This window comes from Spodoptera frugiperda, chromosome 26 (genome assembly GCF_023101765.2).
Source record: "Spodoptera frugiperda isolate SF20-4 chromosome 26, AGI-APGP_CSIRO_Sfru_2.0, whole genome shotgun sequence".
Lineage (NCBI taxonomy): Eukaryota > Metazoa > Arthropoda > Insecta > Lepidoptera > Noctuidae > Spodoptera > Spodoptera frugiperda.
The window spans coordinates 5,728,731-5,998,218 of record NC_064237.1 but is presented as its reverse complement, the minus strand read 5'-3'; the positions used below and the strand labels follow the sequence as shown (position 1 = coordinate 5,998,218).

The window sequence follows — 269,488 nt, the reverse complement described above, 5'->3', positions numbered from 1 at the left end:
CTAATCCTGTAAGTAATCGATGAGCAATCGTAAGAAACTAGATACTTACCGTTTACGAGAACATCTTGCGATTCTATTCAGTAAGTAAAGAGCAAATATCTAAGTCAGTGTTCAATAATTTAGTTAAGTGTATCCAGTGTTTCAATTCCAACGAAGTTATAAAGCTCTGGAACACGATACTAGAATACGGTGTTGAATTTCGAAACCTTTAGTTCTAAATCAAATTTAGGAGCCTCGAGATGTTTCGACCTAAACTAAAATTCGTATAGTAACCGATGAAAATGTCGAATACTTCGACAAAGAGACGCCAATAAAAGAGGATCGTTTCAGCACGAATACCCATCTGAGAGATTAGACCTATTGAACGGAAACAATCTTGTATTTCTGCTTGACTTAATTCAGGATCGGATCTGTCGGCCTAAAAGTGTTTCGCCAAATACACCACAAATAATATTAAACCTTTTTAACCGCACATTTTAACCTTAATCCAACATTTAAATGTTATTCAAACATTTTAATTTTATTTGTATTTATCTGTTTGTGCGCTCATTCATTCAATTATTCATAATTGATTGATTCAATTAATATTTTTGTAATAACGTAGTACAATAGCATGGAAACATTTTCAATTTTAATACTCGTGCGTTAATGGCCAATAAATAAAGTAAAACACTATTTCGTTAAAGTGAATAGTTTGAGTCTGCCTTTGAAGTCCGGATGGAAGTTAATAAAAAATAGGGTGTAAAATTGTATGAATCGTTTTTGGTCGGCGTATCGGGGCCGTGAATAGATTGGCAAATAACAAAATGTGTCCGGCCCAGCGGGACACGCACTAATTGTGACGTGGCGCGGATATATTTACCGTCGCACCGTTCTTTATTTGTTGCATTGATTTTACATAAATTTGCCACCCGACGGGAGGACCGACATAGATTGTGGATGTACCACGATATTGGGATTCAGGGATCAGAGACGAAATCGCTGATAAATTGTGCTCCCTTTTTTTGTGAAACCGTTTTAGCCTGTCAAAAACCATCCGATTTGGGTATATGTTTTGCCCTACAAAACGACTGGCGGCGACATTGTACATTATTCTGTGATCGACAACGTTATTTTTGGATCCCAGGAAATGATTAAAGGACTCCGATATACCTACAAAGTAGTTCTATAGTTATTCTCTTCAGTTCTCAAACTACAACAGCTCTTTGTTGAAAGTTTTCTCGTTAGCCAAAATCTCTTTGGCGTGAAAAATCAAGCAAAAATCGAACGCGCTCACTTTTAAAATTTCATTCATCTCACTTTTTAAGTAAAAAGAAGTCGGTCCGAGGCTGTGCGGTGAATAGCGGTCATCCGACCGGCACTTTTAAGGAGAAGGGCACTCCGGGGAAATCTGTACGCCCTCGGCACAGTCCTGATAATAGTGTTTGCTCATTTGAGTGTTCTTCTCCCGGATTGTGTTCCACAACGTTTAATAGCATGGGGAACGAGGAGCGTGGTTTTAAGAGCCTCGTACGCGAGCCAGGAGCTGTGTGTGATGTGTCAACACACAAGGCGAACAGTATCAATTAAGTGTGTTATTAATTTAGCTAGTCAGGCTATTTGTGAAGCCAAATGCATTAACTATTGACTTGGATTCAGTTCAATTATGGATCTTTTGACTACATGTCGTGACCGCGCGTAAAACATGCAAGTAAGTGTAACGATTATATTATTATGGAGCTAAGCAACAAAACTGTTGATGTATATAGCTTTTTGTCGCTACCCCATCTCGCGCGGTTCTCACAATCCATCATCATTCGTCAACGGCACGGCTTGCCGCCACTCCGCCTCAACACACTTGGATAATAATTAAGCTGTAAGTATTTTCATGTTACACTTCAGAAACATTAAGAAGCAATTTACGCAACATTCAGTGTTAATGGAATTAGGTAATTTTGGAAAGAAGGTAATACGAATATACATTTGGCAGCAAGCTAGACTGTCTGTGTGCCTTCATGTGGGCGGTAATGTGCTCAAGTATCTAATATTGGCGTTTTTCTCAGGTTTATAAGATATTAAAGAATTCAATATTAAAACACTTGACTGCTTCGTTGTATTGTACAAGTGCCAGAGTTGAAACTTGAGAGATGGCGTTTGTCACTCGTAATGTCTTTGCTGGTCTTTGCAGTAGCTTTAAAAGTAGTACGGCCATGAATTAATTGCGGTTATTAGGAGAGATATGTTGCAAAATAGATATTACATCTGATTTTTTGTTCACATTTTAAGCATTTAACATTTAGCCGCGAAACGTTAGAGCCCAGTTCCAATTGAGTTGGCTAGCACAAAATCTCATAATTCATCATTATTCCTTAAGCAACACTCCCCCACTCATTAAGGGAACACATGACGGGGCTTGTACTAGTGCAGAGCTTTATAAAGTCTATGCAAACACGGCTACACATGAACGTACGCAAGACCAGTATAAACTGACCGATGGACGTGTGTACAGATCATACAAAGCGAAACCATGATATACTGGTTATGAATAGCTCAATGTGTGTGGTTCGAAGATTATGTTAGAAAACGAAAAGGTATACCGCAAGTTAGTAAATACAGCTCACATGTTCTCCTTAGAGAAGGGGAACTATGAACAGGATCCTTACATAATTTAAAGTCTTTTATGGCAGTATTGGGGGAAGGTTTTCTTGCCTTTGAAATTTTATATTAGTTACCGGTTGTTTATAGGTACATTGAAAGAGAATTTAGTTTAAGTATCTTGTGTTTTTTGCAGTCTGTTTGAAGTTCGGGTCAAGAGTTTTAGATTGATATTTAAAAAAAATAAAAATATAATAAGTAAATATTCGTTTATTTCTCTCATCATTAATTGAATATACATAAAACTATTATACGATAAACGTGAGACTGGTGTCCGCTGTAGCTAAAACCCGTATTACAGATCACCAGGCCAACCCTTCGACGCAATTCATCACTTACTTACTAAATTGCATGACATATTCAGATGTATGAGCAAATATCTACTTCTTTCCATATGCAAAGAATGCAAAAACCTGGACATTAAAGTTTTTGCTATTGTTATACGCATGCATTATAATATTTTCAATAAAATTAATCTTTCACTTGAATGAACAATTTTGCAATAGCTGAATACGCTGCCAATTTACGCGCCACAAAGCGGACCTGCCAACGCCACGACGAAAACAGCTACAAAATATCGCCACCTCGAATTTTACCGCTACATTTTTCAGTTCATAAAAGTTTATTTGTTGCTCGGTAGCATGCAAAACCTAGTTCTAGGGAAACTGAGACCTTTCGTAGCCGGCAATCATTCCGCAATAATATGCTACATTTAACACACAACGTTTGCCTGGCGAACTTGGGACTCGGGGAGACTTTTTGCTAAATTTATTGTACGGAAATGAATTGAATTATTAACTTTGATTTCGTTTATTCGTTGGTGGAAGACTTACATTTTATTTTCTTAGACTAGAACTTATAATTACTACTTCACGATTCACATGAGATTTCTTTGAGTACGAGCAACACGAGTGAAATAATTAATTCTTCATATTGCTCTGTATCCAGTCTCTGTAGTGGTAGACGTTAGTGTAGAGTGACGGCACGGAGGTCCCACAGGGCGAGTCCGCCCTCTTCCCACTCACGACACCCACTACTTGGTACTTCCCGCCGTACACCGTCATGAGTGGCCCGCCAGAGTCTCCTTTGCATGTGTCCTCGCCTGTGTAACCCGCCGCACACATTTGTCGTCTTGACAAGTTCGGGTAGAATTTTATGCATTTTTCCTGAGGCACTAGATTGACGATTGTTGATTGTTTGATGTTCGATCGGTAGCGGCCGTTCCGACCCCACCCGGCGACGGCTAGACGAAGGTTCGAGAAATCCGGACTGTCGATGTCAATGGATGGCAGGCAGATGGGTCGAATGTAGTCTGAAATGAAAGGAAACGTAATATCAGAGGAAATGTTAAAGTAACAAGGTTATTTTTGTTACATATTTAATAATATGACAATAGAGAACAATTGGGTATTATTTGTGGAAATTGTTTGTAAGCTAATACTGCAAAACTTATGGTTCGCGTGTTTATCAACAAGTTCAGAAGATGTTTTGAACACGAGCAAGTAACAAAGTTATTCAGTCGGTTCATAATCCAAATTGTTTTGTATTAGTTGGTACATTTATTAACAATATTGTTTAACCCGATCTGGTTTAGAATAATAATCAGTAAGGAATTATCTTGGTTGAGAAATTCTTGATGAAAATTTTCATTCTGGTTATTCTTTAGAGACTTTTAGATTAAGTTCGGTTGCTTAGTTGCTATTTAAACTTAAGTAAGCCTCTATTGATTCATGTAACTCATAATAGATTTAGAAAATACATAGTTTTGAACTAACTTAAATAATACAATTGGTCAAAACATTTTCACATGGAAACTTCTTTTTTTTTTCGAGGGAGGAAAATCATCCAATCACTTCTCCCGCCATGGGTGACTTACTAAAAAGCCATCCCATTCCCGCTAGGCAATAGAAAATAACTTACCTGTATAAGGTGCGTTGCCTTGTAACCTTATCAAAGCAATGTCATTGGTGAGCTGTGTGTCATCATACTGTGGATGCAGTACAACATCCTCGGCCTTCATCACGATGTTCTCTATACACTTCTGCCCTTCACCCAGCACGTTCTTACAGTCTCGTGGGAATGTACGCTTGTCGTATTCTGCTAGGTATATGTCCACACTGGAATGAAAAAGGTTAGTTAGTTAATAAATCATTGAGAACAAAATTATAAGGAAAAGAGTCATTCTAAAATATTAGTGTTTTATAGGTATTCGTTTATATTGTCGAGTTAAGTTTACAATATACCGTATGACTGGTGAAATACCTTCAATACTTATGGTGAGTACTCGGTACTCCATTCTTGTTAATTTGCTATAAAAATAGATGCTTAATTTTTTATCGAAATGTCTCTAAAAATTTGTAAAATTTGGATAGATCTCGATGTAGGTAGGCAACAGCTGTAAAGTGTAGGTACCTATGTATTCTGTGTTGATAGCGCGCTGCGCGACTCGTGCGTCCGCGTGTTGTCCAAGTATTCCGCAGAAAAATAAATAAATACCGGACTCTCGGTGTACTGTGTACGAAGTTTACTAAGAAGTTATTTAATATTTCATTTTTATCACGTCCTCAAATATTGAAGGTATCTCACCAGTTATCCCGTATAAGTAGATAGGTAATCTTTTTAACATAAGTAGAAATATAATGATTCTAATGACATCATCATCATATCAGTCATAAGACGTCCACAGCTGAACATAGGCCTTTAAATAGGCATCCAAACATGTTATAAGTTTTAATATCGATTTCACTATGTTCAGTTTAATTAGGCGATTAAAAATATGATAGTGCACATTGCCGTAACTACCTGTAAGTTAATTTTAGCAAAATAATTTCGAGAAATTGTCAAGCATTTCCTAAATGGTATTCGAATTGATCATTACGAATCAATTGCATACAGTATACTTACTCAACAACTTTGCCTCCCTGATCAAAAATGCAGTGACCGGCAGTCAGGACATACTTCGAGCTGATGAGGGAACCTCCGCAGTTGTAGCCCTGTCTCTTGTCTCCATAGTCGAAGGTTACTTCCAGGAGGACAGTCCAGGGGAACTGCTCCAGTTCGGTTTCCCGACCACCTGCAAAGATACAGCAGTTTAGAAGTGTCTTTGGATTATGTTGGATTAGACACATTGAAAATATTGAGTAATTTATCAATTTTCCTTTTTTATGTTACTTTTACCTATAATTTTAATAAAAAAATGTATGTTAAATATTTTAGTCCTAGTTTTTATTGAGTCTACATATTTAAGTTGAAGTAATTTTTAATAATATTGTAATTGATAATTACTTAAAAAAACAAAAACAAATAAAATAATCGAGTAGAAGTCATATACCGCGTTTAATTAGAAATTATAACTTTAAAAGAATTAATTTAAAGTAAGAATAAAATATGCCTCAATAAAAATTGCACTCATTAAATTGCAATTTCAATTAAAACATAATTTTGTCAAAATTGCAATTAGGTAGGTGTAATTATTCTACTTAATAAACGAGTTTAAACAAACTAGCAGTATTTAACTATTTAGTTAATGGCATTGTTGGTAACTTTATGTCACAATTTGCGCGAATTCCAAATGTAAATAACGGTTAGTTAATTAAAATATCTATTATGTGATATTTATATGTGGTTAATTATTGCGGCATAAAATACGTGGTAAATGAATTGTACGAAGAAGCCAATAACGGTAAAACGAGGTGAATAGGTACAAGGAAATTCTTCATAGTATCTATTCACCCTTCTTCTGTTCCTATTCACCTTTCGATCCCTATTCACCCCGTTATACCGTTACATACATACATTTATTCATACATACATATCGTAACGCCAATTTAGCAGGTCCTAGTTGCTCGAGCGGTCAGTAAACACGACTGCACAAGATTCTGGCACGTTATTAGAGTGTGCACACCCACTTTTTTTTAATTTTTAAAGAGTAGGCCTAAGTCAAACATTTATAATTAGAGAATCTGTAATGAATTAATATTTTAGAAGCTTTATTTTACTGTCAATTTTATGTGCATCTTTATCCATTGATAATCACTAAATCAAGGCAAATCACGTTAAACTAAAACTACATTATTTTATTAATTTCAATAATACATTACCTGCGATACGATTGCCAATGGTTACTTCAGGAACATCCTTAGCTTCCCTTATGAACCGTCCTTGAGGTCTGTTGTAAGGCCAAGCAGTGTTACCGTAATAGTTATTCCCATTATTTCTAGGCCCCTCGTCATAATAGGATGGTGGTTTAGGCCTGTCTGTGCAAAGAAAATAAAAGTTGTGCAGAGAAGAAGAAAAGTGTTCAAAGAAAGCAGTAGTGGGAAGATATTGTTCTATTAAGTACGAAGGTTTGCAGATGTAAGGTTAATCTTTTTAAAAGCTTCACACATGAACATCTGACCAAAGGCCTCTTCTCGCACGGAGAAGGTTTAAGCATTAATCACCACGCTTGCTTGCCGTGAAAAAATACAGAAAACCACGAATCGAAGTCACGGTCTTCATTATAAAAGTTTAAAAAAAGAATTATCTTAAAAATCATTTCGAAATGCGTTCTTCATCAATCAAGGAACGCACCTTAGTAGCATAAAATATGCAAAACAAAACATTGCTTTAAAACATCCGTGAAACTTTTAATTAAAATTCCGAAACATCCTGCACCTGATCAGACAAGCGTTTTACAAATAAAAACTGATTTACTTTGCGCGTTAAAAGCGTGTGTAGTGTACAGTGTGTTTCACAGTAACTTACCGATAATCCTGTCGCTATCAGACGCCTCGCGGCCGCAACATCCTGTATCAGGGTTCGGGGGTAAGCTTGTTACAGGGCATTGACCCCGCTGACTATTACCCCCACGACCTTGTCCACGAATAGGAAAAAATGGACTCGCTGTCACATACGGACTGTTATTATTATTAAAATAGTTTCTAGACCCCTGATTGTTGTACCCATTCCCGTCATAATCCGGGCTACCTTGATTTCGGTACTCATTATCTTCATTCGATCCCCAACCATTATCACTTGGGTTATTTCTGAATCCGTAACCGTTTGGGTTTTGCGAGTTAGGGTAATTATTGTAACCAAGGTTTCTGTCATCATAATTATTATTTTGGCGGCCGAAATTATTGTAATTGTTGCGTCTGTTTCTCACTGATCGTTGGACGTCGGAACAGCATACCTGAAATATTTATGAAAAATAAGTACAGTCTTAATTATTTACTCACGGATGCACTGACGGAGTCTCAGATTTAATTGGAGGAACGTTTCATTACTTTTCGATTTTATTATTTTTAACACGTACTTTATATTCAGTAGGTATATAGTATTCTATGAGACCCGTAACGTAACTAGCGAAGAGTTTACCTGCTTTGTTTTTAAAATTAACCCTTAATTAAGGAGAATAAGGCATAATATGTTGTGTCACACGATAATACCTCACACAGCCAGCTTCTATCCGCAATATAACGAAATTGGAAAAATATTTTTGCCCGGTATCCTCTTAATTATTTTCCGATAGTTCGCTAGCTGTCATTAAACTTTTTAATTATGAAATTTCCGTGTAAATACGTTACGGTACGCAGATCGATGGGCTCATAATTACGGAGTTATTTATGGGACCATTTTATCCTGTTGCATTTACGATTTACGGTTCACGTGTTTTTAATGATATTTTTGGTGATTAACGGATAATGGGGATATAGAATGTCTGTACAAAGTTTGTTGTGAATGGGGATGAAGTGTTACGAGTTATTAATGGCATATTTACATATTCTCCGGTAGAGATGGGTGCGAATCCAAAGAGGTTGCTCAATTCATAATCTTCGGATGATGAGCAGGGGTATTTAAGTTGCAAATCTTCTTGCTCTCCTTTGCTTAGTTCCTTGAAAGCTGGGCATTGTTCTACTTTTAAACACGCATCGCATTCTAAAACATAAATTGTTCGATATTTATTAATAGGTACACCATTTCTGCTCTTTACTGCATTTAAAACAGTTTTCACGGTAGCACATCTCCTTTTTTAAGGAAGACTTAATTATATTGTAAACTTAAGCTGACTGAAAATCATATAACACTTTAAAAACAAACAAAAACAATCACAAACTCCACGACGAAGAAATAAAAACACTTCAAGAAAATTTACCCTCAGAAACGGCTCTCGATATTGACGATATCACTATAAAACTAATAACAACACAGATTTTCATTGTAACCTCTTTAAATTGACAACACTAGGCCTTAGAATACACTGATCATGTCCACACCCTGCTGACTGCAAGAGACATACTACGCCTTGGTCTTCAATACTTCGCTAATTATCTAAAGGCAGCTTGGGTATTTAATACTTAATTACAAGTCGCATCACTGATTGGACTATTAGTTTTATAGACTACTTAGATTACGAAACTATGACATTCTTAGAATGTAACAATACTCTGGTTCTGATGGAAAGAACACGTGGAAAGTTCGTTGTCGTGAGGAAAATTTTATTTTTGTACCCTTTTCCTTAACATCTTGTTGGTTTAATGGATTGAGTTAAGTGCGTAAGTAAGTTTTTGATAGTGATAGTTTTGGTTTTGATGTGATGCAACGTCACGCCTTTTTTCCCTGAAGGGGTAGGCAGAGGTACACATTACACGTAATGCCGCTATACAATGTGCATCCACTTTTCACCATTTGTGTTATAAGTCCCATGTAATAATGGGTGAGGAATATTGCCATATACTAGGCACAATTCCAGACTCCATACTACTACTGAAAAAAGACCAATAATACTTTGACCGACTCGGGAATCGAACCCGAAACCCGTTGTCCGGTAGTCGCAATTGCGAACACTCGACGGACGAGGCAGTCAAACAACGTTTTGGTTTTGAGTCCAGTTATTTCGGCCCATAATCGACATAAGTTGGTCAAAACATGTCGGACTAGTTACAGGAAAAATGTTTGATATTATGAATGAAGATTGGATGTGTCACGTCGTTTTAGGCTCAAAGGTATTTCGGGTCGATGAACGAAAACCGCTGTCCTGAATCTATCGAAAATAGTGAGGCAGATTTAAATAGAGCATGTGAATAAAACATAGGACATAGAACAGAGATAAGACGGCTGGAACTGCTATTTGTATAAAATCAAAGGGATTTAATTCCGCTCTTTTGTACTAAATATTATAGGGTTACATCTCACATATTATAACTTGTTACCTTTCTGAATACACAGTCATGTAATTCTATTACACCTTGTAAACAACTATAGTACCGAAAAGAAAAACAATAGACTTCGAAAAGAAGACAAACACCCGTATTCACAAACGATACTTTCCTCAGTGAAGTAGCAACGCTCTGCGAAGTAAGGCATTTCTCACTGCGTAACATCTGGCAAGCCTTTCAATTCATAAACGATACTTAAGCGACCCTTGTCTAAGCAAACCCGTAGCGTTGAATAGAGCTCTGTGATTGGTTCTCGTATGTTGCGTATTTCACGTCGCTGCTTGACGTTCATATCAGTTGTCATACAACAACGTCAAAACATAAACAGTTACCGGTAACCAAGAACAATTTTGAGTTGTCATACAACAACGTCAAAATATAAATAGTTACCGGTATCCAAGAACAATTTTGAGTTGTCATACAACAACGTCAAAACATAAACAGTTACCGGTATCCAAGAACAATTTTGTTAATATTTGTGTTGGTTTTATATTCACAAATATGGATACAATAACAAAATCGGGATCCCTAAACACAACTGTCTGTCTGTCCGAAAAATACTTATATTTCTCTAACAAGAAATAAACCTTGTGACATCTATTGCCATTGACAATGGCTATGCGTTGCTTAAAACAGCTGGCAGGCTACTTTAGCTGTGCGTTCATTTTGAAGGACGCATAGTACCAGCTGTCACTCAAGTATTGTTTATGAATTAGATTTAGGGGCCCTGTGCGCTCGCCCGCACTAAGAGACCGCATAGTATCGTTTGTGAATACGGGTGAAAGTCTTTTTAAGCTTACTTAGGATTTCAGCCAAGTTTATAAACGTGGTTGGTGGCTAATAACGTCGATAATGCCGTCTACTTTGCAGTTTCGGTTTTCCGACTTACAAAGCGCTTACCGTCTAGTCGTGCCCGCGAATACTAAAAAGGTTAATAGAAAACAAACGCCTCTAACAATGTAAAAAAGAATTCAATTCTCATTTATTCCGAAAAATCCAAGTTCCAAAAGCAGATGCATTTCAAACGGAATTTGTGCAATTCGCAAAGTGAATTGAAAAGCAGTGGTAATTGGTCGGCACTGGCCACTACTGTCTGACAGCGAAAACGGAATCGACGCACACGGGGCCGTGCCGCGCCGCAACGGGCCGCACCGCGCCGTACCGTGTGACAGAAACTCAATTAGCAGGGAAATACACGCTCTTTAACATACGGAATCAAACGTTTGAGTATTTGCTTTCGACGGGGAACGGCTCAAACAAAACAGTCTCGTAATTTCGTATATTTGAATTGAAAATTCTAGTCTAGTCCTTAATGAATTTCTAGAGCTAATTTCATTGTACTTATAGCACTAGAACCTTTGTGAAATTCACAATAAGGATTATATTAGTTTTCGTAAATACTTTTGTCTGAGATAGGAGTCTAATTACAAATGTTTGAAGGGTTTGTGTTAGCGGTACGTTTTGGCTGTAATTTTCTATACCGAGTAAACAAAGGCGTGGAAATAACAAAATGCTGATAAAAAGGTATAAATGCCTAGGTAAGTCTATTGTTTATAATGACATCAACTGACAATAATCTGTATCGAGTCAATTAACTGCCGTTTATCGGGCTCGTTAAACTCCAATTATATGGCGGTACATGTAGTGACTAAGTAGGCACTGGAGATTCCCTTGTACCTATTGCGATTCGCTGTTATGTTTCCTCATCTTTGGACTTGAGGTACGGGTTCATAGGAAGTAATTAAAGGAAATTATTCGAAAAACAATTATGGGTCGTTATTAATTACTAGTTAAAGTTAAAAATGTAGTTAAGAATGTATCATTTTTATTAAATGACTCAGCTAAGCGGTAATGAGTTCGTTTTATTTCCATCTAACTTCTGGCAGCGGCTTTGCTCGCGTTCCCGTAGTATAAAAAGTATCCTATCACCCAAGACAGTTCATATACCTCTCTGTATACCAGCTCAGTACTTTCAGCGTCATTGACGGACAAACAGTCAAAGATCTAAACAAACAAACTGTCTCATTTATAATATTAGTGTGATCTGTCATATCATACTGTTTATTTCTTTTCATTTAATTTATTTAGCTTGAAATAATAGATGTATAGGTACAATGCATATCTTAATAATATCTAAGTTGCACCTTAGACAAGAAATTAAAGACAATTTCAAATATAAATCAGTACACGTAACACACAAAAACATCTTCAAGCTAATATCACGACATTAACTAAGATAAATTGTGGAAGCTGTACAGTAATTTATAACTCTGTATAGTAAGTAAAGCTGGGATAAGTCATACGCCTGAATACTGAAACGACATCAATATTAAGTTGTACTTAAACACGGCATACGGAGTACTTAAATATCGTTCTATCTCTGTCTTTTATAAAAAGAATATAGTGACAGAACTATTTCTGAGAGTGTTTTAGAATTGAGTGACGTTTGAATATTTGACCATTAAGGTATTAAAATGCGACAGAACTTGCCTATTATTATTAGCAAACGCGATAGAAACGTTACCGGCGTTTGCTCTCTGATTGGTCGGTTAACTTGGAGCAGCCAATCAGAGCGCCGAACGTCATAAACGTGTCGATCGCGTTAACGTAAAACAAACTCGCACTAGGCTAGCTAGCTTGTAGCCAATTTAATTTGGACACTAAATACTCTGGATGCGATCCAAAAACTATATTAAGAGACGCGGATGGCATTATTTTAAGGGATTATTGTGTTCTTGAATCTATGCAGTTGTGCATTCATGACCTAGTAATTGTAGACCTAGTTATTGCTAGTTTAAGATTTGTGAGGGGATGGGGGGAACTTAAAATACGTAGCCTCTGTATGTAATTTTTGTCTCTTTGTATTTAAACAGTTGGGAAATTCTTAATACATTAACCACCATGAGGGGCTTAACAGATTTCTGTTGGCAGTCAAAGTATTAAGAAAAGTCAATACTAAAAATGTTCCTCCTTAACAAAATATTTTTTGACTAATTTCATTTCCAACTTGAGCATTAAACTTTTCGAGTTTTTTTTCGTCATAAAGTTGAAAAAGCAAAACGTTACGGAAATGATGTTACATAATAAACGTAATGAACTAATGATCAATGTCCAAGGAATTTTGTTTGGCATCGGAAAACCTAATGACATTTTAATTTGTTACGCGCAAACAGTTTTAGTTTGATTATTGGTTTAACCAAATTGGTTTATACGTCTACAACTACATCGGGTTTTGGATAACAGGTTTGTAGTACAATGAAGTAGGTTTTTATTACATTTCCTGACTTTTCATCCGTGACTAACTCGTTGGTCGAGTGATCACAAGTGCAACTGTGCCGGCCAAGGGTTCCGGTTTCGATTTCCGGGTCGGGCAAAGTCCTACTGGGCTTGAGTGTGGAATTCTGACAAGTATGTGGCAATTGGCTCACAGCCTATCACATGGTGAAAATGTGCAAAGGCGTAACGGTTTAAATAAATACCTATACGTAAATAAATAAATAAATTACAGATAATTGTCATAAAATAGAAAATGCGACACTATTTCCTAATCTGAAAAACAAAATAGAGATATGGTCAATTAATTAACTTCAGAAGCACTTGAATTTTTAACCTTATCACTAGTTTAAATAAGGTTCATAACTTATCTTTCTTTTTGTACTAAGACAATATTCCTAGCAGTATTTCTCTCTAGGTAGGTATTCACCTGTTAAATCCATCATCATAAGGCGTAAACTTTTCTCCTCAAGTCTGAGTAGTTTTCAGCTACTTCTGTGGAAGTACTTTGTGAACACCTAATAACTACAAAGGCTAGAATAAGTAAACTTTACGAGAATACATAATTCCTCACTGCATTTTCATATCTACGTGGAAAGTAATTAGGTATTATTTCGGTCAAATGTTTGTTTTGTGACATTATAGGAATGTTGGTCATTTAATGGAAGCCTTTTATTTTTTTTAGGGGTTAAATCATCCAATGACTTTTCCGCGCTTTGGACGAGGCGAGAGGAAGTGTCAGACTATGTACTAGTTACATATTCTTTGTATTTCTACTTTTATGTAATTATGTGAATTGTTAATTTCATTTTATTTCTTATTATTTATGCCAAAATCTTAATGCTAAATGTGCTGCTTTTCTGGAAAAATCATATAGCAAAAGTATTCTTATTAATATTTACAGTACAGATTAACGTATGTGCCTCCTAAATGATAAGTCACTTGTTTAGCATTCTATTATCGCAGTCACAGCTTCAACCCTACACGATTTATGTGCCAAATTTTCAGCATATTCAACTACCAAACTACGAGTATACTCCTACGAAAACTCGAAAGAAAACTTCAAACAAAAGTACAAAGTGAGAAACGAACACTATCCTAGAATTCCAAGATATTTTCGACGCAAACCCACCCAGTTTCTGCAACTTCTGACAGGTTATCTGTCGCACCGATACCCATTGTGCACAGCTCGCCACCCCGACATTTATTTTTACAACACGCCGTGAGTTTGACGGCCCTCAGCAAATATCTGGTTTCAATTTTCTCTCAATTAACTTCAACGTAACGTTACGTTGAATTCGACAAGTGGCACTTAGATCTAATGGGTCTATGTGGTGAGGGGCCCTTGGGACCCTCGCGTATTTACTGTATATCGGAAGGGTTGCTTATGTCCCATTGTGTCGGTCCACGGTACCACCGAACGTCGCAGGGTTTTCTGAACTTTACCGTTCGCTTGTCAAGTTGGTAAGAAAGGATACATTGTGGTGGTGTCGTTCGTTCGGCTTCGTATTATTTGTTATTTAATAGTTTAGGGAAGTTTCGAGACTCTTTATTGGTTCGGAAAGCAGTTTTGTGTTGATTTGATGTACTTACCCATTTGTTATTGTTTTCCGTTTTGATCTTGTTATTGTTAATGGTTATATAATTGCGTTTTATGAAAAATGTTTTTGTATTATTATATGAAACCAAAATTACTATGTGGGGTTATATTGTGCACTTTTAGCGTGTTGACTGGAAAACTAACTGCCGTGCAACGCAGTAACTCTTTGTGTGATCCACAAATTGTTGTTTCGGGTTTGGGTGTCATGTGCATGTGAACTTGTATGTTTCTAAACGCAACCACGACACAGGAGAAAATCCCAGTGTGGAGCAACGTTTAAAAAAATATTGGGTTGTTCCTAGGACAAAGTTCTAACGTCCTTCTAAAACCATTTACACTTACTGGTTTTCAAAACCAATTTAATTATCTTATTTATAATACTCAGTGCAAAGCACAACCATAACCCAGCAATGCTTTTAAAAACAACCATAATATGCCATTTTACTCATATATAAAACTTTTTGAGCGTGTTTACTCCTGTAATCCGATTGACATGACTCTCCGTCCTCACTCCTGTCCTAATGGACAAACTGTATAAAACAAACTTCAGAAATGGATCCCTTTTTGTCGAGGAAAAGTCGGGAGTGCGGCTAGTTTTGTCCCATAATAAACATGGTGAGTTATAATGTACGATAGTGCTCGTTGTAGAGCTTGCACATGTTTTTGGGATTTTTGATACAGTCTAATATAAGTTTTTGTTGATTTGAGAAAGTGGAAAGTTTGTATAGTTTAGGTTTTTCAAATTTGTTTATGATTAAGAAGGTATATAAAGGAATAACGTACTTGAAAAGAATAACTATTTTTTGAATTGTTTTATTTCTTGTTGGTTAAGATTGAAACACGGGAACACTGAAATGTGTTAAATCAAGTCTCGTCTCCACTAGGACATTTGTGAAGCGACATGTGTCCCCAGAGACATCGGGCGACGTCGGACGATGTCGGCCGACGTCAGACGACATCGCCGCGTCATTGTTGACTGTGCGACAAGGAACAGTTTCAAGACGAGGCTTTACGTACAAAAAACAATGCAACAGCGTCAAAAATATTAAAGAAAAACCACCCAAGCCATTCAAAATTGAACCTTAAAATCCTAAGTAAACAAGGAAAACAAACAATAATTACAATATTTCGATTAGAGTGAAAGGAAAAGTGAATAGATGACTGGTATCGCCCCCGCTGCACGTGTCGAAACATCGATCATGGCTCTTAGACGACAACACCACTGGGGTCCCGGGGTGTGCCCCCACGAAACATTTTCTATTATGTTGCATGATTCCGTTACCGAGTCACGTGAATAGTTTTACTGATATTGATATTGAAATGTAATGGTGAGATGAAGACGTTTACTCACTACAATATAGACATTTGAAACTTACTACGTTAAATATGTTTAGCGTGAAAATGTGTTTAAGAGTTTTATTAGCGTGAAAATATGTACACTGTAAGTGATTGAACGTAGAGTTTTTTTTTTGAACGTCCCACACTACGATTTTCTACTATGTCGTTGGTGTGTTTACAAACATACAAATTCACATGCACATGACAGACGCGAAACAACAATTTGTGTGAACAAGGTGTTACTCCGTGCGAAAATCGAACCCGCTTCACGTTGCACGGCAGCCAGTTGCCCAGCCACCGCACCAACCGTGCAGTTTGTTTTCTGAAAACTATTTACAAGTATCCCATGGAATATCAAGAAATTAAGTTTTTGAGTTAAGTTCGGCTTTTGCCCCATTTCAGGATAAAACTCTTTAATAGTGCGATTTTCAAGATTGTTGTGTTATAATATTTATTGATAGGATTTATAGAACTTCTGATTAACCATCTAAAATTATAAACCAACATCTTTAGCTACATTCTCAAAATCGTCTTACAAATCAATATAAATCTTTCAAAAAACAACACATATGATACAACATCACATAATAATTAACATTACCAAAGTTACATGCGGAATATTTTCCCCTAGACTTTATATCATTGGCTGATGGCCAGGGGTTTATAATTTAGTTATGGCTCGTACATCGTTAATCACTTTGGCCAAACACCGCTCACCGTACCGCACTACAGATTGATGATCGTTTAAATGCCTCTGATGGCTACTGAAGTTCCTTGTATGACATGTGTGCTCTTGTTAATTAGTTTGTTTTAGATTTGTTTTGGGTTTTATTGGAAATTTACTGTTGTTTAGTATGTAGGTATTACTATTACTTATAGTAATTGCCTACAGATATTACTTACTCCTAAAACAATAGGGTTGATGACAAATTTTTATTTTAATGTCCTTCTTGTTGATTGTTATAAAATATTAGACACGTATTTTTTATTTTCTTACGGAAACAAATACTTTCGAAGATATATCGTTTTGAAATATCGCGTAACGTCACTTTAAGGTACATTTTATACGCAGAAATGACGTATTTGCTGCCAATTCTGAACTTTCATTTGTTTTATCTAATATTGTTATCTTATACATATAAAAAATGGCTAATACTTTTTCGTTATCTTACTAACGAATTTAATAGATTTTTAATTTTCATACCCCGTCATCATTCCTATTAGCTAGGTACTTCAATATTATATCGGAAAGATGTAATGTCTCGACAAATCGTTGGCAAGAAGTTTTATGATACAACATTAGTTTTAGTAAATTGTAGCGTAAACACAAATATGTTTTCATCCAGTCCGTAGCACTCATTAACAAAATAATAGCAGGCTGTTGTGCCAATGTCGTTCAGACGACGTCTTTCATCCGAAAGGTCGGGCTGTGACATTTTCTCAATTAATAAGGTGTTTTTGTAGGGTCCAAATACTTCAGTGTACTTCTCACAAAGGGTCAGACAGATTATATTTACACCAAACCTTTTCATTTCAAACGTAATCTAGTGATCCATTGTGCTCCTTGACATTCAACGAAAACTTTTTCCAGGTACAGGTAAAATAATTATATCAGGTTTTATCGGCGAACCGCCTAGGACCGAAAAAAAAAGAAAGACTATAGACTAAAAATTCGCGGAGCGTTGAAGCGAAAAATTTACTTCGTTGGGAGACAATAATTCTCGTCCTTAGGTCAACGTTACTTTTTTCGGCTATCATAAAGCTTAAAGCCATTGGGTTTTGAGACAGTCAGCGAGGCGTGTAACATTATCTAGTTTGGAATAATTAGTTTGAAATATTTTTATGAAGGCGTGAGTAATTACTTCCTGAGTTTTTCATCTAGAAAAGTCTCGGTTTTGTTGGCGTGGAAGTTTTTTAAGCAATTTTGTGCCTTGTCTAATTCAGTTATGTCTTTGTTAGACTGGTTATAAATGGCTTAGGATGAAAGTTTAGTTTTTTTTTTAGGTTGTAAGTAGGAAATAGTGGCATTTCGTATCACAGGTGTACTTTATGTTTGGTAATTGGATATGGTAAATATTGGAAGGTTTGAGATCTTGGTTTCGGGGACCCAAAGTCTTGAATATTTCTTGCATAAATTTTCCATAAAAGTACAAGTACATATAAAGGGTGTAAACGGAATGCTCCTGAAAATTGTTACAGTTTTGGTGTTGTTTTTATAATTTAAATCGTTATTATTTTTATATTATTCATGCAAAATCAGCCTTAGGCAGTTGATTACAACGATTTAACATTGTTGCCTGTTTGCAGCGTTTCGGAGCGTTCCGTTTACGCCCTATATAAATACTATTCAATGAAAAATGAAGCACAAAATCTGATATTACATCCAAATTACCTCTCAAATCAATCCAACATACAAAGCCAGTCATTTGGAATTAGACTCAGTCCTTTCAAAAATCACAAAGACCAATTCCCCGTGGACTTAATTCAAATATCACACTAGGCTATAAGCTCCTTAATTTCGAAATAGAGGTGAACATTGCAAGTTCAGTTTTGGTATTTGGCGAGTCTGTCGCATCCGTCACTGCAGTAAGCCGATTTGTCTTAATTCGGAAACAGGCCGATATTCATTTCCCTCGGTAAACTCTATTTTCTAACGTATTTGAGTGATTGCCGGTTTAGGGGCTTTGCTTTGCTAGCGAATTTCGGTGAAGTAAACGTTTCAGATAGACTGGCTGTTTCAATGTTTGTCTTTCTGTCCTAGTATTTCTTTTTTAGGTTGTTTTTAAATTTACTTTTAGGCGTCAATCAAATCAATGTAGGTCTTAATTATTATGTTATCCTCCTCTCACGTATCTTTTACTGCTGTTTACTCAGCAGCAGTGCGACTAACGCCACGTCGTGTGTCGCAGAATACTGCTTATGAATATGAGCCTCTAGTATGGCTTGAAACTAATTGAGTTTCTCGTCAAATAATTACGTGAGTAAGCCGATAGTATAATATAAGTAATTAATTTAGTATGTCTCACGAACTTAGGTCTTATAGTTACATTACAAATTCAAATACTACTTTATGCGTACAAAACCACATTATACTTAAACATCAATATTTTATCAACCGTAAAATCCAATTGTCCAACTAAATCCCTATCGAACTTTAAAATTATGTTAACATCGCTGTCCTGATTTGTAAACAGGATTGCTTTAATGAAATCAAATTGGAACCTTTTATGCGCATATTTATGGTTGGCATTTAAAATATAAATTCAGCTGGGTAGCAGCTGTAGGCCGACGTCGACGACATATTGCGTTCATGTGATACGAACAAAAAACTTCGTTCGGCGCAAAAAGTAACTTTCATTCGTTCATTCATTCATTCATTCATACTGTTTCACTTCGTACTTAATACGTATTTTGTTGGACGAAGTAAATTAATGTTCTCGTTTAAACTTCTAGTGTTGTTAAAGCTTTAGTGTGGTGAATAATGGACGGCTATTTAGAGCGGGCTAACAGATTCTTTTTTGTACTGGATTACTTTACATAAATAAGGCCGTTTAATATTAGATTTCTTGTGAAAATAGAATTAATTAACTACTCAATTTAACTCTTTGTCTGCCGGTATATGAGACACAATAGAAAACATATTGTGTCTCGCGTAGGTCTATGTTTCCGGCATACTAAGTTTAAATGATGTTCAATTTGCACAAAAAACGTTCTTAATAATAAAAAAAAATTGAGAAAATCACAACAATGACCCACTCTAAAACCATTTCCGCGAGATTCACAAAAGTTCCAAAAGACATTAGGCAACTGCAACCCCAGTCCGTAACTCAAATTAATAACAGCATAGAACGTTAATTCCCACTTTAACTTGACTATTTTTTTAAATAAATCCCTTTGTCAAGACCTCGTTTTCACACATCATAAAGCTCGAGCTCGTAATTTTGAAACACTCGCTACGTCTGGGTATGAAAGGCCTACTCCTCTGTGACGTTTGCTCCGTACAATTTTCCCCTGCTTTCTCGTTTCGAGGGCGTTTGACGACTGCCATATAACAATGATCTTTTGACTGGCGCCCGAGCCAGCCAGGTGCGAACTTTAAAACTATGCGTCTTTTTAAAGTGCCCGTTTACAGCTGCAGAAAATTAGACGACAAAATAATGGAGTCCACGGAAACAGTGAGCGGTGTTGTTCGCTTCGTACCGTTTATTTTTCTGTCTTTAGTATAAATTTCACGCTTTTATATTGTAAACAATATTCATATTGTTCGCGGAAACAGCGTGTAATGAACGAGTTCGCGACAAAATCTCTGGAAGAAATTGTGTTTTTATTAAGTTTTTTATATTTATTAATGTTTCATGGACACGCCTGATTTTATTACTTTTAAATTCAAATCATTAAGTTGAACTGTGACTTGAACTGTAGCTTTGATTTAACACAAGACATTGAACTTATAAATCATATTCATTTTACGACCTGTCTAGATATAATAATCTTTTTTTAAAGGCCTTTTATTTTTCTTAGCACCTCCATTTTTAAGACAGATCATATCCCTAAAGCATTCCCATTTTCAGCATAGAATACTATGCTGAAAACTGCATCAATATAGGTTAAGCGAAACGCGAGATAATCTCGCACAAACATTTATAGGTTAAATTGAGAACCTCCTGTTTTTTGAAGTCCAACAATTTTGTACGCAAAAGTTCTTGCCAAATGATTCTATCAATATTTCCGTTTATAGTCAAAACACTCCGTTTCACTTGCACTCTCTTCAGTAAATAAAGGAGATTACATTCTTCTTGCGGTTATAAAATGGGTATAATAAAACATTATGCGTCCCTACCGCCGTTATTTGTGGCTGCACTCCACCGAGGCGCGGCAATAAGGCAAGAACACACCGGCGGTGTCGCAATAATGTTGCTTAGAGTTACGACGTGACAGATACTTTACGCCTGCGGTTATTTTGGAGACGGTATCACACAATGTGGCTTGTTAGGTCGATATCTCGGATGTGCGATACACACATGCGGTGACGGTGAGTGTAGACACGGCCTAACTGCAAGGGGGAGTAAATGAACTCAGTTGGTACTCCGGCCATGATATTTGCAAATCTTAAATATTAAATGCACAGTTAGGGGAGCGGTGTGCTGTGTTATCTGTGACCACCAGCCAGTATTAATGTTTGCTACGTCATCAAGTTAGTTATTTTATTACTTTTACATACATTAATGGTAATTGCTTTCAAAGCGTCATAGATTAGGTGCTAATGGGGGGATTACAAAATAGTACCTACGTATAAATGGGTTTATGGGTAGGATTGATTTATGCGTACGTTGTATTCTGTAGCTGTACCTAGCTATTGATAATACCTAGTTATATTGAAAAGTTTTCTGAATAACATCAATTTTAAGATTTCTGTATAAACATTGTAATGTACGTACTCATTTTACCTTACCTAGAACTTTACAAGATAATGACCGTACAGAATAAGGACTACCTTGAGAAAAAAGTTTATTTTAAAAAAATTATAGAAATTCTCTTAATGCTACTTCTTTATCTTGTTCAATGTTACAAATTGTTTGTATCTCGTAACCAATAAAAACACTAGAACAAAAAAAGTTTCAAAAACAATTTCACATTAAAATACAAGTAAGTAATAATAATTAATGAAACGGTTATGGTTTGCGTACTGTGATTAGATTGAAGAAAATGCAGTAATTACGCAGTGGTGTAGGCGCGGGGTGTCGACGTCGTTACCCAAAGTTCGTAGGTTTACGAGACGTGGTCCACCGCAATCAAAACGTTCCCACTGCCGGTTGCAGAGTTAGATTTGATGGAAATGATTAACTTAATGGTGAATTAGAATTAACTTTATAGTCCTTTTTGTTTGGGATTGTATAGAAACTAAATAAAAGCATTAAATAAAACAAAAATAATTGGTTCATAATGTAAAAACATTTGAAAATTTTATCGTCTCGACTATGTCAGACATTCGGAGTAGATAACTCGCATTACTAACTAAAAAAACAAATGACACGTCAATGACGTCATGCGATAAGAAGAGCAACATAGTTTTGGCTCATTCTAATCAAATGAAATAATCTGCCAGGACAACAGAACTGTGTTCGATATTTAAAAGAAAATAAAACAAATAACACGTCAGTGTCGTCATGCTCAAAATGGAAGGTTCGCCGAGAAAGTCAGTGTTTTAAATAGGATTGAATCGCTAGTAAAAATAAAACAATAAATTATCGAAACCGAAAAACAAAACAATGAAAGATATCACACGTATCAATCGCGATCATAAATCACGAAACAAAACGTATCTACAATTTTGTCGAAAAATAAATTCTTTGACAAAACATAAAAACTCGTATCACCCACGAGGTATCAGAATCACATTTATAAGTAAAAGCTTATCGTATACTTTGGAGTCTTACGAGCCTGTAAATGCTGTTAACGTGGCGCCGTAAAAGCCATTAACACCGTTTTTATTCCGATGTATTTATCGGGAAACAGAACACACATTATATGTAACCAACATGACAAACCTATTTTAGTATAGAACCTTTTTTAATGATATTATTTAACAAAATACCTTTATACCAGCAAAATTTATAATTTGCCCAATTAAACGAAAATTAGGCGATTCATACATTGGCATGGTAACTCAGGCTAATTGCGAATTCCAAATACTAAAAATTCAATACCATTTGGCCCGTTCTTAGCTTTAAATCCGATATTCCGTGTTAGGGTAAACTTGACCAAAATTGTACAAATTTTAATCCATAATACATAGGTTTCATGACAATTAAGATTTGTCCGCTATTTTATATACATACAACATCAGACTTACACCGTATACCTATTTAAAAAAATAATCAATCTACACCAATATAATAAAGCTGAAGAGTTTGTTTGTTTGAACGCGCTAATCTCCGAAACTATTGCTCCGAATTGAATAATTATTTTTGTGTTGGATAGTGCATTTCTCGAGGACGGCTATAAGCTATAAAATATCATCAAATATCATCACGCTATGACCAATAGGAGACGAGCAGAGCGAGTGAAACCGCGCGGGAGTAGCTAGTTTTATATACCTACATATAACATCAGACTTACATCGTATATTTAATAAAATATCAATATAAAATAAAAAAAGGATTAAGTTTACGCTCCACGTACGGTAGTGACGAAGTTAGATTAATTGTGTAAAGGTGTGTCCAGACGCTTGTCTGGCTTGCTAATTAAGCTCGTATAAAATTTATAGCCTTCAATAGAATTATTTTATAGGACATCCGAAGTTTTTCATAGGTGTGTTATTGATCAAAGGATCTGGTGACATGATATTGCGCATCGCATTACCTGGAGTATTGTAGGCAGGAGGATTAATATTTTTTGATAAAACAAATTGCTTAATATGCTTTGCGTTACCTACGTAATAAGTAATGGCTGGATGGCGAGCACGAAATAATACAAATCGAAGGCTACCTTTCTACCTTTAAAGAACGCACACATAATCACATGTTACTCCTAATATAACAAACATGCAAAATGTCACCCAGTATAAAAATAAATTAAAACTTACGAGCCTTAGCTTCTATTAAACTATAAATAGAATAAACTCTACTAATTTACGAGGTAGTTCCAGTTATCTCAATATCAACGTAATAGAGACGTTTTCACTACTAAAGTAAGTTTAGGGAGATGGATGGCTCGTTTCAAAGTACACGCCTAATTGTGAGCCGAGGAAAGTCGCGGAGAGAGGAAGGGTGACTCACTGTTAGGCCGGGACTCCACCAAAGCAGAGATGTGTGCGGTGTGCTGTGTGCTGTGCGAGAAGAGATGTTTTTCAGCTCGCGGGACTCCACCAAAGCGGAGATGTGTGCGGTGTGCTGTGTGCTGTGCGAGAAGAGATAAAAATACAAACTGCTCGCGCGCACGGTACTAGCAAGATGGCCGGCCGGCGCGCGCGCGGGGTTCTGCGGGTTGCTAGCGGGCGAGAGGGGGGAGGGTGACATCGCTCACTGCACGCCGCTCACATCTCTTTGTCTCCACTGCGCGTCGTCCGCGCACAGCTCACATCTCCGCTTCCATCGCGACATACAAATATTACACATCTCCGCACAGCGATCTCCACTGAAGCTGAGCGGAGAGGAGACGTGTCAATAACTCAATTCTATTGGTTGTTTAAAAAACATCTCCTCTCCGCTCGTCTCGTCTCCGCTTTGGTGGAGTCCCGGCCTTATAGTAATTGAATCTGACAGCTTTCCACTATTACCGGACTAGCTTTGATAAATAACACTATAATTAAGACTTAGTAAGAGTCATTTGTATATTTCAGTACTTACTCTTCTTTGTTTAATAAAGTTTTGTGATTTATTAAACTAAATAGTTGTGAGGTGTTAGGTATTATTTTGATATTCGTCTTTTTATGTTATTAGTTTCATACAAAATTTAGCGCGTATTTTTTACTGTGGATAATCGAGTGTTGAGTCTTTTTTGCTTTATTGCTGGCGATTAAAAATACAATATGGTGATAAATGAAGTTATTATACAAAAATGTATTCTAGCCTGCTATTACTACAGATTACTTAAGCTTGAAGTTTATTAACCCAGATAAGTCTGAAACTATTTTTTATTACTAACACAAATAATAACATAAACAACTTTAGTGGGCAGATTAATATTGTTTTTTGTTTGGACTATCCTACATATGGGACGGTAGGCTTATCTGGGTTAAAACAATGTAATAAAAAAAAATTAAACTGTAGACATTACGCCTTTGTTTGACCTTTTAAAAATAACTAGCGTCTGTTGTCTAGACATGTTTAAGTTTATATAGGCTTTAAAATAATATCAAGTTACTTTGATTTTAACTAGAACATCGGAATGAAAGACTCTTTCGTCGAAAGAACATTATTTTATTTACTTCTAATTAATCAGTGACTTTGAAGTATTTTTGTGTACATTTTATTATTTACCAATGTTGTTTGTCTAGACCTACATTACATAGCTTTGTACATTTCTTTTTACCGTGATAATTAAGTATCTAATGCAGTGAAAATTTATATACCTTTATTTCTTTCCAATAAGTTGAGAGATAGTCCACTTAATTTAAATAGATATTAAAGTCGACTCATTTTGATTTTTTATTTATTACAAACTACATTTAAACGCCATCGGGGGTAAAAAAGATCAGTAACATCTTAATGTGACTCTGACCCTAAATCCATCTCGAAAACCACAATTGAATTTTCAAACCGCCTGTAGTACTTAAACACACTGTATACACATAGGCACCTCCTTCAAAAACACTACGCACACAAATAATAATTAAGCAATGTACTAAATTAAATGTAAACAGAAGTAGGGTCAATAACACCCTTGTATAATGCGACTGTTTTGGAAGTGTTAAAGGGTCCTTCGTATCTGGGCTGCTATTACAAGTCTTGGAAGATTTATACGCTGACCGTACACATAAACTACGCCCCAGAGACCTGTGTTTAGTAGGGATAGCACAAATCTTAAGGTGTACATGCGTCTGAGATTGTGCCGCAAATTGTACTCTGGTTAAGTTATTGCAACCATCAAGGTTTATTCATTAAATTAGTGTTGAGGTGCTATTTATTTACATAATGCATTGTTACTCGAAGTGTGTTTTGTATAATTTTTTTCTTACTTAAGTTTGTATTTAAATTAAAACATTTAACCCCAATGAAGGTTAAAATTACCAGCGCTAGCAAATTTGCTATCAACAGTTTTTTGTCAGCAGTCAAAGGGTTATGTTACATTTGTGTACGAGAAGATCAAAGTCGACAGATCAGTTTTAAATTACACACACACGTTACGTTACGAAACACATATACACAACATAAGTTTAGTTTTTTAATTTACTTCAAAGGTTTTCAAAATAAAATGCCCGAATAATAATAAATAAGACTAACCCGTACACTGAACCCAGAAAGATTTCAAGTCACACTTCTTCCAAAAATATCCAGGAAAATGACAGTCTTCAAATCCAACAAAAGTTAATAATATTCCAGGAACCTCAGACAAGATAACATCAATCACATTCACAATCACTTTTAATATAAAACGTGTCAAATCTCACGTTGATATAACGTTCTGTATAAAAAATAGTTTCAGTACATTTGAGGATTTGCAGCAGCGTTACACACCCAAATGTCATTAGTTTGCTCGGAATACGTGACACCGAACATTTGTTTCTGATTCTCTCGAGGATTTTACTGACATTTACATTGTATATTTTTACGTAAAGCTCTGCTCATACTAGTGCGGTGTGTGTTAGAAAAAAACATGAGGATTCTTAATTCGTGAGGATGGTCGAAGTCGCTACCAGTTGGAAAAGAATAAATGGTATCGGTTGTCATTATTGAAAAAAAAAAATTAATTTGTCTAATGTATATTTGCTATATATAAATGTTAGAAAACTAAACTGCTTATATATATACTTAGTTTTTCTGTGCATAAATTTTTAAAAGGCCGTCAACACACCGGTGACTTTTCTGGTGTTGCGGGTGTCCATGGGCGCCGCTGAATGCTTACCATCAGGTGATCCGTCTGCTCTTTTGCCCCTATTCAATAAAAAATAAGCTAATGACACTATCACTTCATAATCTATCAGTATCTTTAAACATTTTAATATATCAACATCTTCCTTCATATCAATATATCCACTAAACCACCAAACTTCAACTGATAACACCATAAAACAAGTACAGTACACACTACACACAAACAACTCCAATATAAGCAGATTTAATTAACTGACACGTTAGCAACTCAGCAAGTGTAGACGCGGCATAACACTGCCATCACGACAAACTTGTTCGACTGGCGGGTGTGAAATCGCAAAGTTGCTTCCATCTGCTTCATCCAGATCCTTAACTATTTCATAGGTAGGTGCTTATATACGTTGGTTCGTTGCTGAATAGTTGCAAACCGCATACCCGTCGGTAGTTATGAGAGAATAACTCTCGCGTGTTACATATTAGCTAGGTATCAGGTAGCAGATGCCAGGTGTTGGTATGCTTAGGTGCTGTTTATTGCACTGTTTTATTGTTAAGGGTTTTGATAGGTTGAATGGTAATGTTATGTCTTAAGCTTCATATTAGTACTATTAAAAAAAAACTCTGCAAAAAATAAGTACTTTTAATAAACCGGGATATGGAAACCGAGACCTTTTCAGAAAACGTGCTAGGTAATAATTATAATCAGTTTAAGTTTAGTGCAGCTAAGTTATCAGTTTTTTAATATTTTATAAAATCATAGTCATATTAATTTATATTCGTAAGAAAATAATCCTAAATTAACCCTTGTAAAATAGGCGAGACAAAAAGAAGTGTTTATATATATCAGAATTTATGATATTACCACCTATATATTGAAGAACAATATATTGTCATCTAAGAACCGATCACATTTTGGGTTCAAGACATAGGTGATTTAGTGTGTTAGTTACTTACTAGTGAGAGAGTTATTGCTCCAATCTATCTTTCAGTTGATCCATGTCTTAGCGTCAGATCGCGTTAAGCCGTACAGGGAAACTTTTTATACGCACTGGTTAACTTTATTGCTGTACCTGTGTGAGCTGTGCTTTATTACTGTACCTATGTGAACTGTGCTTTATTGTTGTATCTATGTGAATTTAGTTAAGTTTACATAACTTATTTCATGTACAGTGGCATTACATACCGTAATGTGAACCTCTGCCTACTCCTTCAGGGATAAATAATGTGACGATAGATTAAATAAGTTATGTAAACTTAACTAAATTTTATAACCCATGTGTTAATATTATCTCCATCATTCAGCTTCACACGAAAAAGCAACAGAAATTCTTTCAAACCTTCATTAAAATTGACTTTTTATATTTAGTCATAAAACATTATTTCTACGCAGCCAACGTCCCTTCCATTAACACGCCATCACATTAATTAAACCCAATTAACACGTAATAAATCCCGAAAAAATATAACGTTAAACGTTTTATACGGACATGCGTATAACATCAATTACAGTGAGAGATTAGGCAGTACCTTAATGAGATCTAAGTTAACGATAAACAGAAGGCTAAAGGATAAAGTCAGTTCAGCTCAGAGCTAAGCAGTTAATTTTCCGTCTAAAGCTAGGTAGTAGGAACTTTATTATCTCTTGGGATAATATTTCCAGTTGCATTTGGCGAAAAGCGGATCGTTTACAAGTCAGCACCGGGGTAAGGCAGGGAGTGGCGTAACGAGCAGATTGACTCGCGACTTCCCTAAGTTTAATCTTCGGGGAAAATACTCGAGTCACCCCCCCCCCCCCTATAACGTCTAACGTTTCGAGCAGTGTGCTATTTGAATACGGCTAACGCAATTTCACCGGTTCGTTTTGCTTTATTCGATTGCCAATGTTAAGTTTTTCTTTTGTTTTTTTTTTTTCGAATGTGGAGTAAAAGAGTTTGTGTGTTGTTTAGTTTGTTAAAGCTTTGTAATGTGTTAAGAATTTGGGTTCTGTTTGTGTCTGGTGAAGTTGAATGTTTGGTTTTTTTATTTAGATTGAAAACATTTTTAATTGAAATAGAACAAACATTTAGTAATAATAGAGTAAATAGGTAGTTGAAGTAAATACTAGGATAATCTATTTATACCAATACTCAAATTATAAGGTCTAAAATCTATTAATAGATAGCTATGCACTCTAAATGAAACGTTTTAATTTATTATTACCTTATTTAAGTTTATTAAAAACTCAATAGTAACTGCGGTAAATGTGCGGTTAATGACCTCTTTTGTACATTTACAGTGAAAAACATTACCCATTTATTTTATAAAAACAAAATAACGATGAATAACGAACTACGAATAAATAAAATCATATAACCTTTTCATAAGTCAACCAAAAAGGCCAGGTGTAAATATAAAACTGTTGGACCAACACGCGAGCATTATGTCCACAAATAATTTAATTCGTCGCACAGTGCAGGAGTATATTCAACTAGTTTCTACATAATTTCCCATGTGATTCAGTACATCGTTAACTTCTATTCACGTGAAGTGGCAAGCTATTGAAATTCTATTTAAATCAGAACGGATTTTATTCCTCAAAGTGTTAGTATAGAAAACATCTAATTAATACGAGTCAGTTAATATAAACAAGTAAGCTTAGTTTATTAACAAGTCTATTTGTAACTCACTGCTCAATTTAATTCTTAAAAGATACCGTTTTCATTTTAAAACAAAATATTTACCTACAATCCCAAATGAAATACCGAAATCAGTACAGAAAAACATCGCTCGGAATCTGTTTATTTATACCCCACAGCGAAATAAGTGGGCCGACAGTCAGAGTACACATTTCACCTCCACGTATCAATTCGCGGTTTCGAGAATATTGACAGAAACGTCAAAAGCCGAACCAAATGCCGTTCCCATCAAACAAAAAATACTTCTTTGATAAATTATGTACCGCCTGCTCCTTCGTAGTTAGGAATTTGAACGCAAATCGCAACGCATAAATCTCCACTAAATTCAGAATTTATCAAAGACTTGCGAAATTCGATGTCAAAGAGTTGTTGAATGGTATCGCCGAAGGGCCGTGAAGGGTTAGAATTTCACAGTTTACTCGGAATCCCTGTGATGTTGGATGTCGCACAACACTGTGCCACTAAAACTATCATCTAGAATTCTATTAAGAAATTCTTACTGTCTACTACGCGCCGTGTAAGACAACTGAGGCGCTATTTTAGAGCCTCTGAAAATTGTTAAGTTATTTTGGGTAGATAAATATTTATTATGCTTTCGATTTAGGTACACTTTACTGAGTTATTTATACCTTTAAATTATTGGACATTTATAAAGCAGCAGGTTCATAATATACCTTTTTTTATTTTTATTTTTTTTGAGTGGGGAAAATCATCCAATGACTTCTCCCGCTTTAGGTAAGGCGAGAGGGAGTGTCAGACTCCTGTTCTCCTGCTTTGAGCCGGAACCCCGGTCATAAAATATAACTAAGCAACTTCAACCTTCAATAAAACTATTGATACCTACAAGGGTAGGTATTTATACAAAACGCTTATCACATTCACAATATTGTATTTAAAATGAAAGATCACGTTAAGACTTTAAAGCTTCTTCCAACGCCTTATGCACATACGACGCACGTACCTACACAATTTCCCTTCCATATTTCTTCATGTGCAAGTAGAAACATTAATTCTATTTCTTTTCAAGCTCATAAGGGAGGAAATAGTGAGTGTTCCAGGAAATTAGCTACGTTAGCTACGTAATCTGTTTAGTATATAATTTCCTCCCATACCTCGCGCAATGCTTCCTCTATAAATACGATTTCCTTTCGCGTATTTATTGTTTTGTGTGTGATTTTAGAACTTGAGTTTGTTTGGATTTATTTTGTGGTAAATTGTGTGTTTGGCGGTTGAGATGGTGTTGATTTGTTCGTAATTAGAAATGAAAATAATCTTTTTATATGAACTAATTTGGTTTCTTTCAATCGTTGTTTTGATAATAATGGACTTGATTTAAAATAATATGTATTACATTAAATAGTCATTCAGAACTTGTATAACTATACGTCCTTCATAATTTACTATAGGATCAGTCTGATCACGGAATATAAAATTTTTATTCGAGTGGAAAATGATGAAGTTATATTGATGTTTTGTTGTCCTTGTAATTTCGAGCGTGACGTCATTGACGTGTCATTTGTTTTAATTTGGAACGAAATCAATTTCTATTGAACAGAAAGATATCATGATATATTGTTGTCATTGTCGATTCGACAATTCTTAATTGGAATCGTTATTGGTATTTTACAAATAAAAAGTACGTCAATATTTTTTAATTGAACGTATTTGTTTGTGACATTTTAAATTTTAATAGTTAGAATTTAGATTTCATAAAACATTACCAGTATGAGTACATTTCACCTGTTTCAAACACAAATCAACTAACAAACAAAACCCAAAACAACACGACAGAAAATTAATAACCTAACAACAACAATTCAATTAACACACAGCAACAGCAAATCCGAAATCAATTCAGCATAAGTATTAATATTCAGTCAAAAGCTATTGGTTCATTAGTGCATCTCGCACGTCCTCACAGGCTGCACCGGCCGAGGGCAATTCCTCTAATTAGATAACGAATTACCGTCTTCAGAGCACCCTGTTTGTTTTCCTCATCACGAGTGCCTTTGCAAGCGTTTGGGAACTATTTTGAAAGCTGATCCGTCGCGATGTTGGCGCCATCTCGCGTTAATTACGTTGCAAGCTTATATTTGCTCGCTTAGACGTCTGTGGACAGTGTACGTTTCTTTTTAATTAGGAGCCTGTGTAATTATGCCGTGTCGTGAGATAGTGCACTTTGATGTTGGATATAGTGTTGGTGCAAGCTAAGTGAATGTTGGTTCGGAGTAATCTAATCTACGATGTGTTTAGACGAGTTTTAAAATGTTGGAATGTGATTAGATGATTAGATCCTTTTTCATGTTTCGACGATTTCAATAATTAATATAAAACTCTGGTAGCATTTTTGTTAGCAATTGCCGCCGCCCTTGGACACCCGAAACACCAGAGGCGTTAAAAGTATGTTGCCGGTCTTTTGGAAGTTAAGAATTTAAGGGTTGTTGGGGAATCTGGGATTGAGAAGTTTGGGGAGGCCGGTAACCTCACTCACACAACGCTAGCGTTGTTTCACTTCGGTTTTCTGTAAAACCGTGGTATCACTCCGGTCAAGCCGGCCCATTCGTGTCGCAGCATGGCTCTCCCACACTTACGATCGTTATCCAATCTCTAAAAACTATTGTCTCTTTGTTTTAAAAGTCATTACTACTTACTTATTCGTTGTTGTTCACTATGTCTTAATGAAATTGTAAAGCACTTGTATACGCATTAACAATTAAAATAAATTCACTCAGACTTCGGGTAAAACACTCACGAAGTCACAAAAAGCTATTTCGTAGCAAACGTAGCGGTTTTCGGCTACGGTGCTACGACGTAGCATACGATTGGATAGTAAGGACTACATACATAATTGTCGTGTCGTGTCAGGATCATTTCGAAGTTTCCGACTAATCATAGTTTTTCTCATCAAGACTTCTTTTCGACTTTTTTCGGAGGTAATCAGTAGGGTTGTCAGATGTGCCACAGATGTGAAGATGGCAAAAATTGTCTCAAAAAGAAATGTCCTTTTATTCAAACTTCTTGCTACTGTTGTCAAAGATTGTTTTAATAATCTTGTAATAAATATGTAGTTAACCTCATTGGTTTAATATTTACTACAATCAATTAAAGTCAAAGTCAAATCATTTATTTCAATTAATCCTTAATTAGGCACTTTTGAACCGTCAAATTGAATTGTCCGTCAATCTGTCTGTCAGTGAAGCTAGGTGCTCGTTCCAAAGTGTAGCTTCGAATTGGAAATTTATTATAAAGGGTGTCCCAAAATTAACGCAAGATTTGAATTAAATAGAAAACGCCGTTTTTAGTCTTTTGATAGTTATATTTTTATTGACTCGTAAAGTACATAGGATAGGGTTATATATGGAATAACACATCGGACAAATGGCCTCCACGGCTTTGTTGAAATTTGCCATGACCATTCTGCATAAATGTGGCTGAATTTCGTTGATGCAGCGTTGAATCTCCTCCTTTAATGCACGGGTGGTTGTGGGCTTGTTGACATACTTGTGATTACAAATAACCCCATAAAAAGAAGTCTAATGGTGTTAAATCACACGATCTAAGAGGCCAATTTTGATCACCGAAACGAGAGAGTACACGACCTGGAAATGTCTTTAAAATATTTTTTAATAATGAAGACACGTTGTTCTATCGTGTAACGCTCCATTTTTAATAACCCTATACTGCTAGCTGTCAAATTGCTTTTTTCAGGGTTGCCAACCCTTCACTGCACAAATGGGGGCAAATTCAAATCTTGCGTTAATTTTGGGACACCCGTTATATGAATTAATTAATTAGAATAATTAATTCATTCAATGCTTGAATCGAAAAAAGTACGGTACTTAGATTTTTTATTTTATAGCATTGATGAAAGTTTCACAATGTTATTTCGTAAGTTTTAACGATTTATTAATACAAAATTTACATGTATGTCTCTTGTCTCTCCGACCTAATTAAGGAATTGTGTCACAAAGTGTAGTTACAATGTATGACTAAAACAATCTTGTTATCTGTATCCGAAACTAATTTGTTCGCTCAGTTAGGCTTGAACTTGGCTCCGTGGCGTGTAATTAGCGCCGTTCAGCCACTAATATGTACAAGCTTTAGGTCAATATTTCTTTGTGTTAAATGTTTCAGAATAAACTTTTGTTTTTCCAAGATTATTAAAAAGACTACTGATTTTTTTGTAAGTAATATAAACTTAGAAATAATATTCAAGATTACATAGCAACACACTACACAGTAATAGATCGATAAATTGATGGTCTTTCATCTTCTGTCATATGAATTTAAAACATGTCATCTAATTGATAAGGTTGCGTATCGTTCCTCATATTGGAAAAGCTAAAAATGTATATTCATTTCATGTATTCATCAACAAATTAATAGATTTTCCTGGAACAGGATTCAAATTAAACTTTTGATGTGTATGTAGATGTGTCTTACTTCAGAGTTTCCTTGTAATTATCGGCATATAATTTCAAATTAGTACATTCCACGTGGAGAATCCTCCCACGACATATTAATAAGGATATTTTTACAGGACGTTCGGGGATTGGGAAGAAGCCATTCTGCATGTGGCAATAAAGATTTATAATAAATCTGGATGTAAGCGCTATGACTAGACGCGGCTCAGACCCACGGTGACTCCTCGCTATGAGGATTTGTCGCGCGAACTCGGCTTCTTAGAACCAACCGCTCACACGGCTCTAGTAATCCCATATAATATTAGACACACAATACACCGCTCGTACCGTCGACATAGCAACGACAGTGCAGTAAAGATCGCCGAACAATGAGCCTCCCCTACATAGGAAGTGAGATTATGGCGTCTGGATTTCTAAGCCCCTTGCCCCACTTTGACTAACAAAAGGTCATACATGTTTTCCCAGCCCTAAACAAGCAATGATCCAGTACTAAAATCTTGACGTGCTTCCAAAACACGATCTTATGGTTATGGTAAATTTAATGTTCCAACTAAACTACCGGATCTAACAATCAAAGTTTGATGGCTCATCTATAAAAGCGACTATTTCGATCGTGACAAACAAACATTTTTATCCTTTTTATTCTCAGTAAGAAGTTCTTCAGTATTAGAACTTGTTGATACCGATTCGAACGTTTTGATATTTTTCATTCTGTCCTAACCGTCAGGTGCGACTGACGATGATTTATGCCCTCCCAGAAATGGGAGAATTGAATGAGTTTTGGCTTGATTCCGTGAATTTATTTCTTTCAACGTGTTAATATATTACGACAGATATATTTTATTGCAATATTTTTCCTCAAGTAGAAACGTGTCGCGATTTTGTTTTCAGTGAAATGAACATCGAGTTTGGTTGTAAGATTTCCATAAGAATAATGTGTTTCCGTAGAAAAACGTGACCGAGTCGTAAATTGGTTACAAAGGTAATTCAATCTTCGAAATGAAAACATACAAAAGAGATTGAATATCGTGTCTCCTTAGATCTGAGTTGCGTGTAATAAACTGGGAGTGACGCGTTTTTCGCCTTCTGCCGCCGTCTCTATGCTTCATTTCATTCGTTTCTTTTCCAACTCGCTCCTTTTCTAACAGAGCAATTGAATTCATTCACTAATTTAGCACAGGTTCCCGAGTCTATACTCTTATCTTTTCTCATCAGCAACGAAAAAAAGTTTGTAAAAACGAACTGCATTCACGGCTCGAATTAAGAGAGAAAATGGAATTTTTAAAACGTCCTTTTGTGTTAAAAGAGATGAAAAGCATGTCGTTATGGAGGACTTTAAAATAGCTAATTACGTTGGAGAAAAACCGAGCTGCAAAGTATACTGGAAACTTCTCGGCGTGCGTTTAACTGTTACCATTAAAACTTAAGCACCTACTTGTCTGCTATCTGCTATCTGTTCTAGTTGTTTATTTTATTAATTCTTTATCTGAATATACCAAATGTTACATTTTTATCTTTTTCACGAGCTGCGGACTGTCTAGCGTTATCGGGGCTCCGGCTCGAAAAGCAGAAGTAGGAACGGAGTAGTTTTTAAGAGTGTGACACTTGCTCTCGCCTTACCCAAGGCGGTAGACGTCATTGGTTGATTTATAAAAAATATGTTTCTCATAAACTACTATTGTACACTTAGTATGTCAAAATAGACCGCAACGGTATGACGAAATTATAAAATCAGACACATAACTTTCCTTGCACGGTAAGTCGCCTTTACAATTCTCAGGTTAACAACATTAAAGAAAAGGAATATTGTAATAATATTTGAACATCGATGATCATTTGTCCACTCCTCTCTCCTTTTGTTCGACTTGATAAATCCCAGTTTGTTAGGGGAGCGACCTTCATCAGCACGGTACTCACTTTTCTTCGCAGCCTGCCTTTCGACACGTCATATTTCATTACATAATTGCTTATAAAAGAACTTTTACAAAAATCCTTTTAATACTTAATTTAGGAAAAGAGAAATTCTATTAAAGAATCATCAATATAAAAACCTAGCAAACTCTCTAGGGCTTTCAACGCTCCTACAGATTAAAAAGAAACAAGGTTAGCGTAGTAATCATTTATCATTTTCTCGTTCATTACCAAAACAATACAGAAACTATTACGCAGGATGTCTCTCAATGATAACAATCTCATGCTCAATAAACAGCTACAAGTATTTACAAATAACTAATAACATTCTCACGCATTCCGCTCATCACTCAGCTATCCTTCAGATTGTTTTCTTCCAGAGCATTTAATTCCCCAAACATAACCAGTATACTTGGACCCCTACACTTCTTTCCAACCACCAATTAATCAAGGCACAGGTGAGGTCACAATGAACGGGCACAGTATATTAGAAGCAAGACATTGCGCCCTGTTTAATGTTCTTGTTCTAAATTGTCCGTCTGTCCTTTTGTTTCAGCTTGTACTCAAGTTCTGCTATTACTTTTTATTTTTCTTCGTTATCTTTAGCAGTAAATATGAATATAAAAGTGAGTCATAAAATATTGTTACGTAGAAATAAAGAGATTGTATCGTATGTTTACGTTACAATGAAAAATGGTAATATAATGTCGGTTGTTGTATTGAGATTCGTTCATGCAAACTTATTAAATTATAGCTCCGAGATATCAATTAGCCTGCGAAGCCGTACAAGATAATAAACAGGGGAATAAGTTTGTACAGGTTATGAAAGCTTTGGTTGTGAGTTTGTTTATTTGTTTGTTTTATTATGGTGTACCTTATTTATAGACGCGTACAATTCTATTTATCATTACGTGAATTGTTTTGACAATGTGACTTTTCTCGAGTTATTATACTTTCTAAGATTATTTAGACACCAATGCCAAACGGTGTAGGAAAACATCGTGGGGAAACCTGGGCTTATAATTTTTAATTATAAGTTTGAAATCGCCAACCCAACAATTGAGCAAGCGTGGCGATTAATGCTCAAACCTTCTCCATATGAGAAGAGGCTTTGGTCAGCAGTGGCCACTTATAGGCTGATAATATTGTTTATGCATCGTATCTTAGATTTATGTTTTAGTTTATTGCGTTCCCACCCATATAGGTGAAGAAAACATTTGACTCTTTAACATTACTTTGACTTATGAACTCTACAAACACTTTCCACGTTAAAGAAAGTTATTAAAACACTTTCGAATTATGTTATACCATACACAACATGGTTTCACTACTAGATACTTCCTGTGCAATTATAACCCTTAATAACATTTCTTTAATGACTCATTTTTAATGCACTGTCGTATCTTGTACTAGAGGTCGTAAAGACACAATAAGTACATTTCCCTCGGCAATTACCCTCTGTCTTAATACTCGCACGTTCTTTGTTAGTTTTGCTTCACGAAATTCCGTCATAACACTGGCCTCGCCATTAGTACAAAGTGGAGGCTCTCGTTATATTTTACGACCGTCCTGGCGACTGTTACCAACCCTTTAAATGCAATGCTCTTAATAACCATTAATAGACTCTTATCTTACTACCTATTGTTGGTTATTTTGATGGTGGTCGGGTTTTCTTGGACATACGGACTGAGTAGTACGAAATTGACAACATAATATTGTGCCTCCGTATGTAAAAAACATAAATGCTAAGTTTATTTTTCTAAGTAACAGTTGTTGATCTAGTAAAGCTTGTTTATTAAATCATTTCTTTTCATCATCATTATATCAGCCATAAGACGTCCACTGCTGAACATAGGCCTTCCTCAATGACTTCCAAATAGGCCAGTTAAAAGTCATAAACTCATGAATATTTTTTTACGTAATGAATTAGTTAAAAGTCCAAATGTTTGGTCAGAAATAAACTAGAAAATATAAGCATCAGAAAAACTATTTGAACACCTACCAAATATTTACTTACAGTCTACATTTTCATATATCATGCTCGACAAATAAACGGCGAAATTAAACGCGAGTTTATTTAGCGCATACATTACTCATTGCGTTTGCTGCATGTTTTGCGCATTGGGTATAAAGTGACCAGTGTAAGTAAACGATTACCACTATAATAAATCTCGGCTGTAGTTCAGCAACTCGCTTAGTACTTAGTTATGGTTACAAATATCGCTTCGCCGTTCTGGTACACATGGAGGCAATTTGCCGTTCGAGTTCAATTAATTTCTGTGTTGTATGATGAATTAAATAAGGTATTTAATAGGAATTAAGTTGAATAGAATTTCGGGTGTTTGATTAAATGAAAGTTTTAGCGATTCTTTGTTTTCAAATGCAGTAGTTTTTGTTTCTCGAATTAGCGGTGCATTTCAAAGCAATTGCACTCCAATGTGTATCTGTGTGTCTAGGTATGTTATTCCTAGTGTAATAAACAAGAGTTGCGGACTACCTAGCGGGTTACTGGAGGTCCGACTCGAAAAGCAAGATTAGAAACGAAGTGGTTTTTAGTCAGGAAGAATCTGACACTCATTCTCACCTCACCCTGGCGGGAGAAGTCATTAGATGATGGACCCTTAAAAAATAATAATAATTAATCACCGTACTTGAACAAGTTTAAAATAAAGTGCAGAACTAACTTTAGAGCATAAAGGAATCTGTTTTATAGTGTCACGGTATAAAACATTTATCCTAAAACTTGTAGAGATTTAAGTGAAGACTTAAAACATTTTGCACATTTTACGTTGCTTCAGGAGTTAGCTGAAAAATTCATACTCTGCCATAAAACTCTTGGTAACTATCTCTCTAAAACTGGATAGTACAAAAATCTGTGAAAGCTTCGAATACGTGATTGGGACCCGGGCGATGCAAATTTTGGGAGTCGTGAGAAACAAGTGACTTGCGACTTGTGAAGTTTCGAGAATAGATCTGAAAGGATGATAGGTTCGGTTCCAATTTGACAAGATTTTACATAAATACTTTAGTTGCGAGACAAAACTTATACACTAGTTTCTTGTTGTTAAGATTTATTACTTCCATGAGTCGCGAGAAGACGTGAACTATTTTTTTAGAACTATGTAGGTACTTGGTCTAATGGATTAACAAAGTTGTGGCAACTTTGTGAATGATGACTTGCCACAAACATCTTCTGAGATGAGGACTTAACATTGACATAATACATGGCCTGTTCTTCCCCCGAAGGGATTGGTTGGGGTAGATGTATAAACACGGCAATTTTTCGCCACTTATGTTATTAGTGGCGCGTAGAGGGTGCGTATAGTCGTATATTGAACACCATTTCAGTTTTCGTCCCTACATCACGAGCTTTTAAAATTATCTTAAGAAAATATTGCTTAAACAGCTTTATAAGTTTTTTTTTAAATATCAGAAACTCATAGACATAAATTACATGGTAAATATCCCGTCTTAAGTTCTAATGTTAGTGTTAAACAGCTTTTCCTACTACACCAACCCGAATGAATCAGTTGTGGTTGAACTCTAAATATTGTAACCCTGTCAATTCAATTGACCCTCACCTACAACTTATGCGGAATAAGTCTAGTCATTCATACGCGGTCGGAAATGGAAATCTCATTATAGGGAATGACATTTTCCTCACTGTCAAATCGGCACCGACTTCCCAAGACCTCGCACGTGCCGTTCACCCAATCTTAATACGTAACACTAAAGAGGTCACGCGAAGTATTTCAAGAAAAAAAGGCCGTCGCATAAACTGAACATATATTTTACATTATTCTCTCTCGCTAGAAACAACGGGTCCAATACACGGACACTTTTCCCCCGAAGCTCTTGAAGTTTATTGACATTTACTTTCCGAGGGTAAACAAAACGACAGGGTTGTCTGTCTCGACTTGACTCACCGCATAATGCGTCTTTTCCACGCCGCTCCGCCTACTTACAGACTCAGGATATTATTTATTACCAATTCATTTCTCCAATATTCTAAGGCACATGAGCGATACGGTACTACGAGCCAACATTGTGTACTCGATGTAGGGAACTCTGTATAACAAAGACCTTGTTTTTCTATAGTCTGACATATACTACTCACTAATTTTACCGCCGTAATGTGTTCCAGGTTTTACTGTGTTGCTTCGGATCAATATCTAATTTGAACGAAACCTTTTTCAGATTTCCCAATTTTCATTCATGAACCAGAATGAAGGTATCTTATCTTTTGATTGTATTCGGAAAGAAAAAAAAAGTATTGTATTTAATAGGACGCGCATTCTTTTTTTTTTTTCAAAATACGAATACATTCAAATGCAAAATTTTACAATGATTGTGTCTTAAGAAACTAATTAAAAATTTCGCTTCACTTAAAACTTACCACAGACGCCAGTATCCTGATACGCAACTTCCTTGAATTGATAAAAAAAAACTTTTTGTTGATCCTTCGTGTTATTGGAACGACGCGTCGAAGATTTCCACGTCGAGTTGAAATTCCGCAGAATGGAGATTGGAGGACTAAAACAATGTGTTGGGATCAAACTAGCTCGAGACGGTGGCTAATGCAATATGTATCAGCTCTCAAGTGCAGACCAACACTAGCCGAGACCAAAGCATCCTTGGGGAAGTAACTACTTTTTATTTATCTGAAGTATCTATTGAATCCAAGCGACACGCAGGTAGAATTCAAGAAAAAAGTCGCGTTTGTTTTGCTTGACCGCACTTCAAGATCCCAAACACTTAGAGTGGGCGCTACGCCTATTGAGTTTGTGACGATAATAGAAAACCCTGAGGATTCGTAAGTGAGTACTAAAGTTTTGTTTACTAAGTCACAGAAAGTTCGACAGGAGAAATAGTTGTAACACATTTCCCATCAATAAATCTATAGGTCGTCGACTGTGCGTCTCGCAGACAGAGGAAGGCGCAGATCTATTACGTTTGAGTTATCCGTAATGTAACGAGACGCTGACTTAGCAGTATGCATTGCTATTCGGCTATTCGACTATTCGGCCTCGTAACGTACCTATTTGGAATGTATTTGGCTCCTGGAGCATCGCTTGGCTCGAGCACAAGTGGGACAATAACAAACGGAGCCGCCATAAAGTGGCAATGTCAATTCCAACTTGTGTGCTTTTTCACAAGTCTAGACGCATTAACTAGCCATTGTGTAACATTTTTACATTAATGTGCCGGAATCCTCCGCAGTTTGTACCGAGAGATATGAAAGTTTCAACAATGTAGTTGATGGCGTACAAATGCACTCCCCAGGGTAGTCTATTTGCTTGTAGTTTGCCTCATTCCGGGTTCGCAGTATACTAGTTATTTTATTTGTTGTTACGTAACACAGCAACCTTTCCAAGTAGTTGGGTAAACCGTAAAAATATGAACATTATCAGCACTACCGATATCACGTTTATCCTTGCCAACTTGGAAAACTTTTCTCTTCAGAGTATTCCGACCGTAACTGAAGGTAAAACTTTTTGTACCCACAAAACACGATTTGACAGATTGAAATCTATAACACCGTTGGGGCTGTCGGCGGCTGATGTAGCTAACCGTGCGGGAGATGATTGAGATCAAATCGAATGATTGACACGCCACTCACTTCTCCTCATTTCGCAATTCTTTCGTGTGTTTCGATTTCAGTTTGAATGCTGTCACGGTGGCTACGACACAATATTTCTAAAGGAGGAAAATTGAATTTCGCGTCAAAAGCGGAAAATGGCAACATATATTCAGTTCTTTGTTTGTGCGTACAAACCATTTAATCGACGAACAACGAGTAAAATCTATTGTTTATATGCGATAAAATATTTTTCATTCATAAAATTTTATTAATAATATTTCCGTGGAACTAACTGGGACAGAATAGCGTTCATTAAGCGTCCATTTCAACATAAATTAGGGCACCGGAACTAAAATAACTGTCTATGTTGCGTAGGCCGGTGCGGGTTGGCATCGAATTGTGATAGAGGCTGGTTTCGCTGCCAAATTGCCCTGTCCGCTTATCATCTGGCTTACGTACAGCACACCACTGCGCCGTGTGGAGAGTAACATTTTTTAAATTTGAATATAGACGAGATTTTTGAGGAAACCTCTTAGTTCCCTAATATCTTGCTTGAGCTTATCTGGTGTGAACCATCATTCGTCGTAGATGCTACGAGGGTAAGATAATCGTTGTTATGTAATCTGGTTATTTGGGTAATTGGGTCAAACATCAGTATTGTGCCAATTTGGAAACAGCTGCACCGTACTATCAGATTCCGACACCATTTTGGTCGATGCGATATTACCAACAACCAACAGCCGTCAGGAAATTGAAACTATAATATCGTTTTTTAATTAATATCTAATTTAAGGGTATAGCAGTTATAGAATTTATAAAACCTGAAACTTGAAATCAATCACAAAAACAATTAGTGTTAGCGTTTGATCAAAAAATTTTGATATGGAGGTTTTCTATTGCAGAGGGATTAAAACGAAATCCCGACGCGCGGCGCGCCGGTGACGCGTGCTCTAGCCGTGCATTTAAAAAGTCACTGCATATTTTTTACAAAATTGTGGAAATTTCCAGGCCACGGGGCTTAAGGGAGTCGATGACTTGGAAAGCATTGGTCTCCTCGCTCGATTTGCCCTGCAAATTGATTTTTATGTGGGCCGGGAAGATTCCTCTGTTTGTCATGTTGCGCCATTCATCAATATTGGGTTTGTTGCTGCAATTTGTCAGCAGGGGATAAAAATGTTTTGTTGGATGCAGAATTATGAAAAATTATGGTAGCTATCTTATAATTGTATCTAAAAATTAGGTATAATCTATTCTAATGTTTAATAGATGAAATAACGTCAGAACTGTATTATCCAACTGCAGTGTCCCACTCACCAGGTTGCTAATCTTTGAGATTTACTAAGTTAATTAATTATACTTGTATCATCATCTAATATTCCCTCAGTCTACCGTTTAGCATTAGTTACTTGGAAGACATAATGACGTTACGTCGATAACATCAAAGAGAACCTCAAAGGTAATAAACCTCCGTGCATGCACGTCGATGAAAACTTGGTTTGCAAAGCAGAAGCACATACTCGCTCACTTACATATTATTATGTTAACAAAGATTTCTCCTTTAAGTCTGGATTGCAGCGCTCCTTTTGAGGGGTAGAGCGGGTCGAGCTTCCTGCCCTGCCACATAATCGCAGCCGCTTTTTGCGCTTTACTCGGTTGCTTTACAAAGAAAAACGTAAGCCGCGCTCTTAGTATCAGACGTAGGCGTTTCCACGGCTCTTTATATCTCGTATTATTATCTCGTGTAAGTAAAACGTTCAGGTGTTTTGCCATAGCATGCATATTTTACGTTCTTTTGAATACTGTCTAATTTGCCGGAATACGGATTACGTGGAGAGTATGAATGGAACATTTTTGAGGCTGCATTCGGCTTATTTGTTATTGAATATTCTGTAGGCTTTGTTAGTGTCAGTGATGTATTTTATTTTGTAATCAGATTATAGGTACATGGCAGTATGTAAGCAAATTAGCTTTTATAGGGTTTCTGAATACACCTGACGACATAGCTAGCACTTACCTTAAAATATACATAAATAATGTTCGAACGCTGTTCGTTCGAAGATTATATCGTGTATTACAGTTTCATATTATACGCTCCCTATGTACATGCAAACTCATGCTTTTGTTTAATGGGAGTAGCAGAGACTACTTTATAGCTTTCCTGTTTCAACATATTCATGTATGCAATATGTGCATATAAATGTAAGATATATTAGTTTCAATATATTGTAATCGTGGATACAGATAGTAAACCGTGAATCGGGAACATTTCTTCTGCTATTTTTTTGACGCACCTCTGTGAAATATTTTTAATCGATGGTTGTTTCTCTCTCCCCTTCTTTGTTTTTCGTAAGAATAGAAGCTACACATTTTTGTTCATCATTTTATTATTTAATATTATTTAAGTAAAACCAATCTTTAGACTTTTATTTCAACAATTATTGAATAAAAATTTACTATAGATTCCACGACATCATAGTGTTCAACAAGTGATACTCAGTTTAGAGAATAATAGTACCTAACCGCGATTCTAGGTAGATACTGTTCGTAAGTTTAGTGAATCGAAATATTGTTCCATCAGTGTCATGGACCGTCGACTTGACATGTGATCGATTTATGATGCCCTGCTCCTTCCCCCACTAGCACTAGGTAAATTAACAGTTGGCTTAACCACAGGTGTTGTTTACTTTGTTTGTTTGCAGTAGTTTTTGTATTTGGTAGTATATGTACAAAGAGGTGTGTGTGATATGATTTTATACATTTTTCTGACTACATTTAAAAGAGAATATGTTGTGTTGATTATGAATTTGGCTGGTTTTGTAGAACTACATAGATAAAGGCATTATGCAGTATGTAGACATGTAATCTGAATTGACAGTGAGAAGCACCAGGAATCGAACCCGGTTTCTCTATATAAGCTAGCGATTACTACATAGATTGTTTTTCAGGAATATTTACAAGTTTGATAACATTTCGTGATAACATTATTTACATAAAACATCTATTCCTACCGTCTAGCACTGCAACATAAAAATATAGGCCAAACATTTTTGTCCGAGAAATAGATGAAATTTTCAATGATCCTCTCTATAATTCTTATCATAACAATAACTCCTGGAATCCTCCTCGAAGATAAGCTTAACCTTACCCAAGATTTATATCTCCAAGCTATAAAGCTATAATAAAACAGTATCCCAACCATCGGATAAGGTTGCCACCAAAAAGGCTTTATTTCCTTAAACCTTATTCGTATAATTGGCAGTATGGTAGGAGTGTCACAGCCTCACAGCGTAACATATCGACGAAATATTTCTCGTCGAGACAGTCGGCGCGTCATTTCCGGGGATCCCCACAGGGACAGGAAACGCAATAAATCATCGGTCATTGTCGCGTGGGGCCAATTGAACGTTGATTTTTCTTCGGCGACAAACACGAGTCTGATTTGATTTAATTCTCTTGCAGTCGTTTTTCCAACGTTTTCTGTGAAATATGGACGATATATTTTTGCTTTCGTTTTGTCATGAGATTTTCTATTTTGGTTTTATTGCTTTTGAGTTTTATGCATTGTGCTATTGGGTCGAAAAACATAACTAGTCATTACTGAGAGTCTAGCTTAGTGTCTACCGTTTGTGTTTTACTTGTGTCCAATAGAAGACATTTTTGGAAGTTTTGCAATTAAAACCTGAGTTACTTCAAAATAATAGTTTTAATGAAAACGTTGGCTTTTTGGCGCCTTAATCGTGTACAATATAGAGTCTAGCGTGAAAAAAAAATGACAATGTCATTTGGTAGCTTCACTTGTATTGTAGATTTATTGCTATTAAGGATTACGTAGGCGTAGACAACGGCCTTCAATATGACCAACATTTCGGTGAATTCGTCTTTTTCTCCAAATGCCTTTCTCTTTTTATCTTCATAAACTCAGGTATTATTATAGGATTATTATAAGTAAAACCAACATTTAGATTATTGTAAAAAATTGTGATATATTTCTTTGTTAGACTATGAATATTTAACTGTACAAAATACATGGTGTTTCTAATTTACAATTAATATTAATTAACAAAATAATATAATTATATTATATTATATTATACGCATATAAAACATTACTCGATGGCTGGCGACGAGCGATCATTTGTTAGAGCTTTCCTTAACTTTACCGTAGCAAACTGTTGTGGCCTGCAGAGAAATAAAAATATATTAAAGGCGGAGTTGTGTTTCTATTTATTTATGGATATTTTCTTTATTTTAGTGACTTGTATGATGTTCTTTTTATTCATTAATTAATTTTACTTCGGTATAGGTCTTTAAATTGTTTAAAACAAGTAACACAATAATGTACAGGTTAAGTACTAAATAACTACAAGAGACAAAAAAACATACAACGACTAAGTGTACAAGAAAGCAGCAAACAAAAAAACCATACATGCTTTCAATAACAAAAGTGAACAAAAAGACTATCAGTATATTGTTGAAAACAAACCTCCTTTATTTTACTTGTAGACGGCTGTTTCGCGTCCCCATAAATCATACCAGGGTCCAAAAGTATGGCCTTCTTCGGGCAACATTTCGCTTCCTTCCGACGGTCTCTTCAATAACTTGGTTCGAGGAAGCAACTGCGGTCGCTGCTGCTTCAGAGCTTCGTTGAACTTTTGGTCATCAGATTCGCTGTACGGTCCTTCGCTTCGGCGGTCAATGAAACGTCTCGCTTCAAGTCGAGCCTCCTCCTGACGAATCTTCGACTTCTCCGCTTTTTTCGAGTCAGTCTCATAGTCGTACCGAGACGATCTCCTCTCTTGATCACTGAAGTATGAAATGTTAGACTCGTAGTACCTTTCTTCTCTGCGTCCATTGTACGGTAAAGAGCTGTCGTCATAGCTTCTGTTCGCCCTATTCTTCTTTTGCTCCCTTCCTTTTGTGTCAGTGAATTCTTTCCTGGTTTGGCGTCTGTCTAGGGAGTAATCAATTCTCGGTTCTCGGTTAGACTCATATGGCCTTCCATCTTTCCTCTGGTTCCTTACTTCGGCTTGTGGATACTCTTTCTTGTGATTCTTTCCATTTTCAATAGTATTTGTTTGGTGATTCTTATCTTCATTACTTGAGCGTTTTTTGTACTTTAAAGTTCCTTCATCATGCCCGTTATAAATTTCTTCATTACGAACATCGTTGTTGTTTCGTTCTATGGGCATTCCATATCGATCGGTGTGTTGTTCATTATCTTTGTACTTAAGGGTTTCAGATGAAGCGGAGAATGTTTTAATTTCCTTCGAGCTGTCTTTGAATGTTTTGAACTCCATCGTTTTTGGTGGGCTTCGTTCGTGAGGAGAGTTTTTAGTTTTCTCTGAAGATAGTGTTGCTCGAACATGTGGCTTTATCGGAGTTACTTCTATTTCTTCAAACTCTGGCATGTAAGCATTTTCTTTGCGTTTCTTAACATCTTCTTCAATCATTTGAGTCTGCCGACGTCTATCCATTTCTTGCTGCTTCCTTGATTTCATATGATCATCTACGATTATACAGTCATATGGATCAGTACTTGAAGCAACAGAATTTACGTCGGAACTGCTATCGTTATCATACTTCTGTAAAATTTCTCTTCGTTTAACTGTTTTCATCACAAAACCTTCACCATTTTCATCGTTGTAGAAACTGTTCTCAAAGTTTGTTTTGATAGTGCTCGTGTTGGTTAAGTCAGAGTGCCTTGATTCATTTCGTGGTACGAAATCTTCGTGTTTTTCTTCAATTATAGATTTCTCGGACATACTTTTCTTGTTCATCGTTTGAGTATGCTGGTACTCCATTGTTTTTCGACTCTTTTCGATTCTTTCTTCACTTTGGATAGATCCTAAACTTTTCGCTTGGCGAATACCATTAACAGCTTTCACATCTTTTCTATCAATGGTTTCTTTTGGACGTGGTGGTTGTCCGTTTTCAGTGGGCGGTGTTTTCTCAGGACTAGCTTGTTTTGGTATATCTGGTGCAGGTCGCAATTCTTTTTTCATTTTTTCAAAGAGCTTCTTCTTATACTCAGGGACAGTATCAACAATGTCACGATGTTGCCAGAGCGACATTCCTTCCATTATTTCTTCAGCAGTAGTGCGTCCGAATTTCCAGAATGATTTGGTTCTTTTAACCTTTTGAGAATCCTTGTCCATATCCAACATGTTTCGCAACATCAGTTGTTGATCGTCGGTCAAGTACCCATTTGCAGTATTGTTGGGTTTGGGGCCTCGTTTCAAGCTTTGAGTTTTAAGCAAATACGCTCTATTGTCGATGTTTTGTTGAGCAGATTTACTATAAAAAATAAATAAAAGGAAAAATAAATGAAACTAGCTAAACTACAACACGAGCAACAAAAAAGTCAAGCAAACAGGAGTTCAAACCATTGTTTGTAGATATAAAATTTACCTGATAGGCACACGGAGTCGTTGAGCTTCTTCGTCACTGTAGTCTACGTCGGGCTGTGGTGGCGGCTCGTTGGAGAATCCTGAGTCATTGGAGCTGTGCAATGACACATTTCCTACAGCACCAACAGCACTCACGACTGTTTTAGCAGGACCTGCTTTATTCTGGGCCACCTAGTAATAACAAGACCAAAGTTATTGGCATGAACAGAACAATCTTGCACTTATTTATTTTTAAGTGGTGTTTCAATGCATACCTGAGAACGCATAGGTAAAGTCTGTGGCCCAAAACTCCTAGTTTCTATGACAGCATGAGTAGTAAAGCTGGCTGATGATGTGGAATTCTTGATGGCAGTAGTAGCACCTTGGGCTGGAGTGGACGCGTGGAATGTAGCGCTTGCTGAAGTGCTAAGGGCACTGGGTGATGGCGCTGGCAAAGTAGGCGGCAGTCCTGGTGAGCCGCTACCAAGTCGTCCCTAAGAACAAAGGTTTACATAATATTATTTCCTATTTTTGGATTTCACTTTATAAATTCAGTGGATAATATAAAAACTATAAGTCAATTTACCTTAGTAACATGATGAGCAGTAACAGTATCGCCAAACATACGAGTTGATGGGTGTGAGTGCGTGTGTCCTGTGGCTGAGGGCGTAGTTTGCGCATGTGCCATGGGTGCGGGTGGTGGAGCCTCCGAAGGCGTCTGCACGCAGCTCCATCGGGCTGGTGAATTTCTGCTGGAAAAGCTAGAAGTTAATGACAGTTAAAAAAAACATTGATTTTCTAAGTTCACAAAAGTGAATTTTGCAAATGAAAACGTACCCAGTTTCATCAAAAGGTATTGGTTCAGTGTAAGCGAGTGGGAACCATCCAGCGTGGTGGGAGCGCAAGTTCTCGCCATATTGCCATCCTTTAGTCCTTTCTCCTAATAATGCAAGTACATCTCCTTGTTGGAAGCTCAGCTGGTTATCTCCGGCAGCTGCGTATGCGTATAGAGCTCGGGCCAGTGGTGGGTCTCGTGTAGTGCAGGTTGGCGGAGCAAGAGATGAAGGTCGGGTAGCTGTACGGGTGTCTGTTGCTGAAACATAATAAGAAGCGTCAGTAATATACGATTTAATTTGTCATAGATGATTCATGCTTTCATAGTGTTATGGAAATGTGATAATTTACCTTGATCATCATTATTAGAGCTCGCTTGAAGATTGAAATCGGATTTAGCTCTTGATAGTCCTTGAGTTGGTGAGCCCAGGTCTCCGATAGATCTGACATCAAGACATGAAGCGTCGACTGATCTAGTTTTACGCAGAGCAGATCCTACTGAAGCTCGATCATCATCATCACCAACGCGTGGACTGGCGTATACGTCTTCGTCGGCCCAGAATGACACTTGCTGTAAATAAAGAAACCGTTATTCAGTGACGCAGTTTTCAAGTATGTGTGTAGCTACTGATTTGTAATTAAGATGAAGTTTATCCTTGTACACCTCAAGAATTTAGTTCACGGTTTATACCTCAGAAAGCCATAAAGTTTTAATCAGAATCAGATAAACAACCATAAAATGCCTTGTTTGTGAGATGCTCAGTGGGAGCCGCAATCCTTATTCCATTATAATTCGTAGGAATACGACTGTTTAATCGGATTACATACTTAGTAAGGGCTCATAAAATAATTTTACGTTAGTGGGTGACAGATTTTTATGAGTGCACGGTGGGAATCAGTAACAAAGTATCGTGTTTCGCCTAAAATGTCCAGACATTGCGATAAAAGGTTATGATTTTTTTCACCTGTTTTATGCTGCAATTTGCCTGCTAAGTACCTACGCAATGATGGTGAAATTTCAACGACCTGTCTGGACGGAGGGCTACTAATTGACACCTTTGAGGATAAAGTGGGATGGTCCGTTAAAATGTTAATTACGTATTTTTTAAAGTATGTTTGTCGTTGCATTAGCGACAGACTTACTGTGCTAATTTACAAAGTAAGTTTATTCAATTAATTTATCGTCGTATTTAGTCTTTAGTAGCTGGTGAACATTACCCAGTACAGCATTGCAATACAAATTGTGTTGTTGTGTGTGTTGTTGAGTTTATTAAACGTCAAGTTGATTTAAGAGATAAAGTGCCTTATTTGAATGGATAAACTGCAGCTGTTTACTGTTTTGCCCTTGAGAGCAGGAATGCAAGATGAAATAACGGTTTTAATTTAGTATAAATTATGTACGCAGGTTGCTAACTTATGACTGGCATTATCTGACCAGCATATCAAGCTACCCTAATATCTTCAATGGATTCTGGACTTTACTTCGAAAGAATAAAACTGATAATTGCAGTACACTTACTCTCATTCTGCTAACGAACATAGCTTCAACATTGGGTGGTAAGAATTCACGAGTTCGGGATACTTCAAGCCATTCTTCAAGTCCAGAGTTGTAGGCAGTGGCGCCCGCGGTGTGGTACGCTAACCAGTGTTTAGCCAAAGAGCATTGCCGTTCCAATACGAAGCCGTAGCGACGACGTTCCTGTGTCATAGCCTGGCGAAGAAAAAAATATAAATAAAGTAAAAAAAAAAACTATAAATATTTAGCATTGTATCTTGTTAGTTTTAAAAAGTCTTAGTTTTTAATGGGTGTTATATAATATATCATTCATCATTGGTATGCAAAATCTGAAGAAATTTATGCATTCTTGCAACCAGGTCTTTATACATTGCTGATTACGTGATTACGTACATTCTGAACTTCTATAAATGTGTTAATTCCATAAATTACGATTTAATCTTATTAACATTTAAAAACACTGGCCATCAGTATGCTAAAAATCAAAGAGAAGAAAGAAAGATAACAACAATTTTGAAATCGGAACGCAAAGAACCGTTCGTTGCTTAAACGAATAAAATCAAATTAGCCAACAGAATCTTTGCAGACAATATTAAAACTAACTAATTAGAACTGCAGAAACGTTCGTATTTTTAATTAGATCATTATTGTCTGGAAGCGGTCCCAGGCATTCAATTACCAGACCTGTCTCCTGTCTGCGATACAATGAATGAATAAAACTGAATGTAGTTTTACTAGAATCAATAAAAGTTCTGCTTTTATTGTTCGTTTTCCTTTGTAGTTGTATTGTGGTAGGATACAATTCGATGTTCGTTGTAACAGTACTTACGTTCTTCAAGCTTTGTTCGCAGAACGCATCCAATTTAGTCTTCTCCTCCTCTAGTATCTGCATGTTCTGTAAAAATTGTTACAACGTCATTACAAGTTCGGTGGGGTACACTATTGTTAAGTTTGCTCGTGAAATACTGTTTCTGTTTTTTACTTTTGTTTATTATGAAAGTCGTTTCAATGCTTATCTCATTTTTCTTTACGAAATTAAAGTATTTTACGTTTGATGGTATCTAGTAGTTATGTTATGTTCTGACAATACTGTATTCTCAATTTATTTATGTTTTATGAATTTTGTCTTGGGATAGTTTGATATGTGGTATGTACGGCGTATGAACTGGATAATATACATATATGTCGAGAAAATAATAGCTTTTAAATCTAAACAAGAAGTTCTCTAAACAAATAATCACGTCTGTTACGCGAAAATATGTCAGGTAAACTCATTGTGCAAATGTTATATGAACTAGTAAGTATTCTTTAGTAGTATTCCTCTAGTTTCAATGCTCTCGTTTGAATAATGTATGCAATCCTAGTTCCCTATTACCATTCAATGAGAATATGCGGAGAATTTAAATCTACGACTATTTTACTACTTATTTAAACGGTCCAGCAACGTACAAATAGGGGAATATCGTAAAAGGAGGTTGGAAAGCAAATAATACTAGAGAAATACGTATATGAACATATTTTGTTATGTTATTTGTAAACAATTTGAGTTTTAATAGGTATGTTTTGAACATAATGCATAATAAAATATGTAGATTAAAATAAATCCAATGTCTTCTACTACTATTTACTACTAATAGTACGATGTTAATATTCATTGATATGAAAAATTGATAAGAAAAACTCGTAGTTATTGCACAATTTTATAAAATTTTGGTCACAAATTTCAAGGTTGTCTACAAGAGATTTCTATTTAAGTTTTATACACGTGTATGTGCTATGTAAATTTGTTATATAATATCCAAAATATTTCGATAGACTTATTTATAGGTATTCATATATACAACTTTATACATAGTATTAAATTATATACATTTTATATTTTGGGGTATATTTTTTTATGTGATGGGTAGACGTTTTACTTGACGTTCAAAAGTTTATTTATTTATTTATGCGTTTTATTTTGTATATTACTGTTATTTTCATTGTGCAATATTACTGTATTTATGTTGGTGACACTAAATAAAAAAATAAAAGTGCCTTCTTGGTCTAATTGAAACAAATGAATTAGATCAGTAAAGATGACATCGAGTATAGTTACCTTCATCTCCTTATCCATGGCTGATCCAACTTTAGTGACATTAGGCTTCTTCTTTCGTTGTTTTTTAATTGTCGCTGCAGCTTTACTGTAGCTCTCTGACCTCAGCTTGTGTTGTTGTAAAAACCTCTTTTGTTCCGACTGAAAAAGAGCACCAGTAATAAACAGAATGTCGAATATTCCTATTGTTTCACGAACATTGTGTCGTGCGCTATATTTTTCATTTCATGAATTCCTGGTACCAGCCTTGTGATGCAAAGAACAATATAGTTCGGCTCGAGTTTTCGAGTGTCAATCGAAATTCTCTAATTTGAGCTGCGAATGAAAAGTGGGCTTTCGAGTTACTAAGGTCGTATTTGCTTTAGGAGTTCCTCATAGTTTGATCTAATTAAATCTCTTCTCAACAGTTTCTGAGAAAAACAGCCGCTTTTGCTCATAGTAAATGTGATTTATGTATTATCACCATGTACTAAGTAGTCACAGCTCGTGCTGAACAAACAAACTACGCCATTTGCAGAAATATATAGGAAGTGTGTTGTCGAAACTTTTTTAATAGAAATTCTTATCTCACGGGTGCTATAGTAAGCTTATTTGAACTTGGAACCCTATTCCCTTTATCTGGTAAACAATCCCTTGAAACTTGGAACTATTCACATAAAAGATTATGAAAGTAAGGAAGAAAGAAAAAACCTTATTGACTGACCTGTACTACTTTTGTGTCTTTCTCCAGATTAGTTTCCAAGGGGACCAGTAGGTCTACGTAGAACGCCTTTAGCTGTAACAAACAAATAACTTGCAGATTATTGGATGGGGACGTTTCAGATAGTTTCTATTACGAGGATAAATGTCAAGTAAAGGGTGGATACGGTATCGTAGGGAAAACAGATACGATGACCTCATTCTGTGTAGTATTCTAAACTTTTGATTATGAACATTCTGTGATATGGAACTATTCTTACTGTTGTGATTCATTTAAGTTTTGTGTTAACACATTGAACGCCATTGGTCACCGGTGATCCACGTTATTTTTGCCATCCTCAAAGACTTAAATGTTTAGTGAACATGTTTTCATCCTCATCTATTGTTTATTGTCACTTCCATCCTTTCACGTATTTGTTTGCAAGATATACTTACGATGTTCATTTGTTGATCCTGTATTTCCCGGTACACTTCCACCACCTTCATAAGAGCAGTCCCTGTAAAATTGTTGCTATTTTAGTACTCGTAATGTTGGTTACAAGTTTACAACTTTAGAATCTTCGCTTAACCGTTTAGTGCTAAGAAGACAATCTCAATTAGTCTAAATAACTTTAGCAACTATGTTCGGTAGCACCAAATTAGCTTGAACTTTGTCTTACTTATTACTTAAGTTTATCTCTGTCTGCAGCGAACTAGTTTTAGACCTTATTATATAAAGAAATGAGTTCAAAGTCCCCTTTTGTCTTTATTACCAGCTTCATAATATCATACATAATATATTTTCATACCTATATCGGCGCATCCTCCCCATGTGCCCTGTTGTGCCTGTCTGCCAAGCTTCCCCACTGCATCGACATACAACCTCGATGCGGCGGCCGCACCTGCGCAAAAAACATTCATATAAAGCCATATGTATGCACTGATGTCCTCCACCATCGCCCCATTTGAAACGAACAAGGTTTAATGGAAACGTGCCGATTGACGATACATCTGGGGATTGAGGGAAAAATGAAGAGTGCATTGGAGGCCTATTGTTTTATGAAAGTCCTCGTTATTGACTGAGCAAAGGGTGGAATTATATCTGGCCGGTACACGGCGTGGTTAGCCGTATGAATGATGCAGATAAATGGAATTATCGAAGCCGGCTGCGTACACTCGAAGCTATTCATGCCTTTCAAAAAATGTTGTTGTGAATTCAACGCCACTTAATTAATTTTCTATCATTTGTATACCAAAAAAGATGTCGAATATCAATCTATGTTAGGTATGGTATTTATAAAACCAATTTCCATATATATGACCTACCAAAATGGTCTAGAAATAACAATAATCACTTCAAAAGAAACTAGTTTCCCTAATTTAGATAGTAAATAATGAAATATATGGCGAAATTATGTCTTAAACCAGTTTATTTTCACTATTTTATCATAAATCTCGCATAAAGTATGCTACAATAAAAATTCATTTAAATCTTCATCGATAAGTCACGGTAACTAATTCGGATAGACGATTAACCGATTATGTTAAAAACGGAGCAAAAAATTGAGATCTTTTCAATCGCGGATGCGATTACGTCGATGCGATTATGTATTCGAGTGTAATAGTATCGATACCTACAAATCGATTGAAAGTAGACTAGCACTTTAACTTATCCCAAATTGTGGTTTTTCTTCAATAGATTTTCGACTCTATTACAATACTATAAAGAAGAAAGTATGATACAGAAATTTTACTATTAGTAGTACCTTGATATGCTGCTGTCTATTTATATCGCCTCTACACATTATCTAAGCGGTGAAAGTACTAATCTCTTATTATTGAATTACGGCATTATGTCAGCTAGCACTGCACTATACACATTTTTATCTTTTTTTATTACATAAAGCAGGTTCCGAATGTAAAAATGATTGATCTCTTTTATTTACAATGTTGTAAAGATGGACGGTCATTGATGAAGTAGGTTAACGAGCGCTGTACCATACTTACGTAAAGTTGAATCGTAATTAAGATTCTTATAATAAACTGTGAGTAATTTCGCAAATGTATATGGATAGGAATGCGTTGCGGTTACGGACTTTTTGGCTACCGTGTTACCTACATCTTAACCTGCGAGTAAGTTATTTGAGATCATACTTTCAATATAAAACCGTATCAAAATTGGCAGCAAGTACAAACACTTACTAAGATCCTTATAAAAGTTATAAACTTCTTCATAAAAGCGTTGCATTATAAGATATACAATTTCGATCAATAAACTAAGATTTACCAACAATAAGTTCAAGATTCTATCTTTAAGATAATAAATAAAGAAATATCTAGGTACCTACAGATTAAAGACATGGCGCGGAAAGACATACATAGTAGTAACAAGATTACAATTGATTAATATGAGGTCTATACATTTAGAATCTTATCCATGATTAGAAGTCCATGAAATATAGGCAGTGATTTACAGTAAGCAAGAAAAAACCTCTTATTATTCCTCGATGTTATCTAAACTAGAATATCTATGGAGACACGTCTTTGAAGGTGAATAGGATCCCCTTATCTTTCCCCGTGTGGGTTGTTACAGAAGGGATTATCGTCGGGTACCTGTTCTTCGATAAAATGAATATGTAACTCATCGAGTTATCTCCGACATAGGCTCGGTTTCAATGTACCTTACTTACATAACCTCCACGGCCTAGCCACGAAAAAGGTATCAACGGGTTTCAACAAGATCATTTGACTTAATTACCTTAACCGAGCTAAATTCTTAAAGTTCGTTAGAATAAATTAAACAGGCAGGTACCTGTATTTGGCACAAGCCAATAAAAGTACGGTTAAATACCAAAAGTTGTTGTCCTAAAAATGTTTGGAGGTCGCAACAACATATTTTTGCCCTTCCAAGTAAAAATATTCAGGCCAGATGTAAAGATGCCGATGGTATTTTACGAATCTTTGAGGCGCTATAAAATGTTAAGTGCTTCAAGCTTTCAATCTTGGAATTAGACGAAATTAAATCTTAAGACCCATTTTACTCGATAAAACAAAAGTAAAGTAATTTGTTTTAAAATGTAATAAAATGATGATAAACGTGAAAACAGAGGCGTCCGTAAATTACAGTTACATGCAGTTTTTATTGTTCCCTCGCGCTTGAATCCTTTGATTTACACGCAAAAGTTTGCGAAACAGAACAATGAGGACAAAGTTGAGATAATAAATAAAGAGGTCACTTACTGACTACCTATTACCCCATAAACCGAGATAAAACAAAATTAACCGCAAAACATCAAAATAAAGTTTCTTCATAATATGAAAATGAAAAAAAAACCCTAAAACAAGAGTCATCGTATTTACGCAGTCGGGACCCATTCTAAATATGAAGCACATACGGCTTGCTTTCTAGAATGGGTCCCGACTGCTTTAATTTTAGCAGATGACTTTTTGTTTTAGGTTTTTTTTTCATTTTCATATTATGAAGAAACGCAGTCGTTTTTTAGCCAAATTACATTATTTTATTTTACTTTCTTTTAGTTTTATTATTTTTATACTTATTTGATAATTATAGGTATCTAGTGTCATTCTCACAGTAAATACGAATCAAACGACCCTATCAAGCTGAAATTCATCGAGTCGTTCAGGCTAGAGAGTGAACAATATTTGAATATGGCGCCAAAAATCCGCCATTTTATTTTTTTATTATTTTGATATATCCAGTGTCAATCTCACAGTAAATACGAATCTAACAACCCCTATCAAGCTGACATACATCGAGTCGTTACGGCTAGAGAGTGAGAAATATTCAAATTTGGCGCCAAAAATCCGCCATTTTGTTTTTTTTTACTATTTTGATATATCCAGTGTCACTCTCACAGTAAATACGAATCCAACGACACCTCACAAGCCAAAATCCATCAAGCCGTTTAGGCTGTAGAGCGTGCCAAACAATTATACATACATACATACATACATACATACTTCCTTCTGGCGCAGTCGGGTAAAAAACATAACCCTCCTTCTGGCGCAGTCGGGTAAAAATTAACCGCAAAACATCAAAATAAAGTACATACATGGAGGCCTTTGGAGCCATACATCGCGGGAATGCCCAAGTTTATTACAGCTAGTGCTGGCTACAATACTGTAGATAAGCCAGCAGAGACAATTTGGCACAAACCACGCCCCAGTTCCGTAGCCAAGCAAGGGAACACCGAGGTTTTGCATATAGATGCGCCCATTTGGCTTACACTACATAAATTAATTGTACACGTTTCACTGAATACGCGTCAACTGAGATTTACGAGTCACTGCGACGGTTTCACTTTCTTATTGATGTAACTAATTGTGTTGTGTCTGGCGATGGGTATGCTAATTTCACCACAGACAAAACCTGGGACCGTGTCTTGTTCTCTAGCGTTGCATTTAAAGCTATCTTAAGTTCTGTTTTGAAATGTAAATCTATGATGTTATGACTTATTAGCGCTTCACCTAATAATTTGTGACGATATTTTATTGAGTTGGTAAAATTTTGTTTAAAATCCTAGCAGGAATTTGGTTATGAAATTCTTCATTGCCATGTTGTTGTTTATGTGCTCGCAACATAGCTGAAGAAAATTAGTTGTATTTAGAAAGAGAATACAATATTTGTCTATCCTTGTTATATCGGGCGTGACATCATTGACGTGTCATTTGTTTTCACGATGGCAACGTCGCTATTATTAAACATAATCATGTGCAAGAAAAACAATATGGTACATCAATTTTCTTACTGTATAACAAGTTTTTTTCTAAAAAGGTTACGTTGTTTTATATAGTTATTGATTAGCACAAATTATTTAATACGATAACTAATCTCTTAGAACTACAGTAATAAGTTTCTAGGAGAATTTAAATCCATATGATGCCTACATGGCAAGTTTCCAGCGAGCGGCAACTACACACAATCCAATCTTAAAACTAGATGTTTAAAATAAGTTCTAATTAGTGTAAAACTGCTACAAGTGTGATTATATCTTTTAATCACCTCTTACAAGCCATGGGAAGATCCCATATCTTGTTCTTAGTATTACTAAGGAGCCTACAATTACGTAGTGGTGTAAATTATATAGCTTTGATTAGCATAGAGTGTTGCAACCTGTTCACGATTATCACTATTTATTGCATCTCTAGATATGCATCGATAGATTTTATTATATAGGGTTCTTGTAGGCAAAGGTACCTAAGCCCAATAACTCCCTTCTAAATTTTCCCAATACTCGATTCCCCAACAACCCTTAAATTCCTAATCCCCAAAAGATCGGCAACGCACTTGTAACGCTTTGCTTACCATCACCATAAAAAATATAGATAAATTAGCACTTCATTTTGTTTCATATAATGTCTTCGTTCATATTATTTTCTGTTTAATCATGACATGTGATCAAAGGCACATCATCTAGACAATGTATTTAAAATGAGTGTTCGAAAAGAAAAAAAATATAAACTGTGAAAACGGTGTCACTATATTCCACAGATAAAAAAATGTTATATTCAAATTAGGCGCGTACACAAAACGATGTTCTGCACCAAACTCAATTTAATAAAAAGGTGTGATGTGATAAAAAGGTACTTACCGTGTAAAGCCTTTAAGTAGGCCTTTCCGGCCGTTATCATCTGACGAGCACCTGGATTAAATTTGTCCAAAATATTCTGAAACAACAATAACAGTAATTTGAAATGTTTGTACAGAGTTTTGTACTAATATGAATGGGAGAGTTTCGTTACTGAGTTCTCCGTTACGTGGCGCTTTATACTTCTATTTTGTGTTAGGAATTTGGGTAGGTTGGTTTCATTATTTCAAAAAGAAGTCATGGGTAGATTTAGGTATACTTTTTTTAGAGGGTGAAAATCATCTAATGACTTTTCCCATCTTGGGCGAGGCGAGAGGTAGTGTCAGACTCTTACTGACTAAAAACCACCCCGTTCCTACTCCTTTTCGAGCCAGAGTCTAGTAAACAGAGTAAAGTATACTACGGACCTAATAGCTGGTCTGCATTAATAAGCGATAATAAATCTTACATTCATATACATTAAACATAATTTACAACTTCAAATTAGTTACAACAACCTAACTACATTTTTTTACACACAAATTAAACTCTCAAAATACAAATGTCAACATACCAATTAATTATAAATCACAATAGAAATCGGCGAAAGAAAATTGTAATACAACAAATCATTTTAATAACAATCAAATGTTACATCACTAAAATGGACAATCAATTGAACAAGCGAAAGTTTGCAGACTCTTAGAAACGTTTCCATAAAGAACGATGGTTGAATAGATAAGGTCCATTCATATGCAATTGTAAATGAGGTCTTAGACCGTAAATAGACTTTGGTGCTGGAATGTGGCCTTCAAGGATGCTGCAGCGGTTTGCTGCTACCAAGGTGTGGCCATACGACATTCCTTTACAAATACTGCTATAAGCCACTTCTCCGAAAGCGCTAACTGCGTATAAAAATATCTAGTACTTTTGCATGTTCTGCTCGAATGAATACCAAGTGGCTTTAACATCTTTTACATACAAACGGCCAGTGTGCCACTTTATAAGTTAAACAGTTACTTGCATTGCCTGGATTCGATAATCTTATTGTATTTTAATTTTTGAATAAGGTGTCATATTTTTTGGTAATTTCGATTTTAAATTTGTTTATTATCTACACAGTATGATGAAACAAATTATCACACCGAATGACCATAAATTTAGATTTAAACCCAAATGGTAAAGCATAAATCTTGATTTTAAATAAAGCATTCATTTCCAAATTTAGCATCAAAACGCTGAACGACGCAAACACAAGGGATCTCATATATCAGAATCAGCTGTAGCTCTACAACAGCAATGTCGGAATTGAACACCCAAACAGCGATAGATAGTTATTTATTTGCTCCTTTTCTGCACAAAATTGCTTATAAGCCCGAAAAAGAGTTCCACTAAATCCCTCCGAATATATCGCGCTCGTTGTTTAATTTAGCAACAAAATGTCTTTTCGACGTATCCTATCTAAATCGATACGATATACGAGGCGAGAAACAGGCCTTAGCTTTTATGTCCTACGGATCCTCTCAGATAACGGAATGGAGTAATGTAGGAGAAAACAAAACACTGGCGACGTGCAAACTGTTTCTCTATCCTCACATACTCGAATTGTTTAACACACAGAAGCAAATGTTTCCACTCCGTATGTTTCAGAAAGCTAATACAATCTTCATACGGTTTTGGAGTTCAACCAATTTAGTTTGACAGCGTGTCTACAGTATTGTGCTTTTGAAGTAAGGATAATGTCTCTTCATTTCATATTAGTGTTAGCGTTTAGAAATCTAACAGAGAAATCGTGTGAAATACAACCGGCTAGTGTCGTCGAGTACGTGCTAAAGTATTTAAAATATCGATGAGTTTACCTAGTTTTCACTGATGTTAACGGTAATTTCTTTTCAAATACTATTGAGGAATTCAAACATATTTTTTACTTCGCCTAATACATTTCTTGATAATTTTGTCAGCTTGCAACGTAACTTTTTCCTTATCCAGCAGACTGGCGCGATCTTCTCCCTATTACGTATTAATTTAAGCGTAAGCGTTCCTTTATACACGTTTAGATACGCATAGCGCAGCGACCCCTACGCTAAAGATTCTCCATCGTAAGCATGTTAGGGTATAAGTAAGTGCGTGGAACGGAAAATGGCCGAGTATTCCGACCGGCCCGTCCTAATCCCCAGGTTATTGCCACATTACAAAAAGCCAATGCATTTTCCCTTCTACACCAATATCAGTAGGCTGTATGCCCCTAACTACGTGCTAATGTGTTTTACGATGGTAACACCCCAATTTTTTTATACTCTGTATTTCCTAATGTTAATGTTTAATTCATTCTGTTGTATTTTGTGAGATGCGTTCAAATTGTTACGTTTCTATGAAAGCGAGACAAGTGGTGTTTTATGGCTTTGTTTGTGTAATTATGTAAGCAGTGTTGCGACAAACTTGTGACGAATTTAGTTGAGATAGACACTATGACAAAGTAGTATGAAATATTTTGTTATAACAATAAATTGTTTAAAAGCGAAAAATCAGTTTAGTAATGTTTATTATAAACGGTACCATTATTGAAGCATTGTCCTCTGACTCATTCGATCGTGCTCACTCAATCGTGCTATGATGCAATATGTTTCAATGGAACTACATCAAAATTATTATTTATAGGCACGACTCTGTATACAAATATTGCTTGAACTTCAATCTGAGCTCAAAAGCAGTTGTTTGCAAGGAGCAACTGTTAATATTTACCCGCGACCCGAGGAATCCTCGCCATCCGCACTTTCACCTTTACTCTCGACTTACTTTTGTTATTCAATGCTATTTCAACGGTAAAACCTTTCTCGGGACATTCCATATTGCTACGTTCACTGTTTATAAGGGTAATCTTGGTACTACATACCTACCGAAATATTGTTTATTGGATAAATGTTACCTTTTATATCGTCATAACTTGTAATGGATTGCTCACGGTTTATGCCTTATGTAGCTGGTAATCGGTCATTAATCGAGATTCTTAGCACTACTTCAGCGTTTCATTGCAGATACTCGTCGATATGTGGGGTAGACATAAGTACAATATGGGTTGCTGGGTCAACGCTTTCAACAACCATCAAAGCGTTTCTCTTCAATTGAGACCCGCATGGAAATCTGCAGATTACCGATTTACTCTTATTTATAAGTGTCCTTGTCCTCAATACGATGTTAAGCCGTGGGGCGTCCATCCTGCAGACACTTAACGTTTTAAATAAGTTATTTGTCCCATCTTTATGGTCGTTCAATACACGACGATGACTGAAATATATGGCTTCTCGGTTGGGGCGGGCGGGAAGCAATTTTTCACCGGATTCAGACGTACCTTTTTAAAATACCGAACAGGCTGCGTCGGTCGTAGGTAGGCGCGCTTATTGCTCGCGTCGAGAGCGTAAATCTTGAGGGAGAATCGTATACGGAAGACGGCCAAGGGTGAAAAATAGATTCGCACTTAGAAAAATTAAGCAACTCGCGAAGGGGAGCAGTTAGAAATATTTTTCGTCTATAATAATTTATAGTGTATTTATGGTCGTGAACATTGATTGCACTGAGAGAAACGTGAGTATTTCCCTTCACACAATCATACAGAGATTTAGGTTAGATAAAATATGGGGCCTTTAGCATAACTTGGAAGTCATTTATCATTTGGAAATCTCTTTGAGACATCACGTCCGTCACAAAAAGATGACGTATCCCTTGACATAGGTAAAATACTCGTACGATATTGTATCGTGAGCTAGCTATTCTAATGTAATACTGTGACTTTATCCCATCCTCTTTATTTGTCGGGCACGTAGCACACGACATTTGCTACAAAATTGCTTGGGGCGGACTTCGTGACGTTACGGGCTTTCGTACCCTTTTCGGGCCTAATGTTCTACGCACACGTCCGATATTTTTTTACTATCTACGGGGAGTATTGGCCATTGAAATTCATATGGAATTTTACGATAGTCGGCTATGTCAAATCTATATTGTCCGCTATATTGATGTTCCGGTTGTTAAGATTATCGTTGTCGGGTATAAATTGATGACTTGCATAAATAACCTTTATTTTTATTTCATACGTTACGATACGATCTAGTTACAAAACACACTCGCAATAATTTGATTTATTTTAACATACATACGTATATCTGCATGCATGCCTACATTTTAACAAAGGTGTGAATTCTTTTGGATCGTCAAACTGAACGTATAATTTCATCGCGATTGTATTGTATATTATGAAATTAGGTTGCAAATATTTCAGTAACAACCAGCACAGCAATTAATTCCGCAGACACGAATTTAATTGCATTTAATGCGTCAAAGTGTGCAACAAAATAATTGAGTTAGATCTGCAAAATGTGAAATAATTTTAACCATTAACTTCACAAACAATCCCCCGTAGATCTACATTAGTCATACATGCATAAATTAAATTAAATTTCATAATTCACATGAGCAACGTTGCGGAATACTTTATGAATTTAATTACTAACTTTGATGACGTGCCTCTCTCTGCTGTCTGATTTTTAATCGTTTTACGGCGGGACTGTAATTAAAGTTATTGTAAGGGCTTTGGTAAAATAATAATGTAATTGCCATGATTTATTTACTCTGACATTCACGTCGTGCATGGCAGCGTAGGTAGCTTTTACATCATTCATAGATTGTCGTCTATCTCAAGCCCTGCCGCGAGCAAGTAATTACAATTCACTTCAAAGTCAAACTGCGACAGTATTACCTGACAATAAAGCCGAGACGAGCGCGACACCGCGCACCGGCGCGGCGGTACAACTTGCTAGTAATCTCAGGGTTTAAATCTTTTATAAAATGTTTTGGGGACACAAACATGCAAGTTGTACGACAGCCGGCGGGATGTTTGCACAGCACACTTGTTGCCACTCTAGACGAGACAGGGACATGGCTATGTTGTTTACAACATGCCTGCAAGCGAAGTTTATCCTTAAAATAAAAAAAGATCAACAAACTTTTCACCCAACTCCTACCCCTAAAGCTTTCTGCAAAAGTTAACTTGCCAGATTCGCTACACGAAAAGCAAATTTACGAAAGACGAAGTTTTTATGTGAGTTTGAGTGTTTTCGTACCTGTATTATCCTTGCAAGGTTTTATTATAATTGTCATATAGACGCGGTGAACGATGACAAAATCTTGTAACAAAGTATTGGTAGAGTCGGTATTTATTGTTCTATCTACGTCGATATTATGAAGTTGAGTCCCCTTTGCAGTTTCTATAAAGTTAAATGAATTAATTGTCTCCCTGTCGTCCCAACTGACTTTGCTAATACTTTCCAGCAGTTTTAAATTGATTGCAATCGGACTGATAACTGTTAAATTCCAATCCAAGCTCCACCCTAGACGGTGGAGTTCTTAACGTAATCACGGCCGTGCAATTTGTTACGGATTCAACAATGCACCTCTTAAGTTCTTTGCTGGGGCAAAATAAAAGAGTTCCTTTAAGTTCGCTAAATGAAGTCGACTACAAAAGGCGGAGCCCGGCGTAATTCAAATGAACGCAAGCGGTCGCCGGGCCTCGCTTTGATTCCGTACTTTTGAAAAAGTTTAATTTTTGCCAAGTTTCACTTGCAGGACTTTGCAAATACTTTGAGATCTCGTTCGAACTTCAACATTAGAGTCAATGGTTTTACCTAAAGGGCTGGTAACGTCTACGGTAGCCATTAATCTTAGACTGCTTAATTTGCTAATGGCAAAGTTTTTTTCGGTCTAATCAGGAGTTGAAATGTTCATTGTATAAAGTTCCTAGTCAAACAAAAAGTGGTGATTGATCTTTGTAACGGAAACTGTGGTTAATGATGTAGTGCATTGTATTATGTAGGTACAAGGCAAGGTCGACATCTTAGCAGTTAATATTTGTTATTTATGTATGGAGACCGTTCCAGTGTGTACCCGTACGTCAGACGGCATTGTTTGTCGTCATTATTATGTAGAATTGTTGATCTATTCATACCCATTCACTGGCGTTTACTAAGACAATTAGAACAAACACAAGGTCGGGCTCATGCCAAATTGACTTTATAGCGGTCGTTTTGTTGATAAAATATTGTCTTGTCACGAATTGAACTTGAATTTTAGAGAGTAAATCAGTTGAGAAGTTTCGCAATGTTTAACTCATGCAAATGTAAAAGTGAGTTTGTGTATGGAGTAAAGTTTCATTTACCGTTTATGGACCATAACAACAGGTTGGAACTGAATACTTAGCAGTAATGGAGTGATTTAGAAAACTAGCAATATTCAGAAAAATACTGTTTACTACAAACTGACAGCATACTTTAAGAACTTATTTAAGTGGGGAAGAGCCATGCTTCGGCTTGAATGGGTCGATTAGGCTGGGGTGATGCCACGGCCTTGCAGAAAATCGACGTGAAACAACGCTTGCGTTGTGTTAACCCCTTTTTCCCAATCTTCTCAATCCCCGATTCCCGAAAATCTCGTAAATTCCCCCCTGGCAACGCACTTGTAAATCCTCTGATGTTTCGGGTGCCCATGGGTGGCAGCGATTGCTGACCTTCAGGTGATCCGTCTGCTCGTTTGCCAGCTTATACCATTCATTTTCCCCAGTTAATGTTTGTGATTCTATTACCCACTCAAACCTTCAAAGCGAAGTCGCGGGTTCAACCTAAAGGAGCGGTAGACAGAAATAATGGGTTTGTTAGGAACTGTTTACAGTAATGTTGTAAACCTCTTTACCTAAGTTTTACTGCCTATAACTTTAGGAGGTTTAATAGTGACAATGTGGGTTTATGTACTTACCCATGTAAACGCTGTTACAAGGTTTATTTCTTGGAAAATTACTTTTCAGTCTATTTTTACTGTTTTGCAAGACTGAAGATGTTTTTATGGACAAAGTTTTTAGTGAATCCACAGGGATGTTCATATAAATAATTATTTTCGGAGCTGAGAATAAAGATCGAGTTTTATGACTATGTCTGTTTTTTCACACTTTCTATGACAATAAAGTTATCCTCATGTTTTTCGTATTAACATGAATGGCGAAATTGGTACCTGTGCGTTCATAAAATGTACATACATTCTATCAATTTATGGTGATCGTTATAACTAGTAATAGTATAGGTAGTGGTATCTAGTATCCAATAGTAATTTATTATAGAGTAAACCTATAAAGAAAGACAGCAATGTAGTTACAACCTTGATGTACTAACAACTTATACCTATGCATACTTTGTAATAAACTAAGTCCTAACCCTCCTATTAATGCAAGTTATAGTATCAGGTTCTACATATTTATTCATGCATGTTTCTAAGCTAGTTTATCGTAGATTTATCACAAGATATACATCATTCGTGTCGTCATTAGGAATAAATCCAGTGAACGGATTAACTGCCGCATTCCTCATACAGCTAGTGGCAATAGTTTTGTAATATCATGTTGAAAGCGCGGAATAGGAAAATTGTGTACATAAAATCTTTGCTGTATTTACGAATGGTAGGTATCTTATTTTATATGTTGTATACATGTGGGATAGTAATCATTGGGTAATGTGTGATTTCGTTTGTATATTTTCACATCACACGTCTTAGTAACTGCACTTATAATAACATAGATAGAAATGCACGTTTTAATAATAAGCCTACTCTACGTCTAGTGCGACATCGCCGCGTCTGCCCACGCTGCTCATGATGAAGAGTCCCTCTGTGACTCGAAACTAGTAGAGTTTTTCTCATTAATTTACGTGAGTTAACCGTGATTTTTAGTTAATTTAGAAATGCACGTATTAAACCAAAATGTCTATTTACTTTTCTAGTCCGATCTAAAGTCTAAAGTGGACTATACGTTTTACTGGGAATTTTAAAATGAAATACTCCTACATATAATGCTTTGCCTGGCCAACGCTTGCATCCATTGTACCCAAAAGTCAACAGTGTGAAATAAAGTTATTGTTTATGTAAACTCTCCCTCAGTTTTTCGGAAAAAGGGGCCTGGCAGTGTTTTCACCAACATTAGCAACATATGCGTATTATTTATTACTAGTACACAGCAATTTTATAAATGTTGGTAGTTTCGTTATTTATGAGTAAGGTAACTTTAACAGTTTTGTAAACAAATTATCATTATTTTAGGTTGGTGTTAAAGGGATCTGTTGAAAAGTCTTCTGACTGAATTTTGTCTCAGTTACAAAGAGGTTGTCAGTACTACTATAGAGGCGATTTCAGGTGTGATAAGAATAAGATTGGTGTGCCAGGTCTAAATGGTAATTACTACGACTAAATTGGATATTACACAATGTTCTTTATCAAAACTTTTGATATAAATGTCAAGGTAATAAGAGTTTTCATTGAAGCCATTATTTCGCTTGCACGAACAATTTAAAGTAAATATTACCTAAAGACAAATAAAAAGAACGGTTGACTGTTTAAATGAAACATTTATTTTGTCACATCGTCCAAACATTGGACAAATAAATACAATTCTGATAAGCTTAATGACAAAGTCGTGTCGCTTTATTAAAAACGCTGTATTTTTTGTTTTCGGATAAAATAATGTATTTTATTTACATTTTACACGCGTAGGCTTTATTTTTTATATTTTATCGCGTACTGAAATGAGCTTCCATGGAAAACGTCAGTAGTAAAATAACATAGAGAGAGAAAGATAGAGATAGATATACAATTTTCGTGCCCTATCGTCATCTCTATTTTTAATGGAGACTCATTATTGATGTTGTCGAGCTATGCAAACTTATTACACGAGTTTCATGTAGCAGTATAAGAATAAAAAAAAAACAAGATAGATAGTATTGTAAATGTACTTTAACTAAGTACGAAGTAAAAGGACTCATACCTAATACTTTCTTTATTCTAATTGCTTTTTCTTAAGGATAGACAATCATTCAATGGCTTTTTTCGCCTTGGGCGAGGCGAGAGGCTGACTGTCAGACTCTTCCTAACTTAAAATCACCCCGTTCCTACTCCTGCTTTTCGAACCGGATCTCCGATAACCCACTACATTATTCTAATTACTAATATCTTAATCTAGCCAGCCACTTGAACCAACTTCCCACTAGTTCACCTACTAGCCCCTGACCAGACCAAGTCACGATCTTTAGCAAACAAGCAATAATCTACAACTGTCTAGCCCTTAACAGCAGTACCGAGGGGATCCATAAATATGGCTTTAATCAAACGTGTTATTTATCTGCAGAATCTAGCACATTCATTAGAAGTTAGAACTCGCAGGGTATTAATTAGCCCAGCATTCTTAGCAGCCTACATTAATGCAGGTAGGTTAATAAACGGTTTGTGTAGGTAGATGCTGGGTTTATAGTTGATAGGTATAGTTGTATATAATGTAGTATCTGTCATTATTTTGTTTAAGGTGTAGGATGAAGATGCTGATGATGCACTGCCATTTATTTAATTCAGCTTTTTGGCAGTTGTTTTGTTATGTTATGTAATATTCGTGTGGGTTCCTACATGTAATGACTAAAGTCTAAACCTTAGTTGTCGCCGGCGGTCTAACGGCACACCTGATAGTAAGCAATAATAGTTGTTGGAGAATCGGGAATTTGGGAAGTGGGGTAACTGGGGCTCAGGTAACCTTACTCACACAACGAAACATAACGCAAGCGTTGTTTCACGTCAGTTTTCTGTGAGGCCGTGGTATCACTCCGGTCGAGATGGCAAATTCGATTGGTACCTAAAACACTTGAATTGATAACCGATTTCTTTGTAGATTAGGCTTAGACTTGACCCGGCGCTTTAACTTGGCCCAGATCACTTGTTCTATCTGTTGTATAAGTTTAGTAGTGACAATAAAATTACATGTTATTGTAAACATACAAATCGTAACATGCATTAAAGTAATAAGTTTACCAAAACAAGTCCGCATCAATTCATCGTCCGCGGTTTATAATGAAACAACCACACCGAATTCAATGCGGTCGACAATAATTTGTGGGTTTTATAACGGAATGTACGGGTTTTTCTACATTAACACAGATTTTAATACATGTCCGTCCTGCATGGGTGGTAAGCAGATGTCCCCATAATTCATGGTACCTATGTACAGTGTATATACGGCTTCATATCGAACTACATATAACCAGTTTATCATAGCCGTGCTTTGTATGATTTGTCCGTACTTTCGACGGTCAGTTTATACTGGTTTTGTTAAGCTTGGTGGTAGCAACGTGGTATTGAAACCGCACGTGCGAGGGCTGCTCGGACCAAAACTTTTTAAACACGTAGTTAAAGACTGCTCGTGTCCAAACGTTGTTTAATGTTGTTAGTTTTGAATAGTTATAAAAGATATTTTTATTTATTGATAATTTGCGTGAGTCAATTTGATCAGTGAAGCAAAAATTGTTGTTTAATGTTCAATGTTTTCCAAGGTCACGTTTCGTAAAATTAGACTTGTTTATAAATCCTAAGTTTGTAATTGTTGAAGTAATTTGAAATTCCCGCGTTCTCCAATAATGTCACTTTTGACGTTTAATTATTTTCCCTCCATTTTTTGGCGTCTTTCTCTCTGCTCCGATTTTTTTCTGCTGTAAGGTCGTTATATTTTCAAAGTGATAAATAAAACAAAGTTTGTGTGCAAAATAACTGTTTTATTACAACAGGTTATGGGCCCAGACCGTATTTCAGTCGTAAAAGTGTTAGTTAGTCAAAATACAAGTAAAAACAATAAAAATCTGGGCGCCGGCCATATTAAAGTGGTACGTCCTAACTTAACTAACACGTGCCTGGAAATATAAATTGCAATTACTTCGAGATGTCGTCAAATACAATGGTATTAATTGAAAAGCTGGTTGGACGAGCTAATTACAACACCTGGAGATTTGCCGTACAAACATATTTGCAACACGAGGATCTTTGGTGCTGCATAGAAAACGAAGGTAAAGCTGTTGACCCGAAACTTGATCTGAAAGCTAAATCCAAAATCATATTATTAGTTGATTCAGTGAACTACATCCATATACAAGAAGCACAAACAGCAAAGGAAGTATGGACAAACTTACAGAAGGCTTTCGATGACAAGGGGTTAACTCGTCGCGTGGGTCTACTCAAAGATCTTATTACAACCACTTTGGATAACTCTCAAGATATAGAGGACTACGTCAACAAAATAATGACGACAGCACACAAGTTGCGAAACATCTCATTCGAAGTTAATGACGAGTGGCTGGGTACTCTTCTACTTGCCGGCTTACCTGAAGTATATAAGCCGATGATAATGGCAATAGAGAGTTCTGGTGTGCCCATTACAGCAGATGCAGTGAAGACTAAGCTCTTACAGGAGATAAAGAGCTCCGAGTCTGTGGCATTATATGCCGGTAATAAAAATAAGCAGAGAGCACAAGCAAATACACAGAAGATAACTAAAGGTCCCCGTTGTTACAAGTGTAATAAACATGGTCACATTAGCAAGTACTGTAAAACAAAAAGGAAGGATCAAACTAAGAAGGATGAAAAAGAAAATGGTTATGTCGCAGTATTCTCAGCATCAACTTCAAATAATAAAAATAATTGGTTTATTGACTCCGGAGCATCCATGCACCTAACTATGAGGAAGGACTGGCTGTATGATCTATCACCGGCACCAGTTACAAGCATCCGTATCGCCAATGATAAAATGCTTCAAGTGAAGGGCTGTGGAAAAGTAAATATGTCAATAACTGATAAAAATGGAAATACTCAAAACATACAAATAACAAATGTGTTATATGTACCGGAGTTGGCAAGTAATCTTCTCTCTGTGAGTCAACTTATAAAGAAGGGGCATTCCGTACAGTTTCATGAAAATGGCTGTAAAATACTCAATAACTCTAAGGAAGAAATTTTGTCATGCAAGTTGATAAATAATATGTATTGCTTGAATGCAAGTACTGCAACAGCATATGTCAGTAGCTCAGATGAAAGTGACAGCTACCTGTGGCATCAAAGGATGAGCCATCTGAACCTTTCTGATCTTAGCAAATTACCTAACTGTGTAGAAGGTGTCAAGATAAATAAAAACAAATCAAACATGGTGTGCGAGTATTGTCAAGAAGGAAAACAGTCAAGACTGCCGTTTCCAAAAGAAGGCTCCCGTGCAAAGAAGCCTCTGGAACTTGTACACTCTGATGTTTGTGGACCATTAGAAGTCAAGTCAATTGGTGGGGCACAATATTTCCTGACATTTGTGGATGATTTTACAAGGAAAGTATTTGTCTATTTTCTTAATGGTAAGTCTGAAGTATTTAATAAATTTAAAATGTTTAAAGTTCTAGTAGAAAACCAACTTGATTTAAAAATTAAAAGGTTAAGAACTGACAATGGTACTGAGTATCTCAGTAATCAGTTCAAAGAATATATGCAGAATTCAGGAATAATACATGAAACTTCTAATTCATACACTCCTCAGCAGAATGGATTAGCAGAACGTATGAACCGTACCCTTATGGAGAGAGCTCGCTGTATGTTAATTAATGCCAATTTTCAGAAAGTCTATTGGGCAGAAGCTGTAGCTACGGCAGCTTATATAACAAATAGATGTCCAACAAGGTCAATTTCATATGTGACACCTGAAGAGTTATGGTCCGGAAAGAAGCCTAACTTGAAGCATATACGGATCTTTGGATGTGAAGTTATGGTCCATGTACCTAACATGAAACGTCAGAAACTAGATTCTAAGGCAAGTAAAATGTATTTTGTTGGTTATTCAGAAACTACTAAAGGTTATCGATTATTAGATACAAAAACAAAGAAAATAATTATTAGTAGAGATGTTGTATTTCTAGAAAACAGTATAATGAGAAAATTTACTACTGTATCACTTACTGATAAAGATTTAACTAATAAATCAACTGATCCAAATACATGTTCTGAGAGTTCAGGGCTTCAAAACCCCAAGGAACCTTGTGAGTCTTATGAATCATCATATGATGAGTCTTCAGATGTAGAGTCCTTTCATTCTGATGATGATTCATTATATGTACCTGAAAGAGAAGTAAAGTTAGATAAAATTAGTAAAATGAACACTCGATCTTCAAGTAGGAAAAGTAAACATGAAACTAATACATACCTTTGTCAAGGTGGAGATCAGCATCTAGAGGAATTGCCAAAGACTTACCAAGAAGCGATGTCTTCTGTAGAAAAGGAAAAATGGGAAAAGTCTATACAGGAAGAACTGAAAGCACATGAAAGGAATGAGACCTGGGAGTTGGTGAAGAAACCTGATCAAGTAAAAATCATTGGATGTAAGTGGGTTTTCAGAATTAAAGATGAGATTAATGGCCCATTGTATAAGTCACGACTGTGTGCCATGGGATGTTCACAGAAGTATCAAGTGGATTACACAGAGACATTCTCACCCACAGTCAGGTATGATTCTTTAAGAGTAATGCTTTCTAAAGTCTGTCAAAATAATTTAAAAATGATTCAGTTCGATATTAAAACGGCATTCCTCTATGGCAATATAAAAGAGGATATTTATATGACTCCACCTGAAGGTTTATGTATTAATAAAGAAAACTTAGTTTGTAAACTTAAAAAATCCCTATATGGTTTGAAGCAAGCACCTAGGTGCTGGAACCAGAAATTTGATTCTGTATTGAAGAAATTTGGTTTCACTAATAGTCATTCAGATAAGTGTGTATACACTGGTGAATTAGATGAAATCAAAGTGTATCTAATCCTGTATGTAGATGATGGGTTAATAATATCACAAGAACAATATATATTGGATAAAGTAATAAATGATTTGAAAGAGAATTTTGAAATAAAAACTTGTGAACCTAGAAATTTTGTTGGATTAGAAATAAAAAGAGGAAAAGATTACATATTCTTACACCAAGCTAAATATATAGAGAAAATATTATGTAAATTTAATATGAGTAATGCAAATGGAAACAGTATACCAGTAGATGTAAATACAAAGCTTGAGAAAAATAAAACTGAGTTGAACAAGAAAATACCTTATAGAGAGGCAGTTGGTTCCTTAATGCATTTGGCTATTGTAAGTAGACCTGATATTATGTATGGTGTCAGCTTAGTGAGCAGATATTTAGATAGTTATGATGATAGTCACTGGAAAGCTGTTAAAAGGATTATCAAATATCTAAAAGAAACAAAGGAATATGGTCTATATTTTACTTATAAACAACCAAATGTAGTGGAAAGCTTTAGTGATGCAGATTATGCAAATGATACAGAAACAAGACGTTCAATGACAGGATATGTTTTTATTAAAAATGGCGCAGCTATAACTTGGGCCAGTCAGCGTCAACAAAGTATAGCATTATCAACTACAGAGGCTGAATTTATGGCTGCCTGTAGTGCTACTAAAGAAGCCATTTGGTTAAAACAACTTTTGTCAGATATAGATGAATATAATCAATTATCTTTATGTTTAAACATAGATAATCAGAGTGCAATTTCTGTCATTAAAAATGAAAATTATCATAAACGTTGTAAACACATTGATATAAAGTATAAGTTTGTAAAAGAAAAATATGAAGAAAAGCTTATTGATTTAAAGTATATAAATACTAATGAGCAGTGTGCTGATATATTAACTAAACCTCTGTGTAAAACTAAATTTCAATATTTAAGATCAAAGTTAGGTATATGTAAACTGTAACAATACTATTGCATTGTAAATTCTTATGTTCAAGTATTGTTGAGAGTCATTGTAAACAAGTGTAAAACATAACTAATAATTGTAAGTTATTTAGAAATGTTCATAATTGTTTTCTATGTTATATTGAAAGTTATGTTCAGATATAAAACATTTATGTTAAAGTAAGTTGAGGACATATTACCTAATTTTAAAAGTAAAAAGGAAATTGTTTTTGTTTATTTGTTAAGAGAGAACGTTGCAATTTGGAGAGAGTGTTGAAGTAATTTGAAATTCCCGCGTTCTCCAGTAATGTCACTTTTGACGTTTAATTATTTTCCCTCCATTTTTGGCGTCTTTCTCTCTGCTCCGATTTTTTTCTGCTGTAAGGTCGTTATATTTTCAAAGTGATAAATAAAACAAAGTTTGTGTGCAAAATAACTGTTTTATTACAACAGTAATATATTGGTAACTACATAATAAATAACTACATAAGGAAATGGAAATGATAATAAGGAAACAATTTTCGAAGCAATTACTGAGACCATAGCTTCTGTTTTAACACTAATATTTACAAAAACAGTCGAGATTAATATAATGAAGATGGTGCATTCAGACATGTATTAATGACAATACTTTTCACCTCCAGAAACGAGAGCGCGTTCGGCGCTATGATTGGTTGGTTTATTCGAGCCGGCCAATCAGAGCGACAAACGCACTCTTGTTTCGATTACTTTAAACGTAAAGCAAACACGTACTAAGTTTACAGAGATGAAAAGTATTGTCATTAATATATTTCTGATTGGTTAATTAAGTATCGCATCGGGCAAAAACGGTCACATTCACCTCCGATTAATTACACCATCGCATCGAACAAAAACAATCACATTGAGTCGGTATATCAACGTAAGTAAGTAAATAAACCGTAGACAGGCTCGTCCTTGAATTTGATCCACACCAGCTATAGAAGGCAGGTAATCACAACTAATAGCTACAGTTTACATGATGCAATCTCATTTAATTGTCGGATCGTGTGAACGTTTGATCACTCAATGCTGAATGTATTGGGATTCGATTACTCCCGTGTGAGTATTGATTGGGGCACGTACGCCCTTTGAATTAAAATGCTGTTGGTGTAACCGATGGCTTGATGGAATTACCTGACATAAATTTATGTGTGTACTGACTGATGACAGTGCTGTTCGATGGGGCTTGTTTATTGCTGTGACAGTCTAGTCACTGAAGCTGCTGGTGACAAGGAAATCTTGGACACGCTTCTGAGTTAAGTTTGCAACATAGTACCTACGTCCTATCATTTGATTTATCGGCACGAAGGGGTCACCTTGATAGGGGTGAAGAAAACCGACGTTAAACAACGTGTTACGTTGTGTGAATGAGGTTACCGGAATCCCAATAACCCCCCTTCCCAATCCCAGATTCCTCAATAATCCTTAAATTCCTAAACCCCAAAAGGCCGGCAACGCACTTATAACATGTAACATGATCATGGGTGGCGGCGATTGCTTACCATCAGGTGATGTGAATGCTCGTTTACCGGCTTATAGCATAAAAAAATTAAAAAGTAGAATCGTCGTAATATTGTCGTAAATTAGTAGAATCGTCAATATCATCATTAACAGTTTACGAGTAAGAACTCCCTCTAAATGGGTTAACTGGCAAACATACTGGATTCTCAAATTAGTTTTAGTATAAAAATCTTAATCTATTTTTATTACTTTTTGCCTGAAGTTCTGAAGTATCATAAAGCACTAAAACGTTCCTTCCAATAAAGTAAGTACCTACCTACGTACCTACATGAGTAAAAAAATATCTTTGTCTTTATTTTATATATTTCACTTTCACATATTCCTACTTGACCTTATTACAACTCGCTTCAAACACGAGTAAGGATTTAGTTTCTTAAAAAAATCCTCTTCGTTCCATCTTGAAATCGAATCTTAAATGAAATTATCAACGTAAAATAATAATTCGTTCCGAAAATTTCTCGAGAAATATCGGTATTAATTTAGCAAGAGGAGAATGCTAATAGGATCCGTATTTCAATTGATTCTAAGAATATTTGGAAATAGATGTTCGTGTATTTTGGCTAAGAACCACTTATTCGTGAAAACTGACTTAGTAACATTTTTATTTTATTTGATCCGAAACTGCGGACTACCTAGCGGGTTTAGCGGAACTCTGGCTTGAAAAGCAGTAAGAGTCTGACAGTCCTCTTGCGTCGCCCAAGGCGGGAGAAGTAATTGGATGATTTTCCTCGTCAAAAAAAAAACTAACGTTTTTTCCTAGAAAAAGTGCTGTTAACATCTGTATATCTATGCAGATTGTGTCTAGATAAACTTTTTAGCTTCGCATCTAGACTTAAACAATATTTAACATGCAAATAATGTCTAGCGTCTAAACGCCTTGGCTGCGCATTACGCCAACTAATCTTGGTAGTCACGAATTCTACGCTCGCAGCCGCATTCCACGCATACACGAGCAACGTTACTCACACAGGCATACCTGCCAGTTATCTACACAGAAACATACAGATAATACCAGAAAAATAAACACAGATTACAAAAAGCTTTGGGAGTTTTTGACTCCTTGAATTTTGTAAGACAACTTCGCGAGTGGTTGTGCAAAAAACATGGTGTTACAGAAAAGGGTAGGCAAAACAAACTGTAAATAGAATAGTTATAACTTTAAAATATTACTTATGTTATTACCTAACATAGAGGTGTTTATAAATTGCTCATTCAGCTTCTTGCAACATTGTATGCAATAAATCTGAATAATTTGAGCATAGATAGCAAATTGTGTTTTAGTAGAGCAAAATTTCCATTTACTCTCATAATATACGCGTTGTTAAATTCAATAAAACGTTCTATTAACTGCAGCTAATTGCCGATCAAGTTGTTATGTTTATCATTCTTCTCTTTCTCCTTTACTTAATTTGTGTTACAATAAATCGACGAAACAAGGAAAAGTAAATGTAAAACAAGGTATAAAGGTAACAAACAAACGAACAAATTACTCAGATATGAAGACTAAACTCTTATTTTTGCATTGAATCGCAGAATAATAAAGTTTTCTTTAGCAAAAAACTTCAATATAATTCAAAGTCGGTTTGGTCTTCGTTTGAAACGGAATGAATTCCGACGCCCGTCTAGGAAGAGTTTCACCATAATGAAATTCTTCAAATATCACCCCTCGCCCCATAAGGATTAAAATTCATGTAATTGCGCATGCGGTTTTCTATGCGGGCCGCATACGATTCCAAGTATTCTGAAAAATATTAAAGGGGAACTTGTAGTATTGTGAGAACGCTTTAACTGTTCAAGGGGATTTAGTTTTGTTTTTCATTTCGTTTGTGAACTCAGCTTAAGTAACGATTAAACCTTTTAAAGGTGCAATCTGCGATCCTGGTGTTTGTTCTCTTTGCTCCGTTTGTTTTTACAAGCTAAATAGTTTTCAAGTGGCTGTTTGAAACTAATTTCGAATTGTTTGTGATACGAGTGTGTTAAACACAAAAGGATTCCTTCATCTGAAATTAAATGGAGGAGCGAGTGTTACATTTTGATGAAACTATTTTGATTGATGTAGGTTCTATCTCGTAATGTGTTTCTTACTAGGAACCGGAGCAATAAACTGGATAGGTATCTAGAGTAATCTACATAAATTACATAGTAATTATAATTTACTTTCCCACACTAACATCGACGAAATATGAACCATTGACACTTGTAAACAGTACACGCAATTACCTACGGAAACGAATACAATAATACTAGAATCAAATGGATTGGAATCAATTTAATAGAATTACAATTAAATGTCGTGTAAACTTTATTGAAATTTCAAACACACATAGCCGGGTCGAGTAACTGTGCCCGGGCTATTAGGGCCCCGGGCACGTTCCGTTTACAACCTGTCGTGCAAATATTTATCCGCATCGGATTTACGTGTTAACCGTCCGGAATTGTAATCAGCTTTGATTGGGAACGCACTGCCGATGCCTCCTGGACTAATGATATTCCAATTTACATCACTGCACATGCAGATCTGGGAGCTAAGCTCTAATACCCAACATTACATACCAAAGTGATTTGGTAATACTATGCTAATATGGCAGATTTTAATCTCGTGTTCAATGATGGGACGTGGGCAGGATATGAATTTGTAACCTTGAATTTCCTACACAATTTGCAAGGCAGATGCTATCAAATTCAAATTTGTGTAAGCAGAAGCTTACATCTATCCCTTTTCAAAAAGAGAAGCAATCACATCTATCCCAATATTAAACTCCAGATACTTAGAACTCGATCATCATGTGTGTCACGTTAAGAAAACTTCATAAAGCAGGAGTTGGATATTTGACGCCTATCTAAAATTCAGACAAACGTCAACAAAGTAGTGGGTGGTATTCATCACGCGTCCGTATTCCAAACAACTCAACATATAGATCAAAAGGCAATATTCAGCCAATATAAAGAAGCGGAACTTTGAATAAGAAAAACTGAATAAAAAATATCCTTACAAGGAAAACTTTCCATAGATTCATTTTGCTTTAATTGCAAGAAAACGAAGGAGTACGGAATAAGCGGATAATTTAATTAGAATGGAATTGAGACGACGTTGGTGTTCCCGATAAAAAAGTAAGTTTGAAAACTTGATCGTTTAGTTTTTCCCTTGTAGTATCACGTATTTCTCCGCTCGACCATATTTAGCTTTTTCTTGGGTGGTAAAAACTCGTGCGGAATTCGGACACTCGTTTTGTCACGCCGGTCGTGAGGCCGCCGCGCCAATGGAATACATTTCGCGTTGCGCCAAAACAACGTACTATACTGTTCCAACACTTTTGTATAATTCTAATTTCACGCAATTACTAGGCCACAGTTTGTTTCACTTAGAAAGTAAAGCGAAACAATAGGTAAAGTCTAATTGTTACACAAGAGGGACATCGAGGCTTCTGGCATCCGCGAAGGGACAGTAGACAGCACGAACACTTTCGTTACGTTCTTATTACTACAAGTAAAGTTTCTACACTTGTACAGAAAATTGGAAATAATAAATATCTCGGTTGAACTAAGTGTTAAGCAAACACTGTGCTCACTGAAATGACGTCACAATCCATTAACACAGATGATGTTGTTTTGTTCGTCGGCGTACAATTAAGAAAATATTTCGTGTATTTAGAGTCACTAATTCCTGATGTTTCGGAGAGAGACGTAGACAGTGGTGCAGAATGTAGGCAATTACATAAACGACAATCAACGGCATAAAGACGTTAGGAAGGGAAAGGCGAGTAATACAATTATATGGATATGGCAAGTTAGCACCGTACTATGACGGTTAGCACGCTGCGGGCGAAACGCTCTGCTAACCGAATAATAACAACTCGTTAACCACCGTTAACATACATGCTTCTTACACATCAACTGTGCATCTTGTGGACATAATTACTTGTTATCTGATCACGCTTCCACTATGTAAAAAACAAACATGTATAACGGCATTTTAAATATGAAAAGAATAAATGTTTACTCCTAAGATTTTTTCTTGGAAAAATGTGATGTTTATCATTTTGAGTCCATTTATTTTCGTAAAATAAAGCATAAAATTAAATTAGAATTTGAAGTGCTTCGAACACAAATATTCAGCGTTACCATCTGATATTAATTCGATCTTCCCGACGTAATGTAATTATTTCCTTCCATTCCGGCACTGATAAAACAATTACGGTTATTGGAGCGCTTGAAACGTCATTCTATATTTCGCCATGTCTACGGTAGGCGATAAACATTAATGTAATTTGTGCAAATATGAAAACGGCTGAGTTTGCCCTTATTAGTTCAGCGACGCAGTTGCGCAGATCGTCTCACGCCGCGCCGCCCTTAATGCGTGCAGACATAATTATATTGTATTTGAGCACCATCTGTTCCCAGACTATTTTGTTTACCGATATCATAAACTGAATGTTATCACGATAAAATGGAAAGGTGTTATCGAAATATTGTACTTCCCGTCTGTCTTTTACACCGTACTGTTCTCTTCGAGTTGAATCACTTATAGATTAGCATGTTTAACACAGTTCACATAATGACAATCAAAGCACCAAAATAGTCAGATGGAACAAATTACTTTAATTTAGAATTTATAATGTTGGTGCAATTTTTAACAAGATTAAAAAGGCCTGAGTCGAAAGTTAAGCGGATTGGGAAACATAATTTACGTCTGTTTACAAGCGGCACAGTCGGGTACCCACAGATAAAATGAAGAACAAATCTGTCATGCACGGGACAACTCCCCGGTGAGCTGATTCCGCATCTAATTTATTACAGAATTAGCTTCAACACTGCCAATTTTTCAATTTTAAAAACTAACAAATAAATGTAGCATACTTTAAAGTCAACGTAAGTCAGACCACATATTTCACGGCTTTTAAAATACTTTGCACAAAATATAGGTACATCCATTAATACGTTGATTAATTAAAAGGTTCTTAATGGATACTTTCATACTTGCACTCGTAATGCAGTCGAATTTTCCTCTTTACTTACGGAATCCTATTAAAACATTATGGTATGTTTTCACCTCAGGGATTGAAAAAACAACATTTATTTTTATACAACAAAGGGAGCGGGTGCGAGCTAGACAGGCGCTTATAAAATAAATTTTCATTGTATTTCCACTGGGGTGGTGCCAGTAGGCGTATTCTTATCGTACTTGTTTAATCTCCCAAAAAGTCGCGTCTAATCTTCGAGCATCTGGTTTTTTCTAACGTTTAACTACAATGACAATAAGAAACGAGACTCTCACGCTTGTTTCTTTTTTTATGATAAAAATTGTACGCAAAAATAATTCAAGAAATCCGTATGTCGTAATTTTTGCGTGCAAAATCAGCAACAATGCCAAAACTGTTATTCTATATAGCGAGCGTATTAAGTTGGTTCTGTGCCAATGCGAATTACATTCAGGTGTTACGTGCATTCCTTTTGATATTGTCTAGAGACACGCCTGCACGACCTACTTCTCGTTCGTATCGATATCACTTCTATGACACTAGACTTAATAAAAGTATTCACAAAGCTCATTCTCGGGGTCGGTTAACAATTTCTCGCTAAATATCACCTCATTTTATTTTGGATTCTTTTTGTGGGGACCCGCCGAGCTCCACTCGGCACTCCTAATAACTGTCATCCAGATTTAATATCACATCTTCCATTTTGTACGGGTTCCACCGGCAGGCAATTTCCTTCCTAAAATTGTATTTGGACGAATACGCGTAAACTTAATACATATGCGACCCGAAAGACAAATTTTATTTATATTTTCTGTACGCGCCATAGGTTCGTCGATGTGCTTGTATGTTTTATGACGCGTTTTATATTGATAGCTTTATGTTCTCATTTTAGGTTGGTTCACATAAAACTTGGTGTCATCTAAATAACGACGGCATGAATATGAAATTTTACGTCAAGATATTATAAATGCATATCGCATACGTATTTTAAACAACACGCGAATAAAATAAAAATAAAGAGTGTTAAATAAATATTATGCAGCGTGCACAACCTTGTAAAATTTAGAAACGTCTGCGTTATTCCGTTGACAGATATTTTATAAAAGGTGGAGAATACTAGAATTCCAAATTTGCATCGCACAAAGCATTCATAGCGTCTACATTTTCACCAACAAAGCGTGGCTGGTAGCTCTGTACTCTGTTCTCTGCAGTAGTTCCTCAACTACAAAGGTAATATCATTAGTAACCGGACCATTCCATAAATAATTACGTCTTCAAGGACAATCCTAGAGCTAAGCATAAAAATGCATAGCTATTAAAGAATAATTTAGTTCACGATTTCCTCTGAGTAACACTGTTTATGTTATTTTATACCATTTTGATCTATTAAACAGCAATCAATGTCATTTGCATTATGGGAGCTGATGATATTTGCACGATTCTTGAAAGGGAAGTCACGTATTTATAAGTATAAATATGTAGGAAGCCAGAATGATTGTTGCTTTGATAAAAATTGTTTAATAATAATTATATAGGTATTTAATTGGCTTAATATAGCTAAATTTATGATATTTGATATGCTATTTTATTTTAAAATTGAAAATATTATTAGAATTCAAAATTAATTAACATTCCATATGTCACATTATGCCATAAATAAAAAATAGGTATGCATACATTTTTATTTATAAAGAAACATTTCAATTCCATTTTTAAATTACAAGTTTGAACTTTTTGGTAGTTTTTTTGTTTATGTGTTTTATTGATATTTTTTTAAATAACATTATGTTTTCATACATAAATTATTTAATACAATTAAAACTCAAAATTCCACACACATTTACGAAAATCTATTTGGAAAGGTGAATGATATAAGGGTTCCGTCAAAAGATATGTCATAAGGTATAAGTTAGTTAAGTGGCCGGCCATCAGGGGTCGCTGTGATCGCTAGCCTAACAAATCGACCTCTTTCCGAAGCGAGGGCAACTCGTTACTCAATCTAACTTCCTGGCCAATGTGGAGGAAACTTTCGACGTCACCCTTTATCGAAAGGGTAGAACGGACAACTTTAACCTATCAGCCCGTAAGTTTTTTACAAAGTATAAATATTCTTCGCAATATTGCGAGCCTTTTGCATGATGTTATTCTATTTATTTTATCCTCTTTCCTGTCAAATACTTTGGTAGGTACTCAAACTTTGGTATTTCCCAGTTATACAATCAACTAAAATGTCAAATTACGGATCTGTAAGGTCACCTGACAAACACATTAGTGACCTCTCTCGAAGAAATATGAGTTTTGTAGATTGGGCGACCTTCTAGTGGATATGAAAGGAAGAAATATCGAGAAAAAGAAAATAATCAAATATCAAAAATAAAGTTTTATGGACACGGTCAGCCAAATATAAGTTACGAACAAAACAATACTTCCATGAAGTCAGCAGCCTCAAAATATAAATGACACGTGAATTCCATTCACAGAGATTGATATAGAGTTGCGAGAAATTCGCGAAACAAAAAGGAACAAGAATCAGAGTTTGTTATTTTTTACATTAGCGTGGGTATAATGAGGTTGAATAAAGCATTTTGTTCCGGAAAACTGGTAAAAGATTGGAGCTAGCCGTGGCCAGTTAAACTTCATAATACCATCATTATACATAATATTTCGAAGTAAATTACACGCGATATACAGGACACGGTAAGTGGGACCGTCTGTGTGTCCTCGTGGGACAGTGCCGGCCCATTCTTATTCAAATAAGTGGGGGCAGCGATTTACCCCCGGGAACCGTGACATTGCAGCGGTTTCCGCAACCCCGCTATACAAATGTTTGAGCTGAATAATAGTAATAAGGCAGGATAGACTAGCTTTGTATTAATGCCTGTGGTACGACTGTTTAAACTTTTAAAGAGACTTTTTGATGTACAAACGTCTGGTATCATTACGAATTTTAGGAAGTAATTTGGATTATAAAAACTAAACACGCTCAGTATTTTAAAACCTAATGATGGTAATTTCAAAATATGCATCATTGAATTTCATCAAGCATTTTTTGTTGAACCCGGATATCACAACTTATGTGGACGCAAAAACTTTTCTCATTTCATTGTTTGTTCCATTAGCAAAGGCAATAATAGAGACTTTGCACATGCAAATACTTTTACCTACTTTTCCAACCAGCTGTCACATTCACGTGTACTTGCTAATTTTAAAACAAACTTTGCAGAGACTCGGGAACGTACTAATATGCTGCGTATGAATTATACAATGTTTATATTTTGGTCATAACATACAGGAAATATACCCCGTTGTCTGTTGTATAACTGAGCATGCTGCGACCAATTCTCACTAAATTATCACATCACGAACAAGAAAGGAAATAACGCTAATAATTAATATAAAGATGGTTCATAAAAACAAATGAAGCTATTACGGCACCCATTGTGCTCCATATTACATTATCCTCGAAGGGAGAGGGTTCCATACGGAGATCCTTTCATTGACCGGGGAAATCACGCAATACATGAGAACCTAGCTACGAACAAACAGACATGGAGTAACGACGAAAATTTACATCGGCCCGGTTTAATGTCGCGGGGCAATCTCATTCTGGGGAGGAAACGGGGCAACTCTCGACCACTGAACCCAGATCCCGGTAACTGTTATACAAAATACCTGATGAGGCTCACGCAATGATGGTTGCCCATGATCAGTTACGATGATACTCGCGATATGGCTACAAAGACAAATGCGTATCTCGAAAGCGGTTTCTGTCCTTATAACTGCAAGGAGTAAGTTTTTCTTGTAACTCTTTACAATTTTCTGCGGACTGTAAATTGTGTATTATATTTTTACGACATTTTTTGTGTGACTATAAACATGAACGGTTTGTTATACGCAACGCGTAATAAGAATATTATAAACGTATTTACATTCAAAGTTAGCAGTTTTACTCTTGACTTAACTTGTAATAAAATTCACGACCAATTTCAGTTTTTAAAGTAATGTTTAATATTTTACTTTAAGCAATGATATTTTATCTTTAATAAATATTATTATTTTTGTTATAACAGAGACGATTCTGCGAACTTTTATTTTTACTACCTACCATCCTATCTTTATAACTGAAATTCTTTTATTTCCTCTAAACAATATTTTTGATGTTATGCCATAAAGAAAATTGAAGTCATAAAGTCTTGTTCTGTTAAAACAAAGGCTAGCTTCTGTGGACAAAAGTACTCTCTCACTAAAGATCTACGCATTTTCAGCTTAGTAGAAATTATCAAATATGAAAGACTGGGCTGTAAAACATTAAATAACCTCCAAGTTCAACATTATTCTTAGCGTAAATTAACTACGAAAAGCGTTTTCACGAAAATCACACCTAAATCACCTATTTTCCTTAGTCATTATCCTAATTATTTAAGAGGCTTTCCACTCTATGAAGCATAAATATCTTAAGTTACGTCTATTTTCGGTGGAGTTTTTATAACAAAATGCCACTCAGTGAAGTGATTCAAAGCCACGTAATTGTGCTGTTGAGGCAAAAAGTCCTAATTCTCCCCTCGCAATTCTATTTAGGTGACAACGAAGTAAAAACTGGGAAATTTATAACAGTCACGTAAGTGTGATGTTGGTACATTTTTTTAATTAAAATGTGCTTTGATTTTTTTTCGTTTCGTTGTTTCATTCCCATTCTGTGGGCGCCCGTTGGCTTTTTAGTTTTTAAAAGCATGAATTATAATCTCGTTTATTTCAGCGTTGTTCGGCTATATACTGCCTGTTGCTCGACATTTAATTATTATGTCACGACCAAATGAATTCGTGTTACTTTCACACCATATTTTTAGCGTAGGTGACGTAGAATATTAATCATAAAGTACGAGCTTGACACCAGCTTATATTTAAGGTTTCATGAATCTTAGGAATAAAATGAACTGCCTGAACAATCTGATTTCTGTCTACGCTAACATTATTAATATTCGTGATTTACATTAAATAAATTATGACTTACATAGTCATATCTATGTGAAGAGGTATTTTTACGTAAAATGATTATCTTCATGCATGTATGTGTGAGTAAATACCAACAGACTTTTTGAACAAATAAATACCTAATTTGCAATTAAGTTTTTTTAAGCCGATTTGTTCAGAGCTCGTAATATCTAACAAAAACAAAACATGTAATATCAAAAACTTTTACTGAATCCAAAAGTGAGATACGTAACGTAAAAAAGAAACATTGGCAGAAGCTATAATGACTTGAGATTAATAAGTAAAAGTTTTTCGATTTCGAAATGTTGTTTTATGAACAAATTTCACCGACATTCTTTTAGATACAGAAATAAAAATATTATAAGATTAAATCCAGGAAGTCTAGAGTCTAGACGTTCTCAGTAATGGTATTAAAGAACTTGCAATCACATAAAAATATGCTTGCAATCTTCACCTTCCATGTTTCAAATTAGTTTTAGTTCGATAGTCCTTGCATTTGCTTAGAATTTTTCTACAAAATAGGTTGCTAGACTATTTGTGTTTACTATATTATTATGCGTTACTAGCATACGGTAACGCGGATCTATGCGAGATACAATGTTTTTTCTATTGATGTCTTATATACAAGAGGTTAAGTATGCTTTGTAAAGGTTTATTAAATCAGTGCCTGTCTAATTTTATCCTGTTATTTGCGTTCAACATGACAAATACAAACGTGCCATATCTTCCCTATCGCCCCCTATTAAATAATTTAATTCTAAGTTGCATCGATTTAATACATAACATATTTATATAAATCTAGAACAGCGGAATTGACATGAGTCATAAATAATGAAAAAAAGTATTGATCTACAAACCATAAAATCAAAATTACATAACGAGACATTTCAATGACATTAAAACTACATATTACGAATATCAACAAAATGTTATATAAACAAAAAATAATTATAAATTCACCGTTCATTACAAAATATTGCATCTCTGACCTGAATTTGCTATTTAAAAATAATTTTAATAAGATATAAGATGGATTATTAAAATGATTTAATAAACGAGATAGCAGTTATTAAATTCCGCGAACGTTGAGCGCACAGATGTAATAAGAGAAACGGGTTTTATTCGTGTCGAGTTTATTTTTTTTAATTTTATTTAGTTTCCTCTTATTTGTTATCATCGAAGTATTGACAGTTAACAAGATACTCGATGTAAAAGTTGGATCGAACATTAATTAAATCAATTGGAGTCATTAACCAATTTTATTAATTCTTCTATCTCTTCTTTGTTTCATACTGTTTGGAGTTAGAAATTAATTTAATTGAATTAACATCATCTATTATGTACAGCTTTAGTAGAAATGTATTATATTCTCATTCTTTATAAACTTAGCCTTCAATATCTTTAACCGACTTCCCAAAAAGGAGGAGGTTCTCAATTCGGTCAATATGTTATTTTTACATTATAAGAAATGCTTTGCGAACTCTAAATGTTTAATGACAATTTAAAAATAGTATAGTAAGATCCATATTAATTTTTCCAATATGTCGGATATAAATATACCTACTAGAAAATACTAAATAGGTATAAGTATGAGGAGAATTACGATGTCCAGTTTGCGACCAATTCACCAACAATACAGTCAAAAGCTTTGTGCAATTACATATTCATTAACGCCTTTATGACAGACGATAAAGACGATATAATTCGAGTCATGCTTGTGAGATATCCAACGTTTATATACACAATAGCTGTTGATTTCTAAATAAATAACCAGACACTAAACTTTCTACATAATTGTTAATAGTTATTCAAATAAACGACGACGTATTCAAGTCAATCAACACGTTATTTATTGCTTTTCAAAAAAGATTTATGTTATAAGTATACATTTTTTGAATTGCAAATTTTATTTATTAATTCCAGTTTCCTAATGAAGATCTAGAAAATATTAATGAGGTCTAAAATTTATAGGCTTCTTGTAAATTTCTAGAGGAATGAATATAAATCAGGGGCCTGTGTCCGTTGATTGATTATGTAAGTTAGTTTTAACATGCTTTCTCCAGATGTCTTTTTTTAAGGCGGTATATCATTCAATGACTTCTCCCGCCTTGGGCGAGAGGAGAGGTAGTAGTCAGACTCTTTATTATAATAAATTTTTTTTACATTTGATGGTTTATGACATATTTAAATTGGGGAATTAATTGTATTTTTTTTTAAATATGGTTGTGATACTTTTATGTTAATTGTTGTATGTATGTATATTGTTATTGAATTGAATAAATGAAAAAATGAAAAAATGAAATCTTACTGATTAAAAACAACCTCGTTCCTACAACCTTTTTTCGAGCGGGTAACAGATCAGTTCTCCAGATGCCTAAGCATACTTCCAAGTGTAATCCACTTAAATATATTAATCCGCTAGTTACGTTAATATATCAGTTGGTTTCGAGTCTATAGCCCGTTAATATTTTTATCGACCCGTTAATTACACAAGTAATTAAGTTCTGTCAATAAAGTCTAATAAGCTGTATAAAATAAAGTCATTATAAAGTAACTACTACTAAGTATTGGGTTTGATTAGCTTTCAGTTAATTGACTAACTCAATCATAAGTTGTGATTAAAGTTTAAGTAGAAGTTGATTGTCATATCATAACTGGCATAAATATTGTTATTGACTTACTTAATGATATAGAATATAAATCTATACATATAATAAAATCGTAGAAAAGTGCTGTCTGTACATTGAAAATAAAAATAAAAAAAATAGCAGGGGTTATTGTTATGTCGATGTCGAACTCAAAAATGTAATTAACTTTTTTTTTGTCTGTTTGTCTGTTTGTCTGTTTGTCTGTTTGTCTGTTTGTCTGTTTGTCTGTTTGTCTGTTCGTCTGTGCGCGCTAATCTCAGAAACGGCTGATCCGAGTTGGATGCGGTTTTCACGAATATATTGTGGGATGCTTAAATTTACATTTAGTGTTTGTTTCATGTCAATCGGTTCATAAATAAAAAAGTTATGTCAAATTAAAGAATCACGTCGAACATTCTATGCTTATACCATTAATCTCCGCAACTATTTGACGGATTTGGTTGAAATTTGGTACAGATATAGTTTAGAAAAATAGAAAGGACATAGATATATTTTTATTTCAAAAATCAAAAAATAAAAATAAGAAATAAATTATTTATAAATAATTCTATGTCGATCGTTACACGACTTCGGTTCATGTTATTGTTTTAATTTATCGAAAAAAAGTAAATAAATAGTAAAAAGGTATGAAAAAAATAATATCAATATAATAAAACATTTAGTACAAAGAAAATGCTCTAACGGAGTATAGATTATGTCGATCGTTACACGACTTCGGTTCATGTTATTGTTTTAATTCATCGAAAAAAAGTAAATAAATAGTAAAAAGGTATGAAAAAAATAATATCAATATAATTAAACTTTTAGTACAAAGAAAATGCCCGAACGGAGTATAAATAAATAATCCAAGTTGTCTTTATCCTCGATAGATGGTATCGGCCGAGCGCTTCGGTACTATCGTAGAAAAAGTGTATTATCAGTCGTATGATTATTTGTCTGTAGTGGTCCTGCTGTTTCGTATATTCTAAATTGGTTTCGTTGTATTTGTCAATTAATAAGTTTATTTGTTGGGTTTTCCTGGTTTTTTGGTTAAACTATTTAACGTAGGTTTAGTTTGATATCGATTATTAGTAGTTACTGTAGTTAGTTTTTTTAATAAAATTGTAAGTCTAATTTTTTTTTTAATTAGATTAGATTTAAGTCGTTTCTTTTAAATTATTTAGTTTAAGCTTGGTTATTATAGCATAGAGGATAGGTTGTAATATAGTTTCTTTTTTAATTGTTATAAATTCGTAATTCGTAGCTTTCTTTAGTTTTAAGTTAGTTTAAGTCCGTTTTTAAACTATTTTTTCAATGCCCTAAGTGAGTATACATCTATTAAATTCAAACGCAGAGCTCATTATGTTGATTTTTGAAGAGTTCCCTGGAATATCTTCCACATCTCATTTTTGAAGAGATCCCGCGAGATCGGGAACTATGTGGTTAAAACCAAAAATTTGCCGGAAGTCACTATTCCACGCGAACGAAGTCGCGGGCAAAAGCTAGTAAGTAAATATAAACTAAACAAGTTTGTCACGACAAAATGTAAGTTAATCGTATTTATGTAAACATAGAAAATGTTCACATAATTATAGTTATCACTATGTAATTCTGGTTTTTAATTAATTCATAGTTTTCGAAAATAATGTTAAAATAGTTACTAAAAATTGTCTATGGGTTATGGTTTACGTTTCTTCATATTTTTTTATTATGATTGTATTGGTAACACTGTGGCGTAGCGCAAAATGTTGAGCGTTGCAAAATATAATTGTTGTAAAAAATGATAAAGTCAATATCTCAAGTAAAACGTGTGAAATTCTAAACCTGTTAGTTTTTAATTTAAATAACAAGCTTTATTATAATAGCAATCTATTTAGCAGCAATCTATTTATTTGTTTATTCTATCTAGCAGACACTAGGTATTTTAATAAAAAGACAACGAAAAAACCCAATCAAAACAAGCAACTGGATCGAATAACCTTTTTTCTCTCGCATCGTAATTTATTTATTTAACGGTCAGACGCCACAATATTAATCTGAGATCCTATAAAACGGTATTGACGCCCACGATTTTCATCAAACGAAAAATCTAATAGGAATCCTGTCACATTAACATATCTTTTGCCCAAAACTGGTGCTATAAAAACTTTTATTCAGCGTCGAAACGAAAGTCGGCGGTCGACATGTGTATCTATCTAAGGAATGCTATAAATATACATATTTATACAATAAAGAGTGATAGAGAAATCGAGACGGAACCCAAGTCGCTTGTGACTTTTGACCTTGACATTTAGACAGGTACAGGTGCTTGAGTCCTAGTCAATGAAATTATCGCTGTATTTTTTTTTTAGTAATTACAAGATGGCTACTCTTATTATGATTTAAATTTAGAACACTATGTATAATCAACCGGTTCTCGCAAAAAGAGGTTTTAGTTTTATTAAAAAATATTGCGTAATTTTAGTTCTACAGTAATAAAATCTCTCAGTTTTTATTACAATAAATTAGTTAGGAATTCGTTGTTATTTGCAAACCAGGTTTTTGGTAAGAGAAGCTTGAAATCATGAAACCAAAATCAACAAGAGCCCTCATCCATTTTGTTTATGGTAAACATCTAATGCAAACTTTATAAACTTAGGTAAAGGTTCCCTGAATCCATTTACATTATTTTGTCTGAACTTGACATCATGAAAGAATATCTAGTGGCTCTAAAATTGAATTAATTTGTGAAATAAAATAAAGTAAGAACCACTTCAAAACTTTTAGTGCTTTCAAATTGGCTTAAAGTTCATTTAAATATTTACTCAATATTTTAAGATGGATTATTATTATTCTTACCTTGTAAATGCCATCGACAAGTTTTGTCAACTCCTCCGTCTCCATGGCGAAAGATTTTCAATAATCTAATTCCGCAAACAATTATGACTACACGAGAAACTTCATCGGGATAACAACAACGTACGAACAAAGTTCAATTTTAACACTGTACACACAAAATTCACATTTCAATGTACACCCGCGACGGTCTACTCCCTTTCGGTTGTCGAATCACTCAAGCAAACAAATTCACTTTCGAACACATCTGAAACAAAAAAAAAGCAATAATTAGTAAAATGTATTTAAAAAAAATAGACAATAAGTCTCCTATTAAAATTTGATTCTAATTTCAAATTACTGACACATAATTAAAAAAAAGTAATGTCAAAAAGTTATAAGACTACGGTATGTTGTTTTTTGTATGCACCTGTCCGAGCTAAGTAGAGGTGTAGAGGCGAGGCGTGCGTCGTACTCGAGGCTCGCCAGTAGAGTCACCTATCGCCTTCACTGGTAGGTATCTTACGAATGCCGATATTTAGAAACACGAAGTAAACGGACTGGTAGTAAGATCAGTACGGGCCCGATGTCTAAACCTCTCGCTATGTTTACCGTAACGCAGCTAGTTTAGAAACTACGTACATTTGTTGGGTCATTTCGAAATGCTTAGTTCAATGATCTTTCAATGTTGTTTATCATACGTGTTGTGTTAATCTTACCTACATATTACCTCCCATTTAGAGATTACGATTCAGATAAAGTACGTAATATGTCTACTAAGTAATAATCGTAATTATTTAGATATATCTTTGATTTCGTAATGAAAATAAATAACCTAGACGTCGAGATATGTGAGTAAGATCGTGACAAAAAATGTTAATGGTAACTGTTATGAAATGTTCTCAATGGCAGCGTAATAAATGCTTGCATGCAACTTACATTGAGTTACTCACTCGTACGTAATAATATGAATACAATAGACAACATTGGCAACTTTCATTTTTGATCACACCCACAGCTACCAAAAATATTCAGTTCCGTTCCTAAATGCATATAAAGCGACCAGTTTTCATCAATAGGCGTACCCGCGAACTTTTACTTTCAAGATTTATCCGGATTTTATGCAGATACAATTATTATAAGCGTTGTCAAAATGTCAAAGCAAACGAAAGATTTTGATAAGATTAACATAATTGCGCAACGTGAGAGCTTATGCATGCTGCCGGTAATCGCATGCAAGAGCCGTCTCGTCTCCGCGCTCAGATCATTTAATTAAATATCATGTTATTGAAAACTAGCTAACCACCTCAAATGCCTCAATAGCTGTTAGCTCAGTCTTCAAACCTGCTTTTCGTTTGTTTAGAACCAACATTCCATTCAGTTATTTTGCGTTTGACCTCTTTGATCCTTTAGTTTATTGCGTTTTGCCGGTACATTCCAACACATGATACTTAAAATATTGGATACAAGTAACTTAACTCGGTGCATAAACTCCGCGTACATAGTCAAACTTAATTTGCATGTCTGACGAAATCCTAATCAGTTTGCGCTTTAACTTGGCAGATGTGCGCGACATTGAGAGAAAGAATATTTTTATTCCGCGTCTTCGCAAGCAAGCAAGCGAGCTGCTAAGGAAAAAAGGTCTCGAACTATGTGAAAGTTTTTTTCGCGTCACATGCCGAGGGAAAATATAAAACACAATTTCTGAGCGGATCCGTAACTTCATTTTGAACAAGAGAGATTTGCGCCCGCCCTCGCACTCCGCCACCCTTGCATATGCAACCGGGGAAACTGCGAGCTTACCACTTTTCTTTCTTTTCCCGTATCCCTGAGGCGCGACGGAGCATGTGTGCACCGGGCGCTTATTTCACTTGGAACTTGTTTAGTCCGGATTGGACTTGTTGTATCCGGATTTGGGAGTTAGAAACCTCGTAAGTAAGGACGCAACACTCTGTACGAAATCAGTTAAGATCCCTAAAGTCGGTCCTACTTTTAGATTTGCGAAGATTAGGTGTAGTTGTAGAGTAAACTGTAAGTCGTATTTGTAAGTTTTAAAGGAAACCTTTAGAGGAATAATGTGATTGCGATATATTCTGGTGCCAAGACAAGTGTGGGGGTATGTCGCGGGGTGGTGTGCAGTCGAGTTAGCACAAATGGTTCGCAGGCGACGACGACGATGGTCGCGTTCTGCTGACGAACCTTGTTATCGTGAATATAATGTGGAACTGCACGCTGCAGCTGAATATTCATGTTCGTATTCTTGTCTGGGTTTACAGAACTTGTAGACATTGAATTTCTTGTATTACAAGTGACATGTTTGAACTGAGACAGTTTTGCCAGTCCCGGAGGATATTGCAATTCAATTAGACGTGCTTCCAACGAAAGCTGGGCGAGTTAGACTGTTGTTTGTTGGCATTGCTCGTACATAAATATATTTACACCTGATCCGTTTCACAGGATGTTTGAAAGTTAACTTAATTACGCTTTTAGATATTATCAAGCCCTTTGAATAATACATGTTTTTTGTATCCTGCACAAAGTTGCGACACCCGCTAGAAATTGAATAAATGAATAAATTAACAAATCGTTTTTTGCTAAGTTTGTACGTGTGACAAGTGAAACACGATATCATCTGACATCAGCAATTTTTGTTTAATAACTAAAACCAAATACTTAGTCATTAATTATTGGCATTGTTTGTCGTCATAGCTCGGCTCAATCAGATTTCGGAGAGGTAATATCTGTGTCCGAGTAACATGATAGTGTATGAAATCATTCGTCTGTCAAGCACACATGTGCACCAAGTAATGAGATTCCCATTCACTCCTGGGAAATTTCCCATAATGTGCCGTGCGTTTGACGTTGGACTGACACGACTCGTTCGTTCAATCATTCACGACCTTTGTCTACGGACGAATTATTGTTAAGTGGATAATTAAATAGTACAGGGCGAATCACTTTTTTATATAGCTCGGAATTACATAAGCATACACCTATGTATATAATATATGCGTGTTTATTAAAAAAATCGGAAATATTTAAATGCAAGCCTGTCAAGTAATTTTAACTTTTAGTGTTTTAGTGGTTACTTCATATCCTTTTTAGTTAGGTAGATATGCTTGTTAACATTTCAATTATTGTTCCGATATCTAACTATGATTGGTTCTAATTATAATAACGCACATCCTTTTAACTATCAATGATATCTATAATTAAGATATTATGAAGGTAATGAATTTACTTGTAGGCTTTTTTTGAGGGGGCTAAATCATCCAAGGACTTTTCCTGCCTTGTGCGAGGCGAGAGGGTGGACTCTTACTGAATAAAAACGTTCCTACTCCTGATTTTCGAACCCGCTAGGCAGTCCGCAGCCTACTTTTAGGCTGCTATAACATCCTAAATGGATGTTGGTTGTGTAGTTTGCTTAAATTATCAAAGTTAACTTTAGTATGAAGACTATTATTTAGCAGCATTTTTATTATTCCGCTTTCTTTCTACCACTCAATTTATTGTTATAAAATATGACATACTATGCACATTGCATAATCAGATTCTTTAACACAATCTTACATAATTTATGGACATGCTTTATCTACGAAACGAAATGTTATAATAAATCTACTATTTTATCGATTAGCTAATTTGTAAAAAAGATGGAATGAAATATAAAATGGTTTTCAAGCAAATACGTCATTTCTAAATTCTACGTATAAAATGTACTAAGAAGTGACGTCACGCTATATTTCAAATCGATATATCTACGAAAGTATTTGTTTCCGTGAGAAAATAAAAATACGTGTCTAATATTTTAAAACAATTTATAAGACAGACATTAAAATAAAATTTAGACATTTACCCTATTTCATATTCAATACTACAAATCTTACAAATAATCCAAAGAATCTCCATCTCAATACTTACTCAGTGAAAGTGAAGTAATGGCTACATCAGGTGTTCATACAACGGCGATGAATCACGATCTATGTTCTGTTATGGCATTTAACTGGCGTTAAATATCTCATAAACTATGACATACGCTTTTATATACGGTTTAACACTTTATTATAGTTCGCGGTCCCAACTTATGATGTAGTAAAAGTTGAGGTGAAGTTATTTAATGTGCATTCTAGCGGAACACGTTTACTTTGTCATAAAGCTGAGAGTGAGACAGATTGATGTTTAAGTTGCTTATTGTGTTGTGTAAGATTGGTGTTTTACCGTGATTTTTAGTCAAAATATTTAGTATTTTGAAGTGATTTAGTATATTTTTTATGGTATAAGTTGGTAAACGAGCAGACTGAAACACCAGAGGCGTTACAAGTGCGTGGCAGCCTTTTGGGTGTTAAGAATTTATGGGTTGTTAGGGAATCGGGGATTGGGCAGATTAGGAAGGGGGTAATTGGGTCTCAGATGACCTCACTCATACACCGCAGGCATTGTTTCACGTCTATGCTAATTGGCACATTTCCTATTACATGTTGGACTCATAATAAAACTGTTGAAAATTTATTATTTCTTTCTAAACGTAGACTCTATCTATCAATTTAATTAAATCTTGACATTAAGTTATATCTTTTCCTGACTCTTAGTTTCTGTATTTAGGGAAAAAATTGCCGTCAATTTTCACATAGACCCTGCAGGACTATTCGTAACAACTATGAACATTCTTCATTTAACGACTGGGTCTAATAGTTTTACGTGCTCTCTGAGCACGCCTGTGGAACATTGCCAACTTGTTTGGTACCAGTAGCTTTATAGGCAGTCTTAGTCCGCTATAAAAATTCGGCTAAAATGTCGGTAACAGTTTTTGGACTCCACCTACCAAAAAGCTTTAAACTTTTTTATTGGAAATCAATACAAGACTCACCAATTAGGGAAAATGATTCAAAATTATGTCTATTCGTGCGAGTATCTATATGTGCCTATAGTAAAGTTCTCAACTCCTTAACAAGGTACCGTTTCTGAATACCAGCCCAGAACCAATCAGCAAACTTGGCGACATTCAATACATTATTAATCAACACGTTCCTAGAATGTGTGGCAAAAGTCTAGAACTTGGAACATTGGTAGGGACGGCGCTACTGTTTTATAATACAAACGGGTGAATAGCACCGTGTGCGGTAGCCCTACCCACTAGCGAGCCGAGTGCGTTTGACAACTCGCTATATTGAATAATATTCCAGTATAATAACTAAAGTTCATACGTTAAACGTTATTTGAACGCTGCAATGGGGTGTATGGGATACGTCATGGCCACGCCGGTAATATTGTTATACTCGCTATTCATTTTGCGAAACAGGATTTTTCCTTTTTAATTCAGATTATTTTTATATCTATCAGGTAAGTTATAGCGAAGTTAAATCGGGAGTTTTATTAGTCATGAACCCAATCGGAGTAAAAAGATATGGAGTAATAATGAAAAACCATATTCTACAAAGAAAGACGACACACCCATTAAACTAAGATTAAACGATGCCATTCCAAGGGCAAGATAAATTGAAAAAGATCGAGCCCAAGTTACAAGTTACAGGGATCAATCACTTCGAACAGGAGACGTTAAATACTCTTGTCTAATCGAGACTTTACGGAACGAAGCCGCGAATAAATCTACTTAATTAAATCCAATTAATACTTCGACGAATTAGCGTCGCTGCTCATTGTTGCGTATCTGTCAGTTCGGCACAGCGTAAAAATAGTATTTAGGCGTACGCGATCATTGATTAGCATCGGTCACTACACACAAACGTAAAATGTTTGCATCGTCACTTTAGTGAGCAGCTGACTTTAATTGGCAGCACAAGTAAAATTAGATACGAAAATTCAATAATAACACGTCGAATGTAATTAAAATAAAAGTTTGTTTTGTTGTCTCCCTTGTTTTCGCTTTCTGTCAACTTTCGTTTGCTGAACAATTAAACATTTTCTTTTTGTGAGAGTGAATGATAAATTCTTTTATATATTTTGTGTATTTATTTTTCCGCGTTCTATTGTAGTATTGTACAGAATCATAGTCCTTACAATATTGAGCGCTACCTATTATTCAATGTTACGACAAAACATGTCATTGTGTTTGACTCAGTAGTCAATACTTGTCTATTTCTAAGCAAATAAACAACCTAAACCGCTGTTATTTACTTCAGTATTTGAATATATTTTCGTACTTAAAGTTGTTTAGTATTATTTGAAAAATGTCTGCTCGGCGTTGACACAGGTAAGTATTTATCATAAGAATCCCACAATTACGTAAGCTCCACAATTCGGAACATTCTTCATTACTTTATATTGAATTTAAGGTCTGAATATTGGAAAAATGTTCACATTCATTTCGTGGTTTGGAAAATGGAATTTTGGCGTTTATACGCAATAGAGCCCAAAGCGGCAGATCGAGAAAAGCATGTATAAACATTTTTTACATGAGGCCAGGGTTAATCCTGTTCGGCGGCACATCGCCCCTCGATGCGATGCGATTGTTCAATTGGCGAGAAATTGCGACGCGACTAAGCTTGCGGAAAATTGGCGATATCGTTAATATTCACCCGAAACCGGCGGTTCACGTGGCGACTACAAATAACGAGCCGACAGCCCCCATAGATTTATGCTCTGTCGTTTTAAGTGATATATAGGTCTCAACCCGCCCGGCCCGTCGATCTGCTATCCGAAGAATATCTCAAGTAACTGTTTACCTCCGCCATCCGTCTCTATACATCCTCGGTTCACGAACTTCAGGACAACTATCGAAAAATAACGTAGCCTGCAACTGGGTTTGGTTGCGCCCGCGTTAATAAAGCGGTAACGTAATCGAAAGGCTATTTCGACGCCGGTGTCGGTTAAAAGAAATATTGCAGGCATTCAGGTGGGGTCCATAAAATATACGATATCTTGACAGCGCCCGAAGAGTCCCAGGTAAGTCTAAGTAACTTTTTCCGGGGCGTTAAGCCGTTCGCCTGAGGAAATTGGTGACAAAAATATTCCGGTCATGTAGGAGCCCCTTGTTAGCGCGCCCCAAAAATACAAGAAAATTCCCCCTTCCTGACATGGCTTGTTTCCTAAGATGACGCGGTTGGTCTCTAAGTTTTTATGACGAAGGTAGAAATTGCTAAAGCCTTAAATTTTATGTGGATAGATGCAGCTGCGTGCGTACGGTATCTTTATACCCTCATGAAAGTATGTAATGTTTACTTAAGACGCGGTCGCAACGACACCGGCGTGTATAACACTTTCAACATTTTACGCTTGTTAACTCATCTTCGAATATCGGGGAGATTGAGCGACGTTTAAATAGCTTAAATGTCAATAGCGCACGCTACACTCAGTTGAGAATGAAATAAAATTGTAAACGTACTGTTTTAAAAAAAAATGGAAAAAGTTCGTTACTTTAGTTGGATAACCCAATTCAGTGTAAGCCGAGCATACATGCGATGGGAGGTCGCAGGGAAAAGCTTTAATGTAATTGCCTCTCTTTTAGAAAAAAGTTTGTCAACGATTTTTCACAAACATGAAAACGTCGGTTATAACGCATGTGCGGATCAGCTTCACAGTATTCGGCTTTATAGCTGTTATAATAAAGTGTTTTTTATGTTTCTTTATCTTTCTCTGGGCTCCTGTAACGAATGTTTATTGCTTGGTATCGCACACGCGTCAGCGGATTCCCAAAAAAATATAAAGCGCGAAATACGAGTGTACTGACCCTGTGTAAACACATGTTCCATGAGCGTCTGTACTTCGCTTTTAGCTGCGAGTATGATATAAACCGCGTAAACTGACGTTAGGCACGCACCTCGAACGTTTAGCCGGTAACCTAGCAACATAGTTTTGTAGAATAACTTCTCAGTTCTCAATATGTATCCGTAATGGCTTACTTTATTGCAGGCTGCGATTTCTACGCCAATTACTTCTAGTTTCCCGTTATGTTGATAACTAAAACGCGAGTATCGCCGGCGGCTGGGACATTGCATTAATCTGCGCCGTAGAATAAGGGCTACCTATTACTTTTTATAGCTGAGCGATCTTTATTCCACCCTGCGTCTTTACTGGATTGAGAGGGATTGCATGTCTGTCTGTAATGCCGTTTGTAGAAGAGAATGAGAGTAAAGGAATGTTAGTTTTATAGGAGGTACAATACCAACATGGAACAAAGAAGTGTAAAACGGAAGCAATAAATATTGGCCACAAAGACTCACTAAGCTCACAAAAGAGAAATGTATCACGGAAAATCAAGAGTATCAGGCTAGTTAATTGCGCGCAAAACTTGTTCGGAACTAGTTGAAGTTCGTGTTACTTCAGAGTATCATTGGGAAGAACGTTTTTCCTCATTAGGAGCCCGGCGGTAATAACAGTGCCTAACGAACGATGCACTGGCACAACAAAAAATCCAAGTACTAAGTAACTTACTAAGTACCTAATCGCAGCACTTTTCGACCAACTTTTTTGCTCCTTTCTATACTCAGTTGGAGTTCGAGATATCTCGTTTATTTTTTATTTGCTGGGACTTCCATTCGTTAATAAAGTTGCGTATTAACATATTTTTGTTGCTTACATTTTTGTTACTCGAAGTTATGTGAAAAAGCGTGTTGAGTTTGAGGATTATACGCTTTTGCTTGTGTCTATGTATGTACTTGTACATATATACGACAAGCTAAGAAATATGGCGACTATGTTTTAAGTGAAACCATAAATTCGTTCACTTCTTTCAGACAACCATCTATATATTTTTTATTACAAAAGCTTTATTCATACCGAAGAAAATACATAAAAAGTTTCACTTGACTATAACAAAAAATCTATTGGTTTCGGAAATATAAAAATGTTACAAACGATATAAAACTGATGAGGAAATTCAATCATAGTGAAACCGAATTATGCTACTGACGTTTTGTTTGGGGTTGATATTTATACGTGCGTTTAAAAATATTCAATTTATTTGCAACCAGTCACTGTAATAGGATTTACGAGCATTGCAATGATTAAACAATTTTGATTTGCTTTTAACTATTCAGGTATCATACTTGAAACGAAATAGTATGCTGCGGGTATGATTTATCGCTATGTTATTCCATTTTAGATTCATCTAGTTAAATACTAGTTAGTATATTCATTTATTTTATACGTGGGTGTAGTCTGATAATACTCGCAGTTATTTTATAAAATATCTTGTCGTTACTGTCTATAGATTTCTATCAGAACTTATAATAAAAACAGCTATTCTTAGAATACATTTCTGAGTAATCCCGTCCAAAATGACTTATGTACCATCTTGATAAAATTGGCTTTCCAAGAAACAAGAACATCTAAATAAAATAGCAGTAAAATGTATAAGAAATAAACCCAGCGAGGAGCACTTATGAAACCCATAAACAACTAAGGCCACCCATTAAATCAACACCAATAAACATTCATCAACAACCCACAAATTTGTGTGCGATCAAACCAATAAACGCCTATAATATGGTCACAATTGAGCCGTACAAAGGCGAACAAACGCGAGTATTTACCAGCCAGTTAAATACAACGTTTATATCCATTAAGGGTACTTCCGACACGTAACTGGTAATCATATTCCGGGCAGGCACAGCATAAATCATGGGAGGATAACCGGGGGGCAAAAAATAAGGCTGGACACGCACGCCCTAACCGCTGTTTATTGTAGGTTTTACATTCACTTTATTGTTCAACATATCTGATGTGGATTAAGGCGATGTTCCGTATTTTAGGGCCTGTTTTATTGTGTCAGCGGCCGACAAATAAGGGTCCATGTGTAGACTTACACGTAAGTCAAGCCAATGTCATAAACACTAATGTTCGCCGTAACTGCGAGTGCGCACTCCCCTCGATGTAAATTAAACAGCCCTACAAAACTTCGTTGTTATTTCTAAAAAACTCTTCACCTGAATATCTTACACCATTTTAATTAAATGCCTTATTCATTTTACCCAGATTTTAATAATGTAGTTACGTTTTTTATTTATTTTTTTCTCCTCTGAATTAAGCTGTTTTAAGCTTAGACGATGGACGGCTACTGGAAATTTACGAACCTTTAAGAATCGTAAATTTTGAGTAGCTAGTCGTTTTATATTTTGAATAAAGTTATACCATTTGCATAATTATTCGAGAGTAAAAATAAAATATGGAACGTAACTCTGTAAGCCGCTGTGGTACTTATTATTCTACGACAGTCGAATGTTATTTGTTTACTATAGTAAAATGTGATAAGCATACCTCTAGGGTTCTTTGAACTTGGTGACCTCCATTTTGAATACCACACATAGCTTCAAATTACTTGCTAACCGTAGTGAGTTAAATAAATTGACGTACAAAAATATACTGTTTATTCTGAAAACATAATTAACCTGAGGTTTCATATTTCCAACATTTAAGTAAATATTGTGTGCAAAACGAGAAAGCCATTTTGTTAACAGTCACCTACATATCGCGGTAATGAAATAAAAACTCGAACAAGGCACGTTATTTTTAGTTTTACCAATGTTTTTTAAATTTCAAGTTGAAACCTCGTAAAAATTCTGCGGTCGCATTTTAACCTTAAATAAAATTATTTCGAGTTTTACGAGCCCATTGTATTAGCTTACTTTTATCACCATTCTGCATATTTTTCATATACTCGAAGTCTTTTAAATGTAAATATTAATTTAACCGAGAAAGTATCATATTTTGTTTTAACGATTGTGTAGATTGAAGTAAAAGAAGTGCTTAAGTAACTATTTGGTCGAAATGAAAACTTTTAAGATTCCTTTGAATGGTCTGATGTAAACTACTTTATTTAAGAAATTCCTCGTTCCCAGATCTTTTCATTTACCTCGGCAAATTGATGTCAGAATTTGCGTTCCCCGTCTAATACCTGAGGCGAATAGTTTTACCTACAACATCGCAGATTGTTTATATTCTATTTTGCAAAAATGTGAATTTTTCAACTTAATCTTACGTTACTGAGAATCATATTACTTCGCTGAGAAATAAGAAGTTATTTTAGCATAACAAGCAATTGCTGTTTGAGTAAAGCAAATAGAAAGGCTGCGTACATATTATTTAGTCGTTAGTATGTTGTTACGCGAGCTAAAAGCATGGCTTTACGATACGGTGGAACTAAAAGCAAGATTGTGTTATCTGTCGGCGGAATAGTAATAGTCACTGTGTACATTAGGGTTGATTCGTAAGTAATAAAGTATCAACACAAGCAGTAGAATGTTATACAAGATGTAATTTTCTCATGATACGTAACCGTGGTCTTTAAGGCCACGTTCACATGACCATCTAAGTTGTAAATGCTCTTCCGTGACAATACGTCCATCCTATAATGTTTGCCTTCTATTTCCTATGTTTGGTTGAAAACAGGAATCGTTTGTTCAATTTAATACTTAACGCATGTAATAACAAAGTCTAAAATAGAGATTAGATACAACTTTTCTGAATGCTACAATTACCTTGTCTTTTCATTTTAATTTATATAGGGTGACTAGTAATTAGTGACCGATATTTAAACACGTGATTGTACTCATGATTACTAACAACTTTCCCAAAGAAACTTTTTTTGTATACTCATTACTTTTATTTTTATCACAATAACAATACAACATAATTACGCGCGCTTGCTTTCGTATGATCAGCTGTTAGCAGTAGGCGCTCGCGCCCGCGTTATTATCGGAAGACTAGTAGGTATTTTGGAACATTACGCTATTGTTGTTTTGTTATTGTGATAAAAAATAAAACTAAGAAGCATACAAAAAAGTTTCATTGGGAAAGTTGTTTGTAATCATAAGCACAATCACGTGTTTAAATATCGGTCACTAATTACCAGTCACCATATGTTTGTAAGAATAATAATAAAAATATCAACGGCTGAATTACCTATTCTCTTCATCTATTATGTACAGGGTCCCATTAAAATAACACTTATACCTATACTACTTACTGAACCTTTATTATACCTATTTAGATAGGTTCTGTACATTAAGTATTTATTTAATGGACACGATGGACTTAAGGTAACTACACATACACACGCAAAACCATGGTTGTTAAGTAAATATAAATGTGTGTGTATTTGTATACTTGTAGGGCAGTTATGTAAGAAGCCTGCGTATAGGCATCTGACACTCAATGGTTAAAGTTTTGATTGTTATTTTTAATGTTTTTAGTTTTAAATTCGTCAGTAAGTCTGCTTCGTTGGTCGAGCGGTTGCAAGTGCGACTGCCAGAAGGGTTCTCGGGTTCGATTCCCGGGCAAAGTAATGCTGGGCATTTTTCAGATTATCGAAAATTTGTGAGTAGTAAGTACTACGGAGTCTGAAATTGTGCCCAGTATATGCCAATAGGCTCACCCCCATTACATGCGACTTATAACTAACACAAATGGTGAAAAGTGCATTACGTGCCGTAATGTCCACCTCTGCCTACCCTTTCGGGGATAAAAGGCGTGCCGATAATAGTAAGTGATAGACATATTAAAGCATATACTGGAAGTCATTTTCTTACTTACTCTTAATAAACCACTAAAAGTAATAAAGAAAGCGAGTTCGCTATATCTAAGCTCTTTTGCCAACCTTTTTGCAAAACAAAACAGAGAGCGTTATTACATTAGCATCTTACTTATCTATTTTTATTTATATGCAAATAAATATGTTCTATTATGCAATTTGCCAACCATCCATTAATGTATTCAAATTCAGAAAGCGTATGTAAGTAATCATTAATTAATAGCTAGTTAGAACAAAGAAAAAAAGGATCGACGATTAAATACATACTATAACACATTACATTGCTGTTTCGACATGTTTCGAAATATTTTATTGCTCTACTAATGAAGAAATGTAACGCGAACGCTAATTATGTTTTTGCTCACCAAATAAAAGAGACGTTACTGCTTAACACATAAGTGTTATTTTGCAATAATAAATTGCATACATCATCATGGATTGATTTGTTAATTAGATCTGATAACGATATTTGTAATCTAGTTAGTTGTAATAATAAAATAATGGATATACATATGTAACACTTTTTTATATGATATTATACATATAGAAAGTTGCTTATTATATTCGGCACAATCTATCTGCCGCACTCTGAGACATTTAATGATTACTTTAACTATTCTTTCGTAGTGATTTTGTATTGAAATTTATGACTCTGAGTACGGCGGTAAGAGATCAAATCTGACGTTTGTCAGTCTATATGCCGCCATAAATTGTTATGAATGTTCTGCAGTCTCACACTATTATGGAAGTTCTTGAGATATTATTATATTTTCTAATTCAGTAATTACAAACTTTAACTAATTTTACTCAATATGACATACACATCGGTCATAAACAGCAACCGACCTTATTTACCTGTCACTACACGGAAGGGAAACAGAGTTGACTTCTTAAATTTTGCGGTTTACCTACATTAAATAACGTACCGTAACGTAAAAGTAACTGCTGTCACTTTTGTCTGTTAATTGACAGCCAGATTTTCAGGGATTAGATTGTCAGCTTTTTATTAAAATTTTGTCACATAGAACGCGAGCCTTCTATATCTCGCTTCTACCCTATCAATGAAGCCCATAATAGCAGTAACGCGTAAAAAGAGATTTGGGAACTTCCTATAGATTTATTAATGGGTAATTGCTTTACCATGATTTCCCTTGGGATAAAATGTTCACACTTTCACTGTTCACTGGCCTTGACTGATATATCAAAACCTTTATAGGTAGTAGGTATACGGGGCTCTGGCTCAAACCAGGAGAAGGAACAGGGTGGTTTTAGTCAGTAAGAGTCTGACACTCCCTCCTGCCTCACCCAAGGCGGGAGACATCATTGGATTTTCCCTCCCTCAAAAAATAGGTATACCAAACAAGAAAAAATAACATTTATCAGTTAAAATCTAACACTATAACTACTTACTATTCTAACACTATTTTATCTAACATAGTTTATTAAGAAAGTAGATATTTAAGCACACAAACCTACCTCTAAATCAACATCCACTCTTAATAAAGCAACCTAGTCACGGAAACTATGTGAACACTGAAACATCGGTACCAGTAACTCAGTAACGGTAGACACTAGACACAGAAGGGCGCGAACTCTTCACCTGTCGCCTGTCGGGAGCCTGCTTTCACCTGCCGCGGCGACCGCCCGGTTAAACCGCTTAGGGCACCCACACTACGCGGCGACGGCACCGCGTCTAGACAGACCCGCGAGGAGGTAATAGTGCGATAAATAGGGTTGCTAGCGATTTTAGAAGCGATGTTTAAGTTGTGTTAGTGATTTTGAATATAATATGTTATTTTTAGCAAGGGCTGCAATAAGTAAAGCAATTTAAAGTTCCGTATATGTACGAAAATATTAGATTTTACTGTCTCAAAACAAGGCAAAAAGGACATTATTAACTCAAATTCTATGTAGGATACCGATAACCAGTATGCAGGTCTACAACTCCCTAACGATTCAAGTAGAAGTCCATGGTGGACACCATGTTTAGCAGTGGAATGATTTGATAAGGACAGTAATGCAGGAAAATACAACAGACTTAGTACTCACAAATCGCTACCACTACCGCCTGTCATAATATGACCACAATCTTATTCTAGAAATGAACGTAGTGTGGTGGTATTTTAAAAATATTTTACTATTTCAAAGCGGCAACGAGCTTTAACTCGCTGTCTTGCCGTATCGTGCGCGTAATGTATAAAATGAAAAGGTCTGCTCTGGACATTAAATATTGAACTGCATTTGCCGCAAATTCACTTAAATATTTCTTTTTATACTGAGAAGAAATGTAGAAAAGTTTCAATTGTGGTTTCAATAAGTCTTGTACAATTATATAATAGTGAACTTTATGGTTGTATTTAATAAACTATTAAAATACATTTATTGTGTAGCAACCATGCACGGTCTTGAGTAAATTAATCGGTTGATTAAATAAATGTTTTAACCAGAAATTGGTGAAAAGAAATTTGAACCTATGAAAAAATGTGCCTCCCTAACTGTAAGGAATGTGATATGGTGGAAGATGTTGTTCATCTCTTAACGGAATGTGCCCGGTTTCAGGCTGAGAGAGATATACTTATTAATGAATTATGTTTAATTTGTTTAATTATTTTTGAACCTCTGCATACCCCTTCGGGGATAAGAAGCGTGACGATAAAAAACAAATCTGATTAAATACTATTACTAATACACACTCACACTATGGATAAATCATTTTTTTTCTTCCAAACTATTATACTAAAGTTTCCTATAAAAGTTTTTGTAAAGTTTGTGGCATATGAGAGTGCTCTATAATGCGAGGAGACGTATGTAGGTACGATGCTAACTCAATAGGATGATAATTTCAGTTTAGAAGTTTATACTTTAAGAACGTAATTTTTAACCTTATTGTACTATTTCTCCTAGTTTGGGTAGACGGGGTCCATAGAAGTCCTCCAACGAATGAAAATCTGTGAGAATGGAGCATTTTTGCCGAACTTTCACATATTCGAACTTGGATTAGAGATACATTCAGTTTTCTTCAAAGCTCTACCTCCACAAAGAACTTGCAAGTAGCTATCCATAACTCTGAATTCTTTCTTTGTTCGTAAATGTATGAAATGTTATTTATTCTTACAATTGACAAGTATTTATTAGTAAGTACTGCTGTGACCCTAAAAACTAAAGGTGTTTTGGAACCTGTTGTGCCCAAGATGCTATCGCGACCTACAAAGAAATGAATGCACAGAATGCAGTACACACAATACAACTGTAAAACAATAAATGAGACAAGTAAACAAGAAAGTAAGTAAAGTACAAGGCTAAATTTATTGTACTTTTTTTTTGATAACCATCTAAGTCGTAAAATAAGTATTATTATACCTTTTTTAAGGGGGGAAAATCATCCAATGACTTCTCTCGCCTTGGACGAGGAGTGTCAGACTCTTACTGACTAAAAACCACCCCGTTCCTACTTCTGTTTTTCGAGCCGGAGCCCCGGTAACCCGCTAGGCACTACACAGCTCCGGGTCGGCATCAGCCCTACTGGGCCCTATCTGTGGTTGTTTGATGGCTCTTTGAGGCGCACATGGAAAAGTATTATTATATCTAGGAAGGTTTTTCTGAGGCAGAGAAGCTTTTTCTGAAGCACAACTATTTATCTGAAAGAACTAATCAAATCTTAAGCTCGTAGCTTCTAAAATGTTACTAAAGTGCAAACTTATAAATCTAGACTTTTTTACGTTTGATGGGTCGACGTTTGGCCGCTATCTCGCCTGATGGTAAGTGATGATGCGGCCTACGATGGAGCACGACTGCCCATAAGCTACCTATTCACTCGGACTTTGAAGACACCCTCGTTATACCCATCACGAAACGCAGACTACAGTTTACCTCAGTTTAGTTGATTATTTCTTGAATGCAAACACTTAACATTATATCTAATGAAATAGAGAATCATAACTTGCTCTATGACCGGCAATAACGAATAACTACATTGGTCCCTGAAGCATTATAATAGTTTGTATGTTTGGAATCACCCGACTACTAAAGGATATGGAAACCTCCCTTGTAATCATATTCGACACTAACTTTATAGCTACTATATATGATGATAATATGGCGTTGTATCTGTATTAGCTGTGGTATGTATGACTGACGGATAGGGCTGAGACTTTGTATGCATAAAGCTACTATGACGTAGGCATCCCCTAAGAAATGATGTACATAAATGATAAATGATGATAAATAATTTACATATGTACATAAATTCTGTTAATAATAATACCTACTTCTTAACGAGAGCGAAGCCGCGGGTAAAAGCTAGTCGATCATTACGAATTAACCTTTACTAAAAGAGCGTATAACCAAACAATTCCACATTACTATTAGTTAGTAAGTACACAATAAAAAATACATTATTTATATCGAGAACAAAAGTATAAATTCTTCACGTAGCTATTTTAATGGCCATTGCTTCTGTCGACGCGTTTTGGTTAATTAATACCGCGGCGCTCTGCAAGCGGTTTGAGCGGAGCGTGAGCTCTGTGAGCGATGCGAGCGGTGAGCGATGCAAGCGAAAAGCGGAAATTATAGTCACCAACGCTACAACTGAGTTTATTCCACTGTAAATTAACTATTGAATCTAGTTATTTCATTAACGGTCTATATTTTAATTAGTTTTATTTAAAAGGATTTTGTTTCGACACAAAATCGTACAGAGACTTTGCCCAATAGCAAATTCGTGTAATTTTCATTGTAATTGGAGTAAGTCTTTTGCTAACTAGTCCGAATTAGAAGCTTATAAAAACAACATATCGAGTCGAGTTCCTCGTCAAACGGTTAGGTACGTGAGTATAATAATTAATTTTTCAATACCATAATAAATAATTTTTCAATTGTCTTGAATGTATTTAACTTACATTTCACTTAATGTAACCATTGCACATATTATCAAACCACGACACATAGGATCTGTTTCTTCTTTTCTATTCAACTATCCAAACCAGTAATTCAATTAACAGTATCAAACTTAATTAGTAACTATAACCAAGTAGTACATTCTGAATCATTTTCAACGTCTATTAGTTTAACTTTTCCGTGTCCAATCACTTCCTTTATTTATTTGCTCTTATTATATCAACATGGTCTTATCGAGATCCGTATCATTTCCTTGAAATATGACATCCTTGTTTCTTAACCTAATTAAAAACGACTAATTAAAACTAACTAACCGGCTGTTATAAAACAAATAACTGTTATACGATGTCAAAATGGGTAGCAAATAGAAATCTTGTTTTTTCGTTACATTTTTCAATTTGAATACCGTACTTATTGAGTGAACACTTAATAATTTTTTTAAGAATAAAGTATAAGCAATCGCTGCCTCTCATGGACACCCGACACATCAGAGGTGATAAATGCGTTACCGGTCTTTTGGGTGTTAGGCATTTATGGGTTGATGAGGAATCGAGGATTGGGAAGGTAGTTGGTAATTGCACTCACACAACGAAACACAATGCAAACGTTGTTTTACATCGGTTTTCTGAGAAGCCGTGTATCACTCTCATGAAGCATGGCTGTGCCAAACTTGATTTTACGTTTTACGTTATTTTTTGAAAATGCAAACATAAAGTAAAAATATAATAGACCCTAGACCGCAAACTGAAGTAAAACCACAGGAATAAACAACCACTTTTACTCATACAAACATACGCGTTCAAATCTAAGTACCTACAAGAAACAATCAAAGCACACAACTTTATAACCTATCATCTAAGTAATAAAGCTCGTAGTACAATAACAGAAGTATATATCCGCTGCCACTTGTAGGAACCACGTTGACCGCACCCGACAGTTTCTCTCAATTGCTTTACAACTTACGATAAGCACCCAATACGCGATATTTCCCTTTCAACCGGTACTACGAAACAAGTATTGATTCCAAAGGGTCCTAAGTTTATTGGCTCTTGGGACATGTGAAAGTGGGGACTGGAAACTGTGATTTGTGGATACTTATTTAATATGCAAACAGAATTGGTATTGTGATATTGATGAACTTAAATATCTTTGGAATGGATGGAAATAATGTAACTACGGAAATTAATATAGTCGACTCATATTACAGTTTTTCCAAACCTTTAGCCAATAAGCCAGATAGGAAACAATCTAAAAATAAAGAATCCCAAATTATCTCAAGCCAACAATCGAAATTAGAACTTAAGGTGTTACGAATCCTTAGTTACGAAGCCTACTTTACTAGACAATACACCTAGATTCTTCTTTTAAAAAATACACTACAGCTTATAATAACAACATTCATCTCCACTGACAATAAAATTGATTCATAACTGCACCAGCACCAGTCGCACACAACTACAAAACCATACAACATACGACAAGTCTACCTATAGGACTACAAATGAACTCCTTCCTCATAAATAGTCGATCAACAACCACACTTATTCCCCAACCACCGTGGCACCGTGCGCACGATTGTTTAAAGCGGCTACTAATCGGATTGGGCGACAGTCGGGTGCCAGCTGATCGGGCGCAAGCTTTAATGGAATTAAACACAATGCAATTACAGACAATACTCTATGAGATAACACTATTATAGCCATACAATTATACGTACGTGGTACAGATTATCTGATAGCGCTGTGAAGATTGTGCTGATTGGGAAGCGATTTGAACCAAATGTATGAGGTGAGATAATCACTCGATTTGGTGTGCCGAAATCTTGTGACTCGAGCAATTTTGAGCTCAGACTATTGTAACAAAATTAAATAAAAGCTAAATGTCATCATCATCATCATCAGTCTGTTCTCGTCCACTGCTGGACATAGGCCTCTCCAATGGCATGCCACTGAGCTCGATCTTCAGCTCTAATTCAATCACTACCCATAATATAATAATAACTAAGCTAAATATATTGAATTTAAAATATTGTATAAAAATAAAGTACGGTACTCAAGTGAACATATTAAAGTAGAAGACAAATTCAATTCTAGATGCGTTTTATGAAAAAAGAATAAACTCTGCAGTTAAATAACCGCTAACTGGATAACTAGAGCTTCGTACTGCAGTAAACAATATTAAATGCTGGAATTTAATATTGGATTGGTGCATAATGCCTGAGAACTAGCACGGGTGTCATCTGTCCGCAATACGAGTGAGTTCGAACGGAGCACCGCACTCAGTATTGAGTTTAAGCGTTAAATTCATTGTCAGTTGCCACCTCTGTTGTCAATACAAAGCAGGTGTTACCAACACAAACGTGGGCTTGTTTAGATGCAGATGTATTTGCTCCAGACGGCGCTGTCTGTGAGTGGCTAATCTGCTCTCTACTGCATGACAAATGTTATGTAGCTTGTGCAATGTGATTGGCACCCGTAGATTGTTTTGATTGGTTGTGATATAACTAGTATATAGGTATTGTTCTAAAAATTATGTTTAAGTAAATTGAGCTAAGCTTTTCTATCATAAGATCTATGACAGAAGTTTTGCCATGGCGTGTGCCGTGTTTGCACTCGATTCCTCCAAATAAATCCAAAACATCCTATTTTTTTAACATCTCGCCTTTTATCCCCGAAGGGTTAGGCAGAGGTGTACATTATGGGCCGTACCTAATACCGCTATACAATGTACACCCACTTTTCATCGTTTGTAAACACAAACGATGTGGCAATAGGGGTGAGCCTATTGCCATATACTCGGCACATTTCCAGACTCCGTGCTACTACTGAGAAATTTTCGAAAAACCGAAAAAAAGCCCTGTAATACTTTGGCCGCAGTCGCATTTGCGACCACTCGACCAACGAGGCAGTCAATAATTCAAAACATCCTAATATCCCTGCAGAATTACAAAGCAACTACGAAAACATTATCTAACCTACCCAGTCATGTCTGCCTACAATCAAACAAGCAAACACAGCTGAGCGAATCATTCCTCTCCTCTTATTACGCGATGATTGCATCGAATACTAAGATCTACGTCTCATACTGTTTTTTGTGAACGAAAACATTGGGTTCTAGATTGAAAACGTGACCTATTTCATTGAAGGCAGCCATGTTTTATTATACTTGTCTCATTTCTCTGCACATCATTGTTATGTTCGATTCTCATGTTGAATACACGATCAATCGTTATTTATGTACAGTTTCTATCGTACTTGCAAAGGATTCGTTTGGTATCCTTCTAAATAAATGGGCACTTATTTCTGTTTTTAGGGTTGTTTTATTTTTAGAGTCAATATATTACTTTTACTTTAATGGCGCTATAGTCGTTGAGTATTTTTGTTAGTAAGAGGAAATTAGTAAAAAGCTATGTAAGAAGGGTTTAATGTGTTTTTTTTTAGGGGGGAAAATCATCCAATGACTTCTGCCGCTTTGGGCGAGGCGAGAGGGAGTGTCAGACTCTTACTGATTAAAAACCACCCCGTTCCTACTCCTGCTTTTCGAGATGGGGTCCCAGTAAACCACCTAGGTAGTCCGCAGCTCCGAATCAGGCATTAGTCCTACTGAGCCGGTAATATTTTAATGTGGTTGGTTTTAGATACCATTATTATTATAATTTCCAATCTATCCCTATTCCAAACATACAATTCCAACGTGTTAATCGAACATAATCCACAAAATTGAATGCAGCAACAGCTAATCAGCATAAATTTTTCATTCCATTCCGCATTTCATTACAATACCTAATCACATTACCAAATTAGTTCGTCACGTTACAGTCGACTAACTATTTAACCAACCATGCAGCTACAGCAGACAGTATTTAACCATATCCCAATGTGTACACGTCATAACTAGCTCAAACATGGTTGAAATGCGGGTTCAAATCTGCAAACTAATCATGTAACTCCAATAGTAATTGAAATCGGTTTCATTTCGCATCGGGACGAACTGTTTGAGCTAAATTAAACACAATTTCAGCACCGCCATGTTTATTTTACACTACATGGTATTTAAAAGTGTGAATTGCAGATTTAAGTTTGATGATGATAAACGAAACTAATTTTTGGTGGGATTTGCTGTTTAGTTGTGTGTTTAATGAAGTGCTGAAACGTTTCCATTTTGTTGTTTACCATTCATATGTAATGTTTTTATTCCTGTCAGCTCAATTTGTGTTAACTACATTTTTATATGAAGTGTTTTGCTATCTTGTTTTCTGCTTCTTTGAAAGCGACGAATCAACCTGCCAAAGCGGATCTCATTTTATTACTCTAATTTAGTTTTTGGCAATGCGTACGGACGGTGCATTCAAGCGTTATAATGGCCCTAATGCTTCAATCTGCTTCTATTTTCTTTTCCAGCAATTTGCAATAAGTCTCGACAAGTACGAGAGACGCGACGTAGTCAGGAGAACGCACTGAAGATTTTAAGTGCATTCGCGTGGAAAATGTCAAGAAGCTTGACAGTTCGCCTTGCACAACACCCTATACGTCCAATCACTGCGCTAGAACTTTAGGATAAGTGTTCGACACATTATTAGAGAGGAAAATGTATTTTTTGAAATATTTTATTTAAGTTAAGCTAGCTTATGGAACAATGGGTTTAATAAAGACGTTTGGTCTCTAAAGTATCAGATAACCCCTTTCTCAATCTTTTTAATCCCCGATTCCCCAACGAGACTTAAATTCCTAACCCCAAAAGGCCGCCAATGCACTTGTACCGCCTCTGGTGTTTCGGGTGTATATAATATACGGTGGTGATTGCTTAGCATCAGGTGATCTGTATGTATGTATGCTCGTTTACCGGCTTATAACATAAAAATCGAAGTAAAATGATACAAATATGAGTTTAATTGTTATATATCTAAAATGATAAGCCATAAGTTATTTATTGTATTTTAACACCCAACAACAAGACGCACAATTTAATAAAAAGGTCCTGTTATAAATAATAATGAAAACAAAATCCTCTTATTCCAAATCGTATTTTCAAACACTCAAACGCCACTCAACGTTAAGAAGACTTTAATAGTACTTTAGTCTCAACAATACACCTTAAAGCTCTAAACCATTTTGAGACAAAACAAACAAAAAAGAGTTTCAATATTGGCGCGCTAGAGTCTAAAATTCTTCAAAAATAGAATATAGGAAGGATAACCGTATTACGTGTATATCGGCATCACAAATTCTGAACATCCAGCTCGTTCACACCGACTGCATTGTAATAACCCGGGACCGGCGAGCCTGCACGCACAGCCATTTTGTCCTTATTATATTTACCTCTAAACATCACTATATCTTAGTAAATATAACACTATATCTCTAATGCTAATGCTACCTTTTATGTGACTTTTATGGCTAGGTGTGTGGACTCCGTTTTGCTCTTTGCTGTTGTTTGTCATCTTAAGTAGTCATATGTTTTGAGTTTTTGCGATGTGCATTTGTTGGAAGTCTTTCAGGGAAAACGTTTAGTTGTATTTTCACTTTCTTTTTTTTTCTTGTTACTTATTTTAGAATTCAATTATGGGCGTAAACTCCATTACCCAAATATAACAAGAAACTAAGTTCATTCAGAAATGTTACAATCTGATGAGGGTCTATCTAAGGAAATACAAATAATCTGTTAGGTCTAGCTAACGATTTGAGACTTGCCTACTGTCAATAAAACCAACAGAAAGAAATGTTCAAAGAACTAAATAGAACTTATAACATAGAAAAGACCCTTCCCCGATTCAGTCAATCACGGCCCAACAAACATGTTATTCAAAAAGTTCCATTCTTCGGCTGTGATTGGTTATTTCCCTATTACATTGTAATTTGAAAAGTATTAAGGAAGGGTACAACGGATATGCGGTTATCACTCACCTTTATAGGCACTAATATTGACTTACGATCGTTTCCCTAAGACCGTCCCAAACGTAATGATAATTGACGGCCTGGACATTAAAAAGATGGGTTGCCAAACTTGCGTCTTATCGCGGAAACATCGGGACGCTGTTTTCTTCCGCACGCTTCAATGGAAAATTTTTCATTCGATTTTTTTTTCTTTCGATTGCTTTTATAAAGTTTTTTTCTCGTCTCGAGGTTGTTTCTTTGCCTAAAGTTTCAAAGTTCTTTTATCGACAATTTTCCCTCTATAGAAATGTTATCAAACGACTGAAAATAGCCCGTACTTTAATGAAATGGAGTCAGTATTTGGAGTTCTGCGACACAGGAATAACACAGACAGTGGAGACCACTGCAAATAACGTTGAAAAATTTAACTACGCCGTTAGTTGACCGTTTGCAGCAAAGTTACAGATACCAAAAACTGTGCTTCGTTTTATTTCTGTGTTGTAAATACAAAAAGGGGTATGAATTTGTAAAAGTTTTTAAACTACTTCGAGCGGAAGAAAATAAATAGAGAAATACGTTTCGTAAAATGGCTTGATATTTCTGTTTTGGTTGCGATTTTGTGGTTCTTTCGTACAACTTTATGGTCTCGTATACTACGACTACACACAACTCTTACCGTTACTTTTATGTTGCTGTTTCAGTTGCTCTTACCTGTAAAAGACAAATAAAAATAGTATTAGATACAAGCTATAAGTTACTAAAAAACCTTGAGAGGAGAATTTCCAAAACCAAGACTATGTTACTCATAATAAGGCTCACACAACAAATAGCAGAAACATATTGTGTTACGATACATTTGTTATTAGTGAAAACAGCACAACGGTCGACAATACCGCAGCGCTTTTATTTCGCCGTTGGCAATTTTTCACCAAACATATTTTTCACGACAACACATTGCTGTGCCGACAAAACTTAGCCTGATTAATCCAATGTTAGATTTATTGCATAAATAAATCAATTCAAGTGCGACAAACAAGCCCCTTTTGCCTGTTGATTTTTTTGTCTTCCCCATTCGTTTCGCTGCCCCAGCGATAACTTCGTGACTCCTGATACACAAATTAAATATTGATTTTTATACATTTTCATTTTTTTTTCGTAGGTTAAGGAAAATTTTGTTCATTAGATTGATGCTTCAGAAAAAGGAAAATTGATACATGGTTTCTTAGATTAAAAATCGTTTTATATTTATATTCATTGGAAATTGTGAAGTGAAAATAAAGTCATGGATGGTATCGGGAAATTAGGGGATCGAGTTTTAACGTGGCATCGCTTAAATGTTCCGGAAAATCACGGCTGCAGCCGATCAAATTTTAACGTCACGGTGGCAGGGAACGCTGGCTGACTAACACGAGTTTTCTTTTTTTTAATGGCTATGAAATCTGTTAGTTCAAAATTCGAACGCGTGTTTTAGTTTTTATTATTTTTAAAGCGTGTAGTTCAAACGTAGTAACTGTCTTTTAATCTTTGAGAGGTTATAGGTAGTACTGAATATTGGAAAGTCAAAGAGGTTTTTAGGTGTGAGCCTTTGTGTGACTTTCAGGGAATTTTGAATATGTGTGGTTTGTTTAATAAAACTTTGCTCTACATGAACTCTAAATTAATGTAAAGGCAAAGAAAGAAATGTCTAAGTTATGGCTACTACATTCAAATCAATCCCAACTTTATAACCCAGAAAATAAACCTCACATTTCTTAAACCACAAATCTCAGTAAACAAACAAATTCATTCCCACATATTAGTGAGTATTCATTTAAAACAGATATCCATTTTATAGCTTCCATTACAGTGTCCATAACGGGATGGTACTCTGTTTGGAAGCCAAATTGCGTCGCCTGAAGCACTGCCTAACATTTTATTACTTGATAAAAACACAGCGAAAGAATTTCTGTCCCTTTTTCTGTATTTTATAGGCACGTAACTTGAGATGCAGTGAGAATGTTCGGAATATATTATACTATATGTTTATACATAGATAGAGCTATACCTATAAGGGGTATACGTAGAAGTGTTTATGTGTGTGTGAAAGTTTTTTATGCACGTTTTTAAACCTTGTTTTTATCGTTGTAGTAGTGGTGCTGCATCCAATCCTCTAGTAATTTTGTGTTTTAGAGCCTCGGGTTGTAAATGTGTGAATTTCAAACAGGGCAAAATATACGAATATAGGTAGTGTCATGGTGATTTGTAAATAATACTGTGTTTAGAGAAAATTAAGCTTATTTAATACGACAAAGATTTTATGTCGATAAACAAGCACAGTATCAACTTGGGTTTGAAGATCCGTTACTTTACATTTCCTACAATTGTCGTTTTGAGCAGAATAATTGTATTATTTTGTATATATCAAAGCACATAACCTGGCTAGCAAAATACAGCTGATAATAACTATGGAATTTTCAAAATTTTCCTCCAAAACAGTTTACATATTACTCATAAGGTTCCCCAAAGATACACATATTATATTCCTACTTAGCTACAAACTATCAATAAAGATAATAAACTAATTCCCATGACGCAGACCCTAAAATTTCCATAAGATATTGCAAATATGACGTCACTTGCAACACAGGGTGTTTTCAAATAACGCCGCGTCAGCGTCAGCCTGCCCGTCATGTGCTAACGTTGCTATGGCAACCGCATAAATATGTACATGTATACCAGTAGCTTGGTTGAACTTTGTGCTGATCTTCGCTGGAATATAATGCTCTTAGGCAAGAAAGAGGCTTGAAAAAGGCATAGTCATCGTAGGAGATAGTGGATGCAGATTTTTTTTAACTAATCGTTGTTTTTCGATATTTAAAAAATGCATCTTTGTTCTTATTGGAAACAAATGTTTTTGAATCTTGTATATTGAAGTTAAAGTCTGAAAATAAATGTCAAGAATAATTCATAATGTATTTTTTTTTTATTATTTAGATGATTGTTTTTTTTATTCATCTTTTTCACTTTTTGTGGAATGATGTTAAGAGAAATATTAGAAAATGATTTTATTGAATAAAATAGAAACTAATTTGATTACAAGGCATCATTCGTCTCCGCCAATCCCGAGTGGGTCGTTACTTGGTTATTTCTGTCTGACTGACTGAGATTAACTATTTCCCTTATCCGGCTCCTAATAAAATACTGTAGCCAAATAATTAGAACGAATTCTTAGTAGGACCTACAACCTTTTTACATGTGAAATATCAAATACTTACTCTTTTCTACGTATTACATTTGATAAGCGACTTTATTAGTATTATAAACAAAGTTGAAATTTAAATGTAGCCGTAGACACGTTCAAAAAGTTTTGATCCATTTACTTCTTATGTAAGGAGATCAAAATTAAATACAGTGACATTTGTCACGTAAACTCAATATATTACAAGTTATTGTATAGGTGACTTATTTACTTTCATCATACTTTTAATTAACACGCGCGCATAAAGTTCCAAAATACCTAGGTACTAGTCTTCCGATAATGTAGACTCGGGCGCCTCGCTGCTAACAGCTGTAGGTACAAGCAAGCACGCGCGCGCAATACGTTATTATTTTGCTATTGTAATAAAAATAAAACTAATGAGTATACAAAAAAAGTTTCTTTGGGAAAGTTGTTTGTAATCATGAGTACAATCATGTGTTTAAATATCGTTCACTAATTACCAGTCACCCTATATAGGTATATTACCATATACAATAAGTACTTGTGACCACTCGAACAAGTACTTAACAACTAACAGTATAACTTGCCCATAACATCAATCAAAGCTGCTTGATTAACAAGCACATATCTGTATAATGGGTGGTCATCGTAATTTAATTTGTGACGGACGGTGCAGTTGTAACGCGATCTCCATTAACACACAACATTTAACTAATTTAATTATTTATAGTTGATGCCAGTAACTGATTGTGGTTGAGAAATATTGTGTTGGTATTATGTTCTATTCTTTCTTTAATATAGTAACATAGACACTTCAATGTTATCAGGCATTTATATATTCCTTTAATTTCAACTTTATGACAATAGGGATGAATAAAATGAAATGGCTGCACCGATTTTGACAGGATTTTTATAAGCAGGTAGCTTTTATTTTCGCGTCGATGAGTCTGCGTTTGGCCACCAACCTGCTTACTGCCAGAACGGCGACACAATGCTGATGTACTAAGGAGTAAAGATGTACTTAGGCTACTTTAATATAGAAAATAAAGTCAGTAAGTCCGTAATCCATGCAACAGAAGCTGCGGGCATAAGCTAGTCATACAAGACTAAGAAAACAAAAGAAAACTCTTCCAATACATTACATCAGTGTAAATTATATGATTGTCTATTAGTTCCCATCGCACTTCGTTAGCTAATGACAATATACCGAACTCTTACTAGTCAATGAAAGCGAATTTCCAACATTTCTTCGAGACATCTCATCAGTGCGACCTACTTTCTTTAGAAAATGTGTCAATGTTGTACTTATGATCGCTTTTCATCATAAATACGAGTTAATATTGGTTTCGTGTTAAATAAAGTGAGTTTGTGGTTCGTAGTAGGGGTTAAGAAGTCGGTAAAAACTAATGGCGCTTCGCTAAGAAGTTTGGAAAAAATAAATAGGCACTTATTGCTTTATTGAGTTGAGAAGCTAAGGATATTTTTGCGATACAGTTTTCTTTTTTTTTAGTCAAGGGATAATCAGATGTCAATACAATTTACATCCATACTAACCTTGTATGGGGTAAAGATATTTAACTATTAAATATTGCACAAAGCATAATACGAGAGTCAATAATAATTTCAACAATTAAGATTCAGATTATTATTCAATGTAGATTTGGCAATCATTGTGTCGATAGTCGTATCTGCCAATGGCCTCATAGCCAAAAGCCTCGACCAACACCTGAGTAAGCTAACGTTAGATGGTTGGGTCAAGGGCCTGATGCAAAAAGCAGTAATTCTGGACACGGCGCGTATTGTCCGGAATTTCCTCTCTAACGTATTACTAATCAACATCATTATTTTTTTAAATAAAATATAACAAAATGAGCTGGTAGCCGCTATTAATGGGCTACTGCTTTTAATATTTTTAAATGTTTTTTTTATAAATAAATATTTAAAAATGTTATTAACGAGTATTAGAAATAAACTAAACTAACAAAAGTTTTCCAAGAATGTTAACGCCTAATTAGTATAATTTTTATGCTAATAAAAATGATTGAATAATGATCCCACTAAAAGGGCCAATGCCCTATTCATTCAAATTTTATTCAAAGTTTTATTGTAAAAATTAACATAGCCGTCATGAACTTGATTTTATATGTAAATAAACAGTTTTTTTTTATAGCTACGTTTGCTTCTATGGTCAAGTGGTTATATAAGTGCGAGTGTTAAACACTACCGTTTATAGTATTATAGTTCCTAATAATAACATAATGAGGTTCTCTTTTGGAAAACATTTTCACCTTTTCTTAGTCAATAGTTGTATTGGAAAGAAGTTTAAGACAACCGCTTCTCATGCATGAGGGCGCGGGCTGTAGTAACGACAAGTACCAATGTGACCTTTTCCGAGTTATATGTACTTTCTAAGATTATTTAGACACCACTGACAACGGTGAAGGAAAACATCGTGAGGTAACCTGGGCTTATAATTACTAATTATAAGTTTGAAATCACCAACTCGCATTGAGCAAGCGTAGTGATTAATGCTCAAACTTACTCTGTGCGAGCCTTTGGTCACTTAAAGGCTGTTGATGTGTGTAAGTGTGAAGTCATTAATCGAAATGAAATCAGGGTCAGAATCACAAAGTAATAAAATACTGTAAAGGTTAAGTTTAGATCAGTTCTGTTTGGCTGCAACCCGACTGCTTCTAACTGCCGTACTTAGAGACATTTAATTATAACTTTAACTATTCCTTAGTAACGATTTTGTGCCGAAAACAATTTATTGCTAAGGACTTGGTAAAGTAACCATTAAATGACTCTGAGTGCGGCGGTAAGACATACTTTCAACATTAATCAACGCATTCATTAATAACAAATTGAAGGCTAAAATCAATTTACTCTGTACCTATAATTAAATTATTAACACACCTATTGTATGTACTTCCGTATGTTACTATTTACTTATCATTGAGAAGGAGTATAATCTGGTCTTTTATTCTTGAAAAGTTAGTTACTAATTTATTGATACTTTTGCGCGGTTTCACTCGCTCTGCTCGACTCCTACTTAACGTAGCGTGATGTTTTATATACATAGCCTATAGCTTTTCTTGATAAATGCACTATCCAACACAAAAAGAATTATTCAAATCGGTACAGTGGTTTAGGCGTAAAGAAGAGACAGAGACGTGAGTTACTTTCGTATTTACATAGTTTTTCACCCACTGCTCGGCTCCTATTTGTCATAGCGTGATGTTTTATAGCTTAAAGCCTACTTCGATAAATGTACTATCCAACACAAGGAGAATTATTCAAATCGGACCAGTAGTTACGGAGATTTGGATTAGCAATGGCATTTCAAAAAGGGTTGGAAGTGTTATTAATATTTAACTTTGAATTATTGTCTGCCTTTTGCCCTTTGACTGCCGACCGAAACCAAAGCTGTTGAAGGCCTATCCTTCAGTAACTTAGGTGACCAGTGACCAGGGTGTCACAATCCGAATTAGATTTCATACGAAACAAGCCATAGGATAATGTTTTTACTTTATATTTATAATAACTATCGTGAGACATACTAAATTAACTAAAAATCATGTTTACTCACGTACATTAATGGAGAAGAGCTTTACTAGTTTCGAGTCACAGAGGGACTCTTTATCATGAGCAGCGTGCGCAAACACAGCACCTACTCAGTAGGTTGCGCGACTTAGAAAAAAGAAAAACAGTTTATAAAACAGAAATATTTTTTTTTATCTAAATCTAGGCATTTGACCGCGATCCCATCTGATGGTACATAAGTAACGATGTGGTCGAAGATGAAACATACTAATGGATGGAATACACTTACCATATAAGTATTACTACCTATGTAAACTCAGATTCTTCCAATCACGAAAAACCCAAGTTCTATTTCCGTGTCAGACAAAATATTATATGGGTTATTCGATTCCGAAACCGAGTGTAACATGGAGTTCGGATTTGTGTCCGAAGTTAGCCCCATAACATGGGACCCCCATAAAACTGGAGAAATGTGGGTTTACTGCACAAGTACAAACCCCTGTCTTCTATATAGCGATATCGCTTCAATTTCATTGCTATCAAAATAATCAATATCAAGGATCTCTATGGAATTGTACGTGCATGGATTGTTTTTATAATTTCATACGATGACAATAATAGGTACTTTGTTGACCTAATGACTAGAATAGCTGAGTACGAGGCATTGAAATTGATCTGCGGGTCAACGTTAGTAAACTTTTTTAAAATTCGCTTTAGTTAGAAGTCTTTGAACATGCAATTAACAAATATACAATTAAAATATTAACTGTAAAGGCTGTGACACTAATTGATATCTTAACAGGCGGTAGTTAACTGAAGAAATACCTTTTTTAATTTTTTCAGAGGGAGAAAATCATCCCTGTTTCCATCCCGATTTTCTGTGTTAGACTCTTACTGACTAAAAACCACCCGTTCCTATTTCTGTTTTTCGAGCCAGAGCCCCGGTAACCACCTAGCTATAATTTCATGGAAGAACAGATATTAATTACAACACTCCCCTGTGACCAAACCTCTCTCATGTAGTACTATCACAGAACATATGATTACAACACAAAAACATCCACAAAACAAAATAACAGATACATATCCAAACTAAGAGACAGTTGATCCATTGTCTTCAGAACAGGACAGTTCATCCATAAATGGACACAGCAGCCGTCCATCGACGTAGCCTGAAGATAGGATTACCGAAACAAAAGACGTCACAACTTTAGCTTCAATAGTTCACTCAACCAATAGCAAATCTTAGTATTGAATATTGAAACAGATCGTGCAACTTTGCTTTAGGAATTGTTGAGAATTTGTCTCAGTTATTGGGTATTGTAGTTCGGTTTATTCAGTAGGGTGGGCAAAGGGTTGTGCTACGTTTGTGTCATCATATCCAAAACGTAAAGGTGTGTGCAGGCTTTTTATATTTTTTTCAGTCAACTAATACAGAGTTCCTAAGCAACTCTATACCCTTAGTATAAGTTTGTTTTATGTTTAAAGTAATCGAAACGAGAGCGCGTTCGGCGCTCTGATTGGCTGGCTCGAATAAACCAACCAATCAGAGCGCGCTCTCGTTTCGATTACCGTACTAGGGTACGAGTTTGCTTCACAGTTAAACTTAAGTGTACACTTAAGTTCTTCATTCCTTATCATTCATTATATAGATATATCGTCTATTTATCTTACATCTAACAAATTTTTATTTGAGTCGAGACACACTTTATATTTTTCTCGACTTTATAAGGACTCAAATTAAGAATTTTGTTGGTAAACTATTACCAAGTTCCAGACCATTGCGTCGGCTATTATTGAAACATTAATACTTGACACCTGATCAATAAATTAATATTTACTTTTGTAATGTATCATTAAAATATAATATTCGTAAACACCTTGCCGCAAGGCACTTGCGTGGCACAAATACCATACGCCCTTCAACGACCTCGTTGTTGTAAAAAGAGAATACACATTCCTAATGTATGCATACCATTGTACAACAAATGTTTCCTACACAGGTACGTAGTTAGAACCAATATAATTGGAACCTGCCTTGGAAATAAAAGACAGCTGATATTAAAAGGTTTTACATCGTTATTAATACATACTTACTTACAAAATGCAAATGTGTGGATGATAAACTGATACACGCATTTTGTCATATACACAAGAGATTGGTATGTTTAATGGTTGTGATAGGCTGTAATGAATTCTATGATCTAACACATAATGCTCAAAATCACTAAAACTTGCAGCTGCTTCTGAGCTACTGCTTATTAGTCTAGTTATTTCCAGTTGTTTATGATTAAAGCGTGTAAACGATCATTTATTTTATTAAAAGTTTTGTTTGCTGTTTGATAACAAAATGCAAACAGTCTTTTTGAGACAATAGTTATGTTTAACGGCTAACTCAGGCAACTGTTTGACCAGGACCCTGATTAATTTCAAGCCACACTAGGGGTTCATAATTATCTTTTTGAGAACAAAAATGAAAACAAATCATCTATCAGAAGGCTCAATTTAACTTGGACATCACAAACATACATAGTCACCTAACTACGACATTTCAATTGACAGGTACATTCAGAAAAACTATATAAGGAATTTAAGGAGCGGTGAATAGACAACTTTTATGTATTTGAGGGGGTGAAGCAGGTAAGTGGGTCTCGTGTACTGAGGGGTGCACCGTGCAATTGTCAATACGCGTATTCATATTTGTTATTTAGGAGCGTAATTTCGGTACTATAAGTTCATAGGACGAGTGGCGAAGTGTCGTTGACTAGGAAATTTAGATTCGCGTTCCGTGATCCTTAAGATCGAATCATTACTCGTATTAGTTTTTGTTTTCTTATTTTTTCAATATTATGTTGTATACATTTTTATTTTATTTTTAATTATTTTTTTATTAGTTTTTTTACCTAAAACCGAAATCGAACAATAATTTGACAAACTTATACTACTATAGTTTTTGCGCTAGTGACAGTTGCCTGTATGACGTTGACGTCTCTCAGTACCACATAATTAGGGATGGACATTAGAAAGATCTTTTTTCGCTATCGATACTCGCAGCATACATTGAATTCTCTTTAATTTTGTTATTAAAGTGTGTTGTTTAGTTGTGCAGTGTATCTGCGTGTATATAATGTCAGATATACAGATACAGATTCAGATGATCCTGACTCAGATAATAATATGAGTTTGGACGAATAAAAAGTAAATAATTTTTCTTAGCAACTTTTTAACCCATTTAATAATGTTCCGTTGTTTCATCAACATAATTAAGGGTTTTTTAAAAATAAAAATGACTACGCACAATATTTGTTTTCTATTAAAAAATCTTCGAATTGAAATAATAGCGATCTATTCGGTAAAAATTAAGAATTGATTTTTTTTCTGACCAAAACATTATCAAACTTATGAAAAAAGTAATGAATTAGTTAGCCAAGATTATTAGCTACCATTTGTAGTTTTCTTTTTGTTTCTGCGACGCATACAACCTTTGATATCATAAAGACAAAAAATATTACAATAGCCATAATTTTTAGGGGAGGGGATTCGACCCCTTCGACCCCCGACTTTTGTCGATAAAATTAGCATCGTAGTACTCATCCTTAACGGGTTAGAAGACTTCGACATCAATAGGTTATTATTAATCTGAATATTATTTCTTTACATAAGTATGACACGTCTTATTACTAAGACCTCATTAGTGTGACGTGTCAGAAATCTGACGTTTGGCTCTCCCGGACTCAGTCGCTACAGTCAAAGATTTTTACATTCATAGTTCTGCACTTATAAGCAGTACTAACCTCGAAAAACTAAAAAAGGGATAGGAGGATATATAAATAAAACACCAATATTAGTATAAAATATGTATTATTCATCTTCAATAATTAGGAGAATATCATGTAAGAATTGGGTAATCGGGGTATATTTTCTAATCTTTCCCAACTGAGATACCACTATTATACAGGCTAGATGCACGTGACGAATATAATAATTCCAAGACTCTTCTGCCAATAGAGTTACTGCTACCAGTCGCAATTGTACAATTTACACGCGATCCATGTCGTCAATATCCAATTGATAGGCTTAAACAGTTGTCCAAAATAGAGAGTCAGGTGATTTAGAAATGCAAGATCCGTCAAAAGTTTTATAAAGCCGAGGTCGTGGGGTAACACAATACAATTGAGCAAGAAACACAACAGTTCTCGTAAATGTATTGTGGAACTCAGGTGAAAACTTTATGGTACATTTACATTGATTGTTGACAAATTTAAACTTTGTTTGTGATGTAGACTGGTATTTTTAATTTTAGTAATATAATTTATGTTTGTAGTATAACTTTCGTGAGGCAAACTAAATTAATTATTTATTATGTTTTTTAGCTTACTCACATAGTAGCGCGACAGTCGTCGCGTCGCGTCGTGTGTCGCCGAATGCTAATCTAGGATGGCTAGAAACTAGTTGAGATCCTCGTTAAATAATTACGCGAGGAAGCCGAAAGACATACCTGATTATTAAAATAATATATGTTTCTGCACAATATTACCTATTTTAAAGATATCTAACTATTTGTTCCAAAAACCACGAACATAAAGAATAAATATGGTAGTATGGTAACTAAATAGTTTAAGTCCTACTGAGCTACTTCCAAATTATTACCTGTAAATAAGACTAAATATTATTATTAAGTTTTTGACTACCAATAGAAAACTGTTGAAGGCAAATTCTCCGCTAACGTCGGTCACCGGTGACCACCACGGCGTTCAATGTGTTAATAGACTAAAGTCCGCAAGGCAGCTTGTTATTATTATATTTAGTCTACTAACCATGAAGTCAACACTCAATCCAATTGTATATTCAGTCCAATGATGTAACTTCTCCGTAATTAGGTAGCTTCGACTACCTTCTGAGAATTCTATGTTTTGTCTACAAACTATTGGAAATACAAACAGTTTGTAGTAAGTAACGTTTACTTTGGAAATTGAGACTAACTGCGCATTGACAATGAAGGAACGGTGTCGTTTGTTTAATTACTCTTTACACAATGTTTCTTCGTAAGTCTTCTGAATTTGTGTCACATTTTTGTGTAACAAATACATATTACTTTTTTGTCGACAACTTATTAGGTGGTAATTTTTGCTAATTAAGTCTGGTAGATCTACATAATTATGCACATGAATGTGGTAGTTATGTATGTAGAGGTTGATAAAAACTGTTTTTCCCTCAGAGATGTAACTATGTAGCATATGCTCGATAGTTTACATAATAGCTTAACTGTAAAACTTTGTGACCGTTTCCACCGATACTAAGCTATGTAGCTGCGAGTAAGATTGCTATGAAGATGGCGCTGTCGCAATAGCTGTGCGAGGAAGGTGCACAGCTCGAGTATGCGATGAATCGGTAGAGAAGCCATTAATAGCATACATCCATGGCACGTGTTCATCTATCCATATTAAAAAAGCTTTATCAGCTAAAAAACTTTAGCTGAGTGCGTAAAAGAATTAAGACTACCTAATAGATTCTTTTATAGCTATTGGAGTAGAAATGAAAATTTTTGATGAAAAGTGGAGCTTTGTGCTGGTCCCTACAAAAGCAATTAATGATGAGCCGTTTAAGAGGACCGATTGGGAGTGCTGAGTGAAAGTAACCGAGTTTATATGGAACCGGTAACTTGTAACACAATACAATAACAAGAAACACAACAGTTCTCGTAAATGTTTGTGGAACTCAGGTGAAAACTATGGACATTAACATTTTTGTTGACAAAATTAAACTTTGTTTGTGATGTAGACTGGTATTTTTAATTTTAGTAATATAATTTATGTTTGTATTATAACTTTCGTGAGACAAACTAATTTTTTTTTTTTTTTTAGCCCATCACGTAGCAGCGCGGCAGTCGTCCGTCGTGTGTTGCGGAATGCTAATCTAGGATGGCTAGAAACTAGCGAGATCCTATAAAAGCAATAACCTGAAAAAATTGTCTAATTTTTAAATTCTATAATAAGTTTTCAATAGCCTGTCTTGATTCAGTTCCACTCTTGCTTAATACTGAAGATAAACTATTAGTAATAGACTAAAGTCCGCAAGGCATTCGTTATTATTATACTTAGCTACTAACCATGAAGTCAAACTGGAAATCCAATTGTATATTCTGTTCAATGATGTAAGCTCCGTAATTAGGTAGCTTCGACTACCTTCTGAGAATTCTATGTTTTGTCTACAAACTATTGGAAATACAAACATTTGTAGTAAGTAACGTTGCTTTAAATTGAGACTAACTGCGCATACAATGAAGGAACGGTGTCGTTTGTTTAATTACTGTTTGTTTCTTCGTAAGTCTTCTGAATTTGTGTCACATTTTTGTGTAACATAATTACTTTTTTGTCGACAACTTATTAGGTGGTCATTTTTGCTAATTAAACTTTAGATCGCATAATTATGCACATGAATGTATACCGTTTGTATGCAGAAATAAGATGTATCAATAAATGTTTCAGATATTAAGCTAATCATGCTTAGTAACTAAGATTATATGAAATGTGCAGCGCAGTTCGGCGAGGAAAATGCAGTCCGACTAAGCGCGGCTCTGTAGGGAAGCTATCCATAGCGTACATCCGTAGCACCCTATCCATAACTAGCATCTTCGTTAACAAATAAAGTCTAAAAAAATTAAGATTATTTTGCAGTAGATGGGTTGGTGCATACAAAGTCAATTATATGATTTGTTTTCTTTGCGATCATCATGTTACAAAAAACAATCAAATACTAAAGAAGGTTTATTAAGAAGGTGCCAACAAAACAACATAACATTCGACCTTGCCAGTATCAAATACGACATTGACGAACATAAAAAAGAAAACATGTAATAGTTTTTGCAACACAAAACAATAAACACGGTCCATAAAATCAATAGTAAAAATTGAGTAACAAATGCTATAGTAACTTTTCAATAGCGTAGCTTGATTCAGTTCCACTCTTGCTTAATACTGAAGATAAACTATTAGTACAGACAAACAAACATTCGAACTCATACTTGCAATAGATAAATGGAAATCAATTCGATTGCTGTTCACGGCGGCACGAAACTTCGGCAGTTCTGCTTCCAAGTCGTTGCAACACTGAGTAAATACATTGTACAGGTGTTGTATATGTGTGGGTGTGTGTGTATTTGTTTGTTCTTGCTGATAGAAATTAATATAAAGGTAAAACTTGCTATTTCTTTTATCATAAGAAATTTTTTATAGAAATGAAATGCATGATACAAATACAGTGGCAATGCCGTGGAAAAATAGTTAATAAATATTCAGTATTCTTAATCATGATTGTAATTAACTTATAAGAAATGGCAAGTATGTAATTCGGACTGGTCCCATTGTAGCGTAATATTTTAGGAATAGCCTTTTCAATAAACTTAGATTAGTGCCTTCAACTAGCAATAAACAAATTTTTCAAGATTTAAATATTAGTTTATAAATAAAGTATAAAGCTTGGAATATGGAAGTCGGACACGTTAGATTTGCTCAAAACACACGTAATCTAGTAAATTTATTAATAATTTCTCACAAGAACTTTTTTATAGGATGAAACATGATACAAATACAGTGGCAAGTGGAAAAATAGTTAATAAATATTAATGTCTTGTCGCTGATCGTAATTACTATAAGAAATGGCAAGTATGTAATTAGGACTGTCCGTTGTAGCGTTTATAGGAATCCATTAATATTATTATGCCTAACTAGCAATAACAACATCTATTTTTATCTAAAATCTTTATGTTAATCTTAAGCTTGGTAAAAAAACGCGATACAATACAAACATTTAGTACTAATGTTTTTTTTAATGCAAAGTATTCAGAAACATGTTTAATCTTTGAGTTGCAAATAGAAACATCAGCTCCTACACTATTTTTTAGGGGCGAAAATCATCGAATGCCTTCTTCCGCCTTGGGTGAGGCGAGAGGGACTCTTACTGTCTAAAAACCACCCCGTTCCTACTATTGCTTTGAGTCGGAGTCCCGGTGACCTGATACATTATCCGCAGCTCCGCATCGGAATCTCCTATGCCATGCCCTTTACACACAACAGTAATGACGTACATTACATAATAAATTTTCCAAAACATTACACACTACCCCACACAAACACACACCCACGAAGCAAAGCATTTAAAATTTCTACACGCACTACGTAACATACTAGGTGGGAAATTGTTTTTATTACTTACGCAGAACGCACGCAACTTTACTCTTAATTTTAAAAGATATTGCACCTTATGACATAACTGATTGCTTCATTAGTGTTATAAATTGCTTTGAACATTAATTTATAACCGAATGAACACTATAATTAATAGTAAAAGGGCTCTCATGGCAAGTAATTAATGTTTCGATTTCCATATAAAATATTGTCTACCAAATAGTTGGTTGTATTGAGCAAGTTTTCAAACTTGTGGGTCGGAATTATCGAATCATCACAGTCTTGTAGTTCTAAGTTTATGAGTATGAATAAGTGTAAAATTATTTTATTATTGGTTTTTTGGTATTCGTGTTATAATAACACAATTTACCAACCATCGTAAATTACTACTTAAGTAGATACACATGTTGCGTTCTCTTTATTGAATTTTCCACTGATTTTATCGTTATTTTCGATCTATCAAAACCTAAATCAAGCGTGCTTTTAATTTAATTGATACTTTGTTATAATTTTATTGCCACTAATTTAAACGTCGACTGTAGCTTGAAGTTTTTTCTTCCAAGCATAAACCTTTTGTAACTAAACCATCATAATATGATGATATTTCAAATCAATATATCTGAGAAAGTATTTGTTTCCATAAGAATATAAAAAATACGTGTCTAATGTTTTAAAATAATCTAGAAGACGGGCATTAAGATAAGAATTAGTCATTGACCCTATTGTATCTGTCTGCTGCAGAAGCACTATCTATAACAGTGTCTACTTAATCTTAATGAGCTGATGAGTTGCCTGTCTACAGATTGCATACATACCTACCTTTATAAATCTATCTACATATATGTTTGTGCAAACGATGTTTGGTTTGAGCGTTCATGCGCTCCTGACTGGAGGTAATAGGAGGTATGATGTATTATTACGTCATTAACGTTATTTAGATAGTTATTTACAGAATCATTATAGGAATTTCTTTTTGTAGATAATTAAAATGGAGGATGTAATACCCACACATTATGTAGGCTATAGAATAAATAATATATTTCGGCATGCATCTATTGGGTAATACTGGACTTTTAGAGCGCCATAGCCAAGAATTTTTAGAATTAAAAAATATATGCTGCTTACGACTACTACTTAACTGCTATTGAGTTTTTCACGACCTAGGATTTTTTTATGGTATAGTTGGCAAATGAGCAAACAAGTCACCTGATGGTAAACGATCAGCGTCGTCCATGGACACCCGCAACGCCAGAGTATTTAAACCTTGATCCGGAGCTGCAGACTACCTAAAGCGTTTACCGGGACTCCGGCTCGACAAACAAGAAACGGGATGGTTTTTAGTCAGTAAGAGTCTGACACTCCCTTTACCTTACTTCTTCCGCTTTGGGCGGGAAGAAGGATTTAAACCAAATACCCCTTACTTAACAGTCACACCAAAAACTAGCAAACACCCAAACAGTGTACCTAAATAATGACCTCATAAATGATATTTAGCGCTGTTATCAAAATAAATTGTATTTGTTTTTTTTTGTCTTCCATTCCCCGCGATATCCCGATGGCACACATTGCGGTACATTTGTTACAACATGGATGATTTACTTGCCTTCCCGAATCGGTACATTGACATGACTAATGATGAACATTTCTAGCGTTTTCGATGTTGTTTTATATGTGAAGTACGGTATTTATTCTGTTGTATGTGTTACTGATAAAGTGATGTGTATTTACTTGGACATTTTTTTCTTGGGACAAAATATTGAAGAGTACGGGTTGTTTTATCTTATACTTTTTTTATAGGCTCGAGTAAAAATTGTAGGTGTCAAATAGCCTGTAAAAATAAATGAAGAATGTTCAGAAAATAGAACGCAAAAGTAAATGAACAGACATTTCCTATAAAAAGCATTTTTCTAATTATAACACAAACATTACTGTTACAAAAGTAACAAACAATGTAAACATAGACCCCAAAATAAAGCATCAAATAAATGACACAACAACTGTCCAATATAACAAAGTTGTTTAGCGTGTAGGAAAATACAGAAGTGTATAGATAAACGCCTCCCTTCGTAAATGCCGATGATAACTTATTCGAAAAGCCCATTTTGGTCCAAATTTATGGTTGATTTAACTCGTTTATTCCGCGAAGGATGCCATGCTTAACGATGAGATACTTCCAAAACGATAGGGTAGATAAAACCGGAGCTATTGAGGATTCTTACGCATTTTTCCATGATCCAAATATTGGGATGTGAAACAGCTTTAATTAAAAAAAGATCGAACCCCTTTCTAAATAATTTATTTCGGACAACATTCCGAACAGACATTCTGAACATTCTAGAGGTGCCTGCTATCATTTAATTTTAAGTAAAAACAGAACTTAAAATAACCATTCCACGTGTATTGACCGACGAAAAATTCCTGAATATTCTCAGCAAATAAACTCGATAGAAAGTATGCCAATTAGGATGTATACTCGCAAACAAAAAGGAAATCTGACACGCAGATCATAAATCCGAGTTTCATAGTTGATAAGTATGCCACGTGCGGATAATTGATTTCGCGCCTCTGATAACTATAATGTATTGAGTATCCGAGATAGGTCCGCGAACAAACACGTACTGCGGACAAGTCGCGACGTGACGCGAATTTTGCAAACTAGATCCGTTAAAATTGCCAACGCGATCAATAACACAAACAACGTAAAGGTCTCGGTCTCTCGGTCAAAGTTCTCTTTGACAACTTCGTTTGTTATTCAGGACAATCACTGTTTTGTGGGCTACCGCTAACCCGGTTACATTCCTATTGCTAAGAATTTTCAACTACTTAATTAACTCAACCCTACCCGTTCTACCAACGAACGTGTCCCGTCTATATCATCCCAATTCTCCTGAATAGTTCATCTGCTATTGGTGTTGAATTTGTCTAACAGCATTACTCTGAACTTCCAATCATACAAGGGCTTTCAATTAATTAACTGTGCTCTCTAATTTAGTGAAGTTGCGAGGCGATGCATTAAATCCCTCTCATCCGCACGCTGCATAGAATCTCGCCTTAATTGCAAAGAGCCGCGTCAGCTAAGATTTACCAATTAAGGGAATCGGAAGCGGAACCACTTGCCCAGTCAGCGGCTCCGAGCACCCGGCCATGGAATACAGCAGGCCAGCGCGATACATGCCTCCATTGCCAACTAACGAACGCACAATATCGTAACCAAATAAACGTTGAAAGGACCCCTCATTTACATTTTTTTCTGAAGGACACTCTCGTTTTTGTTTGGACCGTAAAACATTTTGTCCCAAATATGTCTCGTTTAAATTATCAACCACAATATTTTAAGGTTCCTCTGTACTCGACAAGAATGAGCATATAGAACGTATCAGCTATTTATCTTCCCACGTCATTTGTAAGAGTCAACTGTGGGAAACGGATTACTTAATACTTAGTTGCTAAGCAACCGGTCACTGCACGCGATGTGATAAAGCTTAAACACATGACTTCGTGTATGTCGCGACCCTTTTTTCAAAACACGCATTCACTGGACCTCTCAAATACCAACGTAGATATAAGGAAGTAACTTGTGCCCAAAATGTAACTCATCAATACAATCATTTTTAAAGAGGCTTAGACCCAAAACGTTCTGAATGAAAATTAACACAAAGCCGGAAAAGTTCCTTAGAAAAAAGAAGCGAAAAGTAACTTCACATTGCAAGAAAGCGTTTTCGCCCACCAATAATATTCTGGGGAGCAACAGGACTGAGTGGGACTGTCGGAACAATAATAAGATTAAAGAAAATGTCTCTTTTAAAGTTATTTAGATTACGGCCAAAGCCTTCAAGCCAGTAAGCAATAAAAGACAACAGAAGAAAAGAAAGCAGGTAAATTAAAAAAGAAAGGAATAATCCTTTTTGAGCGGCATTCTTTTAGTTCCTAGGAAAAGGTTATCTTTCATAGGAATAACATGCCTTTGCCGCCTCACTGAGTCTTGTTGATATTTTTATAACGATAAAACTGTGAAGAAATATCCAATTAAAATTCTAAAGACTTAAGAAAATAGAGACTGCATTCTACGAATATCCTAGACAAATAAGATTAAAAAATATTAAGTAAACATTTTACAATAATAACCGCCGTACTCAGAGAAATTTAATGGTTATTTAACCCAGTCCTTGGCAATTGGTTTCGGAACAAAATCGTTACTAAGGAATAGTTTAAGTAATCATTTTATATTTCTGAGTACGGCAGTAGGTCTTAAGCTTATATTTAAAAATGCTATAACAGTCACCTTTATAAATACTCCATTAAAAATAGATAATTTTTATTTGTTAACTTTTTCTATATCACAATTCAATTTATAATTATTTTTGAGATGAAAAGGAAGATTTTTAAGATGGAATTCTCTCTTCAATAGACCTCTAGTGAAGCTGTAGAAATTAATAGGAAGCCTCACATGTTTCCTTTGGTATGCCTCCTTCGCAACTTGATAGCGAAACTGGATACTCGCAAGTACCAGTTCATCAACAAATTCCATCAATTTTGTAGCCTGTTAAAAATTCTTGAAGCGCCTTAAATTTAAGATCACACTTAGAATTGAATTTATAATTCTGGAGAAGTATTAGGCCTCTTTTTTAAGACCTTAAAAGCATCCATATAAAAATGTAGTTTATTTTTATCTTTATTTTTTAAATGTAGATTCAATAGCGTTACTTAGGTCATACTCGCAAAAGCTCTTAGATACTTACTTTGCAAAATCCTATTTTAATTCAAGAAACAAGATATTTTAATTAAATTCTAGGGAATTATGTTAATTTGGTCTCATAAAAAGTTACATAATATCCCTTGAGCCGATAGCGTCTTATCGTAATACTCCTGGTCGGCTATTACAGTGCGATCTAATGCTACTAACTATTCTACCGTCTACGTCTATTTAGGATTCTGTGTGTCCTGGAGCGGTAAAGTCGGTTCTAATAACTGGAATTATAAGCTGGTCACCGCAGTTATTGCTTGACCAGCTATTTGCTAGCGACAATACGGCTTTAATTGAATGTCCACTGTTTATCTTTGTTATAGCGTTCACTATTATCTACTGAAAGCTTAGATAGACTATCAATGTAATTTACTTCGCCGAGCTACTATCGGTTTTCCTAACTATATTTACTCTATTTACAAACTTGAGCATAGTTTGATTAATAGCAAGAGCTATGTATCTAACAAACACCACAATACATTGTCAATATCTCCTAGATTGTCAGCGATATACAGTGGGAGTGGAATGATTAATTTTCCTGTCCTCCGCACACATGTACGTTTGCTTTTCAATCGTCAAAATCGTGCAGAAAGCTGTGTGTGTGCATGTTTACAATAAGTGTAATATTGTGATGTCGGGCTAGTCCTCTGTGGTGTCAGATACAGGTGTCGCGATGTGCAATACGCAATAACCCTGTGTCGAGAGCACGAATTGCCCCAAACTATTTGTGGTCCAAAGTTTGGAATGAGCGAGCGCTCACACGGTCGCTACATCTGACTGAAACTGAATATTTCGGGTATGGTATTCTGTGTTGACGGCGCGACGATGGGAGTGTTACACTTAATATGTTTTCTGTTTGAAGATATTATATTCGGTTAAGGACTATTTTGTGTTCTTCATAAAAATTTCGATTTTATTAATAAGGAGGTAGGTTTGGTTTTGATTGAGCTATATATATTTGGATCTAATTCCCGTAAAGACGCCTAACACGATTATTTACTTTGTGATTTATTTATTTTCGTTATTATTCTAAGAACTATATAACTTTATTGTATCGAAAATGGAGTCCATAATTGGAAAGTAGGAAGGTACCTATGTAAGAAATTCGATTTTCTTTGGGTACGGTAATTGAGTGAAACCTAATAGTCCCGCGAGGCATAATCAAATAGACTTGCCTGAACGGATCAATCATGAGAATGAAAACTTTATTTACCTAAAACCTACCCTACATTGGAAACATAACGACTTCTTCCTAAATGTTATGACTTTTAGAACAATATAAATAGTTTTTCTTAGAAGCATTCTATAATTCTTTCACACAAATGAAATATTTTTACTGACAGAATACATGTTTACATTAATTAAACATTAAAAACGTTGGCATGGTTTTCCATAATTCCCCATATAACGTCTAGATACACCAACCAAATAATTTCAATAACCAATAAAATGTCCGAACCAAAAGTCCATACTATTTTGTCAGAAATAATTTATAGCACCCAATATCCCCTTTTACTTTGTCACAGCCAAAGGGAATCCACACAATAATAATAATTAATTAATTTGCATTTATTTAGGCACGCGACCGACAAGTTTTTATTACATCTCGACCCAAAAATTAAAGCTAACACACATTTACTAATTTGATGTGCGAGTTACAGACATTGCTGCCAACTGTTTTAGGCAAACTGTCGTTACGCGCAGGGTTGCCGCGTATTCGTACTAAATGGAATTTGAGATCTTGTTGCGAAATAAAAGGGACCCTGTATTGTGTTCATTCGTACCTAAACTTCGTAGGAAATTACTCGTACCTAGTATATACAGGAAAATGAGGTAGGAAAAAACCGCTTTAAAATATTTCCCTGAATTAAGATAACGTTCAATATGTTGTCCGGTATTTTGAGACGAGTTATGCGCCGGGCGTGTGCAAAATACCAACAAACGTACGGGCGATAAAGGGTTAGGTTCAAACTTATGGGCGCGCACCGGTTGAATGAATAGTGCTCTTAATTGCCAACCGGCTTTGTCGATGGCTTTCCACTTTTTAGGGCGCCATTTCCGAAGCTAAGGGGCGGAAATTGCAAATCGTATGAAGTATTTTGTACAAAATTAAATTAACTTGGAAATAAAATGTATTGTGCTCTGTTACGTAACAGTATCACCGAGTTTTATTACGGTACGCTGTTTGTGTCATTATTTATTTAAATAGGTTCCGTTTTGTAGAAAAAAATGTTCGATACTGCTTTTAATGTTGTATTACATTAATTATATGGAAATTACAGACGTGTCGATCATTTGCTTGACAATTACAGAACACGTTTCGTGTTTAATAGAGCATAACATTATTTATTACATATAACGACAATACACATGTTTTATTTTTTTCTTAACTTTTGAAGTATCACATTTATAGGTGTTCTAAAAGTAAGTGCCCCACATCTTAACCGGAGATAACAGAGGTAGATGTCAATGAAAACCATTGCTATCAATCGTTTTTATTGACGAAGCGAGCGTGTTTGTGAACTGCTTTATGCAGGGTAGCGTCAAATTAAATTAACTGGTTCGGTGTACGAAATTTATTCACTATTGTAATCTTCAAACACAACAGTACGTCCCATTAACGCCGTAGCAGATACTTTTAAAACATCTTATGCATATAGTAAAAATAAATAATAATAGTGTCACAAGGATTAAAAAGATTTTACTATTATCCTCCCTAGTTGGATCACGGTAACCCTCGCGTGAAACGTGCTAGAGACGCGCTTGTACGAAACGTAAACGCACTAATAGAAAACCGATATCGATATTCCGCAACTTGATTACACTTAAATTAAATGCTCCCTCTGTTATTTGCCAGTTTTAGTTCCGTTGCGTAGTGTCCTTAGTGGATTTTACCACACTTTGGTTTGTTTTTAATGTAAACTTTGAATTTAATAAATTGTACGACAAGTGAATTAAAATGGTACTTTAATTGTAATTTGTTTATGATTAGGAAGTCATTAAAAAAGGTCAATCAATCAATCTACGAATAACCGATTTTTATAAATCTTAAGTAGTATCAACTTATAATTTTATTATAACAGTAGGAGTTTCAAATTAAATTTATTTCTGTATAAACAAAATCGTCGAACACGTGTAATTAATCGGATAGCAACCAGCCCAACCCTAGCTTTGATTCAGTACTCGCCTTTATAGTTGGTAGTTTGATTCGTTTTATTTGTTAGCGGGTATTTTCCGATCCCCATTCACATGAATCAAACCGAGCGGACTCATTTATTTGATAGTAACCGACAAGGTACACCCCTACCCAACTATAAATTCGAAGAGACAAACTATTGTAGGGGATAATAAAATAAAATGGAATAATCTTAATTAATCATCTCTGTATTACTTGTTTGTATTGGATCGCTTTATCAACGACGGATTGCTTTTGAGATATCACTAACATAACTCACCTAAGATACCTATAATAGTGAAACTTGTTCCAGTACATCTTATAAAGGTAAACTTATCTCTAGAACAAAAATCACTTCAATATCCTTAACTCTACTTCGTATACAACCGAGATAAGAAAGTCTAGACGTTCCTACTATAACTTAGAATGAAGCCCTGCTCTCAATACAAAAACCTAATTCCATTTAAATTTTAATTCGGCCCCTTAGAAAATAAATTAGATAGGAATTTCGTCTGGCTCATTGGGTAGATCCCAGTCCGGAATAAGACACCGATTTTGAAAATGCTCCCATCTTGCAGACTCGTTTGATAAAAGGTATCTTATTTTATTAACTTAATGAAGAGTTTTGTAGTAATCCAATCCTGTTTACTAATTAACACGGTGGGAAGTTCTGCATGTTGAAATTGGAGGTGAAACCTCAATAAATACTTATGTGATGGCTTCATTATTTTCTCGTTCGTGGTTAGCGAGTAGGCGCCTGATTGAATGGTTAATGAAATTCTCTTGGGACGTTACGTATTTGTCCCAGAGGTTCTCATTATGAAATCGATTAATTGGTAGTAAATGTCATTAATTGCAACAATGTACGTAATTGGATTACTTTTATGTTTATTATAAACAAAATATGCAGATACAGATATGATTTAGTATTACTGGGACTTTTAAATAAACACGTCAAGAACAAGACAAAAAGATTTCCCATTCAGTCATGAATCAATCAACAATATGGCCCACTACGAAAATTGTGTAGAAAACATCTTCGTCTATCATAAATAAAGTGGGCCACAAAACATCGAAGCATCATTTATTTTTCGAAAGTAAAAGTGATGGACGTAAAAACTTCAATTTAATAAAAAAGACAACAGCGTTGAATGCAGTTTGGCTCGTAATTAGAAATAGATTTTTTCCAAAATTAATTAAAAGTCACCGTTGGTCACCGCTCGGGGCGAACGTTGTACGTGCTCAAAATACTTCGGGCTCCCCTTTTGTTCTGTTATTTTTGTCTGTACACCTAGCTATATCTGTGTGACTTGGAAAGCCTAATGTACTGACAATTTGAGTGAGCTGGAAATGCTCTTGGTTATCTCTTTAAGAAAACTTTTTTAGTGTAAAGTGTAATGCTAGAGTCTTCCTTGTCAGGGAGCAAGGTTACAAAATGAGGTTGTTAAACTCGAGACTCCTCAACTGCGTAATATGTTTTATTTATTAGCATAACGTAGATAACTTTTCGAAGTTTGAAGATAATTTCTACCCTTTGTTACATTCACTGCCGCACTCAGATACATTTATTGGTTACTTAAACTATTCCTTAGTAAAGGTTTTATTCCGAAAACAATTGCAAAGGTAAATTACGCTGAATACGGCGATAAGTCTTAATACGTAGTAAATACATCTTAGCATAATTGGAAAATAACAAAGGCGATTTATACAACATATATATCGTACCTCATGAATCTGTACAGAAGGATATTTATCCCACTCAGACAAAAACTAAGAATGAGTTTCTCCATATAGACAAAGTATCACTTCATCACAGATATTTGGTCAGACGGCTAGCAAACACTTTTATTATCGCAAGATATTTTTAGACAAGAGTATATAAGAGCATAAGATATGCGGAAATCTTGCGAGGATGTTTTACCAAATGTGTTTGTGGAGGTCGTAAATCCCGAATGGATCCGTTGCTCTATTTCTGCGTGAGGACTGTCAATTCCATGCGTCTCTATTCATTTATTTACTTGGTTCGTTTACCTTTTGACGTAATTTGGTGTAAATGAGCTCTTTTTATTTCTGGGAGATTTTTCAAGTAAGTCGGTATTCATAGATAGTTTTTCTATGTTCGTGAAAACTATTACCTACAGACACAATAGTAAAAATAATAATGTTCATATTTTAGATAATTGATATTTATTTTCACGGCTTAACGTTAAATAATCCGTCATTATTAATAGCTACTGATTGGAACTATTACCACATCCACACTGGTTTTGGTAATCCGAATTTGTTATGATAAAGAAAGCCAAAAACCAATAATTTTAATTAAAGCACTTTCATAGGATTTTACGGTGTTGATTTTTACACACTTACATTGTATTTTTGCTTAAAGTTAATAAATCAATAAACAGTTATTCATCATCAAGAACACCGACATAAATTATTCTTCAAAGAATAAAGTAATTTACAATAATATGACTATAATTGTAGGTATTATCACAGATTAAAACTAGAACGGTGGCAGAGCGTGACTGGCCACGGCTGGGTGAGCACAAGCCGGCGCGTCGCGGTGCAATGGCGGCCGTTCAACTAATAAGTTCAAGTGCCAAGACATAAGCAACCACAATGCAAAAAAAGAGCAACAAAAAGAATCTACACTTTTTGCTCAAAAACCAGCAGCGAAAGTTATTGGCCGAAAAAGAAACAATTTTAAAAATAGAAGACAAAACATTATTTCTTTTTTAGAGGTATTTATAAAATGAAATATGGCGAAAGTTGTTCCAATTTCAAATATGAATGGAGTGAAACAATGCGTCTTTCTACGTCTCAAGGTCGAATGAAGTAAGGATTTAGGTCGTGGCCCAACTAGTGGGGTTTCATAGATAAGTAAGACTGCGAAGAACAAAATTATGCCAATGGGGCAACTGCTATAAGTTAAGGGAGTTTATTGTACTACTGACGCATTGCCGTAACTCTGTAGGCTTAGGCGAGGCAGATACGACGCTGACAAAAGAACTAGGAACAAAGTTATTCATATTGTTCTTTTAGGTGGCTTGAGGCAATTTTCTTGACTAGGAATGTTATTGTAGTGTTGGAAAAATGTAACGAAAAAGATTGATATACGACTGTAAGCCAACTGTTTATGACGTGTTAATTGCACTGAACATTAAACGAACACGTTAATTAAAATTAAGCAGATAATTGATACGTACAATATAATGCTGACATTAACATTGCTTCGTTTCAACAGAACATAATGTGTCATATAAAAGCTGTTTACACAAACAGAAATGGGCGACCGTTCTATGATTTAAAATTTGTTCCATCTGATTTACGTGGGCGGTACCGCGGGCGTTTGCTATTAACGAAATTATCCGTGATTTACAATCAATGGATATTTTCCGTTTCACTTTGACAATTATGTAGGTACGAAATTGCCTTTGTTTATTGCTCAATAAAAGAAAGTACGGACTCACCATTTAAGTTAATTTCCACAGCAGATCACTTCTTGTATGTACACCAAGATTGTGAAATACCTGTAACAGAGAAAATGTTTTCATTACAAAACGGTTTTAAATATAAGGGTTCCGTTTTTGGCCATTTGGCTACGGAACCCTAAAAAGCAATAATAATATTCTGTAAAGAATAAGGCTACTGTATATGACATAAGAAAAACGTTCAAGCTCACACGTTTAAAGTAATAAGTGATATTTTTTAAACGTGGTCTTCTGATACCTTTTAGAATATTCCTGATCATATCTACAAATTCATACATATGTATAAAGATTTACAAAATACAGCATAAATGCTTGTTAACTTAGACACGGCGCAATCCAAGGAGCGTGTTTACTTGAGTTGACTCCGAACAAATGTCACGAGACGGTTGTCCGTGTGCTAATACCAAACCGCTACATGTATTGCACGGAAATCTCCACATGATTGCAGCCAATTCATACACATGAGACACAAACACAATGCAGCAAACTGTTCGCTTTATAATTTAATTTCTAAATACATACATACAATATTTGCCAATCGAGAATAATCGGGCGAAAAGGGAGCTCTAGCGTCCGATTCAAAATCGAATGGAATCGAATTTCAACGTTAATCACTTTAAAACTCAAATGAGCAGCCATACGTTTCATCAACAGACCGTGCATTATATTCGGTTTCAATTTTAATGGTTTCACAAACACAACTTTTAATTATAGTTCACAGAGGAGAAAATGCAATAAAAAGCGATAATCAACGTTATTTTAATTGCTGTGTCTCGTGACGTCATTATGGAGATATCGAAAACCGATAACGGTAATGAAACCTTGAAGCTGATCTCAAAAGATCGGGGATTTTACTAATAAATAACAACTCAAACTGATTTAACGTAAGGCATAGGACAGCGAAATTAAAATAAATACGCGCGTAAATAAAACAACAATGGATGCGAATAAGCCCTGATTTCCATACCGATGCATAAAGTTTAAACGCGTCGTAACCGAAATCATTTTCATCGTCCCAATAAATCGCGTCTAAAGACTCGACCACAGAAGTGTATGTTTCCAGTGCCTGCGTGCATCCATTAATATCAATAAAACATGTACACCGTCCGTCGCACGTTTTAATTCCGCTAAAAGCGTCGATCTCATTGTGGTCGGACCGATGATTCGAAATTACTGTGTCCCCCGTGTCCACCGTTAGACGGGACAGTCCCAGGTGACTCCTAACGAGAATTGTACTTTGTAGCTTAAAACTCTAGTCATCCTAGTGATCCGCCACAGCCTTTGTGAACTCTTTCGCTATTTCATTTTATTACTGCACGGGGATTTGAAAGCCAGTGATACTTTTTGTTTTGAAACGTGAATTGAACTTTGTGAAGAGAAAACTTGTTTTGTGTTGTTACGTTACGGAGCGGTACTTCAAATATTACATTAGGGTTGTGTTTTCCTCTCACCACATCAACATCACGCCTCTTATTTCCCACAGGTGTAAGTACACCCTGTTTTCAACAGTTTTGTTATGGACGTCATAAATGGGCACCACAGAACTTACTGAAAAGTTTGAAAACCTCTATGGAGATAAAATCAATGACTTTATTTTAGCCATTCCGTAACTACCACTAACAAAAAAAAATAGTGCGTAAAAATGTGTGTTTAACTCTTCCACCACATGTTGACCTTTCCTGAACGCTATCATGCAAAATGGCAGAATTATTTGCAGTCACAGCGTTTAGTAAGCGGGTTGATGTCCGCATACCTGTCCTCACACATCAATGATTACAACCCTCCCTTTCTGTACCTATACGATATATATATTCTGTCCCTCTTTTTTAATATCTGAGGCAATATCTATTGCCTGCAAACTGCATACACGATTGAGTGATCGTCAATAAAATTGTCAATACGGACATTCGTTGAACTACATGTTAAGTGCATTCTATCGTTTATCGTTTGAGCTGACAAACGAATGGTTGATGACATTTGATTAAAGCAGTGTTTGTGCAGAGTTTGCAACTCCATCCGCGTTGACGAGAACAGTACATTTTTCAAATTATAATTAATTTCTGTTGCGAATTCCAGTCAGACTAGTCCAATTATTTTGACCGTTAAATAAATAACAACATTCTCCTATACCTACATCAAAAGATTCACATTTAGGGCCTGTTTCACTATGTCTGAATAAATAATCCCAAAGATAGAATTAAGGACGTTATTTGTATGAACTAAGTATCTGTTACTTAAGTTTATCAGGTACTCTTTTTTTTTTTGAGGGGGGGAATAAATAATCCATTGACTTCTCCCGCCTTGGGTAAAGCGAGAGGTCAGTCTCAAACTCTTACTTACTAAAAACCTTCCCGTTCGTATTGCTACTTTTCCAGTCGAAGCCCCGATAACCCACTCCCCAGTCCGTAGCTCCGGATCGGGTACTCATAAGTATGAAAATGGTTAACAAGGCACTTACAATATTAGTGCAGACAATACATGACTTTCCATAAAATAAAAATAAAAGAAAATATACCTAAAAGCCTAACAAACAAGAACAATTACAAACCTAGCATTTCTGCTAGTGCAGTGACAATTTCCTCTTGGCTCTGTGAGAGAGATTTTCCATCGAGTGTCAATCCCTGTGTCGCATGCCTCCCACTTGATATACCGACATCGTTGGGCCCGGCTATATCCGACGTCTAACTGCAATCCTTTTTTTACGACGCATTCGAACATTTGGAAGAAAATGGTTATTATTTTTGAGGAATATTGCATATGTAAATGTAAAGCGTAATGAATATGTAAATGTAAAATTATATTCTATGGTGTTTATTGTTTTCTAATGAATTTCACTTAGTTAAATCTGGTTCATGAGACTCCATACAAATCCCAGCGAAAATAAAAATAAAAAGAAGCGTATTTCATTCGTTACTTAATTTATAGGTGATACCTACCTAAATGTAATATACTTTATACATAGGCAAAAATATTTTGGTCAAAACTAAGTTTCTTATTAACTTTTAATATTCTGTTGGCCATTTTTATTTGGGTTGAAATATTAATTAAGGAACGATGCCTTTTTGTTAAAACACGGATGTTTTAAGAAAGTAAATGAAAGGTCCTAAGCTAATAAATTTTAATCATATCGATTGTAAACAAAGCCGTGCCTGTTATACTTTGTATTGGTCAGTAGAGATGTAATTTATGTATAACTAGAAGAATAATTTCCCGTTAATTATAATTTTAGTTTTGTTTATTGTAAAATGGAACGAACTGCGACACCGCCAAGCACCCATAACAGCTAACTTCGTAACCTAAGATTTTTAAACTAGACTTAGTTTTTCTTTGAATATTGATCTCAACGTCGTTTTTTTTTGTCGCAATTATAACTATGAGTATTTAATTAACAAGGCAGAATGCATACAGCCATAAATCAACAGAGATAGCAAGGTTAACATCTTGTCATAACACTACTATGAACATATCAATCAATCAAGCAATTAAGTTTTTTGTCAAACTATTATAAGCCTATTAATATTTTTCTCTCAAGGTGCGATACCTTCCGCATTCCCCTTTCTAGAATATTTTAAATATTTCCAACTTCTTAGAGAATGATTGGATGCAGTTTATTTCCAACCGGCTGATCTAGAAGTCAAAGTCACAGTCATAGCATTTATTTCGACTAATCCTTAATTAGGTACTTTTGAAACCAAATTGTCAAATTGCATTGTCGGTCAGTCTGCCCATTAGTGAAGCTAGCTCTCGTTCCAAAGTGTAGCTTTGTATGGAAAAGAACGAGCAAGAAAACCCATCGGTGTTACTCTCTTCAAAATATTTTTTACGATCTCACTGATACATTATTGTGTTCGGCAGTGAACGTTTTGTTTCCGAAAAAATCTATGACAATGTCAAATGATAAATGATAAATAAATGATGATAAATGATATTTATTTCTGTAAATAGGTCATAAAATCACTTTTACACGTCAATATTTCAAATAGCTAGATGAGGCCGGACAAAGGACTAAACGAATATTTTGATTTAATATAACAGTAATATAACATTTAGGACGGTTTAGAATAGTAACGTTAACTTAAGACGGGATATTTACCATGTTTATTTATATCTATGAGTTTCCGATATTTCGATATTCCGGTTTAAAATAGAACTAAACTTTAACACAACATAGCTACTTTTTAAGCTAAATCTTAGGTATCTACTCTATGTTGGTAAGAACAAAATCCGCCGAACATACAACAGAAAATTAAAATTAAATAACTAAAACAAGATTTACGCTTCGATCTAAAACTTTAGGGAATTCTTCTAAAGTAAACTTAGGAACGGAAAATGGATATTTTCGAAGATTTTCTTCATAATAAAGACAAACACTGTTGAAAATTTGATTAAGTATCACACGCATGAATTTTAATTGTGTTATTATAGTACGGTATCTTGTTACGAAAGGTCTATGCAAACTTTCAGATAAAATTATGAGGAGCTTAATAATAAGGGAAAATAAACAGACTCCGTATAAATTACACTAGAAGGGACAATATTTATCTCATACCCGCTTATATTTCGAACCGACTTCAAAATATGAGTTACTGATGTCAACTCGTGTTTAATATTACATTTTACAAAAATAATTTAGTATATACATACCTATAATAGGTACTCGTGTTTTCGCTGATACTTTTATGAAATTCATGTGGTTTTATCGAACATTATTCATTTATTACACAGATCTAAAATTAAAACACAGATCTAAATTTTTATATTTTGTGATGGAAAAAACAACACTTACAAAATCTTGCTTATCTCATACTTCAGTATTCTCTGTATCTATACTCTAAACATGCACAAAAATCAGTCCAACCGTTTTAGACGCGCAAACGTAACAATTTCTTTAATTGTGCTTGGTGTCTGGTTACAGGCTTATTTCCTAGTATCGTGGCATGATACATACTACTAGTGAAATGTGGGTGTTAAATTCACATCGTCACATCAACGGCCTATAAGTGGCCACTGCTGACCAAATGCCTTTTCTCACACGGAAAAGGGTTGGTGATTTCAAACTTATAATTAGATAGATATTATTATGTTATCGGCTTATTCACGTAGTGTTTTGACGTCCTCGTCGAGTTCCTACTCGACTAGTTTCAAGCCATGCTAGAGGCTGAGACTCTGAGACTGCTACTGAGCAGTGCGACAATCGCCGCGTCGTGTGTCGCGTAATGCTGCTCATGAATATGAGCCTCTAGCATGGCTTGAAACTAGTCGAGTTCCTCGTCAAAACACTACGTGAGTAAGCCGATAACATAATAATAATTTAGTATGTCTCACGAAAGTTACAATAGATAGATATTATAACTCCAGGTTTTCACACGATGTTTTCCTTCAACGTTTGTCAATGGTGTCTAAATAATTTTAGGAAATACATACAACTCGGAAAAAGTCACATTGGTACTTGAGAAGTTCATAAGAAGCGGACGTGTTTAACCTCCGAGTCACCACGACATCGCACCATCCTTTGACGGGTGTTACATTGCATACGTGCACCTCCGCCTAACTCTTCAGGGATTAATGCTTGACATTGTGATATGTTATTACTCTAGTCTAAATAAAATTTGACTTGCAAATATTTATTTAGCTTCGCGTTAGGACTAAAGCCGTATGCTGTCAGTTTTAACAGCATGGTAGGGGGAGGGGGTGTTCTACGTGAATAGGGCAACACCCTAGCGTAATTTAGACACATCCAGTGATTGACAGTCGCAATTTGTCAAAATAGAATTTGTTTTTTTTTACGTTGCCTGACAGTCTGGTGCATGTTTATTTTAGTTTTAATTATGAAATGCTGGATAGCTCGATGCTTTTAGTTTCAGGTTTTGATTGCTTTTTGAAATGACTACAAAAATATGTTTTTTTTTATTTCATCACACGATATTTTTAACGTTTCTGTAAGAGCTCGAAACAAAACCAATAGAAACAATAAGGTGTTAAATAAGTTAGCAAAAAAAACTAAAAGAGCTAAGAATAGCAAGTTTCAATTCAATTACTTTGGCGTAAACCGCCAATGACAACGCTGTAAAGAATGTGCCAACCGTTCGCTTAACGAGAAAACAATTGTACCAACTGCATCGTTCGAACTTCAATTGAACCACATTTGCGTTTGCTGCAAACTATTGGACATCTATTTTTATTATGTTGGCAGCATGTAATTTTTCCTCTAAACTGTTATTCGGTTTGAAAATGTTTTTGATAAAGATTTGAAATTTGTTTGTTTGCATTGAATAGGTTCTGAAACTACAGGATTGATTTAAAAAAGAAAAACAATTATCTAGGAGCAACATAGGTTATTTTTTATCCTGAATTTCCTGAATAGGTACTCGGTAAAAATCTTTTAAAATACGTGTTCGATGCTGCAGGTGGAAAGCTATGTATTATGAAAAAAAAGACAATTTATTCACAGTTCGACGAACAGTGAACCAGATCATCGAAACATCCGATTTGTTGATGTTTAGTGTGTCGCTTAACGACGCATTGCGCAAAATTTTATGAGTCGCCTGAATCGCATTTTTTAACTCACAAAATTTATTTTAAATCCAAATATCGAACGAGTCATTGGTTTGAAACTGAACGGTTTATATAAATTATTATTTCACGTATGGCATGGATTAAATGCAAGATTAACCACCGCAACGATTAATCTATATTTACGATGGAGCTGTTTGTTTATCTTTTCCAAATATTCACTCTTCGATGTTGATCACCACATCAATTATACGAACATGAGCAGCGATCAAATAAAAAATATTGAACAAGCCTTATACCGCATCCGAATATTAAACGTACATTGCAAAAAGCGAGCGATGGTCAGTTGGCTGAAGTCCTAGTGGGCACTTAGATAAACTTTTCGTCTCTCATCGCTATCTATAGATATGCAAAGTTATAGAGGATGGATCAGCAGTGCCCAATATTGCGTTAGGTCAGACAAATTGGGATCAGCCAGTGAATATATTACGGTCCCCCGTACTATGTGTCGGTCTGTTAATCGTTCCCCGTTATTTATGAACGCTTTTAACTGTATACATAAGCCCACTATAATATGTTTATGCTAATGTCTAGATTGAGGACAGATTTTGTTGGTGTTGGCTCTCAATAATAGAATGATAATGTGTCTTATACCTAAATTGAAGAAAATTGCTGTTTCAGGCTTTCAAGGTGCAGTTTCAAAGATTTTCTACCGTTAACAAACATATTATTTTTACTTGCGTAAATACTATCTTTAAGATATACACCTTTTAAACTTAACTGTAAACGCTAAGGAAAGTTTTTAATAAAGGAATAATTTAAGTCTGCTCTGAACATCGAACTACTCCGACAGTAAACTGCTAAATATTATCTTAGCAAGGCTTTTATATTTCGGAGAATATTAGATTTCCGACGAAGCCTCGTCTTCTGGAATATTCCCTCACATCTCATGTACCTACCACCTTAACTTAAAACTTTACTATGCGCAAGTAAATTCAGTATTATTGCAGCTCATTTTAACCAATAAGTCAATTAATTTTGTTCACACTGTGAAGGCGTATACGCCTATACATCCCCAGTAACAAAGTTATAATCTTACCGAAGCCTGGTGTTTTAACGAGTTTTCTCAGTAACCGTGGGGGCTGCTAATTTAAACTTATGATAGGTTAGAAGTAATCCTCCTCAAGTCGTACCGTGGAATCCATCACAAAAATTAATTATATACATCGAATGAGTCGTTCCATCTCACTTCTGTGTGTTCATTATGCGAAACATGAAAGTTTTGCTCCTTTTTTCGTCACTTCCTTTGCATAAAGTGGGTTGTACACATAAATTGTAGGGTAGGACAAATTGCGTTCCGCCAGTAATGTATTCCGCTCAGTACTGCCTCGCACACGTATGTTTCAGTTGAATTCCACATAATGAAACTTTTCAAGTGGTGCTCACTCTTATTTTGCTTTAATCACTTCGAATTAAGATGCAATTTGTCACAGCTGTAGGCAGCTCCGCCGAAGTGGAGGGGCCGGACGGAACGCAGTGTCGGCTTATTAAATCCGCACCTTCCTTGAAAACTGTTCAACGTTTGATGTTTACGTATTTCGTTTCATTCGGACGTTTCCGATTTCTCTTTTAACTTAATCAACATGTTAAAGAAATTCCTAAAATTATTTGGCATGTAATTGTTTGATGATTAAAAAATAATTAATTGATAGATACGTATACCTAAATACAAAGCGGAAATCTCTTTGCACAAATTCTTGACTTAATGAAAAAGGCGAGTTGAAATCGCGAAACTCGTACACAAACAGACGGTCCTGGAATAACTATGCAGGCTATGCAAATATTTGATTCGTTCACGGATCGAAAGCTGTGAAAAATTGCCCAACGCTGAAGTCTGAATAAACTTTGCTTTGAACAGATCCGTTATCACAACGAACTTTAGTCACATTCGTCAAAATTAGGCTAACAGTTGTAATGTCATTAAAAAAGAAAAGTTACATTTAGCTGTTTAAATAAACAGTGTTATTCTTACAATGTTATGTCATGCAATGCATTACAATGTCAAGAGTAATTTTCAACTAATGCCAACAACATCCCTAAAGTACCAAGAGCGTCCAAGCTCATGAATATTCCGTTCAAAATTTCCTCAAATATCATCTAGCCTTTCTCTAAATATCGGCTTTCCTGGTATAGTTTTAAGGGGTCCTTAAACAGTACATAAATCAAAGCGATATGTCGACGTAATGCCCTGTTTCATCGGGGCAGTGCTCTTGTGAAATATGACCAACGTTATTATCTACTTGCGTGGTGTAAGCCAGCTTATCTTAGGAAAGTTCTAGAACATCTTGGATGTTTATGTTTAACTTTGCAGTTTTTATAAAGGAAATGTTGGGGAATTTTTGCTAAGTCAGGTCCATTTTAATGCAGTATAATGTATTTTTTATCTGACACAATCCCTGCTGTTTATTCTCGCTTCTGTCGAGACATTTGTCATGGCTTCTGTGTTGTTTCTCGTACGAATTTGCACTAAGTCTATGATGAATGTGCTTCGTAGCGCGTGCTTTTCCTGCAGGTGGCTATAATCGCTTACCCGTTGCTTTAAGTCTATTTAGCTACCGGTTTTTTAACGTCTTCTAAATAGGGTGGAAAATGCGCCATACCATAATCAGCCTCATTCAGATTGTTAATATAATAATATTGTTGTTTAACTGTGTCATACTGTAACAGAGAAATCAATCACTACATCGATTGAAACAAGGAGTTGTATGTAAACAATATCTCAATTCTCTTCCGATAGTGCAGAGCTGAGACACGTCAAAACCGTTTGTAACCGCTCACCGCAGTGTGTCGGACTGAAAGACATCCAATGCTCCGATAGAATATGTCACTAGCTCTTCGACTATAGAACTAGTATTCTACTGTATTGGCCAATGTTCTATTGATTCTATCGATACACAGATCCATTAATTAATTAAATTAAATTAAGAATACGGCCTCTTCAGGTAAATTATTCGAGAAAAGCTCTACTAATTTCAAGCGTGTTACTTGAGAGTCCCGGTGTGACTTGAAACTATTAGAGCGTTTCTCGAATAGTTCACGTGAGTAGATTTTTTATTAACTTTGTATATGTCATACACTATGAGATGATATATTATCACAATTATTTTACAGAAATCATTTGATAATTGTTACTTTAACTAGTCGGTTTCGAAATTGTAAATTGATAGATTGCGGTTGTATGTTTCGATGTTGAAATTGTCAATTTGTATTTATGGCTCGTAAATCGCCACGGGCTCTTATTACAGATTCCTGCCAAAAATTGATTGCTCTACATCATTATTTATTCGGAAAAAAACGTCAACGAGTAATTTATGTATCCGCTGAGTTACTCTGTAATACTGTGATTTATTTTTAAATATATTTATGAAAAACAGAAATACATAGCTGAGTTTTTTTCCGTCGCTGTATCTTTACGTACTTCAAATGGTCAAAAATTCATTCAGTGGAGTTTTGAATGTATATGTATATGACTGCACGAAAAGTGCGGTCCGGTAGCTGAGCAACCAACTGCCGCGCAACGTGTAGCGGGTTCGATTCCCGCACGCAGCAATTCTTTGTGTGATCCATAGATTGTTGTTTCGGGTCTGGATGTCATGTGTATGTGAACTTGTATGTATGTAAACGTACCACGACGCAAGAGAAATTCCTAAAATGGGGCAACGTTTAAAAAAACGGTTTCAAAATCAAAATATTATTCCGAAACACGACCAACGTCAAATCCCATGAAACATTCTGTCTAATCCGTGTTCGTGTAAAAGTTTTTTCAATCAAATTTCATTCAATCAAAGCTTAATTCTGTGAGGGGTGGCAGACAAGGGCTGTCGATAGCAGACGCGTTACTAATTGTCGTTAAACTTCTAAACCGTGGGACGTAAAAGGTTCGTTCTTATGTAACTAGTGGGACTTTGAGCCTTGAGTTTATTTATACTTAGTGTTCAGGGTGATATCGGTGATATGTTTGGGTTCTTTTGTTTGATTTGTGTTTGTATAAAGTCTATTTTTGGTTGTGGGAACTAAATTAAACTTTATGAGATATATGTATAGTGTGTTTTTTTAATGTGCAGGTATGTATAAACTTAGCTGAGTATATGTCTATTTTCTCTCGTAAAGAATCTTATGAAAGTTTATTATATGTGTGTGTGTGTGTGTTTTTTTTATTTGTATGTATGTATAAACTAACATAATTATGTATAAACTAACATGTCTTGTCTATTCTCTATCGTTTACAATCTTATAAAAGTTTATAATTTTTCTAGTAAATTTATATACTGTTGATACATCTTATTTTTCGATGACACATACATCGCAATAAAAGTTTGTTCGAATGTAATTAAAAAACAATTCTAAGCTTTGTTATTTTTAAGAGACAAGCCCTCCATATAAGTAAAACCAAGACAAAATTCAATCGTGATGAGCAAACTCAATATGAATAATACACACTTCACACACAAACACCGTACGTACAAATAATTAGTTAACACGTCAATCACCATGGTTTTGAATACACCAGTCGCAGTAAATTAATAAATACGTCGTATCGATAAATCAACCAATCAATCAAGAGCCTGCTATGGTAAGCCACAGTTCCAAACTATGTCATTATTACTAACTCGTGCAGACATATACAGATGTATACAATTTGGAAACTACTTTAGTAGTATATTATTTATTGAACAACTTTGTAAGTCTTACAGGTAAGAAGAAAAGAGATAGAAGAAAAGAATTGTATCTGAGAGATAAAATGTATTACATTACATTCGTCAACATCAAAGTCAACAATAATCCAATAGAATGCTGTTTTTTTTTCTAATTACAAAGTTTTACTATAACTTTCGTGAGACATACTAAATTAATTATTATGTTATGCGCTTTTTCATGTAACTGTTTGATAAGGAACTCGACTAGTTTCAAGCCTCTAGCATAGCTCATGTTCATGAGCAGCATTCTACGACACACAACGCGGCGATCAGTAGCAGCGCGACAATCGCCGCGTGATAACTGATAACATAATAATTAATTACATAGTTGTTGCATGTCGCGTTACTAGCTGTTTATCCCAGGTTTTCACTGTTATATTTTTTTAACTTATACTGGATTTTCGCCATTTTTTTGAGCCAAACTTAGTTCAAAAGAACTACTCAAACTGGTGTATCCGTTCTGCAGTACCGTAATACACTAAAATTCATGTGGCAATTGATTTTTATTTCCGCAATTAATTAAGCTGACAATCTCCACCAATGCTACAAGCAATACTGATTCATATACCAAAATGTGTAAAGTCCAGATTAGGGGTAAGGGTTGTGTACTCAATTTATGCATGTAGCGTATAGTAAAAGTGTTCGTGGCAGCACAATATGTAGCGGGGGCTGTAAAAATGTCCTGTATAATAGAGAATGTGAAGGGGCCTTTAATTAAAAGTCCACCCGCCGGTCCTTGCTGAACAATAAAACTTCACATTGAATGGTTAATAGTTTTTTTCTCTTTCATTAACAGGCACTTTAAATTTCTAGACTCAGTTTGCTTGTTTTGACATTAAGTGGTTGATTTTAACATTTTAAAATCCAATGTTTTGTCAACAAGTTATTGTTGCAATTGTCGATAAAATCCGATTGTCGCAATTGCAATGTCGTGTCGAGCTATTGTGGGGAGTTGTGACAGTGATGGATAAATTGATAAAAATATGTATTTTATTTATTTATTAAATTTCGTTCGATTCGTTTTATGAGTGGGAACTATTGTAGAATAAGTTATGAGGAATATATTACTGAATCAATTTTGTTAGATATAACGAAAGCCTTTGTATCTGAACATAAATAAAACTTGATTACCTACATACTTGTCACTAAGACAATATCAATAATAAGATATATAAAAAATATTCTTACATACAAAACGCTGGTAAAATAAACTTACGAGCTCGCAGCGGCCGTATCTTTCCCTCACTTGTTTATTTCGCCTAACAATATCCTATTTCTTTTACCCTTGTTCGTGGAGTGCCAAAATTGAATAAATAGGGGATCTAGACTTGGATAAAAAGATTTCTTTGTTGTACGGCAGTGAGAGGTCCTCGACAGACTCCGTCCTGTATTCAAACCTCATCTTCAGTAGGTAACTCATTTACATATATAAATTCGGTAGACAATGACACTCCGTGAAAAACGGTTGGATGGTACAAAATCCTATCTGTTACGCCCTCAAAGATTTCACCGAGTAAGGATTAGTATAAATTGAGTTAGGTTTGGAACCTGATGTAAGTAGGCAGGGAGCTCCTCTACCCTTTTTAGTCATTACTATCGTACTATCTTTCCGTCCCGTTGGTCCGCTACAGAAAAAACCTTGGGGTTTAGACAATTCAACCTCTATATTATGATGAAAAGGGTTCCGCTGGCCAACGTTTTTCTGACAACCGCGAATTATTCCAGAAATTTCATGAGCGATGGCCGCTATCGATAGCAGATTTGGGACTCGAGAACCTTTTAGAAAAACACACAGAAATATTTCCGGACTCTCGGATATCTATCCAAGTTAATGGAATCTAAAATAAATTCAATTGCAGAATAAGTAAAGCTGTTAAGATGGGTACTTATCGTTAAAGTACATTGAGTCCGAAGAGGTTGAAGGAGTTCGTTAAAAAAATAATTTGAGTGCCGGGGAATTACATTAAAAGTATATTTTTAAAAAGTAATTTCACTAGGTATTGTTATCACCGCGGGAAGCCAGGACGGCTCTCGGTCGTTCGCTCGACAAATTGAGCATTACGCCAAATGCCTCCGGTAATTTCGAGCTTCACTCCAAATTTACTACGTAAGCTGGTAAGAATTTAATCTTAGAATTATTTCGCTTACTTGAAACAATGACACGATATCAGCTCTGAATCAAAGACGCGAACGTAATATGTATTACTGTATCTACTTGATGGGCCGTTAGCGTGTTTATAGTTTCTGTATACAATAAAAATAAAACGATTTAGTATCTAAGCAGCCTAATTTGAATTTTATTATTATATTCTTTCTTTTATACATACATACATAACCACGCTTGTCTTTTTTTTTTTTTTTTGGGGGGAAAATCATCCAATGACTTTTCTCGCCTTGGGCGAATCGAGAGGGAGTGTCAGACTCTTACTGACTAAAAACCACCCCGTTCCTTCTCTCCTCAGCCGGAGCCCCGGTAAACCCGCTAGGTTGTCCGCAGCTCCGGATTAGGCATCAGCCCTACTGGGTCCCATCTGTGAACCACGCTTGTCATGGAACGCCAATTGCTACGAAACTTACGTACGCATGCATTAATATATAAATAGCAAACTTGTTAAATTAGCCTAAATGTTATTATCTAAAGATCCTGAGTCAGGAAAACCGTTTTTGGTAATTGACAATTTCATTCCCATTGCATACTTAATTTTGCAGACTCCAATTCAACCTAAACTTGAAGTCGGTTTTAAAAATGTGTGTTTGCCATTAATTTGTCTCTTTCATCATAATAATATAAGACATAACTACAAACAAATTACTATAATCCAAAATTATCGGTCCCGTACCTATTCCGTACAAATATGGGGTAAACTATAATCACACAAAATTTAATTACACCTAGTTGGCAATGCTACAAATATCTAATTTGTAGCTATGGGTTGCGGTGAAATATTTTAATGAGCTTATACGGTCGCTAATATTCTAAATATGTAGGCTTAGGTCAAACACCGTGATAATTAGTGAATGAAGTGTCATCACGGTTTGATGTAATTAGAGTAACTAAATTGTTCGTCATTTGTTGACGACAAAGTGATTAATGCGCGGAAGAGATTACTGTTTGTTGAGTGTTTTTATGATTGAGGTATTATTTTCTTTTTATATAAGCATCAGGTATATTGTACCAGAGTTTTATTGTCTAATAATTCAACAACATCACGGATTAAATGGACGTTGTGTTAAGCAACAGCTGATTAAGAAAGTTTAAACAAGAACCTGACCTGTCTACGTAATACATAATTCACTATTTGCCCAGAGTTTATTAGATGATCTGGAGCTGCAGACTACCAAGGGGATGTACCGGGGCTCCGATTTGAAAAGCAGGAGGGACGGGGTGGGTTTTAGTCAGTAAGAGTGGTCTGACTCTCTCTCTCTCCTTGCCCAAGACGGGAAAGTTCATTGGATTTTCTCCCCTTAAAAAAAAGAGTCTATTAAATAAAATAGGAAAATTCTAGGAAACTAATTTGTAAGAAATAAAAAGATACTGTACTAGACAAAAACCTGCCAAAAGGCCATTCTTTATATAGGCCTTTTTTAAAAAGATAATGAATGGAAAATTACTAAGTTAACAGCAAACACCGTATTTTAATAATATCAAGAAACACTATCGCTATAATTTGTTCAGCGAAATTATTAAATGAAATGTTATTATTACAAGTAAAATATATTTTTATTAGATCTGTCTGAAATCAAGCAGATTTGCTTAATAATTGAAATGATAATACTTTTGTAATAAGTGCTAGACAAGTATTTGATTTATATTGAAACTAAATATATTTTTAGCCTGTCTAAGTACTATTCAAAATATTATTCTCAAATTAAATTTGAATGGAAAATATTTGCCTTATTTAGAGATATTATTAAGATAGAATTAAGGACATATTATTAGAGATATTATTAAGGTGAATTAATAAAAAGCTTTATTAAATAAAAACTAAAGGTATAAATTCTTTATTTATTGAAACTACTCGTACATTTGCGCAAACAATTTTAAAAGAGATAAATATTATCAATATCCCAGATTTAGCTAACAAAAAAGCAACTAAAGTATACAGATTCATTATTATTAGACCACTTCAACACATATCAAACCAGAACATTACCCAAGAAAATGTTGACATTAAAAATAGTTCTCTAAGTACCCATTACTAAGAGTTGTTTTCATAAAACCTAACTTACAGCGCATTGGGGCTTAAGATCCTAGAACTTTGCACTTAACTGAACACCTACATCATAGTAAGTATCGCAAAGTCTATACTCTTCATACACTCTGGTGCATCGTTGGGTAATTCGAAATTTTCACTTAACTCGCTTCGAACGAGCTAAATTTATGAAAGGAAAAAACCGACTTCAAAAAATAAATATTCCAAAACAAATAAATATGCACTAAAAAGCGTATTTTTCAACAACTTAATAGATAAACTAACTTTACTAACTCATCACACACATTATAATGTAAGTAGGTACAATTATTGTTACTTCTGGAGTCTGTGTCAGCCAACTAAGATGGGTTTGTTATTTACCTATTATCACAACAAAACATTACAGTTTTACACCAGTTGTAAGTAGGTACTTAACCACCACTCCGCCCGTGCCGTGCTAGTTGTTGGCGTTTCCTAGGCTGACACCGACTCCAAAAATAACAATAATTGTACCTACACATTATAATGTGTGTGATGAAGTAAAGTTAGTAGTATGGTATGCATATTAATTTGTTTTGGAATATTTATTTTTGAAGTCGGTTTTTTTGTTAAAATTGTTTTTTATTTCTTGATTTTTAGTGAATAACTTATTTGAGTATGGGTCAAGGTAATATTAATATCTATCCATATTGACGCACATTACTTTCAAATGTATATTAACCTGATACCCTAACTTATGATCTGCTGAGCCGACAGCTAACAGTTCATAAGCTACATACATAGTCAGTTGTAAAACACACAAACAGATTAGATACCCACATAGGTATACAGTCATGTAACTCAGACAGCACATCAAGCTACCCATCATTCTATACCAGATATGCTACTATCTGTCCTGAATTTTATAGTTACTGAGAAAGATAAGCTAGTACATATGCATCACTTCAACGTAAACGCAGAGCTCATTCTGCTCATTTTTAAGGAGTTCCCTGGATTATCTTCCACATTTATGGTCAGACTTTAAAAACAATAATTATATGGAACCACACTGCCATCGTACTCTTTCAAACACAAAAAGAATTTCTCAAATCGGACTATAACTGCCAGAGATATGCATTTGTCAAACACAAACAGATTAGGTACCTACATACACATGTAAATCAGACAGCACATCAAGCTACCCCTCATTCTATACCAGATATGCTACTATCTGTCCTGAATATTATGGTTACTGAGAAAGATTAGCTAATATACATCACTTAAACTCAAACGCAGAGCACATTCTGTTAATTTTTGAGGAGTTCCCTGGATTATCTTCCACATTTATGGTCAGACTTTAAAAAAAATTACATGGGACCACACTGACATCGTACTCTTTCAAACACAAAAAGAATTTCTCAAATCGGTCTATAACTGCAGGAGATATCGATTAACATACATAAAAAAAAAAAAAAAATACGGTCGAATTGAGAACCTCCTCCTTTTTTTGAAGTCGGTTAAAAAGTTCCATAATGTGCTCTTATGAACTTTTCAACTTTGTGGCGAGTCACTCATATGCTTACTTACATTTATTAATGGGCTAGTCATATTATTAAGTAGTATGGTATTAGAAAATATTTATAAATATGACTGACTCTACTTGGCTGAGAAATTGACAAGTACTTCTCGTTAATTTTTCAGATTATGTGAGTAAAAAACTCAGAAAATGCATGTTTTCTACAGAGCTATCATGTTAGTTGAAGCACTTATGTTATCAAATTAATTAAAAAGAGAATATTGTAAGTCAATATTAATCGGTTACAATAACAAACCTGCAATTTTTAAACAAAATATACAAACGTGTCAATTGCAGATAAGCTAACCGCCTCCATTGTTTTCAGTTCAATGCCACGGTTTTATATTTATTTAAAAAAAAACTAATTAAAAAAATTAAATATCGCAGTATCATCGATTAAATTGTAACAATAAAATCAATGTAACAACAATGAAATATTTAAACAATTTATCTTCAACAAACCTACCTGCTTTGCAAACTCAATACCAATCAAATGCAAATTACTCTTGTACTACCGTCTATTACTAGTGTATAGAACTGAACTCTAGTTACACCTCTAGTGCCCTTGGGAATAGTCTGGCAACCTCTAATGTAAATCATGTATACAGGTTTGGGGACTTGGGGGTCTTCCCACCATAACATGGGGCCTCACAATACCCCAGCGACGATGTTTATGGCAAACAGTCCCTTCAAGACACATTATAATGTACCCTGGCCTACCCTAACCTAAGTGGACCACGTCATAGAATGATCGTAAAATTACTTAAGTCATAAAACGTCGCTGTCACATGTGTGGTAAAAACTCGTAAAGTACCTGCCTATGTTTTAATAATTTGTGTTTTTGAAGTTAAGAAAATTCAAATTATCATTTGTGTGTGTACACTTTGCGTAATTCACATCATTTACGTTATTAGTATGTTAAAATTATAGCATTTTACAGATAAATAGAACTATAAAGAGGTTAACAATATTTACAAAAAAGTAAAAAATATGATTAAAGTCAATCCAAAGTTTACTTCTAAACCTTCAACTTTTAAAGTTTCTTCTAACTTCTTCAACCTTCTTACAGAGAAGAGTTAGTTATGGGGAACTAACTAGTAGAAATACAAATCTAATCGAAACTATGTCAACCACAAAGATATTATTTCAGTCAGGATTCTGTTCTCCCCGATTTGGTTGGTACTCGCGAACCAATTGATATTCAGAAAGCCCAATTGAATAATCTCGATGGAGTTATAGTAGGGTAACCTTATAATTTAATTCGCTGGTTTACTTACATTGGTAAGATTGCTTATATAACTGAATTTGGGTTAGTTCCTTCCAGTTACTTGTGAGTTAGGTTACTTTGAGTGGCTTCGGATGCTTAGATCGGTGTAAGTGAGTAAGCTAGTCAATTATAAGCTTCCTCCTTTGACTTGGTAGTCATTTTCTTCCGGCGATTTGAACTGTATTACAAGGTAATAATGACATCACGTCTGTGATTCTCTAAGGAGAAACATACTTTACATATTAGGTAGTTAGATATTAGTTCCGTTATCATGTTACTTGAAGTACATCCATTGTCATACGTATACAAAACATACATATCTTTGGTACTAATGAAAAACCAGATAAGATAATTGAATCTCTATTTTCCAGAATATCAAATCAAATTAAATCAAGAAGATTAAGAACTATATTTTAAACGGGACCTATTCTCCAAACCAGATTTTCTAATATGTTTGTGTATTATACAAGGGTATAGACAGAATCGCAATGCAAATCTAAACACTAAGGTAAGTAATGCAACGATGTCCCATCAACTCCAAGTAGGAAACTAACAAGTGTATGCAAACAAACTTCAACAGCTGCTAACTAGAGTATTATCACAAATATCTTCAAAGACGTTTTCTAGCAAGTCTGCAAGAACGTGTACTACATGGAAACGATTAAACTTTGTTAGAACAAAGTTAAGCGAAAAGGGAAACTTTTAAATGGTAACCGCATCACATGTTGTTGAGCGTTTGTTGTAACAATCTTTAGTCAGTACACTCGGTATGGTGTCTTGATTTTCTTTGTGTTTGTGTTCTTTATTAAAGTGGAAGATCTGCTATATGCCATTGAAGAAGCTTACATTGCATTATCTGGTTAGGTTTAGGTACCGTCCACTTCGTAGATAGGATTTACCAAGTCAATGGTGCTACAACAGACGTGTCGGACAATTGTTGCTGGTGCTGTGATTTTTTAGGTAATGTTTTCTCAAATAATATCTAAAGACCTTAAATACGTCTTTCATTATAAGTTCAGTGTAATATAAATATACATACACAAGTACATATTTGCACATATGAATCAAAAGTAAAAAGATCAACTCCTAAGAACATGATCCGAATCGTTCACCGAAAGATAAATAACCCAATATTTATCAACTTGTAACGTGAAGCCTATCAGAAAACACACTGTATCAGGAATCGTCAACCGTCAAGCGACTTCAAAGACGCGATGTATCTAAAAAATCGTCAGATCCTGGCATGTGCGGTATTATAAGATTCTCGAGAGCCGAAATCCTTTGATCGTCAATAACACGTCCTGTATATTTACGCACAGACACCTATATTTTGAAATAAGTAGAAAAAATAAATCAAATTTACATACTGTGTACGTAGATGTGAATAAACATCGCTCGTATAAACATAAAGGCTGTTCGTCGAAGGCTAACTTGTTCGGCTACAATCTCTTTGATAAAGTTGTTCTAGCAAACTTGGCTAGCTTCTCGCACGGTTGTTTGCAAACTTGCACTTACCGTGCAGCTTAATTGAATTGTCCAGAAGTCAATTTGATTCTTCACTGTGCTAGAGTTTCGGTATTCCTATGAAGGGTGTACTTTCTGCTACGGCGCGTAATTTGTGTGCGCAGCGCTTCGCAAATGTTCCTACTTCGTAATGAAGAGGCAACTCATATGAGAGGAGCGCTAACTTGCACTTATGTCACATTTTATTCGTTAACTATGTTTAAACAATTTTAAACATTGTGTTAATTGCTATACGAACTGAATTTCAATGAGCATATACTGCTATTCACAAAATTAGAGCGGGATAAAGCTATACAAGAAAGGAGATCAAACACACCCAGTGTTATATCATTAGCTCCATTATTCTCAGCCTATATTTCAAAGAACTGGGTACTAGCATTTAATTTAATCGTGTGGAGAGGAATTACGTGATGTTCTAATGTTTAGTGAAATGTACGTCGATTAAGGCGCCCTCTGTCTGTAATAGAAACATGTCGTGATCCACTTCAATTACACTTGTAGAGATCTTATCATAGAATTAGTGTAATTAACAAGTTCCCGAGAATTACTTGATGTTATCACGTGTCGTTTGTTTTAAAGTAACGAACGAAAAATTAATTTTACTTAGTTTTTATTTTGTTGTAGGTAGGGTGTCATAAGAGAGGGTATTAGCCAAATTGTAAGATATTAGGGTATTTTCAATTTCAACATTTATTTTTTTAAACGAAAACATTCAAAGGAAGGATACTGGTTAGTGACTGTTGGGGATTTCAATTTTTAAAATTTTCTAATAATATATCCCAGTCGCACTTGCAATAATGTGTGTTTATTTATTTGCAATATGAAACAGCTCCACAAACAAAGTGTGTCAGTAATTTGTCACACGACAATTAATATTGCTCCAATTGTAATACTAATTGAGCGGGGAAATCTATTCTTGTATTGCAAAGAACAATGGATTTGTATGTAGTTTTTATTTCTTCTAGATCTCTGATTATTAATTAGTGTTTGATCCAGCTCTTACTAAGGAAAGTAATCTATCTTAATAAACTGAACGAACTCTTTAAAAATTCACCTCTGGAAAGATATGTTTCTTATTATAACATTCGAGAACTATACTAAATTAATTATGTTTTTAGGTTTTTAATCACGGAAAATTTTGAGGAGGAACAGTAGCAGCGCGACAGTCACCGCGTCGTGTGTCGCGGAACACTGCTCATGAATATGAGCCTCCAACATGGCTTGAAACTAGTCGAGTTCCTCGTCAAACAGTTACGTGAGTAAACGGAAAACTTAATAATGAATCCAACAAAACACTCATAATCACACTACATTTTTCACAAACAATATTCAACCTTAAATAAACCTTAAACTTAAAGTCTGAAACTTTGCAATGAAAAACAACATCTACAAGTCTTTCATTCATAGGAGTCACGCTTGGCTGAATTCATTGAAGTTAATACAAAAACAATTCCTTTATAAAATATCACCGACAATCACACAAGACATGACAATAACAGAAATGAAATGAAAAGAAAAACAAACTAGTATTAGCTTCAACTATCTCAATGACCTACTGAGAAGTTCTTAGAAAACAAGTCGACGATTCCGTTCTTTATTGCCAATTCCTAGAATTAATACTTGACTATAATTTCATTGTATTGAAGAAAACTCAACAGAAGATCATATGTCTTATTCTCCGAAGAGGTAAGCAGAGACATTATTAAAGGTACACCCACTTTAGTTTACACATAGTTGGTTATATTAGCTAGCTAGCCAAAGGCAAGTCAGTGATGGAAGTCCACACAATATCTTCTATGGAGTTTAACATACATCTGCCGAAAAATGGCTTCTGCCAGTTTTTTGAATAGGAGTTCCAATGACAAATAAACTTTCAGATTTATAATATTAGTGTGATACCAGACGTGAAGACTTAGAACCGAAGACCGATGTTCTGCAATCACATTTTAATTCAGCAACCAATGAGAAGAAGTTATTCAATAAGAAATTCAACGCAAAGATGTTTACGACCCGCCACGGATAACTGTTGGCAATGTTTCACCGTCAGGCACGCACTAAAACATATGATTCACTTAATATTCAGGGAGCCTGCCAAAGCCCTGCCTCTTGGATTGAATACCCTCGATCAGCAGCTATAAACAAGCGGGTAATGATAATTATCGTTAATACTCTTGATCTACTAATGTTGACCTATGCACGCTGAATTGTAAGCAGTTGTATGTAAATGTTCCACATAAAGTTGTCTTTGCTAATGGTAAGACGCCATAGCTCAACTAGGCTGTCGACGAAATCACGTTCCGCTGTATATAATGTAGAACTTTAGTGTAAGTTTTGTGCTTACACTTGTTTTAATAATTTGACTGCTCTTTGTATTTATTTTGACTGATTCTAATTTAATTTTTGTTTACGATTATAATTTTAATTTATGTTGACTGTTATTAAGATAGTGACTTTGTATTTAATTTTATTTTTGACTAGCTGTGCCCGCGACTTCGTCCGCGTGGAATAGTTATTTTAGGCATTATATTTATTTTTGTCTCAGTTGATAAATTATAGCTGTTACCCACGGTTAATTTGTGCATTGAAAAATCGTGATAGCACTGATAAAACGTATCCTATTACCCAAGTCAGCTCATACACTTTATACAAAATTTCAGCCTGGTTGAAGGACAAATAAGGAAACACCCGGGCACTTTCAAGATGTGCATTGCATGTGCTTATAATACGGTAACCTCTCACGTCCGGCTCTAGTAGTGTGATACCAAGGAGGAGGCGGAGCGCGTGAAACGATCCTCATCACGAGCCGCCGCAGAAGACAGTTCGGGTGTCGAGAATCACGTGACGATCCCCAGCCACCGTAAGCGCGGGTCTGCGGAATAAGAGTAGCTCGTGGCCCGATCAAAACCAGACCCGTGCGTGCCGTGCGTCGCGTTCTGTGCGCGTCTCAAAGAGCCAGGCCACTACAGATCTCAGGCTCTCTCAGGCCATGTCAGAACGGGGTGATTTTTACACTCCTTCTCGCTTCACCCAAGGCAGGAGTAGCCAACGGATGATTTTCCCCCCTCAAAAAAAACTGAAAGAGTACTTTCTAGAACAAATGTTTTCTTTCATACATGGTGACGCAAGGTTATGAAATCCTTAAGGAACATATTTTTATACCCTATCATATTTTTATGACAATAAATTGAAGAATTGGATTTTTTTGTTTGTCAAATGTTTCAGCCGATATTATTGCGCTATACGTAGAATCTTGTTGTACTTTGTTAGACAGCCACAATAAAATGTGGGCGTGTGGTAAACCGCTTTTTTGCCATTCTACGCTGTAAACAAACGCTTTTGATGGTCAATGATCAAAAAATGATTTACTTCGTTAGTAAGACTATAATTTTTTTGAGTATAGTTACACCAGGCTCCGCGTCGTTCGCAAACAATGCCTCTCCTCCTGGCAGCGTCGTGTTTCGCACATCATGCGGCGCGGGTGAATTTTATACCGGAGTTATTTTAACATTGTCATATCTTCTAAGATGTTTATTGAAGTTTAGTGATGTCAAAGACAATTTTGTTCACAATTAAATACTCTTAATGAACAACACATTTATTTCGATAAAGATTAATATTTTTTAGTTAATACAACTCTTAACAAATAATGCATTAATTTCGACCCAGTTTGATTACCATAAAAACGATTCTAGTAAGTTAATCCTAAAAGATAGACATATACTGTCGCGGACTTTTTTTAGATCATTTTAAGAGGAATAATTCTTTCATACATATAATTTTCGTATCTTGAACCATTTTCGCAGCGCACGCAACGGAAGCCCTCAAGAATTAATAATTTCCCCCGTTTTGTCCACATTTTCCTTTATTTCTTCGCTCCCAATAGTTATAGCGTGATGTTTTATAGCCTATAGCCTTCCTCGATAAATGGACTATCCAACACAAAAAGAATTATTCAAATCGGACCAGTAGTTCCGGAGATTAGCGCGTTCAAACAAACAAACAAACAAACAAACAATCAAACAAACTCTTCAGCTTTATAATATTAGTATAGATTATTTATAATTTCAACAATGATTATAACACCTAATTACTTTGATTAATTTAATTAATTTAATAACTTTAATTATTCATTTGATGTACTTAATTTTTTAGTGTCATATAAAACTGTGTTCCTCTTGTTTAAACTTGTATTGTTGTGCCCGACAGGGTCCACATTGTGTCATAGTTAATTTTACCACCTAAGTCTTACATGTGGAAAGCAATAAAGTATTTGAGTTTGAGTTTGAGTTAGAATTTAGTACGTAACGAACACAGTTTTTGCTACAAGTATTAAATCACAATCAAGTACCAGCTAGGCGTGAACATTTTCTTTTAACTACGCCTACACGAAGCGCAAATCTCAACTTCACCTATTTTATTAATGAATTTCGGAGCAGTTGTTACATCGTCAAGGCAATAAAACACTTTAAGCTTAATTAATTAATTTTAATGTATTCCAGAATTACACGGATCTAGATGAAATCTGTAAAGAGAACCTTTCCGACCGTAATAAAGACACCAAATCAAATCATCTAATTTTGTAAAGGTCAAAGTTATAATAACATTTTATGAAACAAAAATTATTCATCAGTGTAAAAAAGAAGCAGGAACTTCGCCCTGACATTTAATAGAACAAAACGTTGTCTGAATGGCCGCATTAGATAAAGTTGTAACAGACGTCGATCACGGATTCATTTCCATCGCAAGAGAGTTGCCTGTTTACCCGACCCTTGCAGGAATCGAAGCGATTTCCTTCCCTGTATTTTCCTCAAATAGTTGAATATTCTTACGAGTCCCAGTTGGATCTCTTTATAGTAAGGTTTGTTTATCGGGCAATCGAGATCGACGAACAAAGAACACAGTTGTGTCCATTGTACACTGGAGGACGATCTAAAATGTCCCGGAAACCAATTTGGCTAAGCTCCGCAGATTCATTGGCAATCACGCGTCTTTGTTTACATTTAAAAATGTCGGCTGTTAATTAAAAGTAAAGTGTACTAAGTAGTAATTAAGAGAGATGAGAATATAGTGGCGTGTTTAAGATATTGTCTGTGCTTACTCGATTGTGTAATACTCGCTAGGGTTGGCTGCGGTACACTGGCAATATTTACTCTCTCAATTCAATGGAAATTGTTTGAGAGAAAATATAATCGTACAATTGTTGTAAGAGCCTGTGATCTAAAATTGGTCGCTAGTCCTAATATTGATTCAGTAATGTTAAACTTTGCGCAGACTGTCATTGGTACTAATTAAACAACGAGCTCATTAAATCTTGAACAAGACAAGTCTCGAAATAACTTAAGTAACATTAAATCGGGCAAATTACTCATCTTAAACCCTTTAAACGTGTAACAAAGCCTTTCTTCTTAGAAGTGACATCTTGACACACGCACCTGCTAAACTTTCCGTGAGGAACCTATAAATCTTCCCGCGGCTAATCCGAACTGTGTCTTCAAGGAAAATGGAGCTACAAACCGTATCACGTACTGCGGTATTTTTATAAACTGCTAACGTGGACGTTTAATGGGGTATGGACCGAATGTAGGACTTATCCTGGCAGCAAGAAATAGAAAGTAAGTTCGATACGGCATCCGCAATACATTATTGTAACCCGATTTCCGAATTTGTATTTTGTTCCGCAAGATTTCGGGGCCCCGTATTATTGTAGTCAGAGTTCTTCTGATTCACTGCACCCGATCTCCGGGTTTTGCGATTGTCTTTTTATGAAATGTTGATTCGTCTTATAGATTTTGGCAGATTGGCCTCTTTCTGTTCAGCTTCCAATTTTATTATTTCTCTTCTTCTATTTTTAAAGATACAAATAATATTTGGAAAGAAATGGCTCCTTACTTTTCTATTTACCTCATTCCGTATTTGAATTTAATCATTACGTAATCAAAATCTTATTATGTTGTATAAAAAGAAATTTCACATTAAGGGCAAACGGGATCTTACAAAATGTATCAAATAGAGTCCCTTTGGATAAAGATAAACGCGCGGAAGGCAGGATTTCGTTGGGATTTGGATTCTAAATTGTTTTTTATAGGTCACATTCTGCACGCGACCTTATGAGGGGAAAAGTTTTACTCTCACTTAATGCGTTAAAAGTAATTGTGACCATAATAGTTGTTGACTAGATTTAATCACATTATAGACCACATTTACGCTTTTAATTACACAAATTGCATTCTTCCACGTTGCGTTGCGACAAGAGCGGCAACGTTTTTGTGTCATTACGCTGCGTCCGCGCCGCTTTTGTTACTAAGTGTCGGTTGTACGCACCACAAGTTATAATTTCGCAAAGATAATTGTAATTATAAGGCAGCTGTGTGCGTGCCCTTGTACCATTATCACAAAAATGTTGCCAGTCGTTATTCATTAAATAATTGAATGTTTTGATGGGATTACGGTCCGATTTTGAAGCCAAACCAAAAGAATACTCATTCAAAACTACAACGAAATTGATTAGCTATCAATTAAGTGATGCTTTCATAGCTCATTAGTTCACAATAAGCGTAAGATGTTTATTAGATAAAATTAATTTTAACCATGACCTTCCGTAACAAATCCGCGAGATATAATGAATGATCTCTACAAATTACTGACAGGCCTTCATACATGAAGCTGTTACGAAATCTTACATTGAGCACTAATGAGTGATGTGTATCCTAAAAAAATACTTAGCAATTTCACGGTTCTTCGCAGCATACATATTTATCATCAATAACACACGGTGCAATGTTAAACTTGTATGCAAGTCAGCCTGGTCGCCCTTGACATATACTTGGAGCGTTCCACTATGTTGAACCACGTTATTTTAAGCTCACTAACAATGTAAATTAGACCTTATCGCCATCACGGTAGGTGTTATAACAAGTTGTTAGATTAATTAGTTGGCTCGCTGCCGCCTCAGCAAACGTTGACAGGTACTTAAAAGCACTGCCACGCTCCATCAAATATGCATAAGGCCGTCTGCATCGGTTATGAAAAACGCCTTGTACTCGCGTGCGAGTAACTCGTTAATGAACTCGACAACGAGCAATTTATCGCAATAACTGCTAGCTCCGGTGTAAAGTTTCATAATTTATGTTGATTCGTTACACTTCATACGATTGTTCGCGATTTTTAATCGAGCACCAATTAAGCTTGAGTTATATCGTCGTTAGTTATTCAGTACTAATCTGCATACTTGAAGTATCGACGAAATACGAATCGATTTGTTATGTAGAGCAGACTCGTGTATTTCTTTCCATACAAGGCATACACCACCCACATACCTAATACAGAAATATAGGCGAAGCAAGGAGAAAGTAAAGATGCGACCGTTCTTTGTACTGATTCTTACTTTTACTTCAACAATTCCATTCAGTTGTGTTCCAAGACTTCCAAGTTTATTCAAAGTTTAATTTCCTGCAGACTATACAAACATAATATTATCAGAATCAGACATCATCAATAATGATGATAAGTCATTAACATTCCAATGAAGTCGATGACCAAAATTTTTGGTTCACAAAAAACAACAAACAAATATACGTATGTACTTACAAATATGTATAGGACGTTCATAATTACAATACCGTGAGCAACATGTCTTTCAAAACTCGGGTCACGATGGAATCCGTAAGTCGAAGATGTTACTCTTTAATGCATATAACGAGTTGCAATTTAAAACGTCTTGCCTTTGGCAGAAGTAAAATCAGCAATTTGCAAAATTGCAGTAGCGTGGGGTCTCCGGTAATTGTAGCCTCTCGCCATCGCTATCGAAAGCGATAAATAAATATAGCGAGGATTTCTCCCGGCTCCATGTAAATGCCGCTGATCCGCGCCAATCTCGTCAACCACCGTTTAGTAAGTAAATATAACTCTATCTCGAGTCACTGGGAATTTTCTATGAGTTTCTCTGTGTATTCTGTTTCATGGCAATCGTTGTATAAAATGTTGTGTGTTATTTTGTGGTTGACGTTAATTCGGTTCACTCTTCAGTTACTGTCGAAAGCTTTCTTAAGATGGATCAGATATGTGCTATGCTACCTTGCTGTGGATGCGTTTGGCTACCACCAATTATGTTCATTGGCAGACTCAGCTAAGCTATGTTTTTATATGGAAGAGTTCCTGCTATAGATGCGTATATGGTACTGTGCTAAGCTGCGCATCTTCCTAGCACAGCTATATAACTTAGTATAAATGGAAACGGTCACATAATTTCACAAATTATCTATAACATCTTCGTAGCATAGCTAAATAGCACATCTCTTGTAGAAAATCACCCTTACAACTTTTTAGGTATAAGATACATCAGAAATATTTTCTTGACCTATTTCGATTTATTTCAAACCTATTTGAGCTCTAAACATGTTTTGGAACCCCTAATTAAGTGTAATCCTGTTACGCCACATAAAACCCTACAAAACCTTTACGACCTTTGCCCAAAGCCTACTCGAGTAATGTGAGATCTGACCTTTTATTTAAACAAAACAAAACAATATTGTTACAAAACGTAATTTACCTAGTACCTATTTCAAAATTATTATGTAACTTCGATAACATTTACGAGCCTAGACAAACCGTTATTATAAATATTGATATCAAACTCGATCAGAGCTTTAGTAAACTTTGGTATTTATGATTCATAACACGATTTTAAATTGAATACTAGAGAAAAATCTATAGACGGTTATAATGAAGGTCATTGTAGTAATGTAGCGCGGAAGACAATTGCTTTGCGGCAAAACTTACTTTTGGTAAATTCAGGATCTAATTAAGGCTCAGTGCCAATTACAAGGTAACCGAGCTAAGAAAAAGAGAGGAGAAAGTTACAAAGGACATAATAAGAAATGACAATGGAACAATAAAAACTAAAGATCAAATAGCTAATCAAGATAAAACATTAGCAGAACTAATTTCACCTACAGTAGCAAACAAAATCAATTCCCCATATTTTGTGGGAGATCAAACACAAGTTTGTGACCACAACACCTGTACATGACATTTGAAAACGAGGAACTATCGACCTTTAAAATTACTAGTCACGAATCTCAAAATTGAGTCCCGCATTGTGGAAATAACCCAATTTGGAGTGACAGTAATGTATCCAAGGGTCCACAGATTGGGCTCGCTGTCATCGCAGCGGTAAGTCCCCTCTTTGAGGAGTGGCTAGAGAGGCGCCACGGCGTCCTCACCTACCGCCTAACGCAGGTGCTTACCGGACATGGGAGTTTCGGTAGGTTCCTGTTCCTTATTGGGCGGGAGGAAACGCCCGGGTGTCATCACTGTGAGGACCGCCCGGAGGACACGGTAGAACATACGGTGGCGGTGTGCCCTGCGTGGGCTGAGCACCGCCAAGTCCTCAGGGATGTGGTCGGCGACGGCGACCTCTCGCGCCCGGCACTGGTTCAGGCCATGGTGCGGAGCGAGAGGGACTGGGATGCCGTCTCCTCCTTCTGCGAAGCAGTCATGCTAGCTAAGGAGGAGGCGGGGCGCGTGAGAGAACAAACCTCCTCACGCCCCAGCCGTCGCGAAAGACACTCCGGGCGTAGGGGATCCCGAGACGATCTCCGGCCACCGTAAGTGCGGGCCTGCGGACGGCGAGCAAGGGTAGCTCACCGCCCGAACAGAACCAGACCCGTGCGTGCGGCGCGTCGCGTTCCGCGCGCGCCTCAAAGAGCCATCAGACCACCACAGATGGGGCCCAATAGGGCTGATGCCTGATCCGGAGCTGCGGACTACCTAGCGGGTTTACCGGGGCTCCGGCTCGAAAAGCAGGAGAAGGAACGGGGTGGTTTTTAGTCAGTAAGAGTCTGACACTCCCTCTCGCCTCGCCCAAGGCGAGAAAAGTCATTGGATGATTTTCCCCCCTCAAAAAAAAAAAAAAAAAAAAGGGTCCACAGATGGGAGAGCGTTCGGGAGATCGGTAAGTAAATAAAGTACTCATGTGGAAGTGAATTATGCTGATTGTTTAAGTAAACATGTTCTGAGGATGGTTGCAATTGACTTGGTGATGCATAATGTTCTTTTAACTCGATCTCTCTACAATTAGATATTAGCTATGCAAGTGAAAGTGGACAAAATGGGTAATCTAAACAGTCTTATCAAAACAAATCACAAAGATACAAATTGCAAAAATGACTAGATGTGGTTATCGAAAGTCAATAATGACGGAGAAAATGCGACCCTTACCCTAGATGAAACTGTACGTGCTGTGGAAACTACTCATCCATTAAAGCCCACAAATAATACATCTAGTAATAATGAGAATTTAGTTCCGTGTCCAGTAGCCGACTAGATTGCCTAAAGCGTGGATTCAGCTTTTAATATTATGGAGAGAACGGTTGATTTAATGAGCAAGCATCATTTATCACTATCTGTGATGGTGTTGTTGATGTAGGTTACACGCGAATTGCAATTGGAATTCTAATTTTGGATCCGTCAAATGCATTTAGCACGCTCGCTCATACATTATAATCGAAACATAACTGTTGATTGTAATTTAATTTCTTTTTCCTTTTTTGATGTGAATGTTTGCTCTAGTTTCTTATTTTTCAGTAAAGATTTTTGTGCTACTATTTCCTCAAGTTTTTCTTGTTACAAACATTGATTACCGTGTAGCCTTGGACAGAAAAAATGGTACAAAGATCATGAAAAATATTATCATTTCGGTTAATAAAACCGAGTAGGCAAACATAAGGGTAATATTGCGTTTGCAACCAACAATGTGGTAATAATTGGATCCGGGAAATTGACGGTGGCTCCAACAAATTTCAGCTCATCAACCTCACATTGTATGAGAGAATCTCATTCCACGAACCTTATTAAAAACGATACGAATGAATCATGACATGTAACAACGTTATTAGCCCCATTTAGGGTATCTATTAAAAGAGGTCTTTTGTTGTTTTGTTCGGTGTAATGATTAAAAGATGAGGACAGTTAATTATATCTGTTCAAGTTATTTGAGATTGTTCTATTTTGATGTTTTTAATTTTTTTATGAGTAAAAGCATAATATACACACATCGGTTTACAAGTAATTCTTGTTTACTAGAGTCATTAAATAGTTAGACAGATAACTATGCTTTCACTAAGTATTTTGGTTACCATTCCCTTAGTACGAGTTTGCTTTACGTTTAACGAAATTGAAACGAGACCGCGTTCGACGCTCTGATTGGTTGGTTCATTCGCGTCACCCAATCAGAGTGCAGAACGCGCTCTCCTTTCGTTTTCATTCAACGTAAAGCAAACTCATACTAAGGATACTGATTGGCCGGCTCGAATGAATCAATCAAAACAAATTCGTACCAAAAGTACAGATATGGTAACCAGAATACTTCGTAAAAACATATCTCGTATCATCGCATTTATATCTTCAGCTACTTTCTTATAAACAAATAATAATCTGAAACCTACTTAATTCTGTAAAACATTTCCAAGAAGCTATCTATTATAAATCCCTAAGGCTTGGCAGGCTTTAAAGTACATAAAAAAAGATTATTCTATAAAGGATTATTTAATTTAAAAGCTTTGCTGATCCTACTTATAACTTTACTCGTTAGGCCCGCGTTCCGTATAAACTGACTCCCAAGGTGATACCAACTCAAACGGCGAAACTGTAGTAAACTGGGAAGGTATAATCTTGCTTGCACCACTTGTGGGATAAGCAGAGCTCTGCTGCATGGCAATTTATAAACATATGAACTAAGTAAGGAGTTTCGAATTGATTTACTTGCATAAGGTAAGGTCATGAAGTCTCAACTAGTTTTATGGTGATATACTCCAAAAAACATCTGTTTTTTTTTTTTTGGTAATATACCAGGGGTTTTATAGTTTGGAAGTAAATAGCGACTAGTTTAATTTACTAGCTCGTAAAGTACTCATTAAATGTGGCAGTTAACTTTGTTCTTAATTAAACTTCTGCGTACTATTTTATCAATGCTAGACAGAGAATACGAGGTCACTATGATCAGTTCCTGTTTTTGGGTACATGAAATCGTTTGAAGTAGCCAACAGTCTAAAAATCCTCTCTGATCTATTATTTTAACAATATTTCGATGGCGTAAAATAATAGAGAAAAGCTCTAATTTCTTGAAACTAGAGCTTTTCTCTATTACTTCCCTCTGTGAGAGAGAGAGAAGAAGAGTCCCTCTGTGACTTGTCACAGAGGGACTCTTCTGTTTCTTCTCTTCTGTGACTCGAAACTAGCAGAGCTTCGCTCCATAAATTTACGTGAGTAAACCATGATTTTTAGTTAATTTATTATATATTACGATAGTTATTATAAAAAATATTTCAATATATAAATAACATTACTAACATAGAACAATACCTATCTGATTCTTAGCACTTAATTAACTTAGATACCTACTCCACGAATGAAGCTTACATCTATAGACTACATGTTACTACATATGTATATCTTATATAGGTGCCTCATCCATATCAATATTGACGTAACGATGCCACCAAATTGATTGGTGCCTACATTGAGATATTATTATTCATACACAAGGGGCACCACCATCTTCGTGATCAAATTACTTGGTCGAGTTTCCCTGTGACAGTTTGCCCTGCCATTACAATATCACAGACAACAGCTGTTCAATTTAATCTGGACCTAGGAATATATGGAATGCTGCCACAGCGTTAGATACTAAAAACTTACTTGTATTTTCCCACAAACATTGGAACCTTGTACGGCGGAATATTTTTATTTAGAGATTGCTGTTTTAGTTGCACTGTTTAGATTGTGTGTTAATTTGATTTTAATATCGAGTTTGTATCAATTATACAGGCTAATTAATTAATTATTTTATAATTATCAAGCTGATTTTTTTATTATGACTTTTGGAAGTAAAGTCCAAGTCAAATCATTTATTTCAATTAAACCATAAATGTCAACAAATAAAGAAAGAAATAATAGTCTGTCACTCTCGCGTTTAGTGAAGCTAAGTTCCTAAGTGGGAAAATTTAAGGTTTAGCTTATTTATTAACAATAGATATTGTTATATAATTTGTACGTAAATCTGAAATAATTTTTAATCTCCAGTATAAAAAACAATCTGTTGTAATAACAACGGCTCCCGGGAGATTAACGCTTTCAAGATAAAAATATCTACAGCTTCATAATAAAGATTATGTTTACACAGTATCGATAAAATCTAACGACCTTATTGATTTTAGCATTAAGAAAATTAAAACATTCCGCTCAAATTAATCTCTTTAAGACTTTAATTAATTCGGTACAAATATTTGATCTTAATTTTTGTAAGGGCCCACAACATTGGGTCGGTTTCAATAGAGCCAGAGTTCGTATCAGCTAATTAGGCTAATTGTTACCATAATTATATTCTCAAAGGACAATCGACCTTAACATTACCCAACTTCAATCGTTTGGAATCTAAAGTCGAATGTATTTAAAAAGCTATTTAGCCAACATCAAAGTCGCAATATTTGAGAAAAGTTGGTATGTAATGGTCAAAGAACAGCCTATTCCGTATAATTCAGTTTTGTGGCAAGTACCTATTGAATAATAAAAGTGGCAGTTGACTTTAATTACGGCTCGGCGGCGGTCGGAAACGTTGTACACTTTTACTGGTCAAGTGTTTAATGACTTGATTAACGAACCATAAATGGCATTTTTTGCGCGAGAGCACGTCGCCGTCGATTCTTAAAGAAATAAAAGGGAAATTTTGAGGAAGTGGCCCGCGAAGTTGAACGTTTAATTTTATATAGGACTGGCTCGAATTGTGTGCTCTTTTATGAACTGAATTTACGATCGTCTGCGGGCTAAACTCAGTGTTCTTATTCCGAGTATATTAATTCATCTCATGTGTATTGCTGCTTATATAAAATGTTCCGCTGGCTTTAAATTAAATATGTTTCATTATAAAGTTTGCACCGTTATTCTGCTTTGGGAAAAGGATAATGTTCTTGAGGTGGAAAGTAGGGAAGCCGGGAACATTTATGGAGTTTTATGATAAAGAGCAGACTGAACTGTCGGTAGCAATATTTGTAGACTAGTTGCATGTGAAACTTATTTTTCAGCATTGGCTTTGTTGAATAAAAATGTGTCAATGTCGTAACCACGAAATAGACTAAAAGATTTATGTAATATTTTTTTAATGTATTTAATATTACACAAATAACTTGAACCTTTCCACAGAATATTAGCCTGAGTAACAAGTGTGCAGCTAGCCGTAAAGTTTCTATCTCACTTTGATTACTTAGCAAACATTGAAACAACTCAATTATATTCCAGAGAATTTAATCATAAATCAATCGAGCAACAACTTGAACACCGAACAAACCACTTCCGACCTACCATAATTTTAATTTGGCAACTTGTAAGCCAATAAATTAATTTAGATATAACTTTAAATTGTTGTACTTGTAAATACTTATTTCTAGCTGACGCAGTGTCGCGCGGCTTTTCTTGACATTAAAATTTGACAAACTTAGTAGTAGTCCGCCCTTACTTTGCCCGGGTTCTACTTCATAATATTTTTGATAAATAAATATCTGTATATTTGTAACGATAATTAATACAATAAGATCTCCAACCAGCTTCTTCCAGCGTTTTCGCCCGCGTTGTATTAGATAAAAATTATTCTATCACTCAACTCAGCTCATATCCTGTCCGTATACCAAAATTTCTCAAAATCCGTTCAGTAATTTCAGCGCAATTGACGAACAAATATCAAAACAAACAAACTTTCAGATTTATAATACTAGTGTGATTTGTTCAAGAAGTTTCAGGAGTTTATGCACATATACTTACACATTTTAATTATTCGTTATTTCTTACCCGCATTTTGATAGATATTGGGTACAACGTTGTAACCTGGTCTTTCTTACTCAATCAGCATCACCAATCTAGTTTACGTAAATCTGTTTATCTACATTTAAATTTATTTTAATCTGACTACAACAAACACTGGTAAACCCTCCGAGTTCTCGCATCTATTACAGTAGTAGTAATAACAAATTGTACCAAAAATAAGGTATGAACTGAAGCATTCTGTATTATTTGCCGGTCTTCCTAAATTAATGCTTCTGGCGTCTATCAAAAGGGTTTTAGGAATATATTTGTGAAATTTATGCGAAACAGAACAGAGAAATTAAGCATTAATTTGCTATCCTTCCAAGTGAAATTTACATATTTATCGAACCGTAAATTCATTATTTGTGATCTACATGGGAACAAGCTCTGCTCGTCTGCCCTGCTTCGCGGCCTGCAGCGCGCTCAAGCTCGCAAAGCGATGTTTATGTAGTTTAATTGTTATCTTCAAACCATTATGGCTGTAGCTACAGACGACTTTGGACTTTAAATACTGTTTACTTTGGATTCATGATTCCGTTTACAGTTGGATTGACTTTTCTAGTTTATTATTTTTTGTTATTTAGGCATAGAATTTTAAATCATAGTTTAAATACCAATAAGTTGGTTTTTGTTTGTAGACATGAGACGTTCAACAGGTTACAAAGTGTCATACTTTAGAACTGCATAGTATTTGATAAATGAAAAAAATGTAGTGTTTTTCTTATTTTGATAATTTAAAAACATTTATCAGTCAGCCCTGATAGCTATTAAACATAGGTATCTATTCTTTTAAAAAAGAAAAGTCTAAACTTTTTAATTTGAGTAATTGATGATTCTTGCAACTTAGTGAAAGGTTTAATCTTTCCCTTTAACAATTAATGCCCAAACTTATCTTTCTTAGATTACAATTGTGTCAGAGACAATTGAGAGCACCTTTTGTCTTCGCACCTAGATTGAGTGGAGCCCTTTTACCTGCTTTGTATTTGCCAACCAAAGAGATCTTGGAATAGGGCTGCGACTTACCTGTAAAGAATAAAAAAGTAATTTAATAATTTTGGTAGATAGAAAATTGTTTGTTGTGCTAAGGAATAAAATCGTCACGTATTTTATCTTAAGTTGCATTAGATTTTTACGAGGTTAATAAATCGTCATCATCGAAGGGGTAGACAGATGTACACATTACGGCACGTAGTACCACTGTACATTAAGTTTTTCATGTTTTTGTTAGGTGAGTCTATTGCCTTATAATAGGCACAATTCCAAACTCCCGTGCTACTACTGAGAAATTTTCAAAAAGCCGAAAAATACCCAGCAGTACTTTGCGCGACCCAGTAATCGAACCAGAGGCAGTCGTACTTGCCACCACTCGACTAAAGAGGCAGTCGAGGTTAATATAGTGTAGCGAAATCATGAAGAGGAAAACGGGAACAACTTATCAAGAACAAATTATCATTGCAGCAAATTCATTCCAAACTCCATGCTTCGTAAATAAAAGCACGTACGAATCCAATACCGCACCACTTTCAAAACGAGCCCATTCTGCTTTTTGCTCGCCACTAAAAACAGCGACAAAGAAACAAAGGAAAGGCTTATTGTGTACAAACAGACAGACCAACGCGTTACGGATTGTAGGTACAAAATTGTACATACATTCGGAAATGTAACTCAACTGCATTATACACCAGTACCCATATTTTCTCATAAAGGTAACATTTTGTCGGAAAAGAAATATGAGAGCTATTTTTCTATACTTTATGGTCAGTTCTGTATCTTACTTTACTGCTACTAGTCTTCCATAAAAGCCTTTAACTTTTGGCTAAACCAGTGGTTATGCCTGTTTTGATTTGTTTTTATGCGTTACTGATTAAATTACAATTTAACTTAGGTACTGCGCTCTGATTGGTTAATTTATTCGAGCCGGCCAATCAGAGCGCCGAACACGCTCTCGTTTCGATTACTTTAAACGTAAAGTAATCGAAACGAGTAATCGAATATGTAAAACTACGATACAAAAGTTTGACTGCACGGTTGGTGCGGTGGCATATCTACCGAGGCATATGTAAAACTACGATACAAAAGTGAAAGATGGAAATGCAACAGCACTTTTTACTACACTTGGAAATCGAACCTAAAATCTCACTATTGTGTTCACTACACAATCATTAGCAATTCTTTCGTCATCTCCAATAAAATGTCGTTCATATTGCCCTCAACTCGAATCGACGCACAAAAACTGACTTTGACATATTACTCGTTTTATATACAGACAGATTTTCCTACTGATCTACATTACAGATAAGTTCTGCATATTATACGCTGTAACAAAAAAGTGTACGCAATCGGGCGCCCAGTTAGCAAGTTTCCTACGAGACGCCAAATGTTTTTGTTGTGGTTTCCGCCGCCATTAACATAGTTATTCGAGCATAAAATCGTTTATTGACTCTCACAATGTCGACTGGAGCTTCGACAAACAACCGCCGACTACATCAAGCTGTTGTACCACTCGCGATTTAGATGTAAACTCCGTGAATGCGTTTTGGAACACGATCTTCTATTGTACTCATATTTCTATACAATATAGAATTCAATTTTGGAAATTATCTAATCGTTTTCATGAGTTTTGCGTAACTTGTTAAACTCTATAGCCACTATAGTTTGGTAAATAGAATTGATCTGTTTGTCCCAAATACATATTTTGAGAAACACCCACGTTTAGTTTAGAGTTCGTGAGTTATTTATGTGTTAAAACAATAATAACTATAGTCTACAACTAAATTTGTATAACATAACTAATCATAGGTGTGGCGGACCTCACATAGGTTGTCTATAGACTTGCTTTGGTGATATGAAAAAAATGTGTACTTAAAAATTTCGCGCAACCGAAGTCACATGCAAACGTTAGTATCTATTACACATGAGAATGAAAAAATGTTTACGCAGCAGACAGTGTGCCGAGTCATCATGTAATATGGCAAGTACTTCGGGCAATTTTATTAAAGTTTCCTCTTTCTCGCTGTATATATTCTTCTCAAATTCTTTCATCGCCAGGCAACCATCAAGTAAGTAATAAGCTTTCGTATATAAATGCGAAGCGGAATAAAATTCCATGAACAGGATCTGGAACAAATTAAAATCAAAACGTTCTCAACGGCGCAGTCTCGTCTCACAAAACTAAGATAAACTTTTACAATAAAACGTTCAGCATTTTTAATTTCCGTCTCAAGTTCGCGACGCTTTACGAGATTTAAATGAAATCTGGCAACAAGTTCTCCTAACGTTTAATTAGTGGCACCGTGAGCTCAGGAAATGAAACATCGTACGTACAGCGCAGCACCTCCGTGCGTGACTACCACTCACAATGCGAGTCACCAGCGCTCGGCTATCGCGCACCTCACACATTTTCTTTAATAAACTTGAAGAGGGGAAAAAGAAAGGGCTTTTCTCAGACGTCCAAAAACTGCGACGTGGAAAATAAAATAGCACTTTAGATTCACAAAAGGAAAACTTTAAACAAAACGGGCGCTTTCTCTATGCAAACGACGCGGCGTCCGCGGGCGAAAGTTTCCAAGTGTTGCCGAGTTGCCGTGGTCTCAGTTGACGAAGTCGCCGTCAAGCCACAACAAAACTCGATAGGAAAATTCTGATTTTTCATAATGCACCTCACGTTCGAGGCGTTTGCGAGATACAGTATAGAAATATTCTCGTTTGGATAACGTCGAACATGTTTGTTACTTGTTAATGTTTGCTCATACGACTGTGTACGTCTGTACGTACACAACACGTAGCTATCACGAAGCTCTATTCACCGTAAAATCAATACATTATGAATGTAAATGCAGCTTAGCGAAATGTGTTTACCTCCTAGACTTTCTCGAGTCGAGTCTCCGTCTCAACCCGACGATCGGATATTCCCTGAGGCGACGTACATTCCACTTATCATCTTCGATTCGGAAACACGAAAGTGAGCTGTCTACACGTCAAACTTGACCGGACGATTTTTTACATTGTTTATCCCTGTGGATTTCCGTCCTGGTGACCTATTTATTTATAATTCAAATAAAAATACAACAAAGCAGGGATCCTGTGATTGCTCCTTTTGACATGGTTTCCTCTTACAATCCGTTTTCCCTTTCAATAAATATTTTGTGGCCATTTTATCCGATCGCTTGTAATTAGAAATTTAATGATCGTAAAATGACCTAATTTTGGTTAACTTTATACCAAACACATTAATATCATGCTTACCGTTCAACTTATCTAGATTTTGAATTAGAGAATCGATACAACAAATGAATCATTTTATTACCTAAACAGATACACATTATAGCCAATATTATCTCTAGTTACAAAATTGAAGTTTAATCTCCACATTGTTTCATACAAAACAACATTTCGAACACAAAAACTCGCATTATAATCTGATCGCACGTCTATTGTAGTAAATGATAATTACATTGTTTCATTCGTGAAATTGGTTAACCAATGTATTGGAAAATAACAGGATGGTAAACACAAGTTTATTTAGTCAATTAATCATTCCCGATTAATAGTCTCACTACACTGTAATTCATTGTAAATTGATCTCTTTGATCCAAATGTAGGTACACTATTACCTAAGTAATTTAAAGGACTATTTGTTTAGCACCTAACAGGTATGCCTTTTATCACTTCTAAAAATAAAGTGAGGCCGATTATTTTTATCTATCGAAATATATGTATTTCTACTGAATATATATATCCGATTACAAAATAACGAATCCTTTTATATTTGCATCTAATCTTCTGTTTCTGACAGCCTGTGACAAAAACTTGAGTTAAACTTAGGTACCTACTGATGATTAAAAAATAAAAAATTTGCATTTATATTAAGTCTAAAGCTGTATGTCTGCATTTTTCGCAAAAAGACTAGCGTCAGCGCTCCATAGCGTAACTATGTCAAGTAGTTATAAATAATTTTCTGGAAAACACCAATACCACTATCTATAGCCATTCTTTCTATAATTAATTCTGCCACATTGCCGATTGAAATGGATTGGGTACAACAAATAATCAAAATGAACCTCTGGACTTATTTACACGATCTGAACCCACAAATTAATTGACAAGCACCCTCATAGTTTCGAATAGGAAACAAAAGCGTTTCATCAATTTTCCATTGGAGTATTGAACTCATCGAACAAATGCCCACTACTAGCAAAATGTATGGAAGTTTGAATTGGCCTAGTTGTTAGTGCTGACTCGAGTATTAAAGTTTTGCCTCTACCCCTTGAAACGGCCGACGCACTAATAGTACTATCGTTTTATGATTGTTTTTGTAGGTAACCAGCCTTTAGGCAAAGTTTAGACTAATGTTCTGTACTTGTAACCTTATCTTCTAGGCCGTAAAGATAAAAGTACAATTTTGACAAAATGTTCCTCCGATATCGGTTTTAGTTTAGGACAGTTTGGGGAAGTACTTGAAGTTTTTATGGTGACCTTTAAAGATTATATTGTACTAACATTGAGATTCTCTTCTAAGAGAGTTAAACTTTACATAGTAACAAATTAATGTTTAAAAACTACATGAGTTAAAGTAAAGGAGGTGAAACTCAATTTCCAATTAACCAACAATCGGACGTCGGGGATCGCGCGAATCCCCGACCACCGTAAGTGCGGATCTGCGGACGGCGAGCAAGGTAGCTCGCCACCCGACCAGAACCAGACCCGTACTCAAAGAGTCATTAGACCACCACATATGGGGCCCAGTAAAGCTGATGCCTAATCCGGAGCTGCAAACTACCAAGCGGCTACTACCAGGCCTCCGACTCGAAAAGCAGGAGTAGAAACGGGGTGATTTTGAGTCAAAAAGAGTCTGACACTCATCTCGCCCAAGGCCGGAGAAGTCATTGGATGATTTATATCCTCAAAAAAAATAACCAACAATAACTTGGTACCAAATAACACAATGACCTTCGCAAACTAATCATCTTCAACACGTGTAACTATAATAAAGCCTCATTTAAATTACATAGAACACCAAATTCCTAGAAGTTAGAGAGCAACAGATCATCGCGCAAAGTAATAACTCATTTTGATATAAAAACTTTGAGTCAACAGCCGTTTGTTAGATCCGATCAGTAATATTATGTTTGCAAGTAATATATTGGGAAATATTAGCTTGAAACTTTTCTGTACTTAATACATAAAGAGTATATAGTAATGTCAGGTGAGTGTTTGGATAAAATTGGAGTGTTCTACTTACAAAGAAAGAACTATTATTACTATTGCTACTAGTGACCGACCCTGACTTCCCACGAACTTGGTGTTCACTCGATTTGCTACCAAAAGTTTCGAGGATCGCCAACATGGCAACAACCATAGAGGTTGACGTTCATTCTATTCTTACTAATGAAAAAAGTTGAAACTAATTCTATTCCTTTAGCTATGTGACGCAAACTGTAGTAATAGCTAGGCTTCCTAGTTAGAGTCCAGAGAAATTATAATAAAAATAGAAGTGTATTTATAAGTTAAGGATAATAAGGATGTTATTTTATTATATTATTGTCCAGAATGCCTCGATGGTCGAGTGGTCGCAAGTGCAACTCCGGACCAGAGTACTCGGATTCGATTCCCGGGTCAGGCAAAGTATTAATCTTTTAGGGATTTTTAAAAAAAATCTCAGTAGTAACACGGAGTCTGGAATTGTGCCCAGTACAGTATGGCAATAGGTTCATCTCCTATTACACGGGACTTACAACACAAATGGTACGCATTAGGTGTAATTGTATAGCGGCATTACGTGCCGTAATGCCTCTTTGGGAATAAAAGGCGTGATGTTGCACGTTGCACATATTGTCCAGAATCTCAAGTAAACGAATAGACTCGCAATACCACCAAAATAGAATCTAGTTAAGCGTGAACTAGAACCACTAGACAATCAATTACCAAAGAGGTTACACCAAAAAGTTACATCGACTAAGAACTTCTACAATCAACGAGACAGTGTAAAATCGCTGCTATCAGTACTTTCCTTGCCACAAATTCCCCACAGACTGGCGATCTAGTTCTGGTCAAAGTTTAATGATACTTAAGTCGATGCCATCCAATTTTTTAAACCTAAGACTTGTAATGAAGCTAGGTTTACTGTAAGTGATCGTCTTGTGCAGAATGGGTTGATATTATTGATGAGGTTCATGGTGACTAGAAGATGAAATAGAATTTCTCTTGATCATTTATAAATCGCAAGCTAAGAGACCATAGTAATCAAATACCTTTTTTTACGGGGGGGAAATCATTCAATGACTTCTCTCGCTTTGCCCAAGGCAGGCAAGGCAAAGGAAGTGTCAGACTCTTACTGACTAAAAGTCACACCGTTCTTACTTACGCTCTTACGCTCTTTGATCTACTCTACTCCTACGCTCTTTGAGCCGGAGCCCCAATAAACCCGCTACGTAATCAAAGGTCTGCAGCTGTAATCAAATACCTAGCTAGTAGCAAAGGAAGAAAGCGTGAAAATACATTTTCTCAACTTTATAAATAACTCAATATTAATAATAAATATTATTTTAGAATATTGATAAACCGTTTACCAACATTTCAATAACAACAAACCCAGTACTAAACACCGAAACACGTGTGTCAGTTAGTCTGTCAAAAAAGTTTTTCAATAAAAATACCCACTGAGTTTCAACCAGTGTATTCATAATTTTACAAGTAAATATTGGCGTAAATTAGCTGTGTTTCTGCTTACCCAGCCAAGATATTGTTTCTAAGTTATACTCGTATCAGATACTCGTTCTACTTAGTTCATGTTTTACCGTCTTCATCCTATTGCGTAACAAATATACTGGAGGAACTGTATCTTCTGTCTTAAAATTAATACTTACTTATAGTTTACTAGCTTATGTAAGCGGTTTCGCCCTGCATTCTCGGGATAATATAACCCCATAGGTTATTCCAGACTCTGTTTCTGTATCAAAATTTAATACCATCCATAGTTTTTTTTTTTCGTGAAAGAGTAACAGATATTCGTACAAATTTTCTTAATCTCAATATTAGTAGGAAGTAGAATTAACGTTGAACCAAAAGTATTTGCACAAAGGATTGATTTTGTCTGACTTCCCATAAAGGAGGAGGTTTTCAAATCGGCCGGTATGTTTTTATAGTTATTCATTCGTTAGTATAGCTCTGTAATACGAAAGGAATTTCTGGCATTTCCGATAAGATGTGAAAGTTGATCAATGTGGTTAAAACCTGTCAAAAATTATTTATACGTGTGTAACCTAAACAAAAACCGCAAACATTCCGGTTCTTGCTAACCACCTATTACGACCTTGAAACATGGTTTTATTTATTATGAACACGTAACAAAACAAGTAACAATTATTTTATCTGTTTATACATATCTATGTTTGAAAATAGACATGTGAACGCAATAACTGGTTGCTATTGTTCTAGATATTTGATACGAAAAAACATAATAACATATTAAAATTATTAAAATCGTAGTCTTCCTTATTGCCATTAAACATAACGAGTTTTGCTTATACTTAGTTGATTTATTAATTCATAATTTAAAGTTTACTTCATTGCATGGTGTGCGGTCTAGAAAATTTTATTAGCTCGCAGATCCAAGCGTTGGGACAACGGAAATCCGGAGCTGCGGCCTACCTAGCGGGTTAACCGGGGCTCCGGCTTGAAAAGCAGGAGTAGCAACGGTGTGGCTTTTAGTCGGTAAGAGTCTGACACTCCCTATTGCGTTGCTCAAAGCGGCAGAAGTCATAGGATGATTATAACCCATTAAGAAAAAAAAAGTTTTAACACAAACCTTCGAAAGAACACTTGACACAAAGTACACAATATCGATGTTACTCGTAACTTGACCATTTCAATTTTAACCGTAGAAGGCCACAAAGTGCAGAAAATATAATGGAAGGGATTACCGAGCGGTTCCCGGTTGGTTCACAAACAGCTTGCAACCCAATAACGACACACAATGCAAACCACTTGACTTCGAACTCTAATTATTAAATCAAATTTGCTCAGCTGTTAAACGGAACCTTTCAACACAAATCTATTATATTTAAATATTTTCCAACACACAAATGAAAATTTTATTAAAAATACGATTAAGTTCTATACATAAACGCATCACTGGAGAGAAGGATCTCTTTCCGTTTTTCCTGCGAAAACGATTTAATAAGCCTCGTACTGCTAGCCTTAGTATGATTTATATTGCAAAATGAAATGCCTGGCACATGTGTTCAGTCAGACGGGCCTTAATAAACTTCAGAGCTAAACGAATTGCATCGTGTAATTGCTTGCAACGAATTAATACGAATACTTATTTAACTACAATTTTTTAAATTTAAATTAAGCGACTGCAAGCCCATTTACACAGTTATGTTAAATTGGAAATCAGCGTGTGTGAAATCCGGTATAATAAAACGTCAGTATAATTCCTTTTCATGTATCGTTCAAAGGGTATTTCATTATATTTGGACATTTACTATTTATAAATTTATTTAATTGCCATTAAAATTAATATCTCTGTCAAAATAGGTGACATTTATTGAATTTAAACCTGTTGAACACTGCAATTACCTGCTTTATTTTTATACATACACGAACTCATTCTGAGTAAGATACAATGATTGTTTTCGCTGTTTTCTTGTTATAAATAAAACTTTGATGGCGTTGACCAGGATACTGTCAAGGTCGTCACAAGTTAGGTATGATTGGCCAAAATTCTGTTGTTAATCGCATGCTCAGACAATTTGGTAATCGATAACAATTTACTCATAATAAGAATCTGATAATCTTCAAAGTGATGTGCCGAAGGTTTCTTTTGATTATTATGTTACTACCCCAATATAATAGAGGCAATCGTTTTTCCACATTGTCCTATTTTTCCACAGCAATTTTTTGTGTTGCGGATGCGAAATTAGTACGGCTTTTGTCAACATCTTACGATATTGACTGCACGGATGGTGCGGTAACTGGGCAACTGGCTGCCGCAAAACGTGTAGTGGGTTCGATCCCCTTACGGAGCAACTCTTTATGTGATCCACAAATTGTTGTTTCAGGTCTGGGTGTAATGTGTATGTGAACTTGTATTTTGTAAACGCACCCAAGACACAGGAGAAAAGCCTAGGATGGGACAACGTTGCTTAAAAACATACGATCCATATTCAGATTTAGAATACACCCGATTTTCACCAATCCCGTTAATTACCCCTCCAAAACCAACACGTTTTCATTCATTGTGTTTAATATTCTACGGGCATACATGAAAAAATTGAGAAATAAAGCCCTATGCCATAAGGTCGTGTATGCGTTACACCTAAATGTGCTAGGAGTATAATGTAACATGTGTTACATCCAACATAATATGAGCCTTGAAAGCCTACGCTTATCATTCGTACGCGACCGGAGTCTCCAAGTTATAACATTAGTGAGAGATGGATCCAGCTAAAAGGTCCTCATGTCAGCCCTAAAAGTATTACTTAAGCCCTAAAGGATATTCAAATGAAGGGACCTTGTGAAATGAGTTCTTTCTTGCTTTCAATTATTCTTTACTGGTAGATTTTAGTCTAATTCTTGCAAATAGATATTTAAGTAAATTAGGTTAGGTTAGAGTGTGTAGATTTGTAGAAGTTAAGAGTGTGCATTGATGTGATATTATAATCAAGTCTGAAGTATAGTAACACAATATGTATCATTAACGAAAAAATACTCAAGGAGTAAAACCTCGCAAATACTTAAGTTTTTACTCATTTAAAGATAGTTATTATAAACTAGCTTTTGCCCGCGACTTCGTTCGCGTGGAATAGTGACTTCCGGCAAATTTTTGGTTTTAACCACATAGTTCCCGATCTCGCGGAATCTCTTCAAAAATGAGATGTAGAAGATATTCCAGGGAACTCTTCAAAAATCAACATAATGAGCTCTGCGTTTGAATTTAATAGACATATACTCACTTAGGGCATTGAAAAAATAGTTTAAAAACGGACTTAAACTAAAGAAATATTATAATCTTTCCGAACTTAAGATGAAAACTAACTTAAAACTAAAGAAAGCTACGAATTACGAATTTATAACAATTAAAAAAGAAATTATATTACAACCTATATTCTATGCTATAATAACCAAGCTTAAACTAAATAATTTAAAAGAAACGACATAAATCTAATCTATCTAATTAATTAAGAAATTAGACTTACAATTTTATTAAAAAACTAACTACAGTAACTACTAATAATCGATAGCAAACTAAACCTACGTTTAATAATTTAACCAGGAAAACCCAACAAATAAACTTATTAATTGACAAATACAACGAAACCAATTTATATAGAATTTCAATGTACTGACAGCACTTTTCTACGATTTTATTATATGTATAGATATAGATTTTTGAAATAAAAACTCCTATGTCCTTTCTAAAGTTCTAAACTACATCTGTACCAAATTTCAACCAAATCCGTCAAATAGTGGCGGAGATTAATGGTATAAGCATAGAATAGTGTTCGACGTGATTCTTTAATTTGACATAACTTTTTTATTTATGAACCGATTGACATGAAACAAACGCTAAATGTAAATTGAAGCATACCACAAAATATTCGTGAAAACCGCATCCAAATCGGATCTGCCGTTTCTGAGATTAGCGCGCATAGACACACAGACAAACAGACAAACAGACAAACAGACAAACAGACAAACAGACAAACAGACAAACAGACAAACAGACAAACAGACAAACAGACAAACAGACAAACAGACAAACAGACAAACAGACAAACAGACAAACAGACAAACAGACAAACAGACAAACAGACAAACAGACAAACAGACAAACAGACAAACAGACAAACAGACAAACAGACAAACAGACAAACAGACAAACAGACAAACAGACAAACAGACAAACAGACAAACCGACAAACAGACAAAAAAAAAGTTAATTACATTTTTGGGTTCGACATCGACATAACAATAACCCCTGCTATTTTTTTTATTTTTATTTTCAACTAGCTTTTGCCCGCGACTTCGTTCGCGTGGAATAGTGACTTCCGGCAAATTTTTGGTTTTAACCACATAGTTCCCATAGCTATAGGCTGATGATGATGATGATGATGATGAGTTCCCGATCTCGCGGGATCTTTTCAAAAATGAGATGTGGAAGATATTCCAGGGAACTCTTCAAAAATCAACATAATGAGCTCTGCGTTTGATTTTAATAGATGTATACTCACTTAGGGCATTGAAAAAATAGTTTAAAAACGGACTTTAACTAAAGAAATATTATAATCTTTCCGAACTTAAGATGAAAACTAACTTAAAACTAAAGAAAGCTACGAATTACGAATTTATAACAATTAAAAAAGAAATTATATTAGAACCTATCCTTTTTGCTATAATAACCAAGCTTAAACTAAATAATTTAAAAGAAACGACTTAAATCTAATCTAATTAATTTATAAATTAGACTTACAATTTTATTAAAAAAAACGAACTACAGTAACTACTAATAATCGATATCAAACTAAACCTACGTTAAAAAGTTTAACCAGAAAACCAGGAAAACCCAACAAATAAACTTATTAATTGACAAATACAACGAAACCAATTTAGAATATACGAAACAGCAGGACCACTACAGACAAATAATCATACGACTGATAATACACATTTTCTACAATAGTACCGAAGCGCTCGGCCGATACCCAACCAAATAATTGTAACAAAACCATAGCGCAATCTATTTCGATCCCAACGCCATCTATCGAGGATAAAGACAACTTGGATTATTTATTTATACTCCGTTCGGGCATTTTCTTTGTACTAAAAGTTTAATTATATTGATATAATTTTTTTCATACCTTTTTACTATTTGTTAACTTTTTTCGATGAATTAAAACAATAACATGAACCGAAGTCGTGTAACGATCGACATAGAATTATCTATACTCCGTTAGAGCGTTTTCTTTGTACTAAAAGTTGTATTATGTTATATTTTTCATTGCTTTTTACTATTTTGTAAAAACAAATTTCCAATGAATAACATGAACTGAACAATTGTAATTACACCATTGCGCGATCAACGCCATCTATCTACGGAGTATAGGAACAGCCCGACATTGTTCAATTCCGTACTATAAGTACGAAATTGAACAATAGATGGCGCTGTATGTCCGGAATAAATTTATTTTTTATTTTATTTTTATTTTATTTTTATTTTATTTTTATTTTATTTTTTATTTTATTTTTATTTTATTTTATTTTTATTTTATTTTTATTTTATTTTTATTTTATTTTTATTTTTATTTTATTTTTATTTTTTTTATTTTTATTTTTATTTTTATTTTTATTTTTATTTTATTTTATTTTATTTTATTTTATTTTATTTTATTTTATTTTATTTTATTTTATTTTTATTTTTATTTTTATTTTATTTTTATTTTTATTTTTATTTTTATTTTTATTTTTTTATTTTTTCTTTTTTATTTTTATTTTATTTTCATTTTATTTTATTTTTATTTCATTTTTATTTTATTTTTTGATTTTTGAAATAAAAATATATCTATGTCCTTTCTAAGGTTCTAAACTATATCTGTACCAAATTTCAACCAAATCCGTCAAATAGTTGCGGAGATTAATGGTATAAGCATACAATGTTCGACGTGATTCTTTAATTTGACATAACTTTTTTATTTATGAACCGATTGACATGAAACAAACACTAAATGTAAATTTAAGCATCCCACAATATATTCGTGAAAACCGCATCCAACACGGATCAGCCGTTTCTGAGATTAGCGCGCACAGACGAACAGACAAACAGACAAACAGACAAACAGACAAAAAAAAAGTTAATTACATTTTTGGGTTCGACATCGACATAACAATAACCCCTGCTATTTTTTTTATTTTTATTTTCAATGTACAGACAGCACTTTTCTACGATTTTATTATATGTATAGATGTACAGACAGCACTTTTCTACGATTTTATTATATGTATATAGAATAGATAAGGCCACATCACCTTTTCTCAGACAAAACAAAAGACGAAAAGTAACTAGACAAGCCACAAAGTTATATGCATTTAATAAATTCAAGAGAGATAACTTCTGTAATCTCATATTATTCGTATCTTATCCGCTACTTAAGAAACTTGGGCGTAATAAAGATCCTGAACTGAATTGCTCTTAACGTCACCCTGACGGCTTCGTGCGTTATCACTAGTCCACGAGGGAGTTGTATTTACCCTTGCTGTGTTATTCATGAACGTGGTTTGAATAAAGATGAACGATCCGTTCCGTCGAACTACTTTCAAACCTTAAACAGAGGTATCAACTTTGAAATCAGTACCGAACATCGTAAAGCGCGACTTGACTCCCGTTTGTATTCTAATTACTTAGTCATCCCACCTCGTTGGTTTACCCGTGTACATTACCGAGCCATTATACCGCTAAAAAGGGATAATGTACAAAACATTTTATTTCGAATAATATGGCATTATAATGAACCAGCTTCAACCCACATTTTCTCATTCAGTGAATAATATTTATTATCTGATACAATAAATCCATTCATTGTATCCTCTGATAAAACACCTCTATAATCCCGAACTGTGCGTGAGCAATGAAATGACTCTTCAGGGCGTGCTAAGCGAGAAATTATTACCCCGAAGTATTTTAAGGAAAAAAGGAAAACAAAACCCTTCTGAGAGTTTTCTTCTTTCTTTTTATCGATAATTTTCCTTTAAGTTTCGGTATCAAATCTGTAATAAAGTGGAAAATTTATGGGTGCCACTCCTAAGAACTTGTCCAGACGACGTAATTTCACTGGCACGTACACAAACCGTGACAGAATTGCCACTTTACTTAAATAAGCTCCGGTTCTATACATACTAATGGAACCAGTAGATAAACGCTGACAGTTATCTGATATATTTATAAGGAGTACTCGGTATAGATAGAAATCATTAGTGAATATAATTTTAAGCCCCACTGGGTTAAATTTCAAGCAAATAAGTCTTATTAAGACGACGTTTTCATTTCCGATGTGTTGGCGGTTGTTCCCGGAAATGTGTAAAAATTAAAGCTCGCTTCTTTTCCTGAGGATTGAGTGGTATCTAAGCAGTAGTATCAGGACAAATGCGGACGTAGGCACCGAGTAATATTCACGAGGCCTCGAATAAAGATGAAGCCATTAAAGTGGGAGAAAAGCCGACAGGCGAAGCAACGCACTCCGTGTTGACTTTGAGATGCGGAAAATGAAAAGGAAAAGCGCCTTGTTTTGCGTGTAAATACGATTCGTTAGTCGATTCTTTTATGTAAATATTATTGCACGCTTTTTTAGTTCAGAGCACCCCTGCTCTGATATCTGTTTATGTGCTCACTTCCAAATTTTGGTGCATCTGTTAAAAGGCAATATTAGCATGTGGTTCAAATCAAAACATGTCAACTGGAACTCTGTATCAAACTTTGAAGTCTCTGTTATAATAATATTCTTATCGATACAAGCCTCGCATCAATGAATCAAATTATTATCCAACAAATATCTCCAAATAAGCGTATAAATGCTGACAAACTTTTAACGACCCGAAGTTTAGTATAACTAAATTTGACATTTCTGTATTTGGGATACAGAAATTATGGAAAATGTTTGCTTAAGTGAGACGAGGAAGTGGGAACTGTGCGCCTACTGGTCGAGTAATGTTGAAACAAGTGAAGCGTCCCAACTGTTTGCTCCACCTCTTCACAAGTTAGTATCTTGGCGGGCGACCGTAACGCGCACGCGGCGCACACTAAAACTCCGCCAACACTCATTTATCACAAGAGATGAGAGGCATAAGTAGCTGTAAAAGTGTTGCCCCAGCGCCCAGTTAAAGTCCACCATGTTGTTTTTTTCATAAACGAGGATTGATGTGCCAGGTGCTACTATATTTTATACTTTTATGCTACTCACGACTCTGGCCGTCAACCAAAATCGAACCATATGTAGCACACTGTAGGGTGCATAAGAAAAACTTAAGTCATAGTTTTTCCTATACGTTTTTGTAAAAACGTTACCGAAATGGCGACAGCTGTTATGTCTATTCGACGACATATAAAAAGTGTTCATTTACAACATCAGAGCCTATTGTTGTTACAAAAATATGCAATTTAATCAAAAAGTGAGGTCAATGACCGCCGACACCAATTCCCGTTGATCACAAACTGCTCAAGAAAGTCTAATTTGATCTAGATACTATTATTTCAATTGTCTGAACAATTTCTAGATAAAAGTAAGTGATGTGGAAAGGTCAACAGGGCAGTTAGCTTATAATCTATTTTTTTCTTTTTAGTAAGAAAAATACAATCAAATTTTCTCCAGTCTATGTATATGAGCACCCTCTAACTTACGTCTGACAAAAAGTGAGTGTTCTACACACCCTCACACAAGCCTCGAGGGTAAAACAGGCGAGAAATAACGTTACATTTGTATGTAATGAAATCAAAACAAAATTCGGAACACAAATTCTTCCTGTATTTTATATCGTAGGAATTTAAAGACAAAATCTCCATTCTTAAAACGATAATTAGCATGAAAATTCGAAGTAAAACAAGACAGTGATTACTCGAAGGAACGTTGTTTTCCCCATAAATGTTTGCTGCGATCCCCAATTACGGTATTTACATTTATTACGTATGATCTCGTCATTAAAATGATTGCCTATTTCGGTCCGACTGACTTATTAAAGGAATACGTTGTATAATATTTGATTTTATTAACATTTTTATTGATAGGTAAATATTCAAGTTAGTTTGAGTATACTTCTTTGATTTAAGAAAGTCTGTATTATTTTTAAGTAGGTACTTGGATACTTTTTGCGTATTCAGATTCAGGCTTAAAGTTCTGTTGTTGTAAGATCGAAATCTCAAATCTATATATCTAATCCTATCTTATTTATACTAATATATAAAGCTAATCCCCGCTAATCTCCAGAACAGTGCATTTATCGAGGGCTATAAATCATTACGCTATAACACATCTGGGCCGAGCAGTGGGTGAAAAGCTATACAAATGCGAAAATAACTCACGTTTCTATCTCTACTTTACGCCTAAACTACTGTACTATTTTTTTTTTTTGTATAATAGACCATTTATAGAGAGAAGCAGCGGGTGAAACCGCGAGGAAGTAGCTGGTCCTTGGAAAAAATCACCATCTAATACCACTTTTATTAAATTCAAAGTGGTACTTACAATTAGCACACAACAATTCTCTGAATAGCTTGATAAATGGTAAAGGTTTAGAATCGCCATCCATGTTTGAATGCAGCACAAGCTTCTATACAGCCGGTAACTAATTAGGGCCCGCGCAACACAATTTTGTTTTACTTTATTTTCAACAAAGCAGTCACGTCTGTCGGACTGTTTCCTCTAAATTTATTTTTAGCTTTCGCATTCAGAGCACCTAAAAATTATTTTAATAACTGTTTTAATATTGCTTCAATGTTCAGGTAGTGTTTTATTGAATTTATTTGTACGTAAAAGAACTAAAATGATAACTAAGATGTTTAAATTAGATGACTACTAATACGATAAAGAACTTGAACCATTCTTATCCTTGCTTTTGAAACGCATATATGAGACTTCGTTTAATCATTTTTGAGATTTTTCTAGGCTCGACTAAGTGCATTTCTTCTTTAAGAGTAAGGATAATATTGCTAGAAAAAACATTTCGTCAGTTATTTCTCTCATAGAGGTTATTCAACCGCCGCACATACACCATTAACAACTAAGAATTCTGATCTACCGTACGAACCAACCAGCAACGCCAACCAGAACATTGTTTAGCAAGTCTGGATAACTTCATATTACAAACTTCGGTGTCTCACTTGACAGAGTTTACCTTGTTTGCTTCACATCAACCAAATAACATGGTGAACATATTTATTTTTCCTATTAATATGTATGACTATTAACCCCCGGCCACATTAGCCCCCGCGCGCCGTTTTCCTTGGTCAGACTTAATATTTTCATCTTTATTCAAAGAGGCCTATGAATAAAACAAGGCACACTTGTGGGGGCCACCACCGATACGCCGACGTCGCAAGATCTTCCTTCTCTGTAACTTTATTCATTTTATTGTAAAACTTAATTAAACTGGTCATGTCGATCGCGACCACGAAGAAGTCCTAGACTTGTTTCCTGGACAACGTTGAAAGGAGCATATTGAAGGTTTCTTAAAGAAAAAAATATGCTTGATACAAAAAAATATGGAAAATGGTCGTCATATAAATACTCTCTTCTATCATTTTAGTTTAGTTCTTTAAAATAGAATTAACAAATGAAAACCAAACCACGAATCTGACAGATGTCTCTGTCGCGTTGACTAATTTCAGTGGAAATAAGAAAAAAAAAAGGAAGATGAACTTTGACATGTTTCCATATAAGTAAATACGAATTTACGTATTTTGTCTGAAGCCGACATAAAATGATAACATAAAACGGGGCTCAGATAAATAAGGAAATGACTGGGACGCTTAGGGCGTGCCTTTGACAGCGATCACTTGTCAAATGTGCTTATTGCATTTTCTTTTATAAAGACTCACCCCAGTTATTAAGACGCGAGTATTAATAATGAGAGTACATTTAATTTGATAATAAAATTGATAGAGAGGAAATAATAGGGGCACTTTAAGGGAAATGCATTTTGGAATTGGTTGAAGTGATGACAAAGGGCGCGTTGACTTTATTATTGGAGGGCATTGTACACGTGTGATGTGCCGCGGGCGTCAATACTCCACCCCAATAAATAAGAAGTGGCTGACTTGCGAACACAATTTAACTTGAAATAAAATTTTGTTACCCCTCGCCATGAATAGCTAGTATATGGTTCGGAAGGAAGGGCGCCTTTTCCTATCTTACCTTATATCGCTTCGGGTACACCTCGTAAGTTTCCGATTCTCTGACTTCTTTGTGTTTTATGTGCCTAATGATATGAGTAAAGTTACGAATGGGATTAAAGTTTAATGGAGTTTGGCTGTTGCCAATCCTATTATGTCCGCGATTTTGCCTTTAAAAATGTTATGTCAGAAAATTTTCGAGCTATTTCTACGCGAACACATTACCCAACGAACTGCTCTGTATCTTTCAAAATGTGAGTTTTATCCATGACTTATTATGAGATATAAAAAGCTTTTAAAATTCTAATAGGTACTTAATTCAAAGTTGACAAAATACCAGCGTAATTATACGTATAGAAAATTAACCGCAAAACTTGAAATTGCATTTCGTAAAGTAGGAAAACAACCACAGTTTCCGCATTCCCCGCAGAATTAACTCGAAAACATTTCACGGGAAGCTTATTCGGTTACGCATAAAAAAAGTATAAAATCGTTTCGTTCGAGATTGTAGCGAGCACGATTGTAATAACGATTGACTATGCAAACAGAGGATCGTGTGTGAACTTGATATCAATTTGACGCGTGTGTTCGAAACGCCTCGAACAAACATCGCAAGATCTTCGGAGCTCTGGGAATCGGCAGCGGCACTTGGCGCCTCACCTAGATACTTTATTTACTTTGTCCGCAACATAGCACGTTTCCTTGTTTACTTCCTGAGTCTCCAGTAATGATTAGGGGAAAACATTCGACGATAATGTTGTCGTTTTTATTATAGTTGCGGTTTCTTGTCAGTTTGAGCAATGAAGATTACTTATCTTTATTGATGACCGCACAAAGTTGCTACATTTTTTTCTAACTGACGAATATAACAAAAAAAACAAAAGCTTGTGTAAGCGACTTTCATATGATGCCCGATGAACTTATGTGACAGATATAGTTCAAACAAATTACGTTTTTAATTCAAATTTATCTTGCACATAGCGGCTATCCACACATTGCGAAACAGGCCCTAAATAACATATATTATATCTTTATTTTAAAATTAGTTTCACCAGCCGAACTTGAACAACACAACCACTGAAACAGAGAAATAATAATCATAAACTTTCTCGCAGCGCACCACGTGACAACAACTTACAGAAAAATATGATATGTATACTGAATCCAATGAATTTTTATACGAAATTGAGTTCAGTTCCGTGCATCGCGTATCAGGGGCTTGCTTTATTGTATTGTCTCTTCCTACGTTTTATAGCCTTCGAGAACTTTTACATCCATGTCGATATTCCACTGTTGATATAAAGTACAAAATACTGGCTGTTTGAATTCTGTTTATTTTGCTGTGGTAACACTGGCATCTGTCAAAAATTCGCGCCAAATCGGTCGCGTTAATTGACGTATGGCGTATAAAGTATGGCCTCTGTGACTGCCCAATGATTTTTGCTACTATTATTTATGTATCAATAAAAGCATTATTCTTCACAAAAACATAATTCCATTGGGTATACATTGTATTGTGTGTAAATACACACAGAGAGGTTATTCATCGTCCGGATGGTTAGCGGACAACATGTTTATTTTGAACGCTATGCCTAATGAAGTGAAAGGAAATGATGGATGGCATGAGAACAGCCCGGCCAGCAGTATTATTCGCAATATTTCTATAGCAAATCTTTATGGACAACAATACTGGGGGTTTGTGCGAAATGTTTCTAGTTCGCATTTTTTACACGAATGTTAAGGTCACTAGGCTTAAAAAATGTTTATTTAGTCTCATGAATATCCATTTGTTAAACTTTGTTTCCTCTACTGATTTACAAAAAAAAAATTAATAAAAAAGCCTCGACACCAAAATTTTTATTGGTACTATATATTTCCTCTGGCATTTGATCAATTTACTTTGACCTGCGTTGGTATTTCTATTTATAAGTACACCCTCATTAAAGGTTATTCATAATACCAAAATTCTCCTTTTAGTGAATTTAAAAATAGATTTATTCCTCTGGGAACACACAAAATTATTATGTAAGTGGGCCAAATTTTCGTCGATTCATTGTCCATTCGGTTCGCTACAGATTTCGAAGTGTAGCGCTGTGCCAAATGCCATTTATTTACGTTGTGTTTTGTTTTTTTTTATCTTGTTAATCCAGCTACATTGTGGCTGGCAACACTGAGTTTTTATGCGGGAAACCTTAACAGAGGCGATGTGAAGTGTTTGACTTTTAAAAATGGAACGGATGGAATGGCGCCCGGGTAAAATATGGAGCGCATGTTAATACGAGACGGTGACGTCATCATCCAATTTTCTCTGCGTATACTTTACTTGACGTTACATCATCTTTTTTGTACGCGTTTTAAATTATAAGTGGTAAATTATGTAAGCACTAAGAGAGTGTTTCTGGAGAAATTTTGATTAAAATACAGTAAAAGAGAACCTGACGACAAAATATTTTTTCAATATTTTCAGAAATTACATTTAGATAAGCTCCTTCTACACCAAGCAAACTCAGGAGATATAATTTATTCATAGTGAATATACGTTATTAAACAAAATATTTCACAAAGTTATTAAACAGGAACCGGTGGGGGCTTAAAGTCTCACATTCGTTGAATCGTTGTTGGTTTAATTAACGTTTCCTACAATGTCACCATTAAGTCGGCGTTGTCTGGTCGCGACTGTAACAATGCCAGCAATGAGCCTTTGTTTGCAACTCCGTTGTTTAGAATCCTCCGTGTTACTGCGAATACGGGACACGAAATGTCCTATTATACTTCGACGTACACTGCGCCGTAAGTATAATAACATCGCCGGGTATTTTATAAACGTCTATAGGAGAAGGACAATGGAACGCAACCAGACGCCGAATGTTCGTTTGTCGTTAGTAGTTGGTATGCCAGTAGAGTAACTCGACTCAATTTCGCGATGATAATTGGAATCACGCCGATATTCCCGTGTGCCGTTCGCCTTTTGTTATCTGTGAATTATGAGTTTATAGCCAATTATGAGTGAAACAACAAACCCTGGGTATATTAACACTTGCCAAATGACGTTTTGTTGTTTTAGTTCATTGTTATAGAGCTTTTGAGCGAAATTATGGAACACTGCATGCTAGTCTGATTAAAATGTATAAATTCAGAGCAAAGTAGGGTAAATAGAATGGCTGACCCATTGGTAGATAACAAAATAATTTATGCTTTTGGTTATAATAGTTGTTAATTCCCGATAATAACTATGTTTGGGAGTTCGGAACAATGAGCTCGCTAGTTTTCATTTCTCCATTACTCTTTAAAGTTTCGAACAATCAAAGAAACTTTGACAAAGTAGTCTCGGTTTATTCACCATTGCTTTGCAGAAATCGATTGCACAATAGCACTTAAACGTGAATGGATTCTTTGGAACGACAATAGATAACTAGTACACTGGTTTGTAAGGAAGCACGGTCATTGTTCACGAATGACTGAACTTTGGTCCTAGGTTGGAGAAAAGCGACATGCAGCGATATAAGGCTATGTTTTTGAACTACGAACCAATGGGCTATGAAACACTAGTGGTTCACAATATTTTGGTTGATAAGAAAACGAAGATGTTTCTACAATGTGTACTTCCCTTTAGCAAAATGTAATGAAGACACGTGTAGCAATTATTTCTAAGCATGTAGATTTTTTATCAGAGGAGCAACATTTCGTGACAATTATGATATTAAATTAAGTGGAGGACTAAGCGGGAGGCCTTTGTTCAACAGTGGACGTCTTCCAGCTGATGATGATGATGATACAGTTAATTAATAGTTGCCAACTAATATTTGCATGTGCTTCTCAATATACTTATTCATTTTTAACTTGATACATCTTTTAATGACGCTATCATCATAATTATTACAAATATAGTCTTTCTAACTCACACAACTCTTATTTAAACGTTACACACAGTTTAGTATCGTAAATCTAGTACCACTTACTGAGGACGATGTCTAAATGAAAAAGCACTTAAAATTTAAAAGACATGTCCGAGGTATTTCACTGAGCTTCGTGCTGACACAACAATGGTCGCAGTAAAAGGCTTTAGAGATACGTTACGTACCTGATTAGGAAATCGTCACTTTGTACCTGGAGCGTCTACACGTTTTGTGTATCTGTGCTTGCATATGTATATGGTACTTATGTACCGCTGATTGCTTTTACTTGTTCAGTGTCTTCTTTACCTTAATAAGTGTGGAAATTCGTGATGGAACCATGTCTCACTAAATTGCTGGTTACTGAGTATTTTCTCTCTAAAGGTAAGAATAAGCAACAGTGGGTATTGGTAATACTTTCCATGACATTGTTTTTCAGGTTCATTTCAAACTCAATACTTTTGCATTCGATCATTTAGATAATATATAATTAGGGTCATTTGTCTCAACATGAGTCAGAGTAAAAAGGTACTATTAAGTCTGTGTGCTCCATCCTCGGCCACATCTTTGCTTCGCCGTTCTGGCAGAAAGCGGGTTGGTGGCCAAACGCAGACTTATCAATACTAAAAAATATATTATAATTTTGTAAAATATATCTGCTCGACAGGTAAACTCTTGCGACAAATCGAACAAAAAAACACTCTATTATTTTGGTCAATTCAGCTCCTTCATAAATAAGTATCTACAAGAGATCCAACTTCACCTAATAATTGTCTTTCAAAACACCTGAAGCCAAATAAATCACTTAGCCAAAATCAACCGACGAAAGAAAATACTTAAATCTCCAAAAAAACCAACATCATTGAAGCAAAAGAATCTCTTTCATTTAAACGACCAATTATTTGAAGTAATTGGTGTAAGAAAGTTACCGTACCTACTAATTTTTATCTTCCCCGTGCAAATCAACAAAAACATTTCTGCAGACTCCCGGGCTCTTATCGAGGGGAATAAATCATATAGCCTCTGTTAGGTACGTTATCAGATAACAAACTTGCTCCTTCGTGTTCTTCTCTTAGTTTTATTACAAGAGATATTCGAATTAGCATTTATATGTCTGAATATGTATCTTTGTCAGTTTTGATTTCTTTACGAACGATTGATTCGGGTTTTAAGTTTTTTGTTTGTCTAAATTTTTATGTGAAGTGATGTTTGAGCTTGAATGTATTTAATGATATTATTCAAATTATAATTGACAATTAGTTACAATGTTAAGTACAACTTATTAATATCGTATTTTGAAAATAATCTTGTTCTAGTTAAAAACCATACGTACAAACAAACAAACAAGACTCCCAAAATAATGCCCAACAAAATGTTCAAACAATTACATTTTGCACAAAACGAGTTTCCAGCAAGTTGATTTAAATTCATAGCAACCTGAACAACTTCAGAGGAAAACACCAAAAAATACAATTTCCTTATTTGTAAATAGATCACCTATCTAACAGGAAAAGACAAAACACAACCACAAGAAGAAATACATAAAAAAACGTGGAGCAGCATTCTAACAAAATAAATAAAATGGTCCACTGGTTCGCTTAAATTGGCCTAATTTTTCCACCCCCGACCTCAAATAGATAATGTTTAAAATAAAAGGAATGGAAGGGTGCTAGGATGAAATGGAAGGGCTTATCTAGGTGGCTGCGGTATCAAGCAACTCCAGCTTATACTGTACATAAATATGTCTTGCAAGACATTTGCATTTTAAATTGTCGAACGATTCCATTTTCTGATAAAACCGCTTGCTGATTTGGCGTCGTCGTGTTTATTTTGCACTAGATTAAAGTTATGTTCAGTATATTTATGGCATAATATATCTCCTGCTATCTCTTTGAATTCAAATACAAAACAATTGTAGAATAACGAACCGAAAAGTTTATAATTCGCGAAAGTTGTTAGCAAAGAGAAATAAATAACGTTTTATGTAATGTCCTAATCAAAAAGCGGGCAATAACAGTCCATCTCTTGAACTTCCTACACAAATTCCAGACGGAATAAAATCGTTTAGCCTGAAGATATTTTTATCTCTCATCGTATTACGCGACCCTTTGCCCGTTTTAAACGTGACTCGATTTGTCTCGACTTAATTGAAACCAAAATTGTTCATACGTTGGTATTTTCAGAGTTGTCTTAATTTCGCACCGAGTGACGGTCGGGCAAGCCTCTGTCGACAAGAGGATTACGAAAATGTAAGCCTCGTAGCAACTGTTAGAGGTTACGACCCACATTGCGTAATAGTCTTGGCGATCAACCGGCTGAAACTCATATCAAGGATTAAGTGGCACGGATGTCGAGATCGATCTTCCCTCAAAATGGCCCCTAAATCATTAAGTCAAAGCCTATGTTAAACTGAGATTAGAGATTAATAATATCTTGGGATTTCACGTTCCTGTCAGTTCCACTCGAGATTTAGTTGAAATGGGAAAGCAAACATTTATTAAAGAGCCATTACAATCTCGAACAGATTGTAATTTCCCCTCGCAGTAAATCTGTAAATTAAATAAAGAAATTCTCCGTACAATTACGTGATAAGTGACACGAATAAAGCCTACTGAATAGTGTTCCTCGTTGTTCTTAAGACTCGTATAAATTACGTGTAATTAGATAAGTTTATGCGAGAGCCAGCGTACAATAGTCTCCACTCCTCCTTTCCCGGAGCGAGGCATTGCGTTATCGCATATATTCGCAATAATTTTGGGCGTCCCCACCTCCAGGCCGTTATGGAGCGGAGACACTCCACGCAAGCATTGCGTGGAAATAAAATTCGCTTGGATCGGACACCGACAATTTCACTTTTACTACTTTGTTCTTAGCATACCGGTGTAATATGGTTTTACTGGGATTTGCGTACTTAGGTACATATATAAGAAACGTGATGTTAGAAGTAATATCTTCAAAGTGACAACGAGATTTGCGAGCGCGTGATGCGAAATGCTCACTGTTTCACGACGAACAGAGAATACCAACACACTCTGATACGTGTCGCCGACTTCAAAGCTTTTGCTCTGACTGCCAATATCTTAGTACTACAGACGCAATTTAGATAAGTACAAAAAATAAAATTACATACAAATTGTAATTTGTTTTTCTACGCGTGTATATAAATAAAACATGGCGTGGTAAGCGTATACTTATCTCAGACACAATCTGCTGAAAGAAATAATGGGGTACATAATATTGGACGCCATTCAAAATCTTTACAAAGCAAATATTGATGCGAGACCATTATAAAGGATAATAAAGTACGATGTCAAGTTCCATTCGTTAATAACCATGTCAGGAGCCGCGCAGATTCTTTTGGCACAACAATAAATCTAATGATAGATGATCATTCGGGTTGGGAACCATACTTTTTATTTTTATTAATGCATTGTTTGTGCCCTCTCCACGTTTTCCGACATCGTAACTTCGTTGCGGATGTGCCAAGATAAGGTCTCTGGGAGTTACATTATTTCAGCACCGTTGACACTCCCGAAGTGAGCACTCCTTATATTTACTGCATCACGCACCTGCGATAAGTTAATATGGCGGCATTACTCGCGGCCGCCTCGTCCTCGCCCGTAATATATTCCCGAGTAATTGTTCTACAAGACCCTACTCACAGCTATTCTATGAAGTGGAAAGGGTTCTAGATTTATAGAGCAAGTTGAAACCACTCGAACCTGCTTTCAACACTATCTGGCGCGATAAAATCTTCTTAATTACTTTTAACAAAGTAGGCACCTCGATAAGGCTGTGATTAGAAATTCTTTGGATGCTCTCATAATTTTTGTTTTTAAATTCGGTTCTTAAAGGGCAACGGTGCGCGACGAGATTTTAAGTAAGTGCCACGGCCGGGCCGGGATGGAAACTTCTCGATCTTTTGATTTAAGTATAATGTAATAATTTGTTCTTACTTCTGTAATCCCGTTACTTTTAGCTCCTTTGCTTACCTGGAAAAATACAGAACATTTTATTAGAAGAAAATTTTTGTAAGACTTATTTTTATAAACACAGTTAGTATATAGTACAGTATATATAGTTATTTTATAACAGGAACCGAATTCAATGTGAATTTCCAAATAAAGTTATGCAATTCAATTTAGATTTCCAACGAAATAAATAACTAAACTTTGGAGGCTGTCAGAACTACAGTTCGACGACCGTCCTCACATACCGCAAACGCGAAACAATCAGGCGAACATTTACAACACTAAAATTAGTGCAAATTTAAACACAAAAGTAAGTAGGAACTGATAAAACTCCCGCCCTATATTAGTCCCGTGAGCCGGGCCAGTCTCATTCCGCAACTTTGTCCCATAAAAGTTAAAGGGCACATTACGGCAAGTAATAAGCGAACAACGGACCCCTAAATTGGCCGACCAAGCCGACTTCTGATCTATTCACTGTTCTATTTGTTGGGCCACTGCAAAGGTTAACCCTTTAATTACACCTACATGTCGCTATAATTAATTCTTTTGTTTAACACTGAGGTGCGGCCCGACTTTTTGTCACGAATCACGGAATCAGTTAGGGAAAATTCTTCTTATTTACCTACTTAATAAGCATAACATTTGCTTATTCCTTGAAGAGGTAGACAGACGTATAGTTGTCAAGTTTTTCTTTGTTTTATTTCGTAATATCTATTGTATTAGGAGTTGTTTTCATAACGGTTATAATTCGTGACCACAGGTTAAACTAGATTAAGAACCTTACAATTCACAAAAGAGAATGCTCTCCAGAGAATCTCCGGAGCTGCGGAGTGCCTAGCGGGTTACCGGGACTCCGGCTCGAAAAGCAGGAGTAGGTACGGGGTGGTTTTTAGTCAGTAAGAGTCTGACACCTCTACTTGCCTTGCCCAAGGCGGGAGAAGTAGATGGTTTACCCCTCAAAAAATCAACTCACCGTGTTGATGAACTCAACAGTATTCTTGATATGTAGATACACTATGTAACATAATTTCGTGTGTAATAAAAACGTGTTATGTACGAAGACGTGTGAAAGATAAAGCCTGAGCTGACAATACTTGTCCCTCGTAAACTTCTCAATTCGGGGCACTTGAACTTTTGCAATAAAATGTCGACTACTGTGAGTAATATCAATGGTATCAACCGCAGGGTTACATTGTTGGACAGAAATCAAAGAACATGTCATAATATTAAGTCCATTTCTGACAAATATTTTGTTTGAACTAAAGTATTGTCAGTGTGTAAACTCTATTTTCTCTGTTCACTTTATCTTAAAATTGATACTTAATACGTTAACCGCCATGTCGGACTTAGGTGACAGACGCTTAGCAGAGGATTTGCCTTCTAAAGTTTTCTTTCAGCAGTTAATACTTTAATTATAAATTGGTGTTTGGAATAATAAATTGGATTGGGTTTTTTACAAGGGATCGACCTCAAAACTGTAAACAATTGCTATTATAATTTTGCGTCTCTTCTAAGAATTGTCAAAACGAGAAAATTATGAACAAAACCCTTTTAAATTATTGTTTCGAAATTGCCATCCCATTGTAACTTTTAAGCCAATCAATGGCCTCTAATTACAACAAGTTTATACTTAAATCAGTCCATCCTAAATGACAATTTATGACAAAAACGTTCCCATTTACCCCTACTTTCCTAGTATCAGAGCAAGTTATAATGACGCCGTTTTTAACTTCAGCACCTCCAACCACAGCCTATAATGCCAAAACCGAAAGCCTATTAAGAAAATTGCTGTTCGGACCAAAATTAACGGTCCTTCCATATTATTAATTTACCTGAGAGAAACATTAATCTCTTTCAAATTTCCGCATTATCTTCTGTTAAAAGAGGGTATAGACAGGACAAAGTGACAGTCATTAAGTTTCCTTACCTTGCTTTTTGGTAGTCTATAGGTATGACTTCGGTTTTTATTTTGATGTACAGAATTATTTTCGTGAGATTTCCCTAACTTTATTGCTCTTAAGCTTCATGGGCGATGCCTACTTACGACTACTCAACATTACACAATTCGGTATGACATTTATTTAATTCAATCTACCTTTCATTAAATTTTAGGTCTGATAAAAGATCTGAATATTATATATAGCCCCTTTAAGGCAGTAAGTTCCTACCTACATATTACTATCTATGCGCAACCACAAATCCCAACAACTATTCACAGTTCCAATCACTAACACCTGACTCAATTACAACTAAATCAAACAATCTAATACGTTCGCAAGGAGCTCAGTGAGTAACAAACATGTATATGCGTCTTGGTACTACATAGGTTACATAGGTTTGTAGGTAGGTTTTAAGTGTGGGAGAGCCATGCTTCGGCACGAATGGGCCGGCTCGACCGGGATGATACCACGGCCTCACAGAAAACCGACGTGAAACAACGCTTGCGTTGTGTTTCGTTGTGTGAGTGAGGTTACCGGAGGCCCAATTCCCTCCTTCCCAATCTTCCCCATCCCCGATTCCCGAACATAAATTCCTAACTCCCAAAAAGCCGGCAACGCACTTGTAACGCCTTTGGTGTTTCAAATGTCCATGGGCGGCGGCGATTGCTTACCATCAGGTAATCCGTCTGCTCGATTGCCGGCTTGTTCCAGGTTACCTAGGTACCTTTACAACTAGGTACTACGCTCAATGTCCCACATCAGTCTGCACTTTCGATGCTAGTGTCGCAAGTAACCGCATAGCTGCGGTCTGTGTATTGCCTGATAGACACCGTTGGTATGTATGAAAGTTGGTTTTGTGTTGGTAGTTAATAGTAACTTGTAGTGAAGTGTTAAAGAGATTTAAACACTAATTACGTGTAGTGAAAGTGCTTTTTCTGTTAATCCCGTCTTGTGCGTCGTCATTGCAAAACTATGAATGAATCAGTCATATGCGACTGATTTTATACATTTTTATTTTAATAAAAGAAGACTTTTCTTATTAGTTGTCGTGAGTTCAGTAACTGTTTTCTTTTATTCCTATTTTCGTACAAGGATAAACTATCGGAATCCTCCTAATCTTCCTGCCCTAAGCCTTCGTTAGACGCCAAAGTTTGTACAGACTCAATTGATACAACTAAAAGACTAATTTCTTCTTATCGGGATTCTGGATCCAAGCCAGGACGACAACCCGTAGTTACGCTCACTAATTGACCAACGAAATCGTCCCATTAACTTCAACTAATGTAAAATACTTTCTTCTTATTGGCCAATATCTGAATAGGTTATTTTTTAACGTCACGCTTGATGTCTTTTATCGTCATTGTAAATATTGAAAATCATCAACAAATGGTCTTCATAAAAAAGCTATTTTCTCTTTTAGCGGAGTTTCACTCTTTTTATGTTGAGCATTAATACTCTTTTTGGTTGTTAAATATTTAATCGTACTTTTATTTTCAATTACGAGTATAATGCCACTGGTTGTAGGTACGGTCTCATTAAAATTGATACTTTTGTTGATGTCTTCTTAATGCAGATGCAATTACAAATTTTCGCTTTGCATCTTTTCTCCATTTCCATTTACTCGCGTCTAAATTAGAAAATTAGGAGAAATAAATACAATGACTTAATTATTAACACCAATTAGTATGAACACGAATGGATTAAATGAATTCACACTTAGACCCTTGGGTAATGTTCAAAAGAAAGTGTTACCGCGATTATATTTTAAGTGCTTACAAACTAGTAGATAATGCATGCAACCAGACCATATAAAGTTATTCAAGTTCATTAACCGTACAATGACATAAACAGAAAGTTGTCTGTTTGACGGTCTGTCATTCACGCATGCTCTTAACGTAAGCAGTAGTTGTAGAATTCGTCATGCCTTAACCAGTTTGACATATGCCCATATGCACACCTCATAGGAAAGTGAACCGGTGGCATTTCTGCGGTTTTCACTCACAACCACTTTCTCTGCCGGCCCACCAATCAATTCTAATGTAACGATAATAATAATTAATTCAACGGCTGTTATAACATCATCGACATTAATTGATATCGATTAGATAAATATCTATACTTATTTAAAGTAACAAGAAACTACTCTAACAATACTAACTTTCGTCAAGTCATCAATTCGAGAGCTTAATTACCGAACGAATTAATTCAAATTGATGTAATAAAGCGACCAATCATTTGTTAGTGCTGTGCGGCGCGTCGTTATAAACGTCTGAGCGCTTTGTATGAAAAAGTTTTGCGAAATATGGCACACTATTAACGCTTCCGAACTCAAAGCGAATGTTAACGCAAGATGAGTCGAAAAGCCCTGAAAGCTTTCACCCAAAGTAGGCCGAGCTAATGTTTTGTCCATTATGAACTCTCGACCCAACCTCGGCTATGAGAAGAAAAAATATAAATTAAAACACCACTAGCTCGAGCAACCCTCCCCCTGCCGCGTACTACGAAAACACGCTACTTACTTCACAACACCGCGCCGCGCACACTACAACCACGCTCGCATATTAACTCGCATTGTTAACAACAGCTGAATAGGTACGATTATGTAAATAGATTCCGTGAATAGAACTGACGCTTTTTGGAAAATAAGAGACTACGAACAGGGCTATTAACTGAGAGCGCACGAAAATTCTGCACCTTATGTTCGCCCGTTACGGCCCATTGCGCACCCCAGGTGATAAAGGCGTTAAATACGATTAAGAGGTCCCTAATGGGACCGGCCCAATAACACCCGATACTCTCTCTTATCACACTTCGACCCAATTTCCTCAATTACTAGGATCAAGAGAAGTAATGAAATGAGAGTAATCATTATCTCATTCGTTTATTCTTTTCCGCACGACTCCGTCGTAGCCGGCGGCGGCGCGGGCGCGGGCGGCGGCTTCGTAAAGCATTAAAAGACTGCTACGGATTATCACACAATTTATTCAGGTGCTTAATTTGAGCGGCTATCCCACTTTGAGTACAATTTATTTTTATTTCACTTAAATGTGGGCTCAGGGACCGTGGAGATTTACCTTCACTTTTCATTAAGGCTTTCTGAAAATACTCGTTACATCGCCAAAGAAATTAAAATGTGCTCGACCGGAGCCAGGTTACTGTAGTATTAATTGTACCGATTATGTAATGAAACCTATTATGCTTTCTCATTAACGTATCGCGGCGCTAGGTCGGGAGGAGCGCGGCGCGCCGCCAAAGTTATAACGAGTTACATGTACATATGTCAGGAAGCAGATAGATACGCGGCCCACACAGCACATCGCTACGTTAAAACTTTCAACAATTATGGAACTGCAAATACGCATTAGATTGAACACACATTTCGGGGTGCAGTCATTAAAGCCCGATCATAGTGGCAGCCGCGCGAGCTAAACGTACGGCGCGATTGCACTCGACCGGATGGTTGGCAGTCCAATCGAAACTTTTGATTAAAATCAAACCAAGAGCTGTGTGCACCGATTCGTACTGAACGCGGATATCTTTATTTGAGCTCCGTATGTTATGTTCAGATTGGGGAACTCAGATTGGAAATCAATGTTTATACAATCGATTAACGGCCGCACACCAGGCCAGCCTGATTGAGCCCTAGGTACACGGTTTTTATCACAGCGAAATCAGCACTACCGTAATATTTACCCAATTTTAATGTTTGTTTACTTAGTGCGAACTTACCTATGGCTAGTTACCAGAGCGTTGCTGTTCATCAACAACGTTCTTTACAATTTGTCTTAAAAAGCCAGTCTCGTAAAACACAAAGATTGATTGCTGTATGAATTCAATCAGAATTATGTACCCATCTCAGCTTCCATTCTGTTTATTAATATTCATTGCTCATTGTAAAATAAAACGTAGGGTCTTGTTTCACCCTCGGGCGAAAGGTGTTGGGTTAAGGGGATGTCAAAATGCCAATAGCAAAAATCATTTAGTTACCTTTTTGGAGGTGCGTTTAGAAATTAATCGGATTAATACGAGGGTTCGGGGCAGGATGGTGGCCGGTAGAACCGGAGCGTGGCGGTGTTCATGTTGCCGCGGCCGGACGCACGCCGCGGCGCGCTCTGATGCGGAAATTCCATTAAGAGCCACGAATTTACTGCTGCTCCCTAAATTTAGATCGCATCGGTTTTAGATAGCTATCAGCCACTATGGGCTTAGATCTCCCTCCACAATCTCACAGGTAACTATTTAATAATAGCCTAGAAAGCAGGCCTAGAGAGGAGGGTAATAGAGAGAAACACGTGAGTCAAAACAGCTGTGTAACACGTAGCTAAGGATGATTGCGTCGTGTAATGGGAAAGTGATAATAGGCTCAATCTGCGCGCTGTTTGGTGTCACAGCAAAAACGAGCTTCGCGCTATTATATTACACTACCATTAAAATGAAAGTTTAAACGAAACAAAACGAATAATTTGATATAAAAAGTGCGTTCCGTACGACATTCCGTAATTTTTAGTGAAAGGCAACAATGTATTAGTTGTTCAATAACCTTAAACCTATCGCGCTATTGAAATAAATGTGAGCACTTATTCAAAAAAAGAATCTTAATATTTTATAAAGCCAACGAAATGTCGTTGAACTCCGTTAATTGAGGCGATGAAAGAAAATGTTTAACCACTCAAAAGGCCTCCTGATTAGCATTTTTTTCTTAAGTCGAAACCTTTTTTGTAACAAAACGGCAAACGGGGTCTGGGTCTATTCAATAAGTTATGAAAGAATTCATAAGCGTTACGTTGCTATAATTGAATTAGTTATCCAATGTGGGCAAAAAACATTAGATAGGTACTGATAGAAGAGTTAGTTTCCATTATGTTTCGTACCTCAATCACGCAATTGCAGAAACCGTGACAGACGTGACCGTCATTTGAAACTCACTTAAATCGAATTAAGATAAGTCTTTTATTTCTGAACGGGTTTCGAACAAAAACGTTGACTTTTCGAAATGTTTTACGTAATGTCGTACAAACACCATGTAGGTATTATCTGTTTATTGTTGTACCTACAACATAAAACGTAATGGGGCACGAAATAAAAAGAAATGAAAACAACCGATGTAATTTTCTCTATGAAGGTTGTACTTAAATGAAACAAAACCAAAGTCAACAACACCTCGTTGGCTGAGTAGAAGCAGGGGCAAGGGGTCTCGGGTTCGATTCCCGGGACAGGCGAATTATTGCTGGACATTTTTCCGAAAATTTCTTAGTAGTAGCACGGAGTCTAGAAATGTGCCTGTTATATGACAATAGGCTCACCCCTATAACATGGGACTTACAACATGAATTGTGAAAAGTGGGTGTACATTGTACAGTGGCATTACGTGCCATAACGTACACCTCTGCCTACTCCTTCGGGGATAAAAGGCGTGACGATGTCTCTCTCTGTCAACAACACAATGTATACGTATTTTTGTACGAAACATCCGTACGGTACTAACATGTCTCTTACTTCAGAACGTCAAACTTTTAACCACAGCAGTAGTACTTAAATTCAACCCTAAAGATGCTAAGTTAAATTTAGAAGCTACAAACTCAGTGAAAGGGTCGTGGGCGGACTACAAAATCACATTATCGTTCACTAGTTTGTTTAACTCGCTAATTTACTTACACTTTCACGTATTCGGAGAAGATTTTATTATTTATTCAGCTAATGACTGCAATAAAATTGAAGTTCACGTTGCAACCGCTCTGGTTTCCTAAATAAATTACGTTTTAGTTTCAAATTATACCGAAGAAAGGGGAGAAGTTTTGAACTGAAGCTCTTAAAGTGAAGGGTTAAGTAACGCAATAGTATTAGGCGTATTATTTCCGTGTAGATGTAGGTGGGACTATTTTGGTATATTGACTTTTCGCGGGTTAGGTAAATCAAAATCCTATTAATCTCACGTTACAGAATGTGAAATCAAATCTAAATTGTACAAGATCAAAATTGTTTTTTTTTTTGGATTTTCTCCTGTATCATGGGTACAAACAAACAAGTTCACATGCACATGAACCCAGATCCGAAACCCGAAACACACAGAGTTGCTTCGTGCGGGAATCGAGCCCGTTACACGTTGCAGGCTGCTGCCAATTAACAGAAGTGCTAACTTTTCACTATTATTCAACCTTTAATATAATGCGTACTTTAACCAATGCCCTTTTGCTTTACGGTACTATTTAGTATAAACAGAAACTAAGTACCTTCAATTATACAAAAGCACCTTTATATACGCACCTATTACCTCATCGACTTCATAAAAGAGGTTCTTATGCACATCCCATCAATTCTACCTCATTATACACTCTATACAAAGTTACATAAAGTTTATTTTGTCGAAGCAAACGAATTTATGGCCAATAAACAAATGTTGGTGGCACACAAAGCTATAACGTATCCGATTTCTAAGTTCTATAGCGCAATAGTGCAAAGAGCAACCCACGAATACAATTAGGTAAAACCTGTTTATTTCATTGCGTAAGACTATAATTATGAAAATTGTCAATAAACGGTGTAAATATTATTAGATACTATTATAGGTAATAACTGCGTTTCTAAGTAATTTTCACTGGTTGAGTTGACTATTGGGAAATGTCTTCGAGCTTATAATGACGAAGGAAAGTATAATTTATAACTATGTATATTAAAAAAAAGTTTCCCCACACTAGGATTTTCTCCTGTATTGTGAGTGCGTTTACAAACATACAAGTCCACAGTCCGGTGTTAACTTAACTTTATTATTATTACATTTTTTTAAAATATTATCTTTTTTCTATTCTTTGCATAATATACCAATATACTAAGGGAAAAAGAAGACTGTATCTCAATTTTCGTCCGAAACACTTGTGATCAAAAATTGTAAGTAGTTGAGATATCTCGACTCGTTTTCATACAGATACCAAATTTTCAAAAGAAAAAGATCTACTCTACCACTGGCCATTGCTCTATTAATTCTTTTACTATTGATTTATTCTTTAATATACACAATACAATTAAATAATGGTAAATATTATCGACACAGTCGTAGGTTTTATATCAACAAAAGAATACAATAAAACAAACACCACCCACAATCATTCCAATTGCATCTACCACCACCCACAGACGGATTGGGTACTAATCGTAAATGATAACAATACAACAATTATTGCCACAACAAAAGTTCAAAGTTGATGTGTGGGATATTGAGTCATCACTTCAGTGAAGGTAATATGGGCCGCCAGTTCATTGTATTCACAAAGCCACGTATCATAACCATTAGGCAACTTTTGACCCCTAAGAATGTGCTTGTAATAGGGTTTGCACTGTGTGCGTACCAGGGCTGGACTTTTAGAGTATCTGCTGCTACTGAGTTGTATTTATTTGTTAGGTAAAAATCACTAACAACTTATTCTCCTTAAAAGCGGTATTCGCGGTTTAACTTGTCGCAAAAAAAAATTGATGCAAAACATACTTTCGTCTAGCAATTTTGTCTTTCTTTGTTGTGGTTTTGTTATAATCATCCAATAACTACTCTCACCTTGAACGAGGCGAGAGGGAGTGTTAGACTGTTACCAACTAAAAACCACATCGTTTATACTCCTACTTTTCGAGCCGGAACCCCGGTAAACCCGCTAGGTAGTCCGCAGCTCCGGATTCGTTAGCCACATGCATTGGCAACATATCGTCAAAGAAACTAATGTTACGCGTCATGCCAACAACATTTGACGCTCAAAAGCATGCTTTACTTATGCGTGGGCCATCTTGAATCATCAATGAAGGTAATAAGGTCGCGAGTTCATTGTATGCATCAATGCTTTACGCAACATACGTAATAAGAGACGATCACGTTTTGGTTGTTTGTCCATCACTTTCGTTGAACATGAGAACAGATTACGTGCCGTGTCATGACCGTGGCCTTTCTGTATTACCTACTGAGAAGTGGATTCTTATTGCACTGTTTGTGTTTATACATTACTGCCTCAGCTTGTTTGTGAATGCGACTGCTGAGCATAAGATTCTGAGTTCAATACTGAGATAGGTACAGTGTAAGGGTTGGTCCTTTGTTTAGTAATAGTCATAAATGTGCAAAGATAGCGTTTGGCAATAGACTCACCTTGTTTAATAATGGGAATAATAGGACAAAATATCTGTAAATAGGGCTTCCATTACTAACGTGCTTGTCTGGAGAAAAGTAAGTTATAATTATTACATAGATGATATGCCTAACCTTTTTTTATGGTATAAGCTGGTAAACGAGCAAACGGATCACCTGATGGTAAGCAATCGCTGCCGCCCATGGACACCCAAAACACCAGAGGCGTTACAAGTGTGTTGCCACCCTTTTGGGGGTAAGGTAATTGAGGGTCAGAGAATAACCGACATGAAGTTATGACCGATTATGACAATAATAGGCAACAAAAACGATAGTTCATACAAAAAAAAAAATCTCCAGAACATTTCAAACGATAAAACTTTAGACAATAATTTAGGCACAAACGTTTGCAGTATTAAATAAATTGAACAACGGCTGGAGTCAGGCGAATCTGCTATTATAGTGACGAATGTAATTTAAACTTTTTTATGAGCGATGAAAACGTCTAGACAATCTAATTTATAACACGATTAGTTGTAAATTATACCTAGTGTCGTTGAATTTTAAGCTTGTTTTGGAATAACTATTAAGCGGTCGCAAATGGAAGCAGATTAATTTGGGTTTGGGGAGGGTTGGGGTTTTTATTTTAATGTTATCAGTATTTAATAGTACAAATTGAAATCACACTTTATTCAATATAGTCAAAATTAAAGTGTGTTTTGCACCCATAGGTGTTAACGGAGATGTGCAATGTAGCTAATATTCGAAGATATCATACCTAAGCTGTGACCGATTCCACTGATACTAAGTTATGTACCGGTGCATAAAGATGCGCAGCTCGAGTATGCGATGTATCGATAGTAGGGAAGCCATCTAATTATATCAGATATCCATAGCACGCATCTTTCCATATAAAACATATCTTAGCTAGGTCTGTTTCCATCAATACTAAGCTATGTGTACCAATGAATATGATTGATGTATACCAAACATATCCACAGAAACGTACCGTGGAATATAGTATAATATCTCGTATCCGAAAATCGAAGTGGGGATTATGAACTTGGAAAACCAAATAAGCTGTTTGCATTTGCGAAAATGTGAGAAAACATAAACGGTGGTAAAATAAAATTGAGCCATCTGTATCGTCTGTGTGAAATATGAGAGCGACGTGCATTTACCAAGATACTGTTTTCCTTGTGGCTGTACGTGGCTTAAAAGAGGTTACCGCTTTAAACGGTTTTCATATTTTCCATTTAGATTATAAAATATATAGTAATATGTATTTGCAGTGGAATAATTCCATAATCTAATACGATATGCGACATATTTTCTAGAATACTGCACAATAGAATGATAGCGATTGATGGCGATTTCACATGATTGACATTTAAGTGTGGGAGAGCCATGCTTCTGCACGAGCGGGCCGGCTCGACCTCGGCTTCACAGAAAACCGACGTGCAACAATGCTTTCATTGTGTTTCATTCCTTCCCAATCTTCTCAAGCCCCGATTCCCCCAACAATCTTGAAATTCCTAACCCCCAGAAGACCGGCAACGCACTTGTAATGCTTACTATCAGGTGATCCGTCCTCTCGTTTACCAGCTTTTTCCACAAAAAAATATTACATCTATAACTTTTAATATACTCAGCATGTATTTACTTTTTCTATTAACTGGTAACATTAACACCACCGTGTGGGTAGGTACGCATTAACTATAAACGAGCCTGTCAACACGACAAAATAATCGGACACGGGTCGTTTTCCTAGAAAGCCAACAATTTATTTGTCAGTATAAATGTAATTTATATCCTACACAACATTTATATACTACGAAAGGTCAACGCCCTTCACATAATGTCGATAAGAACCTATTAAAAATAAGTTTGAACTGAGATTAAACGAATCGAAAATTGTCGGATAGCGAAACTTATAATAGGAGGATTCGTTTAAAAAGTTTCGTTTCATATAGGGATCGACTGAACTGAATCGATTAATGCTGGAAGTATGTTCTAATGAGGAAAGCGATCGTGTGAAGTTAGGAACCTTTCATCGAAAAAAATTGACTAATAGATAGGTAGTTCGGAGACTACAGTTTCAAAAGTTCAGGTTTATCAGAAAGCCGCTGCTGCCCGGTCTCTCTCAAATGTTTATAATCCGTTAGTCGACTCTTAAGACACACATTGCTTGCATAAGTCATTTGCAAAAATAATTGCACCTAAATCCCACAATACGCAAATTGGCTATATTATCAACTGCCAGATTCCTAACAGTGAGCGTCAAGGCTAGGCTCCTAATTATTATCATTACATCATGACCTCATGCTCATCTTCGTGAGTCGTTTATCAAATTCAATTTATCTTAACGTAATTACGCACGAAAACATTTCTTAATGAAACACTAAATTATAAATAACAGGTAAATTGCTAAGGTAACTAAGATTTTGAGCCGTAGAGTAAAGCTTTCATATTTTCATTCCAAATACAATCCAGACTGGGTACAGTTTGGAAAGAAAACCAGGCAGCCGATCAAGCTCATCCAACCTGTCAAACAGATTACCAACTTTATTGTTTAGTGATAGAGTTGAAAGTGCATTGACACGTTCGGGTAGGTTGATGTGACGCTCCTCGGTTTCCATGCCCGCGGCAGTTTGTGCAACTTTTCCTTCAATCCACACATTATTCACGAGTGACAATCACGTAGACTTCCTTATTTTTAAATAAACTCATTTTATTTTCCAGAACATATTATTTTTTCTAAATCTTTCAATCAATCCTATTTCAATTACTGCCTCGTTGGTCAGTGGTCGCAACTGCGACTGCCGAACTTTAAGTTTGTCTCGGGTTCGAGTAGTCCCGGGTCGGGCAAAGTATTGCATGGGCTTTTTATTTTCGAAAATTTCTCAGTAGTAGCACGGAGTCTGGAATTGTGTCCAGTATATGGCAATAGGCTCACTCCCTATTACATTGGACTTATAACAAAAATAAATCATTTATCATTCATCATTATGTTGTAAAGTATCAACATCATCGTCATCATCAGCCCCATATAAGTACAATGTCTTAATCTTGAAGAAAGTTTCGTATTAGTCAATTCAGATTTCATAGAAAAAATCATTCGGTTTATTGCTGTGGAATTTTACCAACGAATGTATAAATTACAAAATAAAAAAAAAAAACTCTTTAAAAAAACGATACACCTTCTACACCTTCCCTACGCAAAACAAATCACATTCGATACCCAAGATTAAGAGCCGGCAGATCCCGATCTAATAATAAATATAACAAACGTTTACTAAGGAAAATAAACACAAAGCGTTTCACGGCTCTTATCATGTGGGTTTTCCTATGCTATTGTCAGCAGAGATCCCTAACAACGAACAAACAAGCTTAGACAGGTATCTCACATCAAACGTATCAATTGAATATGGTTCAAAGGATACTTTTAAATCTGCAGGATGCTTACACAATAATTATCCCGTGAAATGATCTTTAAAGGACATGGCTAAACCAAAGTATGGACGTCGTAACCCGTACAAATAAATATTGTATAAATATGGTACCTAGCAATAAATAAAGCCGCACAATTAAAGATTGATATTTTGTAGTTAAGAAGGTCCAGAAACTTGGCATATCTGCGCAATCCTGTAAATAAAGTAGTGCTCCTACGTCAAACAACGTTACAAAAACTTCAAAATATAACATTGCTCTGAACTTTTACCAAGGCGTTTTGATGAACCTGAGCTGAAAGTTATTTATATATGAGGTAGATAGGTAAACAATTGCTGCTTATACTAGATAATGAACACAAAGTAACCAAGGACAGACACAAAATATATAGTAAGATTGTGCAATCTTATACAAAATATATATTTTGTGCCGATCAAAACATTTACAATTATTTGGTTTCAAAAAAAAATTATATTATAGTTATTAAAAATTGATGTCCGTTTAATTATTTCGATTTGATTTTCGGGGAAACTAATGTCCTAATAATAGCTTGCAGTACCTACTTCCGTGTTGTCATGTCAAACCACAACAGAAAAAAATCAATTATGAAACTTTTTTTTTGTTAATTTTTGTTCACCAAGTTATAAAAATTAGTTAAACACAAAATAATTCATAAGTGAATATTTAAATGATACGGGTTAGCGTGAAATTCGTATTCTTGTTATTATGCCTGGGTCAGTCATTTAGCCATCTCCTTTCGTTGCTTTCTTGCAAATAAATGCACAGGTGTGTCTTTGAAGTTTGTTTTTTTAAAATGGCTGGATTTATTATATTGTAAAATGCTGATAGGTTACGAACTAGTCTATCTCTAGCAGAAGCGTTTAGCGTTTGTCTCTGTAGAACGTAAATTCAACAAACTTACATGTTTTTTTTAATTATTTATTTGAGGACTTTGTTTCTTAAAGACAATATCACTCAATGCCGTGAAAATCACAATCACATTATGATATACTAGTATTAAAAATGTCAAACTTTGTTTGTTTCGATATTTGTCTGTCAATCATGCTGAAAATACTAATCCTGAGAACACGGGCGAAAAGCTAATAATTTAATAGTAGTAAAAAAACTGTTTATGAATATTTTCCTATAACATTACAAAGTCACTATATTTAGCCCAGTGTTAGAACTTTGAATATAAATCAGTATATCAATCTAAAAAAGCAGCCGCCTATAAATTTATTTACCCCACAAACGAAAGACAGGCATAAAACAAAAAAAGACTAATTTAAAAATGCAAATTCATCAACACCTGAACCGTAAAACCGATGATAATTAGCGAAATTAACATAGAGAACAGAACCATTTCTTTTCAGCTTCGAAAGATGCATATTTTATGACGTTATTAAAAAAATCAGAAGCGGACAACAATGATATTGATCTCGTTATGTCGTCTAATTCGCTCGTAAATCTAAACTAATAGCACCCGGCTTTCCTATCAGATATTTTTATGTTGTATTAAATCGAAATGGGGGAAACTAATCAACTTAATATTCGCATAAACCTTCAAAATTAATATTATATCACTAATTTAGAGGGTCGAAGACGAACACTCATAATTAACCTCCCATTTACTTTGATGGAAAAATATAATGCCTTTGAAAACATAATTAAATATAATTTGGGACGTGTTTTAAATCTTTGAATATTAATTAGACGCAATATATCACGTGAAGCCTAATTTGTGCTGAAATATAAAATTGATTAAGGAAAGATATTGGGCTGGAGTTACACTGGCTTGTTTGAAGTTGGTTGGCTTCTTTTGTTCAGACGAAAATTGACGATTTTGACGTAAATAATATTCGTTTATTATTTTCTGGGAAACAGTCTGTATCAAGTATAAAATCTCTGACCTTTGAACGTAGATAATGAGAAATCATTATCTGAATAAGATTGAGACAAATTCACAAATGTATATGCGGCTTATAATATAACTGGAGAATAGAACACTTAATAGGTACTAACATTTGGCAATCTGAAACCAGTCGAAACTAAAAGTATAACGATGCCAAATCTCAACACGAACGAGACGAAACAATGGCGTCTTTACTATACCAAAATTGTTCAATATTATTTTAAAAAACTAACTTCAATACCCATTTCCGTACACCGCATTCCAATTTCGACCAAAATAAGAAAATAAAACCACAATCAATCAATTTCAAAGTAAGCAAACTATTTAATATAAGATTAATTAGGCAACCATTTAATAATTACCTTTGACATTCAATATGATCAATTTAGTCGATAATCTTGCTATAAATTATGCTAAACTGTCGTACAAAAGTGTGGTTAATAAAACAAATAGTATTCATTAATTCCGAGCTGTCAAATTATACGAAGTATGACCCAAAAGTATAGTTCCATAGTCATTTGCAACTGTGATACGCAATCATAAAGTAATATTTCTTTAATATTGATTGCAATTGCATATATCCGATGTATTTCGTTATGGTCTGGTCGTGTCGTTGAAGAAAGTATAAATCATCTGTTCAGTTGCATTGCACCGTTTGTTCTGGTTAAGATATGCTGCAGTGTGTGGTCATGGAAAGAGCGATGAGTTAAGCGAATTAAATATCTCGATTTTGGTGTTTATATTCGGACTGACAGAACTTAAAATCTGATGTCACTCCTTCTGTCTGCTTTATTCCTCATCATCTATCATCATACACTCTTCTCTTCGAACTTTCTTAATTTTACATACATAGGTACATAACTTCATGCCTGTCTACCATGGGTAAGCAGAGATAATGGACCGCCAATTGCTACAAATCTTACATACCTCTTTCGCTTCATCAACAGTCATCAGTCTTTCATGCTTTTTTTTTAATATTTTTCTCCACTTTCATTACTTTAAAAACTTTTATTGTAAAGAATTTAACAACATAACAAAAAAATCTAACTTATTATACTAGAAAATCTCATACTTACTAGCCACTTATGTAAAGAGTGGCAATGCGCAGAGAAAACGTCAGATTTTCACGGTCAGTTGGTAATGGTATCCGTCATCTTACTCTTAATAGATACTATTGAAACCAGCTGTTATGCACTCAGAGAAATCTATTGAGTGGCTTCGAAATGATTATAGCAAAACATCGATAAAAGCAGTTCATGGTGAACAAAGTGAAATTGAGTATGGTCAGAGAGGAAATTAAATTGAAATCTTCTTTGTAAGCCCGGGAGCCTCAAAAACTTCCAAGTTTCGCCTTATAAATGGCATTATTAAGCTCCATAAACTTAACAGAGTAAATTAGTGAAGTTTCCTTATGTTTTGAAGTGTGGGAGACGCTTAATAGACATTGTTTTGAAATTGGATATTAATAATCGTAACTATGATCGGTTCGTGATATTACACTGATTGTACATTGTTGTTACTATAGGACACGTGTGAGATGGGGTCTTTGCACTCTACATATACATCTTCCTTATGCTCCAGAAATATTAAAAGGTCCTTACTTACTGTCTAATTGCGTTTAATGAGTCTAAAATTTTTCCATGAATCCATTTTCAGAAACGTATTTGATAATATCTTGAAGTAGGTATTTATTTCTGTTTTAAAAGACGAAACATCAGATGTAGGTAAGTGCTTTAGATTCTAAAATGCCGATAAAATGAAATACGAACAACATAATCTAGTTCGGCTCAGTACTTAACTTCGGCGCTCAAGTACCTACCTAAACTCTAGTGAGCAATAAATGCCACGCTATAATAGTCTCGAATTTTACGAAAAAAAATAAATTGGCCATAAAAATTGTTTTCGGCACGAGTTCACAGCTAGAATCATCGGAGATTAATTTCACAAACTGGTTAGAGGTCGTAAGGCTAATGACATATGAAAAATCACTCGGCTTTGTTTGGCAAGGTTCGTCAAGGCGCATCGATCGTCCGGCACGGTAACGGTACCCACACGGCAGATTCCGGCACGTCCACTAACGGTCGCCCCCTGTCTCCTCAGAATACTTGTCATTGCATCTCGCACGCCGCTCATCTGATTCGCGTGAATAGAATCTAATAAGTTTCTAGATGGCATATAAATAAAAGAGTGTGGACCATTCATATCGATGTTCATTGTATCGATAAACTCATTGTGCTGTCGATATGATGCCGTTGTTTGATGCGTCACTTGAGCCAGCATGACGTGCATTGTTTTATTTGTGATGCTCGAATAAGTAGGTAAGTGTGTAAGACTGACAGCTGCAGGCGAGCACGCGACTCGGTACAACAGTCGCTGTTACTTTCGCAACTGGAATCTACTGGACCTCTTAACAAATCAACCGAGGTTTTGTAAATAAACGATAAATTCAAACTACCACCTTGTTAAGGTTTCCTGGAAAACTAATCAACTTACCTTTGAATAAATCTAAAATATATCGCAACCTTCAACGCTCGAACCAAAAGAAGTTAGGCGTCAAGATAAACCACATTTAACACTCTCAAAAGCTAAGAAAAATGGCACAAACATTCCAATATCTTATGTTTCTGTCTTAAAACCACACTACATCAAATCGCTATTAATGTAAAAAAGCCTTTTTTCATTCCAGGTGCTAGTATTAAACTCGTACAACGTACTTCTAACTTTCAATAACCGCTTAACTGCACGAGAGTTGCAATTAATCATTTATAAAGGGAACCACAGTTGCTAAGTTACAAAGTGCACACTACGGTGTTGTAAAACATTGAGCAATAGTTTTAATTACTTCAAGCTCGTGTTTCCCATATTCGTCATAAACTAGGTTTCACATATGACTTTGTCCTTATAACTTAGCACTTAATTAATTTGCGTAATAAAGTCTAAATATGGTTCCATGTTTATTTATTATATTGGATTATAAACAGGTCGTTCGATTTCTGCCATTAAAATAACGGTAATTCGATATTATAACTTGAAAGTTATTTTGAGTTTAAACGTAAACAAATCTAAAGCAATTACATTAAATAAGGGCTATAAAACGATTATATTTAGTTAAGCGAATATGTCCTTAATTGTACATAATATAAGGGTTAGTGTTCTGTATACTGTTTTAAAAGTTTCTACTAATAGGACTGCGGTCAAATGTTTATCTGCGATATAGTTTTGTATTAAACTTGATAAGTATTTCCTGCTATTTAAATTTCACCTTTCCAAGATCATATCTTTACGGCACATTATTGTTCATTGCAAACTAGGCGTTAGAAATAAGCCCGGTACTTATATAAGTTATATAAAACACTGCAACTGCGATTAAAACCTAGTTTCATAATGCGATATCATCTGGCTTCTAGTTTTAATGGCTCAGCTTTCATAGAAAAATGGCCTTTATGTTGTAGAACACGTTATTGTTTGTTTCTTTTAAATATTTCCTGAATTTACATAACTGAGGACATTTTCTGTTATAATATGGAGTTGAAAATACTTTGTGAGGAAAGAAAGAGTAGCTAACTTTAATTTTATTATAACTTTCGTGAGACATATTTAGTATGATACAATTTAGTACCTAACTTGTTTATGAAAACAGCTGTTTGGTGAAATTTCATATGTATGTAGATACCGAATAAGGAAGATAAGTATTTTAGAGATTTTTTTCTGTTGTAAGAATGTTAATACATCAACTTCATTGTCATATTAGCCACAAAACTTCCATTGCTGACCCGCTGGCCAGTGAGATAAAGTGATTAAAAATTAGGATAACCTATGAAGGCGGTCCCAAACTTCACGCAAGAAGTAATTTTAATTCTATTATAACTTTTATTACTTTTTCCATAAATAACTCTATACTGTACTAAATAAAAAAATACAATTTTTAGTTACAAACCTGTGTTTTCTATCAAAACTTCTTGCATAAATTTTGGGATACTATTACATTACCTAACTACGAGTAATTTGTAAAATTAAAGAATTGTAATTCATAATCTGTCTTACCATCATAACTATTTCAATTCTCAACCACGGAAAACTAAAGATCAATAAAAATCGTTCACGCTTGTTTGTTCAAAATCAGTTCAAATAATCGACATTAAAATACCTCTGTTTACATCAGCAAATATTCTCAGGGTTAACAACAACGAAACCGACTAAAAATAGATTAAAATTACAAAACACAAATTAAGTTAGGTACTACCGAAATGCCAACACCCATTATAAGCCGCAATTTAAAATATGGCGTAAAATCGAAACTGAAAGTGATTGACTTGGTCGTGACTCGAACTTGTGGTCCTTCGTAACTGTTGCGTTAGTGCTGCAACAACTCGTAATCGAATAGTCACGAGAACTTTTTACCTTAAAACGTAAATCGATATAAACATCGATCGATGTAAATACGGAATCGAAATAAAATCGATTTGAAGTCACGCAGTCGGGTTCAATATCATCAATGTAGATTGTAGACTAGTTCTTATTTTAAAAAGCGAGAGTGATACTGAAATGGTATGTTTCCGGTAAATTTCTAATCCCGACTGCCAATGGACTGGTTGCAACGGAAGTGTGCATAGCGGTATCCGTACCGTATATAAATCGACTAGTTTTTCTGCTTCCACTATTTTGTATTTTTATGGACTAAAGTATGTTTGCATTTACTTCGGATTTATTTACTGGGCATTCAATCATGAGAGAGTATTAACGGTAAGGATTTAAAAAACAAGCACAGTTAACAACTAACTGGATTGTTTTTTTATATTATAAGCCAGTAAACGATCAGACGGATCACCTGATGGTTAGCAATCGCCACCTATGGACACCCGAAACAACAAAGGCGTTTCAAGTGTGTTGCCGGCCTTTTGGGGGTTAGGAATTTGTAGTTAGATAATCGGAAATTGGGAAGATTGGAAAAAGGGGAATTTTGGGCCTCCATTAACCTCACTCACACAACAAAACAGATCGCAAGCGTTGTGCCACGTCAGTTTTCGGTGAAGCTGTGGTATCACTCCGGTCGAGCCGGCCCATTCGTACCGAAGCATAGCTCTCCCACACTTAACCATTACCAATAAATCTTATAGCAATTTCTTTTTACAAATCTTCTTGTCATAACTAACTTCGCACCGAAAACAAAATAAATATCTAGACAATATTGAATTAAACAGGGACATGTTTTGATTTGATTATATTTTGCATATGGGAACGATGTCGCCCACTCTACCAGACCGGAGAGAAAAACTTTGCGAATAGAAGGTTGAAAATGTACTAAGCGAAATCGCTTTGACCTGACAGGATTTCGCATTTACATTTGAATAAGCCATTTCACACTCTTTCTAGAAATATATTTCCCTAAGCTTCAGTTTACGCTATACTTAAACCTTGTTAAGTGGACTTTAAAACTAGCATTGCAAATATAAGTGACTTAATAAAACTGCACTGACTCAGCTCTGTTGAGCTTGATTTAGTAATAGTAATAATTTATCACCACCGTACCTATTAATGGGTCATTTTACCAGTCCATAGCAATTGTTTTAGGAACTGACAGATGACAGAAGTCTCACATAGACAATCGACAATCACATTTAGTATTTACCTAATAATGAATCTAACTTTGACTTTTACTTTTTTGTAACTTCTTCATACTACAGCTCAAACTTCATGCTCGGTATGTGTATAAGGTAAGAGATTATTACCTTATTACATAAAACTCATAAGATAATAACTGGAGAAAAGTGGAGGTTACGTAAAAATATTATAAACCTTCTCCTTTGGGGATGAGAACTTCTAGGCTTTACTCCAATGCCCTTGAACTTTTAAGGTCTGGGAAAATTTAGGCACCTATTTTATACGACTAAATATTTTGATTTGTACGAAATCAGTGCGCAATTGTATAGGTATATCTCTTGATTTATTTGCTTTAAGCTTTGCAGACAAAAAATGTGACTGAATTCTTATACTGTCTGGTGAAAATCGTAAATGATTTCTATTGCATATCATTTGACTATTAAACTGTAACATTCAAATTTTGTACTTTCATCTATTCTGTTACTCAGTCTGTTCTTATTGATAGATGTGATAATTTTGCTAAGATTATAAAAAAAGGTAAAGCACCTTTTAATTCTCGAAAGAATAGGCTTGAAATATACAGGCAAAAATCACTATGATATATATTTCGTCCAACTTGTAATCTCCTATCGTGTTAACAGTTTCTACTAATTTCAATTTCGCATCAGTGGTACGCACTACACTAGAATTTACTCCTTGCCTAATACCCGTAACATGACGCCACTGTATTAGGGAACCAAATATGCTCTAATGACATAAACTGCTTCAGATACTAATCCGCTTAGCCTAAACATGTTCCACGCATAGATTGCTACACATCGCATAAACCCATCCATTGTTATTACACTGATTAGTCACAATATGAAGATTGCCTCTCTGACATTTCACACTTATCACGTTTCTAACAAAACACACTTCAATCCTTTAATTTATTTCAGTTACTCAGAATCTTAAGTAATAATGGACGGAGAAAATACCTGAATAGAATTGCTCCAATCTCTTCAAAGAGCTAGGCTCTCCCGCCACGTCCTACCTCATTATTTAAAGCTATTCGTGTTACATTGAAGCGGCAATGAATAACTAAACACTTCCATTAATCTACTTAATTATAAGTTTAGACCTGAAGCTCTCAACGATGCACCCACAAAACACGAACCAAAAGATGAACCCCAAACCCATAGATAACAAAACTTAACAAAGATATTTAATTAACTTAGCCACGCGATAATCATCCGTATGGTCTTTTAATGAATAGGTTTTTTGTGTGCGAGTGAAGGGATAGGACGATTTACCGACGAAAGGTCAGATGTAATGTATGCGAGTCAGAGTCCATCTGAACAATCGAAGCCATCGGAAGTCAGTTCGGGGTACGATAAAGTTCCTCCCCTCACACCGTCACGTAACACCCGATTATGTCTATAGCTACTTTTGTTCCAAGAAAACTGGTTAAAGAAAAGTTGCCAGGAAAGTTTTTATCGGCTGCCGCGGCTGGTCGACAAGCGTCGCCAACCGAGATTACTGTTTTTAGAAGGTAACGGTATAAACTCGAGTGAATTAAAGAAGTGACAGTGACAGACTACGTTGATCGATCATCGCGATAAGTTGCCCGTGGTGTACCCGTTGCCTGAACCATGTTTATAAAATTAAGGTTTTGAGACATGACCCAATTTATTTTTTACGCTGCTTGTAAGCGGGTTCTGAGTTTAGTGATTCTCGTTTTATGTTGATTAAAAATACAATTTTACGAGATTGTGTTGACATAGAATTGTCTACACTATGTACTACTAATACCTTCCAAATTTGGAAATCGATAGTAATAATACTACTAAAATAGCTTTTGTTTATAATTTTGTGTATGACAAAAACACTTCACATGACCTAATATTATTTTTTAATATCAACATCTTTTGTTTCCATCATGTAAAGTTTAAAACAAGCATACAAAGCACGTGTGGGATAACGACAATGGTGTGAGTATGGGTCTTTATAAGTCGTTCCACCCCTGTCATTAATCTCATCTCTTTCGCTAGCCAAGTCACGCCGCATTTGGGGGAACGCCGGGCAAAACGACTTTCCAAAAAAGCTTGTCTGCCAAATTACACTGACCTGAAGTGTGTTTTGATATCCACCGAGCTGGTAATACACGTTGGTTTTCATTTCATTCATTTTTTCCCTCGACACTCGTTTCATTGTCCCAGCATTTCCCAATGGTGGTGCCTGCTTGCGTAAAATTCCATCGAAATTTTGACATTTGCGAGAGATTTATTACCAACTCAGTAATATAAATCACAGTTTGGAATATTTTTTAATGATTCGTAAAGTACTTTATAGCTGCTTATTAGCATTTCTCGTATTTACCAACACGTAGATGCCTGGGGCTTAGAACCGTGACTGTAAAATTGCAAATAGTTTACAGCATTACAGGCCAATACCATTTCTTGCACGTCACTTAAAGAATTGTTGAACACAATTTTCAATGAAACTTGGCTGGGTCATGTTAGCAATTAAACGAAATGTTTCACACAGAGCGCACGTTCTGAATTAAACTAGCGTTCTACGAAGAACCGCAGACGAAATACATGGCATCTAATATAGAGACTACCTATTATTTGATACAAGCAACGCGGCAACTCTAGTGCAAAAACGGTTGTGCAACAAAAAGCCAGCCTTTATGATTCACACGTCCGACAGACGAGCGACAATTCGTGCGGCAAAATAGACGACATTAAATTGAATTACTTACTTTTCTTTGACATTCTAGAAAAACTGGTATAAATAATGATGTAATATTTGAAATGTTTTTTTCAGATTTTCTATCTTAAATGATGATATAAGCTATTCTTATTGATATATTTTTTACAATCAATCGACATTTTAGTGTCAAATCGGTTTTCCGTGGTACGTGATGACAGACAGAAGCATTACGTGTCAAGATTCGCGATTAATCGCCCGTCTGCATACGTCAACGTGTTGTCAGTTCATGATTAAAGTCTGTACTTCTATGGTATCAAATCAGAGCATCTCTAGCTACTTTCAATGTTAAGGTTGGCATCCAAAGTATTGTTCAAAAAGGTTGTTGTATACTTAATTCATTGTGTCTATTCCCAGACATTTAATTATGGAGTTTTCGGTCAATGGCCCTGTGATAGTGAAACTATAGAAAACAGCAATGTGTTATTCATTGTTTTGTCTATAATTTTGAAGTTTAACAACACTTACTAATTTTAATGGAAGTTTCCATAAAAAGAGACGAAAATAATTCGTTTTTCATTTCACTTTTTCTTAGAATCTAAAGAATACAAAAAGCTTAACTTAAAAATGTCTTTCTCGGATAACTTAAAAGAATTTAAGTTTAAAAATAGCTTGAGGTTTAGTATTTATTTATTTTAAAATTTCACAGTCCATTCACTTTTATTTAACGCAAAAAGGAACAAAACAAAGGCGAGTAAAACTAACTGCGTACAAAGTTCCCTCCGACCAAACTCGTTTAAAATAACTTGAATATTCTACACCATAATATAATCTTACTTTATTCATTTGCGTACTTCTTGTTAGAATTTAAAACAAGCATTTTGCTGACAAAGTATGGTATCTACAAGAACTTATCAGGAGGGAAACGATCTAATAATAAATGTAGACAAAAATATAAAAAAGGGAATGGTTTCCATAAGTGAGCACTCAACCTAACCCTGCCCGGACGGACATTATCATATATTAATTATGTATACCGCGGAACAGAAACGTAACTTTATCGTTTTTTTATTTAATTTTCGTATAACATGAATCCTTATATAGCCTTATGTTAAACTGTCTGTCACACTTAACTATATTCCTAAAATACATGTACATAAGGTACATTCTGAGAAAATTTATTAAATAGAGTTGTTTTTTAAAACTGAAAAATCTAACGTCAAAGTAAGGGTTTTAGATATTTTTACTAACTTTTAACTTTATACAGTCATGCACTGTATGTTAGGAACATGACAAAAGCCGAGTTTAATTTGACAAAGCCTTATAAAATGTGCAAAGGATTTTTCTATAGCACAAAAAGATTTTACCGGCCAAATTAATAACATATCTCAATACAAAATCTGTAGGTTCAGGGTGCTTTTTCCACCAGAGATGTGCCATGCTACGTTGTTGTGGATGCGTTTGGCTTCCACCAATCATATTCATTGGCACTGGTGGAAACGAACTCAGCTAAGTTATGTTTTTATATGGAAGGATGCGTGCTATGGGTGGCTTCTGTACTATAGATACATTGCATATTCGAGCTGCATTTAGTTTCAGTGGAAACGGTCACATAGTTTCATAGCTTAGTTATTACATCTTCGTAGCATAGCTACATAGCACGTCTCTGGTAGAAAAGCACCGTTAGATTGATTTTTGACAGTAACTCCATACAACTAATGTCAAAAATCGATCCATATCCACAGATTTTAGATTTAGATAGGGTATTAATTAATTATAAATGAAGCAACATAATATGCAGATACACTGGATGCAAGCTACAAAATGTATGTTAATTAGTAGTTACTAAATGCAACTATGTAGTAATACAAATAAAGTTCTAATTACTTCAACTCTGTAATTCTAAGCAGCAATTACTGTAAAATAGCGTAGCAACTGAACTGTAATCTAGTTTCAAATTTCGTTTCATCTTCAATTTCACAATACGATCAAAAGTTAGGCATTAAATTGACTAAGTATTATGAACGTGAAATTAAAGATCGCGGAACTTTAATCTTCTTACATAAATAAGTATAATGCTTTCCTTTTTATTATCCAATAGATTGGTTAGAGTTAAGTGAATTTAACACTTACTTTTCGCAATCCTACTAATATTATAAATGCGAAAGTTTGTATGTTTGTTTGTTTATTTGTTTGTTACTCCTTCATTGGTTTGATTGGTTGGTTTATTCGAGCCGGCCAATCAGATAGCTGAACGCGCTCTCGTTTCGATTACTTTAAACGTAAAGCCGGGTAACCATAACGGTAAACCATAAGGGTACAGAATAACCCAAGCCATGAATCTAATGTAACACCCCATACTCGGCAGTGTATTTACACCCAGCTAACTTAAGGTAAAAGTCTTCATACTAAAGTAGCAATTAATCCTTCACTGACTATAAACATAGTCACTTGAAACCGCATATACATATATCTTAAACACTTTTTATCGAACATATACTCGTATGTACAGTTGTAATAAGTGTCAAGTAAACCGACTCATTACGTAATAAGTACTATAATATTTTATACTAACGACTGCCGACGGCTTTTATTGCCGACTATAGCAAAAAATATTGCCATTGGTGTACTGTAAACGCCTAGGGAGACTAGAAATAAAAGGGGCTAGACTTGACGAGAAATATTCCGGCCGTTAGAAGTTAAATTGCTAGTAATGGACCTTTTTTCTTTTACTTACTTACATGGTTGTTTACTGGAGGCCTTAGGGCTCCCAGCTGTTGCTTTATTATATTAAAAACTTGTTTATTTCTTTCTTTTTTGAAAATATATACTAAACGTTTATTATAGATTCAATAATATATACTAAACGTTTATTATAGATTCAGTTAGACGTATAAATTATTAGTTAAGTTAAGACTATTAAAAAAATCCTGTTTAATACGAAATGTGTTTTTCTGGCTTCGCTCGTGTGAATTACAGACCAAAAATTAAAAAACATAATATTATTTTGGTGTATTTATTTTATCATTGTATGTATGAGTATCTATAAAACAGGTATTTCAGTATTAAAACAGACACTCCAATTTTATCTATAAGTCTAGATTTGCTAATTTCAATTGACGTCACAAGTTCTAGAATTATCTAGTCAAAAGTTCATCATTGCTCCTCCCCTCCCAGAGCGATATTACGCTGCCGTTAAATAAGTATTACAGAACGTTAATTTCAGCGGTTGACAATTATAGGTTATTGCGCGAGTTATACAAACTTTTTGATTAAAATTCACAAGTTTCTACAATTTTCTTCAGTCAGGTGTCAGAGCGCGAGAACTGTTGGCGAGACAGCGTACATTTTTCGCTTAAAAAGTTATCTTACTAACTTCTGAATTAGATAATATTAAGTACCTAAAACTCATTATAGGAGTAGTGTGAAATTGCTTTCAACGGTTAAAACTTTGTAAGTTTATTGAAATATACCTCAGTTAGGTTATAACTATGTCGTAGGTAAGGGAAACCGCTGGAACTTTGAACGGAGTCGAGACAAAGATTCCTGGTCTCTCTGTGAAGACAGGCGAACTAATAGGTGAATATTAGTTTCGTAGTTATAGGTGTTCTTTAGTTATTACTTAAACATTTTTATGTGTATTACAAATTGCTGAAACAGACATTTTCAAACTAACGTTTGTTACGTCCATTCTCGTTTAGTAGAGTTATCGCAGTCTATATCACATAGAACTTTAAGTAGTCAATGGTTCATAGACTTTTTAGAAGTCTATGGTGCATACAGTTTTAAAAAATATATATAACTACGCATGTCTTTGATTGGATTTTTGGCGCAAAGCAGAAAATAATAATCCTACGTATTATAACTAAATAAAAATTGTTATTCAACCGAATTCCTGTTATTTTCTCGTTTTTTAAGAATTTAACAAAGTCGTCATACGTTGAATAACGCTTTATTTTATTATATTTTCGCCAGTCAACACTATGGTTTTCGTAACACCCCCTAGGGCGAGCCTATTGGGTATTATTCACCCGACTTATTGCAGCTTATGTTCTATTAATAGCACAATTAGTAAATACAACATAGCCAAAGGGCAGTTTCTCAATAAAATATAAATACAGTTGTACAAAACTGACAGATTGTGTAGGAAATCAGTATAATTAGAAATGTATCTGGTCTAGTTTCATTAGCCATATTGCAATATACCTTTCAGAATTGATTTCGAATCTAATTTATATAAGCCCGCAAACCTCATAATTAACTCTACGACAACCAATTTTTGTAATTTAAAACATAAATGTCGACTGCATTTAAATTAAACGTGGTTGCGCCATTACGCATGTCCCAACATTGCTATTTCATTTACAATTTTCAAGAATATGGCCACACAAGCCTGTCTCTTTCACCGTTCAAAATAATGATTAATTAATTTAATTATTAACCGTTTTATACGGACAGTAATTAATATTTTATCCTCTGGGTTTTGTTTTACGGCTGCGGTTTTGTTGCAGATAATTTGTGGGTTTTTGACGTTGTAGAAAACATTTCATATAGGTTTACAATTTACACGATAATTGGCAATCACAGGACAAATAAATCATCAATCAGTACCACGACATAATTTCCAGGAAATTTGACGATTTTTCCTGTTGTAATTTGCGAAGTAAAACACGTGTCGCACTTATCTAAATTATTATACTTTCTTCATTTTGTCTGTAGTTATCTAATCAATGTGTAACTTATTTCGCCAAAGGAGTAGGCAGAGGTGCACTTGCACATTGACATGTAATGCCGCTATACAATGTATACTCGCTTTTCACCATTTGTGTTATATAAGTCCCATATAAAAGAGGGTGATCCTATTGCCATTACTAGGCACAATTCCAGAATCCGTGCTGTTACTGAGAAAAATTCTAAAAACCGAAAAAAGGCCCAGCAGTTCTTTTCCCGGCAGTCGCACTTGCGACCACTCGACCAACAAGACAGTCAGAGTCATTAAAAGTTTATTTTCCAATATTATTATATTACCTAAAGCAAATATATCAGCAACAAATCATGTGGCACTGTAAACTGTTCAGTAATCATCGTATCAATAGACAATATTAGTTTATAAGTATCTTTTTTTCTCTATCATCTATGTCACGTTTACAATGTCAGAACTTTTTTTATAGCTCTATATTTTATTTTCTAATCTATGAATTGTGCCGCGGTTTTGAATGAGCGTTCGATTTTCAAACGTGACGTTTGTTGTTTTGTATCTGTATTGTCAATCTATCGTATGAGATGTAATTAACTGTAAATAGTAAAGTATATGCTAATAATTACTTTACAAGGTATTGCGAGCAAAAAGTATAGGTAGTGTAGATTAATTACAAACATTATGTATGTACTTACGCATAATTTTGTTATACGCAATTATATTTTGTAGCAGATTACTATCAATTACTTTTTACAACTCATAAAATATTGTTTTAAATTACTTAAACAAGGAAATGGCTTCCCGAATGCCCCCTTCGAAAGGGAATTTCTGCATGGGCTATCGTCAAGGAAGCCATACAATGTCAAAGTACAGCATCTAAGCCGTACCGTATTCGATTAATTCAACCTAAAATATCATTAGCAGTGAGAGTAACTGTATTGAAACAAGCAAATTCTCGTAATTGAGTCGATAGTCGTTTCGGGCCCTGAACTCAGTAATTTCTCCCCCACGATAAATTATTTCAGCCTAATTACCGTTTCAAATACAATTAGAATTGAACAAAATTTGTTAATAGCCATTATACTCCAGTTACATTACCCGGTGCAATTATAAAAGTCACGTGCTGAAAGTAGACTGACGAAATTTCGCAAAATCTTCGCAATATTTTCGGATTAATATGTTTGTTTTGTAATTAAACGGTGCACACGTCCGGCCGCCGTTATCTTTATTTACATCAAATACGTATAATTTTAAGTACCAACACAATGAATAAAACATTGTATAAAGCTAATTGGCTTAACGCGACCCCTGTGTAAATCAGAGGAACGGAGACCGCCGCAATGAAACCTCTTTTCATGTGTGTATTGCAGGTTTTGTTAGAAAACTTTTACATTATTTTTAATGCAATTGTACCATTTTTTCTTATGGAAGTAATGTTATAGCAATAAGCTTCCTAGTTGGTCCATTAGTATAAAATTTATGGGGCGCATTACTTGAAAATAGCGTGACTAATATGACTGAATGATTTTATTGCATTCATAGTTACAATAACAAGGCTTTTGTATATTAAAAAATATGTAGAACTGTTGTAAGTAGTTACTAGTACTAGCTAATGTAAGATAGCGATATAATCCTAATTAACTTTAATCAAGAAAATAAATGAGTCAAATTCCAACGACCTAAAGTAATATCGTACGTAATCTATGTAGGTTAAGGTACATATTCCCTTATAATAGTGCTAAATTCTTCACTTTATTCTAGTCACCCTAGACAATTTCCTAAATTGTAGAACACATACCACTCGCCGGCTTTTCTGTTTCAGTCACAGACCCTAATATAATAAACGGTTAATTACATTTTAAGGGTTGAACACATGAGAAGTGATCATAATATGTAATGACGTAATAAGCAAGTAATAGCAACACATCTCTTCTAATGATGTGATCAAGCCTTAAACACACACACACACATACAAGCTGTTCTCGTATCTAAAGTCACATCAACGTTACCAAATGTATTTATCAATGCAAATGTGAACGAATACGGGATGTTCAAAAATCATATTTAAAAGAAAAAAGAAATCCCAAAGAGAGGGAGAAAATTCCAAAGATTTCCCTGAAAATGTAGGGACGTTAAAAATTTTCATATTATTATTTAAAGTAAATTATTTTGTCGTTTGTAAATAACATCCCCGGAGTGATGCAGCGATGTTGCTCCTAATGATATTAGCATTTTTTACGTACACTTTCGCCCTTATGAATATAAGAGCCTGCTAGTACCCGCTAAGAAAAGGTTAATGACCCACAATTTACATACATCACTTAATTTTATATTCATGTTTAGATTTATTGTTTATGTCCGCGGATCATTGGAGTTACTGAATAAAAACCGGTTTTAATAACTGTTGTGTAGGCTTATTAAATTTTATTCATGGCATTTTTTTATTTAATTGTATTAATCATAATATTTAAATTTAGATGTTCGTATGTTTTCAGTAGATTACTTTTTTATTTGAAGAAAAGTTCCATTAAATTTATTTGTAAGTTTAGATAGGTACTGCTTATTTCTTACTTCCTACACCAAAATTGCATTACTTACCGTTATAGGAAAAATATCGGATGCGCTTCAATAATCTAGACACAGTTTAACTGAAGAAACTGCGCTGATATCGAAACGAGTCCCGGTAAAATTCAATTCTCCCTTCAAAACTGATTTGTCCCACTAAAAGCACTCAAACCAATATAAAGTTAAGATGTCCTTGCACTATTATTATCACGAGTCAGAGCATACAGTTTCACTTTCTACAAAGCCGCCGTGATCAGTCACGAGCCAGGAAAGGCCGTGGTCCATGCAATACAGAGCGCGATCTCCGCAAAACTTCTCCCGATGTGTACAGAGACGCAGCGAGCACGCAGACCGTCCGCAGCGAACCACGCCGTCCGAACGCCGAACAGCGACTGTGATAACGACACTTCCTACGAATGAACCTGCGAACCTCTCCATACAGTGTAAGCTCGCCTCTCTCTCGCCGCCCGCCGGTACTTAACGCACCCTCGACACCCGATCTGAACTCTCGGATACTCACAACAAGAAACAAATTCCAACTAAACACGCCACCACGAACGCGTCTCGTTCGAAACGCGTAACGAGTTTACGGTACGTAAATCGTAGTGGATTTGTTTTGCGGCCCGGCCATAGTAATCCGGTTCTTCGTCATGGAGCTCACAGAGCGCTTTTTTCCGAATCAGTTCCCGTTAAATAGAGCCTTCTTTTTGTATAACCTGCAGCCTGGTAGTCTATGTAGGGAACGCGGAATAACCGCTATGGACAAGATGCCAACTTTCTAAACTAAACCTATAAGACCGCTCTATTCGGATGGTAAATTACGTTATTTTTATTGGAAGCCGGGACGATAATAATAAAGCATCCAGTAGATTGGCTATGCCGGCCGGCGATTGTCGCGGCTGCAGTACGTGTCGTAATTTCGCAGGTGGTTTTTGCACCGTGCGGTTGTCGTCTAGGTTACGTTTTCCGATTTATAAGTTGCGGTTTTACTTTCGGTGTCAATTACGCGAGCTGCGGTCGAAGCCCCACAATAACATGGCGGCAAATTGGATACCAGCCCTCTGAACCAGATTAGACCACCTTGTGAAGGCTGTCGGCTATTACGCAAGGCTACGGCTAATCTTTTTGCAGTTAAAAATGGGTCGTGGAAATAAATTGCGTTGTTTACTTCATAAAAGTTGGCGTAACTTGAAACGAAGTGCATTATATAAGACAGCTAAAGTGCGCATATATGTGAAGTCTTCCAAATATTGAAACCGTAAACCCTTTCGAGTGATCCCGCCACGATCCCGAACTGGGTCAGCGAGGCGCGCCCCTAACATTAGGATGAATACACGTGACAAACTGCAGCACGAAATTGACATTCTGAGGAAGCCGGTGTACAATAGATACGAGGAAAATCATATATCATCTTTATCTTTTTCGTTTTACTTTATTCTTTAAGATAGCCTGGGACGTACCTAAATTCTTGGAATTGTAATCTTAACTTTATGACCATCTTCCTTAAGAGTATTTAATGGACTAAATGGAGATTTAATTGGTTATTCTCAAGTAAACCGCTTAAACATTATAAACTTAAATTTTAATATACGTAATATACTTTCAATGGTGTTTAAAGTACATTGTTGTTTCGTTTGCACTTAGCCTAAGAAGGCTAGGGTTGCACTGCCCGCCGAGACGTCTCGGTTCCTTTGCACAGCCACCGCTCAGATGACTGACGGTAATACCACAAGTGCTGCCCATACTTTCCGAGAAACCAATAAAATTTCGACAAGTACCGCTATATTGTATGAACGAGCCAGTGAACTGATAACACGAAATGAAACGTGAATTGAATATAGTATCAATAACAACACAATAAATAATAGAAAACATGTATTCGGTGAAGTATTCCGTCTTGTTACATTTTTATTGATTCTGTTCGTGGAATATATTGGAATAGCGCCATGTGTAAGTGGCTACTACTCTGCGAATTCTCATGAATACAATAATGTAATGAACAACAATATAAAGAATAGAAGCAAAAAACTAAATCATAGAACAACATTAAGGTTTCCTCTGGAAATTGTCGCCTAATAAGTTTCGCTTTTACGTGACAAAAATAGATTTTGGTTACTCGCGCTTTTGTTGAATATATATCAAAGAGGAAACCTCACAATATCAAATTACAGCAAAATCTTGTTCAAAGTCAATTTCATTATCAGTCTTGTCAAATTAAATTTCGGTTCAGCAATACGTCGTGTACGTAGGCAAACAAAACATATTAGACATACGAAATTCCACTTCACCCTTCTAAAAATAAGACAAGAAATCAATAGTTATCCTGATATATTTGTCTGATTATACCAGCGCCCGGCTGGGGAGGCACGCCGCGTTTATGGCCCTGTTATTTTTTATGTGATCAGCACTTTGTACAGTGCGAACGCGATTTACAAGACAGTTTAATAAGGCTCAGATTCAGCGCCAATTTACGGCTACAGTGTTATTAGAGGGAATAATCCGGAGACTGAAATATTATTCGTAATACGCACTCCATACTACCATGGGTTATTTTCATCCCGTCGAAGTAAATACAGCCTGGAATAACAATGTCTAATAGAATTACAAGAGCGTAAACTGAATCTCTACAAAGACTGTTGATTTCGGAAAACCATGACTTAATCTTTTGTATTTGTTTCGGAGTTTGTAATTCCCTGATTATTCTACTTAGTACATAAGCATTTTATCGTATTTGCGATTGATGGATTACATGCGGTAGCTTCATTCGTGGTTTCTATGACGGAATGTATACCTAGACTAGCAACTAATAGTCGATTTTGTTGCTATGTTCCGTGCACGTTCGGAACATTCTGTACAAAACAACATTAGATTTCATTTTATTATTTTCAAGTTACCTTGAAATAGGGATTTAAACATCTATATTATGAAAAAAAAGTCATATTGTTTGCCTTTTGATGTGTTTTAATAGGAATAGTAATTTATTAATAAACGGTATCAAATCTACTCATTTCCAGATTCTGCACTTTCAAAATAAGGTGTATATAAAACAATTGTGGCCAGTCTACTGAAGTTGCTAGAAGCGAAATAGACAGTATTTTTAGTAATGATATAGTGTGACACCCTATAAGTGTTACCGAAGGTCATTTAATTAGGTTTCGCTTTTTCAGCGTTAATATGTATGCCAAGTTTGAATGGTCGGGCTAAGTGTTATTGAGTACTTTCGACCTAAAATGCTCAATATGGGTTCCAAAATATCCTGATGTTGTTAGGATAGATAGGTTTTAGACGCCCGCTTCTCAGCTTCTCATGGATTCGAAACCTACCAACTGCCGTTGGTAGACCTAGTGCCAATGTGACTTTTTCCGAGTTATATGTACTTTCTAAGATTATTTAAACACCACTGACAAACGGTAAATAAAAATAACGTGAGGAAACATGGGCATATAATTTCTGATTATAAGTTTGAAATTGCCAACCCGCATTGAGCAAGCGTGGTGATTAATGCTCAAACCATCTCCGTGTGAGAAGAGGCCTTTGGACAGCAATAGCCACTTATAGACTGCTGATAATATGTGATAGGATACCTACTTATTATAATTAGAAACCTAGTTAAAAGGACGCGTAACTAAGAACTATAATTTCGTCAAACACACTTAGGAGATTGACAGGCCATTTAACATCTAAAATAATTACCTACACTTAATAAAACTACAAAAAGTACATAGTACAGTAAAACAAAACAAAATCGTTGAAGCATGCAACAAACTGACGGATGTCGAGACGGATGTTAGACACAGTGAAGTCATTTATAGTTCTAAGTAATTCATGCTCAAATAATATGTTTCTCATGATGAACTCATATAGGTACAGCTACTGGGAGATCATAAATGAAACACTATTTGAATTAATACACATTTTTTAACTACCTATATAGGTATACATAAAATAGGTATACATTCTATATTTAACTTTGCCTACGCCACCACCTAGAACTAACCACGTGGTAACAAAAAAAGATGAATATCTTGTCTAAGAAAATTCGTTTCAGTTTCGACTAAATAGCCTATACGAACGACACCTCTGATTATAGAGAAAATGTTTGTCATCGATTAAATAAAAGTGGTATATTTGTCGTTCAAAGTCACGGTTACGGTAACTAACGAACGAATAGATTGCATACCACTTCAATGGTATAAAAATTTGGAAAACAAAGAAAAATATTCGCGTTGACAACTATAGTACAATTACATATTTTTTTATCGGAGGCGTAGCTAGCGCCATATCTTCCGTATCAATTATACCGGGCCTCCAGGCTATAGGAACCCCCAAAGTACGTAAGCAACAAAAAAGACTTCCCAGTTTTTTATTCCATTTCAGAAATTACAAGAGTCTAAAATAATCAATACTTTTTTCCGCATAAACCATGCGTTCAAGACTTTAGGAAAAGTAACGTCATCATAAGGGCCTCCAAACATGGGCTCACTGTTCTAGCATAAGAGAAAGCTAACTTAGGTAAGGCCGTTCTTTGGGTCATTCGCTGATCCCCTCCCCTCCCTGTCCAAGAAAAAGGGAGCCTCCAAATATTTTTTATAAGTGGTCACGCGAATACACGCTACGCCGCTGATTCTTCCGCGGTAGCACGCACTCGTGATGCCTATGATATTCCAGGTTACATGGGCCGTGGTGACTGTTTGCTATCAGACGGCCCATTAGACATTAGCCTTTATTCTACCATGAGTAGCATAACAAAATCCAGGACCTACATAAAAATAATAATGTACCTGGCGAAAGTGAACCTCCTATTTTAAGGAAAACAGGGTGACATTACAATATATCCTTCGTAGATATATTTCTTAATACTGAAGACAGAAGCCAGATGTGGTGAAGTTAGGATTATTACCAGATGACAGTAACTTGTGAGAGTGGGAGTATTTATAATAAGCACCTAATAATGTATGTGATAAGTAACGAAGTCTAAAATTAGGCACAAATTATGATACGCGAACATCTGTCGCTCTCGCTACGAACTTTGTATGAAGTACTTATTTTCTTTTGAAGATATTTATACTACCTACCTATTAAAAAAGTTGCGTAACATTTATCTTTTTTTTTACTTGATTATCGTGTTTTCGCCCAAGCTTTAAGACACCCGCTTGGCAACGGCAATGGCAAGTACCAATGTGATTTTTCCAAGTTACATGTACTTACTAAAATATATGTTTTAGACACCATTGAAAAACGGTGAAGGAAAACATCGTAAGGAAACCTGGGCTTATAATTTCTAATCATAAGTTTGAAATCGCCAACCCGCATTGAACAAGTGTGGCGATTAATGCTCAAACCTCCTCCGTGTGAAAAGAGGCCTTTGGTCAATAGCGGACACTCACAAGCTGTTTCTTTTTTTTTACTATGTCTGGATAAGGTTTGTGTGAAAGAAAACTATATTTTTTTTGGTACGATCATCTGGAAATATGAATAAATAAATATCTACAAACTAAATCTTAAAATACACAACGACAAAACACAAATAAGGTTCCAGATAAAATCATCTTCGATCAAAAATAAAGCACTTCCTTCGTATAAAATTGTTTTACGTAAAAACAGAATAACTTGGAATTCGCTGTATCTGTGAACGGACGTTCGGAAATTTCCTGTTTTACAGGAAATCGAGACCGCAACGAGAACCTACGCACGGTCCCGCGGATACAAACACCACATCGGATATATTGACTCCAGATACCAGATATATCCGAATATGTCACCCGGATAACTGTTGTAATTTCAACGTATGTTTATTTGTTCTCGGCAAGAGATTTTTGTTATATATTTGCTTTATAGATTTGAGTTTTGTGGTGTCATGATCCTGTTACGGAGGCTTACATTGTGTTCTTGTGTGTGATTTGGCGGTGCCAATTCCATAAATGACAATAGGTCCATATGGAATTCCTTTCCTACTAATATTATAAGATAGTAGATAAATTAATGAAAACTTTAATTACCTCTTTCAAAAATTTCCTGATTTATTTAAAAAAGATGAACAAAGCAAAAAATAACACATTAACAAAAAGAAGCGATAATAAAACTACAACTAACACAACCCTAAATATAACCAAACATTTGTGTCAGTATATTTGTTTGAAAACAAAATGGTTTTTCGTATCGCAACAAAATTATCGGGATAAGCCGGGGTGCAAATTGATGTCCAATTATCAGTGTGGAATTATATCTATGTTTATATGTGGTGCCCAAACTTTGTACGCGAGGGTGCATCGCCTATACATATACATGTAGGGTACGTATGTATAGATAATGGAGGTTGATTTTGTTAAATATATTGAGCATTAGCTTCTACCAGCGGTTTTTCTCTGGTTCCGATGGAATAAAAAGTATTCTATCACACAAGTCTGCTCGGGTATGAGTTTGTAAAATCCATTCAGTAGTTTCAGCGTGATTGACGGACAAACATCCAAATAAACAAACTTTCACATTTAAAATATTAGTGTGATATAGTGTGACTTCGTTTTATATCACTACTACGACTACAGTTTGGTAGTAGGCACTGGGATAAAAATGTGGTGTTTAAAAATGTATCACAAAAGTATTTTTTTACCAAAAATTACGGTTTTTTTCTGAGAAAACAGTCTTTTTTTCATAGTTTAATATTTCACTACATCAATGATTCCAGCTGGTACTAGTAGTGTCAGGTCTTCATAAAATATGTATTTTTGAGAGTAAAAAAGAAACAAAAATCAAGACTTCAAGAGCCAGAACACAAATTTTAGCATCAACAAAAGAACAAAAATAAATAAAAATAAAAGCAACAGTGAAAGATTTAACGGATTCAAATAAACTTAAATTCTTCTTGCTGTCCGAGGCAAGTGAAACTTTTTAACGCGGCCCTTAGGACCAAAATCACGGCTATCTAATTTGTATCGACTTCCGACTTTTTCCAGTAGCATCTGAATCTATCAAAAGTTAAAAGGGTTTGAAGAAGGTGAAAACTTCGTAAATTGGGTTCCTCGATACCCCCCCTTCCCCGTCTTCCTCACCGCTATTATGTCTCGGTATTTTACTCAATTATAAATCGTCCGATGACTTAGAAACAATATTGTTGATAATTGATGAAATTGCATTGCGCTTGTTGATGTAACTGTAGAATGGGTGGCCATTTTCCATCATTATAAGTTGGTAATCAAGTAATTTTGTAATCTTACCGCCGTATTGTTTTCGATACTAGGTGTTTACTACAGGAATACCGAAGAAAACTAAGTAGATCATTAAATGCCTCTGAGTGCGGCGGTTAAACTGTCTTGTTAGTTTAGTAGCCACGATTAAGATCATGGATTGGAATTACGATGGCTACATTTTTGTGTATCGCAATAGCATTTTAGTTATGACATGAGACTGTTTTAATACAAGAGATCCTTTTGGTACTTACACTCGAATTAATAGTGTAGTTAAGACTAATTACAATAGGCCATATAAAAAGATTGTTGTTATAATTTTTTTGCAATACTCCCAACCTACAAGAGCTTATATAAAAACAAACCATTCACAATAAAGACTCACAAATTAAGTGCTCCGTCAACCATTAAACTAGTACCTAAACGTAGTAAATACTTCATTGTTGCCTAGAATTTCGGAGAACAATAAAACAGTCTAAAGCTAAAATGCACCCAGTTTAACATTTACTCTCATGTATCTCTGTATCACGTGGGTATTCTGACTCATTGTGAGACCTTGATTGCCATGCCACGGGCTAGGAAAGGATCCGGCTGTTCTAGTAGTTTCCATGGCAATATGACATAGGTGATTCTTGTTTAAATTCATTGTCGTTAATTGTAAATTAAGGTAGGTACGATTATCTGTTTATCTATTAAAAATTACTTATATAAAAATATATGTTTGTAAAATCTAAGAAAGTGCTTAAAATATCGTTTGTCACAACGTCAAGAGCTACGTCAATTTAGACTCATTCAAGTAAGAAAGATATACTTAGAAGGCACCTACTACAATTTGTTTGAGTAGTTTCGTTGTGTCAAACTAAAGATTAAACTGTGTTACCAACCAAACTAAACTCATTACGATTTATATTAATATTAAATATCAACGAAACGTATCCATACTCATCTCTTTAACCTATGTACACACACACACACATATTTATAGAAAGTAATAGATAAGTTAAAGATCACCATTCAAAAAGACTTCCAAAAATGCAACGATGTATCCCACTCCATTTAAAGACGATTCGTTTAAGTCCACGTCCATATTTATCATCAATCAAGCTGTATCTCCCACTGTTGGGCATCAAACTTCAACTTGAGCACACATCATTACTACATAATAAGATAAGCGTCCCGGTGTGCATGTCTTTGTGTCGTAAACTCGCAAATCACTGCCACGCTTTTGAGGGGATTTTCGTAAATTCATAGATGTAAAGTTTGTAAGACACTTTATTGGGGTGGAGTAGGTAGACATTGAATTGCTTAGCTATGATCTCATTGTAATTTTAAAAGTATCAAATTCATAGTCAAGAAAATGGTAAATGACAATACAGAACAGGACGTTTTGTCTGAAAAATCATTGAAAAAATGTTTTGACACCACTAACGCTTGTTTTTTTATAATTAAATAAACCGGTAAACGAGGAGACGGGTCACCTGATGTAAGCAATAGGCGCCGAATAAATGAAAATCTACTATGCAGTCTAGACATTGAATACAAATCTCAATAAACGAGACATTTCTAGTACATTTACCTTAACACTTAAAACTAAAACTCAACAAAATATCTACAAAACAGATTCACTACCAAAAAATAGTCTCGTTGAAGTTTCAAACCACGTTTTTCTAAACAGAAACTGCTGTTACTAGACTCACTAGACGCTGTTTAGTAGCTAACTGTATGCTAAAACCGCGATATATATGCATTATGTTTGTATTGCGAATGGGTAAGATATCACATAGTATATTAACAATGTACCTATGTATGTATAGATTGCTAGCCCCGCAAAATGCTCGAGGCAACGGACCGAGAATAGCAGTTGCAATAGTTGTTTACCCTTGTAAGCTGTTACGCGATTAAAGTAGCTTAGGTAATACTGTTTATTTTGAATTAAAAGAAGAAATTTTAAACATGTTTACAGCTGGGTAAAATAATGCGCAGACAATTTATAACAAACAGTTGGCATAGAGTTTATGTTTATTACTGAAAATGACGAAAATCTACCTCATTAACTATGAGCTCGAAACCTGTTAGATACTCTTTCTTGGCCAATAACCGCTGTACTCAGAGTCATTTAATGATTACTTAATCCAGTCCTTAGCAGTTGTTTTTGGTCAAAAACATTAGATACTTAGGCATAGTTTAAACGTAGTTTGGGCAGTCAAAAGTATTCCATAATATTATTTTGATAAACGATAAAACCACAACGACACACGAAGAAAACTTCACAAGAATATTTTCTTGAATTTATTGGGATACGCAAGGAAGGAGAGTAATTGGGATACAAAGTACTAAAATTGTTTTCAACTCGTAAATACAGAGAAAGTTTGCGGAGAATAAAGAAATGCTCACTTTATTATATTGTCCTCGGGTAACGAAAGAATTGTTAAGATATGCACGCATAGTGACGCTCCCTAGACTCGTAATCCGAAACGTATTTTCCTTCTCCCCTCGAAGTTCCTTTAAATGTTCTGCGAAATCTTTAATATTGATAACTTTCCTAAAGATATTGTTTACCTCAAACAAATCTTACATCCCACAAAAGACCAAATACCGTTCAAATTAAACCGTAGGTACATAAAGACCAAAATATTTATGACTAGCAAAATCTATATATATAAAAATCAATTGCTGTTCCTTTGTCTCGCTAAAACTCGAGAACGGCTGAACGGATTTATCTTATCTTGGTCTTGAATTATTCGTGGAGGTCTAGGGAAGGTTTAAAAGGTGAGAAAATATCAAATAATTGACGGAAAAGCCCTAAAAACAGCCCTTTTCTTTATCCCATACAAACGTTTTCTAACTAATACGTAGAGTCAATTTGAGCTTTATTGCTATTGGATAAAGTTCATTGTTGGATAAATGCTATTGGATACTAAAAAACAAATGCTATTGAATAAGTGTGCGTTGGAGACTTGGAGCACAGAATCCCTACTAATATTATAAATGCGAAAGTAACTCTGTCTGTCTGTAATTACGCTTACAAGCCTAAACCAGTGAACCGATTTTGATGGAATTTAGTACTGAGATAGAATAGACCTTGATACTTTTTAAGCAAAAAAATAGCGGAGAATGGGTAAAAATAAGGGATAAATGGTGATATGGAAATTCGTCATTTTAAAAGCCGTAACAGTAAAACTTTGTATTTAGATACTTAATGAGGAACGAAAGAACATGGTCTACTTTTTATTGCAAAAAAATAGGGGAGAGTGGGTAAAAATAGGAGATGAATGGTCATATGGAAATTCGTCATTTTTAAAGCTGTAACAGTGAAATTTTGTATTTAGACACTTAATGAGGAGCGAAAGAACATAGGCTACTTTTTAATAAAAAGGGTAGAAGGCGTAGTATGTTTGATAGAGGAGATTAATGTTTGCTTGAAAATTCGTCATTTTTGTTAATACGTTGCCTGTGGCTTCACTCGCGTTCGATCCTTATTTAAATACACATATAATTATTTAAATCGCCAATATCCCTACTACAAAGAAATATAAGAGCAAATCAAACTGATGAGCATCGCGAAGCGCGAAATGAACTTGAACTGAATCGATATCAAGATAGAAATGTTCTGTTTAATCCCCACAAAGCTGCATTCAGTTATAATGTGGCAATTGATTAGAGCAAAGTTCAGAGCAAATTGTTGCTATTGGACTAATGAACATTTTGTGTCCACATTGGGGTTGAAATTAAAAAATGAAGCCTCTGGATTGTGTTGAGCCAGCGGCCAAGTCAAATTGACGCCATTGGTACCGCCACCAGAGCCACTACATTCATTGGTTCATTTTTTGACTCATATCCAGCAGTACAATAATTGCTTTCAAATGACATCATTTGGGGCAACAAAAGTTATACGAGACAATTTTTTGCCTACTTTTAGCAAGTAAGTATAATGGCAAACGTTTTTTTTTAGTTTTAAAACCATGTAGCTGGTGCAAAATATGTCGAGTCAGTGATGTGTTTATTTTGTAAACAATAAATCAAATACATAATAATAGTCTATAATCCGAAGACTTAATCAGCAACATTTATAACATGTTGTATTTTGTAGTGGCATGAGCAAGATGTTCTTGGTAAAGCCTACTACCTAAAGCTGCCGTGGAAGGCTGTTTAATGTCGAGGTTAAAAGTAGTTTTAATTTGAAATGATGTAAAGTATTGTGGCAGTATTTTGCGAGCCACATGGTGGTACAATTTGTATACATATTTATATTCTTGCAGATTCAGGGATTCAAATATATCATCAAACAGGTTCCTTATTGCCAGTGCCTGTTGAAGACTATACATTTTTGCAAATATATTTTATGGACAATTCAGCAAGAGAAGTCGATCAGCGTTGCGCACACAACAACTCAGTAAAGAGATCCATTGTGATGAACAACTTCAAACATTTTTCCTTCAACACAATGAATTAGTTGCATTAGACCGATGCATTAGACATTCACAAATGCATTAGACCGCATGCCATCAGATAATCACAAAATTGTCATCAGAGCCGATAAGGCGCCTGCAGGACAGTGAAATGATTGAATCCTATGAAATAAACACTATTATGAAAATATATTTTGTTTTTTTTTTAAATTAGTAAAGTCCTTTTCAGGTATAGTGAGATCAGGAAATTATGGATTCATTTTTATATGGAGGATATTTATAGATTCCAATTCAAATTGAATAGGGACTCATACATAACTCAGCTATACAAAATAAAGTAGAGCATCATTGCTACGCGAAAGCGGTACGAAGTTCGCTGGGTCAGCTAGTGAGAATATACTTTTGTTCCACCCTTTTTAATCTCAACACAAAAAACTTGCTCAACAAGGCATTATCCCTTAATTTTAATTCATATAATCCTTTCGGAGCTAATCTAATTATGTAACTAGAATTCGCTTCCAGGGGAGTTGCCATAGCAACCGTCAGTTTTACAAAGATTTTTCTCATTCACGTGAAATTTTTTGAAGAAGGGTTTCCTCCATTAGTTCCTAAACAAATATACGGGGAAGGAAATTCGTAAATTCTTTTGTTGATAATAAGACGAGCGGTGCATCAAGCAATCTCCCCCCGAACAAAGAGCTTTAGGGAAAAGTTTCCCTCCTTTTATGCAATTGTTATTTTTGTACAGTCAGCGTAGATGTTAGGCGACACCGCAGATCGATGTCAAATAGCAGACAAAACGCTGTGTTCGCGTTATGAGGGAAAATACAACGCGACGGGGAAGTGCGTTTATTTGACATCCTTAGTTCGTTACGCCGGCTATTGTCCGGGAAAGTGTCCAATTACAGTACAATTCTAACTAGCAATAAACTCCCAACAACGATGTTTTCTTCCGTTCACATTTCTAACAACATCTAATTCTAATAGTCACGATGAAAACGGTAGATATAGTTCACAAATTAATTTTAAGTTAGAGAAGACGGTTGTGGGTTTTCGAAGCTCTGAAAATCCTGACATCTCTCGCAGTCTAAACACAATAAACCGCAGCAGAAAAGAAGGTAAACAAACCATTATAAAGTCACGCTTATTGTCAATTATGTTCAGAAACTAAGCGTATGTCTGAACAAACACATTGTTGAACATCGTAAATAAAATGCAGGGACGTTTTAAACTGCGCTACTGAATATGGGTCATTTGCCACCGCGAATGGACTTCACTGTTTCCAACCGCATAATGTTCTGTTACCTAAATATAAATGGATGCTCGAATTGTGCTCATTAAACAAGATTTAAATGCAGTCGCGAGCAACATACTAATAGTGATGTGAACATTCTGGTCTCGTACTGTTGATATAAGACTCAGAGATGTGTTTACTTCACATGCGAATTCGAAGCCTATTTAAACATCGCTACGGCTTTAATTTGTTTTTTAAATATCGGTTCTCTTAAGTGCTCTTTGAAGACAATAATTGATAATATAATTAGTGTGTGACTTTTATTTTAGCTGTCGTAATATTCCTACCTATAAAAAAATGTACATTGAATATAGGATGACCTTGTATCTTTTATTTAATCTCTGATATTTTGTCGTTTAACTTTAAAAATTAACAGATACCTAGTCGTATCAGAACGAGGATAAAATAAAACCCCGAATAGCAATATTTTCTGTCCGGCTGTCCGTCGTTTTATGAGACTTGCGTGTCAAAATAAATAGACAGAATACATTAACAAATTGTCGACAGGCCATGAAGTTATTATCCAACAAATTAAAGTAATAAAATAATTTTACAGTTCCCAAGCGACACCCTGACCTCTTTACAGAACCATTTATCAAGCACTCAACGAAATAAATTCAGTCACTCAAAACAAAACTCTGTATTAAAAAAATTAAAATCATAATTTTAACAACTCGAAACTGGGTCGCACCCATTAAAGTACGAAACAAAAATCTAAACTTCCACAATCACCTGTGAATTTAACAAACGAGCAGAAACAAATGACATTCCTTGTTAAAATTCTTTGTTAAAACGACTCTAATATTTAACAAATCCGGTGACAATCGGCGGCCATTGTTTAAAGTATTTCCCGGCTTTATTTTGGGTTGCAAATTAAAAATGAAAATTATTTTAACGATCTGTTGTCCGATCCCTCAACAAACTTTGTTGAAATTGAAAGTATCCTGTGTTTTTAAAATATAAATACCAACTACCAAAAAATTGTTTTATCTTTCCTTTTTTATATTTTTAACTTTGACTTTGAGCATTAATTTATGGATCACACAAAATAAATTTATTTTCCTGGGGGAATCGAGGTTGCGACGTGATGCGTAAGGATCAATCGCCCAATCTCTGCGACTACTGTCCTTTTATGCTTCAAGACCTAAACCTAAAGTTCTATTATGTTTTTATAATAACAATCGTGAAACATACATACCAAAATAACTAAAAAATCACGGTTTACTTACGTAATTAATGGAGAAAAGCTCTATTAGTTTACGACTACTAATAGCAGCGGCGACGTCACGGAGCCTACGGTACCTGTACGTACGCACGCTGCTCATGATGAAGAGTCCCTCTGTGAATCGAAACTAGTAGAGCTTTTCTCCATTAATATATGTGAGGAAACCGTGATTTTTAGTTAGTTCAAATATGGAAACTAGTAGAGCTTTTCTCCATTAAGTTGCGTGAATAAACCGTAATTTTTAGTTAGTTCAAATATGGACAAAATGAATGGAAAAGTTCTACTTCATACAATAGTAATGCAAAACAGAAGCCATAAGTCAGAATCCTATTAATGAAATAACATTACGAATGAGTAAGTCGACGTGCTACGCTTACAAACGTAGCGAAGCCAATATTATAAGTACACCGATACCTACTGTAAGTTAATCTCTGTCTGTTATTCTATTTTAGTCCGATATACTGAGTTATGAATTTGCCAGTCTAGTATTTTTAGTATTACAGTGGTATATCTCAAGAAGAAGGGCCAATTTCTGTAATGGGATCGAATAAAAATATTATTAGTATACTTAGGTATCTTAGGTTTCTTGAGAACAAAATATATTTTTGAGCATAAGTAGATATCATTCAATAAATTATTATATGATGCCTCTAAGCTACATAACATTTTTATTAACTGTTCGAATGAGTTAATAGAACTAAGAGTTTCTAACAATAGATCTAAAATAGTGCTTGTTAGTCAGGAACATTTTAAATGATCCACGTTATCAACTATTGAACATTAATACCAAGCCCTAAAACAAAACCCAAGACCATTTATCACGAAAATATCCATAAAATCAAAGATTCGTTCGACTCACGATACCGCAATTTAGTATGCGACCATTCCTTTACATAGGACCTCGTATATTTTCAAAAGCAACGTCGCCCTCATCAATTTTATTGCATTGTGTTATAAGTTAGCTTCATTGGAATAACATGAGATGGACTGGGACAGCCATACTTCGTATTTTCTTGAATTCCTTAACAATAGAAGCGAAGAGGCGAACTTTGAATTCGTTCGCTAAGCAAAATATTCAGTGAATGAAATGCATTCCATATTCTTAGCTGTTCACATTATATTACGAGTAAATCTTGGCTAGAGCTGCTGGAACATATTTTATTTTTCGCTCTCGAATAATATTATTGTGGAAACAAATGTGTCTGAATGTATATTGGCCCCATGTAGCCGCTGGCTGAACTTTTCATGGAGCAAATTACTGTTAGGAAAGACGTATATTTTTGTCGTGATTTCGTATTAATTTAATTTTATAACCAGACTTATTACTGTAGACAGAGTATAACACTTAAGTATGTATTGTTTCATATTTATGTATTTGTATGAAGGTAAATCTAAAAGACAAATTTAAAGAGCCTCAAATCTACACCAATGCCGCCTCAACAATACCAAACGTCAACCTTAATCGCGACAACCAAGTAAATAACTTTGTTACGAAGAAATACAACAATTGTCATCATAAATCTTTTAGCATACTACAAAAGACAATGTTCTGTTTTATAATAATTACAGGAAAACAGGGTAAACTCCGCTTAGAATTTGAGTGTAAGACGCGATTCCCTTTGGGCGGAATTCACGCCGACACCAACCAAATTGCTCGAGTTCTATGTCGACAGCAAATCGCTTTGTTTCTTTAGAAACTCACCGTGTTATCAAAGACCTAATAGAATTGCTTTTTTCACACCTTTTCACGTTAAATTGTTGGTAATGGGACAAAATACTAGTAATGGTTTGGTTCGTTGGCTTGATTATAAGCTTATTTCGTCCAATGTCTGTATTAAATGTAATAAAAATGAAAGGAAAATCTGTACTATATTTCGCCAACTATTTTCTTTTGCACTACTACGAGTATTGCGGCCTTGTGGTCATGCCTGAGTAATGTGGTTGAGCTCGAGATTATCCAAGGTTCCACGTCGCAATTTGATAGTTTATTTTTGTAGACTATTTCATTTATAAAGCGCCTGATAAAAAATTACCACAATTCTCTATCCGTTCTAACAAGTTAATAAAACATGTAGGTAATAAACGTTATTTTGCTAATTTATATTTTTATAAAATTGTAAATAAGTACTTACAAATTTATTTCATAAGGATACTTCATTTAAATCTGTGTGAGTTCCGAGTTGAAGATTTCCTAATTAGGTACTCCAATAATTATGTATAAATAGTTATAATTCCCTTCAGATACTATACCATAATACCTATAAATACTTCATGAATAAGTCCATCACAGTCAACATGATAATAAAGTGTATACCTATTTCTAGACTAAACAGCTTAGTTAAAGCGGTTACATTGAATAAAATGAGCTGCTAATTACATTGCAATCAACCTCCTTGTCTAGAACTTCAAAGTGAATGGGAGTGAACCACGAACAAACGACGCACAGATTAGATTTGCCTCTATGAACTGGCTAGGCGTTAGTTTGATATTTACATACGGTACTTATACGAGTATTTACATGTGTATTTATTTCGGGCGTTTATGTATATTATTTTGTCTAAATATAAACTGAAAAAATAAAATGACTTATTGAAAATATACATAGGTAATTAGGTACTGTTAGAAATGTAACGAATATTCGCATTCGTATTCGCGAATATACGCACATATTCTGACATACGCATTTGCAATTTTTAATGTGAATATTGCGAATATGGACGTCATTAAAATATGAATTCACTACAGACAGGTAAATTCAATAAAAAAAAATGAATTCAAAGAAATAAATACCTATTCCTGTAATAGGTATTCATTTCTATTATATTTATTTATTTATTTACAGACATTAACTTGTAACATATTTCAACTAGTAAAAAGTTGTGGTGTAAGTCGGGGATTAATAGGAGTAATGTTTATTAGTCAAATCAAGATTAAATCATACTTTGAATATATATTATAGATATCTATCATACATGCATATCTGCTTTAAAATCAACTGTTAACACACAACGTCAACACTCCTATGTCACTCAATAAAGGAATCGTTTTACACAAGGTGCAGATGTGTGAGTGTTTTTTTTTTTTTTTTTTTTTTTTTTTTTTTTTTTTTTTTTTTTTTGAGTGGGGAAAATCATCCAATGACTTCTCCCGCCTTGGGCAAGGCGAAAGGGAGTGTCAGACTCTTACTGACTAAAAACCACCCCGTTCCTTCTCCTGCTTTTCGACCCGAAGCCCCGGTAAACCCGCTAGGTAGTCCGCAGCTCCGGATCAGGCAACAGCCAGAGTGTGGGCGCAAGATGTAGCGAAGTGGTTCCGTACCTAATTTGCCATCTGCGTCTACGACCATCACTATTGCTTAATGATCTGTCTTGACACTTCCTACCTTCGTCTCCTTACGCGTAATGGAAAGGTTTGACCATATTTTAGGAGGGTTTATTTGGGTAGGTACTAACTTTCTGTTCACGGCGTCATTCGCGTAGTCAAAGACAAAAAGTAACATACACCAGTGTCCTTAGTATATTTAAACATGAAAGACAAACACATTCTTCCATAGATATTTAGAATGTATTGTGTGCTATTTGAAACACTCATTTTTTCATTAGCTGCTCCCTGCTACTGACGTTACATTATTAAAGTCAAGGTATACAAATTACGAAAAATTATTGCAAATGGGAAATGAATGTCATTTTACATCATGCCCTGTCGACCATTGCACTTTTAGTATAAAATCTAACATCATATTCCGGCCATTCACCAGTTTGACGTTTCTTGTTTTGAAGTTTAATTACAGTGACCATTATTATTTGCGACTTACCTTTATTGTAATATACATAAATTCTTATTTAAAAGCCGAAACATGCAACCAATTTATTTAAAACCACATAGGGATTCGTAACAAATGAATAACGAATAATTACTTCAGTAATTATTACAGCAGATAGATGTTCATTCCCTATTGGCGAGCGTTTTCCGGTCCCCTTGTTGATTTTAATTAAAATCATCGTCTAAACTCAATGAATATTGAATTTGTATTAGATGAGTACGTAACTACGTGTGTACAATTAAACCTCATTGAACGGTTTTTGCTATTATATTTTGATACCAAAATATTTATAAAGAAAACAATTTTCTAATATGTTACATATGTTTTTATTACCATAAAATAGACTCTAATGATATTATTGCTTTGAACATCTCAAGTCTTCGCGAATAATTTGTGTTAATACGTAAACCGTACCAATTAATAGACTTATTTATGGGAATAACGGTTCCCCAGCTATAATCTCAGATTCTATTTCACAGTGGTTCACTCCGCGCAGAATTTTAAAGAATCCTTTGTCTCCCCAATTAGAGTTCCACGAATTTGCGGCAAGCCAGTACTTAACGCCATTTTCCACTCCCCAGCCTAAAATCTTGACACCATGACGAGCAGCGTATGGTGCACCTGTATGTACATAAACTCCTTCTTTGTAACTATGAAAGTCTTCATAAACCACGAAGGTCGCCACTACAGGCCCATTTTTGTACAGTTCAGCTTTTATACTCTCCTCATTAGAATCTACACTGTAAACTCTCTTACCACGACGCTTGTCTTTTTCATAATCTGTATTGTAACCAGACTCACAAGTTTTAACACAAGGTGGAGTGGGAGGAAATTTACCGCACGGCGGCAGTGGCCCAACTGTATTATGCTCACAACCCGGTATCGTGTATGGTTGGCATCCTTCACTCGAGTTATAATTCCCTCCAGACACTATACCATAATTCTGCCAATATTTCCAAGCTGCTGAAACGATACCCCCGTGACAGCCAATGCTGCAATCTTCACAACAAGTAAGAAGATCCTGAGCAGAGAAATGGAAATGTTGTTTGCCATCAGAATATGTACAGTACCTGTCGGTCATCGCTTCCACAGCAGCTAACGCCCAGCAACTGCCGCATGAGCCTTGATCTCTTATTTCATTCAAGGAAGGACAGTTCGGCCATTTGTCCCTCGGGTCAAAGCTCTCTGGGAGACTACTACGAGTCGCTATATCGTCGAGATGGTCCACTTTTTCTAAATTATGGAAATATTTATCTTCCAAGGCACCGAGCAAATTCCTCAGGTGTGAAATTGGTGTATTCTCCGGGAAGTTTCTGCCGGCTCTCCAAAAGTTTTGCTTGGAATTGATTAAATCAATAAATTCGTCGGACAATGGATGCAATTTCTGGTCGCCGTTGACTGCAACAAGAGCACAAAGTACAACAAATACTGCGCAAAAAGTGGCCATTTTTGCCGAAAACTCAATTACTATCCCCTTTATGTTACCGTCAAGTACTTATATATCCCATGTTTATCATACAGCTATTCCATTAATTACAATATACATAATTTTAATTGCTTTCTTTACATACCAGTGCATAAAAACATATTTTAATACATATTTAAAACTATTTTTTATCGGTATTTTATATTAGGTCAACATTTTTTACGATTTAGATAAGTATACAGGGTGACTTTGAATTCGACGTATTCCTCTCGGGATAATACAATTCATTTCCTACAAAATGAGCCCTGAGGTCCCTGGTCTGGATTTTGTTTTAATCAATAATTTCCGCACTAATTACAAAAACATCAATAAATAAAAACAACTGATTTGAATTAAGTTCTTTTAGCTTTTATCAGTTGCCAATAGATCAATAAAAAATTATTAAATTTTGTTTTGAGTCACTAATTTGGTGAATAGAAAGCTGAATTTATTTAAAATAATATATATGACTCTAAGCATACAAACTATTTGAAAATTTTCTTTGGTTTATTATCTCCCAGAAACGTTAAATTATTTATAAAAAAAAAATTTAAAACCAATTGATAACTTGATTGTAAAGAAGAGTGTAAAGAGAAATTTCAAAAACATCTTTATTTGCAAAAAAATTCTCCCCTACGACGAATGCATGCTTCAAAACAAGCCTTATTATCTCTGTGACGGTCACTCTTGAACTGAATATGCGGCTTATTTCTTTAATCTCGATTTCGGTAGACGACCAATTTCGTCTACATAAACAAGGGATTTCATATAAAAATCAACCGGCGTTAAGTTCTGGACAACGTGCATGCCATGGAATTGGATCGCCGAGTCTTCAACTCCTTAAGATGCTCCGTGGAGGAGCGAACATAATAATATGTTGAGTGTTTTGTTGCGTGTCGTGGGTTGCACCTCTGCTGCGTGAGATTTTAAACGGAAATCATAATAATATTTTATTATTAGTATTTGCCATCATTTTCACACTATGCAAGCCAGTGGGAGACCATAATTTAAAAGGTTTATCAGATAACGCTGCTATTCGGTTTCTGTTGAATGATGAAATCAAAAACTGATTTTACATTTTCTGGTCAATTTAAATAATATACTAAGTAAGGCTATTGACTCGGTGGGCGATATAACACTGAAGGTACGTACATACTTTGCACAAGATTTTTTAATGCAATATACCCTTCGGACCTTTTTGCGTTTTGGGATCATCCAATGTCTTCTTCCGCCTTGGGTGAGGCGAGATCGTCAGACTCTTACTGACTAAAAACTACCCCATTATAGAAAACCTTTTTTCAGCTCCGGATCAGCCCTACTGGGCCCTATCTGTGGTGGTCTGATGGCTCTTTGAGCTCTCCTCCTCCTTAGCTAGCATGACTGCTTCGCAGAAGGAGGAGACGGCATCCCAGTCCCCCTCGCTCCGGACCATGGCTTGTACCAATGCCAGACGCGAGAGGTCACCGCCGCCGACAACATCCCTGAGGACACGGCGATGCTCAGCCCATGCAGGGCACACCGCCACCGTATGCTCCACCGTATCCTTCGGGCGGTCCTCGCAGTATTATAGAAAACCTAAATGTTGAATTTACCACGTCCTATCATTTTCCTATAGACAGATAAACCTCATCCTGGCTTTGTCCCAATCCAATTGAAACAAAAGATTCTTGTTGCTATTCTCGTTTCCAATGAAGTATCCAAATTAGATACGGCCCAAATATTTAAGGATAAAGAAATGTCCTCGCCAATAAATGAACAATTAAAAACTTTTCAATCAAAACTTTTTCAAGTTTTGCAATAAATGCCGTTGTTAAGGCACTTGGGTGGCATTAATACTTTATGAAAAGCCAATATCCGTTAATCTTTTTAACGCTTAGACAATAAAATTCCAATTTGTCGATGACAAAAAAAAATAGATATTGGAATTTCGTAATTGAAAACCAATTTTGTTAAAAAGGTAAAAGGTAAAAGGTACACTACAATAAATACAAAGTTGACAGTATTATTAAATGTTTAGAATCAGAGGGGTTCTTGGCATTCTTTTTTCTTTTTGTCATGTTAATTTCATACATGAAAATAGGAGTGACAGGGTTTAGATTAGATTAGATTTAGATTTCAGCCATGATCGTCCCACTATAGGGCAAAGGCCTGCCTACCTTCCTTTCTTACTAAAGTAAAAGCAAAGATGAACATGATACCACAGCACAAACAGTTTTATTTTATTTGTTCAACAAAACAGAACACAGGAACAGTACGTGTCGTCACTAAACGCTGGCAATCGTAAAAGTAACGTTGCAGGCCTATAAATGTACTGTAACGACATGTATAGGAACTCTCGGCAGTAATAGACTGCAGTAACCCACAAACAGCATTAACAGCCTTACATAAAAAGTATGTACCAACATATAACAGTGGGCACTATAACGTTAGATTGGAATCATCAATCACATCATCACATCAACAGCCTATAAGTGGCCACTGTTGACCAAAGACGTCTGCTTTTCAGAGCAAGTTTGAGCATTAATCACCACGCTTGTTCAGTGCGGGTTGCCGATTTCAAACTTATATTTAATTAAATTATAAGCCCAGGTTTCGTCATGATGTTTTCCTTCGCCGTTTGTCACTAGTATCTGAATAATATCATATCACTGGAATGCGAACAGAATATTAAAGTTTTGACATGATTTATACCTAAGTTATTTCTTACATGTAACTGATAAGATTCTTCGATCAGGATTTTTTTAAACTATATTACACGTGTATACTTTGAAAATTAGATAAAATGCGGTACTAAGTGCAATAATTGAGAATAAAATAAAATGTATTAGGTACTATTTTTTAATTAAATATCGTATTTTTAAAGATTGTACGTCAATCTTTAAAAAAATACACATTCGTACCGGAGGCCCAATTCCCCTTCCCACGATTCCCCAACAACTCTTAAATTCCTAACCTCTAAAAGGCCGGCAACGCACTTGTACTATAACGCTTCTGGTGTTTCAAGTGTCCATGGGCGGTGGCGATTGCTTACCATTAGGTCATACGTCTGCTGGTTTATCATAAAAAAACATGCATGGAACATCTAGAAAATAGTAGCATTGTAAAGATAATTGGATCCGCTGGGGTCACCAATTTAGATTTTGTCTGTATGTATGTTCGGAGATAAATAAAAGTTCAATTTCCAAGTAATAAATTGTATTGTTCACACAAGGACACAATAGCAGACACCAATGAATTACATAAAACTTTCGGCCCGGTTCACTGTTACTCGAAGACTGGTCTTAGTTTTTATTTAAGGAGGGAATGAGAATATGATATAATATCGAATGCACAGCCATGTACATTGTACATACATTTCATAGGTATGTATATATGAGTGTCTCTACAACTTTATTGTAACTTTTGCTCAAATTAGATCACTTTGGGATTAAGAATACTTCGCTCAGTCTGTTAAAATCTTACTTAGAAGATAGACAGCAAAAGGTTCATGTAAATGGTTCTGTGATGAAAATGGGCGTTCCTTAAGGTTCTATATTGGGTCCCTTAATCTTTTTGGTCTTTATTAATAATTTGCCATTTGTATTTGAAAATCAACCAAGAATGGTACTGTTTATAGATCTGCATCTGCTGATCGCATTTACATGGGTGTATATGTGTGGTCTAGGGTGGTATAGGGTGTCTCTACAACATTATTGTAATATACATAAATTCTTATTTAAAAGCCGAAACATGCAACCAATTCATTCAAAACCACATAGGGATTTGTAACAAACGAATAATTACTTCAGTAATTATTACAGCAGATAGATGTTCATTTCCTATTAGCGAGCGCTTTCCGGTCCCCTTGTTGATTTTAATTAAAATCATCGTCTAAACTCAATTAATATTGAATTCATACTAGATGAGTACGTAACTACGTGTGTACAATTAAACTTTTGAACAGTTTTTGCTATTATATTTTAATGCCAAAATATTTATAAAGAAAACAATTTTTAATACCATATCTTTCATTATCTTTTTATTACCATAAAATAGACTCCAATGATATTATTGCTTTGAAGAATTAACATTCCAAGTCTTCGCGAATAATTTGTGTTAATACGTAACACATCCCAATTAAAAGATTTATGCGAATAACGGTTCACCAGCTACAACCGCAGATTCTATTCCACAGTGGTTCACTCCACGCAGAATTTTAAAGAATCCTTTGTCTCCCCAATTAGAGTTCCACGAATTTGCGGCAAGCCAGTACTTAACGCCATTTTCCACTCCCCAGCCCAACATCTTGACAGCATGACTGCCAGCGTACGGTTTACCTGTATGTACATAAACTCCTTTTTTGTAAGTAAAAAAGTCTCCATAAACTACGAAGGTCACCTCTACAGGCCCATTTTTGAACAGTTCAGCTTTTATACTCTCCTCATTAGAATCTACACTGTAAACTTCTTTACCACGACGCTTGTCTTTTTCATAATCTGTATTGTAACCAGACTGACAAGTATGAACACAAGGTGGAGTAGGAATTTCACCGCACGGCAGCAGTGGCCCATCTACATGCTCACGGGACGGTATCGTGTATGGTTTGCATCCTTCACTCGAGTTATACTTCCCTCCAGACACTATACCATAAAACTGCCAATAATTCCAAGCTGCTACAGGGTTACCCCCGTTACAGCCAAAGCCGCAATCATCACAACAAGTTAAAAGATCCTGAGCAGAGAAATGGAAATGTTGTTTTCCATCAGAATATGTACAGTACCTGTCGGTCATCGCTTCCACAGCACCGAACGCCCAGCAACTGCCGCATGAGCCTTGATCTCTTATTTCATTCAAGGAAGGACAGTTCGGCCATTTGTCCCTCGGGTCAAAGCTCTCTGGGAGACTACTACGAGTCGCTATATCGTCGAGATGGTCCACTTTTTCTAAATTATGGAAATTTTTATCTTCCAAGGCACCAAGCAAATTCTTCAGGTGTGAAATTGGCGTATTCTTCGGGAAGTTCCTGCCGGCTCTCCAGAAGTTTTGCTTGGAATTGATTAAATCAATAAATTCGTCGGACAATGGATGCAATTTCTGGTCGCCGTTGACTGCAACAAGAGCACAAAGTACAACAAATACTGCGCAAAAAGTGGCCATTTTTGCCGAAAACTCCATTACTATCCCCTTAACGTTACAGTTAAGTACTTATATATCCCATGTTTATCATACAGCTATTCCATTAATTACAATATAATTTTAATTGCTTTTTTAACATACCGGTAGATAAAAATATATTTTAATACATATTTAAAACTATTTTTATCGATATTTTTTATTAGGTCAACATTTTTTACGATTTAGATAAGTATACAGGGTAACTTTGCTTCGACATATTCCTCTCAGGAGGTGATAATACAATTAATTTTCTAGAAAATGAGCCCTGAGGACCCTGGTCTGGATTTTGTTTTGATAAAAAATTTCCGCACTAACTACAAAAACATCAATAAATAAAAACAACTGATTTGAATTAAGTTCTTTTAGCTTCTATCAATAAAAAAAATATTAAATTTTAGTTTTTTTATACTAATTTGGTCAATAGAAAACTGGATTTATTTAAAATAATATATATGACACTAAGCATACAAACTATTTGAAAAACTTCTTTGGTTTATAAACTCCCAGAAACGTTAATTTTTTTATAAAAAAAAAAATTAAAATAAATAATAAATAAATAAAAACCAATTAATAACTTGATTGTAGGAAGAGTGTAAAGAGAAATTTACAAAACATCTTTATTTGCAAAAAAATGTCTCCCCTACGACGAATGCATGCTTCAACACGAATACAAGCCTTATTATCTCTGTGACGGTCACTCTTGAACTGAATATGCGGCTTATTTCTTTAGCCTCGATTTCGATAGACGACCAATTTCGTCTACATAAACAAGGTATTTCATATAAAAATCAACCGGCGTTAAGTTCTGGACAACGTGCATGCCATGGAATTGGATCGCCGAGTCTCCAACTCCTTAAGATGCTCCGTGGAGGAGCGAACATAATATGTTGAGTGTTTTGTTGCGTGTCGTAGGTTGCACCTCTGCTGCGTGAGATTTTAAACGGAAATCATAATGATATTTTATTATTTGTATTCACACAAAGCAAGCCAGTGGGAGATAATAATAATTTAAAAGGTTTATCAGAGAACGCTGCTAGTCGGTTTCTGTTGAATGAGCTTGACTGCTTCGCAGAAGGAGGAGACGGCATCCCAGTCCCCCTCGCTCCGCACGATGGCTTGTACCAATGCCGGACGCGAGAGGTCACCGTCGCCGATCACATCCCTGAGGACACGGCGATGCTCAGCCTATGCAGGGCCCACCGCCACCGTATGCTCCACCGTATCCTCCGGGCGGTCCTCGCAGTATTATAGAAAAGCTAAATGTTCAATTGTTGAATTTACCACGTCCTATCATTTTCCTATAGACAGATAAACCTCATCCTGGCTTCGTCCCAATTCAATTGAAACAAAAGATTCTTGTTGCTATTCTCGTTTCCAATGAAGTATCCAAATTAGATACGACCCAAATATTTAAGGATAAAGAAATGTCCTCGCCAATAAATGAACAATTAAAAACTTTTCAATCAAAACTTTTTCAAGTTTTGCAATAAATGCCGTTGTTAAGGCACTTGGGTGGCATTAATACTTTATGAAAAGCCGTCAATATCCGTTAATCTTTTTAACGCTTAGACAATAAAATTCCAATTTGTCGAAGAAAAAAAAAATACAGATATTGGAATTTCGTAATTGAAAACCAATTTCGTTAAAAAGGTAAAAAGCATAGACACTACAATAAATACACAGTTGACAGTATTATTGAATGTTTAGAATCAGAGGGACACTTGGCATGCTTTTTTCTTTTTTGTCATGTTAATTTCACACATGGAAATAGGAATGACAGGGTTTAGATTAGATTAGATTTAGATTTCAGCAATGATCGTCCCACTACAGGGCAAAGGCCTTCCTACCTTCCTTTCTTACTAAAGTAAAAGTAAAGAAGAACATGATACCACAGCACAAACAGTTTTATTTTATTTGTTCAACAAAACAGAACACGGGAACATTACGCGTCGTCACTGAATGCTGGCAATCGTAAAAGTAACGTTGCAGGCCTATAAATGTACTGTAACGACATGTATAGGAACTCTCGGCAGTAATAGACTGCAGTAACCCACAAACAGCATTAACAGCCTTACATAAAAAGTGTCTACCAACATATAACAGTGGGCACTATAACATTAGATTGGAATCATCAATCACATCATCACATCAACAGCCTATAAGTGGCCACTGTTGACCAAAGACGTCTGCTCGCTCAGAGCAAGTTTGAGCATTAATCACCACGCTTGTTCAGTGCGGGTTGGCGATTTCAAACTTATATTTAATTAAATTATAAGCCCAGGTTTCGTCATGATTGGGCTCGCTGTCATTGCAGCGGTAAGTCCCCTCTTTGAGGAGTGGCTAGAGAGGCGCCACGGCGTCCTCACCTACCGCCTGACGCAGGTGCTTACCGGACATGGGAGTTTCGGTAGGTTCCTGTTCCTTATTGGGCGGGAGGAAACGACCGGGTGTCATCACTGCGAGGACCGCCCGGAGGACACTGTAGAACATACAGTGGCGGTGTGCCCTGCGTGGGCTGAGCACCGCCAAGTCCTCAGGGATGTGGTCGGCGACGGCGACCTCTCGCGCCCGGCACTGGTTCAAGCCATGGTGCGGAGCGAGAGGGACTGGGATGCCGTCTCCTCCTTCTGCGAAGCAGTCATGCTAGCTAAGGAGGAGGCGGGGCGCGTGAGGGAACAAACCTCCTCACGCCCCAGCCGTCGCGAGAGACACTCTGGGCGTCGGGGATCGCGGGACGATCTCCGGCCACCGTAAGTGCGGGCCTGCGGACGGCGAGCAAGGGTAGCTCATCGCCCGAACAGAACCAGACCCGTGCGTGCGGCGCGTCGCGTTCCGCGCGCGCCTCAAAGAGCCATCAGACCACCACAGATGGGGCCCAGTAGGGCTGATGCCTGATCCGGAGCTGCGGACTACCTAGCGGGTTTACCGGGGCTCCGGCTCGAAAAGCAGGAGAAGGAACGGGGTGGTTTTTAGTCAGTAAGAGTCTGACACTCCCTCTCGCCTCGCCCAAGGGGCGGGAGAAGTCATTGGATGATTTTCCCTCCTCAAAAAAAAAAAAAAAAAGTTTTCGTCATGATGTTTTCATTCGCTGTTTGTCACTAGTATCTGAATAATATCATATCACTGGAATGCGAACAGAATATTAAAGTTTTGACATGATTTATACCTAAGTTATTTCTTACATGTAACTGATAAGATACTTCGATTAGGATTGTTTTAAAAACTTTACACGTGTATTCTTTGAAAATTAGATAAAATGCGGTACTCAGTGCAATAATTGAGAATAAAAAAATTATATGGTACTTTTTTTAAATTTATTTAATTTAAAATTGGTATTTTTAATCAATCCCCGATTCTTCAACAAGCCTTAAATGCCTTACTCCCAATAAGCCGGCAACGCACTTGTAACGCCTCTGGTGTTTCAAGTGTCCATGGGCGGCGTCGATTGCTTACCATTGGTGATACGTCTACTCGTTTACCCTATTCCATAAAAAAAACATGCATGGAACATCTAGAAAATAGTAGCATTGTAAAGATAATTGCATCTGCTGGGGTCACCAATTTAGGTTTTGTCTGTATGTATGTTCGGAGATAAATAAAAGTTCAATTTCCAAGTAATAAATTGTATTGTTCACACAAGGACAAAATAGCAGACACCAATCAACACAGAAATTATTACATAAAATATCCGATTACATAAAACTTTCGGCCCGGTTCACTATTACACGAAGACTGGTCTCAGTATTTATTTAAGGAGGGAATGGGAATATGGTATAATATTGAACGCACAGCCATGTACATTGTACATGCATTTACAGAGGTGTATATGTGAGTGATCTCTCAAAAGCCTTCAATTACGTTGACCACGAGACACTTTTCCTCAAATTAGATCACTTTGGGATTAGAAATACTTCGCTCCGTCTGTTAAAATTTTACTTAGAAGATAGTTCTATATTGGGTCCCTTTCTCTTTTTGGTCTTTATTAATGATTTGCCATTTGAATTTGAAAATCAACCAAGAATGGTACAGTTTGTAGATCTGCATCTGCTGATCGCAATTACATCGGTGTATATGTGTGGGTGTCTCTACAACATTATTATAATATACATGAATTCTTATTTAAAAGCCGAAACATTCAACCAATTCATTCAAAGTTTTCGTCTTCGCGAATACATAATTTGTGTTAATACGTAAACCGTACCAATTAATAGACTTATGCGAATAACGGTTCACCAGCTACAACCTCAGATTCTATTTCACAGTGGTCCTCTCCACGCAGTATTTTGAAGTATCCTTTGTCTCCCCAATTAGAGTTCCACGAATTTGCGACAAGCCAGTACTTAACGCCATTTTCTACTCCCCAGCCCAACATCTTGACAGCATGACTGCCAGCGTACGGTGCACCTGTATGTACATAAACTCCTTCTTTGTAAGCAAAAAAGTCTTCATAAACCACGAAGGACACCTCTACAGGCCCATTTTTGAACAGTTCAGCTTTTATACTCTCCTCATTAGAATCTACACTGTAAACTTTTTTACCACGACGCTTGTCTTTTTCATAATCTGTATTGTAACCAGATTCACAAGTATGAACACAAGATGGAGTAGAAGGAGTTTTACCGCACGGCGGCAGTGGCCCATCTACATGATGCTCACAGGACGGTATCGTGTATGGTTTGCACCCTTCACTCGAGTTATAATTCCCTCCAGACACTATACCATAATTCTGCCAATAATTCCAAGCTGCTACAGGGTTACCCCCGTTACAGCCAGCGCCGCAATCATCACAACAAGTTAAAAGATCCTGAGCAGAGAAATGGAAATGTTGTTTGCCATCAGAATATGTACAGTACCTGTCGGTCATCGCTTCCACAGCACCGAACGCCCAGCAACTGCCGCATGAGCCTTGATCTCTTATTTCATTCAAGGAAGGACAGTTCGGCCATTTGTCCCTCGGGTCAAAGCTCTCTGGGAGACTACTACGAGTCGCTATATCGTCGAGATGGTCCACTTTTTCTAAATTATGGAAATTTTTATCTTCCAAGGCACCAAGCAAATTCTTCAGGTGTGAAATTGGCGTATTCTCCGGGAAGTTTCTGCCGGCTCTCCAGAAGTTTTGCTTGGAATTGATTAAATCAATAAATTCGTCGGACAATGGATGCAATTTCTGGTCGCCGTTGACTGCAACAAGAGCACAAAGTACAACAAATACTACGCAAAAAGTGGCCATTTTTGACGAAAACTCAATTACTGTACCCTTTAAGTTACAGTCAAGAGCTTATATACTCCATGATTATCATACAGTATACAATATAACTTTAACAGCCTTCTTTACATACCAGTAGCTTCTTTATATATACTTCTGTAAGTGTGTATGTCACTGAACTTAAACGACTGGACCGATTTTGATGTTTTTTTTTGTGTGTGTTCAAGGGGATCTGATGGTTTAGATTCACAATTTTGTCCACTGGACAATGTTTTTTTGAATTTTTTAATTTATCAGTAGTTGTTGATTTTGGAACATTTCCGACAGACAGTGTCAAATATGAATGACGTTAGATATTGTCATAACATTTGAATAACAATTTTCATCAAAAAGGTCCAGAATGTTTTAAAAACAAATTAAAGACGTGTAGACAGGACAACGTCTGTCGGGTCCGCTAGTTTAAATCTATATTTTTATCGATATTTTATAATAGCTCAACATTTTTTACGGTTTATGTGTTCTACATAATAAAAGTATTATTCGTAACATCCGCATGTTATCATAATCAGTTATTCTCATGAATAGATACTACTATCACATACGTTGCCACACGAAACTACAAAACAATAACTATTGACTCTACTCTCAGAAACATCATCATCAATAGCTCGTGAGAGTCCACTGCTGAACTATAGACCTTCTCTACGAAAGAGAGGTTCGCCATAATTTATAGAATAGAATCAGGCGTTACTTTGCGGAGTTGTCGACAGAGCGCAGGAGTTGTCGACTCTGTGGCAACTTCGAGCTGTGGGAGCCGCCGAGTCGACAACTCCTTAATATGCTCCATGGAGAAGCGAACATATGTCAAATGTTTTGTTACGTGTCGTGGGTTGCACCTCTGCTGCGTGAGCAGTTTTAATTGCGGGCGGCAGGGTGGTGCTGAACAAAAGATTCTTGTTGCTATTCTCGTTTCCAATGTAGTATCTAAATTAGATACGGCCCAAATATCTAAGGATAAGGAAATGTCCTTGCTAATAAATTAACAATTAAAAACTTTTCAATCAATAATTTTACAAGTTTTGCAATAAATACCGTTGTTAAGGCACTTGGGTGACATTAATACTTTATGAAAAGCCGTCAATATCCGTTAATCTGTTTAACGCTTAGACAATAAAATTCCAATTTGTCGCTGACAAAAAAAACAGATATTGGAATTTCGTAATTGAAAACCAATTTCGTTAAAAAGGTAAAAGGTATAGGCACTACAATAAATACAAAGTTGACAGTATTATTGAATGTTTAGAATCAGAGGGATACTTGGCATGCTTTTTTCTTTTTTGTCATGTTAATTTCATACATGGAAATAGGAGTGACAGGGTTTAGATTAGATTAGATTACGATTTCAGCCATGATCGTCCCACTACAGGGCAAAGGCCTTCCTACCTTCCTTTCTTACTAAAGTAAAAGCAAAGAAGAACATGATACTACAGCACAAACAGTTTTATTTTATTTGTTCAACAAAACAGAACACGGGAACATTACGTGTCGTCACTAAATGCTGGCAATCGTAAAAGTAACGTTGCAGGCCTATAAATGTACTGTAACGACATGTATATTGTATAGGAACTCTCGGCAGTAATAGACTGCAGTAACCCACAAACAGCATTAACAGCCTTACATAAAAAGTATCTACCAACATATAACAGTGGACACTATAACGTTACATTGGAATCATCAATCACATCATCACATCAACAGCCTATAAGTGGCCACTGTTGACCAAAGACGTCTGCTCGCTCAGAGCAAGTTTGAGCATTAATCACCACGCTTGTTCAGTACGGGTTGGCGATTTCAAACTTATAATTAATTAAATTATAAGGCCAGGTTTCGTCATGATGTTTTCCTTCGCCGTTTGTCACTAGTATCTGAATAATATCATATCACTGGAATGCAAACAGAATATTAAAGTTTTGACATGATTTATACCTAAGTTATTTCTTACATGTAACTGATAAGATTCTTCGATCAGGATTGTTTTAAAAACTATATTACACGTGTAAACTTTAAAAATTAGATAAAATACGGTACTCAGTGCAATAATTGAGAATAAAAAAATTATATGGTACTTTTTTTTAAATTTATTTAATTTAAATTGGTATTTTTAATCAATCCCCGATTCTTCAACAAGCCTTAAATTCCTTACTCCCAATAGGCCGGCAACGCACTTGTAACGCCTCTGGTGTTTCAAGTGACCATGGGCAGCGTCGATTGTTTACCATTGGTGATACGTCTACTCGTTTACCCTATTCCATAAAAAAAAAACATGCATGGAACATCTAGAAAATAGTAGCATTGTAAGGATAATTGCATCTGCTGGGGTCACCAATTTAGGTTTTGTCTGTATGTATGTTCGGAGATAAATAAAAATTCAATTTCCAAGTAATAAATTGTATTGTTCACACAAGGACACAATAGAAGACAGCAATGAAAACAGAAATTATTACATAAAAATCGGATTACATAAAACTTTCGGCCCGGTTCACTATTACACGAAGACTGGTCTCAGTTTTTATTTAAGGAGGGAATGGGAATATGATATAATATTGAACGCACAGCCATGTACATTGTACATGTATTTACAGAGGTGTATACTCGTACGTGAGTGATCTCTCAAAAGCCTTCAATTACGTTGACCACGAGACACTTTTCCTCAAATTAGATCACTTTGGGATTAGAAATACTTCGCTCCGTCTGTTAAAATTTTACTTAGAAGATAGTTCTATATTGGGTCCCTTTCTCTTTTTGGTCTTTATTAATGATTTGCCATTTGTATTTGAAAATCAACCAAGTATGGTACTGTTTGTAGATCTGCATCTGCTGATCTCAATTACATGGGTGTATATGTGTGGGTGTCTCTACAACATTATTGTAATATACATAAATTCTTATTTAAAAGCCGAAACATTCAACCAATTCATTAAAAACCACATAGGGATTACAATATTGTTTTGAAGAATTCAACATCTCAAGTCTTCGCGAATAATTTGTGTTAATACGTAAACCGTACCAATTAATAGACTTATGCGAATAATGGTTCACCAGCTACAACCGCAGATTCTATTTCACAGTGGTCCTCTCCACGCAGTATTTTGAAGAATCCTTTGTTTCCCCAACTAGAGTTCCACGAATTTGCGACAAGCCAGTACTTAACGCCATTTTCTACTCCCCAGCCCAACATCTTGACAGCATGACGGCCAGCGTATGGTGCACCTGTATGTACATAAACTCCTTCTTTGTAATTAAAAAAGTCTTCATAAACCACGAAGGCCACCTCTACAGGCCCATTTTTGAACAGTTCAGCTTTTATACTCTCCTCATTAGAATCTACACTGTAAACTTCTTTACCTCGACGCTTGTCTTTTTCATAATCTGTATTGTAACCAGACTCACAAGTATGAACACAAGATGGAGTAGAAGGAATTTTACCGCACGGCGGCAGTGGCCCATCTACATGATGCTCACAGGACGGTATCGTGTATGGTTTGCACCCTTCACTCGAGTTATAATTCCCTCCAGACACTATACCATAATTCTGCCAATAATTCCAAGCTGCTACAGGGTAACCCCCGTTACAGCCAGAGCCGCAATCGTCACAACAAGTTAAAAGATCCTGAGCAGAGAAATGGAAATGTTGTTTGCCATCAGAATATGTACAGTACCTGTCGGTCATCGCTTCCACAGCACCGAACGCCCAGCAACTGCCGCATGAGCCTTGATCTCTTATTTCATTCAAGGAAGGACAGTTCGGCCATTTGTCCCTCGGGTCAAAGCTCTCTGGGAGACTACTACGAGTCGCTATATCGTCGAGATGGTCCACTTTTTCTAAATTATGGAAATGTTTATCTTCCAAGGCACCGAGCAAATTCTTCAGGTGTGAAATTGGCGTATTCTCCGGGAAGTTTCTGCCGGCTCTCCAGAAGTTTTGCTTGGAATTGATTAAATCAATAAATTCGTCGGACAATGGATGCAATTTCTGGTCGCCGTTGACTGCAACAAGAGCACAAAGTACAACAAATACTGCGCAAAAAGTGGCCATTTTTGACGATAACTCAATTACTGTACCCTCTAAGTTACAGTCAAGAGCTTATATACTCCATGATTATCATACAGCTATTCCATTAATTACAATATAACTTTAACAGCCTTCTTTACATACCAGTAGATAAAAACATATTTAAATCTATATTTTTATCGATATTTTATAATGGCTCAACATTTTTTACGGTTTATGTGTTCTACATAGTAAAAGTATTATTCGTAACGTAAAAGTAACATCCGCATGTTATCATAATCAGTTATTCTCATTAATAAATACTACTATCACATACGTTGCCAGACGAAACTACAAAACAATAACTATTGACTCTGCTCTCAGAAACATCATCATCAATAGCTCGTGAGAGTCCACTGCTGAACTATAGACCTTCTCTACGAAAGAGAGGTTCGCCATAATTTATAGAATAGAATCAGGCGTTACTTTGCGGAGTTGTCGACAGAGCGCAGGAGTTGTCGACTCTGTGGCAACTTCGAGCTGTGGGAGCCGCCGAGTCGACAACTCCTTAATATGCTCCGTGGAGAAGCGAACATATGTCAAATGTTTTGTTACGTGTCGTGGGTTGCACCTCTGCTGCGTGAGCAGTTTTAATTGCGGGCGGCAGGGTGGTGCTGAACAACGTGGTGCCCATTGGAAACGACAATAGCAACAAGAACCTTTATCTAAGGATAAGGAAATGTCCTCGCTAATAAATGAACAATTAAAAACTTTTCAATCAATACTTTTACAAGTTTTGCAATAAATACCGTTGTTAAGGCACTTGGGTGACATTAATACTTTATGAAAAGCCGTCAATATCCGTTTATCTTTTTAACGCTTAGACAATAAAATTCCAATTTGTCGATGACAGAAAAAAACGAGATATTGGAATTTCGAAATTGAAAACCAATTTCGTTAAAAAAGTATATAGCATTGGCACTGCAATGAATAAAAATTTGACAGTATTATTGAATGTTTAGAATCAGAGGGTTTCGTGGCATTCTTTTTTGTCATGTTAATTTCATTCATGGAAGTTTTTGAACAAGTGTAGGAGAGCCATGCTTTGGCACGAATGGGCCGGCTCGACCGGAGTGATACCACGGCCTCACAGAAAACCGACGTGAAACAACGCTTACGTTGTGTTTCGTTGTGTGAGTGAGGTTGCCGGAGGCCCAATCTTCCCAAACCCCGATTCCCCAACAACTATTAAATTCCTAACCCCCAAAAGTTACGCCTCTGGTGTTTAAAGTGTCCATGGGCGGCGGCGATTGCTTACCATCAAGTGATACGTCTGCTCGTTTGCGTAAAAAACTCGTGTTCCTTAAAAAAAAAACATTCATCGAACATCTAGAAAATAGTAGCTTTATAAATATAATTGGATCCGCTGGGGTCTCCAATTTAGGTTTTGTCTGTATGTATGTTCGGAGATAAATAAAAGTTCAATTTCCAAGTAATAAATTGTATTGTTCACACAAGGACACAATAGCAGACACCAATCAACACAGAAATTATTACATAAAATATCCGATTACATAAAAGTTTCGGCCCAGTTCACTGTTACTCGAAGACTGGTCTCAGTTTTTATTTAAGGAGGGAATGGGAATATGATATGATATCGAACACACACAGCCATGTACATTTTACATGCATTTACAGAGGTGTATATGTGAGTGATCTCTCAAAAGCCTTTGATTGTGTTGACCACGAGACACTTTTGATCAAATTAGATCACTTTGGGATTAGGAATACTTCGCTCCATCTGTTAAAATTTTACTTAGAAGATAGACAGCTAAATTAAATCGCTAGGTTCATGTAAAAGGTTCTGTGATGAAAATGGGCGTTCCTCAAGGTTCTATATTGGGTCCCTTTCTGTTTTTGGTCTATATTAATGATTTGCCATTTGTATTTGAAAATCAACCAAGAATGGTACTGTTTGTAGATCTGCATCTGCTGATCGCATTTACATAGGTGTATATGTGTGGGTGTCTCTATAACTTTATTGTAATATACATAAATTCTTACTTAAAAGCCGAAACATGCAACCAATTTATTCAAAACCACATAGGGATTCATAACAAACCAATAACGAATAATTACTTCAGTAATTAATACAGCAGACAGATGTTCATTCCCTATTGGCGAGCGCTTTTCGGTCCCCTTGTTGATTTTAATCAACATCATCGTCTAAACTCAATGAATATTGAATTCGTATTAGATGAGTACGTAACTACTTGTGTGCAATTAAACTTCATTGAACAGTTTTTGCTATTATATTTTGATAGCAAAATATTTATAAAGAAAACAATTTTCAATATATTACACATCTTTTTATTACCATAAAATAGACTCCAGTGATATTATTGCTTTGAAGAATTCAACATCACAAGTCTTCGCAATTAATTTGTGTTAATACTTAAAACGTACTAATTATATAAATATAGACTTATGCGAATAACGGTTCACCAGCTATAACCTGAGATTCTATTCCACAGTGGTTCACTCCACGCAGAATTTTAAAGAATCCTTTGTCTCCCCAATTAGAGTTCCACGAATTTGCGGCAAGCCAGTACTTAACGCCATTTTCCACTCCCCAGCCCAACATCTTGACAGCATGACTGCCAGCGTACGGTGCATCTGTGTATACATAAACTCCTTTTTTATAAGCAAAAAAGTCTTCATAAACTACGAAGGACACCTCTACAGGCCCATTTTTATATAGTTCAGCTTTTATACTCTCCTCGTTAGAATCTACACTGTAAACTCTCTTACCACGACGCTTGTCTTTTTCATAATCTGTATTGTAACCAGACTCACAAGTGCGAACACAAAATGGAGTAGAAGGAGTTTTACCGCACGGCGGCAGTGGCCCATCTACATGATGCTCACAGGACGGTATCGTGTATGGTTTGCACCCTTCACTCGAGTTATAATTTATTTATTTATTTATTTATTTATTTATTTGGACAACCAGTAGCTGTTACATTACAACTTACATCTAAACACTATAATATAATTCCCTAATAATAATAATAATGTAATAATTCCCTAGTTATAATTCCCTCCAGACACTATACCATAATTCTGCCAATAATTCCAAGCTTCTGTAAGGTAACCCCCGTTACAGCCAGCGCCGCAATGTCCACAACAAGTTAAAAGATCCTGAGCAGAGAAATGGAAATGTTGTTTGCCATCAGAATATGTACAGTACCTGTCGGTCATCGCTTCTACAGCAGCTAACGCCCAGCAACTGTCGCATGAGCCTTGATCTCTTATTTCATTCAAGGAAGGACAGTTCGGCCATTTGTCCCTCGGGTCAAAGCTCTCTGGGAGACTACTACGAGTCGCTATATCTTCAAGATGATCCACTTTTTCTAAATTATGGAAATTTTTATCTTTCAAGGCACCAAGCAAATTCTTCAGGTGTGAAATTGGCGTATTCTCCGGGAAGTTTCTGCCGGCTCTCCAGAAGTTTTGCTTGGAATTGATTAAATCAATAAATTCGTCGGACAATGGATGCAATTTCTGGTCGCCGTTGACTGCAACAAGAGCACAAAGTACAACAAATACTGCAGCAAAAAGTGGCCATTTTTGACGAAAACTCAATTACTTTACCCTCTAAGTTACAGTCAAGAGCTTATATACTCCATGATTATCATACAGCTATTCCATTAATTACAATATAACTTTAACAGCCTTCTTTACATACCAGTAGATAAAAACATATTTAAATCTATATTTTTATCGATATTTTATAATGGCTCAAATTTTTTTACGGTTTATGTGTTCTACATATAAAAAGTATTATTCGTAACATCCGCATGTTATCATAATCAGTTATTCTCATT

General features: G+C 35.6%; 7 protein-coding genes and 1 long non-coding RNA gene across 13 annotated transcripts; 1 reads left to right on the top strand and 7 right to left on the bottom strand.

The window, feature by feature from the left end:
• Positions 1–3,063: 3,063 nt before the first annotated feature.
• LOC118264317 (phenoloxidase-activating enzyme) lies at positions 3,064–8,902 on the bottom strand. 2 transcript variants are annotated; one of them, XM_035576791.2, is made up of 7 exons: positions 8,771–8,902; positions 8,396–8,553; positions 7,381–7,807; positions 6,735–6,890; positions 5,539–5,707; positions 4,555–4,751; positions 3,064–3,946 (listed from the first exon to the last, which is right to left on the bottom strand). In XM_035576791.2, exons 1-7 carry the CDS (start codon positions 8,832–8,834, stop codon positions 3,555–3,557), a joined length of 1,563 nt encoding a protein of 520 aa, XP_035432684.2. In that variant the 5' UTR covers positions 8,835–8,902; the 3' UTR covers positions 3,064–3,554. The 2 variants fall into 2 exon arrangements, with proteins under 2 accessions (XP_035432684.2, XP_035432685.2); XM_035576792.2 differs by lacking the exon at positions 6,735–6,890 and having other exon boundaries at positions 3,066–3,946.
• Positions 8,903–45,650: 36,748 nt separating this feature from the next.
• Positions 45,651–232,198, bottom strand: LOC118264103 (muscle M-line assembly protein unc-89). Of its 5 annotated transcripts, none has more exons than XM_050705042.1 (16): positions 231,824–232,198; positions 139,405–139,464; positions 89,856–90,099; positions 58,289–58,364; positions 53,486–53,578; positions 53,133–53,194; positions 52,702–52,773; positions 52,002–52,139; positions 50,733–50,798; positions 49,907–50,098; positions 48,739–48,958; positions 48,391–48,646; positions 48,140–48,314; positions 47,829–48,047; positions 47,576–47,745; positions 45,651–47,461 (listed from the first exon to the last, which is right to left on the bottom strand). In XM_050705042.1, the coding sequence occupies exons 3-16, from the start codon at positions 89,898–89,900 to the stop codon at positions 45,661–45,663; spliced, it is 3,585 nt and encodes a 1,194-aa protein (XP_050560999.1). In that variant the 5' UTR covers positions 89,901–90,099; positions 139,405–139,464; positions 231,824–232,198; the 3' UTR covers positions 45,651–45,660. The 5 variants fall into 5 exon arrangements, with proteins under 5 accessions (XP_050560999.1, XP_050561002.1, XP_050561000.1 ...); XM_050705045.1 differs by having other exon boundaries at positions 48,140–48,302; XM_050705043.1 differs by lacking the exons at positions 139,405–139,464; positions 231,824–232,198 and adding an exon at positions 90,262–90,428.
• Positions 232,199–241,625: 9,427 nt separating this feature from the next.
• LOC126912533 (uncharacterized) lies at positions 241,626–243,573 on the top strand. The gene is made up of 2 exons (XR_007707252.1): positions 241,626–242,896; positions 243,234–243,573. It is a non-coding gene; the product is annotated as an uncharacterized LOC126912533 (long non-coding RNA).
• A 6,454-nt stretch (positions 243,574–250,027) lies between these two features.
• Positions 250,028–251,211, bottom strand: LOC118264423 (cathepsin B-like). The gene has a single exon (XM_035576917.2). The coding sequence runs from the start codon at positions 251,170–251,172 to the stop codon at positions 250,156–250,158; it is 1,017 nt and encodes a 338-aa protein (XP_035432810.2). The 5' UTR covers positions 251,173–251,211; the 3' UTR covers positions 250,028–250,155.
• A 3,921-nt stretch (positions 251,212–255,132) lies between these two features.
• On the bottom strand, positions 255,133–256,360 carry LOC118264794 (cathepsin B-like). Its single transcript, XM_035577428.2, has one exon. The coding sequence runs from the start codon at positions 256,342–256,344 to the stop codon at positions 255,316–255,318; it is 1,029 nt and encodes a 342-aa protein (XP_035433321.2). The 5' UTR covers positions 256,345–256,360; the 3' UTR covers positions 255,133–255,315.
• Positions 256,361–260,416: 4,056 nt separating this feature from the next.
• Positions 260,417–261,590, bottom strand: LOC118264819 (cathepsin B-like). Its single transcript, XM_035577476.2, has one exon. The coding sequence runs from the start codon at positions 261,572–261,574 to the stop codon at positions 260,558–260,560; it is 1,017 nt and encodes a 338-aa protein (XP_035433369.2). The 5' UTR covers positions 261,575–261,590; the 3' UTR covers positions 260,417–260,557.
• A 2,392-nt stretch (positions 261,591–263,982) lies between these two features.
• Positions 263,983–265,685, bottom strand: LOC118264820 (cathepsin B-like). The gene has a single exon (XM_035577477.2). It carries the CDS (start codon positions 265,644–265,646, stop codon positions 264,630–264,632), a length of 1,017 nt encoding a protein of 338 aa, XP_035433370.2. The 5' UTR covers positions 265,647–265,685; the 3' UTR covers positions 263,983–264,629.
• A 2,263-nt stretch (positions 265,686–267,948) lies between these two features.
• Positions 267,949–269,290, bottom strand: LOC118264345 (cathepsin B-like). Its single transcript, XM_035576823.2, has 3 exons — positions 269,286–269,290; positions 268,701–269,241; positions 267,949–268,575 (listed from the first exon to the last, which is right to left on the bottom strand). Exons 1-3 carry the CDS (start codon positions 269,288–269,290, stop codon positions 268,087–268,089), a joined length of 1,035 nt encoding a protein of 344 aa, XP_035432716.2. The 3' UTR covers positions 267,949–268,086.
• Between the last annotated feature and the right edge of the window lie 198 nt (positions 269,291–269,488).

Coding starts and splice junctions, on each gene's coding strand:
- LOC118264819 (XM_035577476.2), bottom strand. CDS start 261,574: ATGGCCACTTTTTGCGTAGTATTTGTTGTACTTTGTGCTCTTGTTGCA.
- LOC118264820 (XM_035577477.2), bottom strand. CDS start 265,646: ATGGCCACTTTTTGCGCAGTATTTGTTGTACTTTGTGCTCTTGTTGCA.
- LOC118264103 (XM_050705042.1), bottom strand. CDS start 89,900: ATGGAGACGGAGGAGTTGACAAAACTTGTCGATGGCATTTACAAG. Junction 53,579..58,288: donor CTACTTAAAGGCTTTACACG/GTAAGTACCTTT, acceptor TTTTTTGCGCAG/GTGCGGCCGCCGCATCGAGG. Junction 47,746..47,828: donor CTTTACCTATGCGTTCTCAG/GTATGCATTGAA, acceptor TGTTATTACTAG/GTGGCCCAGAATAAAGCAGG.
- LOC118264317 (XM_035576791.2), bottom strand. CDS start 8,834: ATGAAAATCTGTGTTGTTATTAGTTTTATAGTGATATCGTCAATATCG. Junction 8,554..8,770: donor ATCGAGAGCCGTTTCTGAGG/GTAAATTTTCTT, acceptor TTTATGTTTTAG/AATGCGATGCGTGTTTAAAA. Junction 4,752..5,538: donor CAGGGAGGCAAAGTTGTTGA/GTAAGTATACTG, acceptor TTTTCATTCCAG/TGTGGACATATACCTAGCAG.
- LOC118264345 (XM_035576823.2), bottom strand. Junction 268,576..268,700: donor ATGGTATAGTGTCTGGAGGG/AATTATAACTAG, acceptor AATAAATAAATA/AATTATAACTCGAGTGAAGG.
- LOC118264423 (XM_035576917.2), bottom strand. CDS start 251,172: ATGGCCACTTTTTGCGCAGTATTTGTTGTACTTTGTGCTCTTGTTGCA.
- LOC118264794 (XM_035577428.2), bottom strand. CDS start 256,344: ATGGAGTTTTCGGCAAAAATGGCCACTTTTTGCGCAGTATTTGTTGTA.